Source organism: Pan troglodytes, chromosome 3 (assembly GCF_028858775.2).
Source record: "Pan troglodytes isolate AG18354 chromosome 3, NHGRI_mPanTro3-v2.0_pri, whole genome shotgun sequence".
NCBI classification, from domain to species: Eukaryota; Metazoa; Chordata; class Mammalia; order Primates; family Hominidae; genus Pan; species Pan troglodytes.
The window spans coordinates 2,143,570-2,407,084 of record NC_072401.2 but is presented as its reverse complement, the minus strand read 5'-3'; the positions used below and the strand labels follow the sequence as shown (position 1 = coordinate 2,407,084).

At 51.9% G+C, this 263,515-nt stretch overlaps 4 protein-coding genes, 1 long non-coding RNA gene and 2 other non-coding genes across 32 annotated transcripts; 3 read left to right on the top strand and 4 right to left on the bottom strand.

Annotated features, from left to right (window-relative positions):
• The first annotated feature begins 20,083 nt into the window (after positions 1–20,083).
• NELFA (negative elongation factor complex member A) lies at positions 20,084–46,834 on the top strand. Its single transcript, NM_001244648.2, has 11 exons — positions 20,084–20,550; positions 37,605–37,776; positions 39,428–39,589; positions 41,290–41,379; positions 43,151–43,281; positions 43,369–43,438; positions 43,686–43,774; positions 44,631–44,742; positions 45,437–45,702; positions 45,855–45,954; positions 46,047–46,834. Exons 1-11 carry the CDS (start codon positions 20,308–20,310, stop codon positions 46,229–46,231), a joined length of 1,620 nt encoding a protein of 539 aa, NP_001231577.1. The 5' UTR covers positions 20,084–20,307; the 3' UTR covers positions 46,232–46,834.
• LOC134809779 (uncharacterized) lies at positions 40,580–47,117 on the bottom strand. The gene is made up of 2 exons (XR_010156273.1): positions 47,002–47,117; positions 40,580–43,059 (listed from the first exon to the last, which is right to left on the bottom strand). It is a non-coding gene; the product is annotated as an uncharacterized LOC134809779 (long non-coding RNA).
• Positions 43,072–43,168, top strand: MIR943 (microRNA mir-943). The gene has a single exon (NR_036018.1). It is a non-coding gene; the product is annotated as a microRNA mir-943 (primary transcript).
• A 225-nt stretch (positions 47,118–47,342) lies between the features above and the next one.
• NSD2 (nuclear receptor binding SET domain protein 2) lies at positions 47,343–157,380 on the bottom strand. Of its 13 annotated transcripts, XM_054683709.2 has the most exons (24): positions 157,219–157,374; positions 136,533–136,630; positions 134,892–135,071; positions 127,463–128,088; positions 124,336–124,498; positions 111,699–111,865; positions 110,106–110,588; positions 98,086–98,230; positions 94,028–94,146; positions 90,780–90,861; positions 89,521–89,645; positions 78,069–78,200; positions 77,090–77,213; positions 75,797–75,997; positions 73,979–74,158; positions 73,470–73,626; positions 73,131–73,336; positions 71,286–71,389; positions 69,567–69,836; positions 68,176–68,292; positions 54,542–54,683; positions 54,146–54,252; positions 52,873–53,077; positions 47,343–50,911 (listed from the first exon to the last, which is right to left on the bottom strand). In XM_054683709.2, exons 4-24 carry the CDS (start codon positions 128,057–128,059, stop codon positions 50,640–50,642), a joined length of 4,098 nt encoding a protein of 1,365 aa, XP_054539684.1. In that variant the 5' UTR covers positions 128,060–128,088; positions 134,892–135,071; positions 136,533–136,630; positions 157,219–157,374; the 3' UTR covers positions 47,343–50,639. The 13 variants fall into 13 exon arrangements, 12 of the variants coding, with proteins under 12 accessions (XP_054539684.1, XP_054539685.1, XP_063664649.1 ...); XM_054683710.2 differs by lacking the exon at positions 134,892–135,071 and having other exon boundaries at positions 157,219–157,380; XM_063808579.1 differs by lacking the exons at positions 134,892–135,071; positions 136,533–136,630 and adding an exon at positions 129,316–129,490 and having other exon boundaries at positions 157,219–157,368.
• Positions 54,786–54,910, bottom strand: LOC112209107 (small Cajal body-specific RNA 23). Its single transcript, XR_002943776.1, has one exon. It is a non-coding gene; the product is annotated as a small Cajal body-specific RNA 23 (non-coding RNA).
• A 14,249-nt stretch (positions 157,381–171,629) lies between the features above and the next one.
• On the top strand, positions 171,630–215,190 carry LETM1 (leucine zipper and EF-hand containing transmembrane protein 1). Of its 4 annotated transcripts, none has more exons than XM_054683708.2 (14): positions 171,630–171,741; positions 179,525–179,585; positions 186,924–187,374; positions 192,168–192,311; positions 193,748–193,885; positions 195,782–195,985; positions 200,902–201,021; positions 202,811–202,942; positions 203,449–203,592; positions 204,268–204,399; positions 207,120–207,254; positions 209,671–209,858; positions 210,783–210,921; positions 212,014–215,190. In XM_054683708.2, exons 3-14 carry the CDS (start codon positions 187,321–187,323, stop codon positions 212,161–212,163), a joined length of 1,680 nt encoding a protein of 559 aa, XP_054539683.1. In that variant the 5' UTR covers positions 171,630–171,741; positions 179,525–179,585; positions 186,924–187,320; the 3' UTR covers positions 212,164–215,190. The 4 variants fall into 4 exon arrangements, with proteins under 4 accessions (XP_054539683.1, XP_016806629.1, XP_016806627.1 ...); XM_016951140.3 differs by having other exon boundaries at positions 171,654–171,752; XM_016951138.3 differs by lacking the exon at positions 171,630–171,741 and adding an exon at positions 172,509–172,910.
• Positions 215,191–217,932: 2,742 nt separating this feature from the next.
• On the bottom strand, positions 217,933–233,510 carry FGFR3 (fibroblast growth factor receptor 3). Of its 11 annotated transcripts, none has more exons than XM_016951130.3 (18): positions 233,338–233,510; positions 232,766–232,970; positions 227,265–227,534; positions 226,976–227,041; positions 225,276–225,445; positions 225,069–225,192; positions 224,787–224,977; positions 223,749–223,899; positions 222,293–222,483; positions 221,843–221,988; positions 221,336–221,457; positions 221,143–221,253; positions 220,872–221,062; positions 220,635–220,757; positions 220,481–220,551; positions 220,125–220,262; positions 219,874–219,979; positions 217,933–219,692 (listed from the first exon to the last, which is right to left on the bottom strand). In XM_016951130.3, exons 2-18 carry the CDS (start codon positions 232,866–232,868, stop codon positions 219,546–219,548), a joined length of 2,421 nt encoding a protein of 806 aa, XP_016806619.2. In that variant the 5' UTR covers positions 232,869–232,970; positions 233,338–233,510; the 3' UTR covers positions 217,933–219,545. The 11 variants fall into 11 exon arrangements, with proteins under 11 accessions (XP_016806619.2, XP_016806620.2, XP_016806623.2 ...); XM_016951131.3 differs by lacking the exon at positions 223,749–223,899 and adding an exon at positions 222,976–223,120 and having other exon boundaries at positions 221,843–221,991; XM_016951134.3 differs by lacking the exon at positions 223,749–223,899 and adding an exon at positions 222,976–223,120.
• Between the last annotated feature and the right edge of the window lie 30,005 nt (positions 233,511–263,515).

Sequence of the window (263,515 nt, the reverse complement as noted above, 5' to 3'; positions counted from 1 at the left end):
TTCTATCACTCTGGCCAACTGCCTCCCACTGGGAAATACCTCTTTTGTCCTTGTTGGGTGTAGAGGCCACTCTAAGGCCTAACTGGACACCATGCTGCCACTGTTTACCCTGCTTGCCCTCCCAATCACCCTGATCCAGTGTGGGTGGTAACAGAATGCTATAGTAAATATTTCAAAAATTACAGCATCAGGGAACCATCTTCTTGGTTGCTGGGTTTGTCATCAACATCCCCAGGACAGAGAGTTCCATCTTCTGGCCTATCTGGAAAATCTCACAGCCATCTCCCCAGACTTCCTAACCAACCACAGTGACCCCAAAGTACCCAGACCCCTATTTGTTAGGTGGAACTCTCCTCCACTTAATGGATTTCACCTGAACCTCCATCTCCCTACCCCTGTACCGCACTCCCCACCACTGTCACTTGGACCCAGAAAGCTGGCTATCTATATCTCCGGTGTGCTAACAATTCTCTTTTGCATTCACTGTTGTGTTGTTAACGACACAAAAGCAGAAGCTTCCCTGTAATGTTCTGACACAACTTGTTGCCAAATTCTCAAGGCTGCAGTGAAGTAAATCGGATCCCACTTGTGAGTGAGGAAATTATATATGGTGCCTTCTCCCAGATCAGAGCATATAGGGGAGAAAACAACTGTCTAATCTGGGAAGGTGGGAGTACCACCCTGTCCTGGAAAACAAAGGTTGTTCAACCACCCCCATTGGAGCAGGGAAGGAATATCTCTATAGACCCAACTTGGCAGCAAAGGATACACATCATGCCCCATAGGGCCTCTATTTGTGTCCCAACTGGGTTCGTTTTTGTTTGTGGCCACAAGTGGGAAGAATCCCACCCCGTAACCACTCCCAGCACCCAGCTCTCAGCTCCCCAGGGAGCCCACCTGTTCTTTTAGAAGTAGCTTTCCCTTACATATCAAAATCTTGGAACAGGAGTGAATGTATGTTGACCACCCTTGCCCCTCCAGGGGCCACGTCTATAACCCCATAAGACCTAAGAACATCAGAAGATAATGAGCAATAGGATTAATTCTGGGAGGAATCAGGGTAGTAATAGGACAATCTTAGTCCCCGATGTGACTTTGCCTACCACGAGTCAACCCTGAAGAATTTGACTCAAACCCTAGAATCATTAGCCACCAGCACAGGTCAGGCATTAAAAGGGAATACAAGAATCCCTAGACTGTATGGCAAATATAATCCTTGATAACAGACTAGTGTTGGATTATTTAACGAGCTGAACAAGGTGGAGTCTGTACGGTTATTAACAAAACCTGCTGCACCTATATTAACAACTCTGGACATAATAATGTTAACATTCAAAAGATTTATGAGCAAGCTCCCTGGTTACATAGACATAACCAGAGCACAGACCCAGCTAATCTGGTCAACTGTCAGAAATGCCCTCCCAAGTCTCACCTGGTTTTTACCCCACCTGGGACCTTTGGTAGGTATATCGTTACTACTAATTTGTGGCCCTTGCTTGTTTAACCACTTAGTAAAGTTTGTGTCTTCCAGATTGCAACACTTCTACATCAAGAAAATGTGGCAATAAGGCTGCCAAACCCTCCTGTCTTCTGAACCGAATCCTTGTAGATTCTGGATATCGCACCTTCATAGGAATATTCTGAGAATATTTTCTCCTGTTCGGTAAGCTGTCTGTTTACTCTGTGATAGTTTCTTTTGCTGTGCGTACACTCTTCAGTGTCACTAGGTCCCACTTGTCAATGTGTTGTTGTTGTTGTTGCAATTGCTTTTGAGGACTTAAGTAATAAATTCTTTCCCAAGGCTGATGTCCAGAATGGTGTTTCCTAGGTTTTCTTCTAGGATTCTTATAGTTTGTGGTCTTTCATTTAAATCTTTAATCCATCTTTAGTTTTTGTATAAGGTGAAAGGTAGGGGTTCAGTTTTATTCTGCATATAGTTAGCCAGTTATCCCAGTACCATTTATTGAATAGGGAGTCCTTACCCCATTGCTTATTTTTGTTAACTTTGTCAAAGATCAGGCCTTCCTTGGCTCCCAAAGCGCTGGGACTACAGGTGTGAGCCACTGTGCCCAGCCCAGTATGGCCATTGTAACAATATTGATTCTTCCAATCCATGAACATAGGATATTTTTTCCATTTGTTTGTGTCATCTATGACTTCTTTCAGCAGTGTTTTGTAACTTTCCTTATCAATATCTTTCACCTCCCTGGTTAGACGTATTCCTAGGTATTTTATTTTTGTGTGTGGCTATTGTAAACGGGATAGCATTCTTGATTTGGCTCTCCGTTTGGATGCTATTGGTTTACCCAAATGGCGCTGACTGGCCGGGCGTGGTGGCTCACACCTGTAATCCCAGCACTTTGGGAGGCTGAGGCAGGCAGATCACGAGGTCAAGAGATTGAGACCATCCTGGCCAACATGGTGAAACCATGTCTCTACTAAAAAACGAAAATTAGCTGGGCGTGGTGGCGCGCACCTCTAGTCCCAGCTACTTGGGAGGCTGGGGCAGGAGAATCATTTGAACCCAGGAGGTGGAGGTTGCAGTGAGCCCAGATTGTGCCACTGCACTCCAGCCTGGTGACAGAGCAAGACTCTGTCTCAAAAAAGAAAAGAAAAGAAAAGAAATACTGCTGACTTTTGAATGTTGATTTTGTATCTTGAAACTTTACTGCAGTCATTACAGTTCAGGAGACTTTTGGTGGAGTTTTAGGGTTTTCTAGGTATAGAATCATAGCATCAGCGAAGAGAGATTGAAGGGGGCCAGCCCCTTCACACCTGTGGGTATTTCTTGTCAGGTGGGACGAGGGACTGAGAAAAGAAATAAGACACAGAGACAAACTACAGAGAAAGAACAGTGAGCTAAGGGGACCGGCGCTCAGCATACAGAGGACCCACAAGGCACCAGCCTCTGAGTTCCCTCAGTATTTATTGATCATTATTTTTACTATTTTAGTGAAGGGAGTGTAGCAGGGCAACAGGTGGGGAGATGGTCAGCAGGGAAACGTAAGCAAAGGAATCTGTATCACGAATAAGTTCAAGGAAAGGTACTGTGCCCGGATGTGCACGCAGGCTGGATTTATGTTTCTCTTCACCCAAACATCTCAGTGTAGCAAAGAGTAACACAGCGGTATTGCTGCCAGCATATCTCGCCTCCAGCCACAGGGCGGTTTTCTCCTATCTCAGAACAGAACGAATGGGAATGGTCAGCTTTACACCGAGACATTCCATTCCCAGGGACGAGCAGGAGGCAGAAGCCTTCCTCTTATCTCAACTGCAAAGAGGCCTCCCTCTTTCACTCCTCCTCCTCAGCAGAGACCCTTCGCGGGTGTCGGGCTGGGGGATGGTAAGGTCTTTCCCACAAGGCCATATCTCAGGCTGTCTCGGGGGGGGGGGGGGGTGGGGGGGAAACCTTGGACAATTCCCAGGCTTTCTTGGGCAGAGGTCCCTGCGGCTTTCCGCAGTGCATTGTGTCCCTGGTTAATCGAGAATGGAGGATGGCGATGACTTTTACCAACCATACGCCGTGCAAACATATTGTTAACAAGGCACAGCCCGCACAGCCCTAAATCCATTGAACTTTGATTCAATACAGCACATGTTTCTGTGAGCACAGGGTTGGGACTAAAGTTACAGGTTAACAGCATCTCAAAGCAGAAACAATTTTTCTTAGTACAGATCAAAATGGAGTTCCTTATATCTTCCTTTTCTACAAAGACACAGTAACAATCCAATCTCTCTTTCTTTACCCCACAGAGATAGTTTGACTTTTTTTCCTATATGCATGCTTTTTATTTCTTTCTCTTGCCTGATTGCTATGGCTTGGACTTCCAAAAGGGTAAATTTTTAATATATAAATTATTCTTCAATAAAGCTGTTATTTAAAAAATAAGCCAGGCCAGTCATGGTGGCTCAAGCCTGTAAACCCAGCACTTTGGGAGACCGAGGCAGGTGGATTACTCGAGCCCAGGAGTTCGAGACCAGCTTGTCCAACATGGTGAAACCCCGTCTCTACTAAAAATACAAAAATTAGCCAGGCATGGTCGCGCTCGCCTGTAATCCCAGCTACCAGGGAGGCTGAGACAGAGAATCGCTTGAACCTGGGAGGCAGAGGATGTAATGAGCTGAGATCATGCCACTGCACTCCAGCCTGGGTGACAGAGTGAGACTCCATCTCAAGAAAAATAAATAAAGGAAGGAAGGAAGGAGAAAGAGAAATTATGGAAAGAAAAAGAAAAAAGAAAGAAGAAAGAAGACAGAAAGAAAGAAAAAAAGGAAAGAAAGAAAAGAAAGAGGGAAAGAAAGAAAGAGGGAAAGAAAAGAAAGGGGGAAAGAAAGAAAGAAAAGAAAGAGGGAAAGAAAGAAAGAAAGAAAAGAAAGAGGGAAAGAAAGAAAGAAAAGAAAGGGAAAGAAAGAAAGAAAAGAAAGGGAAAGAAAGAAAGAAAGAAAAGAAAGAGGGAAAGAAAGAAAGAAAGAAAAGAAAGAGGGAAAGAAAGAAAAGAAAGAGGGAAAGAAAGAAAGAAAAGAAAGAGGGAAAGAAAGAAAGAAAAGAAAGAGGGAAAGAAAGAAAAGAAAGAGGGAAAGAAAGAAAGAAAAGAAAGAGGGAAAGAAAGAAAAGAAAGAGGGAAAGAAAGAAAGAAAGAAAAGAAAGAGGGAAAGAAAGAAAAGAAAGAGGGAAAGAAAGAAAAGAAAGAGGGAAAGAAAGAAAGAAAAGAAAGAGGGAAAGAAAGAAAGAAAGAAAAGAAAGAGGGAAAGAAAGAAAAGAAAGAGGGAAAGAAAGAAAGAAAAAGAGGGAAAGAAAGAAAGAAAGAAAAGAAAGAGGGAAAGAAAGAAAAGAAAGAGGGAAAGAAAGAAAGAAAAAGAGGGAAAGAAAGAAAGAAAGAAAAGAAAGAGGGAAAGAAAGAAAAGAAAGAGGGAAAGAAAGAAAGAAAGAAAAGAAAGAGGGAAAGAAAGAAAAGAAAGAGGGAAAGAAAGAAAGAAAAAGAGGGAAAGAAAGAAAGAAAGAAAAGAAAGAGGGAAAGAAAGAAAAGAAAGAGGGAAAGAAAGAAAGAAAAAGAGGGAAAGAAAGAAAGAAAGAGGGAAAGAAAGAAAGAAAGAAAAGAAAGAGGGAAAGAAAGAAAAGAAAGAGGGAAAGAAAGAAAGAAAGAAAAGAAAGAGGGAAAGAAAGAAAAGAAAGAGGGAAAGAAAGAAAGAAAGAAAAGAAAGAGGGAAAGAAAGAAAAGAAAGAGGGAAAGAAAGAAAAGAAAGAGGGAAAGAAAGAAAGAAAAGAAAGAGGGAAAGAAAGAAAAGAAAGAGGGAAAGAAAGAAAGAAAGAAAAGAAAGAGGGAAAGAAAGAAAAGAAAGAGGGAAAGAAAGAAAGAAAAAGAGGGAAAGAAAGAAAGAAAGAAAAGAAAGAGGGAAAGAAAGAAAAGAAAGAGGGAAAGAAAGAAAGAAAAAGAGGGAAAGAAAGAAAGAAAGAGGGAAAGAAAGAAAGAAAGAAAAGAAAGAGGGAAAGAAAGAAAAGAAAGAGGGAAAGAAAGAAAGAAAGAAAAGAAAGAGGGAAAGAAAGAAAAGAAAGAGGGAAAGAAAGAAAGAAAAGAAAGAGGGAAAGAAAGAAAAGAAAGAGGGAAAGAAAGAAAGAAAAGAAAGAGGGAAAGAAAGAAAAGAAAGAGGGAAAGAAAGAAAGAAAAAGAGGGAAAGAAAGAAAGAAAGAAAAGAAAGAGGGAAAGAAAGAAAAGAAAGAGGGAAAGAAAGAAAGAAAGAAAAGAAAGAGGGAAAGAAAGAAAAGAAAGAGGGAAAGAAAGAAAAGAAAGAGGGAAAGAAAGAAAGAAAAGAAAGAGGGAAAGAAAGAAAAGAAAGAGGGAAAGAAAGAAAGAAAAAGAGGGAAAGAAAGAAAGAAAGAAAAGAAAGAGGGAAAGAAAGAAAGAAAAGAAAGAGGGAAAGAAAGAAAGAAAGAAAAGAAAGAGGGAAAGAAAGAAAAGAAAGAGGGAAAGAAAGAAAGAAAAAGAGGGAAAGAAAGAAAGAAAGAAAAGAAAGAGGGAAAGAAAGAAAAGAAAGAGGGAAAGAAAGAAAGAAAAAGAGGGAAAGAAAGAAAGAAAGAAAAGAAAGAGGGAAAGAAAGAAAAGAAAGAGGGAAAGAAAGAAAGAAAGAAAAGAAAGAGGGAAAGAAAGAAAAGAAAGAGGGAAAGAAAGAAAGAAAGAAAAGAAAGAGGGAAAGAAAGAAAAGAAAGAGGGAAAGAAAGAAAGAAAAAGAGGGAAAGAAAGAAAGAAAGAAAAGAAAGAGGGAAAGAAAGAAAAGAAAGAGGGAAAGAAAGAAAGAAAAAGAGGGAAAGAAAGAAAGAAAGAGGGAAAGAAAGAAAGAAAGAAAAGAAAGAGGGAAAGAAAGAAAAGAAAGAGGGAAAGAAAGAAAGAAAGAAAAGAAAGAGGGAAAGAAAGAAAAGAAAGAGGGAAAGAAAGAAAGAAAGAAAAGAAAGAGGGAAAGAAAGAAAAGAAAGAGGGAAAGAAAGAAAAGAAAGAGGGAAAGAAAGAAAAGAAAGAGGGAAAGAAAGAAAGAAAAGAAAGAGGGAAAGAAAGAAAAGAAAGAGGGAAAGAAAGAAAGAAAGAAAAGAAAGAGGGAAAGAAAGAAAAGAAAGAGGGAAAGAAAGAAAGAAAAGAAAGAGGGAAAGAAAGAAAGAAAGAAAAGAAAGAGGGAAAGAAAGAAAAGAAAGAGGGAAAGAAAGAAAGAAAAGAAAGAGGGAAAGAAAGAAAGAAAAGAAAGAGGGAAAGAAAGAAAAGAAAGAGGGAAAGAAAGAAAGAAAAAGAGGGAAAGAAAGAAAGAAAGAAAAGAAAGAGGGAAAGAAAGAAAAGAAAGAGGGAAAGAAAGAAAGAAAAGAAAGAGGGAAAGAAAGAAAAGAAAGAGGGAAAGAAAGAGGGAAAGAAAGAAAGAAAGAAAAGAAAGAGGGAAAGAAAGAAAGAAAGAAAAGAAAGAGGGAAAGAAAGAAAAGAAAGAGGGAAAGAAAGAAAGAAAAGAAAGAGGGAAAGAAAGAAAAGAAAGAGGGAAAGAAAGAAAGAAAAGAAAGAGGGAAAGAAAGAAAGAGGGAAAGAAAGAAAGAAAGAAAAGAAAGAGGGAAAGAAAGAAAAGAAAGAGGGAAAGAAAGAAAGAAAAAGAGGGAAAGAAAGAAAGAAAGAAAAGAAAGAGGGAAAGAAAGAAAGAAAAGAAAGAGGGAAAGAAAGAAAGAAAGAAAAGAAAGAGGGAAAGAAAGAAAAGAAAGAGGGAAAGAAAGAAAGAAAGAAAAGAGGGAAAGAAAGAAAGAAAGAAAAGAAAGAGGGAAAGAAAGAAAGAAAGAAAAGAAAGAGGGAAAGAAAGAAAAGAAAGAGGGAAAGAAAGAAAGAAAGAAAAGAAAGAGGGAAAGAAAGAAAAGAAAGAGGGAAAGAAAGAAAGAAAAAGAGGGAAAGAAAGAAAGAAAGAAAAGAAAGAGGGAAAGAAAGAAAAGAAAGAGGGAAAGAAAGAAAGAAAGAAAAGAAAGAGGGAAAGAAAGAAAAGAAAGAGGGAAAGAAAGAAAGAAAGAAAAGAAAGAGGGAAAGAAAGAAAGAAAGAAAGAGGGAAAGAAAGAAAGAAAGAAAAGAAAGAGGGAAAGAAAGAAAAGAAAGAGGGAAAGAAAGAAAGAAAGAAAAGAAAGAAAGAGGAAAGAAAGAAAAGAAAGAGGGAAAGAAAGAAAAGAAAGAGGGAAAGAAAGAAAGAAAAAGAGGGAAAGAAAGAAAGAAAGAAAAGAAAGAGGGAAAGAAAGAAAAGAAAGAGGGAAAGAAAGAAAGAAAGAAAAGAAAGAGGGAAAGAAAGAAAAGAAAGAGGGAAAGAAAGAGGGAAAGAAAGAAAGAAAGAAAAGAAAGAGGGAAAGAAAGAAAGAAAGAAAAGAAAGAGGAAAGAAAGAAAGAAAAGAAAGAGGGAAAGAAAGAAAGAAAAGAAAGAGGGAAAGAAAAAGAAAGAAAGAAAAGAAAGAGGGAAAGAAAGAAAGAAAGAAAGAAAGAAAGAAAAGAAAGAAAAGAAAGAAAGAAAAGAAAGAAGGAAAGAAAGAAAGAAAAGAAAGAGGGAAAGAAAGAAAGAAAGAAAAGAAAGAGGGAAAGAAAGAAAGAAAAGAAAGAGGGAAAGAAAGAAAGAAAAGAAAGAGGGAAAGAAAGAAAGAAAGAAAAGAAAGAGGGAAAGAAAGAAAGAAAAGAAAGAGGGAAAGAAAGAAAGAGAAAGAGGAAAGAAAGAAAGAGGAAAGAAAGAAAGAAAGAAAGAAAGAAAGAAAGAGGGAGAAAGAGAAAGAAAGAAAGAAAAGAAAGAGAAGAAAGAAAGAAAGAAAAGAAAGAGGGAAAGAAAGAAAGAAAGAAAAGAAAGAGGGAAAGAAAGAAAGAAAGAGGGAAAGAAAGAAAGAAAGAAAGAAAGAAAGAAAAGAAAGAGGGAAAGAAAGAAAGAAAGAAAAGAAAGAGGGAAAGAAAGAAAGAGGGAAAGAAAAGAAAGGGGGAAAGAAAGAAAGAAAGAAAGAAAAGAAAGAAAGAGAGACCGGGCGCGGTGGCTCACGCCTGTAATCCCAGCACTTTAGGAGGCCAAGGTGGGCGGATCACGACGTCAGGAGATCGAGACCATCCTGGCTAACACGGTGAAACCCCGTCTCTACTAAAAATACAAAAAATTAGCCGGGCGCGGTGGCGGGCGCCTGTAGTCCCAGCTACTCAGGAGGCTGAGGCAGGAGAATGGCGTGAATCCGGGAGGCGGAGCTTGCAGTGAGCCGAGATGGCGCCACCGCACTCCAGCCTGGGCAACAGAGCAAGACTCTAAAAACAAAACAAAAGAAGTAGAGAGAGAGAAAGGAAGGAAGGAGAAAGAAAGATATAAAGAGAAAGAGGGAAGAAAGGAAGAAAGAGAGAGGGAGGGAGGAAGGAAGGAAAGAAGAAAGAAAAAGAAAGAAAAAGAAGAAAGGAAGGAGAAAGAAAAAGAAAAAGAAAGAAGAGGGTAGGAAGGGAGGGAGGGAGGGAGAGGGAAGGAGGGTAGGAAGGAAGGAAGGAAGGGAGGGAGGGAGGGAGGGAAGGAAGGGAGGGAGGGAGGGAGGAGAGAGGAGAGAGAGAAGGGGCTTGCCTGTTTCTGAGATGATTTACCTTTAAGAGGCAGTCGAGCCTTAGGGGTTTCTGGCCAAACAGAAGAGAAAGGACATGAATTCAAACAATGGGCATCCCAGCCTGAGCAACACAAAAAGACCCCATCTCTACAAAAATTAAAATGAAAATTAATTTTTGAAAGATAGCCAGGAATGCTGGTGTGGGCCTGGGCTCCAGCTACTGGAAAGGCTGAGCGGGGAAGACCACCTGAGCTCAGGAGTTCAAGAACAGCCTGGGCAACATAAGAAGACCCTGCCTCTAAAAAAATAAATAAAAGAGGGGTGGGGCAGTGGAGGAGCTTGCAGCAAGAGTGAAATAAAGGTCATAAAGTCCACATTGCAATTGGAGGGATCTGAAAGAGTTTTACGTTTTCCCATTTTTATTTGATAAAGGAATCCTTTAGGAATTAATTTTTCTTTTTTTTTTTTTTTTTGAGATGGCGTCTCACTCTGTCACCCAGCTATACATTGTATTTTAATAAAGCTTTTTTTTTTTTTTGGAGACAGAGTCTTGCTGTCGCCCAGGCTGGAGTGCGGTGGCGCCATCTCGGCTCACTGCAAGCTCCGCCTCCCAGGTTCAGGCCATTCTCCTGCCTCAGCCTCCTGAGTAGCTGGGACTACAGGCGCCCGCCACCATGCCCGGCTAATTTTTTGTATTTTTAGTAGAGACGGGGTTTCACCGTGTTAGCCAGGATGATCTCAATCTCCTGGCCTCATGACCCGCCTGCCTCGACCTCCCAAAGTGCTGGGATTACAGGCGTGAGCCACCGCGCCTGGCCCCGAAGTGGTCTTTGAGGGAAAGGCACCATTCAGGAAGGGGAGCACTGAGGTCACAGCGGGAGCACGCCCACCCAGGAGCAGAAACCCCTCCTGAAGGCAGGACCCCAGCCACCACACACCCTGGCAAGAGCTCGCAACCTGGGCTTGCGAACCCTCCACTGAAGGCAGTGCTGACCTGAGGGTCTCCCCAGGAAGACAGGCGTGAGCAGAGAATCTGTCTGAAAACAAGGCAAAACTGAAGGTGCAGATGAGGATTTAGTTTGTTACATAAGAACAGTGGATTCACAAGATCTGAACTCACTGGCCCTTGGTGCCCTTGAGACAGGGACATTCAGACCTGTGTTAGTTCATCCTCTTCCCAAGGAGCTCTTCACAACAGAAGGTGACAAGGACAGACGGACAAACAGAATTGTTGTTAGGAGCCAAGTAGTTTCCACAAGGATCAAAATCTTCATCTCATCAGTTAATCAAAGCACACCTAAGAAGGCTTTCTCAATCCTGGAACACAAGGAGCTTTCACAAAAGAAAACCAGAGGGTCACGGGGAGAGTGCTGGTTCCAGTCGCAGGTCTCAGGCCATCCTGGGGAGGCCGTCTCAGCTGAATCCCATGGGAACATTTAGGACCATTCACTGCCAACAACTCAACAGTGACTCCCAGAAAACTTGTTTATTTTTAGAGACAGGGTCTTGCTCTGTTGCCCGGGCTAGATTGCAGTGGTGCAACCACAGCTCACTGCAGCCTCAACCTCCTGGGCTCAAGCAATCCTCCCCCATCAACCTCCCAAGTAGCTGGGACTACAGGTGTGCTCCACCACACCCGGCTAATTTTTCAGTGTTTTGTAGAGACAGAGTCTTGCTGTGTTGCCAAGGCTGGTCTCTAACTCCTGGGCTCACGCAATCCTCCCACCTCAGCCTCCCAAAGTGCCCCTGGCCTCATAGGATTTTAGAATCTGGGCTCAGATGGTTGATGGTCTGTCTTTCAATGCAAGGACTCATTGGGATAGGACAAAGCTTATGGCCCAACAGTGCAGGACAGAGAAACACAGCCAGATGAAGGTTCTGATGAGTGAGCTGGTTCCCAGATTGGTAAACTATGTGCCAGGATACATTGTTCTGCAAGATTTTCCTGAAGCAAACAGTGATTGACTGATTTAGTTTTATCTTCCTGGAAAGAATTTTCTGGAAATAATCATTAAATCAGGTTGACACAGGTGATCTCAGTTCTAGATTCCCAAGAGTTAAGTGGACACAGGTGGTCTCAATTCTCATCCCGTCCTCAATATTCTGCCAAGGCCCCTCTGTCTTTTCCATCTCTTTTTTTTTTTTTTTTTTTCATTTTCTTTCTTTTCTTTTTTTTTTTTTTTTTTTTTTTGAGATGGAGTCTCACGCTTGGTGCCCAGGCTGGAGTGCAATGGCACGATCTCAGCTCACGGCAACCTCCACCTCCCAGGTTCAAGCGATTCTCCTGCCTCAGCCTCCTGTGTAGCTGGGATTACAGGCATGAGCCACCACGCCTAGTTAATTTTTGTATTTTTAGTAGAGACAGGGTTTCACCATGTTGGCCAGGATGGTCTTGATCTCTTGACCTCGTGATCCACCTGCCTCGGCCTCCCAAAGTGCTGGGATTACAGGCGTGAGCCACTGTGCCCGGCCTTCCACCTCATTTTCTCTCTCATCATTTTTTTCTCCAGCTTCCAGGAGCCGTCGTAGCAGCCGATTAGGACTGGCTGCTGGTGTGGTGATGACCTAGAGGGCTTCTCCCAGGTAAGGTGAGAAGAGGGATCCACTCACTGCAAGAGGCTGCATAAACTTAACCCAACACTGTAAAGGCTCTCCTCACTCATGAACAAAGCATTAGTAGTCTAGATAAAATACTAACAAGCGAAATCTAGCAACATGTAAAAAAGAATAACATAGTCCAAGTTGGGCTTCTTCTAGGAAAGTAAGGTTTATGTAATTTGAAAGGCAATCAATGTAATTCATCACATTTACAAAATAAAGGTGAAAAAAATCATACAATCATCTCAGTGTATGCACAACAAAACATTTTATAAGAACATTTGATAAAATTAAATGTTTGGTCATGATTTTTAAAAACCTGTAGCAAATTAGGAATAGAAGGGAACTTCTTTAATTTGATCTAGGGCACCTTAAAAAATAAGCAAACATAGCCGGGCGCGGTGGCTCACACCTGCAATCCCAGCACTTTGGGAGGCCGAGGCGGGCGGATCACGAGGTGAGGAGATTGAGACCATGCTGGCTAACACGGTGAAACCCCATCTCTAATAAAAATACAAAAAATTAGCCGGGCGTGGTGGCGGGTGACTTGTAGTCCCAGATACTCAGGAGGCTGAGGCAGGAGAACGGCCAGAACCCGGGAGGCGGAGCTTGCAGTGAGCCAAGATCACACTACTGCACTCCAGCCTGGGCGACAGAGTGAGAATCCGTCTCAAAAAAATAAGAATAAAAATAAGCAAACATATCACTTAATGGACTCATGTAACAGTGAAAAGTATGGCGGGATAGCTAACAGGCCAACCCTCCCACTGATTAAAGGCTTTGGAGCATAAACCAAAGCAAGTGGATTTTGGAGGGAAGTAAAAACTTGGAGGAAAGGACCAGCCTGGTGAATTTGTTTGTTTGTTTGAGACAAAGTCTTCCTCTGTTGCCCAGGCTGGAGTGCAATGGTGTGATCTCAGCTCACTGCGACCTCTGCCTCCCGGATTCAAGCAATGCTCCTGCCTCAGCCTCCTGAGTAGCTGGGATTACAGGTGCCCACCACTGTGCCCGGCTAATTTTTGTATTTTTAGTAGAGATGGGGTTTTGCCATGTTGGCCAGGCTGGTTTTGAACTCCTGACCTCAGGTGATCCACCTGCCTCGGCCTTCCAAAGTGCTGGGATCACAGGCATGAGCCACCACACCTGACTGATCCTGGTGAGTTTTAAGGCCATTTTCAAAGCTTAAGCCTGAGGACAGCTAGGGAGTCCCGGCATGGTGCAAGCAGATAACCCTAACAGAAAACTGACTGTCTTTCTGGATTTACAAACCAGAAAACAGAGCCTGGACCCACACAATTTGCAGGAAGTCAGGAGGGAGTCCTAAAACGGAGAGAGCCAGAGAAGTCTCTGATAGATCACGCAGGTGAAGGTAGCCTCTAGCAGCTTGCAGGCAGGGCTGCACTGAGATTTGAAAGGCCACTAAACCTACTCTACAGAAAGCCCAGAGGCAGACACAAAGTCAACAGGGGAGAGGTCACTCCTGCCTTTACACAGCTGCTGAGAATAGATGAAAAGTCTTGCCAACTTATTTAAAAGGCTAGGCTGGGCACGGTGGCTCACACCTGTAATCCCAGCACTTTGGGAAGCCGAGGCAGGCGGATCACAAGGTCAGGAGATCAAGACCATCCTGGCTAACACGGTGAAATCCCATCTCTACTTAAAAAAAAAAAAAAAAAAATTAGCCGGGCGTCGTGGCGGGTTCCTGTAGTCCCGGCTACTCAGGACACTGAGGCAGGAGAATGGCGTGAACCCAGGAGGCGGAGCTTGCAGTGAGCGGAGATCGTGCCACTGCAATCCAGCCTGGGGAACAGAGCAAGACTCCGTCTCAAATAAATAAATAAAAGGCTAGAAAGCCGTAATTCCCAATCTAGATAAAAAAGAATATATACAAATAAAATTATAGGACAATTCACTCATAATCAGAGGTGCAAATTTTAAAGAAATTCACAGCGAATTAAGAGAAACAGGGTTGTGATTAGGGTGACGTATGTGAAGCACTTGCTTTGGGCAAAATATTCAGGAGGTTCCAAAATAGTTATTAAGATAAATATTTTTCATTTAGTAGCTCCTATAAAAGGAAAATAATTTAAAAGAAAAAATATTTTAAAAGGTAAATATTTTAATACACTACCTTAAAGAGTCAAAACTCATGCAAAAAAACTATGGTGAACAAAATGTAAAATTTTAAATTAAGACAGCATCAGTATCACTGATTGGTTTTCTTGCCTCAGCTCCAATATGGCTTGACATGGCACTGTTACTATCTGTCTTTGTTTAAAATTTCAGTATGTTGTTTATCATTGATTTTTTCTGGCATTGATTTTGAGTTTTTAAAATATTGCATTCAAATACCATTTGTTGTGATGGCTGAGTGTTCTGACCCCTGTTAAGCCTCCCTCAGCTCTCTCCCCTTGCCCGGGCCCTGGCCCTGGCTCTGGCCCTGAAAGATAATTCATCTTGACAAGTATGGCTCCTCTGAGGAGCACAGGGACGGTTGAACATCAGAGATCCTATCACGACCTTGGGCACCACATTCATAGCCTAAAGGAAGGGCAGCGTGAGATTTTCTCAACAGATGCGGAAAAGCTCATTTTTCTTAAAGAGAAACACTGTTAGGATGAAAACTCTGGAACACAAAGGAAACAAGAAAACTTCCTTAAGTGGACAAAGGTGACCCACTAATAACTTAGATTATTTCATGGATAAAATTTAGACATGGGCCAGGTGTGGAGGCTCAGCACTTTGGGAGGCAGAGGCAGGAGGATCCCTTGAGCCCAAGAGTTTGAGACTAGCCTGGGCAATAGAGCAAGACCCTGCCTTGTGAAAAAAAAATTGGACATATACCTTTACGACTGAAAGCAAGACAACAGGATTCTTACTGCCCTGCTAATGTTCAACAGGACTGGAATCTTTGGCCAATACCAAAAAAATAATAAAGGGAAAGTATAAATATACATGGAAGACACAGAACTGTCATTGTCTGTAAATGAAATATTCAGAATAACCAACTAAATCAACCCACTATTAGAATAAATATAGGAGTCCATAAAGGTTGTTGGATGTATGTCCAACTTAAAAAATAGTATTTCTCGTATTCATAATAACCAACTGGAAAATATAATAGAATACAGGATATCATTCATAAGAGCATGAAATACACTAAGGCATCTGAGTTAAGCTAATGAAAATGATTAGGAACTGTATGAGGCCTGGCGTGGTGGTGCACACCTGTTATCCCAGCTCTTTGGCAGGCCAAGGTGGGAGGATTGCTTGAGGCCAAGAGTTCGAGACGTCATCTCTACATAGTGAGACTTCATCTCTACAAAAATTTCAAAAGCTAGCCTGGGCATGGTGGCACGTGCTTGTAGTCTCAGCTATGAGGCTGCAGTGAGCCAAGACTGTACGGCTGCACTCCAGCCTAGGCAAGACTGAGACCCTATCTCTAAAAAAAATAAATAAGAAAGAACTGGCCAGGCATGGTGGCTCATTCCTATAATCTCAGCACTTTGGGAGGCCAAGGCAGGGAGATCACTCAAGGCCAGGAGTTGGAGACCAGCCTGGCCAACATGGCAAAACCCCATCTCTACTAAACAAACAAACAAACAAACCACAAAAATAGGCTGGGTGTGGTGGCTCACACCTGGATCCCAACAGTTTGGGAGGCCGAGGTGGGCGGATCTGAGATCAGGAGTTCGAGACCAGCCTGGCCAACATGGTGAAATCCCGTCTCTACCGAAAATACAAAAATTAGCCGGGCTTGGTGTTGCATGCCTGTAATCCCAGCTACTCAGGAGGCTGAGCCATGAGAATCACTTGAACCCGGGAGGCAGAGGCTACTAGGGAAGGTGAGAGGCAGGAGAATTGCTTGACCCTGGGAGGCGGAGGTTGCAGTGAGCCGAGATCACGCCACTGCACCCCAGCCTCACCAACAGAGCGAGACTCTATATCAAAAAAGAGAAAAACACAAAAATTAGCTGGGCATGGTAGCATATGCCTGTAGTCCCAGCTACTTGAAAGGCTGAGGCATGAGAATCGCTTGAGCTTGGGAGGCGGAGGCTGCAGTGAGCTGAGATCGCACCACTGCATTCCAGCCTGGGCAACAGGGTGAGACCCTCTCTTAAAAAAAAAAAAAACTGTATGGAGAAAAATAGTAATGTCTACTGAAGATCATAAAGAAAAATGAAAGCTTGTCTGTGTATCATATACTATATAAAGATGTCAGTTCTCTCTAAATTAATCTACAAACCCAATGGAAAGCCAATCAAAATACCACTAGGGTTTTTTTTTAGAAATTCAGTAAAGTTGTAAAATTTATTGCTTTAAAGTAAAAATAAGGACTTTTTTTTTCCTTTGGTCGCCCAGGCTGGAGTGCAACGGCACGATCTCAACTCACTGCAACCTTTGCCTCCCGGGTTCAAGCGATTCCCCTGCCTCAGCCTCCCAAGTAGCTGGGATTACAGGCGCCCGCCACCACGTCCAGCTAATTTTTGTATTTTTAGTAGAGATGGGGTTTTACCATGTTGGCCAGGCTGGTCTCGATTTTGAGACGGAGTTTCCCTCTTGTTGCCCAGGCTGGAGTGCAATGGCACGATCTCCGCTAACTGCAACCTCCGCCTCCTGGTTTCAAGCGATTCTCCTGCCTCAGCCTCCTGGGTAGCTGGAATTACAAGCGCCCGCCACCATGCCCAGCTAATTTTTTGTATTTTTAGTAGAGATGGGGTTTCACCATGTTGGCCAGGCTGGTCTCGAACTCCTGACCTCAGGTGACCCGCCTGCCTCAGCCTCTCAAAGTGCTGGGATTATAGATGTGAGCCACCATGCCCGGCCAAAATAAGGACTCTTTATGTTGCAGAGACAGGCAAATAAATTAGAAAAAAAGATAAAACTGCCTTCACAAATGGCATGATTGTCTTTGCAGAAAACTAATACAATGTATGAAAAAACTACTGGAACAAATAAATGCGTTTAGCAAGGCTGCAGGATACAAAATCAATACACAAAAATCTGTTGTATTTCTATATACTGGCGACAAACACTGATAAATTAAAAATTTTAAACAACACCCTTTACAACCACATCAAGGTTATGCAATACTTGGAGGCAATTCTGAAAAGATGTGCAAGACCCTTACATTGAAAACTACAAAATGGGGCTGAGAAAATTTCTTTTTTAATTTATTTTTAATTTTTTAGAGACAGAGTCCCACCATGTGGCTCAGGCTGGTCTTGAACTCCTGAGCTCAAGTGATCCTCCCACCTCAACCTCCTAAGTCGCTGGGACTACAGGCGCACCACCAGCCCAGCTTTTTATATTTTTTGTAGAGATGGGGTTTCGCCACGTTACTCAGGCTGGTTTCCAACTCCTGGGCTCAAGCAATCCGCCCTCCTTGGCCTCCCAAAGTGCTGGGATTACATAGCCATGAGCCTAGCTGAGAGAATTTAAAGACCCAAATAAACAGAGAGAAATACTATGTTCACTAGACAGAAGTTACCAGTTCTCCCTCAACTGACCTACAGATTCAACACAATTCCAATCAAAATGCCAGAAGCCTTTTTTTTTTTTTTTTGTAGAAACTGACAAACGATTCTAAAATTTATATGGAAATGCAGGCTGGGCACCGTGGCTCACCTGTAATCCCAGCACTTTGGAAGGCTGAGGTGGGTGGATCACTTGCGGTCAGGAGTTCTAGACCAGCCCGGCCAACAGGGTGAAACCCAGTCTCTACTGAAAATACAAAAATTAGCCAGGTTTGGTGGTGCATGCCTGTATCCCCAGCTACTTGCAAGGCTGAGCCATGAGAATTGAACGCAGGAGGCAGAGGCTGCAGCAAGCTGAGATTGCATCACTGCACTCCAGCTTGGGCAACAGAGCCAGACCTTGCCTCAAAAAAAAAAAAAAAAAAAGGAAATACAGAGGACCTAAAATAACCCAAATAACTTAAAAAAAAAATCAAAGTCAGAGAATTAACACTACCTGATTTCAAGACTTATTTTAGAAAGCTATAGTAACCAAGACAGTCTGGTATTGGCATAAAGATAGATGAGTAAGTCAGGATAGAAAAGTCCAGGAAGGATCGTCATTTCGACAAATAATGTGGGAACAACTGGATACCATATTTTAAAATGAAAAAAACTTTGGCTTTCTAATTTTGCAATCTGATAGGTGTAATGAGGCATCTTGTTAATTTGGATTTGTCAGGTTGCTGATGAATTTAAGCATCTCTCCATGTGCTTCTCTGGTATTTGGGTTTCTCCTACGAATTGCCTTTTTTTTTTTTTTTTTTTTTTTTGAGACAGAGTCTCGCTCTGTGGCCCACGCCTGAGTGCAGTGGTGTGATTTCCGCTCCCTCCAACCTCCGCCTCCTGGGTTCAAGCGATTCTCCTGCCTCAGCCTCCTGAGTAGCTGGGATGACAGGTATGCACCACCACGCCCCACTGTTTTTGTATTTTTAGTAGAGACGGGGTTTCACTATGATGGCCAGGCTGTGAATTGCCTATTCTTATCTTCTGCACATTTGTCTATTGTCGGTCTTTTTCTCGTCGATTTACAAGCATTCCTTTTTTCATTCTGAATATTAATCCATTGCTTTCTGATGCTGTAACTAAGTCCTCCTAGTGGTTTGTCTTCTTGGTTAAGCCAGATGTTAACTTGGATTTTTCCTGCATAAAACTGAAGACTCAAGATGTATCAAGCACTGTATACAGAAAAGTGCTGCGTATCCTACAGAAAGCTACAGACAGTTGGGGGTCAGAATCATTCGGATTGTTTCAAGTTTGGGGCTATTATAAATAAAGCTGCTATAAACGTTTGCACACAGGTTTCTGTGAACAAAAATTTTCATTTCAACCAACTAATGTTTACGGTTCAATCATGATTTCACAACTTGAAGTACCTTTCACTCTTCTCATACTAAATTTGATATGTCGTCCACTGTTAAACTATTTCTTACCCTCAGATTAGAATTATTAAACTTTTTTTTTTTTTTTTTTTTTTTTTTTTTTGAGAGGGAGTTTTGCTCTTGTGGCCCAGGCTGGAGTGCAATGGCAAAATCTCAGCTCACCGCAGACTCCGCCTCCCGGGTTCAAGCCATTCTCCTGCCTCAGCCTCCCGAGTAGCTGGGCTTACAGGCAAGCCATGCGCCACCAAGCCCGGCTAACTTTGTATTTTTAGTAGAGACGAGGTTTCTCCATGCTGGCCAGGCTGGTCTCGAACTCCCGACCTCAGGTGATCCACCCGCCTCGGCCTCCCAAAGCGCTGGGATTACAGGCGTGAGCCACCGTGCCCGGCCTAATCATTAAACTTCTTTCAGCACTAGCCCCACTGATGTCACAACTTCACCCATTAGTCAATAACTTGTCTTTGCTGAATTCGACACTTTTGAATCATTTAAAAAATATTCTCTTAAATTTTATGTGCTATTTGCAATGTAACGGTTGTCGACATGACACAGTTTTAAGTTTAACCTTTATCATCAACATTTTCTCTATCACTTTCTTCAGTTTAAGCAATCAACAAAACCACCGCTCCAGCCCTGATCTGTAGCATTTGCGGGTTTCCCCCGCGTGACTTCCGCAGGACTGCCAAGTTCAAGCTGCCAGGGCCAGGGCACTGCTAGCAGCTGGGCTGAGCCCTGTTCTCCCGGCGTTCCCACCGCCCAGTGGCAATAGCTGTGAACGGCGGCAGGAGCATGGCAGTGGAACAATAAGGAAAAGATCTTTTAAAAAAAGATATAATACAGAAGCCAGGCAAGGCGGCCCCGACCTGTAACCCCAGCACTCTGGGAGGCAGAGGCGGGCGGGCGGATCGCTTGAGCCCAGGAGTTTGAGACCAGCCTGGCCAACATAGGAAGGCCTCGTCAAAAAGACAAAAGGGTAAAACAAATTTAATAAAATGAAGTTTAACTTTTACTCATGTTTGTACCCAATGACAAGCTTTTAAAACTGAAAAGTTCACTACTGGCTCCTACCCGGCGGCTCCAGCCCGACTGGGGGCCGGGGCCTCCCTGCACTGCGGGGTCACGGGTGCCCCTGGACAGCTCCCGAGCGCCCTCCGACCCGCATGCTCAGCGCAGCCCCGTCGGCGGCGCGCCACGGGCAGAGCGGGCTCAGCGGGGGACGGAAGCTCAGCGCTGCGACCGGGATCCCGCAGGCTCGCTCCGCAGGGCTGCGGCTCCTCTCCGTGCAGGTGCTGGGCCCGCGGGGGCGCGGCGTCCACACGGTCCGCGCCGAGACCCAAGCGGGGAAAAAGCGAAGAGCGGACGGCGGGGCAGGCGCCACAGGGAGCCTCCGTCCCACCGCGCGAGCAGCAAGTCTGCGGCGCTTGACACCTGCACTGCGAATGCCAGGCCGCAGCCCGGGCTCCCAAGACGCGAATACGCGCGCCTGATCGTGACGTCATCTTTTGCGGTCTTCCCGAGAGCCGGCAGCGGGCGCCGCCATGATGTTTTACGGAAGCCGATAGTCCTTGCTCAGCGGCACCCCGTCCTTCCGGCTCTCGGCTTTGCCACAAAGCTTCCCGGAGACGCGGCCGCCACCCAGAAGCGCTCTCCGGGGAAGCCCCGCTCGTGGGACCGCGCCGCCTGCGCCGCCTCTGCGGCCCGCAGCCCGACGGGCGCCGCCATGTTGGGGTCCTAGCCAGGGACGCGTAGGTGTCTTCATAAGATGCCGGGGCAGCGGCGCGCGCTTTCCCCCAAGATGGCGTCCATGCGGGAGAGCGACACGGGCCTGTGGCTGCACAACAAGCTGGGGGCCACGGACGAGCTGTGGGCGCCGCCCAGCATCGCGTCCCTGCTCACGGCCGCGGTCATCGACAACATCCGTCTCTGCTTCCATGGCCTCTCGTCGGCAGTGAAGCTCAAGTTGCTACTCGGGACGCTGCACCTCCCGCGCCGCACGGTGGACGAGGTAAGGCAGGCGGGGCGCCCCGCGGCCCCCAGATTCCCAACCTTCCCACTTCTGACCCGCACACCCAACTCCGGACCCTCCTCGCTCCCTCCCCCAACCTTCCCATCCCCCTTCAGACTGTTAACCCCCCCGCCCCGCCCTCACGCCCCCTCCTCGCTCCTCCGAATCCCTCCCTCCAGTCCTCACCTCCCCCTGAGTCCTCATCCCCCGCCTCGATCCTCATCTCCCACCTCGGTTCTCATCCCCACCGTGGGTCTTCAGGACCCCCCGCCCCTCCTCGCCCCCTGGGAATCCCCCCCTAGGGTCCTCACCTCCCTACCTTTCGTCCTCACCCCTACCCAAGTTTTCACCTCCCTTGGGATCCTCAACCTCCTCCCCGCCGGGCCCTGGGTTCTCGCTACGACCCCCAGGTTCTCACTCCCCTCCCTGGGCCCCCGGGTACTCATCCCCACCCGCCCCCGCCTCCCCCGCCTTCGGTCCTCACCACCCTAATCCCCCACCGTGCCGAAGCGACCGACTCTTGGAGCGGGGGTGCGCCGGCCCCAGCGGGGTCTCCCATCGGGGTTTCCCGTCGGGGACGCAGCCCTGGTGACCTGGGCGAGGGCGGGGATCCCGAGAGAAACCCCCGCGTGAGGAAGGGGCGGCCTGGGCTCGGTAGCTCCAGTGTCCGCTGACTGGATTTTCTTGTTCTCACCTCGCAAAGACCCCGGCCGTCCGGAGCGCTCTGTGTCCGTTTTACTCTTTTCTACACGCCGTTTTGCGTCATTCCAATAAGTGGGTGTGTGAGGTTTGTTTTCTTTTTTCCTAAACTTTATATTGTATCGCTTTCCGTGCGAAATAAACCGAGTAGTTTTGCAGACTATTGAAGCCCCATGGTTGTTTAAACGTTCTTGGCTACTGATGTATTATTAGCTATTACAGGTTGTAATTGTTTTTGATTGAGATATGATATGTGTGGAAAAGTGCATTTTTGTTCAGTTTAACGAATAATAATAGCATCGCGAGCCACTCCTGTGATCCTTACACAGTTGGAGAAGTAGAACCATGCCTGTTCTTTGGAAGCCTCCCACTGGTAATCACGGCCTTCTTCCTTTCCCCTTCCTCATTTTGGAAAGGTAATCATTTCTGTGCCATCTCCCCGGTGTTAGCAATTATTTATGCACCCCTAAATGGCACAGCTTGGTTGCCGGATTTGGACTTAGTGTGATGGTATCATAGTGTATTTTGTGTGTGGCGTGCATGTGTCTTTTTGGTCGACGCCGTGACAGTTTCATCCACGTTGCAGCTGACTGCAGTTTAATTTTCACTGCTGCGTGGTATTCCTGTCTGTGAGCACGAGGCACTTTATCCATTCTGCCACAGTGACACGCTTAGCTTTTGTGCTCTTGTAAATCATCCCGTTACTACATTACGGTCATATGTTCAGGTGTTTGGAATCTTGGATTTCTCTAGGGTATAACATCTACGAGTGGAATTGTGAGGATCATAGGATCATGCCAAGTTATTTTTCAGAGTGTTTTGTTTTTGTGTTTGTGTTTTGTTTGAGACAGGGTCTGGCGCTGTCACCCAGGCTGGAGTGCAGTGGCACCATCGTGACTCACTGCAGCCTTGACCTCCTCACCTCAGATCTTCCCATCTCAGCCTCTTGAGTAGCTGGGACTACAGGGTTTCACCATGCTGCCCAGGCTGGTCTTGAACTCCTGACCTCAAGCAATCTGCTTGCCTCAGCCTCCTGAAGAGCTGGGATTACAGGTGTGAGCCATGGCACTCGGCCTGCTGTTTGGTTTTCTGCTTTGAGAATTGTATATTCAAATCTGCTTTTAAATTCTCTTTTTTCCCATTGTTTTGTAAGAGTGTCTTTTTTATTATTTATTATAAATGCTAGATATCAGTCCTTTTTCAGTTACAAATATCTCCCAGTTGTCCTTTGACTTTGACTTAGCTTCCTGGAATCCTTTTTTTTTTTTTTTTTTTTTTTTTTGAGACAGCGTCTCACTCTGTCACCCAGGCTGGAGTCTAGTGGTATAATCATAGCTCACTTTAACCTTGAACTCCTGGGCTTAAGCAGTCCTCCCTCCTAAACCTCTGTAGTAGCTGGGACTGATGCGCTGCCACCACGCCTGGCTAATTTTTGTGCATGTGTATGGAGATGGGGGTCTTACTGTATTGCCCAGGCTGGTCTTGAACTCCTAGCCTCAAGTGATCCTCCTGCCTTGGCCTCCCATAGTGTTGGGATTACAGGTGTGATCTGTGCGCCCAGCCCTTTTCCTGGAATCATGGATGAATAGAAGCTCCTAGTTTTAACATAGATGGTGTATTCATCCGCCCACTATCATTGGTGCCTATTGTGTCTCCCCGAGGGACATGCCCGGAACACTCCCTGGGTTATCTTGGCGTAGCTGTACAGTTTTACCTTTCGCACTTGAATCTTCAGTCTGCGTGGAATTGATGATTGTGTGAAGCAGGGAGTCTGATTTTCCACATGGATGTGCAATTAGTCCAGCACCCAACGTTGATTGAAATGACTGTCCTTTTCCATTGATCTGCACTGCAACTTCTGCTGTGGATGTGTTTCTGGGCTGTGCTCTGTTCTTTTGGTCATTTACATATTGATGTGCTAATAACCCACTAAGTCGGTTCTTGTCACTTTATTTATAAGCCTTGTTAGCGGACGGAGCAAACCCTCCCACTGTATCTTTCTCCGGGATCATCTATGGCTATTCTTGTCCCTTCACACTTCCACATGTATCTTCTATACTTACTTCTTAAACATGTAGAGCCTGCCTGCTGGGATTTTAAGGCTGAGCTGAACTTGCAGTTCATTCTGGGGTGCTGTCCTCTTTATATTGCGTCCTATAATTTGTGGGTGTGGGCATATCTATTTAGATGTTCTTTGTGATCTCTGTAGGGGTCTTCCATCTCATATATTACCACCTATTTCATATTTTTCCATGCCGTTGTAAATGGTATCTGTTAAAGTCTTAGTTTTTACTTGTTGCTGGTATATAGAAATGCGTTGATTTTTGTTTTTGTTTGTTTGTTTGTTTTTTAGACGGAGATCTCACTCTCTCACCCAGGCTGGAGAGCAGTGGCGCGATCTCAGCTCACTGCAACCTCCGCCTCCTGAGCTCAGGTGATTCTCCTACCTTAGCTTCCCGAGTAACTGGGATTACAGGCATGCACCACCACCCCTGGCTAATTTTTGTATTTTTAGTAGAGATGGGGTTTCACCATGTTGGCCAGGCTGCTCTTGAACTCCTGACCTCAGGTGAGCCACTATGCCCAGCCAGATTTTTGGATAATGAATTTGTGACTAGCATCTGTGCTAAAGTTTTGCTAGTTGCAAAAATTTTTTTTTTCTATAGAATCTCCTTGATTTTTCTGTGCACTTCATATTATTTTTCTTTCTCCAATTACCTTTTGTTTTTTTTTCTCGTCTCACTGGACTGGCTAGGACCCTCCAGCTCATTGTCTTACCTCCGATCACACAGGGAGAACTCGGAATGTTTTGCCAGTGAGCATTATGTTCCCTGTTGTCTTTAATAAATACCCTTTATCTAGTTAAGGAAATTCTCTTCTTAGAAGACTTGTAAAAAAAAATTTTAATCATGAATTTTTTAAAAATAGCTTTATTGGCTGGGTGCAGTAGCTCACACCTGTAATCCCAGCACTTTGGGAGGCCGAGGCGGGCGGATCACGAGGCCAGGAGATGGAGACCATCCTGGCTAACATGGTGAAACCCCGTCTCTAAAGAAAAAATACAAAAAAATTAGCCGGGCATGGTGGTGGGCGCCTGTAGTCCCAGCTACTAGGGAGGCTGAAGCAGAAGAATGCCGTGAACCCAGGAGGCAGAGCTTGCAGTGAGCCGAGATCGCGCCACTGCACTCCAGCCTGGGCGACAGCAAGACTCTGTCTCCAAAAAAAAAAAAGCTTTATTAAAATATAATGTATAGCTGGGTGGATTAGCTCATGCCTGTAATCTCAGCACTTTGGGAGGCCAAGATGGGCGGATTGCTTGAACCCAGGCATTTGAGATCAGCCTGAGCAATATGGTGAAACCCTGTCTCTATAAAAAATACAAAAATTAGCCAGGGGTGGCGGCACATGGCTGTGGTCCCAGCTACTTGGGAGGCTGTGGCGAGAGGATCACTTGAGCCTGGGAGGTTGAGGATGCGGCGAGCCATGATTGTATCACTGCACTCTAGCCTGGCCGACAGAATGAGACCCTGTCTCAAAAGAAAAAAGATATTATTTATGTACCATATAATTATGCCAGATAGATCACCATTTAAAATGTACAGTTCAGTAGTTTTTAGTATATTTACAGGTTTGATGATCATTCTAGTCAATTTTCAAACATTTTCATCATCCCCCAAATAAATCCTATACTCACTAGCATTTCCCCAGTCCTCTTCCTCCCCACTCCTAGGTGACTAGTAATCTACTTTTTGCTTCTATAGATTTGTCTATTCAGGATATTTTATATAAATAGAATCATACATCTGGTCTTTTGTGCCTGACTTCTTTCACTTAATGTAATGTTTTCTTTTTTCTTCTTCTTCTTTTTTTTTTTCTTTTTTTTGAAACAGAGTCTTGCCCTGTCGCCAGGCTGGAGTGCAGTGGCGCAATCTCGGCTCACCACAACCTGCGCCTCCCAGGTTCAAGGGATTCTCCTGCCTCAGCCTCCCCAGTAGCTGGGACTAGAGACACGCGCCACCATGCCCAGCTAATTAGCTAATTTTTGTATTTTTAGTGGAGACGGGGTTTCACCATGTTGGCCAGGATGGTCTCCATCTCTTGACCTTGTGATCCACCTGCCTTGGCCTCCCAAAGTGCTGGGATTACAGGCATGAGCCACTGCTCCCGGCCTTTATTTCTTCTTTAAAAAAAAAAAAGGATGCATATGCAGAACATGCAGATTTGTTACATAGGTATACGTGTGCCATGGTTTGCTGCACCTATTGACCCGTCCTTTAAGTTCCCTCCCGTCACTGCTACCCCTAATAGGCCCTGGTGTGTGTTGTTCCCCTCTCTGTGTCCATGTGTTCTCAGTGTTCAACTACCTGCCACTTATGAGTGAGAACATGCAATGTTTGGTTTTCTGTTCCTTTGTTAGTTTGCTGAGGATGATGGCTTCCAGCTTCATCCATGTCCCTGCAAAGGACAGGATCTCATTCCTTTTTATGGCTGCATAGTATTCCATGGTGTATATGTATCACATTTTCTTTATCCAGTCCATCATTGATGGGCATTTGGGTTGGTTCCATGTCCTTGCTATTGTAAGCAGTGCTGCAGTAAACATACATGTACATGTGTCTTTATAGCAGAATGATTTATATTCCTTTGGGTATATATCCAGTAACAGGATTGCTGGGTCAAATGGTATTTCTGGTGTTAGATCCTTGAGGAATCGCCATGCTGTCTTCCACAATGGTTGAACTAATTTACACTCCCAGCAACAGTGTAAAAGCCTTCCTATTTCTCCACAGCCTCGCCAGCATCTATTGTTTCCTGACTTTTTAGTAATCGCCCTTCTGACTGGCATGAGATGGTATCTCATTGTGGTTTTGATTTGCATTTCTCTGATGATCAGTGACGTAGAGCTTTTTTTCATGTTTATTGGCCTCATAAATGTCTTCTTTTGAGAGGTATCTGTTCACCTCCTTTGCCCACTTTTTGATGGGGTTGTTTTTCTCTTATAAATATGTTTAAGTTCCTTGTAAATTCTGGATATTAGCCCTTTGTCAGATGAGTAGATTGCAAAAATTTTCTCCCATTCTGTAGGTTGCCTGTTCACTCTGATGGTGGTTTCTTTTGCTGAGCAGAAGCTCTTTAGTTTAATTAGATCCCATTTGTCAATTTTGGCTTTTGTTGCCATTGCTTTTGGCATTTTTGTCATGAAGTCGTTGGCCGTGACTGTGTCCTGAATGGTATTGCCTAGGTTTTCTTCTAGGATTTTTATGGTTTTGGGTTTTACATTTAAGTTTTTAATGCATCTTGAATTAATTTTTTGTATGAGGTGTAAGGAAGAGGTCCAGTTTCAGTTTTCTGCATATGGCTAGCCAGTTTTCCCAGCACCATTTACTGAATAGAAGATCCTTTCCCCATTGCTTGTTTTTGTCAGATTTGTCAAAGATCAGATGCTGGTAGATGTGTGGTGTTATTTCTGAGGTCCCTGTTCTTCTCCATTGGTCTATAGGTCTGTTGTGGTACCAGTACCATACTGTTTTGGTTACTGTAGCCTTGTAAGTGTAGTTTGAAGTCAGGTAGCGTGATGCCTCCAGCTTTGTTCTTTTTGCTTAGGATTGTCTTGGCTATATGGGATCTTCTTTGATTCCATATGAAATTTAAAATAGTTTTTTCTAATTCTGTGAAGAATGTCAATGGTAGTTTGTTAGGAATAGCATTGAATCTGTAAGTTACTTTGAGCAGTATGGCCATTTTCATGATACTGATTCTTCCTATCCATGAGGATGGAATGCTTTTCCATTTGTTTGTGTACTCTCTTATTTTCTGTTTTTTCTTTTTTTTTCTGAGATGGAGTCTCGCTCTGTCACCCAGGCTGGAGTACAGTGGTGCGATCTCGGCTCACTGCAAGCTCCGCCTCCCGGGTTCACGCCATTCTCCTGCGTCAGCCTCCCTAGTAGCTGGAACTACAGGCACCCGCCACCACGCCTGGCTAATTTTTTGTATTTTTAGTAGAGACAGGGTTTCACCGTGTTAGCCAGGATGGTCTCGATCTCCTGACTTCATGATCCGCCCGCCTCGGCCTCCCAAAGTGCTAGGATTACAGGCATGAGCCACCGTGCCTGGCCTTTTTTTTTTTTTTCTTTTGAGACAGAGTCTCGCTCTGTCGGCCAGGCTGGAGTGCAGTGGCACGATCTCGGCTCACTGCAACCTCCGCCTCCCTTGCTCAAGCAGTTCTCCTGCCTCAGCCTCCCGAGTAGCTGGGATTACAGGCTTGTGCCACCACGCCCGGCTAATTTGTGTATTTTTAGTAGAGACGGGGTTTAACCATGTTGGCCAGGCTGGTCTCAAACTCCTGACCTCAGGTAATCTGCCTGTCTCGGCCTCCCAAAGTGCTGGGATTGCAGGCATGAGCCACTGCACCTGGCCCCTCTCTTATTTTCTTCAGCAGTGGTTTGTAGTTCTCTTTGAAGAGGTCCTTCACATCCCTTGTTAGCTGTATTCCTAGGTATTTTATTCTCTAGTGATTTTGAATGGGAGTTCATTCATGATTTGGCTCTCTGCTCGCCTATTAAAATCACATTGATTTTGTATCCTCGGACTTTGCTGAAGTTGCTTATCAGTTCAACAAGTTTTTGGGCTGAGTTGATGGGGTTTTCTAAATATAAAATCATGTCATCTGCAAACAGAGACAACTTGACTTCCTCTCTTCCTATTTGAATACTCTTTATTTCTTTCTCTTGCCTAATTGCCCTGGCCAGAAATTCCAGTACTATGTTGAATAGGAGTGGTGAGAGAGGACATCCTTGTCTTGTACCAGTTTTCAAAGAGAATGCTTCCAGCTTTTGCCCATTCAATATGGTATTCGCTGTGGGTTTGTCTTAAATAACTCTTAATATTTTGAGATATGTTCCATTAATACCTAGCTTATTGAGAGTTTTTAACATGCAGGGATGTTGAATTTTATCAAAGGCCTTTTCTGCATCTGTTGAGATGATCATGTGGTTTTTGTCTTTGGTTCTGTTTATGTGATAGATTATGGTTGTTGATTTGCATATGTTGAACCAGCCTTGCATCCCAGGGATGAAGCCACTTGATCGTGGTGGATAAGCTTTTTGATGTGCTGCTGGATTCGGTTTGCCAGTATTTTATTGAGGATTTTCACATTGATGTTCATCAGGGATGTTGGCCTGAAGTTTTCTTTTTTGTTGTCTCTTCCCAGTTTTGGTATCAGGATGATGTTGGCCTCATAAAATGAGTTAGGGAGGAGTCCCTCCTTTTCAATTGTTTGGAATACTTTCAGAGGGAATGGTGCCAGCTCCTCTTTGTATTTCTGGTGGAATTCAGCTATGAGTCCGTCTGGTCCTGGGCTTCTTTTGGTTGGTAGGTTGTTACTGCCTCAATTTCAGAGCTTGTTATTGGTCTAGTCAGGGATTCGACTTCTTCCTGGTTTAGTCTTGGGAGGGTGTATGCACCCAGGAATTTATCCATTTCTTCTAGATTTTCTAGTTTATTTGTGTAGAGGTGTTTATAGTATTCTCTGATGGTAGTTTGTATTTCTGTGGGGTCAGTTGTGATAGCACCTTTATTATTATTATTTTTTTTTTTGGTGTCTATTTGATTCTTCTCTCTCTTCTTTATTAGTCTAGCTAGCATTCTGTCTATTTTGTTAATTTTTTCAAAAAACCAGCTCCTGGATTTGTTGATATTTTTTGGGGGGGAGGGTTTTTCGTGTCTCTATGTCCTTTAATTCTTCTCTGATCTTAGTTATTTCTTGTTTTCTGTTAGCTTTGGGGTTAGTTTGCTCTCTTGCCTCTCTGGGTCTTTTAATTGTGATGTTAGGGTGTTGATTTGAGATCTTTCTAGCTTTCTGATATGGGCATTTAATGCTATAAATTTCCCTCTTAACACTGCTTTAGCTGTGTCCCAGAGATTCTGCTACATTGTCTCTTTGTTCTCATTGGTTTCAAAGAAATTCTTGATTTCTGCCTTAATTTCATTATTTATCCAGGAGTCATTCAGGAGCAGGTTGTTCAATTTCCATGAAATTGTGTGGTTTTCAGTGAGTTTCTTAATCTTGAGTTCTAATTTGCACTGTGGTCTGAGAGACTGTTATGATTTCAGTTCTTTTGCATTTGCTTACTTCCAGTTAATTACGTGGTCGATTTTAGAGTAAGTGCCACGTAGCACTGAGAAGAATGTATATTCTGTTGATTTGAGGTAGAGAGTTCTGTAGATGTCTACTAGGTCCACTTGATGCAGAGCTGAGTTCAAGTCCTGAATATCCTTGTTAGTTTTCTGTCTCGTTGATCTAATACTGACAGTGGGGTGTTAAAGTCTCCCCCTATTATTGTGTGGGAGTCTAAGTCTCTTTGTAGGTCTGTAAGAACTTGTTTTATGAATCTGGGTGCTCCTGTATTGGGTGCATATATATTTAGGATAGTTAGCTCTTCTTGTCGAATTGTTCCCTTTACCATTGTGTAATACCCTTCTTGTCTTCTTTGATTTTTGTTGGTTTAAAGTCTGTTTTGTCAGAGACTAGGATTGCAACCCCTGTCTTTTTGTTTGTTGCTTTCCATTTGCTTGAAGTTTCCTCCAGCCCGTTATTCTGAGCCTGTGTGTGTCTTTGCATGTAAGATGAGTCTTCTGCATACAGCACACCAATGGGTCTTGACTCCTTATCCAATTTGCCAGTCTGTGTCTTTTAATTGGGGCATTTAGCCCATTTACATTGAAGGTTAATATTGTTATGTGTGAATTCGGTCCTGTAATCATGATGCTATCTGGTTATTTTGCACACTAGATGCAGTTTCTTTGTAATCTCATTGGTCTCTATATTTTGGTGTGTTTTTTCAGTGACTCGTACTGGTTTTTCTTTCCATATTTAGTGCTGCTTTCAAGAGCTCTTCCGGGGTGGGGCTGGTGGTAACAAAATCCCTCAGCATTTGCTTGTCTGGAAAAGATTTTATTTCTCCTTCACTTATGAAGCTTAGTTTGGCTGGATATTAAATTCTGGGTTGAAAATTCTTTTCTTTAAGAATGTTGAATATTGGCCCCCAAACTCTTCTGGCTTATAGAGTTTCTGCAGAGGTCTGCCATTAGTTAGTCTGATGGGCTTCCCTTTGTAGGTGACCTGGCCTTTCTCTCTGGCTGCTCTGAACAGTTTTTCCTTCATTTCGACCTTGGAGAATTTGATGATTATGTGTCTTGGGGTTGATCTTCTCATGGAGTGTCTTAGTGGGGTTCTCTGTATTTCCCGAATTTGCATGTTGGCCTGTCTTTCTAGGTTGAGGAAGTTCTCCTGGATAGTATCCTTAAGTGTGTTTTCCAGCTTGTTTCCGTTCTCCCCGTCTCCTTCTGGTACTCCAGTCAGTAGTAGGTTTGGTCTTTTTATGAAATCCCGTGTTTTTTGGAGGCTTTGTTTGTTCCTTTTCATTCTTTTCTCTCTATTGTTGTCTGCATGTCTTATTTCAGTAAGGTGGTCTTCAAACTCTGATATCCTTTGTTCCGCTTGGTGGATTCGGCTGTTAATACTTGCGGATGACTCATGAGGTTCTCGTGCTGTGTTTTTCAGCTTCATCAGGTCATTTATGTTCCTCTCTAAACCGGTTATTCTAGTTAGCAATTCCTCTGACCTTTTATCAAGGTTCTTAGCTTCTTTGCATTGGGATAGAACATGCTCCTTTAGTTCAACGTTGTTTTTTTTTTATTACCCATCTTCTGAAGCCTACTTCTGTCAGCTCGTCCATCCGATCCTCCGTCTAGTTCTGCGCCCTTGATGGAGAGACATTGTGATCGTTTGGAGGAGAAGAGGCACTCTGGCCTTTGGGGTTTTCAGCATTTTTTTGTTGATTCTTTCTCATCTTCGTGAGTTTGTCTAGTTTCAGTCTTTGAGGCTGCTGACCCTTGGATGGGGCCTTTTGTTGTGGTTGTTATTGTTGTTGTTGATGCTGTTGTCATTTTCTGCTCGTTTTGTTTTCCTTGCCGTAGTCATGTCCCTCTTCTGCAGGGCTGCTGCAGTTTGCTGGGGGTTCACTTCAGGCCATATTCCTCTGATTCACTCCCATGCCTGGAGGTGTCACTAAAGGAGGCTGGAGAACAGCAAAGATGGGTGCCTGCTCCTTCTTCTGGGACCTCTGATCTCGAGGGGCACCAACCTGATGCCAGTAGGATCACTCCTGCATAGGGTGTCTGACAACCCCTGTTGGAGGGTCTCACCTAGTTGGGTGACATAGGGAGCAGGACCCGTTTAACGAAGCACTTTGTCCCATGATGGAGGGAGTGTGCTTCAGTGGGGGGAACCACTTGTCTGGGCTGCCCAGGTTATTCTATATTTAACATTTTGAGAAATTGCCAAACTATTTTCCATAGTGGCTACACCATCTTACTTTCTCCATAGTGATTTTTGAGTGTTCAGTCTCTCACATCCTTGCCAACATTTGTTATCTTTTTGATATAGCCATCCTAGTGGGTGTGAGCACAAAGGAACTTTAAATTTTATCAAATGCTTAAATATCTATTGACATGTAATTCACCACATTAACAAAATAGCTTTAATTATAAACCAACCTTGCATTCCTGCGGTAAACCTAAATTGGTCATTTTATGTTGTTAGATTATATCATCCTGATGTTTTGTATAGGAATTTTGTATTATATCTTTGTTCTTGGGTGAGATTGACCTGTAGTTTTACTTACTCAGACTGTCTTTGTTGGATTTTGGTATTGGGGTTATGCTACCCTTAAAAAAGGATTTGTAACGTATCTGGTCTTTTCTTTTTCTTTGGAAAGTTTGTTTACTAATGGAGTGATTTCTTCCTAAATATTTGGTAGAACTTGGTAATGAAGTCTTCTGGACCTGAAATTTACTTTGTGGGAGGATTTTTCAGTATTGATTTTTGTTTTTATGGGTTTTGTTTTTGTTTGTTTGTTTGTTTTAATGCATAGTGTCACTGTCACCCAGGCTGGAGTGGCAGTGATGTGATCATAACTCACTGTAACCTTAAACTCCTAAGCTCAAGTGATCTCCTGCCTCACCTTCCTGAGCAGCTAAGACTGCAGGCATGCACCACCATACCTGCCTACTTTTCTTTTTTTAAAAATTTTTTGTAGAGAGAGTGTCTCAAATACCCTTCTGTCATCGAGGCTGGAGTGCAATGGTGCAATCTTGGCTCACTGCAACCTCCACCTTCCAGACTCAAGTGATTATCGTGCCTCAGCCTTCTGAGTAGCTGGGATCACAGGCGTGTGCCACCATTCCCGGCTAATTTTTGTATTTTTAGTAGAGACAGGCTTTTGCCACGTTGGCCAGTCTGGTCTCAAGCTCCTGACCTCAAGTGATCCACATGCCTTGGTTGCCCAAATTGCTGGGATTACAGGCAGGAGCCAATATGACCAGCTCAAACATCTTTTTAAATGTCAGAAGCATGTATAGTGATTATTTCTTATTTTTTCCCCCTTGATCCATCTCACCAGATGTTTGTTGATTTTATAAGAATTTTCAAACTACCAGCTTCTGGCTTTGTTGAACTTGGATTTCTGTTTCACTAATTTTTGCACTAATTTTCTTCTTTCTCCTGTCTTTGTACTTACTTTGTTGCTCTTTTTCTAAGTTTTAAAGATGGATGCCAATCTCAGGCTTCTTTTCGTGTGTGTATGTGTGTGTGTCCATAAATTCTCTTCTAATTACAGTGTAAGCCGCATCCCACAAGTTTTGATAGTCACAGAACTGTATCGTCACACTTTTTTAATTTAAGTAAGTTCTTCACTGATCCCTGTGTAATTTAGAAATGTTTCTTAATTTCCCTGCATTGGAGGGGAAGATAGTTTTGTTTTTATTATTAATTTCTAGCTGTATTGAGCTCTTGTGAGAAAATATGGTTTATTTTAGTTGTTTGAAATTTAAGATCTGCTTAATGGCAAAATGTATGGTCAGTTTTTGTAAATGTTGCAAGTAAGCTTGCGAATCATATGTACTCTCTAGTTTTGAGATCCATTGCTCAGTGGATGTTCATTAGGCCAATTTGTATAATCATGTTGTACAAATCTATTCTATTCTTAACTGTTTTTTGTTTTAAAGGTGTGGGGTCTTACTATGTTGCTCAGGCTGGACTCAAACTCCTCAGCCTCCCAAGTATCTAGAACTACAGGCACGTGCAGCTTGGTTTAAAAAAAAAAAATCAGTGAGAAGAGGATTTGTTGATCTCCTCGTTAGGATTATGGGTTTGTCTGTTCCTCCTTCTCAGCTTATGCTCTATATATTTTGGGGCTGTGTTATTATGTGCATCCAAGTGTATAGTTGTTATAGTTACCATGTGAGCTCAACCTTGGATCTTTACCTAGAGATTCTCTGTATTTAGTAATGTTTTGTTCTTAAAATCTGCTTCCATCTAACATTAATATAAATATACCAGCTTTATTTTATATGTATTTTTCTTGGACTTCGTCCTTATGTATTACAAGAAATTGTGATAAAGACCTCATTTAACTGGATTGTGAAAGGACTAGGCCATTCTGGGTCATTTACTTTTCTGAAAAATATTTTTATTTATTTTCTTGGTATTTAAAAAAAGGTTTATAAGACATTCTAATTTATGTTAGTTTTCTTCCTTCATTTGTTTAGGGGTCTGGTACCTTAGGGATGTCATTCTGAAAATTAAACTTTTCTACATAGGACCATAGATACATGGTGACTAGATGACTGGGCTGGATGTGTTCCACAGTGTATCAGTCAGGGTCTCCAGAGAAACAGAACCAAGAGGGTATACAGACACATACATGCACACACACCAGGAGAGCCAGTGATGTAAGCCCTGAGACTCAAGACCCAGGAAGAGCTGATGTTTCAGCCTGAGTCTGAAGGCTGGAAAAGACCAGTCTTCCAGCTCAAACAGGCAGGAGTTCCCCTTACTCAGCATTTTTGTTCTGCTTTGGTTTTCAGTTGATTGGATGAGACCCACTCAGCAGTAGGGAGGGCCCTCTGCCTCACTCAGTACAATTCAGATGTTAGTCTTATGTAGAAACATCCTCACAGACACACCTGGAATCATGAGGGACTAACTGTCCAGGTGCCCCATGGCCCAGTCAAGTTGACACATAAGGTTAACCTTATACATGGCATCTGCTACAACTTGTGTTTCTGAATGAAATTCTACAACCAGTTCACTGGTTTTGTAATGTGTCTTTTTATTTTTAATTTTTTTTTTTTTTTGAGACGGAGTCTCACTCTGTTGCCCAGGCTGGGGCATGCAATCTCGGCTCACTGCGAGCTCTGCCTCCTGGGTTCATGCCATTCTTCTGCCTCAGCCTCCCAAGTAGCTGGGACTACAGGTGCCAACCACCACGCCCGCCTAATTTTTTGTATTTTTAGTAGAGGCAGGGTTTCACTGTGTTAGCCAGGATGGTCTCAATCTCCTGACCTTGTGATCCGCCCACCTCAGCCTCCCAAAGTGCTAGGATTACAGGTGTGAGCCACCATGCCTGGCTTTTTTTTTTTTTTTTTTGACAGAGTCTTGCTCTGTTGCCCAGGCTGGAGTACAGTGGCGCCATCTTGGCTCACCAGAATCTCTGCCTCCCAAGTTCAAGCAATTCTCCTGCCTCACCTTCCCCAGTAGCTGGGATTACAGGAGTGCACCACCATGCCTGGCTAATTTTTGTATTTTCAGTAGAGATGGGGTTTCGCCATGTTGGACAGGCTGATCTCGAACTCCTGACCTCAAGTGATCCACCCACCCTAGCCTCCCAGAGTGCTGGGATTACAGACGTGAGCCACCGTGCCCAGCCAATTTTTAATTTTTTTAAGAAATGAAATCTTGCTCTGTTGCTCAGGCTGGAGTGGAGTAGTGCCATCTTTGTTCACTGCAGCCTTGAACCCCTGGGCTCAAGTGATCCTCCTGCCTCAGCCTCCCGAGTAGCTGGAACCACAGGCGTGAGCCACTATACCCGGCCCTATTCCTCTGAAAATCTTAGTAAACAGCAGTTCTTTATACCAGGGAAGAGGAAGAGACATTTTAATGATGTGATAGTTTATTCAGTAAAGAGTACAGAAGTGAGTTAGGGCCCCTGCTCTCTAAGAATTACAGACCTTACAAGATAGGCCTGGGCCGGGCGTGGTGGTGGCGCCTGGATTCCCAGCACTGTGGGAGCATGAGGCAGGAGAATCGCTGGACCTGGGAAGGCAGAGGTTGCAGTGAGCCGAGATCCCGCCATTGCACTCCAGCCCGGGCGACAACAACAGCGAGACTCTGTCTCAAAAAAAAAAAAAAAAAAAAGGAACGCCCAGGGGAGCTCGTTCCCACCTCCACCAGCAAAAGGCACCTTCCATGAAGCTGGAAGGGGCCCCCACCAGGCGGGGAATCCACCAGCGCCTTAATTGATCTTGGATTCCCACCTCCAGAACCGTGAGAAGTAAATTTCTGTTGTGTGTAAGCCAAGCATTTTCTTTTTTCTTTCTTTCTTTTTCTTTCTTTCTTTCTTTTTTTTTTTTTTTTTTTTTTTTTTTTTTTTTTGAGATGGAGTTTCGCTCTTGTTGCCCAGGTTGGAGTGCAATGGTGCGATCTCAGCTCACTGCAACCTCTGCCTCCTGGGTTCAAGCGATTCCCCTGCCTCAGCCTCCCAAGTAGCTGGGATTACAGGAATGCGCTACCACGCCCGGCTAATTTTGTATTTTTAGTAGAGACAGGGTTTCCCCATGTGGGTCAGTCTGGTCCCCAACTCCTGACCTCGTGAGCCGCCCGCCTCTGCGGGCCGAAGTGCGGGGTCTACAGGCGTGAGCTACCGCGCCCGGGAAAGCCAAGCGTTTTCCTACAGAAGCCCCAGTAGAGCGAGCCAGGCTTCAACATGCGCGTTCTGGAGAGAAAACATTTACTCCACAACAGTGGTCCTTTTTGTTTTAAATTAACATCCCCGACTTTTTTTATCCTTACCATTTTTATAAAATGCCGCGCGCTTGCCTCTTGGCAGGCGTAGGGTTTCCCTGGGGCTGCCGTGAAGAGGCAGCACTGGCTGGAAACAGCCGGGCTGCGCGGCTGCCAGAGGCAGCGTGTGCGCAGCGCTTCCTGCAGCCACGTAGCATCTTCTGCCGCATCGCGCACTCAGCTCGGGCGGGCGTCGGGAGTGAGGGCACGGGGCACAGGGTCAGCGGCCGGGGCGACACCCTCCCTGGTTGCCCAAGGAACAGAAGGGGCTGGGCCACGCGGGGGGTTCTTGACTCCTGAGGGCAGCTGGGTGTCCTGCAGGGCAGATGCAGAGGGGCTTGGCAGCAGGCAGGCTCCCCTGGCACGACCTCTGATCTCTGCCCTTCGAGCCAACTTCCCTCAGGGCAGGAAGCCCATGAGGACAGCGAGGGAAGCGCTGGAAGGTCCTCCCACTCAGAGGCCACCAGGAGGCGGCGCTCGCGGGGACGTGATGGCCGCAGCCCTCGTAGGACAGGTCTCTGGCGCCTGACGCAGGGAGTGGGTGTCAGGAAGGTCTTGGGCTGGGGTTTCGGCCCCGGCGTCTGGACAGGGCAGGGCGCTGTTGTTCACCCCCAGCGCCAGCCAGCCCAGCTGTCTCACACTGTGAGCAGCCCAGTGGGCGCATGGCAGAGGCACAGGCACGCCATGCCCTGGCTGTCTGCGTTTCCTCGTGGGAGGGGGTTTATGTGGCCGAAGCAGGCCCTGGTGTGGATGGATCTGGCCTCCCAGGTGTTGAGGGAGCGCGGGGTGCGCCTGCTTCCTCCACCCACCTCGCCCATGGCCTCCCCAAGGCCCTGGCCTCACTCCAGATCCCGGGGCCACCTCCAGGCTCCACGAGCGCCAACTCCCAGCGCCGTCCAGACCCAGAGGCAGCCGTCCCTGCCTAGATGGTGACTAGGCACCAGCTCAGCTGTCACGGGTGCTGCCCCAGGTCCCAGGCCCCACCCCCTGCTGCCCAGGCACACACCCCCTGCGGCAGGTGACTCCACCCCTGCGTTCTGCTGTGCCGGGCACCTGCCTGCTCTACGCCCCTCATCCCCAGGATTTCCCACCCGCAGGCTTTCTGCGGGGGCAGTGGTGGCCCCGGCTTCTCACCCTTCAGGTTTTCTTGCATCTGCGCACCGGTGGAAGAGAGTAGGCCCAGTGGACTGGGTGCTGCTGGGAGGTGGGAGGCTGCTGGGAGGGCACCGGATGCCGGGGCCTTGCAACCTGGCAGAGGCTGTGCTGCTCAGGGAAGCAAGGTGGCCCTGGGGTGAGGCGGGGGGCTCAGAGGAAGGGGAGCCCTCAGGAGGAAGTGTTGGGGGCAACTGCCAGAGAGCCCGGCCACTGCCCAGTGCCCATCCGGAAGCTCAGCAGGGAGTGGGCTTGGAAGTGGGCAGGGGCATGTTGGCGCCGGCAGCATCCTCTCTTGCAGATGAAGGGCGCCCTGATGGAGATCATCCAGCTCGCCAGCCTCGACTCGGACCCCTGGGTGCTCATGGTCGCTGACATCTTGAAGTCCTTTCCGGACACAGGCTCGCTTAACCTGGAGCTGGAGGAGCAGAATCCCAACGTTCAGGATATTTTGGGAGAACTTAGAGAAAAGGGTATGTTGTGCTGCTTTAATTCATGTTGGGTGGAGGGAAATGGATCTTTCTTGAAAAATTTTTTTCTGAAATGAATTTGATTTTTAGACCATTACGTTTTTCCGTGTGTCCTGGTCCCTAGAATATTAACTGTATATGCACCATCCTCCCCCGTAAGCTGCTGCCTGGCTTTTGCCATCTTTGAAAACAAACTCCAAACAGCCCACAGGCCCCATCCTCACTGCTGCGGTGTCCGTGGGAGGCTGTGTCACGCCACTCGCCGTCTCTCTCTGGTCAGCTCCGTGAGGGCAGGGGCTCTGCCCATTCAGGTGGTATCTGTAGATCCTAGGTTCTAGGGCCCAGAGCATTCCCTGGCCCAGAGTACATGCTCAGAAATGCATGTTGAAAATATCAACGATTCAGTTGTTTAAATGTGAACTGAAAGTCACTTAGAAAATATTCACAAGGCTGGGCTCCGTGGCTCACTCCTGTAACCCCAGCACTTTGGGAGGCTGAGGTGGCCAGATTGCTTGAGCCCAGGAGTTCGAGACCAGCCTGGGAAACATAGCAAGAACCCATTTCTACAAAAAATAAAAATTAGGTGGGCGTGATGGCACGTGCCTGTCCTCCCAGGTACTTGGGAGGCTGAGGCAGGAGGATCACTTGAGCCTGGGAGGCCAAGGCTGCAGTGAGCCATGATGGCGCCACTGCACTCCAGCCTGGGCGACAGAAACAACTATTTGTAGATGGATTTGAAGAACATGTCTTGATGGGATGCTTGATGCTTGTGCTTTTCTGAGTTTCTCTCCTGCTTTGGACAATTGGAACTGGCTCCTCAGAGCCCAAACGTTGTGCCCCAGCTCCTTCAAGGGCAGCACCCAGAGAGACAGGGTTGTGGGATGGAGACATCGAGGCTGCACACTCCTGCAGGGGCCCTGCTGGCCACCCCCCTGCAGGTGGCACCTCTCCCCACCTGTGAGGTCACACACACCACACAGATGCCTCTGGAGCAGTGGTCTGGACAGGTCCACCCCACCCCACCCGTTCGTGTCTCAGGAGTGTCCCACGGGCAGGAAGGCTGAGGCCGGTGAACTCTCATGTGCCTGCCTGTGCTTTTTCTCCAGGTGGGGCACGTAGCCAGTTCAGGTGGGAGGTCGCCTGTCCCTCGTGGGGCAGTTCCTGGGCTCTGAACCGTGGGTGAGCACACAGGCTGAGGAAATGGATGTGGGCAGTTTGGATGAGGGCCGGGGTTCCAGGAGAGACCACCAGCCTGGCTACCCTCGGGGACGGGAAGAGAGAAGCCACAGATCGGGGGTCCTTCTTACGTGGGGGTGGGATCTGTTAACATTTCATGTTCTACAAGTGTCTGGAGCCCTCCAGGAATCACTGTATCTATGTCCGCCTGTGGTTCTCGGTGTCCGCGGTGCCAGAGGTTTCCAGTTTGCAGCCCTCTCAAGGCACGCCCGCCTCTCAGGCATTCCTGTTCTGCAAATGCTCCTGGGTGTTCTGCTGGAGCCGTGGGGAGTCAGTCTCGAGGACCTCAGGGGACAGCCGAAGCTCCCATGACCTAACCCTAACTGAGGAGGGTGTGGGGCTGGGCAGCCGCCAGCTCCTCTCAGCCGGGAGGTCTGCGGCCTGGGCGCCCCTAACTTCATGTGGTTCTTACCGGCAGTGGGTGAGTGTGAAGCGTCTGCCATGCTGCCACTGGAGTGCCAGTACTTGAACAAAAACGCCCTGACGACCCTCGCGGGACCCCTCACTCCCCCGGTGAAGCATTTTCAGTTAAAGCGGAAACCCAAGAGCGCCACGCTGCGGGCGGAGCTGCTGCAGAAGTGTGAGTGGCCGCGGCCGCCATCGGGCATTGTCTTTGTAGTTTCCAGTCATAGGTTTCTTAGGTTCTAAGGTACCAAGACTGCCCCTTCAAGGTGGCGTTCTGGGCCAGGCATGGTGGCTCACACCTGTTGGTAGGCTGGGGCAGGTGGGTCGTTTGAGCCCAGGAGTTTGAGACCAGCCAAGAAACCCCATCTCTACCAAAAGTACCAAAAAATTAGCCGGGCATGGTGGTGCGTGCCTGTGCTCCCAGCTACTCGGAAGGCTGAGGTAGGAGGATCACCTGAGCCCACGAGGTTGAGGCTGCAGTGAGCTGTGATCACACCACTACACTCCAGCCTGGGAGAGAGTGAGACCCTGTCTCAAGAAAAAGAAGATAAAGTTCTGCATAAAGTTTTTTGTTAGAAGTTTATCACTATATTAAACTTTATGTTCTGAAAACATGCTTTAAAAACTTCAGAATTTAGGCTGGGCATGGTGGCTCACACCTGTAAACCCAGCACTTTGGGAGGCTGAGGCCAGCAGATCACCTGAGGTCAGGAGATCGAGACCAGCCTGGCCCACATGGTGAAACCCCGTCTCTACTAAAAATACAAAAATTAGCTGGCTGTGGTGGTGCATGCCTGTAATCCCAGTTGCTTGGGAGGCTGAGGCAAGAGAATCACTTGAACCTGGGAGGCGGAGGTTGCAGTGAGCCAAGATTGCACCACTGCACTCCAGCCTGAGCAACAAGAGCGAAACAACATCTCAAAAAAAAAAAAAAAACACCCACCAACTTCAGAATTTTAGGTGAAGGCGTCTCTAATCTCTGTGACCAAATGAACTCTGTGCCAGCTGAGTCACGCTGTTGGGCACGGTGGGTGCCGGGGTGAATGGCTGGAGGGGCACTGTCCTTACTCTCACGTTGCTGCCTTCTTGAGTGGCCGGTGATCTCAATTTCACTTGAAAGATATTTAATCATTTCAGTTAACGTTTTCCCAAAGCACGACAAAGATTTCAATAACATCGTTTTATTTTGAATGGTTATGGAATTAATATTTATAATGTACATCAATACCCCGTTTCCAGAGAATCCAAATAAAAGGCTGGCAGCAGCTGCGCATGGATCTTGGCTGGAACGGGCAGCAGCCAGGGCACAGCGCTGTCCGGGAGGCTCCGTGCAGCCCCGGGCCCACTGGGTAGCCCAGGAAGGACTCTGCTGGCCCCTTGGGCCCCACCCCCTTTGGAGGCCAGCAGCGGCCACAGGGTCTGCTTTGGGCACTCGGTGTCCCCTGACCCTTCAGCCACACTGAACCAAGTCAGGAATATCTCTTCGTTTGTTTCTTCCTCATATTTTTGTATCTAGACCGTGCCTGCTGACCCTCAGCGAGGACGGCGCTACCACTGGGCCAGGGGGAGGCCCGGGTCGATGGAGAGGGCTCATGAGGTCCTCAGCTCCTCCTCGGCTGCTTCCCCCTGCCATGGGGTTCTGGGAGGTGCAGCCACAGCCACCCAGCTCCCGAAACTTGCTCACCTGAGTGAGTTTCTGACTCGTTGTAAAGTGCGAGCTGGTGTCAGGCCCGGCTCGGAACAGCGGCTCATTTAGAGAGAATGCAGCGTTTACGGCTCGGGCCGTCGGATGAATCCACTTGACAGAGATGCTTTTACAAGGGCCAAGGGCTCTCGCTCTGAGGATCCCTGACACATGTGACCTCTTCCTTCCAGCCACGGAGACCGCCCAGCAGTTGAAGCGGAGCGCCGGGGTGCCCTTCCACGCCAAGGGCCGGGGGCTGCTGCGGAAGATGGACACCACCAGTAAGGCCCCCACCCTGGTGCCGTGAGCCTTGCTTTTGGGGCAGAGCTAAGGGCTTGACCTGGAGACCCGCTCCCTGTTGGGGAGGTGGTGCCTGTGAATGGTCTTCAGGCAGCAGTGTTGGGAGCCCGTGGGAAAGCGAAGGCACTGGGGCAATTTCACCGGCTTCTCCCCTTGGGAGCTCCCTGGGAGGATGTGGGGGCACGGAGACAGGAGGGCCGGGATCTGAGGACAGCGCTGGGCACGGAGACAGGAAGGCCGGGATCTGAGGACAGCGCTGGGCACGGAGACAGGAAGGCCGGGATCTGAGGACAGCGCTGGGCACGGAGACAGGAGGGCCGGGATCTGAGGACAGCGCTGGGCACGGAGACAGGAGGGCCGGGATCTGAGGACAGCGCTGGGCACAGAGACAGGAAGGCCGGGATCTGAGGACAGCGCTGGGCACGGAGACAGGAAGGTCGGGATCTGAGGACAGCGCTGGGCACGGAGACAGGAAGGCCAGGATCTGAGGACAGTGCTGGGCACGGAGACAGGAAGGCCGGGATCTGAGGACAGTGCTGGCCCCTGCTCCTCTGCTGTTGGCACCGGTGGCTCTCGGCCTTCCCAGCTCGGGCTTTCGGCCCCAAGTGCTGCTCTTGGGTTCCGAGTGTCCCTGGGCAGCTCCACGGGGAGGACGTGACCGTGCTCAGCTGCCCGTGGGGCTGTGCCCCCTGCACCCCTCCATCTGCCCTTCCTGATTTGTGCTCTCAGGGCTGGGCGTGAGCTTAAGCAGGATGCACCCTGATCACAGGAAGATGGCGTGCCCCTGGGAACCGTGGCAGGGCATACTCACCCCAGAGGGTGCTGGATAGTGACCTGGGGGCCAGAGGGCAGGACGGGTGTCGTCCTGTGCTGAGACAGCTGGGTAAACTTGCAGATGGGTGGGGCTGAAAGGGCAGCCTTACAGGCGCTCTCCATGCAGCTCCCAGACCAGCCTGGCTTAGTTTATTTGGGCTCCCATAATCCCACAGTGTTCACACGGGACCTAGTAGAAGGCATCTTGGGTCTGCTGACTATTGTCCCTGTGTGGGGGGGCCGTCCCCGGGTCATGTTCCTGCCCACCGCAGCTGAGGTTCCACCTTGCTCTCCTCTACCCCGCCTGGAGCAGACCCTTGTCTTTCCACCCCCACCAGGCATCCCAGGGCCAGGGCTGCACCTGCTGGCCCAGGGAGGGTGGGCCAGCCGTTGAGCAGTGTGTCCAGCCTGGCCCAGTGTGCTGATGGCACCATCCCCCGGGCGTCCTCTGTCCGGGCCTGGCACCATGAGAGCCACGCACGCCTTGGAGGGTGCGTGTGGGCGCTGGTGGGTAACAGCGTAGGTAGGCCTCAGGAGTGTCCTCGGGGGACAGGGGGAGAAGGCTTGGGAGGGCGGCCCTCAAGCCCAGGCGCCTGGCTTCATGCCCCTGGCTTCACGCCCCTGCCTGTGGAGGCACAGGAAGGAGGCAGAGCTCAGCCCCCGCCACACTGGTGAGAGACTCCACCTGGTGAGATCCTGTGGCCGGGCTGGGGTGCCGCTGTCTTTGGTGTCTTGGCAAAGTGTGAGGTCGTGGCTCCAGGCGTTCCCCTGCTCCCTGAGGTCCGGGATCCTGGGGGTCCTGCCCGCTGCCTGCCAGGGGTTTGGCCCTTCCCCACTGCGGCGCTAGCCTAGAAGAGGGTGGGACGTTCTGGGCTCAGAGGGGGTGGGGGACGTTTGCCGGTCACTGCTGCTGGCGCCCTGACTGTTGCCGTCCTCCAGCCCCACTCAAAGGCATCCCGAAGCAGGCGCCCTTCAGAAGCCCCACGGCGCCCAGCGTCTTCAGCCCCACGGGGAACCGGACCCCCATCCCGCCTTCCAGGACGCTGCTGCGGAAGGAACGAGGTGTGAAGGTAGGCCCGTCCCCCAGCTTCGTGGCGCCCCTAGGCCCGTTGCGCCCTGGTGCCGTCACTGAGGCAGGGCTGTGCTTGTCTTGGCAGCTGCTGGACATCTCTGAGCTGGATATGGTTGGCGCTGGCCGAGAGGCGAAGAGGAGAAGGAAGACTCTCGGTGGGGGTTGGGGCCTGCGTGTAGGCGGCATTGGGGGTCCCTGCGGGCCCTACCCAGTTGGGGTGGGTTGTGTCCACGCTCGGGCAGGGCTGTGCCCCCGTGAGGCTCCTCTCCGCGGGTGGGTGCCTGCTTTTCTCCTCGCTCCTTGGTGGCCTCTCCTGGGAAGCTGTTTGCTTCCCTGCCGCTGCCCTGAGCTGAGACTGCAGACGCGCCCGGGCACTGGCGAGGACGCCTGTTTTGTCCACAGATGCGGAGGTGGTGGAGAAGCCGGCCAAGGAGGAAACAGTGGTGGAGAACGCCACCCCGGACTACGCAGCCGGCCTGGTGTCCACTCAGGTAGGGCTCGGGGCTGCGCCCCATGTCCGGCACCACTGCGGGTGCCCCTTTTGTTCCGATTGTGGCCACTAGTGTGCTCTGTCGGAGAATATATATAGGTATGTACATATGTGTGCCGTCTGTATTTATGTATATATACGTATATGTACATGAGAGGCAGTGTGGGCCGTGCCCTGACATGGGCATCTGACTCAGGCTCGGAGCGGGAACCTGCCCCACGCTTGCTGGAGGGGCTGCCAGGGGAGTCCTCCTCACCCCTGTGCCTCAGTGTCCCTTGTCAGGCAGGGCTGGTGGGACCTGCCTTGCACGTGGCCGTGAATGGGTGCAGGACAGGCCTGTGGGGGTGCTGGGTGGTCAGAGGCCTCAGTGTCCCGGAGACCAGGCCCTGCCTGCGGGTGGGAGGCAGCCACGGGGCGCGGCAGGTGCACAGAGGCTGCAGTGGGTCGTCTGAGGCCAGGGCCTGGAGGAGGCCACACTGCGGGGTCACTTCGGGATAATAAGCTCCTTTCTTCCCGCCGCTGCGTGTTCTGGGTTTCTTAACGTGAGCATCTTCCTTTATATCAATGCTTCGTGGTAAGAAAAAGCATCGCTCTTTCTGTGCTCAAGATGGGCGGTTTGGGCTCCTCAACCCCTCCCCTCTCCTACACAGGAGCGGCTCAGTCCCCAACTCTGCTGGGGCGCCAGGGGCCAGGGGTCCCGTTGTCTAGCCCAGGGAGCTCGGGAGAGTGGCCCCCGCCTTCCTGCTCTAGCTCGGGGGGCCACAGCCTGTGGCAGTGGAGCTCCGGGTCGGGCCATGTGTTAGCACATGCCGGAAGTATGGCCTCTTCTGGAAGGAACCTTAAACTCTGTGTTCCAGAAACTTGGGTCCCTGAACAATGAGCCTGCGCTGCCCTCCACGAGCTACCTTCCCTCCACGCCCAGCGTGGTTCCTGCCTCCTCCTACATCCCCAGCTCCGAGACGCCCCCAGGTGAGTCTGCTGGCCCCAGCCTGGAACCAGCCAAGCTGCCTGCCAGGACATGGCCTTGCCCACGGGCGCTGCCAGGGCTGCGGTTCTCGCTCCTGCATCTCTGTTGTCCCCCTTCTGCCTCAGCCAGAATCTGCTGGGGGCAGATGCCCCGCTGGTCAGCTTGAGCTCCAAGACATAAACCAGCTGCTTTGCCCCACCCTGCCCGTCCTGGGCACAGACAGGCAGCCGCCCCAGGGGACACGGCAGGAAGGGGATTGGGTTCGAAAGGGTCTTCTGCCAGGTGACCCAGCTCTTGTTGCTGGGTAGGCGGGAGGGGAGCTGAGAGCCATCCCCTCCCAGACGGAGGGCACTGCCAGGCTCACAGCACCTCAGGCCAGGTCCTGGGCCCAAGGGGCTTGAGGATACAGCCTTCCTGTCTTCCCACCAGTGCCTACGGTATGGGGACCCGCTGCAGGCCAGCAGCTGGCCAGAGTCCAGACATCTTATCTGCGAGTCTGGGAAGGCCTGAGACCACTGGCCTTGTTCCTCTGGCTGGGGCTCCTGGGGCCTGTGCCTTGGCTGGGGGCCACAGGGAGTTCTTGTCAGAGGGTAGCAGGACAGAGAAGGGGAGCTGAGCCTGTCACCTCCAGGAGCACTAGGGTTTGGGAACAGGGTGGGGGTCCAGCCCCCTCACCAGGCCCCGGTCTACTTGCAGCCCCATCTTCCCGGGAAGCCAGCCGCCCACCAGAGGAGCCCAGCGCCCCGAGCCCCACGTTGCCAGCGCAGTTCAAGCAGCGGGCGCCCATGTACAACAGCGGCCTGAGCCCTGCCACACCCACGCCTGCGGCGCCCACCTCGCCTCTGACACCCACCACACCTCCGGCTGTCGCCCCTACCACTCAGACACCCCCGGTTGCCATGGTGGCCCCGCAGACCCAGGCCCCTGCTCAGCAGCAGCCTAAGAAGAACCTGTCCCTCACGGTAGGTGTACCCTGGCAGGGCCCACAGGCCACCAGGTAGGTGGTACGGCCCTGGCCACCTCCCCTAGCGTGGGGGTGCCACAGTGCCTGCAGGGGGATGCAGGAGGTGGTCCTGGCGGGGCCCTAGCACCCACACCCCTCTCCCCGCTGTAGAGAGAGCAGATGTTCGCTGCCCAGGAGATGTTCAAGACGGCCAACAAAGTCACGCGGCCCGAGAAGGCCCTCATCCTGGGCTTCATGGCCGGCTCCCGAGGTATGTTCATAAGGCAGGGCCTGGGGGTGCACCGGGCCGGGTTGGGGGCGGGTGCCCCCAGACACCCACCCAGCAGCTCCTGCTCTCTGCAGAGAACCCGTGCCAGGAGCAGGGGGACGTGATCCAGATCAAGCTGAGCGAGCACACGGAGGACCTGCCCAAGGCGGATGGCCAGGGTAGCACAACCATGCTGGTGGACACGGTGTTTGAGATGAACTATGCCACGGGCCAGTGGACGCGCTTCAAGAAGTACAAGCCCATGACCAATGTGTCCTAGGGCCACCTGCCTCACAGCTGGCCGTCCCTTGGGGGGGGGTCCACGGGACGGTGGCTTTGCCGGCTTAAAGTAACCGGATGGCGGACACCTGGCCCCCGAGGTCCCCCAGCCGCCGCCCTGCTGCTGACCCAGCCTGTTTTAAGTTCTGGATGCATTTCTCTGGGGTGTTTGGGGCTTATTTTTAAAATTTTAATATGGGTTCTTTTTTGTGTGATTTAAGACACTTTTTGGACTCAACGTTACATTTTTGAATGTAGTAAGTTAACCAAAAAAGTTACAACTTCCTAATTTTAGTGACAGCTCTGCCTGTTAGACTCTTACTTTTTAAAATCTTTTCTATTTTCCCTCGCTGGGGCAGTGCCCTCCTACCCCCAGGGTTGAGGGGACCAAGGTGGCACAGTGGTACTGGGGGTGCGGCAGGGACACCCGACCACACCAGAGCGTGGGAGACGGTGGGCCTTGTCCCCTGCCTGTGCCTGCCTGGGAGTTTTGTATTCATCTTTTGTATAGTTGTGGACATTTAAGACAGTCTTTGGGTACCTATTTTCATTGTAAAACTATCTGAACCATTAAAGTCGAGCTTTTCTAAAGAAAGCCACCATAGCTGTGTTTGGGGCCAGCTTGTCCTCCCTGCTCCAGGGACCCAGTCCCTCCCTAGGCGGCCTTCAGGACGGGGTGGGCCAGGGCTGGGGGCTTCCTAGGACACCTTGGCTCACAGGGTGGGGGAACAGGTAGGATCAGCCCTCGGGGTACTCCCTTGACTTACTTACTTGGCTGTGGGCCTGGGGACCACCCGGCTCAGCCGACTGCAGGGCTGGGGGACAGCAGTGGTTCCTTCTCTCTAGACCATTTCACCCTTAATGGGAATTTGGGAAGCAAATTATTTCTGAAAGAAGAAGAAAGCATTTTTCCAAAGTCAGTCAGTTATGCCTGCTATTTCCAGTATTTGTTATACCTCCCAAGGTGGCACTGCCTCTCCCCAGCGGGTCAGGTCAAAGACAAAATGACACAGTCAGGACAGGGAGCCCCACCCATCGGAGGCATCAGTGCCACACCTGATGCTTTGCAATTCAAAGTAACTGGAAAAAAAATCAAACAATCCCATATAAAATAAGTTAAGAAAAAAGCCTTTAAAATGTTTTTAATACAAAAATACTCATACACAATTTTCCAAACACAGCTTTCCATTTTAAATGCTATTTTCCCCCAACTGGCAAGTCTCAACTCTCTATTTCAGTATATCCCTCCCCCCCAAAAGTGAATTTCAAGTTTTTAAGTCTAACTATCAAACCTGGTGACAGCACCCAGTATTCCTAAAAGGAATCTGACCTTACATTGTATGAAGTTTAGACACCAATAGGCACATTTAAGTTTGTATTTAATTTCTGACGGGGCATTTCACACCTCAACAGGGTATGGTGAGGCTGTGACACCCCGTGGACACAGCATTTTACTCTACTGACTAACAAACAGTCATCAACTATACTCATAGGATCAAGATATTTGGCGACTGACAGTCATTTGCATTAACTTGAATTATAAAACAGGTTTAATTCTGGAAAATAAGGTAGTTCTGGAAGATGGGCACTGCACACGCCGGGGTTTAGATGTCAAGACAGACAGACAAACACTGCGAAGGGGACCCAGACAGCCACGGACAGGTGTCGCCGGAAGAAAGGCCGGCCTGAGGACGGACAGCTGGGTTCTCACTTCAGGTGCCTGAAGAGTTTCCCCCACAGGTGACCACATTTTAAGCTGCCCATTCGGACACATCCCCCTGTGGGCGCACACGGGTGGGTATGGGTTTAGGTGCAGATGCTGGTTTCGGATGCCAAGGAATCCTGAGGGATTGGGGCGGTTTTTGTGTTTTGCTACACATTAATGACGAAGGATTGAAGCTGATGTTCAGGAAGTCACCACGCCCTCAGAACAAAGCTGGGCAGGGCTGAGAGCCAACCACACCCAGGGTCACAGCTGGGGGCCTGGTCAGCCCCAGTGGCGAGAAACCCTGCAAGCTCAGGGCCGCTACCCCAAAGCCTGGCTCCACCGAGTTATCAACGGGTATTGTAGAGACATTCAAAGTTAGTGTTACTTGCTCATTAGTTTAACAGTTTTTGGAAAGGGGAAGGAAACATATTTAAAATGCTTGCGTTATTTCCTTCAGAAAAATCATAAAATTTGGAAGTATTATCAAAGCGATTAAAAATCACAAGATTTCACTACTGTCCAACACAAAAATAAGTTAATATCTGCTCCCCAAAGTGCACTGCAAAGCTGATTCTGCTGTTTTGACGTAAGCATTGTTAGTCCCTTACCTGCCGGAAGGGATCTTTTGGGCAAGTGACAGCGGGGCCCTGGGGCCTTCGACTCTAAGGTGTGTGTGGGGACACTGCCCGGCCTGTCCCTAGAACAACCTTCCAAGTTAGGGCATCATAAGGAGCATAAATCTATGAGCCGATCCAGTATTTTCTTAGGACAATTTGGGAGAAGTTAGAGTCTGAACTGGAAAGCACTCCCACCCTGTCCTAACCGGCAAGTGCACCTCAGAGGCCACGGCCGCGCGAGCAAGTCAGTGGCTACACAGCTCGTTTCCCCTGGGTCCTCTGTGTAGTTAACTTTGCTGGGGACCCTGATGGGAGAAGGGACAGCCACCAGCCAGTGAAACTTCCAGTCAGTGCTCAGGGAGGCGTGGGACCCTGCAGGGCCACACACCCCTGAACCCCACGCTTACAGGTCACAAAACCACGGAGTAGCCACTCTCAGGTCCAAAGACACTGCAGTTTTTACCAAGGCATAAAAGATGCCACAGAAAATTTAACAGGAGCCTCAGCAGCAGTTTTCAAGGGGAGTTCTGTAAACTTCTCTGCAAGATGGATGTGTCCCCCTTAGGTTATTTTAAGAAAAGGCCATAAAAAAGCACCTGCTGCTGAATGTTCTCTCACTCCCTCCCAGACAAGCAGCCCCTCAGGACACGTGGGCAAAGGCACACATGGTGCCCCCTTCTCAGGGTGCTCCAGACTTCCCAGGGTCAAGGATCCCTCAAAAAAAGAACCAAGTCTTAAAACATATGTAGTACTCAGATAGGTCGCACTCTGTAGAACTGGACCTTTTAAAAACTAAAGTGAAATCTCACAGGAGAGTGGGTGTCATACCTGGCCTAGACCAGTGCCCATAACACACGTACGAGGCACGCACACCTGCCAGGCAGGCCTCCACCCCCAGGACCACACCTCTCAGTAGGTGCCCTGGCAGAGGGCACATGTGATCAGCAGAGTCTGCATCTTCCATCACCAGACCCATAGAGTGCTGAGATGGAAGCCACTCTGGGTGGCAGGAGGGCTAGACTCCGTCTCTCTTTAGACCCACGTGCTGGGGTCCCCGGGGCCTGCAGCGCCCTACGGGGCTCCCTAAGTTGTCACTTCCTGTGCTCTAAGCAGACTGCGGTCTCACGCCCTGCAAAGTCACTCCTTTCGCCACGGAGCTCAGGGCCGCATCAGTAAACACACACTTCAGTCGGTGGTGATTTGTGAAATAGGTTTAGCAAAAATATATTGAGAATAAAAATCAGAAACTGGTAAAGAAAAGCCAAATGAAAAAAATATACAAAGTTCTCCCCCAAATGTTGATAAGAACCTAGCGAGTTCAGAAGATAGGCCCAGGTGAGAAGTAGGCCCAACCCGGCCAGGCCTCGAAAGTGCTCCGCGTAAACTACACGTTGAAAGTGGACGTGTTATTGGCATTTCATTCAAATCCATGAGGAGAAAAAAACTACGGGAGGAAATCTTACAACACCATTGCTGCCACCACCTGCAGGGCCAGCTTCTCACTAGGATGGAAAAGAAGCATTTCTGAGGAACAATTCACATTAGTACAAAAAAAGATAATAGCCATTTCCAAAGAGCAGAGTAATGATCACAATGGCAGTTTCGAGGAATCCAGGGTCAGTCCTCACACGGGCCTCACCCAGCCTCTCCTGAGTGGCGACGGCGCTGAGAGCCAGAAAGGGGGCAACGCGAAGCCGAGTTTCTAGCGACCCTTGGGAAAAGCCTACGCTACACATTTCAGAGGAGATTAAAACATTCCATATGCCAATTAACTTTAACCTAAAAAAATAGAGTGGGAGGGAACCTTGACATTCGGAGAAATTCAAGTGTGGCGGTAACGCTGAGGAGTGAGGCTGTTTGTCCAGGAACGCTGAGCTGGGCTCAGACGGTCATCAGTGCAGACGCAGCGGATGCTGCTGAGGATGGCTCAGTGGTGGGGAGGCGCTCCCTCCCGAGGAGGCCTGTACGTCTGTGTCCTGGCGGCTCGAGCTGGGTCCTCTGGGCCAGTTCATGCTCGCCCTCTCCCGCAGGCAGGGCCGGCCGCCCTGCTCCGCCCCTGGATCCGGCCAAGCTGCCGCCTGGCGCTATTTGCCCTCTGTGACTCTCCGCCAGCCCCTCCGCCGCCGCCTCTTCCCCTTCGGCTTCCCTGGCTCTGGGGGGGGCTTCTCAGTCTTGGTGCTTCTGACCGATGCCGCCCCTAAGTCATGCTCACAGCAGTAGGACCGCCCGTCCGGGGTGCAGCTGAAGGCTGTCCCGTCCTGGTGCTCCTTACAGAACGAATTGGGGCAGAGGTGGCAAAATGAAGTCGAAGGTTTGCCACACACGTCACAATGATGCCAAGGACATTCCCACTTCCCTGCAACAGAACACAAGATGTGAGCACACAGAAGTGATGGAATCACTTCAACATTATCGTGGTTGAAGACGACTTACAACTATCAGGTCAAATGAACACAAAATAGTGCTGGCTCCAGCGAACAGGACGGGCAGACAAACTGTCTACCACAGCCCGGGCAGGCTCCCTGGCAGGGCCTGTTGACTCCACAGTACCTGCCAGGCCCCTAAGGACCACCTGTTAGCGTCTCTTTATGTTTCAGCAACTGAGAGGAGCTGTGCCGGGTGCAGGAGTGTCCCCCAGCCCGGCGTGGACGGGCAGGGGCTGCTGTGCTGATTTCCATGTGACCTGCCCTCTCCCAAGGGACTGATTTTCAACTTGGGTATTCATCTTTCTGGCATGACTCTGTAAAAGCTCTGTCAGGTTAGGGACCACCCTCTCGCACCCATGGCCAGCACTTTTCTCTATCGTGTGTCATCTTTACCATACAAAAATGTTTTTACACAAATATCTGAATTCTTTTTTTTTGAGATGGAGTCTAGCTCTGTCGCCCAGGCTGGAGAGCAGTGGCGCAATCTTGGCTCACTGCAGCCTCCGTCTCTTGGGTTCAAGTGATTCTGCTGCCTCACCCTTCCGAGTAGCCAGGATTACAGGCGCCTGCCACCACGACCAGCTAATTTTTCTATGTTTAGTAGAGATGAGGTTTCACCATGTTGGCCAGGCTGCTCTCGAATTCCTGACCTCAAGTGATCCATCCACCTTGGCCTCTCAGAAGTGCTGGGATTAGAGGCATGAGCCACCGTGCCTGGCCTGGATTTTCTTTTTATAGTTTTGTTTTCGTTTGTTTCGTGTTTTTTTTTTTTTTTGGGTGGAGTCTTGCTCTGTCGCCCAGGCTGGAGTGCAATGAATGGCACTATCTCAGCTTTCTGCAATCTTGGCTCACTGCAACCTCCGCCTCCCGGGTTCAAGCATTTCTCCTGCCTCAGCCTCCCGAATAGCTGGGATTACAGGTGCATGCCACCATACCAGTCTAATTTTTGTATTTTTAGTAGAGACAGGGTTTCACCATGTTGGTCAGACTGGTCTCGAACTCCTGACCTCAGGTGATCTGCTCACCTTGGCCTCCCAAAGTACTGGGATTACAGGCATGAGCCCCCGCACCTGGCCTCTTTTTGGTTTCTTGTTTTGGGTAAGGGCCTTTTAATTTTTCTTCTGTGATTCCACACAGTCGAGAGCCCCATGGCGACACACTGCAAGATTGTAACGGAGGTGGCTGCACCCTTAGGTGTGAGCCATGATGTCTGCGCAGCACCAGAGTCATCTCACGACCCATTTCTCAAGACTGTCTCATCACCAAGTGGAACAAGATGCTACTGTTTTCCCACTGGCGCCTGTCATCTCTGAAATGCGGGTGCTGGAAGGTGGAGCCCACTCTACTTTCCCTCAAACGGAGCCAGAGCTGCAGCTCCTTCGTCAACCGGCGGAGCCTCCTGGTGCACAGCACCATCTCTGGGGACAGCCTGCCCTGCACATCCAGGACAGGGGCTCTGGGCCCCTCCATTCCCACTGTAGTGCAGTCAGGCCAGGCCCCTCTGGGCTGCCAGGGAGACGCTGCTGTAGAGGCCTTTCTCCTAGGAGGGGCTTTAGTTCCCAGCGTCGCCTCCTTCCTGGCCGCCCCGCCCCCACAGCATGGATGAGGGCCCCAATTCTGCAGCTGGGCCTTGGGCTGCCTGAATCCCTCCTGGAGGTTCCAGGGGCTACCCCGTCACCACGTATCTTCTCTGCTCGATGCAGAGATCTAGAATGTGCAGCTGGTGGAACAAAGAAAGGCTCTGCCACCCTGGATCAGGGCCTTCGCTGCATGAGCGCCTGGTGCGCCTGCACCCAGATGAGGCCCGGTCAGCAGGAAGAGCGGCAGCAGCCGCCATCAGGAGCCTGCCACACAGACACAGCCGCAAGCCACCGCGAGGCTGCACACCCACCGAAGGGCCGCTTGCCAAGGCCCAGGCAGGACAGGTGGTAGGCCTTGGTGCAGAACTTGCGGTCACACAGCACCAGCTGCCCGCCATCACCGCAGCGGAAGCACTCGTCCTCTGACTGCCTCTTCCCTTCCCCTTTTGCTCTGCGCCGCCTCATTTTCTTCTTGGTCTTTTTGCCCTTTTCCTCTGATGAAAGGGTCGTCGAGGTCTAGAGTCAAGAATTAAGCACAGATCACCGGAAAGAATTACACAGGCTGAAGCAAATAGGGCAGAAGAGCGAGCTACGATCCAGGAACTTCAGAGATGTCTGCAGGTGCCCAACACTAAGAGGAGAGGAGTGTCCTCCTCGTGCTCCCCAGACATCCTTAGACTCACTCGACTCAGCGTGAAAAAGCTGAACAAAGACTACGACTAGAGTGAGCTTTGTCGGAAGCCTGCAATGACGCATCTCAGCAGCATCTCAGCCGACACACAGCTCCGGGATCTGCTGATGGGACCCACTGGCAAAGGAGGCCACCACAGGCAGAACAGCTCCCGCCCGCCACCCAGGGTCTCCTCATTAGGAAATTCCACAGGAACGTGGGCACAGGTGGGCGGCAGTGACCTGAGGGCAGTGACCATCCTCAGCAACACGGCTGAGGACAGACACCGGCTCAGGGCCGAGCTGGTGCCACCGCCAGGCTTTCAGGCCCAGGTTCTACACAGCACAGGGAAGGGGTGCAAGAGTGCCCCCCCAAATCTGTCCTTCCTGGAACCTTGGAAGGTGACTGTATTTGGAAATAGGGTCATTGTCAACGAGATCTGTTAAGATGGGGTCACACGGTAGCAGGGCAGGCCCTAAGTCAACAGGACCAGTGCTCTTATAAGAAGGGCAAGTCAACAGTCATGTTCGCAGGGAGAATGGCTGGGCGGTGCTGCTACAAGCCAAGGAGCAGCAAGGACTGTGGCCACCACCAGGAACAGGAGACAGGCCTGGGAAAGAGTCTCCCAAGGAACCTTCAGAGGGCGCACGGCCCTGCCCACACCCAGAACTGCGAAACCACGCGTCTGTGGGGCATTGTTCTGGCAGCCCCAGGAAACACGTTCAGTGAGGAACTCTTAACCACTGGCCTTTGTTGAGAGCCGTCCTCCCCAGCCCACAGCAGGGAACTTGCTCCCACCTGTCCCAGCAACAAGCCAGCCTGGAGGAAGCCGCTGTTCACGGGGGGGCACATGTCTCCAGAAGTGCAAAATGCCAACACAGAGCCTGGGGGGAAGGAGGGCGCCACAGCCTTACCTTTGGTCTATCCCCAAGGAATCCACTGCAATTGGAGGCTCCACACCGGCAGACCGTTTTTTCATTGCCCAGACAATCGAGGTTGTAGTTAAAAGTCAGCTCCGTCCCTGGGAGAAGAGGAGACAGACACCAAATTGGAAACACCTGCCTTTCTCTTCAAAAGCTAAGGGGCGTGTATTAGGTCAACAAAAATACTCTTATTATTTTTGTATCTGTACTGGCTTGATCCATGGCCTTTCAATTTTGCTTGGTAAAAGAGATATTCAAACCAAAAGAGACTCCACATCAGCACCCACCTCCCCCAGAGCCTTTCCAGTCCAGCCCCACGCAGCTCTCAGCAATGGCCACTCTGCCCCCATAGCCAGGAGCCCCATGCAGGGTCCCCAGAGCTTGTACCTGCAGGAATGTCACAGACGGCAAACAGGCCCACACGAGTGTCCCCATTCACTGTCCACTTGAGGGTCTCACAGTTGGGCTGGCAGCTGTGATTCATAAATCGAGAGTAGTTTCCTTTGGGGCCAGCGTCTATTATACGGTCCTGTAAGGTCAAGTGATATATGAGGTCAAGTGTTAGCAATCGCATGTTACTTTTAAAGGGAATTTTCACCATCATAAAGCACACTGAACAAGTTGTGTTCCTTGTTGTACTGAAAACCGTGGTGTCCTGTGTCCACTGAGACAGGACACCCCCAAACCAGTCCTGTTTCTCTTGCTCACAGAGGACAGGTCAGGACCACGTGGAGAGGACCGAGCCTTAGTGAGCGCCGGGGAGGACAGGACAGGGAGCTGGAGCTCCCAGCATCCTCCATGATGGCAAACAAGGGAGCTAAGGTCAGCAGCAACAGCCTAGCCAAGTGGCACTCAAGGACAAGAACAAGACTCACCCTGGCTGGGTGCAGTGGCTCACGCCTGTAATCCCAGCACTTTGGGAGGCTGAAGCAGGCAGATCACCTGAGGTCAGGAATTTGAGACCAGACTAGCCAACATGGTGAACCCCCATCTCTACTAAAAATACAAAAAAAATTAGCTGGGCGTGGTGGTGGGTGCCTGTAATCTCAGCTACTAGGGAGGCTGAGGCAGGAGAATCACTTGAACCCGGGAGGCGGAGGTTACAGAGAGTGGAGATCGCGCCACTGCACTCCAGCCTGGGCAAAAGCAAAACTCCGTCTCAAAAAAAAAAAAAAGACTCACCCAACCGAAAAACCAGCAAAGGATGCAAAGAAACAATTCCCAAAGAGCAAATCCAGGCAGAGATGGAGAAATGCAGATCAGAGTGACAGTGAGCTCTGACTTTGCACCCATGGCGCTGATGTGACGTTGGTTGAGATGAGGGGGTGGCTGCAGGGCTGGCAGGAAGGCTTTTGAGACAGCAACCTGATAAGGGCCATGGGAATCACAAATGCAAGCACAATGTGGCCTAGAACTGACCCACTGAAATCCACGTGCCTGGAGGCCAAAGGCAGGAACTGGAGACAACATCTCCACCCAGCAGCAGGGAACGGACGGCCCCGGCCTCCACCTGAGGAGCCGCCAGATCCACCGCACAACTGCGTGGGGAAAAATCAAAAGGCCACATAAAGCGTAACAGTCACGTGTTCAAACAAAACCACGTGTGTGAACAGGGATAAACACTGGGATAAACATGGTCCCAGGAAGCAGCAGGCTTCGGAGTCACTATTCACATGCCGCCTCTGACACAACTGCCCATGCACCCAGCCCTGGTGCAATCTCCCAGGGTGCCCCTGTCTGGGACCGCTGGCCCCCTGCCCTTTCTACATACCCACACAGGCCACCCTTTAAAACCAGAAATGGTACCAGAATGTGGTTCTCTGCAAGATGCTTTTCACAATAATAAAATGCACTAATCAACCCAGAGTGCCACTCTTCAACACAGAAGTGGGGGTGCTTATCCGCCCTCTGCAGATGCTTTGTCATGACGCGCTGAGCCGCGGTGCTGATGTGCACGTTGGCATGCACACCACTTCTGCAGGGCACTGGGGACGAGGACAGCACGGGGCATGCACATGGGACATGCCACCAATGCCAACAGGACAACCCAGCCTCTGACGCCTGGCAGCACCGTGTCTAAACTACATTCCTACCATTACCAGCGGGGCCCGGTGCCACTTCCTTCTTATCGGGCCAGTTTTCATCTGTGGGTTGCCCGCCATGTCTTGACCCTGTTTTATCTTAACTGACTTACAGAGGTTCCCTAGATATTCCAAACATCAGACCCCTTTATAACAATATGTCGGCCGGGCGCGGTGGCTCACACCTATAATCCCAGTACTTTGGGAGGCCAAGGATCACTTGAGGTCAGGAGTTCGAAACCAGCCTGGCCAACATGGTGAAACTGTCTCTACTAAAAATACAAAAAATTAGCCAGGTGTGGTGGTGGGCACCGGTAATCCCAGTTACTCGGGAGGCTGAGGCAGGAGAATGGCTTGAACCTGTGAGGCAGAGGCTGCAGTGAGCTGAGACTGTGCCACTGAACTCCAGCCTAGGCGACAGAGTGAGACTCCGTCTCCAAAAAGAAAAAAAAATGTGTCAAAAACTTTCCCATAGCTTCCCAGCTCCCACTAGAATCTTCCGTGCACAATGTCTTTTCTCACAAAGCTGCCTCCGCCTTATGCAACTATTTTACCCTTTTGCTTCATGCGTTTTCGGTTTGCTGAGTAGTTGCATGCAGCTTTTCCCACCAGATTATAAAATGCATCTCCCCCCCTCCTAGCTGTTCAATCCATCTGGAATTGGCCTTCATAAGTGGTGTGAGGGGAGGCATCAGTGCGTGGTACGTGGGCTGCCCGGCCCTGGCTTTGGCCCCACTCCCCCTGGCCATCCGCCTGGGTTTGGGCCCCGCTGGAGTCACAGGAATGCCATGGGGAACACTGTCACCCCCAGGACACGCCCACCCTTCCCACAGTAAGGCTTCAAGATAAAGCACTGGCTAGACCTGCAGATCTTTCCTTCTACATGGACTTTGAAATTGCCTGTCCAGGTATATTTAAACGTTTTTGCTATTTTTATCGCACCTACAACGAGCTTGCACTGGGGAAGATTTCCACCCTCACAGCCTCTCCTTTCCCAGCTGGGACATAGCCTGTACCGCCACTCATCCACATCATCTCTCGTGTCCGTCAGTGACACTGCCAAACTTTCCACAGAAGCCTGCTCCATTCAATACACGCATCAATGCTCTTTGTGGCTCTGCATACATGAGGAGGGCAGGGGAAAACCTATGGACCTGGCCTCTCTCTGTTGTCACTGCAGTTCACATAAGGCCATCACCAAACACAGCCGTCTCATTCTCCGAGAGACACTGTTTGCCTCTTGCTGCTCTGCTGTTTCTGCCCTGCCTGCATCACCCAGCACCCGCAGCCTTGGGGGTACAGGAGCGGCGGGAGCGTCCTGCCTTATTTCTGAACCGGCCACAAGTGTCTGGCTCACTGAGCATCAGCTGGCAGCCGCTGATGTCTTTTAGCAAGCTAAGCATAGTTGTAGTCCTGGTTTCTTGGGAAGTTTTCATCAGGAATAGGTTTGAATTTTCTCAAATGATTTTCTGGTGTTCATGAAAATGACTCTGGATTTGTTTTCCTCCTTTACCTGATAGGGTTGTTAAGCCCTCCTTGCAGTCCTGGGGTAAACCCCACTCAGTCACGAGGAACTGCTCTCCATGCTTTTCAGGTGCACCCCACCGGCTGGCACACACCCTCACAGGTCCCAGGCCCCCTTCTCCCATGTTCACATACAGGTCCACGCCCTGGCTTGGACCTCACGCCTCAGTACATGTGCCTCTGAAAAGTACACGGCACTATTGTGGGCTTGTAAGAAGAGATTTATTTATTTCTATTGTTTCTGTTTTCTAAGTCTCTGCTTGGTCTCTAAACACTTCCTCCAGTGTATTCTGTCCTTCTTTTCGACAGTGCTTGAATTCATGCTCATCATCTGTCCAGGATCTCTGCCTTCAACTAAGAGGTGAACTCACCGTCAGCTGTATTCATTGGCCTTTCTCCTGGATCCCATAGGCCAGTGGGAAGGCCCTAAATTTAGGGTGCATCTCATCCCCAGTGGTGGCTCTGGTGTCAAAAAAGCCTTCTTCTGTGTCACTGAAAGTGGTAGGGCCTGAATTCTGCCTTGTCTGAGAACAACTCCTTTCTTCGACTTCACCTTGGCATACCTTTGGCCACAATTTTTTTTTAATTGAGACAGGGTCTCCCTATGTTGCCCAGGCTGGTCTCGAACTCCAGAGCTCAAGCAATCCACCCGCCTCAGCCTCCCAAAGTGCTGGGATTACTGGCATGAGCCACTGCACCCGGCCTGCCCACAATTTTATTTTTAACCTTCCAGAATCTCTTTGTTCCTTGCATGCTGCAGAGAATTCGGTTTTATGATCCAATCCAGAAGTCCTTTAAAAAGTAAGCGAGCCCATTTTCCTCTTTCCAGACATGCTGGCCACAGTCAGAACACATTCATGTCTTGCTTGTTTCTATGGGCTTTCAGCCTTTCACTGTGAGGCAGAGGAGCTGCTTGATTTCCTGCTGTTGGGGACTCCGTCCTGTCCTGTTGGCGGCCCTTTATGTGACCCGTCAGCCTGCATGCCCACATGTAATGTCCCGGACATTACATGTCCCTGCTTGTGCACACCGAAATCAGCCTGGACCCCCTCCCTCAACCGCCCCTAGAGCCCAGCTCTCATCAGCAGCATTATCTTCACGCTCTCCTTTGCTCCTGAACACACCTCAGCTTCTGCTCCCACCTGACTCAGCGGCTCTGGCTCGCCGGTGTTGGGGATGAACTTACCCTCCTTTCTCCCTGCCCCTCCCACTGCCCCTTCTGGTGGGGGCAACATTCTGAGTACGCATCACTCCTTCTGGCACGCTCACCCCCAGCAGCTGCCACTGTCCAACTTGTTGCTGGAGCTTCACCTGATTCTGCTGGAGGCCTGGAGCTCATCTCTTAGCAGCTGACTCAGGAAGATGTGTTCCTTTAATTCTCTATGCTCCAACCTGCGTCTCTGTAGCTGTTACACCCAGAGAGCCACATGCCTGGATAGACACCCCTGGCTCGTTCTGTGGAGCCCACCCTGTCCCGAGCACTGGGTCCTGCTGTGAACAGCCTCCACTTGGCCCTATTTCTCCCCTTAGAAGCAATTTCGGCTTTTTGTTTTGTTTTTTTGCCTGGCTATCTACAAGATTCTTGCTTGCGTCCAGTAGTCCTACTTATGACGTCGCCCAATCTGACTCAGCCCCGCTGAACCATCCTCTGGCCTGCTTGAATGCACAGTGCCTCTCCTCAGCAGCCCCTGCTCAAGGCGTCACTCGCATCCTTCTCTTTCTTTCCTACCTTCCTTCTCTCTTTCCCAGGTTCTTTCAGCTGCACTCTGCTCACTCCCCACATCCACCCTCGTGCCGTTCTTGTGGTTCCTACTCTCTAGTGTGTTCCTTGAGGTTTAGGCTTTGCTTAGAAAATAATTTTCTTTTCCTTGTTTCACTCCTGAGTTCTACAAGTTCCCAATCTAGCTCTCCTTTCTGCCTGGCTATCTCTGAATCCTCATATGCAAAAAATCTGTGAATATTAGAGTATAACTTTTATCTACTTTGTGATAAAAATTTTTCTAAGTGGCTTTTCTCCATCTGTAAGGAAGTTCTGCTGTTTTGGGTCAGGATTTTGTTTTTGTTTGTTTTAGAGACAGAATCTGTTGCCCAGGCTGGAGCACAATTGTACAGGACCTTGGCTTACTGCAGCCTCGGCCTCCTGGGCTCAAGCAATACTCCCACCTCAGCCTCCTGAGCAGCTGGGACAACAGGCACATGCCACTGTGCCCAGCTATTTTTTTTTTTTTTTTTTAGTAGAGACAAGGTCTTGCTGTGTTGCCCAGGCTGGTCTCAAACTCCAGGCTGGGCTCAAGCGGTTCTCCTGCCTCGGCCTCCCAAAGTGCTGGGATTATAGGCACACACCATTGCACCTGGCTGGGGTTTTCTTACATAACCTTTTCATCGTTTTCTGAAGAAGTCGGATTTCTTGGAGCGGGTACTGGCTGGGTCCCAGGTTTGTCTCACTGCTGTCGGCTTGATGGAGGTCTCCTCACCACAGAACCCAAGTCTCTGTGGGCCCTCAGAGCCTCAGGTCCCTTTCTCTCTGCCTTCCAGCATGTTGCCTTCCTTTTGGAAGGTGATCCTTTCAAAGATGTGTCATCTCTTCTTCCCAGAAGCTCCCCATGCCTTCTTTTCCCACTGCTCCCTTTCAACTCTCAGCGCCGCTGGGGGCAGGCCCCAGGTGCTGGCTCTGCCTGCCAGGCCGCACTCCCGCGTCTCTGCACTCCGTGTCCGGGTGACACTGCAGGTCTCCAGTACTTTCCTCTGCCTGTTGGACTTTCGGTGGATGGGTCTGTTTGTCCCACAGTTTCAGTGAAGATGTACTTTGTGTACATTTTTTGTTCTGGAAGTGAGCAGCTGCCATCTGCTACCAGAATCCTATGTATAGATTTGTTTGGCTGTGAATCACATTCTCTTAGTTTTTTCTTTGAACACTACCTTTAGGATCTTTCCAACTGTCGGACGTGCATCTAATCTAGTTCTTCCTCTCCATGCTGTCTCCTGTGTCTCCTCCACCCCAATAACTACAAACATTAAGGCCTGTGGGAGCCTTTCCTTGTTGTTACTATGTACTGACCCTAATGTGAATCTTAGTCTTAACTTATACATTTAAACCACTTACATATATTGTGATTATTGACATTTTGATTTTTTTAAATCTGTGCTTTCTATTTACTATTATTTCTCCTTCCCCCATCTTCCTCCCGCAGGTTCTACTAAATTGACTTTTCTTCATTCTCCTTCTTACCCTTGAATGGTGTGGAAGTTACACCTTCCACTTCTACTCATTTAGCAGTTTCCCATGTAGACGTCACATGTATACTTTAACAAAGTCTAAGGTTAACAAATCTCTTCCCTCCACCCTCACAGAACAAGCAGCTCACCCTGGCGTCACCACGCTCCCGGTGCTCCCTGTGACCATTAGTGTTCAATGCCTCCTCCTTTTCATCTTCCTTCCTGCCTCGCAGTCATCATCATCATAATTTGACACAACCTGACTTATTTAAGACATATCCACATACCCACAAACTTGTCTGTTCACTGTTACTTCTTGGATCTCACATTTAACTTCTGACATTCAATGTTCTTCTTCCTAAAATATCTCATTATTTCATTCAGCTAAATTATACTGATGGTCAGCTCTCTCCATCTTTGAAGTCACAGATAAGCAGAGCACTAGAATGCAAGGTCTAGGGTTATTTTCCCTGGTGTGTAATTCTTTTAATATGCTGCCAATTTGGTTTGCAAGTACAGATGCTCCACTTGAACCTGGCCCAATTTCTCTCCCAGATAGTATCAAAGAACTGAAATTTCCCAGATCACCCATCTTGACAATAAGACACCAGACTGACCACCTGCTGCCTGTTGACCAACTCCCTTTCCTTATCCCTCCCTAATTCCTGTTTTCCCACACATGGTTACAATGAGATGCCACACCCCTCATCCAACCACCTGCAGCCTGTTGACCAACTCCTGTATAACCACTTGAGTTGGCTGGGAAGATGGATTTGAGGCTGGTCTCGTCTGATGTCACCCACATGAAAGCCCTTCTTCTCTGGCAACACTGACTGTGTCAGAGATGGGCTTTCCCTGCAGCGAGAAAGCAGACCTAGGCTGAAACCTCAGTGTCTGGCAACACTCTTACAATGGGGCTATGTCCCAATAAACCCACTGTTAAGTTGGAAATATCTTTTTTTTTTTGAGACAAAGTCTCGCTTTGTTGCCTGGGCTGGAGTGCAACAGCATGATCTCGGCTCACTGCAACCTCTGCCTCCCAGGTTCAAGTGATTCTCCTGCCTCAGCCTACTGAGTAGCTGGGATTATGGGTGCCCGCCACCACGCCCAGCTAATTTTTGTATTTTTAGTAGAGACAGGGTTTCACCACATTGGCCAGGCTGGTCTCGAACTCCTGACCTTGTGATCTGCTGGCCTCGGCCTCCCAAAGTGCTGGGATTACAGGCGTGAGCCACCGTGCCCGGCCTCTCAGGAGATTTTTAATTACTGAGTCAATCTCTCTACTAGTTATAAGTCTATTCAGATTTTCCATTTTTTTCATGATTTAGTCTTGGTAGTTTGTGTTTCTAGGAATTTGTCTATTTCATCTCAGTTATCCAATTTACTGGAGTACAGTTGTTCACAGTACTGTCTTATAATCCTTTTTTATTTCTGTAGAAGCAGTAATAATGTCTTCACACAACCAGTTCTGATTTTAGTTATGTGAGTCTTTTCTCTTTTTTTCCTAGTCCATCTAGTTAAAGGTTTGTCAATTTTATTGATCTTTTTAAAGAACCAACTTTTGGTTTCATTGATTTTCTCCAGTTTTCCAATTCTCTATATAATGTTATAACTTGATTATATTAAGTTTAACTTCAATAACATAAAAACCCTGCCCCTTTACAGCTGTCCCCATCCTTTTCAGTCGCTCATATCACAAAATCACATCTTTATGTATTGAGTGCCCTAAAACACAAGCTAGTAATTCATGAGTAAAACTAGTAATACATGAGTAGCTTAAATTATATAGAAAACAAAATGTTAGAATTTACAAACTAAATTACAATACCAGCTTTTAAACTAGTAATTGTTTTTTAAATGTATGTCTCTCTCTCTTTTTTTTTTTTTTTTTTTTGAGACAGAGTCTTGCTCTGTCGCCCAGGCTGGAGTGCACTGGCACGATCTTGGCTCACTGCAAGTTCCGCCTCCTGGGTTCACGCCATTCTCCTGCCTCAGCCTCCCGAGTAGCTGGGATTACAGGCGCCTGCCACCACGCCCGGCTGATTTTTTTGTATTTTTAGTAGAGTTGGGGTTTCACCGTGTTAACCAGGATGATATCGATCTCCTGACCTCATGATCCACCCATCTCAGCCTCCCAAAGCGCTGGGATTACAGGCGTGAGCCATCACGCCCAGCCCAGCAGGTCTAGTGCTAACAAACTTCTTCAGCTTTTGTTTGTCTGGGAATGTCTTAATTTCACCCTTATCTTTGAAAGACAGTTTTACTGCATACAAGTCTTGGTTAACATTTTTTTTCTTCTTCTTTTAGCACTTTGAATACATTGGCCCACTGCCTGTAGGCCTTCAAAATTCCTGATGAGATTGCTGATAATCTCATTGAGAATCCCTTGTGATATGATTTAGCTTTGTGTCCCCACCCAAATCGCATCTTGAATTGTAATCCTCAGGTGTTAAGGGAGGAACCTGGTGGGAAGTGACTGGATTATGGGAGGGTTTCCTCCATGCCATCTCATGACAGTGAGTGAGTTCTCTCAAGATCTGATGGTTTTATAAATGGTAGTTTTTCCTGGGCTCTCACACACTTCTCTCTCCTGCCATGTGCAAAGGTACCCTTCACCTTTACCGTGATGGTAAGTTTCTTGAGGCCTCCCCTGTTATGTGGAACTGTGAGTCATCAATTAAACCTCTTTCCTTTATAAATTACCCAGTCTTGGGTAGTATCTCTAGAGCAGTGTAAAAATAGACTAATACACCTTGCATGTAATGAGTAGCTTTCCTCTTGCTGTTTTCAAGATTCTTTTTCTGGTTTTCGAAAGTTTGATCATCTGGAGTTTATTGAGCTTCTTTAGATGTTTATATTTGTCTGTTTCATCAAACCTGGGAATTTTTCAGCCATTATTTTTTCAAAGTTGTCTCTGCTTCTTCCTCTCTTCACCATCTGGGACTCCCACAATAGATATATTGGTCTGCTTGGTGGTAGCCCACATGCCCCTTACGCTCCGTTCACTTTTCTTCAATCTTCTTTTCTGTTTCTCAGGCTCAACAATTCCTTTTTTTGTTTGTTTCTCTTTATAGGTTTTCTATCTCTTCATTGATACTGCCATTTTGTTCATACATGATTTTCTTGACTTTCTGCAGGTTTTCCTTTAGTTTTCTCAGCATCTTTAAGGCAGATGTTTTAGAGTCTCTGTCTAGTAGATCTGTCATCTGGCCTTTCTTTCAGGGATAGTTTCTGCTGATTTTGTTTTCCCTTTAAATGGCCATATTTTCCTGTCTCTGTAGGCTTTTTTTTTTTTTTTTTTTGCTGAACACTGGACATGTTAAGTCTAATAATGTGGTAACTCTAGAAATTAGATTCTTCCTCCCCTTGCCCTAGGTTTGCTGTTTTTGTTATTTTTATTTATTGTTCTTGTTTTGATTGTTGCAGGCTGTTTCTGTGCAGAGGATCAACCCAAGATGGAAATTTAAGGTCTTTCCACATCTTTTTTGAGCTGTACCTTTCCCTGAGCATGCACAGTCACTTTCTAATTTTCTAAATTTTCTTATTTTCCCCATAGTTGTTTTTGAATTTCCTAGTCTTTTAATGTCTGGCTCCCAAAAGGGGAAAAAGAGAAAAATGAAAGAGGGGGGCAATTGGTGCTGGCCCTTTAAATACTCGAAGATACTTCAGCTGGAGGGGGAGGGGCTTGTAACGACTGAGGGAGGTGTGATAACAACAGCAGCCCACCTCTTTGTCTGCACCTCTGTGATCAGAAGCAGCAATCAGGGATCCTGAGCACAGATACCCACTATTTGGAGAAAAGGATCCTTCTTGCTCACCCTGAACCCCTCAAGCTGTGTGCAAGGTGCTCCAAGAACACGTGCATGGCTGTCTGTGGGGCATGGGTAGCCGCTGCTGTGCCAAGAGCTGAAACCAAAATTAACCCCAATTTGCCATCCAAGCCTCCCCTGGAAGTTGCAAGCCTTCAGTAGCTTCCGGAGTTCCAAAATGGTTACATCAGACAGGTCCTTCTGGTGCAACTGTGGTCTAGGTGGGGACACAGCTTCCTGCTCTGCCATTATCCCAGGATCCTCTCAATGACTCTATTTTAACCTCCGCTGTTGTTTGTTCGTATTTGTCTGATTTACCCTCCATATCTCATTCTTTTCTTGTGGCGTCTAAAGCTCTATTCATGGCTTTAACCGTTTCTAATACACTTAGTTCACATTCTCCTTTAAATGTAGTCTTGTTACCTCAGGTTCTCACTAAAAGCAAAGCCTTCCATTAGAAAGGTCTGCTCACGAGGGTCACCTTCTATTGCGCTTTGTAAACGTTTAAGTAGGGCTCCTTTTCAAATTTTTGTTTTGTTTAGAGACCGGGTTCCCATTCTGTCCCCCAGGCTGGAGTATAGTGACATGATCATAGTTCACAGCAGTCTTAAACTCCTGGGCTCAAGCAGTCCTCCTGCCTCAGCCTCCTGAGTAGCTGGAATCACAGGCGCGGCTAATTTTTTTTCTTTTTTGTAGAGATGAGGGTCTGTGTTACCCAGGCTGGTCTCAAACTCCTGGCTTCAAGTGACCCTCCCAACTCGGCCTTCCAAAGTGCTGGGATTACAGGCGTGGGCCACTGTGCCCAGCTTGTTTTTTGTTTTCATAGGAAATATATGAGGTATGAATTGCTTAAATGTCTCTCATGTGTCACAGGCTTTATCTTTGCCTCAATCAGGTACCTCAGGTGGATTACCATGTCAGGAACCAACTTGTGGATTAAATGCTCAACCTGGCATTTCTTTTTTACTAATCAAAAGCAAACTGCAGTATCCACTTGGAATTTCTTACAGCACATAAGTAGTTTACATTTAGACTCCAAAACATAAGGCACAGGCCTAGGGCTTCGATGTCTAACAAATAACCTCCCTGCCCTCCTCCCCAGATACAACAGAGAAGCATATTTGCTGCCTCTTGGGGCAAGTTTATTAGTCCCTTCCCTAGGGCTAAAACCCTCCCAGGGGTCTACACAGGGTACTCAACTCCAGTTGGCCACCAAGCCTTTGAGCAAGACTTATCACTGGTCCCCACATGAGGGTTAAAACACAAGCTCCTGCCTGCTCTACACGCCATGGTCCTAGAGGCGCTGTGTACAAACCCACTCTTGCCCTTATGGACCTGCTTCCCATCTTGCCTTTTTGCTCCAGCACTGCAAAGCTTTCCTATTTACTTAGCAAGCTCAGACCCCTTATCTGTCATCCTGTGTGGGTGTTGCTGAAGAGTCACTGGGGCTTGTTCTTTCTCTCTAGTTGTTTATTCTTGATTTTCTGTTCATTTTGCACTTCAGAATCCCTGTTCCAATGTCATAGGGTATGCCAGAGCCCACCTCCTAGAGAAGACCTGTGTTGACAGGGCCCTGAGAGGAATGTGCTGCTAGCTTATCCCCTGGGTGGTGCGCCCTGACAGAGCATGTGGGAGGAAGCGCTACCCACTTCTCTAGCTCTAGGGCTATTTCAAGACAATTCTTTTATTTAAAAAAATTTCATCAGCCAGGTGTGGTGGCATGTTCCTGTAGTCCCAGATACTCAGGAGGCTAAGGTGAGAGGATTGCTTAGGCCCGGGAGATCGAGGCTGCAGTGAACTATGACTGTGCTACTGCACTCCAGCCTGGGTGATAGAGACCCTGTCTCAAAAAAGAAAAACAATAACAAAACCTAGGAGTAAAAAAATTTCAAACCTAAGAAAAAAATGGAAGAATACTGTAACGAAGATCAGTATACCCTTCACTCATTCAGTATTAACGTTTTACCACATTTGCTTTTTCTATTTATGGATATATGTATACACACACAAATTTTTTCCCGATCCTTTGAAAGTAAGTTACGAATATCTGACATCTGACCCTAAACACATCACAAGTCATTCTCTTGCGCAGCCACAACACTTTCCATACCTATGAAATTTAGCATGAAGAACAGCCTCCTGTCCAAATTAAAATTTTTCCCACTGCCCCCAAAAGCATACTTTATAGCTCCTCATCCCAGATTCAGGCTCTGATCAAGAAGCACACACCTCCTCTGGGTACTTCTTTAGTCTCTTTTAACCCAGGATTCTTTTGTCCTTCATGACACTGACTTCCTTGAAAGGTGTAAGCCCCATGACCTGTGATTGACACAGAGCCCAGTGCTCCCCCAGAGCAGGCTCCACTGGCCACCGCTGCCCCACTACTGCAGGGGTAGGGGATATGGCTTCCCCAGGGACCACCTGACAAGGTTCCTGGAACCATTCTTATTTCCATAGCAGCCCTTTCTCTCTAGGTCTCATCACATCTGTCTTCCATGAATTGTTCAACATTTTTTATCTGTGATCATTTTCTATCTGGTTTTCAAGCACTACTATTAATCTACTCTTTTAAAAATAGCCAGACTTTCCTGCTAGATGACGAGCTTAAGGGCAACAAAAGGCAGAAACATGTATTCTATCTCCCTTCCTTTCAAAGACCACTCAGGCACTAAGGAGGCCACACTTCCCCAGCTGAAGTCATCCAGAAGCCAAAAGCCTGCCGTGTGAGGGAAGGGATGACATGCACCCCCACGGGGCTGTGGCCATTGAAGGAGCCGCCCTGGAAGGGCCCGGCAACACCTGTCAGGGTTGGGCATCAGGCCCAGAGCTGAGCACTCCAGATGCACTGTCTTTTATCCATGCCCACTTTTACACAAATCTTCCTATCCTCCTTTTCCTGAGAACATTGATCCCTCTAGCACCTAGGTTCCAAAATGCTTAGAGATATGGGTTGCATACAAGCAACAACCAACCAAAAACGATTCTGCTACACAACAGAGAAGATGCTGAGACCTTACCCAAAGAGCACTGAAAATTAAAAAATAAAATACAATCACTTTTTAAAAACAAAAGAAGATGCTGAGACTTCCTCATCTGTGTCCTCTCTACTTCCCTGCCCTGTACTAAGGCTGCTGGGAACGCTCTGCATGCACACCTGGACAAGCAGAGCCTCAGGGTGCCTGGGTGCTGAGAGGTGGTTAGCTCTAGCCCTCTGGCGCAGCTGAAAGACACACTGCACCTCAGAAGAAAATGTGCAGATGTTTGAAAATAAGCAGCTAAGGAGACAAATGCTGGCGCTGCCACAGGGCAAAGTCCAGTTCTACAGGTAACCATCAGGGCTCCAGGTCCAGCACACTGCAGCAGCTCACAGTGGAGTAACCTTCCGCATTACCTTGTCTATAGTGAGCATGTAGAAGTGGGTGATGTCGTTCTCGTGTGCGTGCTTGATTCTCGCCATGCACTCCTCCTCGTCGATCAGCTCCCCAACGTACTCGTTAACAAATTCTCCCTGGAAATCACAAGCATGTGGCCATGACAAAAAGTGTGCTGACCAATCCTCAGTGTCGGGGCTCAAGACTCCCCATCATGATCACTTAGAACGGGCACCACACACATCAGCATACCTCCGTGGAGGGCGTGTACAAAGTCTCCATAAATTAAATTCAAAGGATCTCAGACCTATCTGTATGTAAAGGTTGCCAATGAAAAATGTATTAAGTATTCACGAAGTGGCAACATGCCAACCCTTGCTTCCTACACGACCTTGTCTCAGGAGCGCTGTCTGATAACCAAGCTTCTACATAACCCACTTTACACGGTGATCCCCACAACAGAGAAAATGGCTACAAAGTATCTGACAGGATATAAAGCAAGAGTCTGGGTGAATCAGCAGTCAGGCAGGCGAGGAACAAGGGTGCTGGGGAGGTGTTTCTAAGCAACCTTTTGTGCTGTTGCTGGAACTGGCACCAGGCTTATGAACTCTCTGTGCTGGGTCAGCCCTGGTATGGACCTGGGTCATGCCAAAATACATCAGGGTCAGCAGTTCTACATGTCTCTCAGTCCCTGGATGTCCTTGAGACACAGTCTGGGAGCAGAGGCAGGAGGTCGACCGTCCTGGTGTCTACCAACGACTTGGTCCTAGACTGTGCCAGGACCACCCCTCACAAGAGCAATCTCCTTACGCCTGCTGGTGAGTGCTCCCAAGCACCTGGCTGCTAGCCCAGAGGAAAGTGGGTCACTTCACAGAGCTTCCATTTCATAAAAATAAGGCATGCTTTAAGGGAATGTGTGAGTTATAGCAGATACCTTTCATGTAACGTTTTAAAATATTCAATTGTAATAATTCAATTCAAAAAAATATTTCAGGTCAGGCACAGAGGCTCTTGCCTAAAATCCCAGTGCTTTGGGAGGCCTAGGCAGGAGGATGGTTTGGGGCCAGGAGTTCGAAATGAGCCTGGGCAACACAGCAAGACCCCATCTCCAAAAAAAATAAAATTATTAGGGCATGGTCAAACACGCCTGTAGTCCCATCTGCTTGAGAAGCTGAGGTGGGAGGATGGCTTGAGCCCAGGATTCTGAGGCTGCAGTGAACTACAGTCATGCCACTGCCCTCCAGCCTAGATGATAGAGTGAGACCCTGTCTCAAAACAAAAACAAAAAAAACATTTTTTTCCAAAAAATACCATTCTCACATGACTACAAAACCACCACAAGCAAACCTAGGCCTAATTACCCAGTGAACCGTAATTTCTCAAAAGCAGGGGAGGGGATAACGACACATACCTTTCTGATGTCCCTCTTGGCGACCAGGCCCCACCCTTTGCCATCTGTCTTGATGATCTTGGTCTCTGGGTACTGGCGCTTGGTGAAGCACTGGTTCTGGCAGAACTCGCCCGCGGGACACACCTGCGGGTGGCACTCAAACATCAGCATCCTGTTCAGACACTCCGAATCAAAGCCACAAGGATTCTCATCTGTGGGCTTGCAGTTGCACTTAGGGATTTCTGAAATATCCGCTGTGTAGATCTGGACTTTCCCGTAAGGCTTATTCACCTGCAGGGAAGGAGTAAGCTGTCTTGGTCCACCCATGAGAGCCTTCCGAATACCCTGGCACACCCACCACTGCCTCTCCTTACCCAGCCTCCAGGTGGCCTTTTAGAAAGCTTCAGAGTCCCGGCTAGGACACACTCCTCAGAACAGCCCTCCCCAGATCCCAGAGGAGCTCTCCTCTGCCTTCTTAGCACAAGAGGCAGGCAGGGCAACACGACGCCCTCTCACATGATTTTATCTTAGTGTCTGTGCACCTCGTTGATGAACAAGAGCTGACACGTATCCAGCCAGGCCATTGTAAGATGAAGAGAGAAAACGCGTGTTGACTGCTTAGTACACTGCAGGGTGTCCAGCAAACGCTGGTAAGAGCTCTTCCGAGCAGCTTCCCGACCCATCTCTCTGACTCTTCCTTTACCAAGCACCAGCAGCAAGCCACATGGGAGTCCACCCCAGGAGGAGCAGTGCTGGGCAGGAGGGCATAGCCTCTGCTCTCATGACCTTGTGGTTTACTATTAGTGAAAGACAAGCAACCAAATAACAAAGCAGTAGAGACAGCTGAAAATCAGCTGGGGTAGAAATGCATAATCTTAGGGAAGAGGTGGCGAAAGACCCTCTTTTCACTGCTGTGGTATGACAAACTGTACACTTTGGAGAACAATCTGGGAATATTCCCCAAGAATCTAAACATTTCATGCTCTCTGACCCTGTGATTCTGTTTCTGGGAATCCATCCCAAAGAAAATATTATATAAAGATGAATACAGAGCACTTTCTTTACATACAAAGATATTGACTGCAGCCCACATTTTACAAGCAAAGGCAGAGCACCTGACCTCCGGCACACACTTATCACAAACACTCCTCAGGAACGGCCACGAGGCTCCTGGGGATGGGGCCCAAGCCGCACCAGCTCTGAGCGCACGCGGCCCTGAGGGGCCTGGAGCCCTGCCCTGGCTGCACTTCCTCCTGCTCTCCTGCTGGGGCTCTCGAGCTCACTGGAATAAACACAGAACTGGCAAGCCCCCCCACCGCCCCCCGCCCCCCCCACCCCGCCACCTTGCTCTCTGAGGTACAGGATCTACGTGTTTGGGGCTCAGTCACTGAGCCCTGGCCGTATGTGACTGACTCCCAGCACTTGGCGACAGCCTGGTGCAGGTGGGAGGCTCATCCCTCAGCTCCTCCTGCTCCAAGCAGCCCGGTCAGGACGGTCACCCCAACCCTTCTCTAAGCTACCAAGCCAAGCCTCACGCTCCCAGGCGGATCCAAGAACCCCCATGCAGATCCCCCCATGCCATTTGCTCATGGTCTCTTGTGTGGCCATCCATGCCAGGCACCACAGATCCTGGCTGGTGACAGTCCTCTCCCCAGCCATAGCCTGGGTGTGCCTGAGAACCTCTCACGGCCCTCGGGGAAGACTCCCTCCACACGCGTGCACGCAGCTCCCACACGCCACCTTGATGTGCTTGTATGGTGGGGGCTTGCGCTCGCTCTCCTGTGTTTCTCGGGCTTCCCTCTGAAGCTTAATTTCACGAAAACGAGCTTCAGCTTCTTGCAGTGCTAAAAAGTCAATGAAATAGGAGTAAAGATTTTAGTAAATAAAGGTAACTACCTTTCAAGCTCCATATTTTTATAGTTCACCCTAAACTTTCAATGTTAAGTATAGTTTCTGGTTCCCATAAAACTAGAGTCTATGAACAACTGTCAGTGGGCAGGTATTTTTAAACGCGGCCAAGTGTGTGAGGCAGAGGAGTGCTCAGAGAACAGCCATCACCTCTCTACAAGACAGGCCCAGGGCAGAGTTCTGTCGGGAGCTCCCTGTCCTCCACTATGGCCTAAGGACAAAGCACCAGGGTCAAAGCCTGGGACTTGCTGTTCTCAGACAGAAAATAAAAATGCACCTGAGGCCGGGTGCAGTGGCTCACGCCTGTAATCGAAGCACTTTGGGAGGCCGAGGCAGGCGGATCACCTGAGGTCAGGAGTTCAAGACCAGCCTGGCCAACATGCTGAAACCCCATTCTCTACCAAAAAAAAAAAAAAAAAAAAAAAATTAGCCAGGCATGATGGCAGGTGCCTATGGTCCCAGCTACTTGGGAGACTGAGGCAGGAGAATTGCTTGAACCCAGGAGGTGGAGGTTGCAGTGAGCCGAGATCACACCATTGCACTCCAGCCTGGGCAACAGAGCAAGACTCAGTCTCAAAAAAAAAAAAAAAAACATGCAGCTGAGCTCCTCTCGAAACAAAAGGGGTTCTGAGAGATGAACCATAGGCTCAAGCAAGAACCGAGGAAACACAAACCCCTACAATCCGTCCCAAGAAGGAGGCCAGCCCCATGTCAACACTAGACGTGTCCTGTGGTCTGCCCTGTTTTTGCAGCCGCAAGTCAGCCACAAAGGTTTCTGGCTCTACAGGACACCTGCATCCACAGTTAGGAGACTTCACCGACAGTCGCACCAAACACATAAGTCCACCTCTCAATTTCGTCTCGCCCTCTTAATAATTTTTTAAAATCTTTCAATGCCTACCCATTCTTTATGAGATCTCTGAGTGCCCACCATGCACTCCTACCACTCAGTGCAGCCTGCAAAGCTTCTGGCAGCATGGAGCTAACCAAGTTTTAAATACGCGGGTCCCCGCCTGCAGTCACACAGGAGCCAGCGCTGACCCGGCTGCAACACAGCGTGTGCTTCTCCCTGAACGAGCCACATGCACACACCTCGGGTTTTCTCTACTGGCCTCATTCTCTCTTGACCGATCATAAATACCAGTTCCTCCAGTTCCTCCAGTGAAGGGTCACATCCCCATCCTGCCTCCCTCAAACGTGGGTCATCAGCCAGCCATACCACATCGTTGCTCCTGCCTCCCACCCCAGCTGGGGAATCAGAGGCCAAGCACCTTGTCTGCTTGACCACCCGATTCCTCAGGCACTGAAAGGTAAGGCGAGCCCCCAAGAGCCTGCTGCACGAGGTCGAGACAACAGGACCCTTCCTTCAGATCTGCATTTTACATAAAGGCAAGCCATGGAACATTTCTGTAAATTAGTACTAAAAATAATTTCTGAATAATAGGTTTACAGAATTTTAATGAAATTAATCACAAACCAATGTTACAAAAGTTATCAGTGTATCTTATTCTATGCTCAACAAATAAACCAGACTGCAAACATTTTCCTAATTTAAAAATACAGATTGAATGCTTAGTCCAGTATTTTCTATAAAGATCGAATTTTAAAAAATAGAAATTAGGGGTAAGAAAATGCACGAGAGTGCTGTCTCACTCTCTTATCTGAAAATCTCCGTACCGTTTTTGAAGACTCTTCCGATTCCTCTGACCCCCTGGTAGCGGCTGCCCCGGTCCCCCTCCATGTACGGGAACACTCGCGCCTGATGCGTCCAGTAATAATCTTTAGACCCAAAGAAAAACACAGGGAATTCTCCAATCTCGTGCTTCATTTTCTGAATATTTGGGGGAACATTTTTGGGATGGCAAACTTCTGCCGGCCACCATCTATTATAAATATTAAAAACAGGATTCACAGACTCCTCAGAGACAGCGATAATAATTTCAATACTTTAAGTACTGTAAAGCGAACACATGTGAACAGAAAAGACATAAAAGCATACGATTCTATGTCTCACACCTGTAGTTCCCAAGTTTCACCCAAATGATATCCTGGAAGTGCAGCTTCTTCCCAGCCCTGCAGTCATTGCAGAACCAGCTGCCGTCAGGCATCTCGATGTTCAGGCAGTCAGGGTGGAAGGCCGCTGGGCAGGACTCACAGCACAGAAGGCTCCCCCCTGCAAGAGGAGGGCGAGGCGGCCAGGCTTAGCCTGTCTGCTATGGCTCAGCCCAGATTCAGTGCTTCACAGTCTACACTTATTACAGCCTTAACTTATAAACATCAGTTTTAAAACAGCGATCTGTACGTTAGCACGAGAGCAAATGTCATTTTCACCACAAATAATTTCCTGTATGTTTGCGAAATGATTACAATTAATTTAGAGCTACTGTGATATACTATGAACGTGAAGACGCACAGAACACTGTCAACATCAATGAACACAGCGCAGACAAGGAATGAGCCTGCCTTGATATGTGGCTCCCGGGAGTGTGAGAGGCGTGTGCCGCAGACACCCCCAGGCCCCTCACCTTTGGAGCACACGAAGCACCAGCTCACGTTGACGTGGGCATGGTGTCGCTTCCCCTTCCGAGCAGTGAAGTGGGCAGTGCAGATGATGCTGTTGGAGGCGATCACTGAGCATCCTGCTGCCAGACAAGCATCCCCGCTGTGATAGGCAACGGGGCAGCGGACACACCGCATCATTTTACCTGAAGGCAAAGAAACACACCCTAAGGACCCCAGACATTGACTCCAGTCATAGTGAAAAGAGCAACTAATAATTACTCAGCCTCCATGAATTTGAAAAGTTAATGCTAAAATGAAATGGAGGTATTTGATTTAAAAAAAGCTTTCAGAGCAAAGGTGCTTCAAAACCATGTTTGAGAGAATGGTCATACATCTAAAATGCCGCGTTTCTCAGCCTGGGCACTGCAGGCACCTGGGGCACGTGGGCAGCCGTCCTGGGCATTGTGCAGTGTTGAGCAGCATCCCTGGCCTCTACTCACTAGATGCCAGGAGCACATCCCCAAAATATCCCCAGACATTGCCAAATGTCCCCTGGAGGACAAAATTGCCCGATAAAGAACCACTGGTGTCAAGAAGTACAGACAACCTGCCACCCTCATCCCACACACCTAACATTAGAAAATCCAAATGTAATTTGATTTAAAGATGTTTTCTTACATATAATGGGCCATTAAAACCAGAGCAAACAGGCTGGGTGTAGTGGCTCATGCCTGTAATCCCAACACTTTGGGAGGCTCAGGTGGGAGGATTCTTTGAACCCAAGAGTTGAAGACCAGCTTGGGCAACACAACAGTGAGACCTCGTCTCTACAAAAAAATAAACAAAATTAGCCAGGCGTCGTGGTCACAGCTACTTGAGAGGCTTAGGTGGGAGGATCACCTGAGCCTGGGAGGTCAAGGCTACAGTGAGCCATGATCACACCGCTGCATTCCAGCTTGAGCAACGGAAGGAGACCCTGTCTCAAAAAAAAGAAGAGGTCAGAGCAGTGGCCTAATAGTTCAAGACCAGCCTGGGCAACATGGTGAAACCTCATCTCTACAAAAAAATACAAAAATTGGCAAGGCGTGGTGGCTCATGCCTGTAATCCCAGCACTTTGGGAGGCTGAGGCGGGTGGATCACCTGAGGTCAGGAGTTCAAGACCAGCCTGACCAACATGATGAAACCCCGTCTCTACTAAAAATACAAAAATTAGGTAGGTATGGTGGCGCGTGCCTGTAATCCCAGCTACTGAAGGGATGAGGCAGGAGGATCGCTTGAACCTGGGAGGCAGAGGTTGCAGTGAGCTGAGATCGTGCCACTGCACTCCAGCCTGGGCAACAGAGGGAGATTTTTTTTCTCCAAAAAAAAAAAAAAAGAAAATTACAAAAATCAGCCAGGTGTGGTGGCATGTGCCTGCAGTTCCAGCTACTCAGGAGGCTGAGGCAGGAGGACAGCTTGAGCCCGGGAGGACAGCTTGAGCCCAGGAGGTCAAGGATGCAGTGAGCTGTGACTGCACTGCACTCCAGCCTGGGTAACAGAGCAAGACTCTATCTCTATAAAGAAAAAAAAAAGCCAGGGTAAACAAAATCTATCAAATGGTCCAAAGGTTGCCCCTCTCCTATAGTTAAGCATCTTTAGAGTGATATTTAGGATGGAAAGAAGGAAAAGGGAGACAGGTCCTTTGTCAAAGAAAACCCAACCCAGCCGATGTCCAGTTAGTCACTCAAGATAATTAATGCTCTTTGGTGACAATCCCAACAGCCCACCTTCCCAAGCGCCCATGGGCCTGCGTCTGGCCTGCATCTGAACCCACAGCAAGGCTGCGCAGGTGCACCTGTACCTTTCGACGGCCTTGGGTTTGAAGGGTTGGAAGCATGGCAGCTCACACAGCTGTGGAGGGGGCAGCGGAAACCTCGGCTCTCAAATACAGTCAGAGGGTATTTTTTCACACAAGCCTCATGGTAAAATTTTCCACACTGAGTTACCACACAGCGCTTAACATCTGTCTTGCTCTCTTTACACACGAAACATGAGTGAATCCCTAACAAAAAGTTAAAGAAGGGGTGGAGAGAGAGGTGCAAAGAACAAGAATTAAATTGCAGTTCTGAGCCACTAAAATCAAGCAACTCCTCTTCAGAGGCAGCCACGCTGCTAAAGCACCTGGCCCTGTTTCCAACCTTGCTCACTAGTCCAAGCATTCTCCAGCAAAAAGATCCAGCCATCAAGGATTACCTTGCTGCGATCTGAGCTCCAGCTTCACCTGAAATACAGGAGAATCTTACTAGGCAGCCTGGCTGGGGAGGCCCAGTCTAACTGGCAAGAAGCTTGAAAGAAGGGGCTCCTGTGAAAAGAGGCCTTTCCTCCTTGAGAGCAGCTGGCCAGTGGGGGAGCAGTCACTTATCATTCTGGGCAGGCAGACAGACACTCCCATAAGTGAGGTGCTGCTGTGGGGCTGCCATGGCCTGGGAGACTCTCCAGCTGTCTTCCTGACCCAGGAAGTGTTCTGACGTGAGATAGGAGACTCCTTGGGCCCGGTGAGTAGGCAGGAAGGGCCACGGCTGTGCAGGTGTCCTCTCATCATCCTCACAGACCCCAGACTGTGCCGGGCGACACCTGATGCAGTAACATGGAGGCAGAACAACAGCACTGACAACCCAGGACAAGCCTGGAGCTGTTCTTTCTGTTGAAACTGAGGCTCAAGGTGATACTGTGTCTTCATAAAGAACTCCATGTTCCTATGGACTTCAGTGTTCGGTGCCCAACCAGGTTACCTGTACCCTTAATGCTGCACTGTCTGAGCGGCAGTGCCCTGTGGTGGCCGCCTCACACATAGCACAGGCTCAGGCCAGCTCACGGGATGAAAAGCCCATGACCTATCATCCCGCCACCCTGCCCGCCACCTGATGGAAAGGTACCAAGGGGGCACATACGACTGAAATCAGAGCAAACCCTGCAGCTACTGAGAGGTGGGTACGCCTGCCAGCTGTGGGCTACAAGCTCCAGAGAGGGCCAGGCGGTGGGGGTGGGGAGGGGGTTTGTCCTCTGCAGGCAGCTCAGGGCAGGACTTGGTGCAGGGGGTTGCAGGAGCAGGTGGCCGGCCAGGCTGCAGAGCTGCCCGCCCATGGGAACTTGCCTGAGGCACACTCGCTGCAGGTGAACCTCCCTTCTGGCCTCCGGGAAAGCCCAAGGCAGGCGAGGTGGAAAGCTCCGCAGCAGGGTCCTTCACAGAGCAGGAGGCTGCCCGGCTTCTCACACAGCTGCGGGGGCAGAGCAGGCGGGTAAGCAGCGCCCGGCAGTCCCTTCTGCACCTCTTACCACAAGGGAAGCCGTCTGCTTCTGTCTCCAGTGGCAGAAAATCCCATTTTGCTACTCAAGGATATATAACATGCATGGGCAAACATCTGGCCCAAACAGAACGTACAAATACAGTATCAGATTAAAACCAGATGACTGTTACAGAAAGAGGCCAATCCTCAGCAATGGCAAAGGAAGTAACAGGATCACAACCCTGAAGGATACATCCAAGATATTTCAAATCAGATTTGAAAATCAACAGAAATCAATGGCACCCTAATCCAGATGGCAGGTGCCACGCTGACTGCAGGCAGTATTCACACTTCCCATGCATCGACTGCCTGGCATGGAAGCTCACATGCCATCTCCAGCTGACAGATGGGGCGGGACTGAAGCACAGAGTGTAGGTGGCCTGGCTGGGGTCCTGTGGGCACACACAGGTCTAGTGATGGCCCCCTCAGCCCACAGCCTGGCCTGTCCAGTGTGCATGTCATCAGTGAAGCTAAAACAGGCCTAGCACCTCACCTTTTCCAACAGGAACTTTGTGTGTGTGTGTGTGTGTGTGTGTGTGTGTGTGTATTACATGATGTGTATACAAATCTCATCCTACATGTGAATTATGGATGTTAATGGAGACAACTCAATCCCAAGATTCCACTGAGAGTCAGTCTGACCCCTTCAAAACAGAGATGAGTGAGTGACGGTGAGATTGGGGAAGGGGTCTGGTGGGAAGAGAAAAGACACTACAAATTCGCTCTGCGTACTGGGGCCCCAGTCAGACACCAGCACGGACACAGCGGATGCTGCCTTCTCCTCACCTGGCACACATACTCCTTTTTGGCAGTCACTCCTCGCTCAGACTTTTTGGATGAGACAGACACTTCAGTTTGTGTTTCGTCCGCACTTTCGTATGGGGACTCCGAGGGCTCGTCTCCCGGGCTGTCCGAGACCTAGAGATGAAGGAGGCGGATGACAGTTCACTAGTCGCAGAACACAGCGGGTGGCCATGCCCTGCAGGCAGGCTCGTCCCGCCCCACCACCCACCAGTCTTTCTCAGCACTGGTCCTGTACCGCCAGTGATTTCACAGTGGAACCATCATCAACTGGTTTTTGTGATAATATAACCCGTCAATTAGGCTATGTAGAAAATTCAAAAACGGACTTTATTCTACCTAGTATTTAGCATATATATGCATATAAGAGGCATATTCCTTAAAATGAAGGAAGTGTTATGAACATCCAATTTGCTCTACGAGGTGAACTAAGACAGGCTTTTTGGAACAAGAATCTTGGCCCTTCTTACCTAGTCTGTTCAGGTTCTACTACTCTAAGGTGGGAGAAACATGCTAACACCAAACGAATGTGTAAAGGAACCACGGATGAAGTAAGTGTCAGCCTCATCAGGTGACCGTGCTGTCCAGCTGCCGCCGGGGTGGAGACCACGCGTCCTTTCAGAAGTATGTGCCTACGCGGGGGTGCAGAGTCAGGAGAGTCTTCCAGACTCACACCACAGGCTGACCGTTCGGTTTCTCTTCTTCCTCCCATTGCCTATTTGTCCTGATATTTCACAGTTCACTTGTTCTCCCCACCAGAGAAGTGAGGTGGGCAAAGGCAAGGTAAAATCTACCTACTTGATTCACATCTGAGTCTAGGTAAAAGGCCTGGGATAAAGGCATGGAATCCCTGAGCGAGTGGAATGGCTCGCAGGTTGTATCTCTTCTGCCTCTCTCTCCCCTTCATTTAATAGAAATCACTGAAGACCAGGCTGAATACAGCCTCACCCTCACGTACACAGCATTTCACCCTCACCTGACAAGCAACATCAACAAATATTTAAATGAATAAAATAGAGAATCTTCTTGTCTGTCAAATCAAGTGTTTAAAAAATTTGGTTTTTATTTGATGTTAGGTAAATAAGTGTTGAACACTGAATTTTGGAGATGAAACAGAGCAAAAGCATAAACTACATTTCCTGTACACCTCAATCATCACAAAAACAAGTAATTATGTTATCGGCTTGCTGTTTGCCAATGAACACAAAGTCAGAAATTGGAATTGGGCCATATTAAAAAATAAAAGCCAACCCCACCAGGGACTCTTGACCAATCCTGTGACCTTATCAGTGAGCTTTTCCACATTTAGCTGACATTGCAGGGAGCGGTGGAAGAAAAACAAATTAAAAACTAACACAGAAGTGTTTGCTGACTTCAGAGTAGTGTTAGAGTGGGCTTTTTTTTTTTTTTTCCTCGAGACAGAGTCTTGCTCTGTCGCCCAGGCTGGAGTGCAGTGGTACAATCTCAGCTCACTGCAAACTCCGCCTCCTGGGTTCAAGTCATTCTCCTGCCTCAGCCTCCTGAGTAGCTGGGTATTACAGGCACCTGCCAACAAGTCTGGCTAATTTTTTTGTATTTTTAGTAGAGATGGGGTTTCACCATGTTGGCCAGGCTGGTCTTGAACTCCTGACCTCGTGATCCACCCGCCTTGGCCTCCCAAAGTGCTGGGATTACAAGCATGAGCCACCGCACCCAGCCAGAGTGGGCTTTTTCCAAGGGCTTCCGTCGGCTCTGACTGGTGACTGTGGGTGGTGACAGATGTGAGCCACTCTTCTCTTCTCACTAGATACATCTCCTGACAGCACAAAGTCTAACGAAAACGCAGCCTCTTAATCTTGGTTTCCTCACCTTTTCCAGGAAGATGGACTAGCGTCATGAACACTAATCAGAGCAGTGCACATTTTAAGGCTCTGTCACTGTGAGGCTGCCAGGAGGGCCCTGCAGGAGCCATAGCGCACATCCTGCTCTTTAACACCCACAAAGGGCCACTTGACGTGCTCTGAGTTCAAACCTCAAATTTAACAAGCCCATCAGATATGGACTCAGCAGTGGAGACCTGAGCACTTCTGAGATGAGACTGGAGGGGGAGCCAGGGGAGCACAGGGCATGGGGAAGCAGTGGCCACACTGTCTGGGGCCCCACTCAGAGAGTCACCCACACAGTCGCCCAAGCTGACCCATCTGATGGGGGAACCAAGGCCCAGAGAAAGGGGCCTTCTGCATGGCTCAGGGGAGAGAGCCCCAGCGCTATCCACCAACCCATGCTCTTCCCTTAACGTGGTGGAACAAACTTAAAAAGCTTTAAAAATGAGAAAAAAAAATGCATGGAGAGAAAGACAGAAAACACAAAGCAGTCCTGGGTCAGAGGAAGGAACAGCACCTTTTATTTCAGATTTACAGAAAAAGTTAGCACGTTTCCACTTGGAGAGATTTCCTACATTAACAAAGTCTGTTTTGAGGAAATAAACACTGAATACATATTTTGAATGGAAATATATAAATGTTAACGACACACATGAGGCTCATTTCCTGATCAGGGTCTGGGACCCACATACAGAATATAGACCTTACAATAGTACAGTCCATGACACAGATTGCAGAGATTCCGACTTTTTCCCACCACACCCCCTCCCAGCCACCGGACAGACAACTAGCCACAGTCGGGGAGGATCCAACGCTCTCGGCTCAGCAACCACCCGCAAGGAGAGCAAAGTACGAGGGCGTCCCACAGCAAGCCTTACTCCAGCCGCAGGCTCCACCTCCACGCACCAGGTGACGTGACTCACTCGGAGAAGCCATTTGTGGAGGTGGCACATTCACCTGTACGGTCCCAACATAGTCCCAAATCTCAGTCTACAACATCTACGATCTATTCCATATCCAACGGGATGCATTTGGAAAGGAAAAGTGCAGGGACTGAGCGGACACAGACTCTGTCAAGAACTTTCCCGTTGCTTCCCGCGTCCACCACAGCCATGCTGCGGCACTGAGCTCCGAGCAGCTTAGCTCCTGACTTTTCAAAGTTTTCTTCAGTCTGAAAATACTTTCTCCACTCTCTACTCAGAATAAGATAGTACCAAGTTGCCTATTTGCCTTAGAAATACATTCCTTCAGGGCGGGGAATGCAGTCTCCTTGATCTATTACAGGGACTTTTCAAGATGATATTACCAAACATAACGGAACCTAGTGAACACATTCCAGCCAACTGCTAAAAGCACGTGGCCCTTCAGGGTGACCTGTATGAACCGCAGTCAGATGCCACCTTCTGTGACTGCAAAGCGCTCCCCTACTCTTCAGAGTGGCGTCATACACATTGAGTTTTTAATTTTTTGACAAAACAAATCCCTTCACAACTTGAATACGACATCGTTTTTGAAATACAATTACAGACCTTGAACAATAAATATTTCTATAAACTGACATAATTTTCATGTTGAAGTGATGGTTTTGTAAAGAAGGAAGCTGATGGCGAGAAGTACCTCCACAGTGTTTGCGTTTACAAATGACAACAGCCCTGTGCTCAGCAGATTAAATGAGTGTGAAATCAAGACTAATTTCAAACAGGTCTTCCAAGTTAACAGCACAGTAAAATGTTAAAGTGGAATTAAAATAAGTCACTCATCATCTAAAATACTATAGTTCATAACAATTTTTATTAAAGTGACCCTTCTAGGTTACACAAACTAGAAACTTCCTGGCTATCCCTAAATTCTAGGGTGAGGGCTGGGGGTGAGTCTCTGAGAACAGAGGAAGTCTCCACTCACAGAGCACCACTGCACACCACAGTCGTCTTCTAACCTGCACAGGCTTTTGTGTAGCCGTAGCCACATAGCCCCAAGCAGGTGGCAGCAAGGACCAAGTGTCACCTGTGGCCAGAGTGAGGCCAGGTGGCTGCTGCTCCCAATTCAAGGCCTGCCCTTGTCAAAGGTAAAATGAATCTAAAATATCCTATCAACCCAACTTTGTCCCACTGAGTCCTGAGCAGCGGCCATCCCACAGGGAGTGTGCTGGGGAGGAGCCTGGTCTGGCCGACTGCAGACAGCAGGCTGTGCACTGTCTGCGAAGGACTTGAGGACAATGACAAAACTGCCCACAATACACCTGCTTCCACTGGCACAGTGCTGAGCAAACCCCCATCAGCCGGACCAGGACCCCCACCCCTACCTCAGTCATTTCTTGAAAATACTATATGCCTGGATGGTCAGCATGCTTCAAAATATTACCCGAGAGTTATATGCAAAAAGGCCAACAACTACAGGTAGGCTAGAAAAAAACATAAATGTGGACCTAACACGTAACCAAGGAGTTCAAAGGTATCCAACCAAAAAGATGAGGCCTGTCGGGCTGTTGGAGAGACACCCTGCTGTAAGAATGTCCCAAAGGAAGCATGCTCCTTGCTCATCCAGTATAGGAATCAATATACTGGATGAGCAATCCATCTATACAATCAATTATAGATGAATATAATACAAATAATTTTCTACCTGCTAATTACAGTCAATTTGACATCACTGCCAGGTAAATTAGTGGTAATTTCTAACATTCTACATAAAACAATAAAAATGGTACCCAAAGGGATCAAAACCAATTTCGTTGACAAAAAGTCCTAAAATATGAATCAGAATATTTCTTTTAAAATAAGCAAGACCCGCCAGGTGCAGTGGCTTACGCCTGTAATCCCAGCATTTTGGGAGGGTGAGGCGGGTGGATCACGAGGTCAGGAGTTCAAGACCAGCCTGGCCAATATGGCGAAACCCTGTCTCTACTAAAAATACAAAAAAAAAAAAAAATAGCCAGGTGTGGTGGCAGCCGCTTGTAGTCCCAGCTACTCGGGAGGCTGAGGCAGAAGAATTGCTGGAACCAAGGAGGCGGAGGTTGCAGTGAGCCGAGATTGTGCCACTTACTGCACTCCAGCCTGGCCAACAGGGTGAGACTCTGTCTCTAAATAAATAAATAAATAAATAATAAATAAATGCAAGACCCCCCAAATTTTAGAAGTTAAGAAGCCAATAACAGCTTTGTGACTATTTTAAGAAACCTTTTCTAATGATAGTTACCTCAGTTTCTCTGGCAAAAGACTATAATTTAGCTTTATCATCTCAAAGATAAACCGCACACCTCAGCAATTACTCTATTTATAGATTTTTTTTAAAACTAAGGTGATGAATCTATTGATTTTAAAAGCATAAAATGTTACATTTTCACACTAAGGTAAAAGGGCTCTCACCTGGTCTGTATACAAAAGTCTACCTGGCCAGAGGAAGCTTTGAAATTAATTAAAAATTTAAAAGGGCTAGATGTTAGAGAAGTGTGTTGTAAGTCAAATGAAAAAGAAATGAAGCAAGCTTGCCAAAGTCATAACGACCTTATTTTTCATCTACCGCTATCAGACAGGAGCCTCTCCAGCGAGGGGAATCCGTGGCTTTACAGCCCTCCATGCACGTCTCAGGCCCAGACGCAGTGACTGATGTCAGCCATCAGAGGAGCCTCTGCTGCCAAGGCAACCCTTTCAACTCAACTGGATCAAATGAGCCAAGGACTTTTCCCTCATTTGGAAATGTTTATACTGGCTTCCATGCCGGGACACAGAGGAGGACAGAAGCCCAGCTCGCAGCCCTGCCATCACAGGTGCCACCCACTCACATCAGGCTTCTGGCAAGAGCCTTCTCAGGAGCACTTTCTTATCATCTTAATTTTATATACATCCACAGGCCCTTTTTTTGGTTTTGGAACTAGATGCTAATTTATAATCTTAGTTTTCTTTTTTAAACTTCTCTGTGACAGACCCAGCACTTGTTCTGGCAGCCTCACACACACCTCTGGACACACACCATGGGCAAGCAAGGCCAGGGCCCGGGCAGCACAGGAGCAGCAAGCTTGCTCCTGACAGCATGGCTCTCACACAGCATCCTCCCTCCTTTCCTGTGGTGTGCTCAGCTCTTAACGTCTCCAGCTACATGAGACTCTCCAAATGCCCATCTCCTCACCCCACCCCATCTTGTTCCCCAGTCCCTGAGCACCCCATTTTAAATCTACCTAGGCTTCTGTGTGAAGTACTTAAACAAAAACCACAAAATCAGATCTCCCTAGAGCTGTGGGGACCTCTCGGAGATCCTCTAAGCACCACTCCACCCACTCAAGAAGCAGCAGTGGGACAGAGGAGCCCCGGACTCCTGTCCGAGGACTCTGCACATCACACACAGTCACCCTCTGCCTTTCACGACATGAAAGGTTGTGTCATGAAACCTCGCTTAAGTTTCCTATTGGTTTTAAGAAACATTCTCTTAAAAACACTGGAGCTGTTTCTAGTTGGGAGATACAGGTATAAGAGATAAAATATATACTCAAGACAGCACTGAGATGTAACTACACCTGGAGTCAGTATGCTGAAAAAAGACTTTAATTTTTGCATGAACACTGAGGAAAGGCCCAAAGATCCATCTAGAGCAGGTGGGGCAATTTTAGAAGCAGATATATAAAGGCTTGATGGCCCAATGGCTCTCAGATCAGTCTTAGAAAAACATTCAGGACCTCTATTGCCAATACGTGCACTACCTGAAGATGCCACCCTATTACAATGGAGTACTTACGTTTTTAGAACAGCTACAATCTAAGCTTTTATATATTCTGACAAGTTTTCACCTCTTGTGAATGCCTCAAGTTTTACACTGGAGAGCCACCTCCCCTCTCCAGGCACAGACATAGTGTGTGGAAGATGGTCTGAAGTGAGTCAAATGGGACTAAAATGGTTCCATGTATGACAAACAAAATTCACCTCAACAACCGGCAATTCAAATGTCTTAAGGCTAGAATGTATCACCATTATTTTGAGGTTCTTATGAAATGAAGGAATTCCACGTTAAATTAGCAGCATAATGAATTTCTGTACTCTTGGCAAGCCAATGGTCCTCCCTAAGTTCTTTCAAACAAGAGCCGTTTCCACCCACCTCCTTCAGGAAACCAGGAGATGGTCCTCTCGGAAAACTCCGCTCCTCTAGGATGAGCCCACTCCTGGCATCTGAAGTGGGACAATGCTGCCACACATGGGACTGTCCCTCTCACTGCAGAGTGCCGAGTTCACTTGCCCCTGCCCACCTTCCCAATGTCCCCAGGGAACGATGTCACCCCACCCCCCGCTGAGAAACACTATCATTCCCGTCCACGTTCCCCCATGTGCCCCTGGGTATTCAGCTGATGCCAATGTCATGCTGCTCTTTGGACACCATTTGGTCATTTGCAGGGTTTCGCTTTCTCCATAATATAGAGGGAGCACCTATGCGCTGGCTGACTTCTAATGCATCTATCAGTTATGGGCTAGCTGGCTGGCCACCCTTGCAAAATTCATCATGCTGTAATTTCAAATGAAATCCCTTCATTTTCACCAAAAGCCTTTCAAGGTAGAGTCTTTACTTTGGGTGACTGCTTATTGAACCAGAGCCATTTTTATACCATCTTTTTTTCCCCATCTTTAAATTTCGTGGGGTTTTGAGAATTTTAATTTTACTCTTGAGCTTTTTCATGTCCTTTGGAGTAACACAGCTTAGATTGCTCCTAGACCATCTTTGGGGCTATGTATCCTGCAACATTTGAGCAGAGCCAACAGAGCAACCCAACCAGCCCTCAGCCATACAGTCCAGCACCCTAAAGCGCCACACACACAAATCCAGTGTTCTGCCACTTCTAGGTTTATTTCATCCTCGCATGCATAATGCAGTCAAGAGGACCACTTTTCATGCCAAAGCAAAATTTATACTTTTGGATAAAAATAGAATGATGGCAATTTTATCATTTTTATTATTATAACCATTATTACTGTCACAACAGGAAACCACAGAGTCCTGGCCAGGCACCCTAAGCATCTTACATGCGTTACATTACTTAATGGTTTACAACAAAATATTAGTCAGAAACGTTCATTAAAGATAAAACACAGCCAAAGAATCTGCCGGGAATTAACTGTGGGCTACTCGCATGGTACTGTGAATAGCACACCTTCTGCTTTTATGAGCTGAAGGGCAAGTAAGCCTTTTCCTTACCATGCAAAAATGCGGACACCTGGGGCAGGACACCAGGCTGCTCCCCGACATTAAGACAATGAAACATGAGGGCTGATGCTCTATAGAAGCAACTGATGCAGAGGTTGGTGTACATAACCTGATTACAGTATCCCCTTGGTCCGGGGCCTTGGATCAAAAGGGTTAAATGGTTCACAATAATACTGTAAATGGTATTTTTTTCTAAAAATTTACTGTATCTAGTGTCATAATAAAACTGTTTAGTAAAAAAGGATAGAATCAAAACTCTTCCTGCCTCTTATGTTGGAAATTAGTGTAGTATCTACAATACTGAATATATCTCACTGGCAATGAGAACAGCTGATGAGGACTCCTCCTAACGTGTGCTGTTAGTTTGTTTTTGAGGGTAGCGACGCTGATATTTTCCACAAAAATCCAGTAAGTTACAAACTAGAGGAGAAGCAACTCTAACAGGGCCACCCCTTCCGTGCAAAGCCCTGCTGCAGCTCTGGACAGCCCCCAACTAAAGGGTCTGCCTTTCAACTTGAAATCTACATTGACCACTGGAATATGAACGTGTTTCTATTATGAGATGAATGTGATTGATTAAATGGCCTTGATTAGTTATCTTACCTTGGTCTTAAAATTTGTTATCTGTTTTCTTCATTGTATGTGTTTATTAATACCAGTAAAAACAGATTATCACACATCTTCCATAAAATGATTGTGATAGAAATGTCACTGAGTGTGTACGATGATACGCCACCTGCAGCAGCATCCTGGAATATTACATCATTCTAAGTGCAGTACAGAGCAGCTGGGTTCAAATCCAACTTGACTGGTGTGGGCTCCCACAAAAGCTGTTACCAGTGAAGGCGAAAAAAATAAGAATTTGCTCTACTAAAGGAATAAAAAATGAAGTTACAAAACACTTAAATCACATTAATTCCTTCACAGGCCTTTGTCATGCAAGTGTGTAATTTTAATTTATTCTCTTCCTCGGGGTGATGTAAGTACCATGTAATAATTATTCCAATAAAAATTTTTATTTATCACATATACCTTTTTCAAGAAGAATTTAAACTACAACATGACCTAAAGTGTTCTGAAATACCAACCCTATGAAAGTACCTTATTTCAAACAAATGTGATGAAAGGGAGGAAATACAAACATGCAAAGGGGGTGTGACCCAATGGGTGTGTGTCAGTGTGGACCTCAAACAGCAATTCTCATGGTCACCTAACTCATATCAGAATCGGGCCCAGCAGTCAACAGGCTGTTTTTTATAACACTACACTTTGCCTCATATGCTAACAGGCATTCAGCATTGGAAACATCACAAACATTTACTGTAGTTCAGTCGCGTTAATACATAATAGACAAGTTTATTTGTTCACCTAAAGTAGTTTTAACAGCATAATTCTATAAAAATGAACACTAATGGAAGATTTACCTAAGCCATACAAAAGTAGTTTAATGGAAAAGACCCAGTAATTTAAATGTTTTCATATAAGGAACATGATGCACACTATGGGATCTATGCATCACCTTCAAAATGTAGGAAGGTGTATTAATTTCACATATTTAATGTATTATATAAATGTATTTAACAACCTATCAAATTCTGACATTCTGAAGAATTAAAATTTAAGTCTAATGATGATAAAATGCTTCATCTATGTCTTCTCAAGGTCAGAACAACTGCCTAGGCCAGGGAGACTGAGCTCCCCTGACTCATGGGCAGGCCTCGACCCCTGCTACACTGGCCTCATGCATTACTCTAAATCAAAGCCTTCGATATACATGACTTAGGATCAGGAATAACAGACAAGATTTCAGCAGGCTCCATGTTCTCTCTACTGTACCTGACAACAGTATAAGCAACAACTCAAGTGAATAACCGGACCAAAATTATGATAACAGAAAAACTCATTAAAAGCTCTTTAAAGCAAAAATCTCAACTTAAGTGAAAAATGTTTAATATTCTTCTTTGGAACTGTAAATGACCTTTCATTTAATTTTCTAAGATTTTAACCTGAACTTGGACAAGAAAGAAAGGAAAAAGGAAAAATAATTTGTATAAACTCTGCCTTTTCATATTTCAGTAAGCTCCTAGATGTTTCCGTAAATAATTCTTACTGCCTTTTCTCCAGTGTGTCCAAACGTCACAAAATGCTTAATTATCTACACGCATCAAACTGTAAACCAGCCCCAGTCCCACCATCCGTGAACAGGTCTCGACCACCACTGAGTTGGTTTGAGTCCCTGCAGAAAATCCCACTCGGAGGAGTGGTCGCTAAGGACTCAGAGTGGCAAGCCGCAGAGCTCTATCAGCCCTGCACAGGTTGCCGAGGTCCCTGACCTTCCTGCACTGGAAGGCCTACCCTCCTCTCATGAGTGGAAACAACGGAGGCACACCCCATCCTTCCTGGGGACCATGGCAGAGACCTGGCCAGAAGTGCCGCCTTCTGACTCAGCAAGAGTAAGGGGCCTGTCCAGCCCTTGCCTCACTACCCTGTTCCAAAAGGGCCCCCAGTTATCATCTCCTCATAAACATGACAAAAACAGGACCCATGTCTACAATGAGAAAAACAGCATCACGGAGAACCAAATAACAAGAAATTAAAACTCCAAAGCTCTATGAAGGTAATCCCTAAAAATCAGGAAACCAAAACTACCTCCGAACAAAAAAGTGTCACACCTACATTCTGTGGCTATTTGTTGTTTTTGGCAACGGCAAAAAATTTAGGTTTGATAATAAAGTCTAAGTGTCATGTTACAATGATGGCAGGCAGCAGCCCCAAATGGCTTTATTTTGCTATCATGTACTCTGCAAGTCCAGAACACAGGAGTCATATTACAATGGTAGTTCTGACTCACCTCAACACTCAAGTAACTAAAAATGTGCCAGAATTTAAAGGACCAAAGCCATGAAATGCATGAGAACAAAGAAATCTTTGGCTTCCTCCATGAGCCTAGGTCTGGAAGCAACAGGAATCAGGTGTGGTGTGTGAGTCGCCTTCCACCCCACCCAGTATATGTCAGCTCAACTGACACTGTGCCCTTTCAGAACCAACGCAGACTTACTTCCATGTGAACTCTTACAGTGTGAGGGCTACACAGAACACAACATTCTTCAGACAGATTTTAAGAACTATGAAACTGCATCAAGACTGAAGTATATCTGTACATGTACACAGACACTGTGTGCGTGTGTATAAAAAGTGCTCAAATAAACTAACATAGTGCACTGTTTGTCCATTTCATGAATCTGAGTTAGCCAAGAGGCCCTAAAGCATCTGCACTGGCAGTGAGCACCAATGCTGTGCTTATGAAGTCTGAGCATTACTCACACTGCAGCGTGGGCAGCTAAATGGCCTTCATACCAATGCCATGGTTATCGTTATTATTATTATTTTACCTCATTCTCAGTTAAGGATGCAGAAGGAGATGAACTTTTGCTAAACCCAAGAGCTGAAGATGCTGCCGTGGAAGCCCGATTTCGCTTCTTCAGTGGTTTGCATGCATCAGACAGATTTTTCGTTGCTGTAAAATAATTTTGGTTTGTAAAGTTTCAAATCATAAACCCTTGATCTTTTTACTGCTTAAAAATTACCCCTCAAATAAGTGAAGTTCTAAAGATGAATCTTCTGAATTCCTTTGTCCTTCTGGCTTAACTTTCTATCATAGAAAAATCTGAACATAAACAAAAGCAGACAAACTGTACAATGAACCCCATGTCCTCGCTACTTGGCCCCCAAAAACATCAACCTGGGGCCAGCGTGGCTCTATCCATACCTGGTTCCACGTCCCCCTGCCAGATTATTCTGAAGCAAATCCCAGACAGATCATTTCATCCATAAAAAGTTTAGCACAAATCTCTAAACATAAAGTCTTACATATAACCACAATGCTACTCCCACACTTAAAAGTAACAATGCTCTTATATCATCAGCTAGCGTTCAAATGTCCAATTGCTCATGTCTTTTTTTTTTTTTTTAAAGTCTGTTTAACTGATTTTTAAAAGCCAGTCAAGCACCTCATGCAAAACAAGAAAAACAGAGCCATTGCCAATCTCCCCTCACTCTCCTCCCCAGGGTTTTGTTTTCCTTTTAATTAAGAGTTGGAGAAGGTATGACTTCTTCAATAAGGGATCAAACAGGTATTTCAAAAAGATAACTAAAAGGTAAAAGGAAGTGTAATTTCCCCTCTTATTTTTTTGACAATTATTTTTCATAAACGTTTTAAGCTAGTTTCTTTAGCATGTGAAATATAAATAACGAGCCCTTACTGTTAGCTTACGTGCAGAGGGGCAGGGTACTGAAGGATGACAGAATTTACAGTAGCAACTGGCACCATCAAGTAAGAAACCTGAAAACTTCTGGTTGAAATCACTTTTCTAGTAAAATTTTAAATTTCAAATAATAGAGCCGAGTAAAAAGTAACTTCAATAAAGTTTAGCCAAACCCTTCAAAATAACACACACATGAAAATAGTTTAGTTTTCAACCACAGGAGAACCTCCTTTCCTTCTTTTTCACTCCTAGCTTAATTGCGGATTCCTCCCCTGCCCTGTTCCCTTTCACCAGCCCCAGCCTTCCCCTTTCACACTCTCAGCCCACCCACCCAGCCCAGCCTGGGCACCCAGAAGCCAAGAAGGAAAGGGCGCTGACCACATTACCTGCCTGGCTCTTGAGCGAGGAGGCTGCCTCCATGGCCTTGTAAGAGCTTGTTCTGGCCGTTTTGTCAGTGATTGTGTCTCTCTATTATTTAAAAAAAAGAAAAAAAGAAAAAAAAAAAAGAAAAAAAAAGAAAAAGAACAACAAAAGGAAAAGAAAGGAAAAAAAATCTCCTCATGTGAATGAACACAGGTTGCTGAAAAGTTTCGTGGCAGAAACTTCTTCCTTTGGAAATGTGTTCCACACATAAGTCATCCATGGTTGCCCAATCTCAGACTTTTTTCACAATCTGGACTGATTCTTTCTTCGCACCTCCCGCTCTCGCATCTGTCAGGAGGGCGAGGTGGGTGGGGCCACGCCAAGACCTGCTGCAGTCATGTGGTTAAGACACCTGATACAAGTCGTATTGAACATGCACCTAGACTCTCCACTGAACCCAAAGCAGAGGATGAACATGAGAAAAATGGATCCTTCCATTCAAGAGGTGCCCAATCAAGTTAGACTCAGCCCTGCTAAGTCAGGACCAACATTACTAGTATCACTATACTGAGGATTTCCAATTTTTAGACAAACACCAGATACACCTAATGAACAAAGACCATCAGTAAAACATGTCACAACTGAGAAAAGCAAGAAATGGGAGAAGGGATCATGAAGCTTTTATCAAGGGCTGAGATTCTGAAAGGTGTGGCTGAAAACTGTCCTGTCCCCATAGCACTAGAGCAGCGCTGCCCAGGGAATGACTTGCCACTCCTGCACTCATACTCCATCTCACCCACCTGCCTGGAACCAGAGCCAGTGAGACAGGATGCGGTGAAATGGAATCCAGAGGATCATGGACAAGGCGACAGGAGAATGCACTTGGGACAGTGCCTAGCATGTCAGAAGTGCTCAGCGCACATTGGGTGTCATATGTGGTTTGGCTCAGGTTTATAAAACCCAAATCTGAAGAGACACCATTACTTTTTATCATGTGCTATCTCCTGAGATAGGAGCTAATAAAACATTACTAGCCACTTAATGTGAATTTTGGTATTCTGAGTGTCCAGGGTCATGTATTTTTTAGGTATACGATTTACACAAATATTTCAAAGCAACCAGTTTCAGTATGATTGCCAGCAAAGAGCTACTTTAATAGAAGGTAACCTGGCCAGCCGCAGTGGCTCACACCTGTAATCCCAGCACTTTGGGAGGTGGAGGTGGGCAGATCACTTGAGGTCAGGAGTTTGAGACCAGCCTGGCCAACATGGTGAAACCCCATCTCTACTAAAAATACAAAAAAATTAGCTGGACATGATGGCACGCACCTGTAATCCCAGCTACTCGGGAGGCTGAGGCAGGAGAATCACTTGAATCGAGGAGGCGGAGGTTGCAGTGAGTGAAGATTGCACCACTGCACTCCAGCCTGGGTGACGAAGTGAGACTCCCTCTCAAAAAAAAAAAAAAAAAAAAAAAAAAAATTAGGTGACCAGAGCAAATGTTAAGTGCAGGCTTCCTGGTAACTACAAACCTTAGTGACTACAGGTGAATCTGACCTAGCTTACTGCTGAACACTTGATCACTCAACAACCTCACCTGATGGCAGGTGCCCCAGAAGAATGTTCTGTGGGCCAGAAAAATGGCGCAGGGCCTGCCTGCTCCTCTCAACTACAAATACAAGTTTAAAGAAATAAGATAAATGATATGGTGTCCACATATTTACACCTTAGCAATATGTGAGATGTATTTTCCATTCTTTGAAATAAAAAGAGCATTTTAACTCAGATCAGTGAAAAACAGGATGAAGCTTTACTCAAAATCACAAATATACAACTACTCTGTCAGAACTATTTTTTTTTTTTTTTTGAGATGGAGTCTCCTTCTGTCACCCAGGCTGGAGTGCAGTGGAGCAATCTCAGCTCACTGCAACCTCCGCCTCCCAGGTTCAAGTGATTCTCCTGCCTCTTCCCGAGTAGCTGAGATTACAGGCATGCACCACCACACCCGACTAATTTTTGTATTATTAGTAGAGATGGGGTTTCACCATGTTGGCCAGACTGGTCTTGATCTCCTGACCTCAGGTGATCCACCTGCCTCAGCCTCCCAAAGTGCTGGGATTACAGGTGTGAGCTACCGCACCTGGCCAGAACTATTATCGAATAAAATAGAAATTCAAACAAAGTACGAAGTCTAATTAAAGTCTCAGTTCATGAAAAAGTTAACTGGACATCTGAGACAGTTGAAATGAATGGCACCACTTCATACACTAGGAAAAGGGCTCACGTCTTCTACATGCATGGGCACCATACGCTAGACAGAATAACCCAGTGTTTTCTTGGTTGGTTTCACTCCCCTGCAGGTACCAGGCAAACTCTGTCCCTGGACACATGCTGGCAGTAAGCGAGGAGCACAAGGACCTGGGGCTGGCTTTGTATCTATGCTGCACTTTTCCTGCACAGCCTGTTTAGTATTCCCATTCAGTAAACAATAACATGAATTACTAATAAACTAAATAAAATCTAGGTTCATTGCCTTTAATGAACTGTTGACTTTTTATTGACATGTAGCACATATCTCTAATGGACTTTGATGCCAGTTCATTACTTACATCCTGAATAATAAGCCCTATAGAGAGGTTATGGTGTTTGGGGGTTTTTTTGTTTGTTTTTTTTTGAGACAGAATCTTTCTGTGTCACCCAGGCTGGAGTGCAGTGGCATGATCTCAGCTCACAGCAACCTCTGCCTGTCAGGTTCAAGCAATTCTCCTGCCTCAGCCTCTTGAGTAGCTGGGATTACAGGCGCACGCCACCATGCCCAGCTAATTTTTTGTATTTTTAGTAGAGATGGGGTATCGTCATGTTGGCCAGGCTGGTCTCAAACTCCTGACCTCAAGCAATCCACCTGCCTTGGCCTCCCAAAGTGCTGGGATTAGAGACGTAAGCCACCACACCCCGCCAAAGAGGTCATTTTTAGTGACAATTTTGTCCAATCTAAAAAACAAGTATTACTCAAAGCATTTGGATGTCTGTTTTCTTGCAGAGCAACACACCATCGGTTTCTGTGATAACACCCCTGGAGGGTAAGAACCTGCAAGCAGCCTTTCTCAATGGGGTTCTGTAAGAAATGCAAGCCTTCTGCTGAATACCAGCCTGGGAGGAGCTGGGTGCACTGCCACCTGCATCTCATGTGTGCTCCCATGCAGGGAAACAGTGGCACCAAGAGTCACAGAGCATACACTCTGACAGGTCAAGCAAACCTGGAACACAATTACCTTCCGAAGACTGTGCTTGTCCGTCCTGAGTCTTTTCCTGGGTGTGTCCTCAGCTTCAGCATCTTCTGTAGGGTCCTGTATCCTCTTTGTGTGGTTTCTTTTTTTCCCATTTACGTTACCTTGGAATGGGGAAAATGTACATGAAAACCACTCCAAAAGCTGCATTTGAAGCACTGTGAGAACCTACCCAGGGCATTCAACATACAGATCCAGCCCATGATGGGTTTCCTGTAACCCTGCTGATTTCCAGGGCTTATGTCTTACAGATCAAATCTCTTTACAACAAAAAAACTGGTGACTATATCTAACCTTAGGGATATTAGCAACTGTTATATCTGTTTTATTTATATATATATATATTTTTTTTTTTTTTTTTTTGAGATGGAGTCTCGCTCTGTCACCCAGGCTGGAGGGCAGTGGCACAATCTCAGCTCACTGCAACCTCCGCCTCGTGGGTTCAAGCCAACCTCCTGCCTCAGCCTCCTGAGTAGCTGGGATTACAGGCACGTGCCACCACGCCCAGCTAATTTTTATATTTTTAGTAAAGATGGGTTTTCACCATGTTGGTCAGGCTGGTCTCGAACTCCTGACCTCATGATCCGCCTGCCTCGGCCTCCCAAAGTGCTGGGATTACAGGCGTGAGCCACCGCGCCTGGCCTTATAATTATAATTTCATGTATTAAAGCATTAAATTTAAATATAACCCAGTATTTTATCTATTTATTTATTTTTGAGATGGAGTTTCGCTCTTGTAGCCCAGGCTGGAGTGTAATGGCACAATCTCAGCTCACTGCAACCTCTGCCTCCTGATAGCCCAGTATTTAAAAAAAAATCTTTTCCTAGGCCAGGCATGGTGGCTCACGCCTGTAATCCCAATACTTTGGGAGGCTGAGGTGGGCAGATCACCTGAGGTCGGGAGTTTGAGACCAGCCTGACCAACATGGAGAAACCCCATCTCTACTAAAAATACAAAATTAGCCAGGCATGGTGGCACATGTCTGCAATCTCAGCTACACAGGAGGCTGAGGCAGAAGAATCGCTTGAACCCAGGAGGTGGAGGTTGCAGTGAGCCGAGATCGTGCCATTGCACTCCAGCCTGGGCAACAAGAATGAAACTCTGTCTAAAAAAAAAACAAAAAACAAAAAAAAAATATTTTCCTTACTAACATTCAAAGACTTGTGGAATTTAAGTTGAACTTAAAAAAAAAACAAGTTGCTACTTTTTAAACATTTCCTTAAACATGTTAAGTAGTAACACTACATTTATATATGCAAATTAAGGGCTTCCTCCATGTTTGCTCAGCTGTGCCATGTGTTAGGTGTTCCCAGGAATAGCAGCTAATCCAAGACCTAAGGCATCCAAACAATATCAACCTAAGACGGTAAGGTGTAAGAGTGCAAATTCTACAGAGATGATTAATTTCAACATGCCAATGTTTATGTTAAATATAAATCCAATATTATCATTTGCATGACTGCTTTACAGAGGGGTTCAGGGTTTTTATTAATGGACTCTTCATAAAACATCTTGCAGGGCCGGGCACGGTGGCTCACACCTGTAATCCCAGCACTCTGGGAGGCCGAGGTGGGTGGATCACGAGGTCAGGAGATCGAGACCATCCTGGCTAACAGGGTGAAACCCCGTCTCTACTAAAAATACAAAAAAAAAATTAGCCGGGCATGGTGGCGGGCGCCTGCAGTCCCAGCTACGCGGGAGGCTGAGGTAGGAGAATGGCGTGAACCCACCAGGCAGAGCTTGCAGTGAGCCGAGATCGCGCCACTGCACTCCAGCCGCCTGGGCGACAGAGCAAGACTCCAACTCAAAAAAAAAAAAAAAAAAAAAAACATCTTGCAGAAGGACACTGTTGCCCTGAAGGACGCTGTCACCCTCAAGCCTCACTACTGTTGGGACAGGAGACACCAGCAAAAGAGTGCTCAGCTCCACAGGGTCCAGCAAGGCCTCAGGCAGAGGTACAAGTAAGTGTCCGTGCCCTGGTGCCAGTGCGTTCACAGAGCCTCACCTCAGGTCTAGGCCTGAGCCCAATGCGCAAGAAGAGTCAGCAGCCAAAGCGTGGGGGCCCTCACCAGCTGCAGTTCCAGCCTGGTGTGATGGGAGCCAGGCAAGCAGCCCTCGTGAAGCCCACTCCTGGCCACACCACTGCAGGCTGGTGCAAAGGCAGTCTGGGGAAGAAGCCTGTGGAATGCTCGGCAGCAGGACCTGCTCAGGCACTGCCAAGCATAGGCACCACATGGCACAGCCAGCCAAACTCTCGAGGCCCCCCCCTCAGGCAGGTCTGCCTTCAGAACACCCGTTCGTGAGCACAACGCCAGCCCTGCGCCTCGCAGCTGTGAGCCACTGCGCCGGGCTGGAATTTTTTTTTTTTTTTTTGGAGTTTGACTCTTGCTCTGTCGCCAAGGCTGGAGTGCAGTGGCGTGATCTTGCCTCACTGCAACCTCTGCCTCCCGGGTTCAAGAGATTCTCGTGCCTCAGCCTCCCGAGTAGCTGGGATTACAGGCATGCGCCACCAGGCCTGGCTAATTTTTTTGTATTTTTAATAGAGATGGGGTTTCACCATGTTGGCCAGGCTGGTCTTGAATTCCTGGCCTCAAGTGATCCACCCACCTTGGCCTCCCAAAGTGCTGGGATTACAGGTGTGAGCCACTGTGCCCAGACATCTGTGTAGATTTCTAACACTGAGGTCATGGGCGCGTGACAAAGATGTGGTGCGCCATCCTAGTTGTTAGCACCAGGGTCACCTGAAAGTCAGGATTAAAGGACACCCAAGAACCTGCATACACCTGACACACACTGTGGGCAGAAACTCAACTGTCACTTCTATCCACTAAGCACTCAGCAAAATATAACACAATCAAATTTATGCTTACACTTCGAGGGTAAGCTGAATCTGGCTTCTGGAAGAGCTGGCTCATCTTTAAATAAGCCAGTCATTTAAAAGGAACACGTCTCTAAATTTGGTGTACTGATAGAGTGAGGTATATTTTCTTTTAAAGAAAATATACAAGTCCTAAATATCCTTGCTATTCTAAATTATAGTATTTGCAATGAACACTGAGGAAGTTGAACAAATTCAAGATTAATGAGATAGTTGATGAAGAGATCTAGAAACACCTAAATCAAGATGAAAACATCTGAGAAAGAGAAAGGTGACAGCAGGCACATGTGGCCAGACCCTCTCGCTTCTGGGCCCCGACTTCCTTTTAGGTGAGTCTTGAAACACTTTATGTTTGGACTCTCCAAAGCTCCTCAATGATGACTCTTCAGATATACAGTACTTTTTTTTTTAATTTTAAATTGATACCCTAATATGTCAGTTATTTTTACATTCAAATCTCAGTTTTCCACAATTTACATCCAAGCACATATTTATCACAAATCTAACCACTGTTACACATCTTCAAATCTTACAGTGTCAGCTCTCCCTCCTCTTGCCACTGCCCAAAGCAAACTAGCACTTTTGGTTTTTTTAAGCCAAAGGCCTAGGAAGGACCAAAGGATACCTGAATTCAAGGTCAGTCCAGTCACCCTTCTTGCCCTATGAGCTCTCAGGCAAACAGGCCAGGAGCTGCCCACACTCCGGGCCCCTGTAAGGTGCAGACTACAGCCGAAACCAGGAGGATTGCTCTCAGAAGCAAGAAAAGTGCTGCCTCCTCAGAAGTCACAGGCCTGAAGGCTGACCCTACCACATCATGTAAGCCTGGAATCCAAGAGACGACCTTCCCTCCCCTTCCTTCTTCTATCCTCTCTTCACACAGCCCCATCAGCAGCAGTGACCACAGTGGCTGCTCAATTTGGGTAGGAGAGCAAGGGAGCCACAGGCCAGAAGGCACCACACTGAATAGCTCTCATAAGCCAGTAAACGCAGATGGCAGAAGCTGTTTTTACTGTGACCACACGCACTTGGACTGCTGGCCCAAACCCCACGGGTCAGAAACAGGGAGAGTGGACACACTTCCCTATAGTTCCAAGATCAGAGCTCAGCTTGCTACACTACACACATCAACCCAAGCGGAGGACATCAGCATAATACTATGTTTACCAGAGTCTTCTTCAGCCTGGACAGGGGCCACCAGGGCAAACTTGGTGTTGTAGCGTGCTCTCTGCTTCTCACTCAGCAGACTCCACTGTGACCTGAGCAGCTCTTCAATCTCCTCACCTGAAGCATCTGGGTGCTCAGCTACCACCTGTGGGAACGGGAGAAGGTGCAATGAGAAGTTAAATCCGTAAAACTCATTGGGTTTTGTTTTGCATGAAATCAAATGCACGGCCCTTTAGAACTTAGTGTGTCGCATTTTTATTCCCACATCATGGAACTATGTCCATAAAAGCTTCAAAGAAAAGTAGTGCTTAACTGATGCTGTGACTCACTGAAAACTCATAAATTAGAATAGTGCCAGTGAAAACAATTCAACTCTACTTCTGTAAATGTTGGAAATGATAAATGATAAAAATATATATATACTTTTCCAAAACCACTAACTCACTTAAGACCCAGCCTCTAGGCACCCCTGAAAAATTCGCTGTAGAGCCAGTGCCACAGGAATGCTGCCCCTGAACATGGAGGTGGGCTCAGCTCAGTGTCCTCACTGGGCAGCACCGACCCTCGTCTTTCAGGTACAGGCCCTGGGCAGGGGTGAAGGCACACGCCAAGGAGTGCGAGCTGGCTTCTGTCACAGCCCAGGCCAGCACACGGAGACAACCTTGCACAGCCAAAAGACGAGTCTTCCCTACCCTCCAGCCACACCAGGGCTGCCAGCATCAGCACCCGGAGCATGCTAGAAATGCAGACTCCCGGGCCCCACCCCAACCTGCCTACCAGGAATCTGCACTTTCACAAGGTCTCTAGGATGATCCGCAAACACACTGAAGTCTGATCCTGGGGACTTGGCTGCACCTGGTAATAACCTGGGGGTTTGAAATCCTATGGTGCTTAGGTCCCACCCAAGATCAACCCAACCCGCCGGGTCTGGCCTCAGTGATTTAAAGGTTTCCCAGGGGTTGCTAATGTGTCCCCAAGTCCGAGAGCCACGGATCTCGAGAGCAGGGCACAGGGCTGACACACTAATGCCAGCCAGCCAGGTGTAACCCACCACCTGTTTCTGTTCAATGTCTGAAAAACATCATCATATTTCATGACACAAAAATTACAGGAAATTCAAACAACGGTGTCCACAAAGTTTTACTGGATGTCAGCCCCATACATTTGTTCCCATGCTGCCCATGGCTGTCTTCCTGCCACAACAGCAGAGCTGAGCAGTCAGAACAGAGCCCTCACTGCTCACCAGCCCTTTGGAAAGTCTGCTGACTGGCTCGGCACCAACCAGCTCTGATGCTGGCTCCTCTACTGGGTAGTTCTGTGGACTTCGGCAAGTGAAGGCACTGTCTCTGCCTCCACTCTGTGAAACGGGGGCAGTAACACTCCACCTGGCAGTGGTAAGGAACCATCAGGTTAATGTTGGCTGATTACCATTACCACCTGGACCTACCACCTGCCCAGCCAATACAGGTAACCTTTGCCCCCAAACCCAAACCCCTCCTCCCAAGACAGTCACCACAGACGGCTTCTTATAGCCTCCCATGGCCCCACCATCTGCCCTCTTGTTGCCTGGATGAGTCATGTGCTCCACTCCCTCTTGTCCTCACCCTGGCCTGGACACCAACACCCACCAATGCCCACCCACCACCTCTCTAGACAACCTGCAGACACCCCCAGCCTAACTACCTGGGACCTCCCACCTCGAGGACACCTTCTGCAGTTCTGGGTCTGGCTCTGACCCCCAGCACTCCACCAGTGTTCCCTGTGGGGTCCCTGTCCCCAGCCCTGCGTATGCCTACTCCTGCCACACCCCTCCCAACCCAGCAGGCCCTACCCTGATTGCTGCCATGACTCACTCCATGAGCCCACTCACTCCCAACTCTTCAAGCTCCAAGGGCCTCAGCTCTTCAACCAGTGGAAGTTTCTGCACAGGGCTTCGGATCCACAACACATCTGCCTCTCACCTCCTCAAACACAGCACATTCCTTCACGGGCCTGCTGCCCTCCCACCCACCTCTGCCCCTGGCACCCCATCACCCACCATGACTCCAGAGCCCCCAGTTAGGATGAATGCTAACAGTGTCCTTCACTGCTTCGTCAAAGCAGAGTCACAAGCGCCCTGCAGCCACCTCGCCTCACAAGACAGCCACCACAGACGGCTTCTGCGGGGAAGCCAGGAAAGTGTCATCATCATCTTAGGTTAACAGAGCAATGACTCCTCATTAAAGTCTCTGAGCTTCACAGTGAAACTGTATGGTATGATGGTTACGAGTTCTAAAAACACAAAAGCGCATGCTCACACACACAATTAGGGTCAGGTCCCAATTCTCCTACTTCCTGACTGCATCATCTCACTGAAACCTGACAACTTTTAAGCTCAGGTTAGCCAGCTATAAAGCAGAGATAATTTATATTTACCTTATAAGGTGATTCTGAGGAGTACTAGATATACTTTTGTACAATAACATACTGGCAAGGCATCTGACATGTGATAAGCACTCAATAGTGGCCACTTCTTTATTCTTAACATATCAAAAACAAGCTGGACACATGGCTCATGCCTATAATCCCAACATTTTCGGAGGCCTAAGTGGGAAGATCACTTGAGGCCAGGAGTTTGAGACCAGCCTAGGCAACAGAGAAAGATTGTGTTTAAAAGAAAAAAAGAAATTATTTTTAAATTAGTTGGGTATGGTGGCAAGTGCCTGTAGTCACAGCTACTCGGGAAGTGGAGGTGGAAGCATCACTGCAGCCTTGGAGTTCAGGGCTGCAGTGACCTATGATTGCACCCCTGCATTCCAGCCCGGGAAACAGTAAGATTCTGTCTCAAAAATAAATAAAAATTTAAAACATATCAAAAAAACATGGAAAACCAAATTTCCACAATCCCACAGCTGACTAAAACATTACCAACATAATTGGAGACTCTACAAATTAGAGTCTTCAGATTACATTCCCCTCCTTCATCCTGCCTGCTCCCTACACGGCCTTTTTTTTTTTTTTTTTTTCTGAGATAAGAGTCGCATTGCGGCCCAGGCTGGAGTGCAGTGACGTGATCTCAGCTCACTGCAACCTCTGCCTCCTGGGTTCAAGCGATTCTCCCACCTTAGCCTCCTGAGTAGCTGGGATTATAGGCATGCACCACCACACCTGGCTACTTTTTGTATTTTTAGTAGAGATGGGGGTTTCACCATGTGGGCCAGGCTGGTCTCGAACTCCTGACCTCAAGTGATCTGCCCGCCATGGCCTCCCAAAGTGCTGGGATTACAGGCATGAGGCACTGCACTGTGCTCCCCCCAACATCTTTTTAGAGTTTTCTTTTGCTTTCAGGATTCAGTGAAGAATGTTTAGGTATCCACCCTCCAAGACGACCCCCCACCCCTCTGTGAGCCCTGCCTCCTAGAGCTCAAGCCCCCACTACTGCTTACGGCGTAGTCAATAACATAGTGCAGAAATGGTTGCATAGGACTCCAAGTGTAGGGCATAAAAGATATCCACCTTGCTCTTTCTTGGATCACTTACTCTGGAGAAAGCCAGCCCCCATCATGTTGTGAGCACACACCAGCAGCCCTGTGGAGAGGGCCACATGGTGAAGGACCGAGGCCTCCTGCCAGCAGCATGAGTGAGAGAAGGTACCCTGGAAGCAGATCCTCCAGCATCAGTCAAGCCTTAGGATGATGTAGCCCCAGGTAACATCTTAAATGCAACTTCAAGAGACCCTAAGGCAGAACCACTAAGCTAAGCGGTTGCCAAATTCCTGGCCCACAGAAACTGTGAGACAGTAAATGCATGTTGTTGTTTTAAGCCACTAAGTTTTGAGGTAACATGTTATGCAACAATAGATAACTAATACCAAGGCATGTAAAAAGAACTGACATAAAGCACTGGTTCCAATCTAATGGATGTGTAAAAATTAGGATCAGGAAAGGTAGAAAAGGCTTTAAAAATTAAAAACTCAGGCTGGTGCAATGGTTCACACCTATAATCCCAGCACTTAGGGAGGCCGAGGTGGGCAGATCACCTGAGGTCAGGTGTTTGAGACCAGCCTAGCCAATATGGTGAAACCCCGTCTCTACTAAAAATACAACAATTAGCTGGGTGTGGTGGCGTGCACCAGTAGTCCCAGCTACTAGGAAGGCTGAGGGGGGAGGATCGCTTGAACCCGGAAGGCGGAGGTTGCAGTGGGCTGTGATTGTGCCACTGCAATCCAGCCTGGGCAACAGAGTGAGACCCTGTCTCAAAAAAAAAAAAAAAAAAAAAAAAACAAATTAAAAATTCAAGCCAAACCAGGCACGGTGGCTCACACCTGTAATCACAGCACTTTGGGAGGCTGAGGCAGGGAGATCACGAGGTCAGGAGTTTGAGACCAGCCTGGCCAACATGGTGAAACCCTGGCCCTACTAAAAATACAAAAATTAGCTGGGCATGGTGGTGGGCACCTGTAATCCCAGCTACTCGGGAGGCTGAGTCAGGAGAATCATTTGAACCTGGGAGACGGAGGTTGCAGTGAGCCGAGATCATGCCTCTGCACTCCAGCCTGGCAACAGTGCGAGACTACGTCTTTAAAAAAAAAAAAAAAAAAAAATTCAGGCCCAAAAAGCCTGCTAGTGAAAATGCTGCTCATACTGGAGCCGGCCAGGTGCACTGGCTCATGTCTGTAATCCCAGCACTGTGGGAGGCTGAGGTAGGAGGATCACTTAAGGCCAGGAGTTTGAGTCCAGATTGGGCAACATAGCAAGACCTCATCCCTATAAAAAATAGAAAAATTAGCCAGGCGTGGTGGCACATGGCTGTAGTCCCAGCTACTAGGGAGGCTGAGGTGGGAGAATCACTTGAGCCTAGGGAGGTCAAGGCTGTGGCAAGCCATGATTGCACCACTGCACTCCAGCCTGGGCGACAGAGTAAGACCCTGTCTCAAAAACAAAAACAAAAAATATAGAAGTACATTTCTTCACTAGTAGGGAGAAAGCAAGCTAGAAAGTGACCTCTAGGCTGGGTGCAGTGGCTCAGGCCTGTAATCCCAGGACTTTGGGAGGCCAAGGCGGGTGGATCACCTGAGGTCACGAGTTCAAGACCAGCCTGTCCAACATAATGAAACCCCATCTCTACTACAAATACAAAAATTAGCCGGACGTGGTGGCATGTGCCTGTGGTCTCAGCAACTCGGGAGGCTGAGGCAGGAGAATCGCTTGAACCCGGGGGGAGGAGGTTGCAGTGGGCCGAGGTGGCGCCTTCGCACTCCAGCCTGGGTGACAAAGCAAAACTACATCTCAAAAAAAAAAAAAAAAAAAAGAAAGAAAGAAAAAGAAAATGACCTCTAAAGAGTCAGCAAGTAGCAACAAAAAGTCCTGAAGTCAGCCTTCCATCTAGGGACCCTAGAAAAGGAAAGTACAGAAAGCAGCAAGGAAGTTCCACCTGACTCTATCCCTCAAGGGTTGGCCATTGGTTAACTGACAACCCAACAAAAACCATCCTTGTGTGCACCAGCACTCCCGAAAAATAAAAAACAATGTAGAAAGACCTAGGTTACAGATGGAAGCAGGGAGGAGCTTCCTCAAGTTTAGAATTGCTTATTACAGAACAGTTAAAGAGCATCCTAATAGTCATTGCTTTTCCGATAACAGAAAATTCTTCAAAACCACCCAGCCAGAGTCCAGTGGAGGGAAGGGAGGCCCCATGGGCCTTACATCAGGAACCAGGGGTGGGCAGGGCAGAGTGTTGGACATTAACACAGAGCTCAATTTTTTGTAGTTTTTGCTTTGACAGGGTCTCGCTCTGTCATCCAAACTGGAGTGCAGTGGCGCAATGATGGCTCACTGCAGCCTCGACCTTCCAGGCTCAAGTGGTCCTCCTGCCTCAGCTTCCTGAGTAACTGAGACTACAGGTGTGCACCATCATGCCCCGTTAATTTTCTTGTTTTGTTTTGTTTTGTTTTTTTTGTAGAGATGGGAGTCTCACTGTGTTGCCCAGGCTGTTCTCAAACTACCAACCTCAAGCATCCTACCCTCCTCGGCCTCCCAAGGTGCTGGGATTACAGGTGTGAGCCACTGCACTCTGCCCAGAACTCAGTTTTAACTGTATACCTTCAGTTTGGTTTTATATTACTTTTAGTATAGTGCCAATCCAGACTTTCATTTTTAGCACACTTCTTAGCACTAGAAGGACCATCTGAGATCAGTTTGGGTCCCAAAAAGCCAATAGGGTGGTCTTTGGACAGTGGCTTCAATTCTCAGGTACCCACTTTTTTCACAATTCCAAACTAGTGAACAGGTTGTAGAGACACAGCCGAGCAACATGCCAGAGTGGCTGACGGGGTGGTTCCCACCCGACACCGCCTTACCCTGCTTCCAGGGCCCAAGAGCATACAGCACCTCACCAACCCTGTGCAGGCCTAGCTGTCAAACACTGGAGTGTCCATTCAGAGCTTGCCACTGCACCCTCCCCCAACATGCCTGAAACGGTGGCTGTCCACACATTGCTGAGTACTTTATACCATTTTATTTTTATTTTTGGTAGAGATAAGATCTTGCTGTGTTGCCCAGGCTGGTCTCAAACTCCTGGCTTCAAGTGATCCTCCCACCTTGCGCCTGGCCTGCTTTGTATCATTTTATATCCAACAATGACCACGGCTACTCCACCAGGTGTTAATGGCTCCTCCCTGGATGGACCTCTTGGCTCCTGGAGAGAGGCACATACCTTCACAGCTGCCCACTTACACTTTTTAGATAGACGCAGAGAAAGGGATAAGTTAAACTCAGTTGTGGGTATGTGGCCCTTTTCAAACTACACAAGTGATAGAATCTGCATACCCTTCAGCAATTTGTTTCTTCTTTGACATCCAATGAGTTCACTTTAATTGATGTGTAGTTACACTGTAGGAACATACCATAGTCTGTCACTGGGTAGCTTTTTGGTTTTGGACACTGTGGTCTCTCTCTGCGTGCAAGGGCAAAATTACTCTAGGGTAAATATCTAGGAGTAAAACTGTAAGAGAAAAAAAAGCACATCTTCAATTTCACTAGATCTTGCCAAATTTCTCTCAAAACAGGTGTAATAAATGACGTTTCACCAGCATTGTATGAGGAGTCCCACTGTTGCTCATCTTCTCAATCCCTGGCTGTTCTGAGTTTGATGTCTGCTCACCTGATGACTGTGAAGGACCATCCCACCAGGATCGTAATATACAGCTTCCTGGGCATGGCCGCAGTTGAGCAGCATCTCTTCATGCACTTACTGGCTCTCCAAGAAACTTGCCCTTCTCCTTCAGAATTGTTTCGGCTCTTTACAGAATTTGTCCTTTCACTGTGTCGATGGTGTCCTTGACACATAAGAATTTTTTTTTTTTTTTTTTTTGAGCCAGGGTCTCTGTCACCCAGGCTGAAGTGGTGCAGTGGCTCAAGCAATCCTCCCGCTTCAGCCTCCCAAAGTACTGGGATTACAGGTGTGAGTCACCATGCCTGGCCTAGATTTTCATTTTAACATACATAGTTTTATAGCCTTTATAGCCTGTTATTAGTTTGGCTTATTTAAGAAATCCTTCCCTCTCCCATGGTGACAAAGCTCCTCTCCCATGCTGGCCAAGTTCATAAATCACAGTGGTCCCAGCACCATGTCCAGTGCAGACCTCCCATGCAACTGGCCTGCAGCCCTTTCCCATCCATGTCCACATGCTCGAGAGCCTGTTCTGGGCCCCGTCTTGGGCCATATCACTGCCCTGCATGAATACTGCTATTTTATTTTTTATGAGACAGAATCTTGTTCTGTCACCCAGGCTGGAGTACAATGGCACAATCCCAGCTCACTGCAACCTCCGCCTATCAGGTTCAAGCAATTCTCCCACCTCAGCCTCCCGAGTAGCTGGGATTACAGGCGCCTGCCACCATGCCCGACTAATTTCTATATTTTTAGTAGAGATAAGGTTTCATCATGTTGGCCAGGCTAGTCTGGAGCTCCTGACCTCCGGTGATCCGCCTGCCTCGACCTCCCAAAGTGCTGGGATTACAGGCGTAAGCCACCACACCTGGCCAAATACTGCTATTTTAAATAAGATAACTTCCTATCTGGTAGAGCAAGTCCTCAGGCCAAGCCTCTCTTCAAATGTGGCCACAGCAGCATCCACTTACAAAGGGCAAATAAATTCCTATTGGAAGTTTTATTAGAATTATACTGAATTTATAGATTATTAAAGGAAGAATTGACAACTTCAGAAGCTTGAATCTTCCTATATATAAATACATCTTTATTGGGGTCTGCTAAAATATCAGTTATTTTTCTCTAAAGTTACATGCATATTTCGTAATATTGATTCCGCAGTACCTGACATTTTGGTTTCTATTATCAATGGTATCTTTTTTAACATTACATTTCCTCTCTGATGCTGCACTTGTATGTTAATTTTATATCCACCAATTTTGGTGAACTCTATTAATTCTAAAAGATTTTCTGTACATTCTCTTGAGTTTTCTACATAGACTTCTACAAACAATGACAGCTTTATTTATTCCTTTATAATACTGGCTAGTATTTTCTTGGAGACGAAGACTCCTTCTATTGTCTAGGCTGCAGTGCAGTAGTGTGATCTCAGCTCACAGCAACCTCTGCCTCCAGGTTCCAGCAATTCTCTTGCCTCGGCCTCCTGAGTAGCTGGGATTACAGGCGCGCATCACCACGCCTGGCTAATTTTTTCATTTCTAGTAGAGATGGGGTTTCACCATGTTGGCCAGGCTGGTCTCGAACTCCTGACCTCAAGTAATCCACCCACCTCAGCCTCCAAAGTGTTGGGATTACAGGCGTGAGCCACCGCGCCCGGCCTAATATTGGCTACTATTTTCCGTACAACGTTTATTAAATGGCGAAAAATGGTTTCCTGTCTCATTCTTTTTTTTTTTTGAGACAGAGTCTTGCTGTGTTGCCCAGGCTGGAGTGCATTGGCGTGATTTTGGCTCGCTGCAACCTCCGTCTCCCAGGTTCAACCGATTCTCCTTTCTCAACCTCTCAAGTAGCTGGGATTACAGGTGCTCGCCACCACAGCTGGTAAAATTTTGTATTTTTAGTAGAGATGGGGTTTCACCACGTTGGCCATGCTGGTCTCAAACTCCCAACCTTCATTGATCCACCTGTCTCAGCCTCCCAAAATGCTAGGATTACAGATATGAGCCATTGTGCCTGGCCCTCGTTCATGATTTTAAAGAGAATGCTTTTTTTTTTAAATTTGAGACGGAGTCTCGCTCTGTCGCCAGGCTGGAGTGCAGTGGCACGATCTTGGCTCACTGCAACCTCCACCTCCTGGGTTCAAGCAATTCTCCTGCCTCAGCCTCCCAAATAGCTGGAAGTACAGGCGCACGCCACCATGCCCAGCTTATTTTTTATAATTTTGGTAGGGACGGGGTTTCACCATGTTGGCCAGGCTGGTCTTGAATTCCTGACCTCAAGTGATCTACCCGCCTCAGCCTCCCAAAGTGCTGGGATTACAGGTGTGAGCCACCATGCCTGGCCTAAGGAGAATGCTTCTAAAGTTTCATCAGTAATATCCTTGATGAAAGCTTCTGATACATATCCTTAAACAGATTTAGGAAGTTCCCTTTTATTCCTGGTTTACTAACCTTTTATCAATAAGCAATAATTTTTTTGTTTAAGACAGGGTCTCACTCTGTGGCCCAGACTAGAGTGCAATGGCATGATCATGGTTCACCACAGCCTTAAACTTCTGGACTCGAGCAATCCTCTTGCCTCAACCTCCTGAGTAGTTGAGACTACAGGCACATGCCATCACATCTGGCTAATTAAAAAAAAATTTTTTTTTTTAGAGACAGGGTTTCATGTTGCCCAGGCTGGTCTCAAACTCATGGGCTCAAGCAATCCTCCTGCCTCACCCTCCCAAAGTGCTGGGATGACAGGTGTGAGCTGCCACACTTGGCCTTTCTTTTCTTTTTATGAGACAGAGTCTCACTCTGTCACCTAAGCTGGAAAGCTGTGGCACAATCACAGCTCGCTGCAACCTCAAAACTCCTGGGCTCAAGCAATCCTCCCACCTCAACCTCCCAAGGAGAAAATGCAATGAACTTATACACGTACCAAATATCACATATACCCCATAAATACAGGGTGTTTACTTAATTTTAAAAAGCAATGAATTTTATCAAATGCTTTTTCTCCCTCTATGGAGATGAGCATTACACAGTAAGTCACAATAATAGCTTTCTAACATCAAACCACCCTTGCATTCCTGAGAAAAGCCCTACGGATTACCCAGGCTGGAGTGCAGCGGCATGATTTCAGCTCACTGTGGCCTCCCGGTTCAAGTGATTCTCCTGCCTCAGCCTCCTGAGTAGCTGGGATTACAAGCGCACACCACCATGCCCAGCTAATTCTTGTATTTTTAGTAGAGACAAGGTTTCACCATGTAGGCCAGACTAGCCTCAAACTCCTAACCTCAGGTGATCTGCCCACCTTAGCCTCCCAATGTGCTGAGATTACAGGCAGGAGCCACCACGCCCAGCCATGGGTTACTCTTGAAGGCATCACTCAAATGCCTTTCTCTGGCAGAATTTCCAGATCCCATACAGGGACAAAAAAATCACGTCCAGTAGATTTATTAGAATACCCACAGTCATCCATTTATGCATCTGTGCCTGAACTACTCATGGCTCCTTATTGTGCCACGCTGCCTGCCACAAAATACATGCTGGTTAAAGATTCATGGAAAATTTTTTGAAGACAGACTTTTTTTCCTTTTTTTTGAGACGGCGTCTCATTCTGTTGCCAGGCTGGAGTGCAGTGGTGCAATCTTGGCTCACTGCAACCTCCAACTCCCTGGTTCAAGCAATTTTCCTGCCTCAGCCTCCTGAGAAGCTGGGATTACAAGCACGCGTCACCATGCCCAGCTAATTTTTTTTTTTGTATTTTTAGTAGAGACGGGGTTTCACCATGTTGGCCAGGATGGTCTCAAATTCCTGACCTCGTGATCCACCCGCCTCAGCTTCCCAAAGTGTTGGGATTACAGGTGTGAGCCACTGTGCCTGGCCAACACTATTGTTTTTGATACCTTTAATCACCACATAGATTTAGACTACTGAATGGAAAATTCCTATGGAAGTAAAATTAAAATGAACACTTAAAAAAAGCCTTTTAAGCATGAGAATATGATCCACTCCAAGTAACATAACCAAAAGTGGGAAGTGGGGAACCCAACTCCATCAGTTCTTTACAGCCTTTATTATGTACTAACAGACTGTGCATTTTATGCAAACAATTAAGAAAATTATATAAATGTCTTAATCACATTGCTACCCTTTTAAATGTCAGGGAAATAAATCAACACCCTCAGTGCCAGTGGACACAATGAGCTTTATAGATGAGCATATCCTGCACTGGAAGCTTCAGAACAGACTGCTGGAGAAAATGCTAACCTGGAGTCACGCATTAAGGACATGGCCACACGCTTCAAGCAAAGCGCAGCCTGTTGAGACTCACTTCCCTCTGTGCTAGTTTTTTTTTTTTTTTGAGACACAGTCTCGCTCTGCTGTCACCCAGGCTACGGTGCAGTGATGCCATCACGACTCACTACAAACCCCACCTTCAGGACTCAAGGGATCCTCCTGTCTCAGTCTCCCAAGCAGCTGGGACTACAGGCATGTGCCACCACACCCGGCTAATTTTTGTAGAGATGGGGTTTCACCATGTTGCCCAGGCTGGTCTCAAACTCCTGAGCTGAAGCAATCCTCCCACCTTGGCCTCCCAAAGTACTGAAATTACAGGCATGAGCCACTGTGCCTGGCCTGTTCTCGGTATCTTCTTATCCACATTAGGAAGGATATTTTAAGAACCCAGAGTGCAAGTCGAGTATCTTTTCCCTCAAGGGTCAGAATGGCTGTTCCCTAATAATACTTATTTATTAGATCTAAAATCTATGCAAGGCTCATGTTAGAGTCGCCTGATAATGCTGAGAAACAGATGATTCTGCACTGAAGGGATGTTCCTCAAATTCTGAAACTTGCTAGCATGAAACACAACTTAGTACTGACCTCATCCCTGTGTTTTTGACAGAAGACCAAAAACTGGGATGCTGCATCTCCCTTCCTGCTTCGTGGCATGGAGACTGTGGTCTTCTTCCTCCCAGGAGGAGACCCTACTCCTCTTCTGGGGTCAGCCTCTGCCGTCTTTTGAGGAGTACTCTTCCCTATGTCGGGGTGACTCTCCAGGGTCTCTGCAGAGCTACACAGTTTGGCCCTCCGCCTTCTCTTCATGGGAATGCACTCTTCTCTCACAGACTTGGGGTTTTCAGCAGCTTCTTCACCGACTCCTGAGGATTCTGCCATTTCTCCCAAAGACTCTGCAGCAATGCCAGCCTCCTTGGCTACTTGAGGGTTGAGATGAAGCTGGTCCCCCACATAGAGAAAGGTGAACTTGGCTTTCCGCTCCTCCACTGACATGCTTGCAGCTTCTTCTGCTTGAACAATGCCCATTTCCCACTGGGCCCTCAATTTCCCTGAAATTGGTTTCAATAGCTGGGAAAAAAAAAAGAGACACTGTAAGTTTCACTACACAAACATAAAAGTTAACTACTTTTCCTAGGCACATGATTCATGCCTATGATTCCAGCACTTACGGATGTCAAGGCAGATGGATCACTTGAGGCCAGGAGTTTAAGACCAGCCTGGTCAACATGGCAAAACCCCATCTCTACTAAAATACAAAAGATAAGCCAGGCATGGTAGTGCATGCCTGTGGTCCCAGCCACTAGGGAGGCTGAGACACGAGAATCACTTGAACTGGGAGGCAGCGGATGCAGTAACCCGAGACCACGCCACTGCACTCTAGCCTGGGGTGACAGAGCAAGACTCTGTCTCAAAAAAAAAAAAAAAAAAAAAAAGAATACTTTTACATTTTCACATAATTTTAGAAATAAAAAACTTGGCCAGCGTGGTGGTTCCCACCTGTAATCCCAGCACCTGTGGAGGCCGAGGCAGACACATCACCTGAGGTCAGGAGTCCAAGACCAGTCTGGCCAACCTGGTGAAACCCTGTCTCCACTAAAAATACAAAAATTAGCCAGGCGTAGTGGCAGGCACCTGTAATTCCAGCTACTTGGGAGGCTGAGGCAGGAGAATCGCTTGAACCCGCGGGGGCAGAGGATGCAATGAGCCAAGATCATGCCATTACACTCCAGCCTGGGCGACAAGAGTGAAACTCCAACTCAAAAAAATTTTTTAAAATAATAGAAATAAAAACTTATAAAAACCAATTTTAGAATTCAGCCCAACATAATACCTTTATTGTTTCTTTAAACCAGAAATCAATTCCTATCACATTACATTAATCCCTCTGTGTGTGTGTGTGTGTATAAACACATATATATGTACATATATGTGTATATATAAATTCTAAAACAAGTTATCTCTGAGAGTCATCAAATGAGCAAAAAAAAATCAGTTGTGTCTCTAAAAGAACTTTATCATATTGTAACATGGCATCCTTGGGCAAAAGTCAACAATGAAAGAGATTGTTAAGCCATTACAATATTTCGAGCAAGTATAAGTTCAAAACAAAAATAAGTTAACTTAAAGAATAAAAATTAAATTTCTGGTCTAAAAGTAGACTGAAGGGTCATCTATCACCTTAATTTTCTCAGCTTTCGTGGGTGCCTGCTTGGCACTTTCCTGGCATAATTTTTCAAACTGTCCTTCTCCTTCAAAAGCTACGAGGCTCTTCTCAAATATCCAAGCTCTTTCTGGGGCGTCACCAAAGAACTGTACGTGATACTGGCGTGCACTCTTTTTCTGACCTAGTTTTTAAAATAAAATGTTAGAGAATGAAAGTTAGAATCTGGGATGAAACTAGTCAAATCTACTGCTATTTTGCAGTTGTTTTTCTTGGTGTTGTCTGAGCCTGTTAACCTCAAAACAAATTCTATACTTCTTATCCCTTACATGCCACATGCCAAAGAGGGAAACTAATTAACTTACAAGAGACTCAGATAAGGTTCAAAATTGAATGGGAAAGAAAGCCAACCAGGCCAGGCGCAGTCCCTCACGCCTGTAATCCCACCACTTTGGGAGGCCGAGGCAGGGAGATTGAGCTCAGGATTTCGAGACCAGCCTGGGCAACATGGCAAAAGCCCATCTCTACGAAAAATGCAAAAATTAGCCCGGTGTGGTGGTGTGCACCTGTAGTCCCAGCTACTCCGGAGGCTGAGGTGAGAGGATGGCGTGAGCCTGGGAGGCACATGTTGCAGTGAGCCAAGATCATACCACTGCTCTCCAGCCTGGGTGACAGAGCTAGACCCTGTCTCAAAAACAAAAAAAACAAAGAAAAAAAAAAGAAAAAGAAAAAAGCTAGCTAGCTGACTAAATGCACTCCTTTATTCCCTCTTAAAAAGATACCAAATAAGACAAGAGGACATCTGCAAGAAAGGAGTGAGAGAGGCAGTGAAGGAGGCAGTATACGGGCATCACACAACCTGGGTTCAAATCTCAGCCCTGCTACCTACCAGCTAGCTACCCCCCTATCTCACAGTGCTAGGGTGACAGGAGCATCAGTGGCCTCAGAGAGCAGCTCAGACCACAGAGTAACCCCACAGATGCCCACTAGTCTTACTCTTAGCTGAGAGGAAGAAGCCACGTCCCACAGTGCAGCCAGGGGGATGAGGAAAGAAAGAGACGGGCCCAAAATCCAAGAGAGGAGGTACCAGATTCCACTGAAGTCAAATGAGAAGGTGAATACAGGTAAGCAGGTTAAAAGGTCAGATCTCTGTGCCAGGTGAGAGGAGGGAGGGGGATCTCCCTGGCACAGGGTGGGGGCAGTTACCACTCCCTGTCCCCTCATGCAGAACACTGGCCCAGATGAATCAAAGGATATTTCCTGAAGACCTGAAGTGCTCCAGAGGAAAAACCTCTCCAGTGAGTCTTCTGTAGATTCCCCCAATTAAGTGGCCAATGGCCAATCAGACCCTCTAATGCAAAGGAGGGTGGATAACCAAGCCTCCCCATCCATGGTTGCAGGCAGCTCTAAGTGTCGTGCTCTTAAACACGAGCCCAGCACCAAGGAAGCCCTGGACCCAGGGAAGCATCCAGTATGAATGAATCCAAAACACACAGAAATGAATGGCTCTCTGCAGGGCCACAGACATAAGGCAAGAGAAGAGAAGATACCCAACAGAGAAACCCCGTGTGCTATGAAAAGAGAACACAGAAAAACAAAGAGATATTTGAAATTCTAAAATACAACTATGAAAATAAAATTCAGGCCGGGCGCGGTGGCTCAAGCCTGTAATCCCAGCACTTTGGGAGGCTGAGGCAGGCGGACCACGAGGTCAGGAAATCGAGACCATCCTGGCTAACACAGTGAAATCCCATTTCTACTAAAAATACAAAAATTAGCCAGGCATGGTGGTGGGCGCCTGTAGTCTCAGCTACCCAGGAGGCTGAGGCAGGAGAATGGTGTGAACCCAGGAGGCGGAGCTTGCAGTGAGCCGAGACTGCGCCACTGCACTCCAGCCTGGGCGACAGAGCCAGACTCCGTCTCAAAAAAAAAAAAAGAAAAAAAGAAAAAATTCAACAAGAAAGCTTGAAAGATAAGAAATCTCCCAGAAAGAAGAAAAAAATTAAGATGAAAAATACCTATTTCCATAGCAACCTGTAAGATCAATCTAGGAGGTTTGATACCCAAATAATAGGCTTTCTGGAGAAACAGAGAAGCTCCAAGAATAAACCCAAAATCAAGTCTCCAACTAAAACAGTCCTAAGTGTCCCACTGCAACATCCACAGCAGGGCACACCCTGCTGAAATTCAAGCTGCTGGGGGTTGGGTGAAAGGCCAGCCTCCAAGTTAATGGAACAAGAAATTGAATAGCAAGGTATGTGAAGAATAGCAAATTATGGGAAGAATGGCCAAAAACTCTGGATGCTAGAAGGAAATGGAGTAATACCTTCAAAATTCCTAGGGGAATTCTTCTCAACATAAAATTCTATACCCAGTCAAACCATCAATCAAGTGTGAAGATAGAAAAGTAGCATACTCTGGGCCAGGCACAGTGGCTCATGCCAGTAATCCCAGCACTTCGGGAGGCCAAGGTGGGCAGATCACCTCAGATCAAGAGTTCGAGACCAGCCTGGCCAACATGGTGAAACCCTGTCTCTACTAAAACACAAAAAATTAGCCAGGCATGGTGGCGTGTGCCCGTAGTCCCAGCTACTCAGGAGGCTGAGGCGGGAGAATCACTTGAACCCAGGAGGTGGAGACTGCAATAAGCCAAGATCATGCCACCGCACTCCAGCCTGGCAACAGAGCAAGGCTCCATCTCAAAAAAAAAGTAGCATACTCTGGGCTGGGTGCAGTGGCTCACACATGTAATCTCAGCACTTTAGGAGGCCAAGGCGGGTAGAATACTTGAGGTCAGAAGTTCGAGACCAGCCTGGCCGACATAGCAAAATCCCATCTCTACTAAAAATACAAAAATGAGCTGGGCAGGGTGGCACACACCTGTAGTCCCAGCTACTCGGGAGGCTGAGGCATGAGAATCACTTGAACCCAAGTGGCAGAGGTTGCAGCAAGCTGAGATGCCGCCACTGAACTCTAGCCTGGGCGACAAAGCAAGACTCCATCTCACAAAAACAAAAGTAGCATACTCTGAACTGCAAGGACTCAAATTTACTTCCCATACAAACTGTCTTAAGATACCAAAAATAGCCTCCAGGAAAAAAGAAAACTTAACCAAGAAAGAACACAGCATAGAACTGTAGGGATCAGCCCCACAGGGCCTGTGGGATTTTCTCCTCGTGTGCGGAGACGAGAGATCATAGAAATAAAGACACAAGACAAAGAGACTGAAGAAAAGACAGCTGGGCACAGGGGACCACTACCACCAAGATGCGGAGACTGGCAGTGGCCCTGAATGTCTGGCTGCGCTGTTATTTATTGTATACAAGGCAAGGGGGCAGGGTAAGGAGTGTGAGTCATCTCCAATGATAGGTAAGGTCAAGCGAGTCATGTGTCCACCAGACAGGGGGCCCTTCCCTGTTTGGTAGCCGAGGCAGAGAGAGAGAGGGGACAGCTTACATTATTTCTTCTATGCATTTCTCAGAGAGATCAAAGACTTTCATATTCTCACCAATTCTGCTACTGCTATCTAGAAGGCGGAGCCAGGTGTACAGGGCGGAACATGAAAGTGGACCAGGAGCGTGACCACTGAAGCACAGCATCACAGGGAGACGGTTAGGCCTCTGGATGGCTGCAGGTGGGCTTGACTGATGTCAGGCCTTCCACAAGAGGTGGTGGAGCAGAGTCTTCTCTAACTCCCCCACGAAAAGGGAGACTCCCTTTCCTGGTTTGCAAAGTAACAGGTGCCTTCCCAGGCACTGGCGCTACCGCTAGACCAAGGTCGGCTAAGTAACAGGTGCCTTCCCAGGCACTGGCGTTACCACTAGTCCAAGGAGCCCTCTAGTGGCCCTGTCTGGGCGTGACAGAGGGCTCACACTCATCTTCTGGTCACTTCTCACCGTGTCCCTTCAGCTCCTATCTCTGTATGACCTGGTTTTTCCTAGGTTATAATTGTAGAACAGAGATTGTTATAATATTGGAATAAAGAGTAATGCTACAAACTAATGATTAATAATATTCATATATAATCATGTCTATATTCTATGTCTAATATAACTATTCTTATTTTAAGTATTTTCTTTATTATACTGGAACAGCCTGTGCCTTCAGTCTCTTGCCTTGGCACCTGGGTGGCTTGCTGCCCGCATAGAACTACAGAAAACAATGTAAATAACTAGGGAAAGCAGCTTAAAGAAAAGTCTAAGCTTACTGCAGTGCAAAAGGTTAAGAATGCTAGCAAACCAGATTCAAGCAGGAAAAAGGAAGATTCTAGGAGAGAGCTCCAAGGGAAGAAAAGATGAGAGAAAAGAACTTTTTTACAAAGAAAGAAAATCTAAGTAGTAAGGAAGGAGGGTTAAAAGATGAGTTCCAAGAAGCAGAAAGGGAAGATGGGACTCAAACCCAGGTTTTCATTTTTTTTTTAAGGAGAAAAAATAACTATATAAATATATAAATAGGAGAAACTAACTTCATAATAAGGATGAGTTTTAAGGATGAGGAGATGAATACTTGAAAAAAATTAAGGCTGTATGGACAACATAGTGTATGATTTCAAAAGAAAGGCAGTAATTAATTCCAAGGGAAACAAAAGGTTTTACAAGAAAATGCAATTACAGAACATAACTTGGTTCTTCACTGAATGATATTTACATAGTCAAAATTATGTAAACACTTATTTTTCATTTATTACAAATAGTGACTTAATTATATGGGGAGAATGGGGGGGGGGAAGAAATAGAAAATGGCTGAAGAGTTCAATCATTTTCCATGATAGAAAGTTAACAGAAAATGTCTACATGAGAAATCAAAGTATTAGAAGTAGAAGAAAATGTTGAAAGAGATAAAAATAATTACCTCTGGGGAGGAGAGAGGAAGGCAGGGGATGATTTTTCACTATTAATCTTTCAGTACAATTTGACTTGTTTTTAAGTGTTCAAACTTCTTTGATTTGAAAATACCTAAGATTCAAGGATATGTCAAGGGATTTGTGACTTCTTCCATTACTTTAAAACTTTGTAAGAACTTTTCTTAGTAATGAAAATGAATACAGGTATGTTATAGCATTTTTATAATAAAGAAAACCTGTAACAGCACACATAATATAAAATTAAACCATGTTTATAAATAATGACACAGATAAATGCTCCTTACATGTCAGGTGGGAAAAAAAGCAGAAGAGATTATTGTAATCTGATCCCAAGTTTGTAAAATAAATGAGTGTAACATTCTGAAGTTCTTTCCCATCTAGAAACTGGATAACATAACCGAATTTTCTACTATTTTTATGGGTTTCCTTAATCCATAGGAACTATCCTTTGGTCCAAGTTGAGAGGTGAATATCTCACTGTTTTTATTTTACCAATAATTAACCAGTTGTCCCAGTACTATGTTATTAGTAATCCTCCCTTCCTATGCAATTTCTTTCTTTCTTTTTTTTTTTTTTTTTTTTTTTTTTTTTGAGATGGAGTCTCGCTCTGTCGCCCAGGCTGGAGTGCAGTAGTGCGATCTCGGGTCACTGCAACCTCTGCCTCCTGGGCTCAAGCAATTCTCATGCCTCAGCCTTCCCAGGAGCTGGGATTACAGGCACCTGGGACCACACCCAGCTAATTTTTGTACTGTTAGCAGAAACAGGGTTTCATCATGTTGGCCAGGCTGGTCTCGAACTCCTGACCTCAAGTCATCCACCTGCCTTGGCCTCCCAAAGTGCTGGGATTATAGGCATGAGCCACTGCACCTGGCCCTCTTCCTATGCAATTTCTGATGTTCATTAATCACCATCTGTATAAAAATGCAAGTCACTGACCTCCCCACCTACATCCCCTTCGAAGAGAACCTGGCTTCTACTAACAGTCCTGGTACCTAATTTTGTACTGTGTTCCTTTTTTCCCCATCACAGCCCATTAGACTACAGGTAGTTTGTGACTCTCTGGGCTCAACTAAGCCAGAGTTTCTCTCTAGATTTTGTGGAGCCTGTTAAGTTCCATGCATGCAAAATGAACCCCACCAAGAGACAAGGCTGCCTCAGAGATAAAGCTCCAGGGAGGGAAGAGAAGCCATAAAGATGCAGACAAGGCCAGGTGTCTGTGGAAGCCAAGAATGGAGCACAGGAGCAAAGTCACAACAACATGAGACCACAGAGCTCCCTGGGAAACAAAGGACAAGCATGACCATGCCTGAGTTTCCCAGTTCAGTCTCTGGAGGGCACCAGAGCCCCAAAATAGGTAAAGCAGAAACTGCCAGAACTACAAGTAGAAAAACAGCACATCCACGATCCCATGGGAGATTTTAACACATCTCTCAGCAAGTAATAGAACAAGCAAGAAACAAATCAGTAGGAAGATAATACCATCAAACAGCACAAGACATGAGAAAGCCAGATTACCTGCAATATTTTTAGAAAATGCCAGAAGCATTTTTTTTCCTATATAAAGCAAGGAGGGTTAATTCCTAACATTCCCTTCCATAACACAGAAAAGGTGACAACAAAAATCTCCACAACAGAAAATTACTTGATTCCAGACCACAGTTACCTAAAGAGACCAGTGAGTGTAATATCTAAAACATATAGTTATCTTCTGTTTCCAACTTAAAAGGTTGAGCCTTGACCAGCCTGGCCAATATGGTGAAACCCCATCTCTAGCAAAAATACAAAATTAGCCAGGTGTGGTGACACATGCCTGTAGTGCCAGCTACTCGGGAGGCTGCGGCAGGAGAATCACTTGAACCTGGGAGACAGAGGTTGCAGTGAGCCGAGATTGTGACACTGCACTCCAGCCTGGGTGACAGAGAAAGACTCTGTCTCGGAAAAAAAAAAGGTTGAGCCTAAAAGCTGCTAGTCCACCTAGGTGCCCTGGTAGATACTAGCTAACACAGGTTCTGCTGCTGTAAATTACAACAATGCTATTAAGACTTTCATTAACTTAAGATTTCCAAAAGAATCTAGATTGAGCTGTAGCTTATGAGTTATGTTCACTTTTGCATGTATATTATACCTCAGTTTTCAAAATTTAAGTATATTACTAAGATACACGGATTCAAACTGGTCCATAAATTCCAAGCATGATAAATAATTTTTTTTTTTTAAACGGGGGCCGGGCGCGGTGACTCACGCCTGTAATCACAGCACTTTGGGAGGCCGAGTCGGGTGGATCACAAGGTCAGGAGGTTGAGACCAGCCTGGCCAACATGGTGAAACCCCAGCTCTACTAAAAATGCAAAAATTAGCTGGGCATAGTGGTGTGCACCTGTAATCCCAGCTACTCGGGAGGCTGAGACAGGAGAATCGCTTGAACCTGGGAAATGGAGGTTGCAGTGAGCCGAGATCATACCACTGTACTCCAGCCTGGACGAGTGAGCAAGACTCCATCTCCAGGAAAAGAAAAAAAAAAAAAAGGATAGGAATAGAGGGTAGAAAAATATAAAAGTACTGGCTTCACAGGACCCATGCTCAGCCCACTCCACGGCAGGAGCTATCTCTTCTTCACATCCCTGTCCTTCCAAAACAACGACACTCACCACTCACTGTCTCATTCTCATCATGGGGTGCTGCAGGCCAAGTGTTGGAGAATCAAAAACGGACCCAAGAGCTCCACTTGGAGCAAGGGCTCAGCACTGCTTGGAGACCTACTGCACAGAGTTTCCCTTGCAAACTCTGTCTCCCAGAGCAATGAACACAACCAGCGACCAGACCTGGGCTCCTACATACTATTCTGTACTTAAAGAACCTAGGCCTTCTCTGAGAAATGGCTGATGCTAGGGTTGGGGGGCGGGTGGGAAAAACAGTACAAGATGAGCCTGGAACATCTTGTTGTACCAGAACGTAAAGAGGTGCTCAAGGGCTGACGGGGACATGTCAAAGGCATACAACTTAAAGGAACTTAATAGAACTCCCACTGGTCAAATTTGGGACAATGTGAGGATTTAAGAAAATAAGGACTAAAATACATAACTCTTTTTTTTTTTTTAGGGAGGAGCTCATTTTCATAGAAAAATGACAACTAAAATGTAGAAAGTGCAATAATAGCCAGTTACCATTTAACAAGTCCGTGATGAATCATCAAGGACTGCTAAAGCCGTGGCTGCTGGGGACAGGTATGGTGGCTCACACTTGTAATCCCAACAATTTGGGAGGCCAAGGCAGGAGGAAGATCACCTGAGCCCAGGAGTTTGAGCCTGGAGTGAGCTATGATTGTGCCACTGTACTCTAGCCTGGACAGAGCAACAGAGCCAAGACCCTATCTCAAAACAACAACAACAAAAGCTACACTGTTGGGACAGTCTACAAGCACAGCCCACAGGTCCCTCATTAGTGACAATGGGGACCTGTGCCTTTCCACAGAGAGCTCTGGTGGTCATCGCCTACCAGGGGTGGGTCAGCTGACACATAAGCTCCTCCTGATGTGGTCTGACTAGCACTCTGTCCTTCCCTCACTTCTCTTTGTTCTGCTCACTTCCTTTGACCCCTTTTCTTTTAAGATTATCTGAATCTCCTTTCAGTTGGAGGGTTATCTACCCAGGCTTGACTCCTTCTGAACTGCTTTTCAAATGTACAGTATCTTTTATACTCTAATGCCTTCACACACACAAAAAAGTATATTATCAGTCTTCTGAAGTAGGTTTGCTTGTGCCTCCTACTCTACATCCCACAATAATTCCTAGAGAAGCTGACTGCTGAGGTGAGGCAGGCCACTGCCCAGCCTATGCTGGTGCAGGACACTCCCTTCTTCTGCACACAGATCTTTAGTAAAGGGCCAAAGCTACCTTTCAAGGTTCCAACTGTGAGATCCAACCTGGCCTTTCTGACCTAGGTCTGATCATGAGAAAGCTAAAGCAGTCATGAGGAATTGGGGATTGGGAGTGCTGTTCTAGACTAGCAGAAGCTAAAGAGGCACAACCACCAGATGCCGAGTATGCATCTCAACCCCGAAGTACAGAAAAAGACAGGTAGGGGCCTGCTGGGGACACGCCCTACACCTGCTCTTAGCACAGCAACAGACCTTGTTACTGATGTGATGTTTCCCGAAATGCGGCTGGTGCTGAGTCAATAAGGAAACTGTCCTTGTTCTGACGTGTTTGGGGGTAACAGTGCCACGAAAGCTACCAGCCATCATGCAACAAAAGAGATGGAGGCTAGGCACAGTGACTCATGCCTGTACTCCCACTGGGAGGCCAAGGTGGGTGGATCACAAGGTCAAGAGATCAAGATTATCCTGGCCAACATGGTGAAACCCCATTTGTACTAAAAATACAAAAATTAGCTGGGTGTGGTGGTGTGCACCTGTAGTCCCACCTACTCGGGAGACTGAGGCAGGAGAATTGCTTGAACCCGGGAGGCAGAGGTTGCCAAAATCGTGCCACTGCACTCCAGCCTGGCAACAGAGTGAGACTGTGTCTCAAAAAAAAAAAAAAAGAAAGAAAAAAAAAAAAAGAGATTCAACAGGTAGAACAAGATGTTTCAAGGTGGAGAATCTAGATGAGGGGATAGGTGTCTGCTGTGCTGTTTGACTTGAAAGTTTTTAAAATAGATTAAAAAAATAGATCAAATATTTCACACATACACAAAAAAGCTAGAATCCAAGTATACCCATTTGGCATTATGTTTTGAAAACTGAGGGAATTACCTGAGGACATGAAAAAACTTAAAAACAGATACAAAAGTATTAAAATTAACCAAACACTAGGTGGCTGCAGGGTTAATAACTGGTCAAACATGAAGGTTTTCAGGAAGCAGCTATAGAAGAAACCAGGGGAATGGGGGTTGAAACAATAAAAACTCAGGTTTTAAAAGTAAAAGTGAAGATAATGACAACTGCTAATACAAGCATCCGGTGGTCACTGCATTAAGACCTTTCCGTGAAGGTGATGGTATCATCTTCCTCATTTTCATACACAGGGAAACTGAAGCTTAGCGAGATTAAGATCATTATCAAGATCAGCCAGCTAACTAGACCCTGGCAGGCTGATTCCTGAGTCCCAGCCTCAACCACAGAGAGTAACATAACGGTGCCATAAGCACAAGAGTGAAAGCACTTAGCCACAGTGCAAGGTCCAGGAGTCAAGCAAAGAAAGAGAGATGAGGCCAGGCACGGTGGCTCACGCCTGTAATCCCAGCACTTTGGGAGGCCGAGGTGGGCAGATCACTTGAGGTCAGGGGTTTGAGACCAGCTTGGCCAATATGGTGAAACCCCATCTCTACTAAAAATACAAAAATTAGCCAGGCATAGTGGCACACACCTATAATCCCAGCTACTCAGGAGGCTGAGACACAAGAATTCCTTGAACCCAGGAAGCAGAGGTTGCAGTGAGCTGAGATCGCGCCAGTGCACTCTAGCCTGCGAGACAGAATGAAACTGTGTCTCAAAAAAAAAAAAAAAAAAAAAAGAGAGAAAGATAAGTAAAAATGGCAGCATATCTGAATGTCAGAGAAGCTGTTGCAGACTACATGAATTACTTAACTCCAAGGCAGGGAAAAGATGCAATGATATTTAAGTTGGGCTGCGGCACTGTGGCTCATTTCTGTAATCCCAGCACTTTGGGAGGCCGAGGCAAGCGGATCACTGGAGCCCAGGAGTTTGAGACCAACTGGGCAACATGGTGAAACCTCATCTGTACAAAAAAAACACAAAAATTAGCCAGGTGTGGTGGCACGCACCTGTAGTCCCAGCTACTCAGGAGGCTGAGATGGAAGGATCACCTGAGCCCAGAAGGTAGAGGTTGCAGTGAGCTAAGACTGCGCCACTGCACTCCAGTCTGGGTGATGGAGCGAGACTCCATCCCCAAAAAAAGAAATTAAAAGTAATAAGCCCTAATAGGAAGAACAAGGAGACTTTCAAAAGACTACTTCGGTTTCATAGGCATGAGAGGCTAAAAGCTAAACATGCCATCATATAAATAAGTAAATATCCCCAGACACTAAAAAGGAAATCAGTAAGAGCTGCTTGTGTGCCACACAAACAAATGACATGGGAGTCACAGGGTTTGCTGTGTGGAGACTATGCCTGGTTTTAGAAAGCAGAGAAAGAATTAGCAACCCCTCACACACACCCATGTGTGCCTGCACCCGGGCTGCAGAGGCTTGAAGGTTCATTCTCAGACACAGGGGAGACAGCTTCTGTCTCAACCAGCATTTATTTTTTCATACACTGACCGAGTCTAGAGGCCCTGGGGTACACCCTGGGGTTCCCGCAACCCCTTGGAAAGGAATCCCCGAATTCTGGCAAGCCAAGAATGCCAAAGGTCCTCCATGGAGACAGAGCTGAAGCCAGACCATAGGCTCTTCTGCCACAACTCCTGCAGAGCACACATGGCACAGGACAGGAGGCCAGGGCAGGACTCAGGCAAGGGCACCCAGGACTCGGCAGAGTCCTCTTCGTCCTCAGCCTGCCCCTCTAACATCTACATCTGCCAGGGAGGCACCTCTGTACCCCACTCCTAGCAGCCACCTGCTCCCACAGCCAGCTGACAAGCCTGTTTTGGCCATGCAGGTGGCAGTACAAAGACATAAGCTCATAGCAAGGGCAGCAACGCTGCCCCCACAGGAGCTCAGGCCTCCAGCCAGAGACCAGAAGGGGACATGTACGCAAGGACCACCAAGGGGCCATAAGAGGCTGACTGGTCAGCAATATTGGACTGGAGCATTGGCCTAGTCTGGCCTGACTCTAGACGCCACACTTCCAGAGGGTGCACAGATAAGATCACAGGGTGACACTAACTTGCTCAGTTCTAAGTCCGCACTCGCCACATCGCAACTTGCTCAAACTAAATTCCAACTTCACTTTAGAAGAACTTTCAGAAAAACCTCAAACCACATTATCTTTTACTATTCTTCTAAAAACACATTTATGGGTTGACCAACTATTATTTGCTCTGTAACAGGGACATATAACATTCTTTTTTTTTTTTTTTGTGAGACAGAGTTTTGCTGTTGTTGCCCAGACTAGAGTGCAATGGCGCGATCTCGGCTCACTGCAACCTCCACCTCCCGGGTTCTAGCGATTCTCCTGCCTCAGCCTCCTGAGTAGCTGGGATTACAGGCGTGCACCACCACGTCCGGCTAATTTTGTATTTTTAGTAGAGACGCGATTTGACCATGTTGGTCAGGCTAGTCTCGAACTCCTGACCTCAAGTGATCCATCCACCTCGGCCTCCCAAAGTGTTGGGATTACAGGCGTGAGCCACCATGCCCGGCCGTACATTCTTAATATGTTACATCAGCTGCTCCATGTAAAAATCAATTTATCTACCCAAGCTTCGTAAGACAAAGATGATCACTTCCAGTGTTTTCCATCTTCCCAGAGGCCTAATAAAATTCACTTGGACATTTTTACAACTTAAACTTAGCATAAAACACTCTTGCTGCAAATCATCCTGAAACAAGCAATCACTGTAACTAAATAATAAACTATCATAAAAACAGAAGTTATACAAGGCAAAGGTCATGTGTCCCTTAACACTAATTCAATCAGATGAAGTACATATTTGAGTTGAATATAAAAAGAAATGGCAACACATCACACTTGAATCAATCACTAACTTTAGGTAAAGCTGCAAAAATGAACCATAGCAGGGCTATTTAGAAAGAGTAAGAAAGAAGCCTGGAGATGAGAAAGATTAAGTGCAGAAGAGAAAGTTGGAAAAACAACCCAAAGAACACAATACCTTTAAGTTTGGTATAGCTGTGAAGGAGTGGATCTGCAGAAACCATGCAAGGCCACCAAGGGTAACCCGACACTTTGGACCACACCAAATCACCAACGTTGTATTTCAACAGGTGGTCTTTGTCTCTTCCAGTGTTTGGACAAGACTCTTTCTTAGCTGGAATCTGAAAATGAACAACAGAAGACAAACACTAACACATCCAATCACTACCTGTGTATCCAGAAGACCAAGGATTCACCAGGCTACAATGTCCAAATACACACAGATCCCCAAAAATGGAGTGTGCTCCCTTGCTGTGTTTTAGATGATAGCCTCAACATCGTTTCATCAAAATTTTGTCTCTCAGGCCAGGTGCGGTGGCTCACGCCTGTAGTCCCAGCACTTTGGGAGGCCAACGTGGGCGGATCACGAGTTCAGGAGATCGAGACCATCCTGGCTAACACAGTGAAACCCTGTCTCTACTAAAAATACAAAAAATTAGCCGGGCGTGGTGGCGGGCGCCTGTAATCCCAGCTACTCGGGAAGCTGAGGCAGGAGAATGGCGTGAACCCGGGAGGTGGAGCTTGCAGTGAGCCAAGATCACGCCACTGCACTCCAGCCTGGGCGACAGGGCGAGACTCCATCTCAAAAAAAAAAAAAAAAAAATTTCTCTCTCACTCTCAGCTAAAGGATCAGGACAGTGCATAGCACACAGCAGGTGTTCAACATTTTGAAGATCTCTATATAAATCTATTTCCTTGGCCTAGTATTAATAGACGGTCTTTAATGGTACTTTATTCAACTGGTCGAAAAGGAATTCTCACAGAATTCCAAATCCATACTGACTTCTGCCCCTCCAGTCATGTCTGACGATCAGTTCTCAGCAGCCCATGTGTCACCAACATGAACCATCCCAGTGTGGTGAGGGCAAGGGCACCAGGAGGACTAGGAGCAAGTCTCGGCTCCATCACATGTAATTTGAGTCCTTGGGGCTCTCTGAGCCTCAATTTCTCCATCTCTAGAACATAATGGGTAGGTTAAGGCTGAACATTCCACCAAAGAAAAACTCCTCCCCACAAGCCACTCACAGTTCTGCTCTCCAGTGGAAATAAGCACAGCCAGCATGGCCCCAACCCTCCAAGGGTGAATCTCTAGCCTTGCTCAAGAGCACTATACACATGAGTAGATTGTTCCACTGCCTCAGGCCTCAGTTTTCTCACCTGTAAGCTGAAGATGCCGGCCCAAAACCTTGCCATAAGCATGCTGGTGAAGCCTGGCATGAGCTGCCACATGACACATTTTCATGTTTTTTTGATCCTCCCATCTCAGCCTCCCTAGTAGCTGGGACCACAGGCAGTGCCACCACGCCCAGCTAATTTTATTTTTTATAGAGACCGGGTCTCGCTATGTTGCCCAGGCTAGTCTTGAACTCCTGGGCTCAAGCAATCCTCCTGCCTCAGCCTCCCAAAGTGCTAGGATTACAGATGTGAGCCACCACATCAGGCCTGACATACTTTCAGAACAGCTACCAGATTACTGCACAGCAACCCAGGTTTACATTTATTGACCCCACTCTCCAGAGGAAGAGTCAAAATTCAGGTTGAGTTACTCAAGTTTTAACAAAACCAAGGGACATAGCTAGGAATAAAAGCCAGATTTTTTTGTTTGGTTTGTTTTTCAGTTGGAGGAGAAAGAAAAAGCCAGCTCTGATGCAGGAACATCGTTTGAGGTCAGGAGTTCGAGAACAGCCTGTGCAACATACCAAGACCCTGTCTCAAAACAAAACAGCTAGGACTCTGACAACTTGCACAGGCCTCTTCCCAAGCAAAAGCATGAGGTTCAATACTGCCGTGGGCACTTCAAAAAATCTTTGTAGGCTGGGCACGGTAGCTCATACCTGTAACTCGAGCACTTCAGGAGGCAGAGGTGGGAGGATCGTTTGAGCCCAGGGGTTTGAGACCAGCCTGGGCAACACAGCAAGACCCTGTCCTACAAAAAATAAAAAATTAACTGGGCATATAGTGGTGCACACCTGCGGTCCAACTACTCAGGAGGCTGAGGTAGGAGGATCACCTAAGCCTGGGACGTCAAGGCTGTTGTGAGCCATGATCACACCACTGCCCTCTAGCCTGGACAACAGAGACCATCTCAAAATAAATAAATAAACAAACAAAATTTAAAAACTTCACCACTGCAATTACATGAGCGAGAACTAAACAGCTCCTGAGTAATCAAAAAATGTTTTTTTAACCCTCAAAGCTCTTCATTATTTTAACAATTTCAAGGAGCTGCAACTAAAAAGCAACACCCTATAGACCACCAGATGAACAGAGACTGCTGCCCCATCAAGAGTTCCTTCCTTCTGCCAAAGCCATGGCCCCTTGGTTGTTTCATATGGCTTATACTCATCCGAGTGTCAGGGCCATCCCGAGCGCCACGTGAAGGCGTGGAGACACCAACCACCAGGCAGAATGGAGCAGCGCCACCACACGTTTCCATCGCAAGTTAGGATAAGGAAACACTCATTTGCTTGTGTTCAATGTGCTGGGCTCTGCACTGGGAACCAAGAACAGGAGGCAAAAGACACATCCCTAGGCCTCAGGGAGGCAGGCCATCTGCTGGACCACCTGGCTGAGGAGACAGTAAGTGGACACTGGACCACAGGGTAAGGACAGCGGGAGCACCTCTGCACAGCTCTGCTTCCCACTCATCAGATGGTGCAGACTTAAGAAGTCACACTCTAGAGCTCAGCCTGTCTCCACTGACCACATCAGGCTAAAGAACACCTTGGAGATGAGATCCATGAAAAGAGTGTAGCCTGACGTTGTCAAGCAAGGGCTCTGAAACTGGCAGAACCACGTTAAGAAACAAGCTTTGCCTCTTTTTAGCCATTTGAATCTTGAACACTTAGCTCACCTCTCTAGACCTCTCAACTGGCTCAGCAGCCAGCTGAGAACTGAGGAGGCAGTGCCAGGGCATCCTGGAGCCCACCCTCCAACCCACAGCCAGGGCTCAGGCAAGTGGCTGGAAGTACCAGGCCTGTCCTCACCTTCTCCGCCCACCCCAGTACTCGTGCAGGTGCCCTCATAGGGTGGCCATGCTCACTGCTCAAGGTCACATGACCCCTTACACAACGTCTCCTAAATACCTTTTTATCTGAAGGACTTGAGATCTTAGACACAAGAGCTGCTTCGACAAGGCCCTGCTCCAGCAAGGAGTCATATTTTATGCTCCTCTTCCTGTTCCTTCTCGCCTTGTTTTCTGGTTTTTGTCCATTTTCTTCTGACTGAGACACATCAGCAGCACTGTCACCACAAATGGAAGATTCAAAAAGAGGCTTCCCATTCATGTATGTTTTGGTGATTTTCAGCTTAATTTCTGGAGAGCCATTTTTGATAGGGGTAGTGTTAGGGGGTGTCCCAATCCCTTTCATTTCCTGGGACTCAAAACGCAGTTTGGCATCGTGTGCGCCGGGTTCTCCATTAAACACCCGGGAAGTAAGATCTTTCAGCTTGTCGGCTGGAATAAAGGGCAGGGCGTCGTGGCCGTTAAACTTCTGCATGACCCCCTCCTGCAGGCTACTGGAGAGCTGGGCTTTGCTGAGGAACACAGAACACTCGCGGTTCACCTCGCAGCTCGGAGTCTTCCCGTTGGCACTGCCAAGGATTTCTGGTGCCTGCTTCATCTTTATGCACTTTACAACACTCTGAACAGAAAGGGGACTCTGCTTGATGCTAAATTCCATCCAGCCCAGATGCTTCCGTTCTTAGAACACTATGGTATTAAAAAAAGAAAAAAGAAAGAAAAAGCAATTACATTTAAAACCTAGGATAGGTATGCCAGGACCTCTACAGCTTTGTGGGGTCTGATTTTCTTTGTAAGCAATTTATGATGTTTTTATAATAATTCAGGTCACAGAAGGGAGTTTTAGTATCACAAAAATTACACGGAATCACAAAATGATAAAGCTGAAAGAACAAGGAATCATTTTTTAAAGGAAGAACACGAAAGTCAGTCAAGACAGCACACTCCAGTCATACCACTAATAATCTACAGTGTGGCCATGGACACATAACTTAACTTGCCAATCATCCCTGAAACACAGATTTCCACCTGTCCACCAACATATACTTAAAAGAGCTAATGTGTGTGAGGCAGCTGGCATAATGCCAGGCCTATGCAAAAGGACAACAGGGAATAGCATAAAAGCAAAATCAACACTAACAGGAAAAGAGCTCATCCCAATCCCTCCTGTTACAGCTGAGGTATCAGGCAGAGGCTCAGAATGTGCCCAAGATGACCTGGTCAGCAAAGTTTAAAACCAGATATTCCAACTCCAAGCACAGGATTAGCTCCAGGTTGATGAAAATAAGAAGCAAAAAGCCAAGAGTCTCCAAGGGTGAAGGCAATCCCAGTCAGGTCTGGCTATTCTCAACCCAGTATTCTTATCTCAGTCCACTAATCCCCTCCGTGTTCAGGCCTAAATTAAACAAGAAAGAACACAGCAGTAAGGTCACATTTTTTAGCTACTACCTGAAGATTAACTACTTGAGAACAACACTGCTGAGCCACAACACAGGTTACTTTGCCAGTGCACCACACTGGCCAGTGAGGCCCACGTGCAGAAGGGGCAGTTTAGGAAGGTAACTCGCTGCAGCATGCTGGTGTGGGGTCTTCCCTGCAAAGCTACAGTCCCTAATCTGAGACATTTAGTGAAGGGGCCAGAGCCCCAAAACACAGCTAGGAATAAAACAGGTAGGCACCCGCCCCAGCTGGGAAGGCATCTCTCAGGAGTACACCATCACAAGCTCCAACAACAGCCCTCTGAGAAGCCAGAAATCAACAGCATCAGACACTGGGGAAAATCTGAGTACAGTAAGGACCAGAGATGCCCGTGGACTAGAACAGCGGTTCTCAAATGGGGAGGATTTTGTTCCCCAGGGACACTTAACCTCATCTGGAAGCATTTTTTATTACCACCACTAGGGGGCAGCCCCTGACCTCTGATGGGTTGCGGTCATGGATGCTGCTGCATCTCCTGCAACGCACAGGATGCCCGCGCAACAGGGCTATGCGGCCCGAGATGTCCACAGTACTGAGGTGGAGGACACCTGACGTGCAGCAATAGGGGGCTGCTGGTGTCTGCAACCCGCAGTCTCCACAGAAAAGCAGACAGCTGAGGAAGGAGACAGGAAAAAAAGAGCAAATGTAAAACCTTGAAAAAATGTTGAAGTCCCAGTTCAGCTTCATGTGCTCTGGACAACTCTTTAACACCAAAACACATACAAATGTGTTCTGTCTGACCCGCACAATTTCTTAAAAAGGTAGATCAAAGTCAGTTCCTCTTCCAGCTCATATCATACCAACTGTCCCAAGGTAAAAACTATAACACTGGACAAAACATAAAAAAACCACCTCCTGAAGGAACTGAGAGCAAGCAAAAGCACAGAGAAAATGGATGGAACCAACTGTTGAAAGAAAGGGAACAGCACTGGGTGAACTCCATTTTGAAATGTGTGACTGAGGAGAGTTTGAAGCAACTGTAACAACTATAAAATGAGGGGGGAAATCTCAAGGAGAGAGTCTCAGAGGGGAGTCCCAAATTCTGCCTATAAACTCTGCCCAAATTCCAGGCTGATTCCAAGCAGCCTAGCTTATGAAATAACTGAAAAGAGATTCCAGCTGCTGGACAAAAAAAAAAAGTGTGTTTTTTGTTTTTTTGTTTTTAGACGGAGTCTCGCTCTGTCACCCAGGTTGGACTGCAGTGGCGCGATCTCAGCTCACTGCAACCTCCACCTCCCGGGTTCAATTCTCCTGCCTCACCCTCCTGAGTAGCTGGGACTACAGGCGCCCACCACCACGCCCGGCTAATTTTTTGTATTTTTAGTAGAGACAGGTTTTCACCGTGTTACCCAGGATGGTCTCGATCTCCTGACTTCGTGATCCGCCCGCCTTGGCCTCCCAAAGTGCTGGGATTACAGGCGTGAGCCACCGCACCTGGCCACAAAACCATTTTTAAGGGGAATGTGGTCAGGCTTTGGGAGGCCGAGGCAGGAGGATCACTCAAGTCCAGGAATTCAAGAGCAGCTTGGGCAAGACAGTGAGAGCCCATCTCAACAAAAAATACAAAAATTAGCCAGTCATGGTGATGTGCACCTGTAGTCCCTGCTACTCAGGAGGCTGAGGCAGGAGGATTGCTTGAGTCCAAGAGGTCAAGGCTGCAGTGAGCTATGATTGCACTACTGCGCTCCAACCTGGATTACAGAGCAAGACTGTAAAAAGAAGGGGGAAAAAAAGGAAGCAGAGCCTCACAGATCTGTGGAACAATATTAAAGGGTCTGGAGTTCTACCCAGAAGGAGGAGGGAAAAAAAAAAGGCAAAAATATTTGGAGAAAACAATGGTCCTCCAAAACTTCCCCAATTTAATAAGACACAAATGTACAGATTCAAGAAGTTCAGCAGCTGGGTGAGGTGGCTCATGCCTGTAATCCCAGCACTTTAGGAGGCTGAGTCAGGTGGATCACTTGTGGTCAGGAGTTCGAGACCAGCCTGGCCAACATGGTGAAACCACAACTCTACTAAAAATACAAAAATTAGCCAGGCTTGGTGGCACACACCTGTAATCCCAGCTACTTGGGAGGCTGAGGCAGGAGAATCGCTTGAACCCAGGAGGTGGAGGCTGCAATAAGCAAAGACCACGCCACTGCACTCCAGCCTGAGTGAGACTCTGTCTCAAAAATAAATCAATAAAAATAAAAATAAAATTTTTTGTAGAGACAGGATCTTGTCTTGTTGACCAGGCTAGTCTCTAAGTCCTGGCTTCAAGGAATCCTTCCCAAAGTGCTGGCATTACAAACAGGAGCCCCTGTACCCTGCCAAACAATTTTTTTTTTTCCCTTGAGACAGGGTCTCACTACCACCGAAGCTGGAGTGCAGGGCAATGGCACAATTTCAGCTCACTGCAACCTCTATCCTTCAGGGCTCAAGCAATCCTCCCATCTCAGCCTCCCAAGTAGCTGGGACTACAGGTACACCCCACCATGCTCAGCTAACTTTTTAATCCTTTTTTTGTAGAGATGGATCTCACTATATTGTCCAGGCTGATCTCAAACTCCTGGGCTCAAGGGATTTTCCCATCTCAACATCCCAAAGTACTGGGATTACAGGCATGAGCCACTGCACCCAGCCCAAACCACTTTCCTTTTTTTTTTTTTTTTCTCCTTTGAGACAGAGTCTCACTCTGTCACCCAGGCTGGAGTGCAGTGGTATGATCGTGGCTCACTGCAACCTCTGCCTCCCAGGCTCAAGTGATCTTCCTGCCTCAGCCTCCTGAGCAGCTGTGAGGACTACAAGGCACTTGCCACCATGCCCAGCTAATTTTTGTGTTTTTGTACAAAGTCTCACCATGTTGCCGAGGCTGGTCTCCAACTCCTGGGCTCAAGCAATCCACCCGCCTTGGCCTTTCAAAGTGCTGGGATTACAGATGTGAGCCACCATACCTGGGTTTAACTATCTTTCTTATGTTGGGGAAGGCAAGGAGAAAGAGAAGAGAAGAGAAGGAAGAGAAAGAAAGAAAGAAAGAAAGAAAGAAAGAAAGAAAGAGAGAGAGAGAGAGAGAGAGAGAGAGAGAGAGAGAGAGAGAGAGAGAGGGAGGGAGGGAGGGAGGGAGATAAAGAGAGAGAGAGAAAGAAAGAAAAGAAAAAAGAGAAAAGAAAAGAAAGAAGGAAAGAAAGAAAGAGAAAGAGAGAAGGGAAGGAAGGAAAGGAAGGAAGGAGAGGAATGGAAGAGTTCGGGAAGGAAGAGAGGAAGGAAGGGAGGGAGGGAGGGAGGCCGGGCACAGTGGTTCACTACTTGTAATCCTAGCACTTTGGGAGGCCAAGGAGGGAGGATTGCTTGAACCCAGCAGTTTGAGACGAGCCTGGGCAGCATAGTGAGACCCTGTCTCTACAAAAAATAAAATTAGCCAGGCACACTGGCGCACATCTACAGTCCCAGCTACCCAGGAGGCTGAGGTGTGAGGATGGCTTGGGCTCAGGAGGTTGACACTGCAGTGAGCTGTGACCACACTATTGCACGCCAGACTCAGCAAGACCTTGTCTAGCTACACTGCCTAATGCAAAGCAATAGAGAGAATCTCCAGGTCTAGAAATGAAAAGGGAACAGCAGTCTGGAGCCTCATAGGGTGCAGGCTGCCCATGGCAGGACCCCAGGGTTTAGGAGCTGGGGCTTGGCAGCCGGAATACAGAAGGGAGTTGCAGGACAGGGGCTTGGGCCTGACTGGGCTTCCTGCACAGAGCCCGAAGGAGAGGAGTCATGGCAAGCAGCTGGCTACCGTGATTAGGAGCACCAAGTGTGGAGCTGCTGTCTGGACTAGAATCCCAGCTCTGCCACTTACTACACGGTGGGACCCCGGCCAAGAGCCTCTACCACTCATCCTCACTCCATGTCCTGAGGACAGAGGACCCACCTTGCAGGTACTTTCAAACAGTAAGGAGGAAAAGAAGCCACCACCAGGGAGAGGACTTCCCCATCACCAGGTGAGTGTCTGTGGTCACAGTGCTGTCATCATCACCTGAGCCCCTCTACCAGCCAGCCCAGGGCTGGGCCCTCAGCAAACACGCACCAGAGGCCACTGGGGTGACAGAGCCACCCTTGAGAAATGTGAACCCCAAGCCTCCGCCTAAGAAGGCTAAATCCGGAGACCAAAAAATGTCAAAACAGGTCTAAAATGAGTGACACTGGTAGGGCCTGCAGGGAAACCTGAGAACTGCTCATGGGGAGCCCCCCTCTCCCCGGGAGAGCCACTGAGAGATGCCCCTGAGGTAAACACAGCCTCCCACCAGCAGTGAGAGATCCTCCAGGAGCCAGGCATGGGACAGTATGGAAGGTCTTCTACAGAAGAACAGGAAATTACTGTTTTCATGATTTGCAGACTTGGAAAAAAAAGGTATTGGTAAAGAAATTAAAAACTCAGTTGAGTTGAATATAGCAGACCAGGCACAGCTAAAAATATAATAGATTAGAAGATAAATCTGAGCGAATCAGCACGGAAAAGGGCTGATAAAGAGATGAAAACCATGTAAGATACATTAAGACATAACATTCATGAATGTTTCATTCTTTCAAATATAAAGTGCCTACTACGAGCAAGACACTGATTTTAGGTGTTGGGATTATAACATTGAACAAAACAGGGTGAAAAACACTCTGTCTACCCAAAAGAATTAAAAGCAGGAACCAGAAGATATTTGTACAACCATGTTCACAGGAGCACTGTTACAGTAGCCAAAAGGTAGATGTAACCCATCAACAGATGAATAGATAACCAAAATGTAGACTATCTGCACAGTGGAGTAGTATTCAGCTTTAAAAGGAAGGAAATGCTGAGATCTGCTACAATATGGACGAATCTTGAAGAAACTATGCTAAGTGAAATAAGGCAGACACAAAAAAGACAAATACTGTAAAATTCCACGTACATGAGGTCCCCAGAATAGAATTCATAGAGACAGGAAGTAGAATGGTGAGTGCCAGAAGCTGGGGGAAGAAAAAGGAGGATAGGGAATTATGGGACAGAGTTTCAGTTTGAGAAGATGAAAAAGTTCTGGAGACAGTGTCATGGTTGTATAACAATGTGAACGCACTTAAGACCATAGAACTAAATGCTTTAAAATAGTTAAAATGGTAAATTTTATGTTACGTATACCCCCAAAAATCCTCTACCTTCAAGGAGCTTACATTCCAATGCAGTTCTAGTTGGAGAGGCTTGGGAGGATGAGGGAAAGACAACTTTTTCTTTTCATTTTTTTTTTATTGAGACAGGGTCTTCCTCTGTTGCCCAGGCTAAAGTGCAATGGTGCCATCACAGCTCACTCCATCCTAGAACTCCTGGGCCCAAGCAATCCTCCCACCTCAGCCTCCCAAGTAGCTGGGAATACAGGCATGCACCACCACACTGGCTAATTTTTGTATTTGTTGTAGAGATGGGGTTTCACCACATTGCCCAGGCTGGTCTCAAACTCCTGGACTCCCAAAGTGGTAGGATTACAGGTTGAGCCACCTCAGCCAGCCAACAAATTTCAAAGAGATGAAACATTTTCCAGAGATGAAAGGAAAATTAGATATTCTGAATAAAAGAGCACCCTATGTTCTGAGTAAAATAAATGAAAACAAATCATCTAGATACATTGTATTGAAATGACAGAACATGAAGGACAAACAGAAAATTTTCACCAGGCGTGGTGGCTCACACCTGTAATCCCACCACTTTGGGAGGCTGAAGTGGGAAGATCACTTGAGGTCAGGAGTCTGAGACCAGCCTGGCCAACATAGTAAGACACCATCTCTACAAAAAATTTTAAATTTAGCCAGGTACAGTGGCGCACACCTACAGTCCTAGAAACTAGTCCTAGAAGCTAATCCTAGCTTCTTCAGAGGCTGAGGGAGGAGGATCACTTAAGCCTAAGAATTCGAGGCTACAGCAACCTATAAGCATGCCGCTGTACTGCAGCCTGGGCTACAGAGCAAGACTGTCTGTCAATCAATCAAGCAAGCATTAAGGGAAAATAAATGCCCACCTCGTGCCACCACAAGTGTCCAGAATTTTATGCCCAGGTAAATTATCATTCAAACATGAGGCAAGGGCCGGGTGCAGTGGCTCACACCTGCAATTCCAACACTTTGGGAGGACGAGGCAGGTAGATCGCTTGAGCTCAGAAGTTCGAGACCAGCCTGGGCAACATGGCGAAATCCTGTCTCTGCAAAAAAATACAAAAATTAGCTGGGTGCATACCCATAATCCCAGCTACTTGGGAGGCTGTGGCAGGAGGATCGGTTGAACCTGGGCAGCAGAGATTGCAGAGAGCCAAGAAAGCACCACTGCACTCCAGCCTGGGGGACAGAGCAAGACCTTGACTCAAAACAAAACAAAACAAAACAAAACAAAACAAAAAGAGGCAAAATACATCTTGCAATATGCAAAGACTGAGAGTTTATTTATTTATTTTTTTTTTATTGAAACGGAGTCTCTGTCGCCCAGGCTGGAACTGTGCCAGTGGCATAATCTCAGCTCACCACAGCCTCTGCCGCTGGGTTCAAGTGATTCTCCTGCCTTAGCCTCCCGAGTAGCTGAGACTATAGGCATGCACCACCATGCCTGGCTCATTTTTTTGTATTTTTAGTAGAGACGGGGTTTCACTATGTTGGCCAGGCTGGTCTCGAACTCCTGACCTCAGGTGATCTACCCGTCTCGGACTCCCAAAGTGCTGGGATTGGAGGCATTTAAGCCACCGAGCCTGGCCTGAAAGTTTAATATGCATATCTCTTTCACAAAAGAAAGGTGTAAAATCACAAGGACAAAGAACGGAAGGGATTAGAGTTAGAGATGTCAAACCTGGGGATGCGGACTTAGAGGAATCAGACTGGTACTGGAGAAGTGCTGTTGTAGGAAGAAGACTAATAACCTTAGAATTCCTCGTTTATAAATATTTTTCTTCTTAAAATTACAAATGCAACATGACCATTATAAAAAGGATGAAAATAAGCACTCAGGTGAAAAATAAAAATACAGAGGTTATAACAAAAATTACCAGTTAAGAGTTACCAGTGGTTCTAGGACAGGCACGGTGGCTCATGCCTGTAATCCCAGCACTTTGGGAGGCTGAGGCGAGCGGATCACAAGGTCAGGAGTTTGAGACCACTCTGGCCAACATGGTGAAACCCGTCCCTACTAAAGATACAAAAAATTAGCCGGGCGTGGTGGTGCACGCCTATAATCCCAGCTACTCAGGAGGCTGAGGCAGGACAATCGCTCGAACCCGAGAGACGGAGGTTACAGTGAGCCGAGATCAGGCCACTACACTCCAGCCTGGGCAACAGGGCAAGACTCCGTCTCAAAAAAAAAAAAAAAAGAGTTATCAGTGGTTTTCTAAGGGGGACAGGAACAGAGGTGGGAAGAGTTAAGCATCACATTGCTGTTTTTTAAAATAAGTGCTTAGGAATTATATAACTAATTATTCACATTTCATGGAATATATACAATATGACCTGACACATTAAGGGGCTAGGGAGGCTGAACAGCCCCTATAGGACCACATGGACCTTGGGAGGTCTCCAACATAAGGGGAGGGACTCCACTCTCAGAAGCAGGGGGAAGGCTATGGACAACAACAGTCACCATTCAGAACCCACTCACTCAGGCCGGGTGTGGGGGCTCACACCTGTAATCCCAGCACTTTGGGAGACCAAGGCAGGAGGATCGCTTGAGCCCAGGAGTTGGAGACCAGACTGGGCAACATGGTGATGGCGAGACCCATCTCTAAAATCAAAATAAAAATAAAGAAATAAAAATAAAGAATCACTGAGTCCCACCCAAGTTCTCCAGCACTTGGAAATAGAGCAACAAACAAAATGCCTTCCTTATTCTTGAGGTGCTAATATTCTAGAGGAGAGAGGCAGAAATTAGGAAGAGTAGATATGCTAGGAAAAGAGAAAGCATAGAGGGCAATGGGGAGGCAGGAAGACTATTCCTTCCTGGACTGGGGCTGGGTAAGCCCTAGTGTGCATTTCTGGTGAGGTTTTTTGTTTGTTTTTGTTTTTTTTTTTTTTTTTTTTGAGACGGAGTCTCCCTCTGTCGCCCAGGCTGGAGTGCAGTGGTGCGATCTCGGCTCACTGCAAGCTCCGCCTCCCGTGTTCACACCATTCTCCTGCCTCAGCCTGCCGAGTAGCTGGGACTACAGGTGCCCACCACCACGCCCGGCTAATTTTTATTTTTGTATTTTTGATAGAGATGGGGTTTCACCGTGTTAGCCAGGATGGTCTCGATCTCCTCACCTCGTGAACTGCCCACCTCAGCCTCCCAAAGTGCTAGGATTACAGGCATGAGCCACCGTGCCCGGTTCTCTGGGGAGCTTTAACACTTCAGACACAGTAGGCCTCACTGCTCCCACCTTGCCCACTGGCTTAGATGTCAGCTAAAGCCCACTCTGATAATTCCGTGAATCCAACTGAGCAGAAGGAGGTCTCAACCCTAGGACAGCAGTGAGATCTTCAGGACGTTCCCCAGAGCCAGGCCGTGAGACGGACCAAGCTCCAACCCATTCCTCCGGGGGCGGAAAAGACTGAAATGGAAAACCCAAGTTTGCAAATATGATTTACACATACCTAAAATACCCTCATTTTCTAATATATCACACTAGTCTGCCTGAAATATATTTCAGCCCTGCTATCACTCAATGATGGTAGAACCTCTGTTCTCATATAAAACAATTCCACGTAGGCGCGGCACAGTGGCTCACACCTGTAACCTCAGTACTATGGGAGGCCAAGGCAGAAGGATTGCTTGAGCCCAAGAACTCGACATCAGCCTGGACAACATGGCAAAATCCTGTCTCTACAAAACATACAAAACTTAGCTGGGCATGGTGGCATGTGCCTGTGGTCTTAGCTACGCGGGAAGCTGAGGTGGGAAGTCCACTTCACCCTGTGAGGCGGAGACTGCAGTGAGCCGAGATCGCGCCACTGCACTCCAGCCTGGGTGACAGAGTGAGACCTTGTCTCACAAAAGAAAAAAAAGGCCGGGCGTGGTGGCTTACCCCTGTAATCCCAGCACTTTGGGAGGCTGAGGCAGGTGATCACCTGAGGTCAGGAGTTCGAGACCAGCCTGGCCAACATGGTGAAACCCCCTCTCTACTAAAAATACAAAATTAGCCAAGCGTGGTGGTGGGCACCTGTAATCCTAGCTACTTGGGAGGCTGAGGTAGAACCACTGGAACCCAGGAGGCAGAGGTTGCAGTGAGCCGAGATCATGCCATTGTACTCCAGCCTGGGCAACGAAAGTGAAACTCCGTCTCAATAAAAAACCTTGTATAGGCCGGGTGCGGTGGCTCACGCCTGTAATCCCAGCACTTTGGGAGGCCGAGGTGGGCGGATCACGAGGTCAGGAGATCGAGACCATCCTGGCTAACACAGTGAAACCCTGTCTCTACTAAAAATACAAAAAACAATTAGCCGGGCATGGTGGCAGGCGCCTGTAGTCCCAGCTACTCGGGAGGCTGAGGCAGGAGAATGGCGTGAACCCGGGAGGCGGAGCTTGCAGTGAGCCGAGATCGCGCCACTGCACTCCAGCCTGGGCGACAGAGCGAGACGCCATCTCAAAAAAAAAACAAAAAACAAAACAAAACAAAAAAAACTTGTACAAGAATGTTCACAGCAGCATTATTCGTAATAGCAAAAAGCAACCCAACTGTCTATCAACTGATGAATGGTTGAACAAAATGATCTATCCATGCGATGGATATATAGCCACAAAAGGAAATGACATCCTGATTTATGCTACAACATAGACAAACATGATGCTAAGTGAAAGAAGCTGGATACAAAGGCCACATGCTGTATGATTCCATTTATGTAAAATGCCTAAAATAGGCAAATCCATAAAGACAGAAGTAGAATGGCTGCCAGGGGCTGGGAGAGGAGAGGATAGAAAGTGACTGCTTAACAGTGCAGAATTTTTTACTGAGCTGATGAAATGTTTAGGAATTAGGTAGCAGCGACTTTTGCACAACACTGAACATACCAAAAACACCACTGAATTGTACACTCTATAATGGTTTAAACAATAAATGTCATGTGAATTTTATCTCAATTAAAAAAAAAAAAAGGTCGGCTGGGCACAGTGGCTCACGCCTGTAATCCCAGCACTTTGGGAGGTCAAGGCAGGTGGATCACCTGAGGTCAGGAGTGGATCACCTGGGGACCAGCCTGACCAACATGATGAAACTCTCTCTACTAAAAATACAAAATTAGCCAGGCATGGTAGCACATGCCTGTAATCCCAGTTACTTGGGAGGCTGAGGAAGGAGAATCGCTTGAACTCAGGAGGCGGAGGTTACAGTAAGCCGAGATGGTGCCATTGCACTCCAGCCTGGGAAACAAGAGCAAAACTCCGACTCAAAAAAAAAAAAAAGTCAAATCTTGGCCGGGCGTGGTGCCTCACACCCATAATCCCAGCACTCTGGTTGGCCCAGGCAGGAGGATCGCTTGAGCCCAGGAGTTCAAGACCAGCTTGGGCAACATAGCAAGAACCCCAGCTCCACAAAAAGTAAAAAAGTTAGCTGAGTGTGGAAACGCATGCCTGTAGTCCCAGCTACTCAGGAAGCTGAAGTGGGAGGATCGCTTGAGCCCAAGAGGTAGAGGCTGTGAGCCATAATTACACCACTGCACTCCAGCCTGAGTGGCAGAAGAATACCCTGTCTCAAAAAATACTAATATACGACTGGGCGCAGTGGCTCACGCCTGTAATCCCAGCACTTTGGGAGGCCAAAGCGGGTGGATCACCTGAGGTCAGGAGTTCCAGACCAGCCTGGCCAAAATGGCGAAACCTCGTCTCTACTAAAAATACAAAAATTAGCCAGGCATGGTACCGGGTGCCTGTAATCCCAGCTATTCGGGAGGCTGAGGCAGAAGAATCACTTGAACCCGGGAGGTGGAGGTTGAGGTGAGCCGAGATCATGCCACTGCACTCCACCCTGGCCAACAGAGTGAGACTGTCTCAAAAAAAAAAAAATACTAATACACATGGGAAGCTCAAAAATAATAAAGCAGCCAGGCATGGTGGCTCACGCCTGTAATCCCAGTACTTTGGGAGGCCGAGGCCGGTGGATCACTTGAGGCCAGGAGTTTGAGACCAGCCTTGCCAACATGGTGAAACCCCATCTCTATTAAAAATACAAAAACTAGCCAGGCGCAGTGGGTTCACGCCTGTAATCCCAGCTACTCCGGAGGCTGAGGCAGGAAAATCGCTTGAACCCTGGAGGTGGAGGCCGCAGTGAGCCGAGATTGCCACTGCACTCCAGCCTGGGTGACAGAGTGAGACTCAGTCTCAAAAAAAATAAAAACAATTTAAAAATTAAAAAATAATGCCTTCAAAATTCTGAGGAAAAAATCATTACCAACCTAAATGATATATACCCAATCAAGCTATCAGCTGAGGATATGCACAGATGATTCTCTGGCATATAAAGTCTTTTTTTTTTTTTTTTTTGAGGCAATCTCGCTCTGTCACCCAGGCTGGAGTGCAGTGGCCTGATCTCAGCTCACTGCAACCTCCGCCTCCCAGGTTCAGGCAATTCTCCCTGCTTCAGCCTCCTGAGTAGCTAAGATTACAGGTGCCCAACACCAGGCCTGGCTAATTTTTGTATTTTTAGTGGAGAATGGTTTCACCATGTTGGCCAGGCTGGTCTCGAACTCCTGACCTCAGGTGATCCACCCACCTCAGCCTCCCAAAGTGCTGGGATTACAGGCGTGAGCCACCGCACCCAGCCGTATAGTCTTAATAAACATTGCCTCACACATATTTTAAGATAACTATCAGACCACGTATCACCAAACATGAAGGTAAACTAAGGAAGACATGAGATCCAAAAAACAGATGGTCCATCCCAGAAGATGATGTGAACAGCTGTGCAGCAGAATAGGGAGGAGTCCAATCTGGAGCAGGAAGACAGCTCTGGGAGAAAGGTCATCACAGAAGAAAAAAAAAAGAAAAAAAGGAACTGACAGATCTAGTGTAACTGACCATCCCAAAGGCTTTTTATACAGTTCATTTTAAAAACTTTAGGCTGAATTAGTAACAGATACATGGAAAATAAAGCCAACAGAAAAACTTACCACCAGGAAAACAAAGTCATACAAGTAAATATTATCCATCACAGTGTATGATTTAGCTGAACAATGTAACAATTTATATTCATTTAAACCAAACCTTGCTATAAAAGTGTGGTAGATTAAAAACAGCCAACAAAAATTAACCAGGTGTAGTGGCTCACGCTCACACCTGTAATCCCAGCACTTTGGTAGCCTGAAGAGGACTGCTTGAGGCCAGGAGTTGGAGGCTACAGTGAGCTATGATCGTGCCACTGTACTCTCGCCTGCGCAAGGGAGCAAGACCTCACCAATAAAATATAAATAAAGATGGTCAATAATTCTTTGTCACTCTACCAAGAGATGAAGGTCTGTTTCCCCACTCCCTTGAGTCTAGCCTGGCCCTGTAGCTGTTTTTACCAACAAAACATGGCAAAAGTTTTTTGCTATAACTGAGCAAGGGAGATTTAAAAAAAAGAACATGTCAAAAGTGATGACAGTTCTCACTACAGCCTTTAAAACGACTGGCAGATCTCACTTCCTCCCTCATGGAACCAGCCACCACGCTGCAAGGAAGCCCAAGCAGCCTCATAGGATAGACCACACTGGGAAGAATGAAGCCCATGGCCAAAAGTCCCTACTGAACTCTCACAGTTGACAGCCAGTACCAACAAGCTGGCATCACATGGAGCAGGAGGAACAAGCTAACCCTGGCAAACCATGTCCCACTTACAAAACTGTAAACAAATACAGGTTGTTGTTTTTTCAACCACTAAGTTCTGGAATAGATCATCAAACCACCACAATATTGGGAATGTGGGGAAGAAGTAGGGAGGTAACATGGGAGGTAAGAGGGGGCGGGTAAGAAAGCTAAATCTTCATCACCTTCCACAGATAGAATTGAACATATATCAATCTGGAAGTTCTAAAATTAGCAAAACAAGCAAGTTACTTTTTTTTTTTTGAGATGGAGTCTCGCTCTGTCCCCAGGCTCAAGTGCAGTGGCGAGATCTCAGCTCACTGCAACCTCCATCTCCCCAGGTTCAAGCGAGTACCCTGCCTCAGCCTCCTGAGTAGCTGGGACTACAGGTGCACGCCACCACGCCTGGCTAATTTTTTGGGTGTGTGTATTTTAGTAGAGACGGGGTTCCACCATGTTGGCTAGGATGGTCTTGATCTCCTGACCTTGTGATCTGCCCGCCTCGGCCTCCCAAAGTGCTGGAATTACAGGCGTGAGTCACCGCGCCCGGCCGCAAGTTACTTTTTAAAGTACAGATAAATAGAAACAGCTGAAAGGCCAGGCACGGTGGCTCAAGCCTGTAATCCCAGAACTTTCAGAGGCCAAGATGAGTGAATCACTTGAGGCCAGGAGTTCAAGACCAGCCTGGCCAACATAGTGAAACCCTGTCTCTACTAAAAATACAAAAATTAGCTGGGCATAGTGGTGCACACCTGTAATACCAGCTACTCAGGAGACTGAGGCACGAGAATTGCCTGAGCCCAGGAGATGGAGGTTGCAGTGAACTGAGATCATACCACCACACTCCAGCCCTGGCCACACAGTGAGATCCTGTCTCAAAAAGAAAAAAAGGAAACAGCTGAAAGAGCAGAGGTTGCCTTGATGGAACTCTGAAGGGGAGTACAGCAGGGACTGTCACCTTTGATTACAAGACTCACAAAGCATACGTCTTCAATGGACGTGCTTTAGTTTCGTAAAGGAAAAGATAAGCAGAAAATATGCTTCAACATTTTGGTTGGTGAGAGCAGAGTTGTATGTATCCTTCCACTTTTCTATATTATACAAATTATTCATAAAATATATTTTCTGATTATAGAATTATTAAAAATACTTAAGCTAATTTTGCCATAATGATGTGTCAAATTGCACATCTCTGGAAATAAGATTTATATAAACTCTAGGCTGGAACTCACACAACTCAGTTTCTCTATATCGTTCCTGCGCCTGGAACTTGTCCTGAGGGAAGAGAGCAGTGAGGAACTACCTGTATCAGGGCAGCTCTGCAGAACCGGTGCAGAGATCTCTGGGTGGTAACAAAGAGGAGCAGTGCATGGGTACCATGAGAGGCAGTAACAGCTCCTGAGACAGGGGCACCCACCAAGAAGGCACAGCCATGAAGAGCAGCTAGGCTCAAGGACCCAGAGCATGCCTCCTCACTCCAGCATGATGTGTGGCCCCAAGCAGCCACTTGAGACTCCCCAGAGGCAGAAATGCAGAGCAAGGACAAGGTCCTATCAAAATACATGTCAACAGGGGCCACTGAGACAGACTTCCTTTACCTCAGAAGTTTTATCAACATATCAGAAGTTTTATCAACTTACAAGAAAGACCAGGGCCCCCTCTCGCAAAGAAAAGAGAAGGCAATGACCACAGTTCATTCTGTTGTTATTTTTTTCTGAATCAGTAGAGAGCCCTCAATAATGCTCCACTGATCCATAAGCAGGGGTCTGAGATAGGGCACTGGCAATGTCTTGTTTCTGCCCTTTACTGATTTAATCCACTAATTTGCTGAAATGCCTATAGCAGCTGTGAACATACTGGTATATAAAAAATAGACATGCATTCAGCCTAAAAAGGTAGATAGTGGACAAACAAGCAGCACTATTTGTTTCAAAGGAGTTACAGGCAGTTGAATTTTATTTATTTTATTTTGTTTTTTTTGAAACAGAGTTTTGCTCTTGTCACCTAGGCTGGAATACAATGGCATGATCTCGGCTCACTGCAACCTCCGCCTCCCGGGTTCAAGCGATTCTCCTGCCTCAGCCTCCTGAGTAGCTGAGATTACAGGTTGCCGCCACCACGCCTGCCTAATTTTTAGTATTTTTAGTAGAGACAGGGTTTCTCCATGTTGGTCAGGCTGGTCTCAAACTCCTGACCTCAGGTGATCCGCCTGCCTCGGCCTCCCAAAGTGCTGGGATTACTGGCGTGAGCCACCACGCCCAGCCCAGGCAGTTGAATTTTAAAGACACACTTGCAGATTTCAAAACTCAACTGAAAAGAACCCAATAAACTGTTAACACGATATATAATCCCAATTTGTCTTCTACAAATAGAGCATACAATTTGCAGATAAAGAACGAGGCTGGGCCCGGTAGCTCACGCCTATAATCCTAGCACTTTGGGAGGCCAAGGCAGGCAGATCGCGAGGTCAGGAGATCGAGACCATCCTGGCCAACACAGTGAAACCCCATCTCTACTAAAAATATAAAAATTAGCTAGGCGTGGTGGCACATGTCTGTAATCCCAGCTACTCGGGAGGCTGAGGCAGGAGAATCACTTGAACCAGGGAGCTGGAGGTTGCAGTGAGCCAAGACTGGGCCACTGCACTCCAGCCTGGGTGACAGGGCAAAACTCCGTCTCAAAAAAAAGAACAAAAGGGGCCTGCGGTGGCTCACACTTGTAATCTTAGTGCTTTGGGAGGCGAAGGTGGGCCAGATCACTTGAGCTCAGCAGTTCGAGACCAGCCTGGGCAACATGGCAAAATCCCATCTCTACAAGAAATACAAAAATTAGCCAGGCACAGTGGCATGCACCCATAGTCCCAGCTACTTGAGAGGCTGAGGTGGGAGGATGGCTTGAACCCAGGAGGCAGAGGTTGCAGTGAGCCAAGATCATGCCACTGCACTCCAGCCTGGGTGACAGAGCAAGACCCCATCTCCTCCCCGACAAAAAAAGGGAGAAAAATCTAATTTTTATATCTGCAACTTTCTCAGTAGTCTCATTTTGTAAGTTTTCATTGTGGGTAGTGCTGCTTCTGCTGAAATGTCATTTTTCTCTCCCACTTAAGGAAGAATAAGTTGTCTTAAGTTAAACAAGCTTCTCCATGCTCTTGTGACAGTTGCAGCCTCTATCCTAGGCTACTGTGTAGAAAACCATGAACAGAGAACAAGAGGCAGCAACGCAGCTCCTGCGTGCAGCTCCATGTGGGCCACACTCGCTCCTCATCGCCATCTAGGCAGCTCCTTCAGCTCACACATGCTGAGCACCCACACATGCTGCTCGCTCTGGGAATGCAGCCATGGACAAGACACAAGAGCCCTGCTTTCATGGGGCTTCCACTACAGCTGGGAGAGCAGATGGGGACAACAAACAAGGTGGGATCAAGAGAGCAGAGGAGGTACACTTTTTTTTTTTCGGAAACAAAGTCTTGCTCTGTTACCCAGGTTGGAGTGTAGTGGTATAATCTGGGCTCACTGCAACCTCCACCTTCTGGTTCAAGCGATTCTCGTGCCTCAGCCTCCTGAGTAGCTGGGGTTACAGGTGTGCGCCACCACGCCCAGCTATTTTTTGTATTTTTAGTAGAGACAGGGTTTCGCCATGTTGGCCAGGCTGGTCTTGAACTCCTGGCCTCAAGTGATCTGCTTGCCTCAGCCTCCCAAAGTGCTGGGATTACAGGCCTGAGCCACTGCACCCAGCCCTGCAGAGGGGGTACACTTTTAAATGGGGGGAGGGGTATCAAGGTGGGGTTCATTGAGAAACTGTTACTTGAGCTAAGGAAGTCCACAAATTTTTATTTCTTAATGGGCTTTCTCTTGTTTCTGAACCTGAAATGGAAGGTAATGTAAATGCATACAGAAAGAATGCTATCTGGACAGTAAACGGCACCTCTATCCATCTGGTTCTGTCAGACAAAAACTTAGGGCTATCACCGGCACCAGAACTTCCCCTCATCTCTCCTTATCCCAAACAACACAACTTATCAATTTTACTCCAGAGGCCTTCCTAGCTAGGCCTGTCCACTTTTCTCCACACCCACAATCCCAACAATGGCCAACCACCAAGCTCTTTCACCAAGACTGACACCAACAGCCTCCTGACTTATCAGTCAGGAAATTCAGACAGTAGCTCTCAACTCAAGGGCATCAGAATCACATGAAGGACACATTAGAACACAGATTGTTGGGCCCCACTCCAGAGTTTATGATGCAGTAGGTCTGAGACATGAAAATGTGCATTTCTAACTAGCATCCAGGCCACTGAAGCTGCCAGTCTGGGGACCAGACTTTGAGAACCACTGGAGACTAGGTTATGGTACAGTAACAAGCCCAAAACTGTTTGTTACTTGGCTCAACCCAGTTTTTTGTTGTTGTTGTTGTTGTTGTTGTTTTTGAGACAGAGGTCTTGCTCTGTCGCCCAAGCTGGAGTGCAGTGGCGTGATCTCAGCTCACTGCAAGCTCCACCTCCCGGGTTCACACCATTCTCCTGCCTCAGCCTCCCGAGTAGCTGGGACTACAGGCGCCCGCCACCACGCCCAGATAATTTTTGTGTGTTTTTAGTAGAGACGGGGTTTCACTGTGTTAGCCAGGATGGTCTCGATCTTCTGACCTCGTGTCTACCCGCCTCGGCCTCCCAAAGTGCTGGGATTACAGGCATGAGCCACTAAGCCCAGCCCAAAGTTTTCTTTCTTGCCCATAGTATATATCTGTTTGTTTCCACAGTCAGAAACAAGAGAAAGGTAACACGATAAAGCACGTGTCTCAGCGCTTCCACTCAGAAGTTACGTGTCACTTTCCAATGGCCAGAGCAAATCACAGGCCACACCACATTTCAAGGAGACAGGGCTGTCCAATCCAATCAGGGACCCAAAGCAGGGACAAAGGAAAGGTTTTCACCTGAACAGAGTGACCACAGATTGGGCTTCTGTACACACTCTTCCCGAACCTTTCCCAGCACCAACTCAATCTACAGAGCAATCTGAGGAAACCTCTTTCTAAAGCAAATAGATTCATGTCACACCATCACCCTTAAAACCTCACATTGCTCTTAACAGGACCTAAAAGAACTTGCCCGACACCCTCTGCTCCAGCCACACCAGCTTCTTCCTGCTCTATCACAGAAGCTCTGCACAGGCTCTTCCCTCCATCTGATATTCACCCCCACCCTCATGGAGCCAACACCCAATCCCCGTTCTGCTCTCTGCTCCCTGCTCTAGTGTCTATCCCATCAGGAAGTCTTTCCCAAAGCCTTGTCAGGTATAACCTCCCTACTAGATGCACCTAGATCTTTCCTTCATGACTTGCTTTGTGTGATGAGGAATTCTAAACACATATAAATGTGGAGAGAATAATTAGAACCAGGGCTCAGAGGGGTGGCTCACACTTGTAATCCCAGAACTTTGGGAGGTGCAGGCAGAAGGACTGTTTGAGTTGAGGAATTCAAGACCAGCCTGGGCAACATGGCAAAACCCTGTCTCTATTTAAAAACAAAAACAGGCCAGGCGCGGTGGCTCACGCCTGTAATCCCAGCATTTTGGGAGGCCGAGGCGGGTGGATCATGAGGTCAGGAGATCGAGACCATCCTGGCTAACACGGTGAAACCCCGTCTCTACTAAAAATACAAAAAAATCAACCGGGCGTGGCAGCGTGCGCCTGTAGTCCCAGCTGCTGGGGAGGCTGAGGCAGGAGAATGGCGTGAACCCAGGAGGCGGAGGTTGCAGTGAGCCGAGATCGCGCCACTGCACTCCAGCCTGTGTGATGGAAAGCAAGACTCCGTCTCAAAAAAAAACAAAAACAAAACACATAAAAAATTAGCCAGGTGTAGTGGCACACGCCTGTGTCCCAGCTACGCAGCAGGCTGAGGTGGGAGGACCACTTGAGTCCGGGAGGGACCCTATCTCAAAAAAAGTAAGAACCCATGTGCCCATACCACTCTCAACCTAGACCAGCCCTGAAGTCCTGATGTAACCACAAATAATCTACTCCCTCTCCCATAGGATCATGACACAAACCCTAGATGATGTACCATTTCATCAGTAAATGTCTGTATGCACCTCTAAAAGGGAGGAATTACTAAACATAACAAACCCACTATCACAGCTAAAAATAAAAATAATTCCTCAATAATATAATGTGTTCCAAATTCTGTCTCAAATATCATAAATGATATTCAGCTGTTTCTCTAACAAACTGATCTGACACAAACACAGATAAGTAAGCCCTACAATAAAAATTAGTCCATGTTCCTCCAGTCTCTTGTTATCAGTCCCCTTCATTTTTCCCTGTTGATGAGTATGGCTTACTGGTCTTATAGTTTCCCACATTTCTCAGTGTTGCCAATGGCAACTCTGTAGTATTTCTCTTGCCCCTGTATTTCCTGTAGATTGGTTGTTAAACATAGGAGCTTGACTGGACTCAGGTTTGATTTTTTTTTTTTTTTTTTTGGCAGGAGTATTTCACAGATTTTTCAAAGATATGACCTTTGCTCACTGTCCCTCCCCATTTCATCCCATTACAGGCCTATAAAACCCATGGGAACAAGGACATAGGTCTTGGCTCATCATTGGCACACAACTGATATTCAACGAATGAAGAAATATCAGGCAGAAGTACACTGCCACACTGACTGGCAGAAATATAATGGCTCAGTCTTCCATCCACATACAGACAGCTGTATGTTAAAGTTGTCCAAGAGGCAAAACAAGTAAGTTCCCAGGGTACAGAATCAGAGGTCAGGCCCTGCAGGAGTTCTAACTTCATCACATACAGCCTTGTGACTTTGGATCAGTTACTCGACATCTTTGGGATTCAATTTCCTGCTGTGAGGATTCAATGAGAAGAAGATGCTTTGCTGCTGAAAGATTTGTGTAGCAAGGCTCTACAAAGATTACACCAACTCCGAATTTTGGAGGGGAAAGAACACAGAAGCCTCCTATTTCTAACACATATTTTAACCAAAAATCTAGAAATTCACATTTTTATGAAATAAAAATCATTAGGAAAACAGAATAATACCCAAAAACTATCTCTACTTGTTAACTAAGTGCTTTCCACATTTAGGCACTGAAGACATATCAAAGGGCCCTCACCTTGAAAAATTCACAACCTGGAGAAGAGAATGGGGCAAGAGCCTGTGCAACATGCTGTCATAAGAGGGCCCAGTACTCACAAAGGCATGACAAACTTGGGAGAAAACACACACACACACACACACACACACACACACACACACACACACACACCAAGTGCCATGGGCCCAGGGTCTGCAACACCCGGTTCTGGTAGAAATAGGGAAAGGCTTCACAGAGATGAGACGTGAGCCATAAAACCACCACAGCAACACAAAATTAGGCAACTCAGGAAGAAGCAACAGCACATGCAAAGATCCATGGGACAGGGCACGGCTCATCACAAGAGCTACAGGCAGCATGATGAGATCTCACAGCAACCACAAAGGACTGGCCAGCAAAGACGCTAGAAAGACAGGCAGGATCACTGGCCAGAGTCACAGAGGAAAGAAAAAATACACATTTTTAAAAAAATGTGTTGTAGGCCAGGCGCGGTGGCTCAAGCCTGTAATCCCAGCACTTTGGGAGGCTGAGGCGGGCGGATCACAAGGTCAGGAGATCGAGACCATCCTGGCTAACACAGTGAAACCCTGTCTCTACTAAAAATACAAAAAAATTAGCTGGGCGTGGTGGCAGGCGCCTGTAGTCCCAGCTACTTGGGAGGCTCAGGCAGGACAATGGTGTGAACCCGGGAGGCGGAGCTTGCAGCGAGCTGAGATCACTCCACTGCACTCCAGCCTGGGTGACAGAGCGAGACTCCGTCTCAAAAAAATAAAATAATAAAAAAAAGTGTTGTATATATTTATATATATACACATAGATACATAAAGGAAAGACAGGCAGGAACCACATGCCATGCTCAAGATCTAGGGCTTTCTCTTCTAAGCAAACAGTGAAGCTCCAGAGACCCATTTTTAGGCAGGTAGGTGAGATCAGAGCTTCCTTCTGGAAGGAAATAAGGTAGGTCAGAAGCGAGGCCCACTTTCCCTTCCCCTGATTCACAGAGAGGTAACAGTGGTACCAGCAACTACCCAATCTTTCCATCTGTAAGGATTGGACCAAGGACCCTCTCCTGCACCACTCTCACGCTATGGCCCAGTCCCGGCAATGCTGCCTCTGCTCATTCTCTCCCACCTGTCCACACCTTCCCAGCCTCGCCTCCTGTGCATTGGTTAAGTCACAGTTCTCCAGCCCTGCTAATGGTGCATAAGGCTCTTCTGTGACCTCTGCCACCAGCCCATGGCCCTCCACCTTTCCAACTCCACATCAAGGCAAAATGCTCACACCACTCCCCTTCATTCACACCATTTCTGGGACATATTATGCCCCCTAAGGCATACGAAGTACTGAGGGCTGTGTATGTATTCAAATAGTCACTGAATGCCTGACAGTCACTCAGGTACCATTCCAGGTGCTGAGGACATGACAGCAAGCCAAGCGAAAGGAGAAAAGTCCCTGCCTTCACAGATGACCCAATGCAGCCAGGAATTCACATGGAATGTTGGAGGTATGTGCTATGGAGAAAATCTAAGGCAGATGGGGAGTGCCAGATAGCAACAGAATAATTTTAAAAAGTTTTTTTGGCCAGGCATGGTGGCTCACGCCTGTAATCCGAACACTTTGGGAGGCCAAGATAGGCAGATCACTTGAGGTCAGGAGTTTGAGACCGGCCTGGCCAACATGGCCTAGTCTATACTAAAAATACAAAATAAATATATATATATATATATATATATATATCAGCCGGGTATGGTGGCACACACCCGTAATCCCAGCTACTTGGGAGGCTGAGGCAGGAGAATCGCTTGAACCCAGGAAGCAGAGGTTGTGGTGAGCCTAGATTGTGCCACTGCACTCCAGCCTGGGTGACAGAGTTAGACTCCGTCTCAGAAGTGTGTGTGTATATATATAATACTTTTTTTAAGTTTTATTTTTCTTTTGGGACAGAGTCTTACTGTCACCCAGTCTGGAATGCAGTGGCATAATCGTGGTTCCCTGCAACCTCAAACTCCTGGGCTGGAGTGATCCTCTCGTCTTGGCTTCATAAAGCACCAGGATCACAGATAAACTGTAATAGTACCCGGTCACAACAGAGTACTTTAAATCAGTGGTCAGAGAAGGTGCCCCAGAGGGAGAAGCACAAAGACCTGAAGGAGGGTGAGGGGTAAGCCACACAGATACCTGGGGACAGCATTCCAGGTCAAAGAAAGAACAAGGGCACTAGTCGGAGGCAGCAGAGCTGCAGGGCTTCAGAGCAGGCAAGAGGCCCGTGTGGCTGGAACAGAATGAGAATGGGAGTGGGTGATGATGGAAAAGACAAGGGCGTCCCAAAACAGGCAGGAGTCAGGCACAGCATTCAGTGTGGGGCCCAAGCTGAGACCTGGCAGAAGGAAGGAAGAGGGAAAGCATGCCTATCCCCCACACACATGGGGTAAGGGGGCACATGGGCAGAAGAAAGGAACAAAAATTGACCACACAAAGGCCCAGAGGAAAAACATGGCAGAAAGAGATGAGCTGAGTAACTGAGATGAGGGCAAAACAAGTAGTGCAGTGAGAGTCAGAAAGCCAGTGAGAGACTCGTCTTGAACCCCAATGGGCAGTGAGAGTCACCCCCTGAAGACTGGGGACACATAGGACATCTGTATTTTAGAAAGACAAGGCAGTGTGTAGAGAACTACCTGAAGACAGTAAAACTGGAGTCGGAAAAATGCTTTCTGATCATTAGCCTCCATAATATAGCAGCAAAAAATATATGAAAACCATCAAAATGTAAGAACATTGCTAACATGCACAGATCCTCTAAAAGCATAACATTTTTTTTTTTTTTCCTTGAGACAGAGTCTCATCCTGTCGCACAGGCTGAAGTGCAGTAGCATGATCTCGGCTCATTTCAACCTCTGCCTCCCAGGCTCAGGCAAGTCTCCTGCCTCAGCCTCACGAGTAGCTGGGATTACAGGCACCCACCACCACACCCAGCTGATTTTTTGTATTTTTAGTAGAGACGGGGTTTCACCACATTTCCCAGGCTGGTCTCGAACTCCTGACCTCAGGTGATCTGCCTGCCTTGGCCTCCCAAAGCACTGGGATTACAGGCGTGAGCCACCGCACCAGCAAACGGCATAACAAATTTAATTCACATCATCAACTCTCTCAGTGCCAACTGAAGTCAACTTAAAAATTGAGGTTCCAATTCCTTCCAGAAAAAAAAAAGCATTTTTTCTACACACCCACTAGGGTAGTCTCACTATTGGGGTTTTGCGTTTAGGTTTGTTTTTTGAGAGAGGGTTGTGCTATCTCCCAGGCTGGAGTATGGTGGTATGATCACAGCTCACTGCAGCCTCAAAGTCCTGGACTCAGGTGACCTCCCACTTCAGCCTCCCAAGTATCTGGGACTATAGGCATACACCACCATGCCCAGCTAATTTTTAAAAATTTTTGTAGAGATGGGGCCTCCCTATGTTGCCCAAGCTGGTGTCAAACTCCTAGTCTCAAGCGATCCTCCCACCTCAGCCTCCCAAAGTGCTGCAATTACAGGTATGAGCCACTGTGCCTATCCACTACTGGAGTTTTTGAGCTGAGGCCATCACTCAGCTAACCAACACTGCAATTTCTATCCTTGTATATTTTGTTGAAACCACTAAGTATTAACAGAAAGTAAAATGCTTTGAAAACTCATCTGGGGCCAGGTGGTTTTAGGAAAGCAGATATTAAAACAAAACTAATTTGAAATCTGTCTTGATTTTTTTTTTTTTTGAGACAGGGGTCTTGCTCTGTCGCCCAGGGTGGAGTGCAGTGGCGCGATCTCAGCTCACTGCAAGCTCCGCCTCCCAGGTTCACGCCATTCTCCTGCCTCAGCCTCCCGAGTAGCTGGGACTACAGGCACTGCAACCATGCCCAGCTTATTTTTTATATTTTTAGTAGAGACAGGGTTTCACCATGTTAGCCAGGATGGTCTCAATCTCCTGACCTCGTGATCCACCCGCCTCGGCCTCCCAAAGTGCAGGGATTACAAGCTTGAGCCACCGCGCCCAGCCAAAATCTGTCTTGAATTTTTTTTTTTTTTTTTTTTTTTGAGATGGAGTCTCGCTGTCTCCCAGGCTGGAGTGCAGTGGCGCAATCTTGGCTCATTGCAAGCTCCGCCTCCTGGGTTAACGCCATTCTCCTGCCTCAGCCTCCCGAGTAGCTGGGACTACAGGCGTCCACCACCATGCCCAGCTAATTTTTTGTTGTTTTTTTTTTGTTTTTTAGTAGAAACGGGGTTTCATCATGTTAGCCAGGATGGTCTCGACCTCCTGACCTCGTGATCCAACCGCCTCGGCCTCCCAAAGTGCGGGGATTACAGGCGTGAGCCACTGCACCCGGCCAATCTGTCGTGATTTTTTAACTAGCAAACCAAATGTAATCAAATCAATCAATTCTCTAAAAAGCTATACTGCAGGCCAGGCACAAGGCCGAAGTGGGAGGATCACCTGAGCCCAGGAGTTCATGACCAGCCTGGGCAACATGGTGAAATCCTGTCTCTATAAAACACACAAAAATTAGCCAGGCATGGTGGCACATGCCTGTTGTCCCAGCTACTCAGGAGGCTGAGGTAGGAGGATCGATTGAGCCCAGGTGGTCAAGGCTGCAATGAGCCGTGATCATATGACTCCACTCTAACCTGGGTAACACAGCAAAACCCTGTCCCAAAAAAAAAAAAAAAAGTAAAAAGCTATACTGCAACTTGGCCGGGCACAGTGGTTCACACTTGTAATCCCAGCACTTTGGGAGGCCAAGGCAGGAGGATCACTTGAGGCCAGGAGTTACAGAGACCAGCCCAAACACTGCAAGACTGACTCCATAAAAAATTTTAAAATTAGCTAAGCATGGTGGCATCTGCCTGTAGTCCTAACTACTTAGGAGAATTAGCTGGGAGGAAAGCTTGAGCCCAGGAGTGCCAGGTTACAGTGAGCTATGATTGCACCACTGCACTCCACACCAGGTAACAGGTGAGACCCTATCTCAAAAGAAAAGAGCAATATTGCAACCAATAGACAAATATAAAATGCTAGAGTCCCTGGGTAACCAACATAAGTCTTTTTCTCCCCCAAAGTACTCGCTGTAAATAACCATTCATTAAAAAGGAATTAGCAAATCATACAGTTTATAAATACAAGCCTAATCCTCTAAAGCCCCCGTGTCATCTCTTCTTTCGTATTCTGTGTACTTTATATTTTTTTATCTTGACCAAGGATAGAGAAATTGATGAGGTAGATTTCTTGCTCCATCTTGGTGGTAGTACAGATCTGTTCTACTACTTGTTGGACTTATATACTTGCAATGTTTCAGAACGACCTTAGCCAAGCCATTTCCTTTCTAGACTCAGCTTCTTCTCCCAGATGCTCCATTACTTACAAAACAGAGAGGCAAACAGGCCAGATATCGGCATTAAAATGGGCTGTTTGTTTACCCTAAGCCATATACCCATTTATTCAGCACTTACTGAGTGTATGCCATGAGAATGCACCAGCAGAGGCAATGCTGCCCAAGGCAATGACAGAGTCCTACCTCTAAGAGTTAACCCAACAGGGGAGAAAGGTCACAAGTGGCCATTAAAAAGCCATGAATTATGCTCAAAGAGGAAGGACAGGTGGCAGGCAGTCCACACCCAAGAACAGCCCACACAAAGGCCTGGAGTCAGGACATGGTACCACGTATTTGGAGAACAAGGTCACACTTACTACAATCAAGCAAAACAAGAGACTGAGGCTCAGAAGACTAAAATGCTTATCCAAAGTTGTATGCATTCTATGGCCATGAGCAGCCCACCAAAAAACAAAACAAAAACAAAAACGAAAAGGCAAAACCAAACACGTAGATCAGAATATATGAGTAAAAAGCCTTATGGCTTCTGTTGCCACTGATTAATTATTTACTTAGAAAGGTTATTTGCCCACTTGCCCAGCTAAAAAGGACAGGGCAGAGCCAGGAAGGCTGAGTGTGCCTGTAGTAACCACTACTCAGGAGGCTGAGGCGGGAGAATCACTTGAGCCCAGGAGTTTGGGACTGAAGTGCACCATGATTGCTCTCCTCTGAAATAGCCACTGCACTCAAGCCTGGGCCACATAGAGAGACCCTGTCTCTAAAAATAAATAAATAGCACAGGACAAAATACATTTGGATTATGAACTTCAGCACCATCTTAGCACTTCTTTTAAGTTCTTGCTTGGTAAAGAGAATCCTGTAGCTTAGTAAGACTAATTCCAGCTAATTTTGCATGTTTTACACTGAATCTTCAAACAAAAAAAGTTCACATTCTGCCATGTGAATAAACTTTGTAAGATTTGATTACTTTTAGAAGGAGAAGATAATCTGAATAGGCAGAAGGCTGTACCCATGTAACCCCCACAGGATTAGGAGGAGTGGGTTGTCTTCTACCTATTCAGATTATCTTCCTGACTCATTCTAGGATTCTGATTAATGCTTCATTTGGGTCCCCACATTTCAGCAAGTACTGGTTTAAAAGCCCTGGGTAAGTTGATTGCATAAAAACAAACCAAGTCACACCTACAGCCTGTTGACCTTATAATTTTGTTGTGCATGTCTCCAAAAGTTATATTAGTTTATATGTTACATATGAATATATAAGATAAATTGTCCATCATTCTTTGAAATTCACAGTTAATTACCTCATACTCTTAAAATAAAATGTTTACTGTTAGAATCAGAGGCCAGACTCTGGTATTAATGCAGTCAGGAGAGGACAATTTTTGTACTGAGATCAGAGCTCTTCACAAAAGCTCACACAAACTCAAAATTGTGCAGTAAGTCCTCACTCTACCAACCATCAGCCCAAAACTGAAGGTTGCTGGGTTTGGGTGGCTGAGAAAATGGAAGGAAAGAAAAGGAAATGACTCAAAGTAATCGTGCTTAAAGCATGAGTCCTCTTCATCTCCATTTGGCAGTTTAGATTTGAACCACCATCAGTTGTGGGGAATGAGAGCACACATCAAGTACACAAGGAAAGGCTGTGCTCACAGAACTTGTTTGCTTTATGTTGTTGGCGTTCTGCTCTTTAAAATATTGTTGTTCTCATCACATTTACATATGTAACTAGGGCACTTAAAACATTTTGGGAAAATTAAAAAGTTTAAGTCCCAAGTTCATAAATGGGATGGCTCCTAAGTTATTTTCCACGTTGATATTTGAAATACACAAAATAGAGTGAATATAACCCACGCGTGATGCTGGCGTTTAACTCATTTAAAAATCAAGGCTTTAAAGTCTCTGAAGCAGGTGGGTAGCACTAAAGAGCTGCTCCTGAGCCAGGCCTGAACTTTATCCAATTAGTCTTGTCTTCACAGGGTCTGCTCTCTCTCGCGCTCGCTCGCGCTCTCTCTCTCTCTCTCACTCTCTCACTCACACACACACACACACACACACACACACACACACACACAAAATACACGTTATCTACCTAAAAACGATTAACGTCACCACATCAGTTTTGATACTATGTTTCCACTTGAATGTCAAAGCCCATCGTGGGCACAGAAAGATTCGTGCTGCAACGGGTCCTATACAATACCCTCATCCATTTTATTTCTACCGAAACTTAAGACCAGCATTTTTTAAACGCCGAGATTTTAAACCACGGTTCCTGTGAGTGGAGCAAAACCAGCCATTAAGTGGCTAGGTCCCATCTCATGCACTGAGGCTTCAAGGACTATCAATCTGCATCCTGGGGCGAGGGGAACATCCCAGGCGGAGGCCCGGACGCCGAGGGCGCGCAGCCCCCCAGCAGGGTACCCACACCCGGCTCACCCCCGCCTCCACCTGCCAAGGGCCGGACCGCGGCCCGGCTTCCCGGGGGAGCGTCCGCGCTGACCAACGCCCGGGCGCCGCGAGTGTCAACGCCAGACACCGCCTGCAAACAAAAAGCGACCCTCGGCCCGACCCCTGGCCCCGGCGCCGGCCCCGGGACCCCAACCTGCCCCTCCCACCGCGGCCGCCCCGGACCGGGGGCGCCGCACAAAGGCCGGCCCGACCCGCTCGGCGCCGCGGGAACAAAGGCGGCCGCCTCGGCCGGGCCGGGCACAGGTGCAGCCGCAGGGCCCGGCCGGGCCCAACATGGCCGCGCCCGCCCGCCCGGCCCCGTTAGCCGCCGCCGCCTGCAGGCCGCCGCCCCTCCCCTGCCCGGACGCGTCCCAGCCTCCGCGGTCCGCCCGGTCCTCCCGCCGGCCCTCAGGCCTCCGCGGTCCTCGCGGTCCCCACGACCCTCTCAGGCCGCCCGGCCTCCCGGTCCCCCAGCCCCTGAGCCAGCCCCTCAGGCCTCCTCAGTGCCCCCACTCCTCCCGGCGCTCCTGCCCCCTCAGGCCTCCGCGGTCCTCCCCGCCGCCCCTCAGGCCTCCCACAGCCCAGCCTCCCGGCCCCAGCCCCGGCGGTTGGCGGCCCGCGACTGTTGGGCGGGCGCCCCAGTGACCTGCGGTGCGTCGCATCCTCGGCGGGCGGCTCTCCGGAGCGGCAGGCTGGGAGGGGGCCGGGGCCGTGCGGCGGTAGGGCCCAGGCGGGGAGGGGGCGGCGGCGGCGGCGGGCGCAGCGCGGCCAGGCCGAGGCTCTCGCGCGCGGCGCCGACCCCGCCCCCGCGCCTCCCGCCCGCCGCCGCCGCCGCCGCAGCCGGGGCCGCCGCCGCCTCGCAGAAGCCGCGGGAAAAGTGCGCGCCGCTGATTGGCTGCCGCGCTCGCGGGGCCCGCGGACCGGGCTTTTCAAATCCGCGCCGGGGCCGCGCACGGGCGGGGCGGGCAGGCACGCGGCGGGTGGGGGCCGCGCGGGCGGGCGGGGCTGGCAGCGCCGGGAGGGCCGGGCCGCGGGCCCCGCGAGCCGCCTCAGAGTAGCGCCGGGCGCGCGCCCTGCTCCCGCTACTCGGCGGCGCGCACCCGGCCCAGACCCGGCGCCCGCGGGCGCCTCGCTCAGTGACGTCACGATCCGCGCCCAATCACCGTCCGGAGCCGGCGCCCCCGAGCCGTGGGCGCGCGGCCGCGGAGGCTGGCGTTGGGCGCGCGGCCCGCCCGCGCGGGTCCCCAAGCTCCTGTCCCGTGAGAGGGGCGCGGGGCCTGGGGCCCGCGGGAGGCTGCTAGCGGCGTCCGCCTCGCGGAGCGGCAGTGCGGGGACGGGTGGGGAAACCGCCGCAGAGGCCCCGCCGTGGCGGGCCCGGAGCCTCAGAACAGACGTGGCGGAGAGGGTCAGACGCCACGACGGGGCAGGGCAGAGCGTCGTGCTCTTCCCGCCTAACGGCCGCAGGGCGTGAACGAGTCCCCCGGGCGAGGGTCCGACCCGGAGCTGGGCGCGGCTGCGGGAGGACCGCTCGCGAGGGGAGGACGCCTGGTCCAGGGGCGCTGCCCCAGCGCCGCTGCGGTAGAGCCGGGCTTCAGGGGGTGGCGCGGGCGACTGCGTGCGGCACAGGGAGGAGGAGGAAGCGGCGCGGGCGAGCGGGGAAGTCGGACGCTGCAAAAAGTGGGCGGGCCGGGCGGTTGAAGCCGGTGTGATTTGCTGCCCACCGCCCATGGAAGTTCGGCTCCTGCCTCCAGGTGCTGCCGGAGCCGGCGGCCTTGGGTTTTCTGTCAGGCAGGTTCAGGGAGCCGGGGACACCTTCGGCCTTGAGCCTTAGTGTCTGCTCGAGCTTTACAGGCCCAGCTTGAGCCCTCGCTGAGAAGCGGGCCCAGGGGAGCCTGGCGAGAGTTTGGTCAAGGAGCGCTTTGTGAAAGTGCGCTACCCGGGCTATAGAACGACACCTCAGCCCAGGTCCTGCCTCCCCGGACCCCCCTCCAGCCACCAAGGAGTGGCCACAGTTCACCTCCTCTTTCTCTCCCGCGCCGCCTCCGCCGCTGTCCCTTCACAGGTGCTGGGCCCCTGTATGGCTTGAGTTGTGCCCCCCCCCAAAAAAACAAGTGTTGCTGCAAGACTTACTATAAGGCTACAGTAATTGAGACATTGTGGTACTGGTGGAAAAATACACAAATAGATCCATGAACAGAATAGAGAACCCGGATATAGACCCCATAATGGAGTCAACTGAACTTGACTCTAGGAAATGGGATGGAGAAAAGACAGTCTTTGCAACAAATGGTGCTGGAACAACTGGATGTCCACATGCAAAAAAAAAATCAGGCTAGACGCAGACTTTACACCCTTAACAAAAATTAATTCAAAATGGAGCCAAGGCCAGTGGCTCACACCTGTGAGAAGTGTGAGCCAGCACTGTGGGAGGCCAAAGTGGAAGGATTGCTTGAGCCCAGGAGTTGGAGACCAGACTGGGCAACATAGCAAGACCTCGTCTCTATCACCAAACAAATAAATTAATTTTTAAAATTACGGCCAGTGCCAGGCATGGTGGCTCACACCTTTAATACAAGCACTTTGGAAGGCCGAGACAGGTGGATCGCCTGAGGTCAGGAGTTCGAGACCAGCCTGGCCAACATGGTAAAACCCCGTCTCTACTAAAAAAAAAATACAAAAATTAGCCAGGCATAGTGACGGGCATCTGTAATCGCAACTATTCAGGAGGCTGAGGCAGGAGAATCACTTGAACCCGGGAAGTGGAGGTTGCAGTGAGCCGAGATCATGCCACTGCACTCTAGCCTGGGTGACAGAGCAAGACTGTCTCAAAAAATAAAAAATAACAAAAAGTGAATAAGCCAGGCACAGTGGCTCACACCTGTAGTTCTAGTTATTTGGAAATCCGAGGCAGGTGGATCATTTGAATCCAGGAGTTCTGGGCTATGCCATTCAGGTGTCTGCACTAAGTTTGCCATCAGTATGGTGACTTCCCAGGAGCTGGGAACCACCAGGTTGCCTGAGGAGGGGGGAGCCAGCCCAGGTCAGAAACAGAGCAGGTCAAAACTCCCATGCTGATCAGTAGTGGGACTGCACCTGTGAATAGCCACTGTGCTCCAGCCAGGACAACATAGCAAGACCTCGTCTTAAAAAGTGTACAGAAAGGCAGTGGCTCACACCTGTAATCCCAGCATTTTGGGAGGCCAAGGCAGGAGGATCCCTTAAGGCTAGGAGTTTGAAACCAGCCTGATCAACATTGAAATCCTGTCTCTACAAAAAAATAAAAAAACAGCTGGGCATGGTGGTGCATGCCTGTAGTCTCAGCTACTCAGGAGGCTGAGACAGAAAGATCTCCTGAGTGCAAAAGTTACATGGGGCTACAGCAAGCTGTGATTGCACCACTGCATTCCAATCTGGGCAACAGAATGTGACCCTGTCTATAGTAAAGTGGACAAAAGACCTCCACAGACACCTCCCCAAAGTAGATACCCAGATGGCAAGGATGCACGTGAAAAGAAGATCCTCATTATCAGGGCGTAATCTCAGCTACTCAGCAGGCTGAGGTGGGACGACTGCTTGAGCCCAGGAGTTTGAATACAGCAAGACCCCATCTCTCAAAATAAAAATAACAAGAGGTAGAGAGACCTGGGCTAGCAGTTAGTATGCTCAGCCCCCTTGTCATGGGACGCCTGGGAAGCTTCAGAGAGTCCACACCAGCAAGAAGGCTCTCATCAGACACACCCCTCGGACCTTGAACTTCCCAACCTCCATAACTGTAAGAAATAAATTCCGGCCAGGCACAGTGACTCACGCCTGTAATCCCAGCACTTTGGAAAGCTGAGATGGGGGATCCCTTGAGCTCAGGAGTTTGAGACCACCCTGGGCAACATGACAAAACTCCATCTCTGTAAAAAAAAAAAAAAAACACTACAAAATCAGCTGGGTGTGGTGGTACATGCCTGTAGTCCCAGCTATTCAGGAGGCTGGGTGGGAGGATCACTTGAGCTCGGGAGGTTGAGGCTGAGTGAGCCGTGACTGTGCCACTGCCACTGCACTCCAGCCTGGGCAACAGAGTGAGACCCTGTCTCAAAAATAAGTAAATAAATTCATTTTCTTTATGAATCACCCAGTTTCAGGTAGTCTGCTATAAGCAACAGAAAACTAACTAAGAAGCCAATCTGAAAGGGCTACAAACTTGTGTGATTCCAACTCCATGACATTCTGGAAAAGGCAAAACTATGGAGACAATAAAAAGATTAGCCAGGGGTTAGGGCAGGGAGGGATGAGTAGGTAGAGCACAGATGATATTTAGGACAGTGAAAATACTGTGTGTGACACTGTAGCAGTGGATACAAGAATGTGCAGCACCAAGAGTGAACCCAAAACCGGATTTTCAGTGATCATGACGTGACGATGTGGGTTCATTGATTACAAGAAATATACTACTCTAGTGGGGAATGCGGATGATGGGGGAGGCTGGGTGTGTGGGTGAGAAGGGGCTATATGGGACCTGGGTGCACTTTCTGCTCTATTTTGCTGTATACCTAAAACTGCTCTAAAAATTAAACTTTAGGCTGGGCGCAGTGGCTCACCCCTGTTAATCCCAGCACTTTGGGACCAAGGCGGGCGGATCACCTGAGGTCAGGAGTTCGAGACCAGCCTGGCCAACATGGTGAAACCCAGTCTCTACTAAAAATGCAAAAATTGGGCTAGGTGCAGTGGTGCGTGCTTGTAATCCCAGCTACTCTGGAGGCCGAGGCAGGAGAATTGCTTGAACCCAGGAGGTGGTGGTTGCAGTGAGCCGAGGTCATGCCACTGTACTCCAACTTGGGCAACAGAGCGAGACTCTGTCTGAAAAAATAAATATATAAAAATTAAACTTTATTAGTTAAGAAAAAAGATACATTGAAGTCTTAACTCCCAGTACCTCAGAATGTGGTCTCATTTGGGGATGAGGGTCTTTCCAGAAGTAATCAAGTTAAAATGTGGTGATTAGGGTGGGCCCTAATCCAATATGACTGTATCCTTATAAAAAGGGAAAATTTGGAGACAGATAGGCACACCAAGGAGAGGCCATGTGAAGAGGAAAGCAGAGGTCAGGGCAATGCTTCCGAATGCCAACGACTGCTGGTGAGAGGATGGGACCCATTCTCCCTGGCAACCTAAGAAGGAACCAACTTTGGAAATGCTTTGATCTCACGTATCTGGCCTCCCGAATGTTTAAGCTACCCAGTCTGTGGTATTTGCTACAGTAACCCGAGCAGACTGATACTGTCCCTAATAAGGCTTCTGGAGAAGCTGACCTATGGCAGCTGAAGGGGCTGGAGTAGAGTCGGGGACATGGGGGTGAGGGGTAGAGGTGGCAAGGACAGCAGGCTTGAACTCAGGCAGTGGAGACAGAGACATTTACGAAGACTCGGGGCTGGGACAGGTATGAGGGGCAGAGGGAGGTGAGCAGTGGCTTTTTTCCTTCCCAGGATCCTGGGTACTGTCCCCACAGCAGAGGCACAGCCTTTGGTGCTGGAGCTGTGGGAGCCAGGCAAGCCCCTCCACTCCTTGGAGGCTGTCTGTACAATGGGAAGCACGTGGCAGGAGCCAGCCTGGGAGCCTCGCACATGGCGCTCAGCCTGCGCTCATTTCTTTTCTGGTAGACTGGATTCCTGCCCAGGCCCCAACTCCAGGTGCTGCTGTGGGTATTAGAAGGGGCGCTGGGAGCTGAGATGTGAGCTCTCTGGACAAGGCTATGTACCCACAGCCCTGGTTCCTGGGACTCAGACACCTCAGGCTGCGGAACAAGACATCTGCTGGTGCGGCCTCCAGACTTTTGCAGCCAGGTCACCTGCAGAGAGAAACAGGCACCCAGCTGTGCCCTGCTGTTGAGACCAGGTGCCGTGACGCAAGGCTCCATGGCCCAGCCTACTCCTAAATCCTCCAGGTCTCTCCAGCCACTCAGGAGTGCTCAAGTCCAGTACTCCTCCCGGTCTAAAGGGATGAGGAAAAGGTCCCTAAGGCCAGGCAGGGTCCATTAACAGCAGGGTGAGAGGAGGGAGCCTGAGGTTTTAGGTCCAGGAAGAGCCTCAAGGGCAGGACAGAACAAAGCCTGCTGGAACAGACCCCTCGGTGATCAGCCACAGGCTACCTCTGCTTCCCACTAGAGAAGGGACTGGCCCGGAGTACACTGGGGCCCAAGGAAGCCCTCCCCAGGGTCCCTACTGGAAGGGATTATCAAATTATTTATTCCTCCTCCAAACCCTACGTGGTGAGGCCCTGCTGGGTCCTGCGCATAGTGTAGGCTTGGGCAGCGGCCAAGAGATGCCCCACAGCAGTCACTGCCAGAACTCACCTGAGGCCACCAGAAGCCCCTAGAAGGTGTCTTATTTGGGTAGTGGCCGAAACCCTCTGGCTGTGGGGAGGAGGACAGGTGCCTCTCCAGGCCCTGGATCCCTCTAGGGCACAGGCCTGGAAACGGCCTGCCTCCCCAACGCCATTTAAATCCCCGCAGGGTAAGAGGAATACCACCACATCTCATTTCATTCTACAGATTTGGAATTAGGGCTACTTTTCCCCAAAAATCTGCATTTTGAATAGTACCATCAACATGTAAATGTATTCAACACATGCAAGTGTGTGTTTGGATTTCCTGGAAGAAAGTTATCTGGGGCTGGCTGGTCTTTTCCTGCCCAGCGCAAGCCTCCCTGAGCCCAGACAAGCTCTCTCGGGTGGTCCTGAGCCCCTTGCAGTTGAGTCTGGCCAGCTCTGCACCCCAATCCCCCCCACACACACACCAGGGGCCTCTCCCCAAAGGCGATGTGTGTTGTTGCTCTCAAGAGCAAGAAGGGGCTGGGGTGGTGGCTCATGCCTGTAGTCCCAGCACTTTGGGAGGCTGAGGCGGGTGGATCACCTGAGGTCAGGAGTTTGAGACCAGCCTGGCCAATATAGTGAAACCCCATCTCTACTAAAAATACAAAAATTAGCTGGGTGTGGTGGCATATGCTTGTAGTCCCAGCTACTTGGGAGGCTGAGGCATGAGAATCGCTTAAACCTGGGAGGCAGAGGTACAGTGAGCTGAGACTGTGCCATTGCACTCCATCCTGGGCAACAAGAGTGAGAAACTCTGTCTCAAGAAAAAAAAAAAAAAAAAAAAAAAAAGAGCAAGAAGGAACAGGTCCGCACCAGACACCTCTGGTGGGTTCCTGCGGAAAGGAGGCCCTCGTCTGAGGTGCTTGCCATTTGCAGGTGTGTCGTCCGGGCTCATCTGAGAGGCTCCAGGGTGGGCTGTTGATGCTTCAGTCCCGCAGGATAATGCTTTGGGCACAGAGACTGCTGGGACGTTCTGACAGCCAGGGCTGCTTCCCCATCCCTGAAGGCTGAGAGAAGTCGTCCTTGGAGGGCAGGCCTCAGGCAGGTTGGTACGGGCCATCGGAGGGGGGCCTGGGTCCTGGGTGGGACCAGAGTGACCCTGAGCAGGTGGTCAGGGACAGTAGCAGCCAGGCAGAGGCTGGCTCTTTAATCTCTTTATGACTCTCCTCTTTTCTCTAACCAAAAGCTCTGTATCTGGCTGTCAGCCGTATAGTCACCGCCTACTCGGGGCCTACAGCCCTAGGAGGGAGAGTCCTCTCTCCCTTCCATGTGGCTCTTCATGGCTGCATGTCTGGTACCTCCTGGCCCTGACCTCCCTATAAAGGCTGCTGCCAAAGGAGCCCCTGAGCCCTGGCTTGGCCTCCCCAACCCCCACCAGGGCTGGGGTCCCCCAGGGGCCAGGCTCATTGCCGTTTCCATGGAGATGTGTGCACTCTGACCCCAGCCTTTCTCTGTCCCAGGCCAGATAAAGAGGGCTTCCAAGTGGAAACCAGCAGCCTCAAGCTGCCCCGCCTCCCAGGCCCCAGGTGGCTCCTGCCTCCAAGGAGGGGAGGGAAGGAGGCCCCATCCCCTCAACTCAGGGCCCAGCAGGTCCAGAGCTGAAGCAGAGCCACAGCTAGGGCCAGAAGGGCCTCCCCTGAGGCCCTCCCAACAACCCTTTCCCAGCCTAACCACTCTGGTCTCCGGGTTGGAACCTCACCTTTCCCAAGTTCTGGCTCTGTCCCAGCTCCCACTCAGCCCAAAGGCCACATTGGTTCCCTGGGATGGCCCATGGGAGTGACAGCTGCAGCCACTGGAAGCCCACGGGCAGCACTGCAAGGCGTCTTAGGGCCATGTGAGCAGAGCTTCCACTGAGTTGGGGTCCCCATCGGGTAGGGGTGATGGACATGGGGGCTGAAATCCAGCTGAGGAGCCCCACTTCCCTCCCTGTGTCCTGGCTGAGTCCCAGTGGTCACCTCCAAGAATAAACCACACATCAGGACCAGGCTTCAGTCGTGGGGGCAACTGGAAATCTATCTCCCCACAAAGATGCTTCCTGGAGAGGCCACCCAAGCAAGCAGAGCCCCAGGCCTCAGAGGTGACCCGCACTGGTGTCACCCCTTGGACAGTCAGACACCCACCTTTGGCAAGCACCAATCTGAACTTTACCCCTCTCGCTGTGCCAGCTCTCAGCTGAGGGACAACTTCTTCTAGAGCCCTCCTTCATCCCCCATAGCCCCATGAACACTACCTCTGGACTGGACTGGGGGGCTCCCAGGCCAGGTTCCCGCTCCTACCAGTTTCTTAGGACCACAAAACGCCAGAAAGTTACCCTCATCGTTCTGGAGCCTAGGAGCCTGAAAACAAGTTGCCAGCAGGGTGGGAGGTTTTGGGGAGGGTCCTCCCTGGTATCTCCTCAGCTTCCGGTGCTTGCCTCAGTCCTTTGGTGGCAACCTCTGATCCCTGGCTCCGTGGTCACGTGGCCTCTGCCTTGCACATCGCCTGAGTCTGTTTTCTCTTAGGAGGAGCACAGATCTATTGGAGTAGGGCCCTTCCTAATAACCTTATCTTACCTTGATTACATCGGCAAAGACTCTATTTCCAAGTGAGCTTGCACTTAGAGATACCAGGTTAGGGCCCGAAAATCTCTCTTTTGAGACAAGGTCTCAGCTCTGTCGCCCACGCTGGAGTGCAATGGCATGATCACAACTCACTGCAGCCTTGACCTCCGAGGCTCAAGCGATCCTCCCGCCTGTGCTTCCTGAGTACCTGGGACTACAGGCCCATAAGACCACGACCGATTTCGTTTTTTGTTTTTTTGGTTTTTTTTGGTGGGGGGGTCTAGCTATGTTGCCTAGACTGATCTCAAACTCCTAAGCTCTAGCAATCGTCCTGCCTCCACCTCCCAAAGCACTGGGATTACAACCATGAGCACCTGGCTCTACAACACCTCTCTAACTAGTTGCAGGACCTTAGCAACTACAGTTGGGACCTGGTGTCAGGTCAGAGCCAGCCCCAGGGCGTGGCGCTCACCTGCACGCCTTCTCCCTCTCCCCAGGATGGCAGGGCTGGGACTGGTGATAACCAGGCAAGCGCAGTGTCCAGGCAGGAGAAGAGGCCCGCGGGGTCCTTGACCGCCCTCAGGGCACCCACTCAGCCACGACCCCCCCACCCCCCACTCCCCAGTCCTGGCCTCGCTTCCGTGGAGGCCCTGGCTAGGCCCCGCCCCGTCCCAGGCCCCGGTTCCCGCGCACCCCGCGACCCCGCCCCAGCCGGGCTCTTCGGATTTTGCAGCGCGAGGTCCCACTGAGGGAAGACAGCGAGGCCTGGGTGCCGCGCCCCCCACTTCCTCCTGCCGCCCCCGCAGCCCCCGTTCTGCACAGGGACTTCCCCGGGGTCGGGACCACCCAGAGCAGGGCGCGCGGCCATTGCTGCCCACTCACTCTGGCTTTGGCTAAAGAAACATTGTTTCTTGCTAAAATAGCACTTCTTTTTTTAATTATGAAAATGGCAGGAAATTAAAACCCACAGCAGCAGAAGGAAGAAAATAAAAGTTCTTCCTAAACCCTGTGCCTGCAGCGACGTCTTTGGGGAGCGCGTTGGGCCGCTTCTTCCCTAGACTGGCGACCGTCTTTGGCAGCCTGAGTTAGGGACTGACCAGGGACAGCCAGAGTGCCACCCCAGCCAGTCTGGGACAGCCACGCAGGACAGAGGCTGCCTCCCCTTCTGCCAGCCAGCCAGATGTTTTACTGTTTTTTACTGCAATAATTTTAGATTTACTGAAAAGCTGCGAAGATCATAGGGAGTCCCCCAACCTGGTTTCCCCTAATGGTAACATCTTACATTTCCAGGGTAGCTTGGTGGAAACCAACACTGGTCCCTTACTATTAACTGATCACCAGGGTCAATTCAGAGTTCACCAGTTTCCCCACAAATGTAGAAGGATCTAAAAAGCAAATCTGGCTGGGCACAGTAGCTCCCGCCTGTAATCCCAGCACTCTGGGAGGCCCAGGCAGGTGGATGGCTTGAACCCGAGTTGGAGACCAACCTGGGCAACATAAGGAGACTTCATCTCTACAAAAATTTAAAAATTAGCCGAGCATGGTGGCGTATGCCTGTAGTCCTAGCTACTCCAGAGGCCGAGGCAGGAGGATTGCTTGAGCCTGGGAGTTCAAGGCGGCAGTGAGCTATGATCACGCCACTGCACTCCAGCCTGGGTGACAGAGACTCTGTCTCAAAAAATAAAAAATAAAAAGCAAATCTAGGTGCAGCAAACCACCGTGGCGCACGTTTACCTACGTAACAAACTTGCACGTTCTGCACATGCATCCTGGAACTTAAAGTACAATAAAATTAAAAAAGAAAAGAAAAGAAAAAAAAGAAAATCTATGTGCAGAAGGTGGAGCCCAGCCAGAGCACCAGTGTGCAGCACCCCACTGAACTGGGGGCAGTAGCACAGCTGGAATCTGTGGGGAAGGCCCTGGAGAGGAAAGGGTTTGCAGGGAAGCCTGAGATGTCCCACTGTCCTTGGCTGAGGAGTGGGCTGCACCTGCTCAGGATGAGGCCACCTGGACTTAACAGGAAGCAACTGCCATAGGAATTCTGGCCCAGCCTGCATGGAGAGACCTCATTCTAACCTCATCAATGTCCTTCATGAATGCTTTGGTACCTGGCTCCAAACCCCTCTCAGCCCACAGGCTTGGTATGCAGCTGAGACGCCAGGACCCATGCCCTGGGAACTGGGACTGTGTCCTAGAGCAAATTCTCTAGGCACATCCTGTCTTAGTTATCTATTGCTGCATAATGGACTACCCTCAGTTCTTCCCCATGTGGGTCTCTACAGGCTATCTGAGTGTCCTCATGACCTGGCAGCTGGCTGTTCCCAGAGTGGAAATCCAAAAGGGAGCAGGGAGCCTGTAATCCCAGCATTTTGGGAGGCCGAGGTAGGTGGATTGCTTGAGCCCAAGAGTTCAAGACCAGCCTGGACAATGTGGCGAGACCCCATCTCTACAAAAAAATACATAAATTAGCCAGGCATGGTGGCGTGTGCTTATAGTCCTAGGTACTCTAGAGGCTAAGGTGGGAGGATCCCTTGAGCCCGGGAGGTGGAGGCTGCAGTGAGCTATGATTTTGCACCACTGCACTTCAGCCTGGGCAACAGGGCGAGACCCTGTCTAAAAAAAAATATATATATATATATACACACACACACACATACACATATATATAGTGGGTTCCATTGATTCAAATAAAATTTTTTTTAAATTAAATAAAACAACAACAACAAATTTAGGTCAACCATGGTGGCTCTTGCCTATAATCCCAGCACTTTGGGAAGCTGAGGCAGGAGGCTCACTTGAGGCCAGGAATTCAAGAACACCCTGGGCAACATAGTGAGACCCTGTCTCTACAAAAAATTAAATAATTAGCCAGGCATGGTGGCACATGCTTGTGGTCCCAGCTACTCAAGGAGGCTGAGGCAGGAAGATCGCTTGAGCCCAGAGGTCAAGGCTGTAGTGAGCCGTGATCATACCACTGCACCCCAGACTGGGCAACAGAGTGAGGCCCTATTTCAATTAAAAAAAAAAAAATCCAAATGCATAGCCCTCCCATGTCCCAGCCCAAAGCCACCACTTTTTTTTTTTTTTTTTTTGAGACGGAGTCTAGGTATGTCTCAAAAAATGCAATGTAGTGTAGTGTACACTGGAGTGTAGTGGCGTGATCTCAGCTCACTGCAACCTCCATCTCCGGGGTTCAAGCGATTCTCCTGCCTCAGCCTCTCAAGCAGCTGGGATTACCGGCATATGCCACCATGCCCAGCTAATTTTTGTATTTTTAGTAGAGACGGGGTTTCACCATGTTGGCCGGGATGGTCTCGATCTCCTGACCTCGTGATCTGCCCACCTCAGCCTTCCAAAGTGCTGGGATTACAGGTTCGAGCCACTGTGCTTGGCCCAAAACCACCACTTTTATCTGCAGGTGGTTCCTCAGTGGGGTGAGAGGAGGCTGGAGGCTGGAGGCTGACCTCCACTTCTCCTGCTGCGTGTACCTGGCTAAAGCTTCTCCCAGCTGCAAGGTGACCTGGTATCCAAGGTTTTTCTCCTGGGCTGTCACCCTAGCCCCTGCCATCACCAGTAAGTGCAAGCACCCTGTGTGGAGCATCCCACTTTCGTTAGCTTACTTGTTCTGGTACCTGGCTCCAAACCCCTCTCAGCCCACAGGCCAGTGATCCTGCTATCTTCTGCTGTCTCCCGCTGCCCCCTCCTGTTCTTCCCTTTCTTTCTCCCCAGTTTCAATTCCTGGGACAAGCCTCATAGTCTCTTGCAAACATCCTTGTCTCTCTTCCTTCATCATACTTCCCAGCAAATCCCCAATCTGGGCAAATGCAACTCTGGCTGCTTTTCACCAGAGCATGGGTCAAGTGCAGCACACAACCCTTCTAAGTCTTCCTCTAGTTCGCTAACTGGTTCCCTAACCTCCCTAACTAGATCCCTAACCCCCCTCCCTAACTAGATCCCTAACCCCCCTCCCTAACTAGATCCCTAACTTCCTCCCTAACTAGATCCCTAGCCCCCCTTCCCTAACTAGATCCCTAAACCCCCCAACTAGGTCCCAACCCCAACTAGGTCCCTAAGCTGCCTGACTAGTCCCTAGCCCCCTCCCTAACTAGATCCCTAACTGCCCTCCCTAACTAGATCCCTAACCGCCCTCCCTAACGGGATCCCTAACCTCCCTAACTGGGGCCCGTGTGCTGCCTGGGCTTCCTGCCCTGTTTCTCTACTGTCACTTGTATACACACCAAGTGACTATGGAAGGTTATGTGTGATTTGTGAGGAACATAGGGAGAAGGAAAACGAAGTTTCCCCAACCAAAAAAAAAAAAAAGGAGAAGAGAAAAAGGCTAAAAACAGTGCTTGCTATTAAACCACTGCACCATGGTTCTGTGCCCTTGTTCTGCTGCATATGGAGATGTGGGACTGGACAGCCTCATTCCAGCCTTAAGGGTGCACAGTCAGCTGGCTGGATGCCAGATTTCTACTTATGTCTTTTGACCTATTTTTTTTTTTTTTTTTTTTTGCGACAGTCTCGCTCTGTCACCAGGCTGAAGTGCAGTGGCACAATCTTGGCTCACTGTAACCTCTGACTCCCTGGTTCAAGCAGTTCTCCTGCCTCAGCCTCCCGAGTAGCTGGGATTACAGGCATGCACCATAATGCCCAGCTAATTTTTGTATTTTTAGTAGACAGGGTTTCACCATGTTGGCCAGGCTGGTCTCGATCTCATGACCCCGTGATCAGCCCGCCTCGGCCTCCCAAAGTGCTGGGATTACAGGTGTGAGTCACTGCGCCTGATCACAGCTATTTTAATTGTTGAAAATTTATCTAAGATCCCACCCTGCCTGGGCTGCACGAGCATCGCAGACAGCACCTGCCTGTGTCAGTCCTGCTGTTGGCTCTCCGCTGCCAGGCTTTCTTTGTTCTGGTCCAGGGATGGTGGGTCATCCCAACTGCAGGCGAGGGTGTGTTCCACATTTCCTCACACCCAGCACTTTGGGCAGGGTGGAGACTGCGGGGAGGGCTTCCCTCCTCTTTCAGTGTCATTCAAATTCCTGTAAACAGGCACTAGCACAGATGGGGCAGTCACCACCTCCTGCCTGGCCTTGCCGGGACACCTGGGACCCCACAGCATTAACGGGAGGAGCACTGTTTCTTGCACCCTCCCCGGGGTCACCCTCCCTAGCCAGCATCGGGCAGGGTCATCTGGTGCTCAGAACCAATGTCCAGACCAGGACTAGGACATACAGTCCTACAGCTGGGCCATAAAAAGTCCTACAGCTGGGCCATAAAAAGTCCAGTTCTTTCTGACCCTGACCAACTGTCCACTCCAGCTCAGGTCCAACCCTGGGTGGGGAGGCAAGGACTATCCTTCTGTATCCCCCTCTTGCCTCTTGGGGGATGGGTGGAAAAGGGGCCCCTTCATGTCTGTTGGCAGCACAGGCGTAGGTTCAGGCCTAGTTGTGCTTAAACTCAGTCTGCATTTGATGTCTGCAGTGCCCACTGACCGGTGTGGACACAGGGACTTACAGACGGCTTCAAAGTGCCCTGCACTAAACAATGCCCCCTTCTCCCACTGAGATGGGGAATCCAAGCCCATCCAGGCCCAGTACCTGGCAGTTCCTGCTGGGGAAAACCACCCAGGCAAGCAGGCTACGTTTTCCTGATGGGTGAGGACCGACTGCATGGACAGCAGGGGCAGAGGGGACCCTGGGGAGGGAGCCTCCTAGGGAGATGTGCCATTCAACCAGCCTCTCAAGACTGGGGAGCTGGCTGGCATCAGGCGTTTCACACCCCATGCGCTCCAGGGAACAGAGATGCTGAGTGTGCACTACAAGACCCTCCCCAGGCGGTGCCCTGAGGTGCCGCGGAGAAGCAGAAGGAGGCAGGTTACATCCCTGAACAAGACAGAGGGCAGGGCAAGTGCTGTGCTGGGGATCTCCTAGCTGGAGATCTCCACCAGCTGGGCCCCCAGCGCCGCAGGTCCCCATATTTCTCCCTGCCTGCTTTCTCTGCCCCAACTCAGGGATCCTCATCTTAGGGAAGGAAGGGGAAGGTGGAGCTCAGAGGTCACGGTCTGCTAGGAGGCTGCACGGTCTCTCTCCCCTGGACTGCTCAGGGCTGGCTGTTAAACTGGGCTGGGGGAGGCTCCTGGGAGACGGCGCATGAGCGGTCCGCGAGCCCAGCCCAGCTGTGGCGGGAATTCTGGAGACTTCGAGCCAGGTCCTTGGCGTCCTGGGCTTCGGCTGTTCCTTCTTGGACTGGGAAGTGGAGCGGACAGGGTATGGCCCAGGTTAGGAAATCTGGCGCTCTTGCGGCGCGCGGGACCCCAGGGGCTGCTTAGGCCAGAGCGAAACGAGGGGTCCCCCCGCGCCAACGCAGGACCCATATCCACCCCTCCCGCTCAGACGGGAGGACGCGGTGTGCCGGGATGGGGGGCTGCTATGCTGGCTGCGCCGCCACCCGGCCTAGTGCCCTCGCCTCCAGGGGCCGGCATGGCCCTGTCCTTCGGGGCGGGACCCTGCGCTCCCGTCCCCCCAGTGGTGACGGGGACCCCCGACGCCGAGCGGCGCCGTATCTGGGGAGCGCCGCCCGGTACGCAGGGAAGAGGCACTCAGGGCTGCGCGCGCCAGAGTGCGGACCGCCGAGGGCAGAGCCACAGAGCAGGGGGGCCGGCGAGGGACCGCGGCCGAGGGCGTCGAGGGCGCCCCTCCATCCCCAGCGTCCCCTGACTTGCCCTTGGAGCCCCAAGCTCCCAGGAGCCGTTTTCTACTCGTGGGTGCAGGACTTAGTCCCAGAAAAGTTCCGGACACACGCGCTGCTGCCGCCGCCCGGAGACGAAAAGACAGTCCCCGCGCAAGCGCGGCCGACTCCCTCAGCTCCTGCGGCCGCCACGCTGGGAGCCCCGGCGTCCACGGTACGACGGGAACCAGGATGCAGCGAGCCCCAGGAGCCAGCCGCCCCGGTGCACGCCGGGACCGGTAGTCCGCGCCTCAGGGTACTCCGCCGCTCCGGTGCACGCCGGGATCGGTAGTCCGCACCCCAGCGTGCAGGCCGTCCCGGTGCACGCCGGAACCGGTAGTCCGCGGTGGCGCGGTCCGCCCCTCACCTGGCCAGCGGCGGGCGCTGAGGGGCCCAATGGGAGCCGCGGCCTGGCCGCCCCGCCCTGCGCCTCCGGACGTCTGTGTCGGGACAAGGCCGCCGCTGGTGCCGGGTCCTTGAGCAGAGCGCCTCCCGTCCGAGGCCAGCCGCCTCTGTCAGCCGTCCGCGCGGGCCGGGTCTGAAGCGCCGCCGGGACGGCGAAGAGCCGCGGCCGCCGCGGAGAAGGAGGCAGCGCAGGAGGCCGGAGCGGCCGCCGCGCCCGAGCACATGGCGTCCATCTTACTGAGGAGCTGCCGCGGCCGGGCGCCCGCCCGCCTCCCGCCGCCGCCTCGGTACACCGTCCCGCGGGGTAAGCGGCGGGCGCCCCAGGGCGGGGCCGGCTCCCGGCTGGTGGGTCGGGAGCGCGGACGACCCGCGGGTTCGGGCTGGTTGTCACGGCGATGCGGGGAGCCCGGTGGTCCCGGCCTCCGGAGCCCCTGCGGGACCGTGGGGCCCCGGGTCTCGTCGCGGGCTGGGCCGCCAGCGCCGGGCGGAGCCGCTGGGCCTCTGCCGCGTGTTGTGACCTTAGGCGGCCGGGTCCCCCGGGTCACTGCCTCAGAGACAGGCTTGGGAAAATCCTGAAGGGCTGGGCAGCCCTGGCGCGCCCTGCGCGAGTAAGCTTGGTGGAACGTGTCGTCCACGCACGAGGACGGCCGTGCCCTTTGGTCACGTTTGGGGTCCCGGAGACGAGACTGGGTGGGCAGGGCAGACACCGGCGAGCAGGACCTGCTGGGCTGCAGGAGCCTTCCTGGTCCGTCACTGATGAGGTGATGCCAGCACCTACAAACCCCTGTGGTGTGATTAGGCCGCGACCTGCACCCGGGGAACACGGGGACTCCGGAGCCGCTGAGGGTCCTCAGGGTGCGTGGCTTTAGCCCCCCTAGCCTCAGGTGCTGTCTGGAGTGAATGCTGTCCCAGGATGTGCCCACCTCCTCTCTCTCTCTAATTAACCAACTTATTTGAGTTTATGTCCTTATTTGTAAAATTGGAATAAACATAAAACTTGCTAAGAGGGACTCAAGTAAAATAATTAGTGCAGTGGTGCGATCATACTCCCTGCACCTCAAACTCCTGGGCTCAAGCTATCCTTCTGCCTCAGCCTCCCAAGTTGTTAGTTGTGCCACACAACACCCAGCTAATTTTTTTTTTTTTTTTTTTTGTAGTTTTTTTGTAGAGACAGGGTCTTGATATGTTGCCCAGCCTGGTCTTGAACTCCAAGGCTCAACTGATTCTCCTGCTTTGGCCTCCCAAAGTGCTGGGATTACAGGAGCCACCATGCCCAGGCACCCAGCTTCAATATTCTTGTCTCTGTTCCCCACCCCCAGAGAGACAGATTGAAGTTGCCCTGAATGTATTCTCCCAATTCTTGTATTTTTTTTTTTTTTTTTAAAGACAGAGTCTCAATCTGTTGCTCAGGCTAGAGTGCAGTGGTGTGATCTTGGCTCACTGCAACCTCCACCTCCTGGGTTCAAGTGATTCTCTTACCTCAGCCTGCCGAGTTGCTGGAATTATAGGCACCCGCCATCACGACTGGCTAATTTTTGTATTTTTAGTAGAGACTGTTTTCTCCGTCTTGGCCAGGCGGGTCTCGAACTCCTGACCTCAGGTGATCCACCCACCTCGGCCTCCCAAAGTGCTGGGATTACAGGCGTGAGCCACCGCGCCCGGCCCCCAATTCTTGTAATTTTTTTTTTTTGAAATGGAGTCTCGCTCTGTCATCCAGGCTGGAGTGCAGTGGCATGATCTTGGCTAACTGCAACCTCTGCCTTCCAGGTTCAAGCGATTCTCCTGCCTCAGCCTCCTGAGTAGCTGGGATTACAGGCGCACACCCTCATGCCTGGCTGATTTTTGTATTTTTAGTAGAGATGGGGTTTCCCCATGTTGGTCAGGCCGGTCTTGAACTCCTGACCTCGTGATCCACCCACCTCAGCCTCCCAAAGTGCTGGGATTACGGGCGTGAGCCACCTCGCCTGGCCAATTCTTGTAAGTTTTACAATAATGGCTGGTTAGCCACTGAAACTTTTGGAGTGGTGAGAGGATGTTGAGTGGTGGAACTGCACAGTCTGAAGGTGGAGCTCAGCATGTGGTCTTTCCAGTTGCTGTGTTAGATGTTAGAGCTCTCTCTGGACCTCTTGATGGTGATAAAAGTACTTTTAACACTTCGTGCTTACGTATCAGATTTTTGATAAATAATAATAATAATTAGCTTTTTATGTGCGATTCTGTCATTTCAGGAACACAAATGTCTTCTGTAGTTACTACTGTGCTTTGTGACAGGGACACTGGCAGGTCTGCTGTAGAAACAGTAGGGATTTCAGAGCCAGCGAGACCCAGGGCTGGACTGTGGAGGAGGTCCCTGAACTGATGAGTGATACACCGAGTGGAGTGCTGCAGGCCCCTGCTATTAACATCTTAGATGAGTAGGGTTCGTTGTCACAGTTAATGAACTGACCTTGATCTGTTACTGTTCACTAAAGTCCATAACATATTCAGATTTTCTTTACTCTCCCGTTCTTCATTCTGAGGTCCTTTTTCTGTCCCAGGACCCATCTGTACCACCCTTCTTGATTGCCTCTCAGGCTTTCCTTGTCTGCAGTGACCTTGACAGCTTTGAGGAGTACTGCCCAGGTGGAGTGTAGGGTGCTGCTCTACTGGTATTTCTTGATGTTTCCTCATGATTAAGCTGGGAAAGATGGTTTTTCAGGAGGAAGACCACAGAGGTGAAGCATCCTTATCACATCACGTCGAGGCTCCATGCTGTCCAAATGATTTGTCACTGTTGATGTTGACCTTGATTAGTAGGCTGAAGTGGTGTTTGTCAGGTTTTTCACTGCCCAGTTACTCTTCTCCCACCTCTCTATATTGTCCTTTTTGGGAGGAAGTCGCTTTATGAGCAGAAGCAGGGTGGACTCTAAGGGCTGTGTGGGAGAGGTGACCTCTGGCCTGAGCCGCCTGGGGACAACAGTGCCATTTGTTGAAACTGGGGAGGACTTGGGGAGGAGCAGAATGAGGAGGGGCGCTAGTTGAGAGTTCTTGGAGGTGTGGACTGTGCCGTGCCCATCAGACCTGTGGGGCGTGTGTATTCAAGTCAGGGAAGAGATTGCCTGGGGAGGAGGTGGAGGTCAGGTAGGGAGGATCTCCCAGGAGTGGCACGGGTGAAGCCAGGTGAAGAAAGGTTTGTTTGTTCTTTGACCTGATCCTGGCACCAGCACTGAGGGCTGAAAACCCTGGAAGTTTCCTGAATGATGGGAGTGTCTTTTTTCATTTGTTTGTATTTTGAGACAGGGTCTTGCTCTGTCACCCAGGCTGGAGTGCAGTAGCTTGATCATGGCTCACCGCAGCCTCTAAGCGATCCTCCTGCCAGCTGATGTTTTAAAATTTTTGTAGACAGGGTCTCTGTTGCCCAGGCTTAACTCCTGAGCTCAACAGCGATCCACCCTCCTTGGCCTCCCAAAGTGCTAGGATTACAGGCGTGCGTTTGGGAGTGTCTTCTGTTATTCGTTATCACTGCACCTGAGTTTATGCTGATGAGGTGACTCCAGGCAGGCCCTTAGATTGAGGTGCTGGCCATGCTGTGATTAGAGGGTGGGAACTTCCTGCCCCTTCCAGGGAGGGGAGAGGGTTTGGAGATTTAGTTCAGTCCCCATGGCCAGTGGGCCAATACTGTAATCAGTCATGAAGCCTTGATGGGAACTTCTGGATGAGGAGGCTGTTGAGGCTTCCCACTGGTGTCCACCTAGCTCCACAGGAAGAAGGATCCTGTGCTGGGGACCTCCCTGGCCTTGCTGTCTGGTTGTTCCTGGGTACCAGGTACCCTTTATAATAAACTGGGATAGTAAGTAGAGCCCATTGCTGACATCTGAGTCATTCTTGTGAATGATCAAAACCAAGGCGGTCATGGGAACCCTCAAATGTGTGGTCAGCTGAAGTTGGGTAAGCCTGGGCACATGGAGTGGGGGCAGTCTTGTGGGACTGAGCCCGTACCCTGTGAGGTCTGCACTAACTCTGGGTAGTGTCAGTATGGAATTAAATTGTTGGACTCCCAGTTGGAGAATTCGTTGGTGTTGGAAAAAAGAACAGAAGGGCTCCCAGCAGGGCCTGGCCACAGATGACACCTGTGCTCGTGAGGGACATGGAGCAATGATCCCCATCACCCCGAACGGCCTTGACTGGGGGTTCCTTGGAGAGCTGGGGACAGAAGCCGTCAGAACAGGTTTTGGGGAGAGCCTAGTAAGGGAGCCAGTGGGACAGGCAGTGTTAGAGAGAAGGTAGGGTCACTGGGGGACAGATCAGGGAACTCTGGGAGACCTGCCAGCCTGCCTGCTTGCCGGGCGGAGCCCTTGAGGCACAGGAGCTGGCCGGGGCAGGGGTGGAGGGGCTGAAGGTACCATGGTGTGGGGAGGATAGCGGAGAATGCGCTGGGCCCTCTTCATGTGGAGAAAGGTGGGGGCCAAAGCTAGTCTCAGCTGGAGTGAGAAGAGCCGTGGCATGCTCACGTGTGCTGTGCTTTGAATTTTAACTTAAAATGTAACTTGCTGTGTATGAGAACATAGCCAACATTTTCCCCTTAACCCAGCTCCCAGTTCACAGACCGGACTGTTACAAGCCCTAAATGTGGCACGTAGTAGGAATTTCCTTCCCCACAGAACCAGGAGAGTTGCCTCCTGTTAAATGAGGTGAAGTGACGTTTCGGTCCACTAGGAGCAGGGTCAGTGCCTGCCCTCCCCATCTTGTCCCTCCTCTCACGGTGGCTCTCGTTGCCGGCTGGAGTGAGCTCCCCCCATCTTAAAGCTGCACTTGCTGCTCCCTGGCTGTTGACTCATTGCAACCCCACTGCCTGGAGGTTCAAGGTCACTGGGCATCTCAGGGTGCTACCTGCTGTCTCCCGGCACCGCCTATCCTCTGCACAGCCTGGCCTGGCACCTCCGTGGGCTGGTGCCTCTGGCCCTGCTGCTCCTATTCCAGTCTTGTTCCCAGCATGAAGTTTGATCACAATGGGCTCTGAATGTCAGTAATATGAATGAACTCTGACTTTATGCTTATAGGAACTAGAGCAAGTTGGGGAAAGCATCAAAAACATGTTGAAATCCTAAAAATGTGCTGTACACTTATCACTGTTGTTTATACAAGAAATGGCTTACTCTTGGTGTTTTTGTGGTTCTTCTCTCTTTTTTTTTTTTTTTTTTTTTTGAGTGCAATGGCGCGATCTCAGCTCACTGCAACCTCTGCCTCGCGGGTTCAGGTGATTATCCTGCCTCAGCCTCCTGAGTAGCTGGGATTACAGGCACCTGCCATCATGTCCGGCTAATTTTTTTTTATTTTTGTGGAGATGGGGTTTCACCATGTGGGCCAGGCCGGTCTTGAACTCCTGACCTCAGGTGATCCACCCGCCTCAGCCTCCCAAAGTGCTGGGATTACAGGGGTGAGCCACCATGCCCGGCCTGTGGTTCTAGTAATTCTTTTTTTTTTTTTTTTTTTTTTTTTGAGACAGAGTCTTGCTCTGTCGCCCAGGCTGCAGTGCAGTGGTGCGATCTCAGCTCACTGCAAGCTCCGCCTCCCGGGTTCACGTCTGTGCTGGGATTACAGGCGTGAGCCACTGCGCCCAGTCCGGTTGTAGTAATTCTTACAGCTCTTGCCCCTTGGGATCATTGCTTGCTCTATAGGGCTGTCTGCATAGAGGTCATGTTTCCACTAGAGCCAGCTGAAGTGAGTGGGGATGGTGCCACCGGTAGGAGTGCTCCCTCCCTAGGGCTGGCCTGCTTGGCTTCCCTCTTGGGGTGTCTGGAGTCAGGATCTACTTGAGGCTTCCCATCTTTTTTTAGGACTACTTTCAGATACTGTTTTCATAACTGGGGCAGACCCTTCACTTAGCAGTGCTCTGAAACCTTCCAACACTCAGAACTGGCTTCCAGAAACTTACAGAGGTTTCTACAAAAGAGATCTGTATTCTTTCAGATTTTTTTTTTCTTTTTGAGACGGAGTTTCACTCTTGTTGCCCAGGCTGGAGTGCAATGGTGCGATCTCAGCTCACTGCAACCTTTGCCTCCCAGGTTCAAGCGATTCTCCTGACTCAGCCTCCCAAGTAGCTGGGATTACAAGCATGTGCCACCATACCCGGCTAATTTTGTATTTTTAGTAGGGACGAGGTTTCACCGCTGGTCAAGCTGGTCTTGAACTCCTGGCCTCAGGTGATCCACTCGCCTTTGCCTCCCAAAGTGCTGGGATTACAGGCGTGAGCCACGGCGCCCCGCCTTCTTTCAGACTTAAAAGAAGGTTTCAGGCTGGGCGTGGTGGCTCACGCCTGTAATCCCAACACTTTGGGAGACCAATGCAGGAGGGTCGCTTGAGGCCAAAAGTTGGAGACCAGCCTAGGCAACAAAACGAAACCCCGTCTTTACAAAAATTAGCCTGGCATGATGGTGCACACCTGTAGTCCCAGCTACTTGGGAGGCTGAGGCAAAAGGATCCCTTGAGCCCAGGAGTTCAAGGCTGCAGGGAGCCATGACTGTACCACTGCATTCCAGCCTGGGCAAAGTCAAATAAATCAAAATGAACAAAAGGCTGGGCACGGTGGCTCATGCCTGTAATCCCAGCACTTTGGGAGGCCAAGGCGGGCGGATCACCTGAGGTCAGCAGTTTGAGACCAGCCTGGCCAACATGGTGAATGAAACCCTGTCTCTACTAAAAAAAAAAAAAAAAAAAATAGCTGGGCATGGTGGTGGGCACCTGTAATTCCAGCTACTCAGGAGGCTGAGGCAGGAGAATCGATTAAACCCAGGAGGTGGAGGTTGCAGTGAACCGAGATCATGCCATTGCACTCTAGCCTGGGCGCAAGAGCGAAACTCCAAAAACCAACAACAAAAAAAGGTATCAGTATAAATCCCTGATTTACTACTCATTTATTTTCCCCTGTTCCTGTTACAGGTAGTCCAGGGGATCCTGCTCATCTCAGCTGTGCCAGCACCCTGGGGTTGAGGAACTGCCTGTGAGTAAATCAGTATCACTCTGCACCTGTCTGTTTGAAAACAGGGTTTGAAAATGGTGGAGAGTCACGAGTGACTCTTGATTTTTGAGGGAAACAGTGTATCCTACTTTCCTGTTCTTTGTTTCTTTTAAACCTTTATCTTTCCATTTTGAAAATGATTGTCACATGCCTCAGTGAATCTATAGGCAGTATAGAAACATTTCTAACCTCAGTGCCCAGTTGCACTTGGAGAGCTGGGGACAGAAGGCTTCCTGTCCCGTAACAGGAATTAAATGGAATTTAATTGTTGGACTCCCAGTTGGAGTGGGCACTGGCCACTGTGCCCTCAAAGTGCCCAGTGTCAGTATTTTGATGTACAGCAAGTCTCATTTAATGTCTGTAGGTTCTTGGAAACTGCAACTTTTTTTTTTTTTTTTTTTTTTTTGAGACAGAGCCTTGCTCTGTCACCCAGACTGGAGTGCAGTGGCACATGCTTGGCTCACTGCAACCTCCGCCTCCCAGGTTCAAGTAATTCTCCTGCTTCAACCTCCCGAGTAGCTGGGATTACAGGCATGCCTCACTGCACCTGGCTAATTTTTTTTTTTTTTTTTTTTTGAGACGGAGTCTCGCTCTGTCACCCAGGCTGGAGTGCAGTGGCGCAATATCAGCTCATTGCAAGATCCACCTCCTGGGTTCATGCCATCCTCCTGCCTCAGCCTCCCAAGTAGCTGGAACTACAGGCGCCCGCCACCATGCCCGGCTAATTTTTTGTATTTTTAGTAGAGATGGGGTTTCACCGTGTTAGCCAGGATGGTCTCAATCTCCTGACCTCGTGATCCGCCTGCCATGGCCTCCCAAAGTGCTGGGATTACAGGCATGAGCCACCGCGTCTGGCCGCACCTGGCTAATTTTTGTATTTTTATTAGAGACGGGGTTTCACCATGTTGGCCAGGCTGGTCTTGAACTCCTGACCTCCCGTGATCCGCCTGCCTTAGCCTCCCAAAGTGCTGGGATTATAGGTGTGAGCCACCATGCCTGGCAGAAACTGCAACTTTAAGGTCCACGAATAACGTTTTATTATAACTTTGGATGAGAAAAGAAATTGGTTTTCTTATGTCTTTTTGCTTAAGGTTGCATTTTCTTTTTTTTTTATTATTTTTATTTTTTTTGAGACAGTCTCGCGCTGTCGCCAAGCTGGAATGCAGTGGCGTGATCTCCGCCCACTGCAATCTCCACCTCCCGGGTTCAAGCAGTTATCTGCCTCAGCCTCCCGAGTAGCTGGGATTACAGGGACGCACACCACACCCAGCTAATTTTTTTTTTTTTTTTTTTTTTTGAGACCGAGTTTTGTTCTTGTCACCTAGGCTAGAGTGCAGTGGTGCGATCTTGGCTCACTGCAACCTCTGCCTCCCGGGTTCAAGCGATTCTCCTGCCTCAGCCTCCCTAGTAGCTGGGATTAGAGACGCCGCCACCACACCCAGCTAATTTTTGCATTTTTAGTACAAAAGTACAAAATTTTCACCACATTAGCCAGGCTCATCTCAAACTCCTGACCTCAGGTGATCCACCTACCTCGGCCTCCCAAAGTGCTGGGATTACAGGTGTGAGCCACCGCGCCTAGCTGCTCCCGTTATTTTCTTTAGTGAGTTCTCCAGCAGTTGTTCCTCCCTGGGGACCAGTTCCCCCAAACCTCGTCAGTCTGAACCTTCCTTCTAGATGAGCTGAACCATTTCACTTCTAAAACAGTCTTTTTGGGATTGTATCTGAAGTGTCATTAAACCAGTTGGGAAGGAATATTACTTTTTTTTTTTGAGACAGGATCTCATTCTGTTCATTGCCCAGGCTAGAGTGCAGTGGTGCAATCATGGCTCACTGCAGCTTTGATCTCCCAGGCTCAAGCCATTCTCCCACCTTAGCCTCCTGAGTAGCTGGGACTACAGGCATTACCAACATGCCTTGCTAAATTTTTTTCTTTTTGGTATTTTTTTGTAGAGACAGGTTCTCACTATGTTGTCCAGGCTGCTCTTGAACTCCTGGACTCAATCAGTCCTCCTGCCTTTGGCCTCCCAAAGTGCTGGGATTACAGGTGTGAGCCACTGCACCCGGCCTGTTTTCTTTGTATAGGCCACATGCATTGCATTTTAGATAATTCCCAGATGTTTATTATTTTCATTATTTCTTTTCATTATCTTTTCTAAGTGATCATTGCTGTCCCGTAAGTTGCTAAGTTGTACAATTTTCTTGTATCTGGCCCCTTTCCTGTTATTTGTTCAGCTCTTGTAGCAGCCCAGGTTTAGTTTATGGCTGTGATCTTAGTACATAGTAATCATCTGCCTCTTCTTTCCCAGGGCTTCTGCTTCTGAGGTGGTTTCATTTCTTAGCTCAGTAGCCAGATCTGTGTCAGAACAGCTGTAGTCAGTCATGCGGTATCACAATAGCAGAAAATACAGGATCTAGTGTTTGTGACATATGATGTTAGCTTTTGGGTTTAAGTAATCTTTGTTCTGTCTGTTACTCTTTTTATTAGGAATGGATGTTGAATTTGTCAAGCAACTTTTTAGCATTTAAATTTCATACTAAAACATAAATGCTGGCCGGGTACGGTGGCTCACACCTGTAATCCCAACACTTTTGGAGGCTGAGTCGGGCAGATCACGAGGTCAGGAGTTCAAGACCAGCCTAGCCAACATGGTGAAACCCCATCTCTAATAAAAATACAAAAATCAGCTGGGCATGGTGGTATGTTCTTGTAATCCCAGCTACTCAGGAGGCTGAGGCAGGAGAATTGCTTGAACCGGGACCCGGGAGGTGGCAGTTGCAGTGAGCCAAGATGGCGCCACTGTACTCCAGCCTGGGCTAACAACAAAACATAAAAGCTGTACTTTATTCACGTAACTTTTTTTAAAGTTACCAATTTTGAACATCTACTTAAAAATTTAAACAATGAGGACTGTACAGCTGTTTTGATGGACTTGTCTACTTATCAAGAATTATGGATGAGGCCGGGCACAGTGGCTCACGTCTCTAATCCCAGCACTTTGGGAAGTTGAGGTGGGCAGATCACTTGAGGCCAGAAGTTCAAGACCAGCCTGGCCAATATGGTGAAACCCCATCTCTACTAAAAATACAAAAATAACTGGGTGTGATGGTGCGCGCCTGTAGTCTCAGGTACTTGGGAGGCTGAGGCAGGAGAATCGCTTGAACCCAGGAGGTGGAGGTTGCAGTGAGCCAGGATCACACTGCTGCACTCCAGCCTGGGCAACTGAGGGAGAGTCTGTCTCAAAAAAAATAATAATATAATAATTATGGATGAGGCAAGGTGCAGCGGCTCATGCCTGTAATCTCATGCCTGTAATCCGAGGCGGGCAGATCACTTGAGGTTAGGAGTTCAAGACCAGCCTGGCCAACATGGCGAAACTTCATCTCTACTAAAAATACAAAAATTACCTGGGCGTGGTGGCACATGCCTATAATCCCAGCTACTTGGTGGCTGAGGCAGGAGAACTTCGTGAACCTGGAAGGTGGAGGTTGCAGTGAGCCCAGATTGTGCCACTGCACTCCAGCCTGGATGACAGAGCAAAACTGTGTCTCAAAAAAAAAAAAAAAGAAAAAAAAAAAGAAAAAAGAATTATGGATGGTGGTAATGTTTCAGCAGCCAAAAAATTTTACTTTTTATTTGGTCACACAATATAAACACCTTTGCATTTTTAGTACAAAAATACAAAGTTTTCACCACATTGGCCAGGCTCATCTCGAACTCCTGACCTCAGGTGATCCACCTACCTCGGCCTTCCAAAGTGCTGGGATTACAGGTGTGAGCCTTGTAGTCACCAGATAAGTAGCTATAAATGGTAACCATTTACATTAGTTTTTGTAAACAGTTATTTTACAGATGCAGGTAATCCTCAGATGAAATGGCCCAGATCTCTGAGGGTGAGTAGGTGGATCATTTTTTTGGGCGGGGTGCGGGAGACAGAGTCTCACTCCATCGCCCAGGCTGGGGTGTAGTGGCACAATCTCGGCTCACTGCAACCTCCGCCTCCCAAGTTCAAGCAATTCTCCTGCCTCAGCCTCCCGAGTAGCTGAGGTGATAGGCGTGTGCCACCATGCCCAGCTAATTTTTGTACTTTTAGTAAAGACGGGGTTTCACCATATTGGCCAGGCTGGTCTCAAACTCCTGACCTCATGATCTGCCCGCCTCGGCCTCCCAAAGTGCTAGGATTACAGGCGTGAGCCACTGTGCCTGGCCTTTTTTTTTTTTTTTTTTTTCTGTAGAGACAGGGTCTCACTATGTTGCCCAGGCTGGGTTCGAACTCCTGGACTTGAGCAGCGCTCCTGCCTTGGCCTCGTGCAGTGCTGGGATTACAGGTGTGAGCCATGGTGCCCAGCTGATAGAGCATTTTTTTTTTTAAGACAGTCTCACTCTGTCACCTAGGCTGGAGTGCAGTGGCACAATCTCGGCTCACTGTAGCCTCTGCCTCCCTGCAGCCTCCACCTCCCGGCTTCAAGCAGTTCTCACGCCTCAGCCCTCCAAGTAACTGAGATTACAGGTGTGTGCCACCACGCCCTGCTAATTTTTGTAGTTTTAGTAGAGACAGGGTTTCACTATGTTGGCCAGGCTGGTCTTGAACTCCGAGCCTCAAGTGATCCACCCACGTTGGCCTCCCAAAGCTCTGGGATTACAGATGTGAGCCACTGCGCCCTGCTGGAGTATTTTTGATCCAAGAGAACATCGTGGACATTATGTAGCAGCTTCCAGCCTTCTTTCTCATAGAAACAAAGGCAGAGAAGCAGCACCCAGACTTTGGGTAAGCAAACTGTAAGACAGCAGTTGTGAGACCCAGCAAACTTGAATCTCACTCAGTGGGGAAACCTCAGCTGATGTGAGGCTATTTTTATTTCTAAATCTGTACTTAGCGTGAATGCTGATGGGATTTGCCGGGGGATGTTACTGTGGTGAGGACCAGGCCCCTGCAGGTGTGCCCAACTCTGAATGGCTCCCTGCCTTCACTGAATCCACCGTGTGCTTCTCTGCCTGGTCTGTTTTTCCGAGTCTTCGTCTTTGCCTGTCAACACCCCGTGACTGCTGGCATCATGCCTTCTTGTGGAAGCCACCATCTTCCTTGCTAACTGAGGGTTGTGGAGTTGTGTAATTCAGCTTGATGCAGGGAGGAGGTGTATTCCCATGTGTGGGCACTGTCATCACCCACACAGGGAGGTGAGCCCACCTCACAGAAGGAACACAGCCTGGCCAGGGGGCAGTCTGAGCCTGCGTGGGCTCTGCTGCATTCTGTGTGGCTCGGCTCTCGGCACGCCTTGACTCAAGACTGCGTGGATTCAGGGGCCCCTTCCTGGCTCAGAGGTGACCCCAGAGCTGAGGAGAACCTAGAGACATGGTGGCTGGGGCTGGGCCAGCGCCTGGAGAGAGTCTGAAGCTGCCCTCACAGGGATTGGGGAGGTGACCGAGGTGGGGTGTCTGTCCCCCTTCCCACCCCTCCCAGGCCTCATTGGTGTCCACCAGGCACCTTCCGCGTGTCTTATTTCCCGTATTCTTGAGAACCTCTCCATGAGGTCAGTGTTGGGTTTGCATGTCTGTAATTGAGGGAAGATTTTGAGCCTGGGAGAGTTCTTGGGGGAGGTCCCCAGACCATTACTGGTGCAGAGTGGAGCCCCTGCTGCTCGGGCTTCTGATCCTGGTGTGTGCTCGCTCTAAGCTGCCCTGGGCTGACAGTGCCCTGCACCAGCCGCACTGCCCTCTCTGGGCTGCAAGCCGAGGATCCCCATCTGAGAAACAAGCAGCGGGTCCAGAGAGTTCCCCGCCTGGCTTCCAGCCCTGATTGGTGGCTTCGCCGAGGCTGCAAGGCGGTGGTAATCACGAGAGCCACGTCGTTGGTGGGTGTTCCCACGTTGCAGGTACCGTCCTGGTACTTAGTATCTGTTAACACACAAATTCACGAGGAATGCTCCCAAAGCACAGAGAGGTTAAATTACTCAGTCAAGTTCACGCAGCAGTAAGTAGTGGAGCTGGAATTTGAGCTCTAACAGTCTGCTCCGGAGCTCGGGCCTTGCTGCTGGCGTCAGGCCAGGCACAGAGAGCTGATGGAAGCAGGAGGAGCTGATGTGAAGTTATGCGACACACATGGCCTTTTAGGTGAGCTCGGGCCACCCGGGGGGATTTGTGTCCAATCAGCAGGGGAGTTTCTAGTGTGCCAGGCAAGACACGCAGGAGATCGTGAGGCTGAATGGGCCTCGCGCAGGTCAGCTGTTTGAATTTTGGACTGTAAATGGTGGTGTGGCACCACGCTGCGGTCAGATGATGGTCTCTGTGTTGCACACAAACCATAGGTTCTGGGCCAGGCACGGTCTATGCTGCAGAAGCTTAGGCTGCAGTGGCCTCCTCAAGGCCTTTCTGTGGGTGGATATGGCACAGGCGGCCACTGGGGCCGATGCAGCCTGGACCGAGATGGGTCTGGGTTAGTGCCAGCCTCCCACTGCTGCCTGTGAGGCCTCGAGCCTGCTCTCTGGCCCTCGCTGGCCTACATTCCAGTTGGGAGAAAGCAAATGTGGTGCACACAGTGTGCACCTGGTCTCTAAGACGGCCAGATATCAGCAGGGCACCCGCTAGGAGGCAGCACTGTGGATGAGAGGCGAGAGCGGTGGAGTGGTCAGGGAGGTCTGAGTGAAGCAAGGGCATGAGCTAGGGATGTCCAGGCGGGGGGGCAGGTGTGAGGCTCTGGGCTTGGAGCCTGCTGGTGCCGGACAGAGTGGGCAGGTGGGTAGAGGAGGAGGAGATGGGCCTTGGCCCTTATTCTTTGGATTTTGTTGTTTTGCTCTGGTGCCTGCGGGCAGCTAGTGTAGAGGTCTGAGGTCAGCGAGCACCCTTACTGATTTGCAGGACTTGTTCAAGAGCCACGGGTCTTTCCAGAAAGTCACTTGTTGGAGGAGAGGACCTCCAAAGTCAACAAAGTCTCTGCTCTGCACTCCATTCCCCCACGAAGTGCCAAAGCAATGCACCCTACCTCCCCAAGTCTCTGGGAGTGGGCCTGGGAGACCCACCCAGGGATCCAGCCTTTGCTGATTGTGTTTGTGTCTGACTTGCCTGCCTTTCTGTGGGGATCGCCCGCCCATGCTCCTGTCTGACGTGCTGTGGGGCTGAGGGGGCTGCACACTGTCCTGGCCTCCCTTCCGAAGGGCTCCCCAGCGGGCAGTGCAAAACATCAGGAAGTAGGTGGGATTGTGTGTGGTTGTGACATGGCATGGCACGGGGCATGTGGGTTTTGCTGCTGTTGGTGTTCGGTGCTGAGCTGTCAAAGGCTAGTGCTGGCTCTTACTACTGTTTTCCACTCTTCCCTTTTCAAGGAATGTTCCATTTGGCTGCTGCACTCCCATCCACCCTGTGTACCCATCCTCCAGAGGCGATCACCTCGGCTGTTGGACTCTGAGGCCCGAGTGCCTTCGCATAGTGTCGAGAGCACCATGGACCTCTACCTCTGTGGGTTTTGTGGCTGTGGGACCTCAGTGCCTTCCTGTGCGTGGCTGGCACTCTTCGCGCCCTGTCCGCGATGACTCGGTAGTAGAGAAGTCCCTCAAGTCCTTGAAGGACAAGAACAAGAAGCTGGAGGAAGGCGGCCCAGTGTACAGCCCCCCCGCAGAGGTGGTGGTGAAGAAGTCCCTGGGGCAGCGGGTGCTGGACGAGCTGAAGCACTACTACCATGGCTTCCGCCTGCTATGGATCGACACCAAGATCGCGGCACGCATGCTCTGGCGCATCCTCAACGGCCACAGCCTGACCCGCCGGGAGCGCAGGCAGGTAATGGGGACATGTCTAGTCCTTTCTTTTTTTTCTTGCTCTATCACCCAGGCTGGAGTGCAGTGGCGCAATTTCCTGGGCATGGGCGATCCTCCTGCCTCAGCCTCCCGAGTATCTGGGACCACAGGCATGTGCCACCACACCTGGCTAATTGTTTTTTATAGATCCAGGGTCCCACTTTGTTGCCCAGGCTGGTCTCAAGGTCCTGGGCTTAAATGATCCTCCCACCTCAGCCTCCTAAAGTGTTGGGATTACAGGTGTGAGGGCACGGCCCAAATTCTTTTCACTCTGTAGATTGCTTGAAAAATATTTTTAGTGCTTGCTTTCTGTTTGGTAGAGAATAAAAATCGGTAAAACCTATTGCCTAGGAAAAACTCAGTTTACCTGTGTATTTCCTCTACCCTCCACCACAACAGTCATCAACATAGAAGACCACGCAGCAGACACCAGCTGGGTGTCCTCTGATTCAGTTCTGATACTGTCTACCCAGAGATAACATCAGATCCCACAGGGTGAGGGCTCTGTCCCCAAGATGCCCCCTACCAGTCTCAAGTCCAGGCCTCTCGGAACTTCTGACAGACTGGCTTCAAGTTAGGTTCCCACCACCCCCCCTTTGTTTTTTTTTATTATTATTATTTTTATTTTTATTTATTTATTTATTTATTTTTTGAGACGGAGTCTCACTGTCGCCCAGGCTGGAGTGCAGTGGTGCGATCTCGGCTCACTGCAGGCTCCGCCCCCCGGGGTCCACACCATTCTCCTGCCTCAGCCTCCCGAGTAGCTGGCACTACAGGCACCCGCCACCACGCCCGGCTAATTTTTTGTATTTTTAGTAGAGACGGGGTTTCACCGTGTTAGCCAGGATGGTCTTGATCTCCTGACCTCATGATCTGCCCACCTCGGCCTCCCAAAGTGCTGGGATTACAGGCGTGAACCACCGCGCCCAACCTTATTTTTATTTTTTGAGGCAGAGTCTCACTCTGTCGCCCAGGCCTGAGTGCAGTGGCACAATCTCGGCTCACTGCAACCTCCGCCTCCTGGGTTCAAGTGATTCTCCTGCCTCAGCCACCTGAGTAGCTGGGACTACAGGCATATACCATCACACCTGGCTAATGTTTGTATTTTTAGTAGAGAGGGGTTTCACCTGTTGGCCAGGCTGCTCTCGAACTCCTGGCCTCAAGTGATCCACCTGCCTTGGCCTCGAAAAGTGCTGGGATTATAGGCGTGGGCCACTGTGCCTGGCCCCCTCTTTGTTTTTAAATTGTTTTGTTTTTGTGGGTACATAGTAGGTATACGTATTTATGGGCTACATGAGGTGTGACACCCACCCCCGCCCCTTTGGGTTTGATTAATTTGCTGGAGCGGCTCACAGAACTTAGAGAAACACTTAAATTTATCAGTTTACTATAAAGCATAGTGCAAAGGATGCAGGTGAAGAGACCGTAAGGCAAGGTATGTACGGGGAAGGGGCATGGATCTTCCATGCTTCCCAGGTTGCAACCCCCGGTGAACCTCTACCGTGTTCAGCTTTCTGGAAGCTCCTTGAACCCAGTCCTCTTGGGCATTCCTTCCCTCAGGGAATAGGACGGAACCCTCTTTAGGGAGGGTCTTAAAACCCATAGTCAGGAAGTTGGGAAGATTAGTGACCTGCCTTAGGGCAGGTGAAAGGAGCGTAGAGAGGTCAGAGGCCTGCCCCCAAGGCCTGACACACCTAACATTATCACAAGACTGTAACAAGGGCAGTAGAGCCAGGAACCGATACCTGTCATAACACCACACCTATGGAAAGGCGCACCTCACCACCGAATTGAATTGCAACACCGTCTGCTCCTGCTTCAACTCTTTCCCACCAGCAGTTTTCAGCACACACCTCCACCCACTCTCGATGCCTTCACCCTCTTGATGCCATGCCCTGGCTCTCCACTGCTGTTTCCTGGGGGGGGGTCTGCATCTGCACAGTTGCACCTCTGCTGCAGGTGCAGGCCCTTTCTGTCTTAATTGCTTCAAGGTCTGTCTGGAGGGGCTGCGCGCGTCCCTCTGGGTGAGTTGTTTTTATTTTTGGGATCCGTGCTTCTGACCCCAAGGTTCCACATCTGCCATCTGTGATAGAACCTGCTCGCTCACCAGTGCCCAGGCTCTTGGGGCTCCTGGTTTGTCCTCTGGTGCACCAGCTCCTGCTGTCCTTCACGGTTCTGAAAAGATTCTCCATTTTCTGTCTTTGTCTCGGGGCTGCAATCTAGATGTTTTCTTTCTATTTTATTCATTCTCTTTTCAGCTGAAGTAATCTTGTTTAATGCAGCCACCAAGGTTTTATTTTCAGTGCCTATGTTTTTAACTCTAGAAGCTCAATTAGTTTATTTTAAATTAATTTTTTAATTTAAAAGAGATGGAATCTCACTTCAGAGGGGTAAACCTTGTGTGATGTAGGTGGTGAGCTAGTTTCTTCAGCACAGATATTGTTTGCTTCTGTGAGAGCCATGGGACACCATGGGCCTCAGAGAGTGCAGCCCTATGTGGGAATCGAGTCCACTCTCTCCCAGGTGCAGCCTCATCTCCTGTCTGCTCCATCCTTTCCTCCCAAGAACACCTCATGGTTTCTAGCTCTTGGGGTTTATATTACGTTTTTGTGGCTCTACTGTTTATTTACTTATTTTTATTTTTGAGACAGGGTCTCGCTCCCCCACCCAGGCTGGAGTGCAGTTGCAACCTCATGGCTAACCAAAGCCTCAGCCCTCCCGGGCATAAGGGATCCTCCTACCTCAGCCTCCCATGTAGCTGGGACCACAGACGCACGCTGCCATGCCAGGCTAATTTTTAAATTTTTCGTAGAGACTGGGTCTCACTATATTGCCAAGGCTGGTCTCAAACTCCTGACCTCAAGCAGTCCTGCTGCCTCGGCCTCCCAAAGTGCTGGGAGGCCTCCCAAAGCCACTGCACCCGGCACCAGCCTTCCTTTTTAAAGATAATCCTGGCCGGGCGCAGTGGCTCACACCTGTAATCCCAGAACTTTGGGAGGCCGAGGCAGGCCGATCACGAGGTCAAGAGATGGAGACCATCCTGGCCAACACGGTGAAACCCTGTCTCTACTAAAAATACAAAAATTAGCCGGTCGTGGTGGCGGGCGCATGTAATCCCAACTACTCAGGAGGCTGAGGCAGGAGAATCACTTGAACTCAGGAGGCAGAGGTTGCAGTGAGCCGAGATCGCGCCCACTGCACTGTATCCTGGAGACAAAGTGAGACTCCATCTCAAAAAAATAAAAAGTAAAAAAAAAGATAATCCTGTGCACTGAAATGTGCTCTAAAAGGTTGGGATTTGTAGTTCTGCTTTTGTGTTTACAAACATTTAAGAAGTTATTTTCTTGGTTGGGTGTGGTGGCTCACGCCTGTAATCCAGCACTTTGGGAGGCCAGTGCTGCAGATCACCTGAGGTCAGGAGTTTGAGACCAGCCTGGCCAACATAGTGAAACCCTGTCTCTACCAAAAATATTTAAAAAAATTAGCTAGGCGTGGTGGCGCATGTCTGTAATCCCAGCTACTCTGGAGGCCGAGGCAGGAGAATCGCTTGAACCAGGGAGATGGAGATACAATGACCCAAGATCGGGCGATTGCACTCCAGCCTGGGTGACAGAGCTAGATGCCATCTCAAAAAAAAAAAAAAAAAAAAACTTGTAAATTTGGATTTTAGTGATGGTTTTGCAATGTATAAATTTACCAAAAATCATCAAATTTATTTAAAATAGTTGAATGTTATGGTATGTAAATTACACCTCAGTAGAACTGCTAAAAAAATTAATGAGGCATATCAAAAAATACATGTGCCAGCTTTAAGGATATGTCCTGCCCAAATATGGCACCGTTTGGGAATAAAGACAGCCATAAATTGTAAATCAGTCAAAAAAAACAGGAGTCCATGGGTCCAGTGCGATAAAAAACAGAAAAATGAATGTATAGGAAGGCAGGGTTCTCCCCTCCTGCAGATGACAAGATAGGAGAGTTAAGCAGCCCCTGTTTTGTGCCCATGAGAGTGGAGGCTGGCTCAATGAGCGCGGGGTCGGGAGAGAGGCTGATGAGGAGGAGGACATTGCTGCTCTCAGGGCGTCTCCCTGGGAACGCTCACTTGTTGCCAGTGGAAACGCAGGAAACGTAGGAACTACATGGAACACCTTGGCCAAGGGACCCCTGTGAGCAGCACCAAGGAGGGGCAGCATCACCCGCGCTGTTTTCCAGCAGTTGTTCAGGCTTCACAGGGATTTCTGATTATTTCAAATTGGATGTTTCTTTAATGGCATCAAGTACTAGTTTGTTTATGTCAATGAAATACTTGGGTTTTTTCCTAATGATTGCTTTGTAGTATAGTCTTAGGAAACACGAGAGAAGCCCTCCTTATAGAGCACCCTCCAAGAGAAGGTGTGGCTCAGCCTATCCTGGTGACTCTCCACCACGCTAGTAATGCCCAGTCCTCAGCCTGCAGCCCTCACTTGCTGGCCCCTGAGCCCAGAGTGCTGGCCGGTGTCCTTGGAGGACTCGATCGCTGGGAGCACCCAGTGGCCCTTGGTGTCAGCACCATACCCTGCTTTTCTGGAGGCTGCTGGTACCTGCTTTGGACCCTGAGAAAGAAGTGGGTTTTGGGAATGGTCTGCTAAGTGGTTCTGGAACTTAGAGTCCTCAGTGGGTCCTGTGAGTCGCTGCCTGAGGTTGTGCCTATAAACCATTATAGGAGAAATGCTCACACCCCTTGCCCCTGTTCCCACATGTGCTCTGCTCCCCTCTGATGGATTCCGCCCCTTCCAGTTTCTCCGGATCTGCGCTGACCTCTTCCGCCTGGTGCCGTTCCTTGTGTTCGTGGTGGTGCCGTTCATGGAGTTTCTGCTGCCTGTTGCTGTGAAGCTCTTCCCCAACATGTTGCCATCCACATTTGAGACTCAGTCACTCAAGGTAAGGGCAGCATCCCAACTGCTTGTTTTAGAATGAGTCTGACATTCATTGTGATAGCTTCCTTGTTTGTGACTTTTCAGGTGCTAGATATTTTTGAGACTTTATGTATCTTCATATTGTCCTTGTGCTGTGCAATAATTATTTAGTGGATGCTGGGTTTTGGATTTGTTTTTCTTTATTTCGTTATTTATTTATTTATTTTTGAACGAGGGTCTTGCTCTGTCACCCAGGCTGGAGTGCAGCAGTGCGATCTTGTCTCACTGCATACAACCTCTGCCTCCCGGGTTCAAGCGAATCTCCTGCCTCAGCCTCCCAAGTAGCTGGGATTATAGGCGTGTGTGCCACCATACACAGGTCTCGCCCTGTCACCCAGGCTGGAGTGCAGTGGTGCGATCACGGCTCACTGCAGCCTCAAGTTCCTGGACTTAAGTGATCCTCTTGTCTTAGCTCCCGAATAGCTGGGACTACAGGCTAAGCCACCACATCTGACTAATTTTTTTTTTTTTTTTTTTTTTTTTATAGACAAGATCTGCTATGTTGCCCAGGCTGGTCTCAAACTCCTGGGCTCAAGTAATCCTCTTGCCATGACCTCCCAAAGTGTTATTATGGGTGTGAGCCACTGCTTCCAGCTCAATGTATTTTAAAATACAGGTTTCTAGACCAGGAACACTCCCCTACCAGTGCTATAGGGGAGTCATGAGGTCCTTCTAGGGCAGGGTCAGCCAGCTGCAGCCCACAGGCCAGATCAGGACCCTGCCTGTTCTCAGTAGAGCCCTGTGGGGACCTGCGATGCCCAGTCATGTGTCTTGTCTGTGAGGCACCAGCAGAGTTAAGCATTTGTTTTAGACCACACAGCCATGAAGGCCAGGCGCTTTCCTGTCTAGCCCATTACGGAAAGTGTGCCAATCCTTGCTTTAGGGAATCACACGAGTTTGTTTGGTTTTGTTTGTTTGTTTGTTTTTGTTTTGTTTTGTTTTTGAGACAGAGTTTCGCTCTGTCACCCAGGCTGGAGAGTGCAGTGGTGCAATCTCAGCTCACTGTAGCCTCCACCTCCTGGGTTCAAGCGATTCTTGTGCCTCAGCCTCCCAAGTAGCTGGGATTACAGGTGTGCATGCCTGGCTAATTTTTGTGTTTTTAGTAGAGACAGGTTTTCACCGTGTTGGCCAGGCTGGTCTCAAACTCCTGACCTCAGGTGATCCACCCACCTTGGCCTCCCAAAGTGCTGGGATTACAGGCATGAGCCACTGTGCCCGGCCCACACGGGTACTTTTTAAAACCATGAAATAAAAGAGTTTGAGAATGTATTGCACTTAGATGAGAGTCAGTGTTTTATGAAATGTTTCTGGGAGTGGGGGTCGGGCACAGGCGTGAGATGTTTTCCTTGCCCGAACCACAGTCTGAGCAGTTGGAATGCAGTGCCCTCTCTGCCTTTGCAGGAGGAGAGGCTGAAGAAGGAGCTTCGGGTCAAGCTGGAGCTGGCCAAGTTCCTCCAGGACACCATCGAGGAGATGGCCTTGAAGAACAAGGCAGCCAAGGGCAGCGCCACCAAAGACTTCTCTGTGTTTTTCCAGAAGGTGCTGTGATACGTCTGAGTCCCTGTGACCTCACAAGGGAGCCTTCCCTGATTTTCTGTTTCCCTTTCGCTGTGCTCAGCAGAGTGGAGCTCCTCCAGGTGCTGGCTGGCGCTTGAAAGTTTACCCAGGAGGCTCAGTCGGGGGCCAGTGGAGTGTTAGGAGTCTGCCCTCACGAGCTCCCAGTGAGTTGAGCTGTGGTGGCTGCACCTCGTCAGCCTTCAGAATTATGGGCGTCTGTGTCTCATCACCCTGCAGCTGTCCAGGAGCAGTAGAATCTGACCCATGAGGAGCCTGAGACCCTGATGGTGTGAGGTGTGGGTGGCTTGGCCGGGCTCCTCTGCTGGGCATTGCCCTCTGGCTGGAGTCAGTCAAGAAGGTCCCAGGTCCCAGGGGCTGGTCAGAGGCCTGGACTGTGGGAGCAGTGGGGGCTGGAGAGGAGGAGCGGCCCTTGAGGTTTCCTGCGGGCATGTGGTGAGTGAGGTGAGGATGGGGAGAGGGCAGCTGCCACGGACGAGATCCCTGAGGACTAGATGGGGTTCACGAGGCCAGTGTTGTTGGCTTGAGGGACTTGTGCCACTTTGGAGTGAGAAGGATGTGTCTGAAGTGCAGGAAGAGCTTAAACCAGGGGCGAGAAACTCCAGCCATGCGTGTGCATTGTCTGTGGGGTTTGCCCGCTGCAGCACAGAGGCGAGTGGTTTCCATGGCTGCAAAGCCAGAAACACTTGCTGTCTGGCCCTTGACAGAAAAGACTGCCAGGCCGAGGCCTAACCACGGAGAAGCCTCTCGGGAGGAGGCGACACAGCCATGGGGCTGCTGAGCCCCCCAGGGAGTGGGTGGTGGTTCCAGCAAGATGTTTTAGGGGGAGCCATGCTTTGGGAGCCTCACCCAGGACGTTGTGCCTTGCAGAGCAGGAGGAGGGGCCCGTCCCAACCTTTCCTGGGCCGCCCAGCTGCCAAGAAGGATGTGCTTGCAGTCACCTGCATTGGGGTGTGCTGCATAGGGCGGCTTCAGGAGCACACCTGAAACAGTGTCTCAGAGCTGGCATCCTGCATGTTACAATTTGAGTTGGGCACCAAGTCAGGCTCGTCCTCCCTCATCTGTCACCTCTGCTAGGTACCCTCCTAGCCCAGCTCTTGGCAGAGACTGAGCTGGTGGCTTGTCCCTCAGGTGGTAGGAACTGCAGAGGATCGCCCAAAGGGCCCTGAGTGATCCGCGCTAAGGGACTCTAGCTCTCCCTAAAGAGCTAGATGGCCACCCCTCCCCCAAGGCTCAGGCAGTCATCCGTGGGAGATGCAGGTGCACACAGGTGCACCTCTTCCTGCCCCAGAGCAGCAGGGTCCCGGCCACTTCTGTGGCAGAGAGAGGATCACAGGACCTGCATGCAGCAGCCTGTGGGCCCGGGCGTCTCCCCCAGCAGACAGCAGCCTCAGCTTTGCTGGTTCAGGCAGGAGAGGTCCACAGGCCAGACGCCACCTTTCCCCAGGCTAGCCCAGCACCGGAGTCAGAAGTCAGTGGTTTGAGGCCAAGCTGGGCAGGTGACTTGAGGTCGTGTATTTGAGACCAGCCTGGCCAACATGGTGAAACCCCATCTCTACTAAAATACAAAAATTAGCTGGGTGTGGTGGCGCAGCCTGAAATCCCAGCAACTCGGGAGGCTAAGGCAGGAGAATCCCTTGAACCCAGGAGGTGGAGGTTGAAGTGAACCGAGATTACACCACTGCATTCCAGCCTGGGTGACAGAGCGAGACCCTGTCACAAACAAAAAAAAAAGAAGAAGAAGTCAGTGGTTTGAGTCCCTGAGGATGAGAGGCAGCACCCTTTGGGAATGTGGTTGGTCGTGGGAGGGAGCCGGGTGGGCGCGTGTCCCGGGGATGACCCTTGTGACCACTTCCGCAGATCCGGGAGACAGGGGAGAGGCCCAGCAATGAGGAAATCATGCGTTTTTCCAAATTATTTGAGGATGAGCTGACCCTGGACAACCTGACACGGCCGCAGCTGGTGGCCCTGTGCAAGCTGCTGGAGCTACAGTCCATCGGCACCAACAACTTCCTGCGCTTCCAGCTTACTATGCGGCTGCGCTCCATAAAGGCAGACGACAAGGTGAGCCTGGCCATACTCCGTGCCACAACTCTGGTGTTTTACCTTTTTTTTTCCTGATGATAAAAGCAGCATGTCCTCATTGTAGAAACTCTGGAAGATGCTGAACGATCGAAAATAAGCTCACTAGGAGTCTTGCCACTTGCAGATTGCAGATCCTTTGAAGATGGATGTCTTTTCTCTGGCACCTTCTCAGATGATCTCTCTGTTTGGATTTCGTCAGATTTATAATAACTTGCTTAGGTGTGTCTGTCTTTGTGTTCATCCTGCTTATTGATGACAGTGCCTCTCTGCCTCTCTCCTCACATCAGGGTCTTCATCGAGGGTCCATTTGCCCCTTTGCCCTGTCCTGTCCATCACACTTGCTTGCCTGTGTGCTTCACGCCCTTTTGTGCTTTCAGGGCGCTGCCCTCCTTCTAGGTCTGATTACTCCTTTTTTTTTTTTTGAGACGGTGTTTCGATCTTGTTGCCCAGGTTGGAGTGCAGTGGCGAGATCTCGACTCACTGCAACCTCCGCCTCCTGGGTTCAAGCGATTCTCCTGCCTCAGCCTCCAGAGTAGCTGGGATTACAGGCGCCCGCCACCATACCCGGCTATTTTTTGTATTTTTTAGTAGAGACAGGGCTTCACCACATTGGCCAGGCTGGCCTCGAACTCTGGACCTCAAGTGATCTGCCCACCTCGGCCTCCCAAAGTGCTGGGATTACAGGCATGAGCCACTGTGTCCGGCTGGTTACTCTTTTATTCATACTAGGAGCTCTTAAGATTTCAGTTCTCAGGTAAAACTGTTCATCTTGTCATCTGTCTTTTTGAATGCACTAACCCTAGTTCACATTGATTACTCTAATAACTGGGTGGTCCGTAGGCCTTTTTCTTTTGCTCTCCCTTCTGATTTTGTTTGTAGTGTTTAGTTTTTCCTGAATGCAGGCATTGTCTGTGGAAGACAAAGAGGTTCAGGGCAGTGTTGAACTCTTCCAGGAAGAGCCTGCCTGCATCTCTGGTGAGCAGGTTGAGGGCCAGTCATTTCCATGAATCAAGGCAAGGCCATGTGGGGAGCCTGTATCCCGCCCTTGCCGGGACACAACAGGCACCCCAGCCCTGGTGGTGATGGTGTCAGAGAAGGCTGAGGGGGCCAGCCCCTGTGGTGTCAGTGGAGACCAGGTGGGGGCTTGAGCTTTCCTCTCATCTGACAGTGTATCCGCCACACTCCCCCACCACTGGGGTGGCCTTGGGGGCCCAGCGGAGAGTTGGGACTTTGACCACTGCCCAGCAGGAACAAGGTCACGTCTACCATGGTGCCAGTGGGAGCCAGGTGGGAAACAGTACTGAGATGCTTCTGCCCTCCTGCTGGGGGAGACACCTGTGAGAGCCAGAACTCCCACCCACCCGTTCCCAGCGGTAGCAAGCAGCACCGCTGTCCCGCAGATGTCTGTGGAGGCTGGATGGGGAGCCTGCACTTCTTACGAGGCAGCGCTCCCACCACTTCTAAAATATGCCTGGGATTTCGCTTATGGATGTGAGTGAGTGACAACATGGAGAGGTCAATGCCATTGAGAGAAATGTGTTACCCACAGCTCCCCTGTCACTCAGCCCCACAAAACCTCCACACCCATGGGGAGCAGTAAGCTGGGGGGGACGATGCCTGCCTTCCTTGTCTGCAGTAGGTGGAGACATGTCTGACTGGGCAGGAAGGGAAACACAGACGTTAGGGTTTGCGGTTGGCCCATGAAAGCTGGACCATAGGGAAGTGGAAACAGCTTTGGCCTTGTTAGCTTGGTCCTGGGATTGGTAGATGCCAGATCATCAATTGCAAACTCTGTGCAAATTAGAATACCCACCGCCCATGCCACCATGCACCGGAGGAGGTCAGCTGCGACACACTGGAAGTCAGATCTAGAGTCAAGAAGCGGGAAGGTATCAGTGAATGAGAAAAAGCAACGCCTGGTACCAACCCTGAGATGACAGTTAGAGACCCTGCACCTGGGCCTCAAACAGCCACCAGCGCAGAGCTCCAAAAGCCACAACAGAGCAGAACATGTGAAAAACAGATCTGGGCAAAGAAAGAGAAGAAATATGTTATTAATAATAATAAAAGATATTGAGAGAAGATATTAAGGCCAGGCACAGTGGCTCACATCTATAATCCCAGCACTCTGGGAGGCCAAGGTGGGAGGACTGCTTGAGCCTGGTAGTTTGAGACCTTCCTGGGCAACATAGTGAGACCCCCCACCTCTACAAAAAAATTTAAAAATTAGCTGGGCTTGATAACTTGCACCTGTAGCTCCAGCTACTCAGGAGGCTGAGGCAGGAAGATTGCTCGAGCTTGGGAGATTGAGCTTGCAGTGAGTTGTGATTGTGTCACTGCACTCAGCCTGGGCAACAGAGGGAGACTCTGTCTCTCAAAAAAATTTGAAAAAGAAGAACCAAATGAAAAATTACAACTGAAAAATACAATATCTAAAGTCAAAACCTGGGTGGGCTCAACAGCAGAATGGATAAGGTAAAAGACAGAACCAGTAAACATTAAGATAAAATGATAGAAATTACCTGTTTGAACAACAGAGAGAAAATAGTAGAAAACATTGCACAGAGCCCCACAGCCTGTGCTGTAGCAAGTGTCGACCATCTGTGTCATCTGATGTTCCGGGGGAGAAAGGATAGAGCAGGGCTGAAAAAGTACCTCAAGAAATAATGGCTGGCTGAAAACTTCCCAGGCTCAGTTAAAGATGTAAATCTGCAAATTTCAGAAGCTGAGTGAACCCTGAGTAGGATAAATCCAAATAAATTCACAGCAAGTCACGTCAGAGTCAAACTAATGAACCCTGAAGACAAAGGGTTTTTAAGGCAGTGAGAGAAAGGCATCGTGTGTGTGTGTGTGTGTGTGTGTCGTTTCATTTATGAATGCCAGGTCTTTTTTTGGGTTTTGGGGGAGATGGTGTCTTGTTCTGTTGCCCAGGCTGGAGTGCAGTCCACTGGCACAATCTCAACTCACTGTAGCCTTGATCTCCTGGACCCAAGCCATCCTCCCACCTCAGCCCCCTGAATAGCTAGGACCACAGGCCTGTGCCACCACACCGGCTAGTTTTGTTTATTTTTCTTGTAGAGATGAGGTCTTACTATTATGCTGCCCAAGCTGGTCTGGAACTCCTGGGCTCAAGTGAGTCTCCCACCTTGGCCTCCCAAAATGTTGGGATTACAGGCGTGAGCCACTGTTCCTGGCCAAGAACGGCATCTTTACCATTAGGGGAAAATTTGAATGACAATGGATTTCTCATCAGGAACTGTGGAGACCAGAGGAAGTGGAGCATTATTTTTCAAGTGTTAAAAGAACTGTCAATCCAGGATCTATAACCAGCAAAAATATAGCAATGATGGGGAGCCAAGGCAGTATCAGAGGGAAGGAAGCTAAGACTGTGTCACCAGCAGACCTCCCCTAAAGGAAGGGCTGAGGGAAGCTCCTCGACCAGAAAGGAAACAGTAAGAGAAAGTACCTCGGCGCAGCAGGAAGAGTTCCCAGCAACCAGGGCGAGGGTCGGCATGGCGAGCTGCCGTCTCCCTGCGCCTTCTGCAGCGAGCGGGGCTGAGGGACGGGCTCCACGGTGTGGGTGGAGGCGACGATGCGAGTGGAGGCGACGGCTGAGACTCAGAACAGACGGAGGGGAAGCTTCAGCACTTGCCTTCGTGGGTGGAGCGCCGACTCCACTGCACTACAGTGAGCTGCGTCCGTGGATTGTGTATCGTGATCCCTAGAGCAACACTGAAAATGGTGCACAGAGACTCCAGACCACCAGAGCGAAATCAAACGGAGGCCAGCCAGCCCCCAGGAGGACAGGGAGAAGAAAGCAGACAGAAAGCATCCTCATTCCTGATCAACTGGCGGAGCCCAGCTTAGTGGGCGAAGGGTTCGGCTAAGGAGGGCACGCATGCTGCAGAATGCCGCATGGCAGTGAGAGGCCTAACCCGGCACACCCATAGCACCCCCAGTGGGTCCTCAGGGAACCCCAGAGGTGACTCCTGCATGATCCTGTTCAGAGAGCACTCCAGGTGACAGCAGCAGACATGGAGACAAGCGCGTCTGTGAACGGGCAGCACCGGGAGCTGGGGAAGGTGGCCTCTGTCTTGACTGCGTGGGTGGCATGTGCTAATTGCAGTGCTGCTGGTGAGACATTATGCTAGGGGAGGCATCTGATGCATGGGAGCTTTGTTACTTGTTAAAACTGGATGTGTGTCCACAATTACGTCAAGTTTGGTTTTAGAAGTGGAGGTGGTGGTACTGTGTACCCCACAGGGTGGTTGTGATGTGGAGTGAACTCTGAGATGGGGGGCCCTGCTGCAGAGTCCTGGCGTGGGAGCCCTGTTGCCGGCATCTGCCTAGCAGTAGCTGTCATTACTTCTCCGTGTCTCTCTTCACCTGTTGCTCCCTGTATGCCTTGGTGTCCTCTACCTCTGGGACTCCTGTTTGTTTTTCCAGTTGGTGTCACAGTGACCTTGGGCTGAGCAGAAGAGAGGGGTCCTTTGGGTATGAGGTCAAGCTGTGTCTTCAGAGCATCTGGTTCCCTCGCCTTCCGTCCCTCCTTCTTTTCCATCCTGGGCACACTTGGGCAGATGGGGGACTGGGGGATCAGGAGAAACAGCAGGTGGCAGGAGTGGCCAGGGTGGGGCTGGTTCTGCCATCAGGACAGAGGGTTGGAGGTGGACTTCTTTGTCTCGGGGTTGATCGTGGCCGTTCTGCACTTCCCAAGATCCTGACCCTCCGTCACAGGCTTCCAGTCACTTCTAACCTAGAACTGGGCTTTGGTGGCCGTGGTTTGATTCTTGCTTGGCAACATCTGTTAGCCACTTACTCTGGAGGGTGTTCACACAGACACTGTCACCCACCAGCAACTGTCCCAGATGATAATTCACTGCTTTGTTTTCTAGCTGATTGCTGAGGAAGGGGTGGACAGCCTGAATGTCAAGGAGCTGCAGGCAGCGTGTCGGGCACGAGGCATGCGGGCCCTGGGCGTCACGGAAGACCGCCTGAGGGGTCAGCTGAAGCAGGTGCGTGAATATTGGCCTTGTGCCAGGCCGGCACGGGCTCAAGGGAAGCATCAGCCTTGAAAGGTCACTCGGAGGCTCTTCCCAAACTCTGGACCGGCCTGGCGAGGCGACACTGTGACCTCTCTGGGGACGGCCAGGATATTTGGGCTGTTTCTCGCCCTTCTGCTCTGACCGCATTCACACCCCTGCATTCTCACCTTTCGTTGCCTTTTGAATATTGCTTTGATTTTTCTTGTTTGCTTTTAGTTGATTTTAAAGACCTTAATAACTTACTATTTTGGTTATCTGTAGTCAGATGAGGACTGGAGTTCACCTCTGAGATGTCGGACGTGTTCACATTTTGACTCTTTCTGAACTGGGGCCATGGAAGGTTTGGGTGGCATGGCACGGTCTGACTTTGGAGCCGCCCCTTCTCTTGGCCACGCCCTATGCTGGTGCCTGGTTCCCAATGCCATCAAATTGAGTGGCTTGTAGGTCGGAAAGTGACAGCCCCAGCCACTCACTCTTACATGGAAAGGTTAAGGGGTGCAGGGCTCCAGCCGGTTTCCTCCCGGTGCCCTGGCACTGGCATGCCCTTGTTGGCAGTCATCCTCCTCCCGGGTTTTTCACACAACCTGCAAGTGTAGATGAAGGTGTGTTTACACACTTCTCCTCTCGACACAGACAGTATTTATGGCATGATCCTGTGGCACCCCCTGCCTTCCACAGCCGCGTCTTCCATCGGATTCCCCAGCAGAGCCTTCTCTGTGTCTGGCATGGGTGCTGACCTCCCTAGCACTCTGCCCAGCCTTCTGGAGCTCCGTGGGGATATGGGCCACACACACAGGGGTGTCTGAGCAGGGGGGCAGGTGCTGTCCCTGCCCAGGCCCCTCGGCCCCCAGGGGAGTGTGGCGCATTGGGGGCCCGAGTGTCATGTGTTCACACTTTTCCTTCTCTACCCACCTCTCGGCGGTGCCTTTCTTCTCTTAGGGTTTGTTCTCATATTTTCTCTACCCACCTCTCCTCAGTGTTGCCTTTCTTCTCTTAGGGTTTGTTCTCATGTTTTGCCCTGTGTTCAGTTTGTCTCTAAACATTGTCACGGTCTTTCTTGCCCATTTGGAGATTGTCTTGGTGTTACTCGAGCAGCCAGCCCCGGAACCTGGCCTGTGCAGAGCCTGCAAGGGCCCGAGTGCTGACCGGCCTCAGTGACACTGCCTCTGTGGGCCCGTATATGTTGACCTGGGCTGGTCTTGTTTCTTTGTTTGAGACAGAGTCTTGCTGTGTCACACAGGCTGGAGTGCAGTGGCGCGATTTCGGCTTGAAACAACCTCCGCCTCCCTGGTTCAAGCAATTCTTGTGCCTCAGCCACCCAAGTAGCTGGGACTACAGGTGCACACCACTATGCCTGGCTAATTTTTGTATTTTTAGTAGAGATGGGATTCGCCATGTTGGCCAGGCTGGTCTCGAACTTCTGACCTCAGGTGATCCGCCCACCTCGGCCTCCCAAAGTGCTGGGATTACAGGCGTGAGCCACCGCGCCCGGCCCCTGGGGTGTTTTTAAGTGAAGAGTTGGTGCCCTGTTCTGAGGCCCTTGGGGTCCTCGCTGTGGGGGTTGCTGACCCCCAAGCCTCTCTGGTGTTTTGTTTACTAAGGCCGTCATCGGGTCACGCAGCACAGCAACAAACAGACCTTGTAGAACTTGAGACACCATCTTCTCTGAGAGCTATTCTGGTGATGAGATGGGCGGACCTGCTGTGGGGCCAGCAGGGTTGGGGGGCTGCCCATCTGCTGAACCTGGCCTTGGTTGCAGTGGCTGGACCTGCACCTGCATCAGGAGATCCCCACATCGCTGCTCATCCTGTCCCGGGCCATGTACCTCCCGGACACCCTCTCTCCAGCCGACCAGCTCAAGTCCACACTGCAGACCCTCCCAGAGATTGTGGTACGTGCTGTCGGAGACCCCTTTTACCTCATCTCTTCATAGGTGGCTCCGCTCTTCTGGGGTGGGGGGAGGTGTGCAAGCGCACTCATTCCTCAACCATGGGCGAGGAGCCTACCTCCCACCCCCTCGCTAGTGCCCCCACCCAGCCACCTGTCCCCTTCCTTCCATCCCTCCTCACCAGCCCCTTGCCTGCCATCCCCCGTGTGGCACAGTTGCCAGTGGTCCCGACCTGGCCACGTGTTGGCTGCTGTGGATCTGGGCCGCGGCCCTTGGAGCTGTGCCAGCAGCGCCTATGCTCCTTCCCACATGTCAGGAGTCATCGGGCGAGCGCAGAGGGCGGCCCAGGGGCCTCCCAGCAATTGCGGGCAGCACCTCGGCAGTGCCTTCTGTCCTGTGTGTGTGAAGCCCAGGTGGTGACAGGGGCAGGGGACACAGGACAGAGGTGAGGGGCAGCAGGGGCCTCTGGTGGCTTCTGGGCTCACCCACAGATGTACCCTCTTCTGAAGGCAAAGGAAGCGCAGGTGAAAGTGGCCGAGGTGGAGGGCGAGCAGGTGGACAACAAGGCCAAGCTGGAGGCCACGCTGCAGGAGGAGGCGGCCATCCAGCAGGAGCACCGTGAGAAGGAGCTGCAGAAGCGCTCGGAGGCGGCGGTAAGCGGTGGTCCTGCTCCGTGCCGCGTGGGGCTGTCCTGAGCCAGCCTCCCTAGAAACCCCCGCACGCCCACAGTCTTGGCCTCCCGCGTGCTTGCCCTGCAGCTCTGTCCTGCATGTTTATTTCCTCCTGGAGTGGTCAGGGAGGCAGGGTGCCCGGGTGTGAGGGCTGCAACTCTGACATGGGGACTCCCCGATGGCCACAGTGGTGCTCATGGGAGATATACCTTAGCCATCTCAGAGGGGCAAGCTTAGCATATGGCAGTGCCCACCCTCTCCTCAGGGACTTGCTGTGAGGGGCGCTGGCAGAGGAGCTTCAGGCTCCCCCAGCCTCTGGGCTCCTCTTCAACGTGGGCCCTGTGGTCCTCTTGGGTCACATGCATGGTGCCCACCCACAGGCTCAGCCTCCTGCTCTGCAAGTGACAGGGCAGCTTGGGGGAGTCTTGGGGAGACCAGAGATGGATAAGGTGCTCTAGCCTGTTCTGGAGAGGGCCCTAGGTGACCTGGCAGCTGCATGGAGCCTCCCTAGGGACCTTCTGTGGCAGGTGTGCTGCCCAATGTCACCTGCAGGCCTGCTCCCAGTGTGGCCTCTGCCATATGTTCTGAGCTTCGGGGAGCAAGAAGACTGCTTCTGTGTGATGGCGGGCGCTGGGCCGGTGTCGCCTTGCCTTTCAGAAGGATGTTGAGCCCGAACGTGTGGTAGCTGCTCCCCAAAGGCCGGGGACCGAGCCACAGCCAGAAATGCCTGACACAGTCCTGCAGTCAGAGACCTTGAAGGACACTGCCCCCGTGCTGGAGGGCTTGAAGGTAATGAGGCAGGTTCTGGGGCCCTGGAAGCTGAGGAGGGCATGGCCTGGCTTTGTGGACAGTTGTGGGGCAGGGATGGGGACAGGTTAGCTGGGGCATCTATAGCCCTCAGTGAGAGGAGATGGTGCAAGGGGTTGAGGATGGAGGCCACTGGGCTCCTAGGAGGCTTGGCGGTTAGGAAAAGAGTGAGTCCGGCCGGGCTCCGCACTGTGCCTGGATGCACAGCAGCTGACGCTGCCGTGAACTTAGCACCCTGGCCCACAGTGTGGCAGGTAGAGATGCCAGTCGGCAGGTTTCAGGGCCCTTTGCCAGCTTGCCCAGACAGTGAAGGGGTGTGGAAGCCAATGTGGCCCCTCAAGGTGGAGCCTCCTCCACAGGCCCAACCTACTGTCACCTCCTGTGGGGTGATCTGGGCTTGGGGCATCTTCAGACTCCCCATGCGAGCCTGTGAGGTGCAGCCTCCAGGCGCCTGTGCTGCCTACCTGGGGCGCCTCCTGGTACCTTCCATCTTGAACTCGCGGGCTGAAGTGCAGTGGCGCCATCTCGGCTCAGTGCAGTCTCAGCCTCCCAGGTTCAAGCAACTCTTCTGCCTCAGCCTCCCAATATCTGGGAGTACAGGCGTGCACCACCAGACCCAGCAAATTTTTGTATTTTTAGTAGAGAGAGGGTTTCACCATGTTAGCCAGGCTGGTCTCAAACCCCTGACCTCAAGTGATCTTCCCGCCTCAGCCTCCCAAAGTGCTAGGATTACAGGTGTGAGCCACCACGCCCAGCCATAAAAAAAAAATTTGGCCAGGCGCAGTGGCTCACGCCTGTAATCCCAGCATTTTGGGAGGCCAAGGTGGGCGGATCATGGGGTCAGGAGATCGAGACCATCCTGGCTAACATGGTGAAACCCCATTTCTACTAAAAATACAAAAAATTAGCCAGACATGGTGGCATGCACCTGTAGTCCCAGCTACTCAGGAGGCTGAAACAGGAGAATGGTGTGAACCTGGGAGGCGGAGCTTGCAGTGGGCGACAGAGTGAGACTCTGTCTCAAAAAAAAAAAAAAAAAAAAAAAATTTCACTTTTTAGCAAATCAAATAGAACTATTCTGTAAAAAGAATCATGATCACATGGGATTTGTCCAAAAAACGCAAATTGGCTTGAATTTTTTTTCTTTTGAGATGGGATCTCACTCTGTTGCCCAGTCTGCAGTGCAGACATGACCTTGGCTCACTGAAGACTTGACCTCCCAGGCTCAAGTGATTCTCCTGCCTCAGCCTCCCAAGTAGCTGGGATTATAGGTGCCCACCACCACACCCAGCTAATTGTTGTATTTTTAGTAGAGATGGGGTTTCACCATGTTGGCCAGGCTGGTCTCGAACTCCTGACCTCAAGTGATCCTCCCACCTCGACCTCCCAAAGTGCTGGGTTTACAGGCTTGAGCCACTGTGCCTGGCCAAAATTTTTAAAATGTAATTTCCATATTAACAGACTAAATTAGAAAAGCTGGGAATGTTTATCTCGGTAGCTGCAGAAAGAGCCTGTGGCAGAACCCAGTATCTGTTCCTGATATGCAGATGTCCTGCACATGCAGGCAGCTTTCTCAGCCCAATCAAAAGCATCTGCAGAAACACCTCCAGCTGCCGTCACCCTCAGTGGTGAGACGCTGATGAGGTTGTCTGTCCTCACTCTGAGCTCAGCATCAGCTTGGGGGTTTCAGTCAGGGCAGCTGAATACAGAAAACAAAACCATATAGATCAGAAAGGAAAAAGGAAAACTCTTTATTCACAAATGGTGTGAACAATCAATTGGGCTTCACTATGGTAATGAGTAGTCAGAGAAGGTTTGAACAGTATGGCACCCCCCAAAATGAACTACTTAGGGATAAATTTGGAAAAAGATATGCAAGTGCTGTCCACGGAGTACTGTAAAATGTTGCTGAGGGAAAGAAAAACCAAACAGAGAGGCTGGGCGCGGGGCACACACCTGTGATATCAGCACTGTGGGAAGCCGAGGTAGGAGGATCGTCTGAGTCCAGGAGTTTGAGACCAGCTTGGGCAACATAGTGAGACGCCGTCTTTACAAAAAATAAAAAGTTGGACAGATATGTCAGTGTGTGCCTGTAGTCCCAGCTCCTGGGGAGGCTGAGGCAGGAGATTGCTTGAGCTTGGGAGATCAAGCCTGCAGCAAGCCATGATTGCACCACTGCCCTCCAGCCTGGGCAACAGAGTGAGACCCTGTCTCAACAAACAAGACAAGAAACACACGACCACAGGGGCAAATCTCAAAATAAGTGAGTGAGAGAAGTCAGACAAAAAGAGTGCTTGCTGGATGATCCGTCTATCTAAGATGCTAGAAAGTGCACCCGAGTCTGCAGTGGCAGGAGGTAGACCTGAGGTTGCCTGGGGGTCGGTGGTGGGACCCAGTGGGGGCACAAAGATGCATTTGGAGGTGACTCTGACTGTAGTGAAGGTTTCACAGTACACGTGTCAATTCATAGATGACACGCTTTAAACAAATGGGGTTTGGCATATGAGGGCAGACAGTGACTGCGTGCAGCAGCCAGCGTAGCAGTGAACCTGAACCCCGCTGGTCTGTTGTTACCAATGACTGTCCAGTGAGACTCTTGCCCTGGGCTGCCCGTATAATATGAACAGAGCAGCTGGTCAGTTGGGAACAGGCCAGTTCTTTCCCTTGGCTCAGGCTTTGTTGTTTGCCCATTTTTATCCCAGGAGGAAGAGATCACGAAGGAGGAAATCGACATCCTCAGCGATGCCTGCTCTAAGCTGCAGGAGCAGAAGAAGTCACTCACCAAGGAGAAGGAGGAGCTGGAGCTGCTGAAGGAGGATGTGCAGGACTACAGCGAGGTGGGTGGGATTTGCTCCCTGGACTCTGAGACTGCAAGAAGAGTAAAGTCGCTGTGCTGGCCCCAAAAGTGTTACATAATACTTCCGTCAGATACTTGATAAGCTGGCCAAAGAGTATTTGGAGAGGACAGCACATTATAAATAAACCTTATTCAGTAACCTTTCCACAGCCATTCCGGCTGGACCAATCCTCTGTAATGTGGCTGTGTGCCGTTCTGGCCACAGATGTGTGTGCACCTTTTTTTTTTTTTTTTTGAAAGAAGGTCTTGCTCTGTTGCCCAGGCCAGAGTGCAGTGGCACAATTTCAGCTCATTGCAACCTCCACCTCCTGGGTTCAAGCAATTCTTGTGCCTCAGCCTCCCGAGTGGATGAGACTGTAAACATGTGCCACCATGCCCAGCTCAATTTTTTGTATTTTTAGTAGAGACGGGGTTTCACCATGTTGACCAGGCTCATCTCGAACTCCTGGCCCCAGGGGACCGACCTGCCTCGCCCTCTCAAAGTGCTGGGATTACAGGCGTGGCCACCGTGCCTGGCCACATCTTTTAGTTTCTAAACATGGGAAGGCGTCTCATGAAGAGTTTGGTCACTTGACGAGATCTTATTCATGATTACGTGAAAGTGGCTTTTTTCTTTTTCTTCCATGGTGGTTTGTTTCCCTTTTTTTGTAAATATTACTTCCTAATAACGATTTTTTTTTCTTTCTTTCTTTCTTTTTTTCTTTTTTTGAGACGAAGTCTAGCTCTGTCGCCCAGGCTGGAGTGCAGTGGCGTGATCTCGACTCACTGCAACTTCCGCCTCCTGGGTTCAAATGATTCTTCTGCCTCAGCCTCCTGAGTAGCTGGGACTACAGGCATGTGCCACCATGCCTGGCTAATTTTTTGTATTTTTAGTAGAGACAGGGTTTCACCATGTTGACCAGGCTGGTCTCGAACTCCTGACCTCATGATCCACCCGCCTCGGCCTCCCAAAGTGCTGGGATTACAAACATGAGCCACTGTGCCCGGCCCCTAATACGATTTTTTAAAAACTGTTTTCATAGCTCTGTTGGGAATGATAACTGATTTTTCAATTGGCAAAAATAATTGGCCATTTCTAGATTTATGACAGCCCTCATGCCATGTGGGTTCTCCACTGGATGTGAGGTGCTTATCACCAGCTCAGCCTGTTCCTTCCCTCCCCTCCCCTCGCCTTCCCCATTCTTCCTCATGGTGTTTACTCGTGGGAAAAAAACAACTTGGAATTTAAAAAGACACTTAAGGCTGGGCACTGGTGGCTCAGGCCTGTAATCCCAGCACTTTGGGAGGTCAAGGCAGGAGGATCACTTGAGCTCAGGAGTTTGAGACCGGCCTGGGCAACATGGTGAAACACCATTTCTGCAAAAAATACAAAAATTAGCCAGGCATGATGTTGTGTGCCTGCACTCCCAGCTACTCCAGAGACTGAGGCAGGAGGATTGCTTGGGAGTGGGAGGCTGGGAGTTGGAGGCTGCAGTGAGCTGAGATCATGCCACTTTACTCCAGTCTGGGTGACAGAGCAAGACCCTATCTCAAAAAACAAAGACACTTAATTTCCTTGATTAATTAGTTCACTTAATTTTTCTTTAACAAATGTGAAGGAAATTGAGATTCAGAGTAGATTCTATGTCTTTTGCTTGCAAGGCAGTGTACAAAAATAAGAAATTTGTATGATAGAAATACAATTTTATAACTCTCTGGTTTGAATTAATGGGTTTAATTACCTTTACAAGTTAATTTATTACCTTTTTTTGTTGTTGTTTGAGATAGGGTCTCGCTCTGTCACTCAGGCTGAAGTGCAGTGATGTGATCTTGGCTCACTGCAGCCTCCACCTCCTGGGCTCAAGCCATCCTCCTGTCTCAGACTCCTGGGTAGCTGGCACTACAGGTGTGCACCACCACGCCTGGCTAATTTTTTGTTTGAATCTTGGTAGAGATAAAGTCTTGCTATGTTGCCTGGTCTGGTTTCGAACTCCTGTCCTCAAGTGATCCTCCTGCCTTGGCCTCCCAAAGTTCTGGGATTACAGGCATGAGTCACTGTGCCCAACCAGATTCTTTTTTTTTTTTTTGAGACAGAGTCTCGCTCTGTTGCCCAGGCTGGAGTGCGTTGGCATGGTCTTGGCTCACTGCAGCCTCTGCCTCCTGGGTTCAAGCGATTCTCCTGCCTCAGCCTCCCAAGTAACTGGATTACAGGTGCCTGCCATCATGCCCAGCTAATTTTTGTATTTTTAGTAGAGGCGGGGTTTCACCACATTGGCCAGGCTGGTCTCGAACTCCTAACCTCAGGTGATCCGCCCGCCTTGGCCTTGCAAAGTACTGGGATTACAGGTGTGAGCCACTACACCTGACCCCCTTTTTCTTTTAAGACAAACTTTTTACAACCAAAATAATTTTATTAGGACTTGCAGGAGATCAAGAAGGAACTTTCAAAGACTGGTGAAGAAAAATACGTGGAAGAATCTAAAGCCAGCAAGAGATTGACAAAAAGGGTGCAGCAGATGATCGGGCAGATCGATGGCTTGATCTCGCAGCTGGAGATGGACCAGCAGGCTGGCAAGCTGGCCCCGGCCAACGGCATGCCCACGGGGTGAGTGGGGTGGTGGGCGCGGGAGAGGGATCGGAGACTCACATAGGGAGGCTGGTCCCTTTGCTGGATCCGAGCTGGGCCCTTCTGGCTCCAAAGGGCACATTGTAGCCTCTGCCTGGCTGCCTCTCCACCTTTGACCAGCAGTCCCAGCCAGGAACCCTCTGGCATGTCAGTCTCTGCCTCTCCGAGAGCAGTTCGTCCCTTCCTGGCCCCTCTTCCTCTTCCCACAGCCCCCTCTCCTCCCGCTCCAACCTCCGCCTCTCTTGGCTTCTGTTTTCTCTAATTACCAGGCTCTCTCTTGCCTCTCCCTCTTCCTGACCCCACCCACGCTCAGTAATGACACCAGCTCGGGCAGTCGGCCTTCTCTGTGCCCGACATGTCCCAGATTCCTGCGCAGCAGTGGCTGAGGGAGCTGCCGTTTTGTGAGTCCCTTCTGGGCGAATGAAACAGCTGTTGGGTGACCGCTGGTGCCCTGCAGGTTCCAAATCTCCACCCCCACACCCACAGTGTTGTAGGTGGGCTGCACGTGGCACCCTGCTCATGCTCTCGTCCCTGCTCTTGGAGGCCCTCATCTGCCCAGGGCACTACAGCCCCCATGATCGTGAACGTATTGCCAAGTGGCCACAGGCCTGAGGACAACAGCCCAGCAGCCATGGCCCCAGAGGGGCGGCCACTGAGGGGCAGACATGCCCGTGGAAACCCTGGACCTGGTGGTGTTTCTGTGTTTGTGTCCACGCTGGCCCTGGGAGCTCTTGGCAGTGTATGCAGGATGGGATCATGCCTTGGGGGTCCGTGCTGGAGGTTGCCTGGCTCACGCGGAGCCGCCTGTGTCAGTGCTGACCACTTGCAGCCACAGGTGTGGGCAGTGAGGCCCCGTGTAGCAGGACGCCTGCCCGTGGCTACATGCAGGCTGTGCTTCCACAGGGAGAACGTCATCAGTGTCGCTGAGCTCATCAACGCCATGAAGCAAGTCAAGCACATTCCCGAAAGCAAGCTCACCAGCCTGGCCGCAGCACTGGATGAAAACAAGGATGGCAAGGTCAACATCGACGACCTCGTCAAGGTGGGCCTCGCTGGGGACCACGCAGGCCATCCGCCACCTGGTCTGGAGTGGGGTGGGGCAGGGGGACTGTTCATTGCATGTCCGGCATCCTCCTGGGCAGCTACCCCCTCCTGTCAGGGGTTTGGGTCTGTCACTGCGACTGCTCCTTTAAGCCGCTGCTCTCATTTGAAACATCAGAAGTGAGAAATTATTGAAGTTACAACTCAAGTGTTGAGACAGAAAACGCACCTAGTGGCTACGCATGTCCCTGGACCCCGCCCCCAGCTGGTGGCACTGGGGAGCCGGTGGGGGGAGTGGCAAACACCTCTCAGGGGCCCCCGAGGCTGAGGGGCGACTGCACAGGGAGCCTGGGGGCACTTCACACCTGCCGGGGGCCCCCGAAGCTGAGAGGCAACTACACAGGGGAGCCGCGGGGCAGCTTGGGCACCGCCCCGAGGCTGAGAGGTGACTGCTGGGCTGAGCTCCCAAGTGCAGCCACTCAGGTTCCAGGGTAGCCCCGGAGACCCTGGCCCAGGATCCAGTCTCTGGAGGGAAGGCAGGGCTCTAGCCTGAGTGCGCACACCAATTTTCCCAATCACTGACATCTCTGAGGGGAAGCTGCCTCGTGGCTCCCGGTGCATGCATCAGGTTAGTGATTTTCCAGACGTCTAACAGAAGTGTTGGCTGGTTTCTTGCAGTTCAGTTTGGAAGCAGGGATCATGTATCTACTGCACAGCTGCCCTTCCCTTCCCTGCTAGTCTGGGTGGCAGAGTGGGGACAAGGTCCCTGCATGTCACCCCACTCTGCCCTGGGAAGCCATGGCCCAGGTTCCTGGCCAGAGCAGGAACTTGACCCTGGCAGCCCCATTGTGCTGTCTGCCACCTGTCAAGGCAGCCCCCTGGCTCCTTTGTCCTCCCACTCTGAGCCCCTTCCCCAGGGTCTGTGGCACCCCTTGGGGGAATTGGTGCTCTGAGGACCCTGGGGCCCGCAGGCAGTGATTGCGTGCATGCTGCTGCCACCCCAGCTGGGGCGGCTGACGGCGCTGGCCCCGCCTCCGCCTCACTGTGCTGTAGGGCGCAGCCACCTGAGCCTCTCCCTTTCCCACGTGTGTAGGTGATTGAGCTGGTGGACAAAGAAGATGTTCACATCTCCACCAGCCAGGTGGCTGAGATTGTAGCAACACTGGAAAAAGAGGAGAAGGTGGAGGAGAAGGAGAAGGCCAAAGAGAAGGCAGAGAAGGAGGTCGCAGAGGTGAAGAGCTAGAACCACTGGCCTGGGCACCTGTCCTCCTGCTGTGCCGCCACCCTGGCAAGGGCCGTGAGGGCGATTGCTTTGTGGTGATTCTCAGTGGCTCATCTAATATTTTGGCTGGAATAAGTCAGAGACTTCCATAATCAAGTAAATTTTAATTTTCATCATTCCACGGAGATTCAGTCTGTCTGGAATCCCGGAACCCCTCCACAGAATCGTGTCTGGATCCACACTGTGGTGTGGCTGCCACGGCCTCCTGGCTCCAGAGGCAGCTGGGCCGGGCCAAGGCAGGAAGGCGCCCCCATGTGTGTGGCCTCACGTCTCAGCATCTGACTGTGCTGCCCTGTCCCCAGGGAAGAGAATGAGGACCATGTGGACTCCGCCCACACAGAGCTGGCTGCTGTGCCCACCCTCGGGCGTCAGGAGACACAGCCTGGCCTCCTCAGGGCTGAAGATGCCTCCATTCGCCTGTGGACCTTGATTTCTAGATTTCAGTGTCAATAGACCTGTCTTCCTGCACACTTTCAGTTGGATGTGGGTCACTGTGGAGACAGAGGTGTCTGCCATCTCTGTGGCCTCTGGAGAGTGACGTCTCCCTGCTGGGAGTGCTGGTTCTCACGTGCGGTTTCCCTTGTGTATCGGAGCTCTTTCTCGGCTTTCTATTTCCCCCAGTTCTTTAAGCAGTCAATTGGCACAGAGTTTCCCACGCTGGTCTGCCTGCCCCAAGAGCCGCGCGACTCCGACGCAGCCCTGGCCATGGGGCTCCCTTGGGTGGTGCTTGGGCTGCGTGCCACGGGGGCTTCAGTGGATTCACTGTGTCAGGGATGAGCCTGGCTTGGGGGTTGGTGGGGCTCTGAAGCGCATTTGGGGTTCTTTGTAGCTTCTAATGTGAGGTTTGAGTCCAGTGCGCCCACAGCAGCACGCCCTTCTCACCCCTTGCAGTGTTGCAGGCTCAGGCCCCTGGGCTCCTTCAGCAAGCAGGCTAGTCAATGAGGCATGAGGATCCGGCACAGGGCATCCCCTGGGGCTTCAAGGGCAATACCCCCGTGCTTAGGGTTTGCCCTGTGCCCTCTGGGTGGGGTGGCCTCCCCGCACTCGGCACTCGGCAGCATGGCCAGGCTGGCCAGGGCGTGGGCAGGTGGTGTCCTGTGGCACCTCCACCCTCCTGCCCAGCCGGCTGTGTCACACTCATCTTTTTAAGGTCAGGTTGGTTCCTGGCAAAAATGTACCTCCAGGGGCCTCCAAGCATAGGATTTGGAAGACAGGAACGGCACAGGCGTCCAGGAAAGCAGCTGCACTCAGACAATGCCTTCTCCATTACTTGAAGCTTCGTTCTGTTCAGCCATTAAAGAAACTTGACAAAATAGGAACAGGAGATATTTCTCGATTGTAAACCTTTGTGCAGGGACAGTTGGCTTCCAGAGGCTTTCAGATTTCAGTTATTTGAGAAGTTTGTTTTAGATCCTTAACTAATATTTATGAATTCTCTCATCCTGTGTAAGTAGCCTGGTGTTCGTTTGTCCAAGTGTACTTACCCTTGAGAACAAGTCTTGCAGTTGCCAGGTGTGTGCAGACGCCTCTCCTGTGAGCCGCATCGCGGGCCCAGTCAGCTGCCCTGGCTCTCGTCCTCGTCCTCACTGCCTTGGCTGAGCACTGTTGACGTGAACAGCCACTGCAACAGGCAGCCCATCCCACTGTCCCCTCTGCCCTGGACTCCGCGTGGCCTCCGAAAGCCAGCTTGCCCTCCGGGTGCTGCAGGGGCTTGGCAGGTGGGGAAGGCTCTGGTGGGTGCCTTTGGTGGCTTCCGTGACATCAGCCGTGCTCTGATGCAGGCTTGCTCCCTCGTCATCCTCCCTCATCGTTCTGTGTGCATTTTTCTCTATGTCCTGACCTTTCTGCTTGCACCTAAAAGTGGTGTCTGGGTGCAAATGTAAGCAGTGGTGGATCCAGAAATATGAGCTTTGTGTAATAAGCTTCTTAAAACAGTCCTTTCTTCCACCTGCCCAGGGCCAGACCCTCGGTCTTGGCCTTTTTCAGGAGCTAGGATATCTGCGCCTGGTGAAAATGAAACGAATTCCTGATTTAGGAATTCAGTATTTCCTCCTCACTCCAGCTAAGCACTCACTTTTTTTTTTTTTTTTTTTTTTGATACAGAGTCTTGCTCTGTCACCCAGGCTGGAGTGCAGTGGTGCGATCTCGGCTCACTGCAAGCTCCACCTCCCGGGTTCAAGCGATTCTTCTGCCTCAGCCTCCTGAGTAATTGGGATTACAGGCATGCGCCACCATGCCCAGCTAATTTTTTTTTTTTTTTTTTTTTTGAGACAGAGTCTTGCTCTGTCACCCAGGCTGGAGTGCAATGGCGTGATCTCGGCTCACTGCCAGCTCCGCTTCCTGGGTTCACGCCATTCTCCTGCCTCAGCCTCCCGAGTAGCCGGGACTACAAGCACCCGCCACCACACCTGGCTAATTTTTTTTGTATTTTTATTAGAGACAGTGTTTTACCGTGTTAGCCAGGATGGTCTCGATCTCCTGACTTCGTGATCCGCTCACCTCGGCCTCCCAAAGTGCTGGGATTACGGGCAAGTTTTTATTAGAGATGGGGTTTCATCATGTTGGTCAGACTGGTCTTCAACTCCTGACCTCAGGTGATCCACCCGCCTCAGCCTCCCAAAATGCTGGGATTACAGGCATGAGCCACCGCGCCCGGCCTCAACTCTCAGTTCTAACGCAGGGATTCAGGAATTGGGCTTTCAGACTCCTTCTGCAGTGTCACAGTCCAGACTTTTTTAAAATGAAGGACACCCCGCAGTGGCTCGCAGTGGGTCCCAGGGCTAGCAGGAGCGTGCTGGGGAGCCGGCTCTGTCTTTGTTCGCAGTGGGTCCCGGTGCTGGCAGGAGTGTGCTGGCGAGCCGACTCTGTCTTTGTAAATCCTTCAGGGGTCCTAGGGCTGACTCCACCGGACAGCCCGTCCTGGGCCGTGTTAAGCACCTTTTGTAGAAATCGTATTTTTATTAAAACATCAAATCTGTGTTCCTGTAACAGTGCAGAGTAATAATATTTCTGAACCATTGGGCACACAGGAGCGAGTGGAAGCCGGCAGAGCCGTCCACGTGGCTGCAGGGGCTGGGCCTTGGGGCGCATGTGGCTGTGAGGCCAGTTCCAGAAGGAGCCTCACCATCCCTGGGGGTTTGAGTGCTGGGCCGCCCTCCATGGGTTCAGCCCTTGGCTTCACGCTTCCTGCTCTGCAGGATGGGCCTGCAGGGTCAGGAGACCCACGTCCCCAGGTCCTGTGACAGCGTGAGCTGCTCATGGAACAGTGTGGGACGTTCTCCAGGCCAGTGGCCCTGCCACCTGGTCATGCTCTCTCTGCTCTGGGGACCTCAGTGACTTCTTGGGAGTCCTGGGGTTAGGGGCTGGGACCCTCGCCGAGGTGTCACCCAGGAGGGCCAGCTCTTCTGAAAGACTCCTCAGGCCGCTGAGGGGAAAGAGCACCGAGTACTGCCCTAGGGAGTCCTGGATGAGGCAGGGCCTTCAGCCTGCAGTCCAGCCCACAGGCAGGGCCCAGACGCCCTGAGGGATGTGTGATGGCCTGGGGCCATGGAGGGCAGCCACCAGCCCTGACCTCTGGGTGCCTACCTGCCTCAGCGTGGCCTGGCTGCAGGAGTGCGTGGATGGTTCCAGCGCCAGGATAGCAGTGTGGTGTCTTGGCTCCCGACCCTTCTCAGTGGACAGAAGCTATCCCTTAGGTGCTCTGCCCACACTGGGACCAGGCCCTGTGGGCACCTCACGGGCTTCTCTGCGGCCCTGGCTGCTGGTTTGTTCACACTGAGGGTCCTCCCTCGGGGCCTCCCTTGACCCCTAGGCCCTAATTAATCAGAGGAAATGATGGACCCACAGCTGGGGTGGGAGGTGCTCACTCATGGGGACAGCAGCCCAAAGAGCTGTGAACAAACCAGGTGCCCTTGGTGACCCCAGGAGCCACCAGTTGTGTCCTGGAAGCTGGGCCTCCCATGAGACATGTCCCCCTCAGAAAGCCATCAGCAGACAGCAAGGGCGGGGACCCTGCCAGCCTAGAGCACACCCAACCACTAGAGGGCACCCTGATGGTGGAGGTTCAGTTGTGCTGACAGCTGGGGTCTCTCATGGGCTCACCTTATGGGACAGGGGCAGGCAGCCAGGGAGCCCCTGGTGGGGCAGCTTCAGGGACTGTGCCCTGCCATCTGGGGTCGCTAAGGAAGCACTCTGAGGAGGAGGGGGCTGGCCCACCAGCACCTTCATGGGCCACTGTTCTCCCGGTGGCCCAGCCCTTTGGTCCCCAGCACCCATTCAGGATCCCACTGTGCCCACCAGAGGTCCACCAGAGCCCTGATGGGAGAGGGGCCTTAGGTTGTAGCAGGGACACTGCCCAGCCAGCGCTAGGGGGCGCTCCCGGCCTGCGCTTCGAGCCCCATGCTCTGCCTGCCTTGGTGTGGATGCTGGAACTGCCTGCCTGTTGGCCTGGTCCCCCCACTGCCCTGCGGGCCTCAGCCTTCAGGCCCATGTGGGCCTCCCCATCCTGCCACTGTCACCAGGCGTCCCATGGCCAGGCCTGCCTCTGGGGCCCAGCATGGGGTTTCTGGGCAAGTAGGGGCATTAGGGATGCAGAGTCCCTTGTGAGGCCACTTCCACCAGGCCTGCGCCCACACGTACTTCCCTGAATGGGGTTGAGTTAAACCTTTGCCTGCCCAGGAAACGGGCCAGGAATGCCCCCTGACCTGAAAGGTGAGTTTGTAGCCAGAGTATTTTAGAAGCTAGAGTTCATGCAGCTCATGGTTGGGAAACCCTGCTCTTGAGCCAGCAGAGGGGAGGAGAGCAGAGGGAGGACGGCAGAGAGGACAGCAGAGGTGGGGAGAGCAGAGGGGATGGGGGGAGGAGAGCAGAGGGGATGGGGGGAGGAGAGCAGAGGGGATGGGGGGAGGAGAGCAGAGGGGATGGGGGGAGGAGAGCAGAGGGGATAGGGGGAGGAGAGCAGAGGGGATGGGGGGAGGAGAGCAGAGGGAGGATGACAGAGGTGGGGACAGCAGAGATGGGAAAAGCAGAGGGGAGGACAAGAGAGGGAGGATAGCAGAAGGGAGGACAGCAGAGGGTGGTGGGGAGTCAGGAGAGACAGCACGCCTCCTCCAGGAAGCCTTCCCAGACTTGCTCTCACCATGTTGTCCTCCCACCCTGCTAGCGCTATGAACTTGGGCAAGGGCCTGGTTCTATCTCTGGGTTCTCAGCACCCCCATCAGCACCTCATCTGCCCAAAGGTGCTTTATCACTGTAGGGGACCCTGATGGAGCCCAAGGCAGTGGGGGCACTGGTTGCCCAGCCTGGGAGGGCAGAGAGCTGATCTGGAGGAGAGTGACTGCCTGTGTAGCCCCCAGGACCCCATGAGGGCTTTGCTTACTTTTGGCTCCATAGAGGGAAGCCCAGAAAGCTCCCCAGCTGACTGGGAAGGCGGATGCCAGGAGTGGGGTGATGAGGGAAGGTCTGCCTCAGAGCTAGTGAGACAGGACCCTCCCCACCACCACCACCACCTCAGGAACCCACGAGCTGGGAGCAGCCAGGGCAGTGCACCCCCAGGCACCCTGCTCCCTTCCGCCAGGCCCCTCCCATAAACACTCCTTGCTCTTGGGGCTCCCAGCACACCAGTGACTTTCGGTGCTGCTGCCAGCATCCATCCCGCGCAACTGGGACCACCTGGCAAAGTGACCCCTCCCTCCCCTATCCCAGAGGAACTGGAGACAGAAAGCACAGGGCCAGGTTAGCAACCAGGTGTCTTTATTTTTCGGAAAGTTCGTCGCTGGGTTAACAAAATCGCACCTGCCGGTTTGGGTGACACCTCTGGCCACCATGCACTGGGCCCCAAGAAGAGACCACCCTGAGCCATGGCCCTGCAGGCAAGCAAGGGACAGCTGCCCAGACTCAGGGCCCAGTAACAGTACAGAACGAACCAACTGAATTCACGGCTTCCCTCCAAGCTTTGAAAGGTAGCAGACCAGGCTATAAAACTCTAGAAGCATTGCGTAAGAAGTGTTAAGTCTACAGCAAATACATCTTGTAAAAACTCAATAAATTATATATATAGATATATATAAACTTGTAACATCTAATAACATCGGAACCTGCACACAGGGCCGGCCCCTCCCTGGAAACCGTCTCCCTGCCTGGGACACACAGCAATTAGAAGAATTTGTATGAAAATACCAGCTTGCTTTGAAGTCCAAAAAATAAATCTCCTAAAGGAAAATCCTATAGAAATCTAATTCTCCTGAAAAAGGACAAAGGAAATAAAATATCTTCACTGGAATCACCTCCAACAACTATTAACAACCTTTTAGGCTTGGAGGGGATACTCCAGCTCCGGGGCAGGCTGGATGTACATTCTTGGCCGTCCCTCTATCGGCGGGATAAACCTTCTCGGTTGTCAATAAGTTAAAAATTAAAACCCTCCGCCATGTGGCTGGCTAAATGCTGGAAGTGTTGGGGTGTGGGAACAAGAGTGCCGGGGGCCCATAAATAGCTTTACAAATATACAGGTCCAGTTTTAAAACAAAACTGCGGTGCCAGAAAAGGCCCTGGTCCTCTGCTTGCATGGGTGAGACCCCCTGGGGCCTCCCGCCCCCGCCCCTGCCCTCCCAGGGCCATGCCTGCCTCCTGTGCCCCCAGGGTCGCAGGCCTCCGTTGTACCAGCCTTTTCCTCTTCCATATATTTTATATATATGTATGTATATATACCATATACACAGCATCTATTTATAGAAATGTACACTAGTTTCCGGAATAAACCTTTTGCATAAAAGGTAAAGGCTCCCATCTTCAGGTACCCGTAATTTCAGTCTCTGAGGGGCAGGGTGGGAACTGGGAAAGCCTGGAGGTGGGGAGGCGGTGCCACTAACACCCCAGGCACAAGGTGCTGGACATGTGGGGCTTCCCTGCAGGCTCAGCTTTGGGTGTGGGAGGGGCCGAGGCCCACCCTGTGATGTCCCGCGGTGCAAAGGCAGAGGCCTGAGCCATGTCGGGCCCAGCTCCCTGCCCCACGGGGGTCCCACCGGGTGGGCCCACTTACATTCTGCACTGGGTCCCCCCAGAACAAAGGCCCCTCAGTGCTGCAGCACTAGTCAGGAGACCGTTGCACAGCAGCGGGGACACCCAGGGTACCTCTGCACCTGGAGGCAAGATGCGCACGCACACAGGCACACGCGGATGTGCACACACGCACACACACACACACGCACACACACACACACAGACCAAAGCTCTGTGTAGCTGTCTCTCCACCTGCACTGAGTCTCATGCCGGGGAGTGGCTGTGCACCAGCAGCAGGGTGGGCTGCTAGGGACCCCCTCACATTGTTGGGGACCAGTGGCCCTTCACGTCCGCGAGCCCCCACTGCTGGGTGGGGCCGGGGGCAGCAGGTCGTGGGCAAACACGGAGTCGTCCCCTGAGGAGCTGGAGCTGGGGGTGTCCTGGCCACCCGGGGAGTACTGCTCGAAAGGCGCCGACAGGTCCAGGTACTCCTGCTGGCGGGAGGCGGGGTGAGCGCTGTGCCACCGAGCCCCTCTTCGCACAGCCACCTCTGTGCCCAGGCTGTGCCCCAGAAGGCCCGCCCCACACCTCAGCACTCTGGGGGGCAGGATGGCCGGGGACGGCGGGGGGAGGGGCATAGGCGGGTGGCACCAGGCCAGAGCCAGCACTCACGTCGGTGGACGTCACGGTAAGGACACGGTCCAGGTCCTCCACCAGCTGCTTGAAGGTGGGCCTCTGGGAGGGCGCGGCATGCCAGCACTCCCGCATGATCATGTACCTGCGGGCAGGGCGTTCAGGAGTGAGCCCCGCCGCTTCCCGCCTGATTCGGGAACAGCCTGAAGGGCTGCCAGTCCCTCCCCCGCCCAGCCCCGGAGGGACCCCCACCCCTGAGGACCCAGTGGAGGGCCAGGGATGCCGCTCACAGGTCGTGTGTGCAGTTGGCGGGCTTGTCCATGCGGTGGCCCTCCTTCAGCAGCTTGAAGAGCTCCTCCACAGGGATGCCGGGGTACGGGGAGCCCCCCAGCGTGAAGATCTCCCAGAGCAGGACCCCAAAGGACCAGCTGCAGGGGAAGGTGAGGTCAGGCTGTCCTGAGACTCCCAGGACAGACACCTGGGCAGGCACCAAGGGAATATGCCAGGGCTGCGCTGCTGTCCCCAGGGAGGGGTAGAAACCACACCCAAGAGCTCCAGGGCACAGGCCTGGGGGCTGCAGCTGGGGTCCTGGCTCTGCCCAGTTCCCGCCTCCACCCCTGAAGCCTGAGGTCTGGAGGACACGTACACGTCACTCTGGTGAGTGTAGACTCGGTCAAACAAGGCCTCAGGCGCCATCCACTTCACGGGCAGCCGGCCCTGGGAGGGTGTGGGAAGGCGGTGTTGGCGCCAGGCGTCCTCCTGGCATGACCCCCACCCCCTCACCCCAGGGCCGGGCTCACGTTGGTCGTCTTCTTGTAGTAGTCGAGGTTGTGCACGTCCCGGGCCAGCCCGAAGTCTGCGATCTTCATCACGTTGTCCTCGGTCACCAGCACATTGCGGGCAGCCAGGTCCCTGTGGATGCACTGGGGAAGGGGTGGGAGGCAGGGCTGAAGCCGTGGTCTCCACCTCTCCCCGCTGCTCCCGGCATCTCAGGGCAGGGCCCAGCCTATTCCACCCACACCTGCCGCCCTGCTCACCTTCTGGGAGGCCAAGTACTCCATGCCCCGGGCCACCTGGTAGGCACAGGACACCAGGTCCTTGAAGGTGAGCTGCTCCTCGGGCGGCTTGCAGGTGTCGAAGGAGTAGTCCAGGCCCGGGGGCCGCCGCGCCCGCAGGAACTCCCGCAGGTTACCCTTGGCCGCGTACTCCACCAGCACGTACAGGGGCCCTGGGGACACGGGCTCCTCAGAGGGGCTGCCAGGCCCAGGAGGGCCGCCCACCCGGCACCACCGCCGCTACCGCACCTACCGCCCTGCGTGCAGGCGCCCAGCAGGTTGATGATGTTTTTGTGTTTCCCGATCATCTTCATCATCTCCATCTCAGACACCAGGTCCGACAGGTCCTTGTCAGTGGCATCGTCTGTGCAAGGAGCGAGGGGCCTGTGTCAGGCGGCGGCGGCGCCCCCAGCCCTGCTCTGCACCCCTGGCCGCCCCCTCCTCACCTTTCAGCATCTTCACGGCTACGGTGACAGGCTTGGCGGCCCGGTCCTTGTCAATGCCGATGGCCTCCGCCATGACCACCTGGCCGAAGCAGCCCTCCCCAAGGGGCTTGCCCAGGGTCAGCCTGGCAGTGGAGGCAGAGGGGCCATGAGTGTGCAAACTCGCCCACTCTCAGCCCACCACGGTCCCCACCCCAGCCTGGCCCAGCCCTTGAGGCCCAGAGCCACCACCTCCAGGAAGCCCTCCATGCTCCCCCTACAGCCTGCTCATAAGGACGAAGAGTGTCACCCACAGCCTCCCGCCCTTGCTGCCCCTCCGGACAGGGCACCTTGAGAGGGGCAGTCCCTGCCATGCACCCGTCCCAGGAGCATCTCCACAGAACCCCAGCCACACCCAACATCTGCCACATCCCTGACGGCCCCTAAACCCAGCCAGGCCTCTGACTGGTGGCTGTTTCACCCCCACCACCAAGCCCCCTACAGCCAACGCTGGCCCTCAGCACCACTGACCGGGCCCGAGACAGCTCCCATTTGGGGTCGGCAGGCAGCTCGAGCTCGGAGACATTGGCCAGCGTGGGGCCCTCCCCTGAGGACAGCCTTGCGATGCGCACCAGTGGTGTGTTGGAGCTCATGGACGCGTTGGACTCCAGGGACACCTGCTTGGGTCAGCAGGGGCAGGTTGGCGCCGCGTGGGCGACGGGGCGTGGAGGTACAGCCGGGGGTCAGTGCTGGGCCAGAAGTGGGGGCGTTCTGATTTCCACCAGCATTGAATGAAGATTTTTAGAATGTTTCGTGCCCCAAAGTACCCTAGGCTCTACATGGTGAGCAGAGACGAGGAGAGGGGAGCCCGCCCGGCTGCAGAGAGGACTCACACAGCCCAGGACCAGCGTGGGCCGAGGAGGGGGCTCCAGGAGGCCTGGCGGGCAGGCAGCTTAGAACCTGGTATCTACTTTCTGTTACCTGTCGCTTGAGCGGGAAGCGGGAGATCTTGTGCACGGTGGGGGAGCCCAGGCCTTTCTTGGGGGGGCTGCGCAGGCGGCAGAGCGTCACAGCCGCCACCACCAGGATGAACAGGAAGAAGCCCACCCCGTAGCTGAGGATGCCTGCATACACACTGCCCGCCTCGTCAGCCTCCACCAGCTCCTCCTCGGCTGCAAAGACATGGGCGTTGAGGCCTGGCCTGGGCCCCCCCACACGGGGCTCCCATGGATGCCCATGGCCCAGAGCCACAGGCACCACTGGGAGCGGAAGGGGGCTCAGAACCTCAGCACCCGCCTTGTCTGGAGGGTCTCGCAGTCAGTAACGCCAGTGAGTCTAGAGGGCCAGACCCTGGAGAGGAGGAGCCTAGCAGAGCCAGCCAGTCCCACACCGCCACCAGGCGCCCGGGAGACACCAGAGCCACAGGAGGGGCCTTTGGGGACCCAGATGGGAAGTGGGCTCGAGGGGGCTGAGGGGGCCCCTCTGGGACCAGGACCGGGCCAGGCCAACTTTGTCCCCACACTGGGCACAGGGCCAGGAGTGAGGGCTCAAGGAGAGGGACGGCCATAAGTCACAGGATTCCCGTCCGTCCTGGCAGCTTTGGCGTGTCCCGAGCCAGCGTCCCCCAGACAGTGCGGAGCAGCAGCAGCAGCAGAAGCCGGTACCTGGCAGCACCACCAGCCACGCAGAGTGATGAGAAAACCCAATAGAATTGCCCGCCAGGCAGGTGTACTCCCCGGCGTCCTCAAAGGTGACGTTGTGCAAGGAGAGAACCTCTAGCTCCTTGTCGGTGGTGTTAGCGCCCGCCGTCTACAAAGAGAGAGCAGAGCGATAGGCGAGCGCCAGCACCGCCCTGCGGGCACCGCACAGAGTCCACACGGCAGGATCCAGCCGCTGCAAGGAAAACGCCGCCACCACCAACTCCTCAGCCACCGCCAACTTGGTCACCGCCACGCGGCCGAGGGCCCTCCGCCTGGTACACCGGTACTGAGCCCGAAGCCAGGCCCCTCCACCGGCGAGTCCTCTGTCCCAGGTGAGCGGCAGGCGGGCAGGCAGCATGCGGGTTAGCGCAGAGCCGGGCGGGTGCAGGTGGAGGATGGACACAGGGACACACAGGCTGCGGAAGCGAGCAGGCAGCGGGCGGGGGTGGAGAGAGGCGCAAAGGGGTGCTCACAGACGGCACGGAGCCGGCCCGGTGGGCACCGGGCACCTCCTGTGGGGGTCGCAGGCGTGCGGGAAGGGTCGGCGCAGGCCACAGGGCTCGAAGCGGGCGGTCACCGTGGAGGCTGGAGCTGCCAGCCTTGCCGAGGCGGCCCCGAGTGGAGCGCGAGCCAGGGGCGGGAGCGAGCAGGGCTGGGCGTGCGGGGCGTGCAAGGCGCGCGGCCAGGGCCTTGGAGCTGGAGCTCTTGTGCCGGCCGGCATGGGACAGAGTCGTTACCTGCTCGGGGCCCGTGAACGCTCAGCCAAAAGGCCTTCTCGGCCACGCCTATGAAATTGGTGGCTCGACAGAGGTACTCGCCCCCGTCCCGCTCCGACACATTGGCCAGGCGGAGGCGCACGTCCGCCTCCACACTCTCACTGATCCAGGACTGCGGGGACAAGAGACCCGGCTCAGGCACGCCCCTGAGGCAGCCCCGCCGGGCACGAGGCAGGATGTGGGAGACCCCCAAGGTACAGATCGAGGCTGGGCTGCGTCAGCCCCAAAGGCTGCCTGGAGGAGGCGTGGAGGCACTTCACGGTGGCTGTGGTTTCACAGGATGCACGTCTCTGCCTCCACCCCAACAACCCAGCCCAGACCCTCAGACAACCTCTGGTCACTGGCCTGCCCTCCCCCGGGCTCTTGCAGAACCTGTACCCTGGACAGGGCCCGAGGCGGCCTCTCTGGGCGGGGTCTGGACTCCACCCTCGCCCTGCGCCTGCTCCCCGCCCCCACGAGACCGTCTTCTCTCTGAACAGATGTTTCTCTTTGGGCTTTGAGTGTCGCAACCGTCCCAATTCAGTGGCCCCCACCCGGCAGCCATGGGAACAAAGCTAAGGGCTTCAGGAGGCGGGCAGACAGTGAGCTTGGGCCCCACTGCACACAGCTGACGAGAGCCAATCGGCCAGGTCACGGCTCAGCCACCGCCTCTGAGGCCCAGAGGGGGCCTGGAGGGCTTGGCCACACTGCCCTCCTGTCCTGGGGCACCACTGCTGCCCAAGCCACACCCACCCCCAAGAAGCCCGTGGGCAGCTCCATGTCAGGGACTTCAGTGGCTGAGGTTGGCCCTCTGCTGACACGGAAACGGGTCCCTACGCAGCTGCCTAGGCCCTGAGGTGTGGGGTGGCTGAGACTTGGCCCCACAAGCACCTCCACAGCTTCTGCCCCCGAAGCTCCAACCCCTAGACCCAAATCCTCACGCAACCCCCAGCCAAGGGGCACCCTTGGGGCCAGCCCAGGAGCCCCAGCGGCGGCACCCACGTGCACACGGTGGCCCACCTTGAGCACGGTAACGTAGGGTGTGCCGTCCGGGCCCACCTTGCTGCCGTTCACCTCCACGTGCTTGAGCCACTGGATGTGGGGCTGTGCGTCACTGTACACCTTGCAGTGGAACTCCACGTCGCTGCCCAGCACCGCCGTCTGGTTGGCCGGCAGCCCCGCCTGCAGGATGGGCCGGTGCGGGGAGCGCTCTGTGGGGGCAGATGACGCTCAGGGGCCACCCCCTCCCTCACCACCACCGCCACTGCCGCCCCCGCCCCCGCGCCGCCCCAGGGCCCTCACCCAGCACGTCCAGCGTGTACGTCTGCCGGATGCTGCCAAACTTGTTCTCCACGACGCAGGTGTAGTTGCCGCGGTCCGAGGGCACCACGCTTTCCATGACCAGGCTCCACTGCTGATGCCGCAGCTGCACCGGGACGCGGGCGGGCGAGTGAGCGGAGGCAGCGACCACCGCGCCTGCCAGGCCCAGAGCCACCCCGCCGCGCCCACCTTGATGCCTCCGATGCGGTGCTCGCCGCGGAACTCCCTGCCGTTCTTCAGCCAGGAGATGGAGGGAGTGGGGTTGCCGGCGGCTGGGCAGCGGAAGCGGACGGTGTTGGCGGCCGGCACGGCCAGCAGCTTCTTGTCCATCCGCTCGGGCCGTGTCCAGTAAGGGGCCCCTGCAGGCCGAGGTGCGTGTGAAGGCCATGACCCGAGTGGGAGCAGAGGCCCCTCTGAACAACCCCCTTCCCAGAGCTGCCCCTGCCCATCCCCACCCTCAGTTTCCTGTCCTGTGTAGGAAGAGGGCGGGATGAGGTTCCCAGGAGCCTCCACATCTTGTCCCCTCCCCGGGGCTTTCTCAGAGCTGGGCCGTGTGTCTCCTCCCCTCCCCTCCAGGGTGCTCTGCCGGGACCTGTGAAGTCACAGGGCACAGGGCATTGTCCAGGGGAGCCCACCTGCCCAGAGAGGCGTGCCAGGGCCAGGCCCACCAACGGGGAGACTGAAGACCCAGGGGGCAGGCCCATCTAGTGGACAAGCCAGGACCTGGGAGCAGTTTACCAGGAGAGGAGCCCAGTCGCCCGCAGAGCCAGGAGCCTTGGAGGCAGCTGGGCAGCATGGGCCCACGGGAATCAAGACCCTACACCACCCTCTGCAGAGCTCCAAGTCTGGCGGGCACCCAGAGACGGTGGCACCCTGGAGGCCCTGCCTCCTCCCATCTCGATGTCCAGGGCTCCCACCACCCCTCTCACAGCCCAACTGGTTTTTCTCCTTCCTCAGGGCTGGTGCTGCCTTCCTGCCGGGACTCCAGGCAAGGATGGGCTGGCATTCCCCAGGAGGGAAGCAGCCCTCCCCTCAGTGAGCTCACTGCCAGCCCCCTCCAGGCACACGCCCATCAGGGGCACTGAGGCCCAGCAAGCAGCAGTGTGGACACAGGCTGGAAAGAGGCACCCCACGGTGCTGAGCTCCCTCCAAGGCCTCCTGGAGACCCCCAGGGTGAGTTCCCCCAGCTGTTTCTCTCATGGACTCAGCCTCCCTTCCTCATCTGCTTACCCCACTGGCCCAGGGACCCAGCCCACACACCATCAGTCCGCAAGTCGTAACTGCCCCCCATGTCTGTGCCACGATGACCCTCACCTGCACGCACTCCCCTCAGAGCTCCCTCCAAAACCAGAAGCCCCACCTCCCCGCCCTACAACTTGGCAAAGTCCACCTGCCACCATTCCAGGCCGGGACGCCAGGCATCGTCCCCGACTGCTCTCTCACAGCCGCAGCCCACCCACCAGCCACCCTCCTGCCAGCCACCCTGCCCGGCGCCCTCACCCCGGGTCCATCCACCCCACGGCAGCCACCTGAGTGCCCTGCCCTGCTGTGCTCATGTCTGCGGGGTCCACCTCACCTATAGCCAACACCAGAGCCCCACAGGCCAGCCCTGGCCTCCTCCTGCTCCTGGAACCCCCAGGGCCCTGTGCCTCAGTCTCCCCATCAGCAACATGGTGTCCCCTTGCACCCCAGCCCTGCCACCAGGGTGGGGCATCTAGAGCCATGTCAGTGGCCCAGCCCCTCCTGCATCCTGAGGGGACCGGACCTTCGGGGTGACCCCAGGGAGGTTGTTCCGGGGCCTTAGTCCCTCAGCTGCCTGTGAAGGGCAGGGCTTGGCGGTGGCAGCGGGCCCCACCCTGGCTGGCCTGAACCCCGGACCCTGCTCCCACCTGTGTCCACACCTGTGTCCTCAGCCTCGTCCTCCCCGTCTTCGTCATCTCCCGAGGATGGAGCGTCTGCAAGGCAGAGATGGCCGCAACCAATGCCCAACCTGCCCCAGGAAGCCCCCAGGTGCCCCTCCCAGATGGGGCAGGGTCCCCCATTTGGGCAGCACTTCCTGGGGGTGCCCTCCTCTCCACCAATGACCAGAGAGACCCCCAGCCGCTCCTGACCCACGCAGGGACTCAGGGAGCTCGGCACTCGGCTCCTTTCTGTAGCTGGCGTGGCCCCAGAGCTCACCTGTCACCCGCACACTGAAGTGGCACAGTACGCGCTGCGTGAGCCGCTGCCGGCAGCTGTAGGCCCCGGAGTCCTCGTGGGAGGCATTCAGCACCTGCAGCCGCTGGGGGCCCACCAGGACACGCTCCGAGGGCACCAGCCCTGCGCCATCCTTGACCCAGACAGTGGGCCCCATGGGACCACCCCCGGGCGGGGGACAGCTCAGCTCCACAGCATCCCCGCTGCCGAAGACCAACTGCTCCTGCTGGCCGGGCTCTGGGCCCGGGACTTCTGTGAGGAAGATGGGCGACCATGAGGCAGGCACCCCCAAACCCGGCACCGTTTACAGACACAGCAGTGGAAGCCTCGGCGGCCCTGAGTGAGGAAGGCTCTGACCCAGATCCAGGGTCCCACCAGACCAGGGGCTGGAAACTGCGTCCCAAAAGGGCCAAAGGTCTCTATCTTCAGCTTTGCCAACCAGTCTGTCCCAAGGACTCCGGTCTGCCTCGGTGTGACAGCCGCCTTCCCCACACAACCTGCAGCCAACCCCACAGCGGTGGCCCCATGATGCTTCACTTATGGACACGGAGAATTCAAATCTCAAAGTGTCACAAAATGTGACTCCTCGTTCTTTTAATTTGTTCAATTGCTTGGAAACATAAAATCCATGCTTGTCTCACAGGCGGCACCACGACGGGCAGGTGCTGCGGGCAAAGGGGACAGGCTGCCCTTTGCTGGCCTCTGACTGAAATGGAGCTCAGAGGGGGTGCCAGGGTTGGCCAGCCAGCCCCCTCGTGGTGCAGATTCACCCCAGGAGGGGTCCGTCCTCAGTAGCCCCCGCACCCCATATGGGCCTGAAAAGCAGTTCAGACGGACAGCCAAGGAACAGAACAGGCGAGAAGGAAGGAGGTGCAGGGTCACGTGGCTGTGTGGACGGATCTGGGGGGCGATGCATGGGTTCACCGGGCAGAGCACAGGCCGGAGCAGCGCGAGCGGGCCGGGGCGGGGGTGGGGGCTCCTTGGGGTGGGCAAGGTTTTGTATCCTGCAGCTCCTGTGGAAGCTCCACACAGCAGTCATGACGGAAAACATACCGAGAAGAGCAAAGTACAAACACGGCGCTGGGTCCGGCCAAGTGGGTCTCACAGGCCGGGGAGTGGGGAGGCCCAGGCGGGCCCTCAAGGGGGCCGGGGGGTGGAGTCCTGCTGCCTGCAGGGGGACTGGGGCCCCCTCACAGAGGACGACCAGGCTGGGGGCAGGAAGCTGTGAGAGCCAGGGCAGGTCAGCAGCCCTGGCCCCTCCCTGGGGGCTGAGAAGCTGGGGTGGGGGCCCACCCACAGGGGCAGATGTGCAGGTGGCCCCTGGGTCCCTCCCCAGTAGCTGCCCAGCTCCCCAGAGCCACCAAAGCCTGTGACCCAAGGACACACCATGGGCAGGGCTGGGGGGACAATCGCCCCTAGGCCTCCCTGCCAGGGCCAGACAATGCATGCAGGCGGGCGTCCCGGGCTTGGGGCCGGGACGGGGGTGGGTGGTCCCCCAGGCAGCCTCCTTCTTCAGACCCAGCTGGGCGGGTTGCGCCATCACTTGTCATTCTGCAGACGCGTGGCCTAGATTCGGGGGCCCAGCTGCCCACTCTGGCCACACCAGTCCCTGGCTGCCTGGCCAGGCCCTCTTCTGCCCAACCCACCTGATCCAGCCGCACACGCCTAGTGCCCAGGGTGACCCTGCCAGCCAGAAGGGCCCACACTCATCCCCTGAAGCATCCGAAGGAGCCCTCGCCCCACAGGGACCCACAGCTCAAGGACTGCCCCTGTGGGGACCCCGCAGTCAGGGGGGCTCCTGGCCTGACCTCCAGCCCTCCGGTCCTGGCCAGTGTCTTGTGGGGACCACCCAGAGCTGGGAGCTGCTCGAGGCCCCCCAGAAGGCCGAGAACAGGCTGGTTATGGCAGCCTCAGCTGCAGGCCCTGGCCCAAGGGCAACAGCCGGTTGGTTCCGGTTTGGTCTGAGTGGCGACAACAGGTCAAGCGATCCACACAAGTATTTGCTTCAGCCTGGTCCAGCACGGGGGGACGGGGGACACAGCAGCCCCAGGCCAGCCACACCAGTGGCCATCTGCCCGTGTGTGGTGGGGAGGGTACAGCCCTGACTGCCCCCCCACTGCCTGCCTGCTAGGTGCCAGCAGGGGCTGGGTGACGAGCACCAGGTGAAGGACAGTGTGACACGGGGCATGAGTGGGCACTATAAGTTCAGGGTCTGACTCCCACTGGGAAGTCAGCAGTTGGGTGGAGCCCCCATACCCCACCCAGCTGCCAGGCATGGGGAGAGCTATAGCCCTCCAGCAGCCCTAGGAAGGGTTCTTTCTTTCTTGATCAACAAAAGGGAGGCCCCACTGACACCACACAGACACTGATGCCCAAACACGTTGGAGACAAAACTCCTGCTGTACCCAAGGCGGGGTAGGAGGCAACGCGTCCCACCTCCCACCATTCTATGGATCCCACAACACGTGCTCCCGCCAGCGCCCCAACCCCACACAGTGCCGATCTCAACTTGGGCTCCACATGCCAACGACAGCCCTGTGCTGTGTCCCAGAGGGGCTGTGCTGGACCTGGGGGGCGTTTCCTAGTCCCAGAGTCTCCACAACTCTGCCACTCACTGGTCCTGTACCTCAGTTTCCCCCACTGTGGCACAAAGTAAAAATCCCACCCCACAGGCCCAGGAGCTCAGGAAGGGCACCAGGCCCTGAAATGGCTGCAGGAGTGAGCGTAGGGGTGAGAGGCGCTCCCGGCCCTGCGTCTCTGGCCCCAAGACTGATGTCCATTAGGCCAGGGTGCTGGGGACGGCCAAACTCTGGCCTGGGGAACCTTTCTCCAGGCTCTGGGTCTCTGCAGTGGAGGCCCAGTGCATGTGAGGGAGCATGGGTGAGAGGATGGGGGAGCCTTGCTCCATCATAAGCCCCTCGGGTTGACCCCAGAGAACAAGGATCAAATCCAGACTCGCTTCCGGAGCTGGCTGCCCCAGGGGTTTATTTGGGTTTTGGGGTGAAATGAGGGCCTGGAGTCAGGAAACAACACATTCTGGTTTCGGATGCACATGAAGTTCTCTGCAGCTGTCTGGGGGTACAGGAGGTATTGCCAGGTAGGAGCTATAAAATAGCCTAAGAGGAGGGGGCCCCCAAAAGTCCAGCCTCCCTGTCTCCCCACCTGGAGTTTCACAATAAAGTCAGGAAAAAAGGGATCCGGAGGCTGGGCAGGCTAAAGAGGGCTTGCCAGGGTTATCTGGCCTAATCCTTCAAACAGCCTGCCATTATCGGTTCTCTTGGACAGGTAAGGAAACTGAGGTTCGAAGAGAGCACCCGAGCCTGAGCTGGCAGCCTGGAGGTCCAGGCCGACCCCTACCCCACCAAAGGTGGCTCCACTCCCGGCTCATTCACTCCCGAATCACTCAGGTGAGGGCTGCATGCCTCCCTAGATGAGGTGACTTTACACCCCCGTCCTCCAGGAGACCCCAAGCCCCTGGGCTCCCACTCAAGCTCAGCTGTAACAAGGGGTGCCGCAGCCCCAGATCTAGCCCCAAGTGAGACCTGAGGGCTGGGGAGCTGGGGGGTGGGTAACAAGGGGTTCCTAGGCTCACACAAGGACCTGGAGGCCAGGCTCAGCCCAGGTTAATGAACCACCCAGAGGCCCACGCGGCTCAAAGTCCAGCCCTGCAGAGGAGGAGTGGGGGAGGTTGCAGCCAGCACCTTCGGGAAAGGCCCTGCACCCCCAGACCCCTGCTGGGTGGGGTGGGACTGTGGGAGAGCCGACCTTGTCTACCTCCCTGCACCCTGGGGGGTCCCTCCAAGTCCCAACCAGGAATACGGCCCCTGGGGAGATGGGGGCTGTGCTGGCAGGGCCTAGGGTGGCCAGGGCAGTCCAGTGGCCAAAACCTTTCCCACCGCCCTTGACCCCTGCGAGCCAAGGCTCCATAATTTATGTTCCCGGGCAAGCGCCAGCCTAGACCTCAGTACATTTCACGAGATCTTTGTATTTTTACTGCCCGGCCCATCTTGTTAAGGAACCGGATTAAGTTTATTGACCGATCAACTCGCTACCTGTTTCACCAGCTCCACTGCGGGCGGGGGCGCCGCCCCGGGGGAGGGGTGGGCGGGGCGTTCCAGGAGCGACTTGGGGAGGCCCCGCGCGCCCGCAGGGGGTCTAGGAGAGGCTCCGCAGCCTGGCCGCCGCCCTTCCCCGGGGCTGGCTGACATTCCCGGGCCGTAGGGAGTAATATCTTTATCTGAATGAGAATGCAAAAGCCAAGCTCCCCCCGCGGCCGCCCCTCCGGCACCCCTGGAAGCGGGGCCGCCAGAGCAGGCGCTAAAAGCGCGCGCTGACCTCCCGACGGCCCCTGTCACGCCGCTGAATGACACGCACATTCAAGCGCCGGGCCACTTTCATTCATAAAAAAAATGACATTGTTCCGGGAGGCTGCAGCCGCCGACGGAGAAAGGGGCGCGGGGGCGCGGGCGGGGCGGCCGCCATCTGCCTCGGCCCTCCAGGCGCCCTCCCCGGCCCGCCGCGCCCGCAGTCGCTCACACCTCCCCGCGAGCCGCCGCGCCGCCATCAATGCGCGGTCTGTGGCCGCGTCGAGGTACAAAGAAGCGGCTGTTCGGGCCTGGGCCCGGGTGGGGCGCGAGCTCACCGGGCCAAGGCCTCCCTCCGCGCGGCCGCCGGGCTGGGCTGTGCGCGCCCCCCTCGCCCGTCCGGAGCCGGCAGCGGGGGTACGCGGCGGCGGCACCGGAGCTCTCGGCCCGGCCCACGAGGAACCGCGGCGCGTGTGCAGGTCCGGCCGGGCGCCCCTTCCCCTCCCCTCGCCCCATGGGACCTCCCTTCAGACCCTCGACGTCCCGCGGGACCTGGACCGCCAGCCCAGTCTAGGGCCCGCGACGCTGGGACACGCGCCCCTCGCTTGCCTGGAGCTCGGCGCGCACCCACGGGGAAGCGCCCTCGGCCCCCAGGCAGGGGCAGGGTCGGCAGCGGGGACGCTGGAGGCTGCTGCCTCTTCGGGCGGGCAGGGGCCGGGCTTCGCTGACGCGCACACCCACCCTTAGAAGTCCGGCCTCTCGCCTTGGCCGAAGCTGGCCACAAACTGGGGCCCGGGGGAGGGGGACGCCAACAATGGGAACTTTCCGTCTGCGCAGAACCCGAATAACAACAGCGGGAATCGTGGAAATGGGGCCCCCCGCGCCCTCCCGACAGGCCAGGGCTAGGGAGCCGCAGGGGATCGGGGCTGCGGACACCAACCCCCAGCCTGGCTCCCCGTGGTGGCCTCGCACTTGGAGGGTAGCTGCGGCTCCGGGCGCCCCACAAGTCGCCGCGCTAGCTCTGGCCGCGCTCTCCGGCAAGGAGGCAGCGGAATCCGGGCTCTAACCCCGGGGCGTCACTCACACCCGGCGGCCCCTCCGACCCGGGGCCGGTTCCCGTCCCCAACGCCTCTGCCCGCACGGGCCGCCCTCTCCCGTGCCTAGTGGGTCCCTTCTTACCTGCCGCTCGCCCCACGACGCGCTGCTCCGTCCCCAAGGACTCCGAGGAGGCGCCGGCTACGATGGCCACGCAGAGCGCGAGGGCGCAGGCAGGGGCGCCCATGGCGGGGGCGGGGGCCGCGGCGTCCTCAGGCAGCGCGCGCGGGCATGCTGCCCCCCACGGCCCGGCGCGGGCACCGGCGGGAGGAGGGCGCCGCTCGGGAGACTGCAGGAGGAGGAAGGCAGCTCGTTAGAGGGGCGGACAGGGACGAAAGCGGCGGTGGCCGGCTCCTGCGTCCCGACCCCTCCGACCCCCAGCCGCCCCGCCCGCCGCCGCCGCCGCCCAGGGCTCCCGGGCCGCCTGGCGCCGGCCGCCTCCTCCCCGCCGCGGTCCCTCCCTCCTCCCCCTTCCCTCCCTGGCTGCTGCAGAGCCCTCCCAGGGCGGCGGCGGCGGCAAACTTTCCGGAGCGGGAAGCCCGCGCCCCGGCCCGGCCCGCTGCAGGGACCTCTGTGGTTCCGCGACAGCCGCGCCCCGACCCCTCCGCGAGCACCGTTGGACCCCTCCGCGCGCCTGCCCGGCCCCAAGCACCGACCTGGCGAGCGCCGGAGCCCGGCTCGCTACGCGCGGCTCCCGCTCCGGCTCGCTGTCCGCGGGCCCAGCTCCCGCCCCGTCCCTCCGGCCGGCGGCCCGCCGGTGCGTCCGTGCGACCGGCAGAACAGGACCGCGCGGCGCCAGCTGCCCGCGACGCCGCCGCCACCGCGCACTGAGCCTGGGCAGCCCCGCGCGCCGCAGCCAGTGGGGGACGGTCCGCGCCCCGCCCCAGCCCCGCCCCGGCCCCGCCCCGCTCCCGCCCGGTCCCCGCCCGGCTCGCGGGGGCGCAGGGCACGCCCCCTCGGGGCGGAGCGGGGCATCCGAGGGGGCGTGGCCGGGCGGGGGCGCCCGGCGGTCTCGAGGGCGTGGGAGCCGGGGCAGGCGGGCTAGGCCCCCAATCGCACCGCGGGGCGGCCCAGGGCTCGGCGGGCACGGGGCGCACCGAGGGCGAGGGCAGGCCTGTGTTTGCATAGCGCGCAGCTCGGGTCCCCTGGGGCCGTGCTCAGGAGCTCAGAGGGGAGGTCTCGGCGGGGGTCGGGATGTCAGGAGGCTTCGCCGAGATGCCGCGGAGCTGAACCCTGTGGTGTGAGCGGCAATTCCTCAGGTGGAGGAGGGCAGGACGGCATTCCAGGCTGAGCCTCCCGTGTGCGCGGCAGGTCTGGGGCAGCCCGGCGCGGCCTGCGTACCTGACTGGCGAGGTGCAGAGGCTGCGTTGACTGACCTGGGGCCGCATGCAGCTAAGCCGCCTGAGAGCCCCGCCCCCCAAGGAGGACACAGGCCTGGGGCTGGCTGCCTGCCCGGCCTAGGATGAAGAGCAGGGGCTGGATACCCCTGGCTTGGGGAGCACAGCCCGGCCCTGAGGAAGGATGACAGAGAGCTGGTGGCAGAGCCTGAGCTGGCCCGAGGTTCTGGGCTCCACGGGTGGGCTCAGAGTCCAGCTGAAGAGGGTTGGGACTGGTAAGGTGGGTTCCCAGGAGGGGAAGGTGCTGCCCTGCGGGGGACGCTGGGGGTGCCTGGGTCCCCTCACCCCACATGACTGTTGGCTTCTGTGTCCACCCTCACAAGGAAAAGGCCATCTGCTCCCACCTTCAGGCAAAGCCCAAGGAGGTCCGGGGGCCATGGGAGCCAGTGAGCTGGCCGGGAGGGCCGGCCGGGTCGGCTGCCTGCCTGGCTTGTGGCTTCCAGGACTGGAGGTGCTCATCAGGAAAATGGGCGCTGAAAGCCCCTCAGTGACTGGCTGCCTGCTGACCCCACCCAGCCCATGCACAGCCCCACCATGAATCTCCCAGAGGCCAGGGTGTCCCTGGGCTGACCTCAGGGACTTGGAAGGGCCCTGCTCCCAGGAAGCCCTCATGCCCACCCCTCTGTGCCGACTCGGTGGCTCAGCACCTGTCCTTGGCCACCGTCATTTCCTGCTCTGGCCAAGCCCATGTCCCCAGACCGTCTTGGGGCCCAGGCTCACCAACCTCCAAGTGCACTGTCCAGCCCCCTCCAGTGCACAGCCCCAGGTCACTGCCAGCCAGGTCCCCTCCCAGGACACCGTTCCCCAAGGCACAGCAGCACATTGGCCCTGCTCTTTTTTTTTTTTTTTTTGAGAGGGAGTCTCGCTCTGTCACCCAGGTGGAGTGCAGTGGCACAGTCTCAGCTCAAGCAATCTCCGCCTCCCTGATTGAAGTGATTCTCCTGTCTCAGCCTCCCAAGTAGCTAGGATTACAGGTGTGCACCACCACACTTGGCTAATTTTTGTATTGTTAGTAGAGACGGGGCTTCACAATGTTGGCCAGGCTGGTCTTGAACTCCTGACCTCAACTGATCCACCTGCCTCAGCCTCCCAAAGTGCTGGGATTGCAGGTGTGAGCTTTCTTAACCAACTAAGTCATCAGGTTCTGAAAGCACCAGCATGCGTGTGGGTCCTGACCTGACCGTCTTGCCCCTTCCCCTGGGGGACTGGATGGGACTGTGGGAAGGAGCTCACGCGTGGACAGGTCTCCCTCAGGGAACAGCTGCTGAGTGGGGCCCCTCCTGTAGGCAGAAGGGCTCAGTGGAGCTGTAGGCTCCTTTCCCAGTACCTCCAAGAAGGACTGACTCCCTCTGCACCCACGGCCACGGGTCTCTGGGAGGGAAGCATCCGTGCATCTGTGAACACATAGCTTTCTGCTTTCTTCCTCACCAGGATCCTCTCCTTGGCAGAAATGCCCAGTAGGGGTCTGTTCCCCATGTGTCCCTTCCCCAGCCCCTCTCCCATTTGTCCTTGAAAGCCCAATCCTACAGACCCTATCTCTCAGGGTCCCTTGCTCTCCAGCTTCTGGGTGGGTTTGACCAGTGAGCAGAGCTGGCAGGAGGAGGGACTGGGGACCAGGCACTTTCACAACCCACTCCCTCCCTTTGTCCCCGCAGCCCTGGCCCAGGCCCACCACCTCTCCCTCCAGTAGCAGCCGGGGATTCCTTAGTTCAGTAGCATCTTGTATTTCTAGGTTGCCCTCACAAATTACTGCACACTAATTGACTTAAATTTACTTTCTCATAGTCTGGAAGAGCAGATGTCTGGAATCAAGGTGTAGGCAGGGCTGCACTGCCTCTGAAGGCTCCAGGGAAGATCTTTCCTGCCTTTTCCAGCTCCTGGGGCCTCCAAGTGTCCCAGGGCTCCAAGTCCCTTGGCTCGCAGCCTCATTGCTCCAGCCTCTGCTTCCCACTCTGCCATCTTCTCTTCCATCTCTTATAGGGACACTTGTCGTTGGATATAGGGCCCACTTGGATAATCCAAGAGGATCCCCCATCTCAAGATTCTCACCTTAATTACATTTGCAAAGATCCTTTTCCAAATACGGTCACGTTCACAGGCTGCAAGGGGTGAGGACATGACCATGTCTTTTGGGGGCCGCCGTTCTGCCCACTACGCACCGCGTGGCAGCTGCCTCCTCTGGCGCCCTCCACATTCTGAATGGCTTCTCCAGTGGCACTGTCTGGGAGCAGTTAGGTCAAAGGGCAGGAGCATTTCCGTGGTGCCGCTAATTTTGCCAAATTGGTTTCAAAAGGGTCCTAGTGCCGCCACGGCCACCAGCAAGGAGTTGCTGCCCACTCTGCCCCAGGACTGTCAGGGCCACGGGAGGTCTTGCCTGAAAGCTCGGTTTACTTATTGTCTGAATAATTGTATTGTTCAAATGGATCACTTCCAAGCCCACAGGTGCAGGTGGCATTCCCCCGACACTGAGGTGAGGCCAGGCTGGCTGCTTGACTCCTGAATTTCGGTGACTCTGCACATTAGCTGTCAGTAGCCACGATTTCATCACAGTGCCCTTGCTCAAGCGTTTCCACAGACCCTTTGCAATATTACCTGGCTTCATCCTCGTGGCACCTGATGAGGTAGGCCCTTCTGGGGCCTTTGGGGCAGGGAGGGCAGGCGAGGACTGGGGGAGCCTGTTGAGGGTCTGCATGTGCAGGAGGCTCCAAGCAGGTGCCGGCCGGACAGGAACTTCCCATCTGCTGGACTCCGGTTTACACCTCCCTACCCACTCCCCCTGCACCCCCACCCACCTCCTGAGGCCCACACCCAGGGGTCCCCCCTGAAGGTGAGTGCGGGAGGCAGGGGCCGAGACAAGCGGCGCGTGCGGCTGACGGCCCGGCCCAGCCCAGCCCTGGCGGTGACTCAGAGCTGGGCGGCCTGGCTTGCTGGGGCCTGTGTGGGTGAGTGGCAGAGGGTGCCTGGGAGGGAGGCCCATCCTGGGTGCAGGGCCTCCGCAGGTTGCCCGTGGCCCCGCTCACACCCGCCTCTCCTGTGCCTCCCTTACAGGTACTCGGAAAATGGCAGAGGCACCTTCGGCAGAGAGGACGTTCCCAGCACAGTCTCAGATCCACACCGCCTGTTCCCCACAGCACTCCGGGCAGGCAGCTGCCGCCTTTCCCGACAGGGAGGTGGGCAGGGAGGCCGAGGCTTGGAGACCTAGAACCCAGGGCAGGCGAGCTGCCAGAGAGAGCCTCCTGCCCAGCTCCCCTCTGGGATCAGAACCTGGCCTAGGGCTGGGGCTGCTGCGGGGAGCTTCCCTCGGCCCTGCCATGAGGCTGAGTGGAAGGACAGGGGACACGGAGGTCCGGAGTGGGTATCAAGTCCCTTATGCCCATGGGACCCCCTGGGAGCCATGCGATCTCCCCTCGGAGCTCCCCATCTCCTACCACCTTCCCCAGGAACCACTAGTGCCCTTCCACACTGGCAGGGCACAGGGTTGGGTGCCAGGGATCAGGGCAGGCCACCATGGGATGGAGGAAGAAGGGCCCCTGGGTAGCCCTGCTGAACTGGGCTGGGCTGTTAGTGGGGCTATAGCTATTATAGTTTATGGGTAGTTTCTGCCTTCTATTTTATTTTTGAGACAGGGTCTTACTATGCTGTCCAGGCTGGTCTTGAACTCCTGGGCTCAAACAATCTTCCCGTCTCAGCCTCCCAAATACAGGCATGTGCCACCATGCCTGACTTTGCCTTTTAAATTTATTCTCACAAAATTTGAAAAGTATTAAAATAAAAAAAGAAACCTTGATTTGCTCATTATAACAGAAATGAAATTTTAAAGAACGTGAAGAAGAAGAAAAAATATTCCAAAATCCCTAAGCCAACGCAGCTAGCAAGACCCTTAATTTTAGCTCTGAGCTTCCTGGCAGGCTGAGGAAAAAGGGTAACACCATGAGTCATGAGCTGCTGGGAGCCTGTCGTCTTGGATATGCCGGGACAGTCCCAGTTCAAACATTCTGGCCTTTTTGCCGTTTGGTTCACTCAGACCACTAGACCTCAAGTTCTGACTTTGGTTTGGAAAATGTGGCTGCTCCCAGATGAGCAAAGAAAGGAAACCAGAGCTGTCTGCAGACACAAGAGAGAGGTGTAGAGATGGGGGCGGGGGTGAACGTTCAGGCTCCCCCTGGGCTCCTGCCCCAGCCTGGGAGTGGGGGAGGCCCAGCTCCCTGCCTGGAGTCTGGCACAGGAGGGCGGCTCGAACCGTGCAGAAGCAGCAGGAGGTGGTGGTGGGGTCCCCCACAGGGGTGGGTGGGGCGGGCAGTGGAGGGCTGGCCAGGGAGGGGTTAAGGCTGGGCAGCTCCCAGGATGGCGGGGGCCAGGCCGGTAGCCGCTGAGCAGCTCAGAATCTATTTTCCTAAGCACTTGGCATTTGCCTGAAACCTCAAGTGTATTTTCCCTAAGTTTTATTTTTTCTTTGACCCCAAACTCTGGTAAATTTAAAGGAAATTTAATTATGGTGTTTTGGGTCCATTTACACTTAAACCCTCTCAGCATTTTTTCCAAGACCCTTTTGGAGTTCAGCACGCCTTGGGAGCCTTCTAAATGAGCGTTTTTATTATTATTATTTTTTGAAAAGGCTTCACTCCCCACTTCTGCCCCCCCAGCACCAGCCTTCCTGCCAAGAATAAACAAGCCCCGACTCCACAGGCTCCGGCTGAATTAGGAATCCAGGCCTCGGGGCCGCCGGTCCAACCCCACGTCACACCCTCCTCCCTCCGCGGCCTCCGCCCTCTTCAGGATGCCCCTTCCTCTCAGCCCTGCCCGCCACTCCGGGTGTCACCTGGCCAGCCTCGGCCAGAGCCCCTTCTCAGGGCCTCGCCTGGCCACCCTCTGCCTGCCTGTCCCCAAACCATGGACAACCTCAGTCGTGCTTCCGGCCAGGGCCCAAGAGTCCAGAGTGGCCAACTGGGCCCAGCAGGCAGCTGCCCACGAGAGGCTGGAGATCCCGTCCAGCCCAGCCGGGGTGTGGCGATGGCCCCACCCCCACAAATGGGTTGGCTTGGGGCAACCCCACACCCTGTGTGGCTGAGAACCTGTGGATGGCAAGGTGCGGAGTGCTGGTGGCTCCTGACAGAAACTTCATGCCAGCCACATCACCAACACCCACTTGACAGGTGGGGAAACTGAGGCACAGAGCCACAGGCAGCAGGAGGCGCTCAGTGGCCTGATCTGACAGCCCTGCCCCAGGGAGGTTTCAGCTGAGCTTGGGAAGGGTGGGGTGTTCGCCACAGTATTTAGGGAGACCCGAGAGTGGGCCAGAGCCCCCTGCCCCAGGCCAGGTGCCCAGCGGCATGAGGGAGGGCAGCCCTGCCCCACCCGGCCCCACCCCCAGCCACTGCAGGGCGCTGCGCCCGTAAGGCTGCATGGGGCTGACTAGAGGAGGCAGCTGTTTGGCTCTGACCCCCTGGGCGGCCTCCTCAGGAGCCCTGCCTCCAGGTGCAGCCTTCAGCCAGGCCCCCACCCGGCACGTTCAGCAGGGGCACAGGGCCCTGATGCTCAGCCCCAGAAGCCGGCAGATGATGGCGGAGGCTGCGGCCAGAGGCCCTTGGCCTGGGAGTGGGGTCGGGAGGCTCTGGGCTACAAGTGCAAAGCCTGATGTCTGAGGCGGGTCCTGGTGGGCCCGGAGGACCTCGCCCAGTTCCAAGGTCTTGGGTAAGAGGCACCTGCTGGGGGCCTCAGTCTCCCAAGCTATGAGGGACTCTATTCACGCCTGCTGAGAGGGCAGTGGGGAGAGCAGGGGCAACCTCCGCAAGTGCCCAGGAGGAGATGGCCCGGGCGCCAGGGCATGCCAGGGAAGGGGCGTGGCTCTGGGGACTCCAGCTCTGGGGGAATCTGGGAGAGAAGGCCCTGGCCAGGCCCTGATGATCGCAGACCTGGGCCACCCTCCCCAGCCCTCTCCAGCCCTCAGGAAGTGGGGCGTGGCTGGTCCCTGGAGACCTCCCCTAGCCCAGCTGTTGACCTGTCAGAAACAGAAGCCACCTCTTGCCAAGGTGAGGGCCTGGCTGGCGTCTTGGGCCCCTTGCTGCGGTGTGCGTGGGGCCTCGTCTGCCCGGATCCGGCAGGGCAGTCAGGGTGAGGGCCGAAACCAGTGCCCCTGCAAGAAGCCTGCTCTGGCCCCAGCCTCCCGGGGGTACGGAGCTTCTGCAGGTCCCCCAGCCCTTATGCTTCCTGCCACCTGCTCCCACAGAAGCCCTCCTGCCACTCCAGCTCAGCCGCAGGCACTGGGAAGGGGTGTCTGTTGAAGCTACAGGGTTGCCCCATTTTACAGTTGGGTGTCGTGAAGCACCTCACAAGAGGTATATTCTAACAGCCGTTGGCTGAGGGTCTGCTCAGGCACTGGGTAGAGCGTCCCCCAATGCTTCCGCTCAGCAGGGAGATGTGGGCCGTGGGTGCCTTAGGAGGCTGGCAGGGCTGGGATGTCAGCGCCATCGACACCTCATCCCTGTGCAGCTCCCAGCCACGCTTCCACCCTCCCTGACCACCTGTGGCCAGCCCCACGCTCTGGGCTCCTCCATCTATGGGCCTGCCTTTCCAGGGACCCAGTCCCAAGGCTGACTGGGGGCCTGATGGACAAGACGACCCTTTCTGCCCCAAGCTTGGGGCCACCTCTGCCTCCAGCTCTCGGAGGCCCCAGGGCTGGGCAGGACAGTGGAAGCAAGGTCTGCAGCCCCTAATAGAGACATCTTCGCCTCCTGAGGCCTCCCTTCCCCGCCACGCCTGCCTGCCTCCCCCGGCCCCAGTCTGCTGACAGCTTCATTGTCCACTGACCTGGGCAGGGGAGGGACTGAGGGCATGGGGGTGCTGACCGGCGCCAGGCAGAGGCAGGCGCCTGGGAGACGGTGCCCACGCAGTGTGCACCCAAGCCACACATAGCTGGTGCCCACGCCTATGCCACACCTGTGCCCACACCTGTGCCACACTATAGCTCTGGTCAGACAGGGCTGCCCAAAGGGCCTCAAACCTGCTGAGCCCCAGCTGGGGAGTGAGGGCCTCAGGGGCCTCCCAGGGGCACAGTGAAGGGGATGGGAACTGGGGGGCGGGGGAGGTGCCCCTTCCCAACCAAAGGGGACAGAGAGCTGGACACAGAGGTTGGGGCTGGGGAGGCTTTGATGGCAGGGTGAGGACCAGCAGGTCCTGGGGTGGGGGCACATGGAGTGCCCGCCAGGCCTGGGCTCAGACTGCACCCACCCAGCTTGCAGCTGAGCAAGGACCAGTCACTGTCAGGGCCGGGGTCCACCCAGGGCTGGAGGGGCCGGGCAGCGCACACTCAGGAGGGCGGGTTGGCCAGAGCCTTGGGTCCCAGGCCCGGGGTTATCTCAGGATGGGGGTCTGTGTTGCCTCAGTGCGGATCAAAGGGGCAGCTTATCAGGCCAGCCAGGCCAGGGCTGGCTTCCCACGGCCGCCCTTCCGCCCGCCCAGCTCCCCTCCCCGCTCCCAGCAGCCTTTGCTCCCTGCGCCTCCCTGCCCATGGGGACCTTCCACCCTCCCTTCTCTGGGATGCCTTCTGAGGCCTGCCCAGGCCCTGTGGCTCTGAGGCTTATCCCCAGATTCACCCCTCAAGGATCTGGTCTACTGCCAGGCCATGACTGACCCCCAGGAGTGGGCAAGGAATCAGCCTGCAGGTCTAGAGTGGAGGGCCACAGGGATCGCTCCCTGGATGACAGGTCCGTTCATCTGGAGGCAGAAGGCAGGGCAGGCAGAGCGCATTCAGGCAGCGGCAGCTGTGTGCCTAGGGACCACAGGCAGAAGGCAGGGGCGTGGCACTGGTTCTAGGGTGTGAAACCGCTGGGGCTGGGTGGCCACATCCCAGGGGGGCACCCACCCTCTCAGAGGACGTGCCCAGGGCACATGGAGCCATCCAGGTGCCCCTGTGGAGCTGCTTTGGGCCCAGGGGATTGGTGTTGCCAAAGAGAAGCTCTGGGAGCCCCTACACCAGTGCCGCCCGCCTGCCTGGGCATGGAAAACTGGGTCAGAGCAAGGCTGGGCAGGCTCCCTGTGCCAAGGCCGCCGCCTTGCTGTGCCCAGCCAAATGGGTGTCCACAGCCAGGGCAGGGGCTTCAGGTGGCAGCACAGCCTGGGGCCCGAACCCGTGCCTGTGTGCTCACATGGTCACGTGTGCATGTGCTCTCACGTGTGATTGTCCTAGGGACACAAGTAATGTCAGAGGCTTCAGCTGACAGCCTTGGCTCAGGCCCCACATGCCCCGACCTGGCTCCAGACAACCTGTTGCCAGTGTGGTGTCCAGGATAGCCGAGTTTCCAGGCTAGCCCACAAAAGCTGCGTGCCCCAAGTGTCCTGCCCAGCTCTGGCCAGCTCAGGAGAAGGCCCCTGCCTGTGATCCTTGTATCTCCGGGGCTCGGGGAGATAAGTGAGTCAGAAAACAGGTGAAGAAGCTCAGCTTCGGGAGGACAGCCCCTGCCCTGGGTGCACAGCAAATCAAGCATAGTCGCTTCCTGGCTGAGCACCTCAGGACTGCCCATCAAGCACCCTCCCTTGGGTCAAGCTCGTCCTGCCTCCCAAGCAACCCCCAGCTTGCTGCACCAGGACACACCCCCATCTTCCGCATGGCTGCCTCAGAGAAGCTGCCAGGGTTCCGCAAGAGCTGTGCCTTGGCCTTGAGGCTGGCCCGGCCGTGTGGGGCTCATTAGCCCTCGAGGCTCATCCTCTTGGCGGTGCAGGAACTGCAGGACACTGTCACGGGCACCTCAGGACTGAAGCCCTGGGCCCCATACCCCTGCCCAGCCTCTAACCTGGTTCCTGGAGGGCAGGGACTGAAGAGAGGGACAGGCTGCAGGTGACCCCCATCCTGGGTGCTAAGGGTGGAGGCCGAGCCGTCTGCCCACAGAACCCTGCTGCACCACTCTCTCCTGAGCATGGGGCACCTTCTTTCTCTCTTTGCCCTGGCTGCCAGGAAGCTCAGACCAAGCCAAGGGTCCAAGGGCAGGCACCTCCCTCCACAGAGTTTCTTCATTCCCCACTTCCTCCCTGGCCCCACAGAGGCCTGGGCTTGCCTGGGCTTCCAGCCCTGCCTTGGGGCAATCTGTGCACCTGCTGGGCAGGGTCGGTCCACCAGCTGCTGCTGGCTCTGCGGTCCTCCCGGATCCACCCCACTGAAGAGCAGGGGGATGGGCAAATCTCCAAAACCAGGGGATGGTGAGTCTCAAAGAGACCCCCATCCCACCCCCATCCCTGCCCCTGCCCACCCACCCCTTACTGCTGGAAGACCCTCAGCTCCCCCGAGACAAAATGATCCTGTGCCCAGACCTCCCCCTGCTGCAACGTTGACATTGTGACCCCACCACAGCATGGCAGGACCCCCAGAGCGGCCCCACACACCCTCTCCTAAGGATGCCCTGGACTCAAGTTGCACGGCTTGTGCATGCAGGCCCGTGAGGGGTGCAGACATGGCACTCCGCCCAGAGAGCTTATAGGACCCCACTGCTTGCTACTGTGGAGCTCACAGAACTGGTAGTGCCAGAAATTGGCTTGGGCAGGTGGAGACTCGACAGCCAGCCTGTTCCCCAGGGCCTCTCTGTTCAGGTTCTACCCAGACGCCCTGCACCGCCCCCCCCACCTGTCTCCATTGCTCTCAGACAAGGGGCTGGAGGCGCTGGACACCTGCCGGCACCATACACCCGGAAAGACCCAGCAGGTCCTCTGGCCCCCTTTCCTGCATCCCCCAGTGCTCTGCTCTGAATGTCGTGGGCTGCAGGCTCCATCCTGGGGCCCCGCTGTCATCACCCCGTCTGTCGTCAATGGCCAGGCCCCATCATAACCTGGCTCTGAATGCCATGACCAGCCCCCTCCCCGAGCCCCTCACCTCGGCCATCGCCCGCCTCCTGGCCATGCATCCCATCTCAAGGCCGGTCCCAGCCCGGAGGACCGGGCTCCCTGCATGGCCGTGGGCTCACCCATGCAGCCATCCATAGAGTGGGGGCAATAAAGCTGCGACCAGGCCTGCAAGGAGAGGCCTCAGTGTCTGGAGACTTCTGGAAGGCGCTGGGCCATTGCTTGGGCGTCGCCTCGGGCTGCCCCCAGACCCTGGAGCAGCTGCCCAGGCGGGCACACCTGTGGGGCTGCATGCTCAGGAGAGGCGGCAGGAAGCCCCCGGACCTGCTGTGTGGCTCACGGGCAGTAGAGGGCACCCAGGCTTGACCGGGGACTCTGTGAGAGACAGGACTCCAGTCGAACAGCAGACAGCTGGTTCCTGTGAACAGCATGGGCCCAGCTCAGGGCTGCCCCACCCCCAGTCCAGCCCGGGGCTGCAGGTCCGGGTGGTGGCTCTGCTGGGGCTAGGTCTGCACTGGGGTAGGGTGGCTGGGTCATGCTATCCAGGCCTCAGGGCTGGGAACAGAGAGACGTGTACCCTGCACAACTTCGGCACAGTGGAGCTTTATGCTTCCTGTTTTTTTTCTTTTTTTACTTTTTTCTCGAGACAGGGTCTGGCTGTGTCGCCCAGGCTGGAGTGCAGTGGCGCGATCTCGGCTCACTGCAGCCTCCGCCTCTGAGGCTCAAGCCATCCTTCCTCCTCAGCCTCCCAAGTAGCTGGAACTACAAGCGAGCACCACCACACCCAGCTAATTTTTTGTTTGTTTGTTTGTGTTTTTTTTTTTTTTTTTTTTTTTTTTTTTTTTTGAGACGGAGTCTCGCTCTGTCGCCCAGGCTGGAGTGCATCTCGGCTCACTGCCAGCTCCACCTCCTGGGTTCATGCCATTCTCCTGCCTCAGCCTCCCGAGTAGCTGGGACTACAGGCACCCACCACCAGGCCCGGCTAATTTTTTGTATTTTTAGTAGAGATGGGGTTTCACCGTGTTAGCCAGGATGGTCTCGATTTCCTGACCTTGTGATCCGCCCAGCTCAGCCTCCCAAAGTGCTGGGATTACAGGCGTGAGCCACTGCGCCCAGCCAATTTTTGTATTTTTTTTAGAGACGAGGTTTTGCTATGTTGCCTGGGCTGGCCTCGAACTCCTGAGCTCAAGCAGTCTGCCCATCTTGGCCTCCCAGAGTGCTGGGATTATAGGCATGAGCCACCATGCCCAGCTGGAGCTTTAAGCTTCTGAGAAGACACAGCTTTTATACATCAGATTTATTTATTGTAATTTTTTTTTTTAAGATGGAGTCTCTCACTGTTGCCCAGGATGGAATGCAGTGGCACGATCTCGGCTCACTGCAAGCTCTGCCTCCCAAGTTCACGCCATTCTCCTGCCTCAGCCTCCTGAGTAGCTACAGGCGCCCGCCACCATGCCCGGCTAATTTTTTGTATTTTTAGCAGAGATGGGGTTTCACCATGTTAGCCAGGATGGTCTTGATCTCTTGACCTCGTGATCCACCCTCCTCGGCCTCCCAAAGTGCTGGGGTTACAGGTGTGAGCCACCACCCCTGGCCCTATACATCAGATTTATTTAGGCCCAGAAAATAAAAACACTGCAGAACCTGGGGAGAGAGAATTACCGCCCTTGGGCCCTTGGCTTGGTCTGAGCTGCCCGGCAGGCAGGGCAAAGAGAGAAAGAAGGTGCCCCATGCTCAGCAGAGAGCAATGCAGCGGGATTCTGTGGGCTGACAGAGGGCTCGGCCCCCACCCTTGGCATCTGTGCCCATGTTCCCCCTCCCAGGGCTGAGACTCTGGCCCCCACCCTGCAGATGTGTCTTGGAGCAGTGGAGAGGGCAGAACCACGATGGGCTCATAACCGGCTCTGGGCTGGACACCACGCCTGCCAAGGGACCCCAGAGCTGAGAGACACTGAGCAGGGCCACTTGGGCCTGGAGGAGCTGGCACAGCCCAGGCCCCAGGGAATGAGGGGAGGCTGTGGTGGGTCCAGCCCTGCTCACGGCGCTGCTGGAGCTGTGTTTTTTTCAAAGCGCACTTGAGGTCCAGGCCCTGTCGCCCACACGGGACATCTGAGCACCCTCTCACAGCCTCACCATGACACCTGTTCCTTAGTCCCTTCTCCCAGACCGTCTAGGGCCCATGGAAACCTGGGTTGGCTCAGTCCCCTTCCTGCGCGGGACTCTTTTTTTTGAGAAGGAGTCTCACTCTGTTGACCAGGCTGGAGTACAGTGCTACAACCTTGGCTCACTGCAACCTCCACCTCCCAGGTTCAAGCAATTCTTCCACCTCAGCCTTCCACCTGCTCGGGACTCTTACAGCTCCTGGGCTTCTGGCCAGCTCAGCACAGCTAGGGCTTCCCAACAACCTCTCTGACCACCTCGCTCCCCAGACCTGCTGGTGCACACTTCCTTTCCGCATCCTCTCCCCACAGGCCTACCTCACCCCTCAGGGCTATTCAGCCCTCCCCATCTACTCTCAAATCCTACCCACCAGGTGTGGGCCTCCTGACCACAGGCAGAGCCTCCAGAAAGGCCTGGAGGCATCAGATGACCCCATGGGTTTGGGGAGGAGGCTGAAAGGTGGGCAGCCCCTCAGGGCACGTGAGCTCCCAGGGCAGGACCTGGGCCTGGACCAGAGCAGGACCGAGGCCAGCTGGGCCCCCGAGGGGCAGGCAGTTCCCAGAGGAACCTCCTGTAGCTGTCCTTGACCCTGGGGCCTGGCCATGGGCCCTGCCCCACCCCCAACCCAGCCGATGAGGTGTGGAGACTGAGGCCAGCAGAGGGCCCTGCTCCAGGCCTGTGTTTCCCGAACCGCAGGGCAGCGAGGGTCAGGCTTGGGGACCTCAGAGGCCTGTGCTGCAGGCCACCAGCCCTCACAGGACTCTTGTGAATCAGGCGTTGGCCCTTAGCTCTTCACTAATTCATTCAATCCCAGCCGCCCAGCGAGCACCTCCTGGGTGTCTAGGGCTGCTCCCAGCCCTGGAGGCTCATCTGGGCCATAGGCCATGGCCCTGCCCTCGAAGGCCACATGGTGGCCCAGGCTGGAGGTGGGGCCCTTGGGCACTTTGTGCAGGGAGGCTGGTGCGTCAGCCCTGCATGGGGCCCTGCCCCAGGGGTCTCCGAGCAGCGCTTGGGCCAGGTCCTGAGCATGAGGGTGGTCAGGCTGAGCCCAGGGGCTGATGCTGCCTGGAGCCCCGGCCCCCATTCCCTGGGAGCACTCGGAAGCCCAGGACCTGCCCCTCGGCCCATCGCTGGGCCTGTCTGGGGATCCTGCCACTCGCCAGGGGAGGTGGCAGGCCTGGCAGACCGCCCATTACAGCCATGGATGCCCCCTTCTCCCCACGCCAGGGAACCCTCCATCCAGGTGGTCAGGGGATGGGGGCAAGAGCTCCTTTCCCAGGCAGCGTGGAAGGAGATGTTCAGGTGGGCCCCTCAACACCTGTCCCCTGGGCATGGTGCCAGCCTCCCCCAGCTCCAAGCTCTCTCCCAAGTGAGGCCCCAGCAGCTGAGGCCTTTGTGCCTCCTGTCACCCGCCAGCCCAGGGACTGCCCCATCCCAGGCCAGGCTCCCTGGTCCTCCTGACACGCTCCTGCCCTGAGTGTGCCCAGACACAGTGCGAGGACTGAGCAAAGCATGCTGGGCTGGCCACGCTCGGGGCTGGCGGGACCCTGTCTGGGTGGGGGAAGGACACTGATGGGCCCTGGTTTGAGGCAGGCATCACAGAGCTGAGGAGAGAGGGAGACCCAGGCACGAGGTGGGATGCAGGCTCTGGGGCCTGGGCTGGCCTCTTGGCATGGGCCTCCGACCACGGGGCTCGAGCAGGGTCAGGGCAAGGGGCCACTGCCACGCCTCCTTCACCCTTGCTTCCAACAGGCTGGCTTGAGGTCACCATGCCCTGAAGTCCTGGGGGCCACGCTGCATGAAAACCTGGACCCCTCAAATACGGTAGGTGTCCCTGAGTGCCAGGCTCGAGACAGACGCTGGACAGAGCAGGGAAAAGGGTCCCTTCGTCTGGGGCTGGCAAGGGTGGGCGATGGCCAGGCAAGGCCTCTTGGGTGCCACAGAACAGGGCCGGGCCAGGGGAGGACCAAGCAGTGCAAGGGAGGTGGCGGGCAGCTGGCCCTGTGGCTGGAGAAGCATGGCCTCTGATGCCGGTGGACATTGGGAATCCCCAGGGGCTTCAGGCAGAAGAAAGGCGTGAGGCGGGAGGCCCCTTTGCTGCCAGGTGGCGAGGGCACGTGAGGTGGAGGCCAGCGGCCAGTCAGATGGACCCCAGGCCCACACTTGCTCAGGGCCCAGCCCAGGAGGGTATCAGCAGGGTCCCTGGAGCAGCTGACACCAGTAACGCTGGGGGGAGGGGCAGGGACAGAGGAGGGGTCCCGAGTGGGGGGCGCTGACGGCTCAATCCTGGCCGTCACTGCTCAATGGGCCCTTGTCCCAAGCCATTGAGCGCTGCATTCCCGGCCCCCTGGCGACGGCCCTGGCCACGGCCATCTCCGGGGAGGCAGGAATGTGGCGGGCGGGGCTCTGGCTGGGGGTGGGGGCTCCCGTTCTCACGCCCGCGGCCACTCTGGCCGACTCAATTGGAATTTAAATGCCGGCTATTGTTGTCCCCAGAATGGCCAGGAGTCAGTGCTGCCCTGGGGGCTTGGCCAGGCAGGACTGGAGTGGCCAATCCAGCAGCTGGCCAGCCCAGCTCCCATCAGGCCCAGCCACCTCTGCATTCCTTTTCCTTAGCCCCCTCTTCCAGGCAGTCCTCCTGGATCTGGCCAGCCCCCTTTTCGGGCTGCCAGCTCAGATTCTTTCTGGCCCTTTCTGCCCTGGGGGGAAGGATGATGGATAGCTCCTACATGGTCCCTGCCTGGGCTAGGACCTGCCTGGGGAGCCCCACCCATGGCCTGCTATCTCCCAGAAGAGCTGGGCCAGGCCCATCTGTGAAGAGCAGCCCTCACCCTCCCAAGGGCCCCACTCCAGCCATCAGGAGCCCAGGATGGGGGCTGGAGCAGAAGGAGCTCAGGGCGGCACTCAAGGTTTCTGGGTACCCCGACCCCCTTGGTGGAAGAGGCTGGGGTGGGATGCTGGGCCCACCCCTAAGGCATCCTCAGGCCCAGGCTGGGGGTAGCACAGAGCTCTCAGGGGGTCTGACCCAGGCAGGGCTGGGAGAAACCTCCTGGGGCACGTGTCCCCCTGAGCTCCAGCCTTGTGGAGTTGGAGGGTCCCAGGAAGAGAGGTGAAGCTCTAGCCTCCCACCCTGGAAGGCAGCTCATGGGGGTCCCCATTCCAGCTCACACACTGTGGAGCTCAGATGCACCAGGTGGGTTACTTCCCTGGACTAAGGGTGGTCCCTGGGTCTGAGTCCAAGCAGAAACCCTAGGAAGGGGCACGTGGGGATGTACCCAGCTTTTGAGGACACACAGGGACCTGCCACCATACCGTTGCCCAGTCCGGGCCTGGGGCCTCTGAGTCTGTCCTCCCACAGCGGCCAGGGTGTGTCACCGGGTACCTCAACTCCACAGAGAGCCTGCAGGAGCATGTAAAACCCCCAATTCCCATTCTTACACCCCAAACCCCACCAAACACAACTCCAGCCCCCTAGGTTGGGGCCCATTCCTTGGTGCCCTGGGCCATTTGCCCAGCTCAGGCACCCTCTGAGGGCCGGGCCACCTACAGGAGGTGCCAGCCGCCCCCCAGCCCATCCCATACCCCTTCCTCCGCCAGGACTTCATTCATTTATTTATTTGCTGAACCTCTGACATGTCTGAAAGGGGCCTTTGTCCGCGCAGACAATCAATAGCACAAATGGAAATGGATTCGTGTTTGGGGAGAGTCTGGTGTGTGTGTTTGTGGGATGGGGGGGCTGGGCCGGAGGCCCACGGAGCGGACCGCAGGCTCTGTCGCCCACCCGGCCCAGCAAGCTGTGTGCCCTCCAGGAGTGGCAGATGCCCGTGAGCAGACATGAGCCCAGCCCAGCCTGGACGAGCACTGTGGGTGAATAACGGATGCCATCCTAGCGCGGGCAGTGCTGTGCTCACGTGGCCAGCCAGGCCCAGGCCACCTGCACAGTGGCCAGTGAGGGTGGGGCTGAGAGACACCCAGTGAACGGGCTGTGGCCAGGTCCCTGCATCACCCGGGCCCAGGGTACAGCTTGCAAGAGCCCTGAGGCCAGGGTCGAGGTTGAGGACAGCAGGGCAGGCTCGCAGCCGAGTGGCCCCTGGGACAGGGGAGGAGGCCACTGTGAGCCGCCATTGAGACTTTTATTGGAGTGAAATGGGGGCTCAGGCGGCTGATGGAGGAGGCATGTGACCTACATAAGGTTTTCAAAAGATTGTTTGCTGGATGGGGGCTCTGATGCCGGGGGAGGTGGGTACGGGTCCCAGCAAGAGGAGACCACGTTGACCTGAGCAGGTGGTGGCTGGGAGGGTGGGAAGCATTAGAGCCCAGGTGTGGCTGGAAGGCCCAACCACATGGGTTTGCTGACTGATCCGCTGTTGGGGCGGAGGCACATTTATGAAAAGGGGAAGGACTCGGGTTGAGCCCTCCTGCCCCTCACTGCCATCCTCCCCATGCACACCACAGTCTGAACTCCCTCGAGGCAGAGAGCCCTGGCCTCTGCACTTGCACACTGACTCACGCAGAGCCTGGGGCTGCCTGGGCCTGATGGAGCTGGCAGGCAGGGACTGTCTTTTTCCTGGAGGACTTCCTGGTGGAGGCGTGCTGCAGTTGGAGGCCTGAAGCACAGCGGACAGCCCCAGGCGTGTGTGGTGAGTCCTGCTGCTAAGTCCTGGTCCCTTGGCCCAGTGGGGGTCGGGAAGGGGTGGGAGGTTTCTGCCTGCCCGGGGCAGCCAAGCAGCGCTGACCCAGCACTGTCCTCTGTGTCCCAGGCGCTGCTCCTGCCAGCCCCCGGCGCCTGCCCAGACAGACACGGTCCATTCATGGGCCGCGGAGACACAGCCGTGGGCATGTCAGTGGCCTGGCCCGCCCAGCTGGAGCATGGGGCCTGTGGCTGTTTTTCCAGTGTCCGCTCATCCACGGCCAATGGGCTTTGTGGGCTGGCTCAGGGCAGCCGGACTCCTGGCTGGTTCTCAGCTACTGTGACTGTGGTCTGTGAAGCAAGGGTGGCAGTGAGGGCAGGAAGCTTGGGGACACCATGGGAGGAGCAGGTTGAGGGTGAGGAGGGAGCCCCACTGTCCAGGATGTGAGGTGCAGGGTGCATGGGACCCCAGATCTGCAGGTGGGGCTGCCCCACAGGGAGTGCTGGCGGCTATGGGAATGGGCAGAGCTCAGAGGTCCCCTGGGTTATTTATTTATTTTAGAGATAGGGTCTTGGCTGGGCACGGAAGCTCATGCCTGTAATCCCAGTACTCTGGGAGGCTGAGGCAGGCGGATCACCTGAGGTCAGGAGTTCAAGACCACCCTGGCCACGGTGAAACCCTGTCTCTACTAAAAATACAAAAATTAGCCGGGCATGGTGGTGTGCACCTGTAATCCCAGCTACTCGGGAGGCTGAGGCAGGAGAATCAGTTGAACCTGGGAGGCAGAGGTTGCAGTGAGCCGAGATAGTGCCATTGCACTCCAGCCTGGGCAACAAGAGCAAAACTCCATCTCGAAAAAATAGATAGGGTCTTGCTATGTTGCCCAGGCTGGTCTTGAACTCCTGGCCTCAAGTGATCCTCCTGCCTCAGCCTTCCAAAGTCCTGGGATTGCAGGTGTGAGCCACCATGTCAGAGGCCCCCTCGGGCCGGCCTGCTGGTGCCCAGGAGCTCCTAATTAAGCCACAAAGGGCAGCTCCCTTTGGGGATATTGCACTTGGTCCTCAGCCTTTGTCTGGAGGTCTACCCCTCCAAGGACCTCAGGGAGCAACCTGCCAATGTGGGGTCTACTCATCCCATGCACCAGTGCTCCCTTGGACTGCAGTGGGAGGGGCATCCCTGTGCCTTGGGTGACCTACGTTGGGTCCCAGGCCATCCTATTCTGCCGTGAATACCACCCTCCAGGCCCCCACACTGGGCCACAGACCACCAAGGTCCCCCCTGCTCAGAAGTGGCCTGCCTTCACATAGCCTGACACCCCAGGGCCACAGCCTCTGCCCTGACCCTGTGGCCCACCCCGACAGCACTGGCAACCTCAGCCCCATCCTCTGACTTGGCCCAAGAGGCATCTTCCTAAAACCAAAGCTCTGTCCGTCTGATGCGCTCAGGCCAGTGTCTGTAGGCGGCCCAGGTAGGGTGGGGTTCTTGAGAATATCGGCCCACCCTGAGCCTCTTCTGGGCAGAATGAGAACCCCATCCTCTTTCTGGGGTCTGGGTTCCCTCACGGCTGTAAAGGGCCCATAGCGGCCAGTGGGGCTCACAGTTCGGACTCCTGGCCAAGAGGCTGCGCTGAGCCCAGGGATGAGTCTGGGAGATGTAGCCTGGCTGAGGCCGCTGTGGCCTTGTAGGTTGGACGTTCTTGCAGCTTCAGCTGCTTTGGTCAGGCCCCCGTGTGCACATGGCTGGGTAGGGAGGAAAGGGCAGGCAGATGGATAGCCTGGGGGCTTCGGGCAAATCCCCAAGGTCTGGAGTTGGACACGGGGCTGCAGAACAGCTCCAGCAGAGCCTCACACAACCGTGTCAAAAACCTCCGTCATGGGCACACCCAACACCCCCATCCTTCCCATGAGCCAGGACATGGCCCGGGGGGCCTCTCTCCGAGGGAGGTGTGCCACCATCAGGACGTGGGGTTCAGGAAGCAGCCCAGGCTGAATGGAGGAGAATGGAGGCAGGAAGGCCAGGAAGAAGTTGAAGCTGCCTTCCCAGCGACAGGTGAGGCTGGGGGCTCGGCTGAGCCGCACCAGAGGATCGCGCAGGGCCTGGGGGCTGTCCACCTAGGCATGGAGAACAGGCCCGGAGGAGAGGGCCACAAGCCCAGCAGTGAGTTCAGGAGCCCTAGAGCCCAGAGCCACCGTCCCAGGCCAGAGCCGAGCACCCGCTGGGATTTGTGCCTGCTGGAAGATGCCCTCCTCAGATCCCCTCACCCCTGTCCCAGGGCCTACCACCCCATCACCCACACTGAGCCATGAGGGGTCAGAACAGACGTGGGCTGTGGTCCGGCAGCTGCCCGCACCCCTATGCACAGAGCCACGGGGCAGAGGGGAGCCTCCATCTGGGCCAACAGGGCCCATCTCAGGCAATGAGAACAGGAGGGGAGGTGGGGCTGAGGCCTGGGGTTGAGAGCTTAAAAGGGCTTCCCAGAGCAGGCCACAGCTGAGTCGGGTCTCAGAGCAGAAGTGCATGGCCAGTGAGGGCAGCGGGGGTGGGAGGTGGGACCTGAGGACCCTGGGTGGAGGCCATGGAGGGCAGAGGCCAGCAGCCAATCAGAGCTGGCAGCTCACAGTCACCCCCTGGGGACGGTCTGGGTCCGCATGCCCAGAGGGAGGCCGGTGTGAGAACAGCCAGGTGAGCCAACCTGAACGTGCCTCCCTCCCGGCCCCCACCCTGACCCAGATCTCGCTGCCATCTGAGCAGGAAGGGAGCTGGGATCTGAGATTGGGCCTCCACAGACTCAGATGCTGCAGGGGTGGGCCCCACCCGGCAAATGGGAGACCAACACCAGAGAACCAGCTGCCCTGCTCGGCCCTGACCCAACCTCCAGAGCCCATCTCTCTCTGGAGGCGGCTCCGTTCCCACCATTCCGGCCCCTGCCCATATCTGGGGCAGATCAGCTGGGGAGGGACAGGGACAAGAGTCGTGCTAATCTCTGCGTCTCCTGGGACGGCCCTGCCAGGTTTGCAGCGGGTGGGGGGTGGTGAGCAGGGTAGGATTTCCAGTTGGCCCCATCCCAGGCGCCGACACCTGCTTCGGGCGCGACGAGTCCATTCTGCTCCTGTCAGAGATAACACCTCCAGCGCTCACCGGCTGTCCAGGGAACAAGGGCTGGCACTGGCTCGAGCCAGGCAGAGAGGTGGGCACGGTGGGCCAGGGCCCAGGGGAGGGCCAGTTGGAAGTGATAACCCCTCCTTCCTGCCTTCCATCAGGGGGCCCAGAGGGAGGGGCATGGGGTGGGAGTGGAGCAGGCTTGGGGGACCCAAGGGGTCCCTTCCTCTCCAGGACACAAGCCACCTTGGACACAACTGGCCCCTCCCTCATCCCCCAGTCAAACAAGGTGACCAGAGAGGACGTGGGGGAAGGAGGTGGAGGCCTGGGCCACCTCCCCAGATCCCCCAGCCCCTGCCTGACTCTTGGCCATCTGCCCAGCCCTGGGAAGAGAGGGCCACAAGCATCTTTTGGTGGTGCCATAAGTGCCCCCTGACAGTAGCCTGAGTTTCCCATGCTTTGAGATGGGGTGGTGGGGAGGGACTGACCTGTCCCTGGGTCCGCACCATCTCTGGGTCTTTGGACACAAGTGTGTGGGTAACCATGCTTCTGCATGGCATAGAGCTGGCTTTGGGTAAAGTCCCTATCCCTGTGGTCCAGTCTGAGAGGTGGCTGGTCACAGTCACCCCGACCCCCCGCCTCGGAGGCTTGGGTTCCCCCAATAAACTGGGCCGCCATCACACAGCCTGCAGGCTGCTTTGCACACTCTCGGCCTCCACCGCTGCCAGGCACCACAAACACCCACTGAGCCCAGACCCTCCCAGGGGCCAGACTCGGGGCCCCTCCCAGGGACCCCTCCCAGGGGCCAGACCGGGGGCCCCTCCCAGGGACCCCTCCCAGGGGCCAGACCGGGGGCCCCTCCCAGGGACCCCTCCCAGGGCTGGGGCCTATGTTTGCCCAGGGGCCATGTATTCATGGGTGTGCCCCACACCCGCAGGCATGTGCTCACGTGTGCCTGTGTGCCCGTGTGTCTGTGTGCACAGAGGGGCCGAGGCAGAGTCCCTGGTAGTGCCCTGCTGAGCAGGCCCCAGGTGCCCCTGCAAGCAGTCAGGTCGGAAAGGTGAGGGATCAGTACACAAGTTGCTGGCACCAGGAAGCCGAGGCCCGTGCTCCCAGCCCCTCCCCATGCCTGCCCCGAGCCCCCCGTAGACTGCCAGTGGCTCCTCTCTGGGCCTCTGTGGGCTGAGCTGGGGCCTCTGCCTGCCAAGGCCCCCGTTCACCCCCCTTCGGAGTCTGGGGCCCCGAGCTGCGGTGCAGAACTGGAGGGCGGGGGCGGGGCTGCGCCACAAGCCAGACCCGGAGGCCCCAGCAAAACCGCGAGGCCCAGCATCGGGCCGGCTGGGGTGTGGGGGAGGAGGGGTCCTGGCCCACACTTCCAGCCCCCGCAGGGTCCTCACACACCCAGCCTGGCCTCCAGACAGGCAACTGGACCCAGAGAGGGGTGGCCACTCCCAGGCTGCATACAGCATACCAGGCCAGGCGAGTAGAGGGGGTGCTCCCGGCAGTGACGCGCCACCCGAGACAGAGCACCCCTGCCCAGCCCACACCCGCTGTCCTCATGGCCTTCGGGCACGCAGTCTGGCCAGGGACCCTCCCGTTTCTCACCCTGGTGAGTCCTGTGTGCTGTGCCACCACCCCATTGACATAGGTCCTCCTATTGCCATAGCCCCCCATCGCCATGGCCAGGCCTCAAGCCTGAGCCCAGGACTTTGGTCAGGTCACAGCTCCAGAGTGACCTGAAGGCCCTGGGTGGGGAGAGGTTTGCAAACCCACAGAGCCCCCAGGGACCTCACAAGGTTGCCCCGTGCAGTGCAGTCTGAGGCCGGGCACCCCTGGTGGGCCTGAGACGTGCTTGGTCCTGCTCCCCTGCCTCCTCTGCTACCCACAGCTGCAGAGCCTGGAGCCCTGGGCCGTAGAGACCTCAGCCCTCACTTGCCCTTTGCCTCTCAGGTCCCAGGGTCAGGGTTGGGGTTAAGTTTCCTCCGAGTGAAAAGCCCAGGGGCCCCTCCTAGTGTCTGTGTCCCACAGGAGTCAAGCCTCAGGTGCATGCCAGAACATGCACCAGCATGGCCTTTGTCCCCAGGCCACCAATGCCCGCGACCACCAGCGTCTGGAGGAGAGGAAGCCCTCAGGGAGCTGAGACAGTGGGCAGACTCCACCCGACCCCGAGCCCGGTGCCCCCCACCTGGCTACACTGCCCTCTTGGAAGCCGTCTTCCCCCACCCCTGCCCAATGGGGGGCGTCCTGACTTCTGGGGGCGAGTCCTGCAGACCCCTGGTAGGGCTTTGCACTGTGCCAGCCTTTCTCCCATCAGGTGCTTCTCCTGGGGGGTGGGCACAGAGTGGGGGAGTCTTTGGGGTTTTTTCCCAGGAATGGTCCCAAGTCACCCTCTCAGAGCCAGCTCCACCCCCACCCGCTCTGCACCCCCGGCACAGAGCCCAGAGGCCTACAGAGCTCATTAGCACAGCAGCGGCCCCGCCGAGCTCGCTTTAATTGGGGCCGGCAGGACGTGAGAACCCGGGGACCCCGTGCCCGGGCCGCAGGGGGAGGGGACACCCGCCTGGGCTGCCCGCGGCGGCGGCCCGGATTAGCACGAGGCTCAATGGGCCCAGCGAGCGGTAATTAAAGCTGCCCGCCCGGGCTGCCGCGGGGCCCGGGGAGGCTCTGGCGCCCGCCCCGGTTCCACCCCAGAGCCCGCCCCGCCTGAACCTGCACAGTAGCGCCCCGCGCCCATGAGTGCTGGGAGGCCACATCCCCCTCCGCACCAGCCCTCCTCCTTCCTGCCAGGGTGACCAAGGTAGTCGTTGCACGCTGGTGCCTGCCTCGGTTTCCCCTTTAGAAAGCGGGGCGAACACAGCCCTGCCATGAAGTGTCTTGGGGTGGTGGGAAAGGGTTGTGGGTGGACCCTGGTCTATTAGTGGGTGCAGGGGTGTGGCCAGCCACTGCAGAACCCTACAGAACTCCTGCACGTTCACCTCTGCACTGGACTTCCTGGGAGCTGCCCAAAGGCCTGGCCAGGTACTAGAAACCAGGCCTGAGGGGTCCAGCCCAGACCCTGAGTGGGGCAGCCTCCTCAGGGAGGGCCTCTGGGAGGCCCAGCTGAGCCCTGCCTCGGGGGGCTGAAGGGCTGCAGGCCCCTGGGAACCGTGGTTCCTCCTTACTCCACCTGACTTCCCTGCTGTCCCAACCCTCACCTGGGACCTGGGCCTGGAGGTAGCTCAGGGATGAGACAAAGAGGCAGGCTGGCATGGGGCATGGCTTCCCCTTGGCCTGACACCCCTCCTGGGGCTGACTCCAGAAGAGCAGTCCCAACTGACCCAGAAGCTGCTGAAAGTTCTAGGGTTGAAGGTACAAGAGCAAAGGCAGAGAACTAGCCCTGCTGCCTGGTCTCAGTGGGAAGTGGAGGCCATGGGACCCCCATGGTGGAGCGGCCACCCCCTTGGCCAGTCGCCCCCACATCAACCCTGTCATTACTTGATCGGGTTTCCCGCTGCAAACCCCAGGCTCCTGTGGTTTCTTCAGAGTCACAGGATCCGGCCAGGCCTGTCCTTGTCCTGGCCAGGAGAGTGGAAGCCATGGGGGACTCGGAGGACTCTGCCTTTCCAGAGGCAAGGGGGTCAGAGCTGGCCCAAAACTCCTCCAACCAGCAAAGACGGGGCTCCTGAGCTCAGGGTCATCACCGTGGGGCCTAGGACAGAGGACTCTGGCAGGCAGGACCCACAGAGCCTCTGCCTTGGGCACTGATAGGCTCCAACGGGTGCCCCCTACAGCCAGGGCCGCCCCCTGAAGCCCCACAGGCCCCACACCTGCCTGAACTGGTCCTGAACTATCTGGGCACAGGGTGGGGGCATCAGGAGACACGGGGCTGTGGGCATGTGGGGGGCAGAGGGGGCCCGCCGATACAGCCCTCCGGGGACTCACTGCAGCCCACCCACACATGCGCTGGGGCAACAGCACATGTAGGTGCCCACCTGGTGCCCACCTGCCTAGCCCTGCTGGCCTGCTTGGCCCCACGCTCCTCCCAGAACGCAACCTGTGTGGGTGCCAGGCCTGTGGGTGGGGGGCAGGGGACTGTCAATGTTTTACCACCAAACTTCAGAGGCCAACGTGACTCTGGGTGGCAACAGGAATGGGGCCCCCAGCCGGCCCCCCACAGGCCTGCCTGGGTCAGGTTTGGCCACATTTTTTCTCTTGGGAGAGGGCTTGTTGCTTCCTCTGGTGAAGATGTTTACTCTCCTGAGGCCGGGGCGCCTGCTGGGGTGCCTGTGCCTGTGTGTGCCTGCGTGTGCATGTGTGCACGTGTCCCTGTGGCTGGGTTGCTGGAAGCGGGTCCTGGGCGGCAGCGAGGGTCGAGCTGCGCTTGGGGCCAGCATGAGCAGGAACAGACGGAGGATTAGAGAGGGGAGCCCGGCCCAGGCCATCCCCTGCGGACCGCAGGGCCAGCCACACGCGTGTGGTCCAGGCCAAGACCCCTGCCCTAGGCCCCTGCAGGGCTGGGCAGATGTGCAGAGCCCCTGGGCTCCTGGGCCAGCAATTACCCTAAATAGGTGGCCCTGGAGACGGCGGGGCCAGGTGAGAACGGGCGAGTACACCCTTGGTGTTGGGGCTGAGGTCAAGTTCCCCCTCCACACCTGCTGTGGGGTGACCTTGGGCTGCCTCACTGCACCTCATTTTCCCACCTGTAAAATGAGAGTAATAACAACACCTTTTTGTAATGTAATCTGGGTCAGGTGTCCCGGGATAGGGCCGGGCATTCAGACAGCGCTCCGCATATGTGAGAGGGCCGGAGCTCTGTCTGGGGACAGCGACATCTCATGAGCAGCCTCCCCTCTGGCCCCAGAGCCCAGAAACTACTTTGAGAGAAAAGGATGAGGCCAGGTGGGGGGTGGGAAAGGGGTGCTAACCTGCCTATGGAACCTTGGAGCCAGGGCTTCCAGGAGGACGGGAGGCGTGCAGGGACCCAGCGACCTAGGGCTGAGCTCAGGAAACTCCCGCAGGCTGCCGGGAGGAGGCGGTGCTGGGGTTGCGAAGAAGGGCTGGAAGCCGGGGCCTGGGGTGGGGGTGGAAGGCGGGGTGGGCTGGGGGGGCGGCGGCCGTGACCTAGCGGGGGCACCACCCCTCCCACCTGGAGAACACCCTTGGGTCTCTCCGAAGGGCACGAGGGTACGGGCCGCCCCAGCTCTGCACAAAGGGCAGCTCCGGGCCGCTGCTGGCGGAGCGGGGTCGAGAGCGGGGCGCGGGGCGGGGGGCTCCGGCCGGCGCGGGCGTGGCGGGCGGAAGGGGCTCCCCGGGCGCCGCTCAAAGGCCGCTAATGTTCGCTAATCCCGGCCTTTCAGGCGGCTGCGGCCCGAGCTGTTGGCCCAACAACAGGCGGCTGAAAGGGGAGCGCGGGGCGCTGGGGGCCGCTGCCCCCGCCGGCCCCGCCCCCGACCCGGCGGCCTCGCGCCCGGGACCCCAGCCCTTGGCGCCCGGAGGGTCCGCGCGCGCCTCCCGGTGGGGACACCGAGGCCGGGAGCGGCCGGGCGAGCGGGGCAGAGCGGAGGGGGGAAGGAGGGAGAGGGAGGGGGAGGAGGGGAGGGAGGGGGAGGAGGGGGAGGGAGGGAGAAGGGGAGACCCGCCCCCTCAGGCTGCGCCGTGGTTCCCAGGCCGGGAGGGGCGCGGGGGCCCCCTGGTCGCAGACGGGCCGGGCCCCTCTGGAGCGTGACCCCGGCTTTCAGCGCCGCCCCTGGCCCGGCCCCAGCGCCTCGTTAGGGATTTAATTAAGGAGCCGCCGGGGATTTGCATAATCTCCGAGCCGCGCGGGGAGCCCCGGAGGCGGGCGGGAGGAGGGGGCGGCGGGGCCGGGCGCGCCTCTGGGCTTGGGTCTCCCAGTCGGGGCCGCAGGGGCCGGAGCAGACGAGGGACCACCGCGGGCAGGAAGCACCCTTTGTGCCACCGCCGGCCCTGGAATTCCCCGTCGGAGCCGGAGGGTCCCCTCCACGGCCGACTGGCCTCGCGGACCCAGCTGGACGGGACAGGGCTCCCCGGGGGGCCGCGCTCACCCCACCCCCCTTCCCCCGGCAAACAGCAAAGGCAAACATTCCAGCCGCGCCCGCCGGAGCCAGGAGGGTGAGGGCAGGCGGCCGACCCCCGCCAGTGGCAGGACATCCCCCTACAGCCCTGGTCTGAAGAGGGCAGGGACCAGGCTCTGGCTGGAGCTTCTGTGCTGACCCCTGAGGCGGGGATGGCCGGAGACCCGTCCTCGGACCCTGGACTGGAGAGGAGGTGGGGGAGGGGCCTCGGGCGACCTGCTCAAGGGCCCTGTGGCTGTGGCTGAGCGCGGGTCACTAAGGCCCGAACTGGGTGGGTGAACCCTGCTTTCGCACCCGCCCACAGGGCCCCTGCCTCTAGAGGCAGTCCAGATGGAAGACAGGGTCCCAGGCCTAGAAGGGGGGGCACGTCCCTGCCCCTCCCCTCCCTCCTCGACTGGCACCTCAGAGCTGGGAAGTGCATGACAATGTGGCCTTGGGAGGGTTGCCGGGACTCAGCAGGAGGCGTTGCAGGCCTGGGCCATCCTCTGGGCCTCCGCCATGGCCCCAGCAGCCTCCTCACGCCTGGCACTCGCCTGCCCTGCGGGCATTCCCACAGCCTTCAAAGGGCATGTGGGCCCTGAGAGGGGCAGGGCCTTTCATCTCCTGGGTGGCAGGCCCAGAGCTGAGTGATTCCAGGGGTACTGGCCTCCCAGGCCCTGCCCCCTAATACCCTGGTGGGACCTGGCACCCCAGCCAGCCTGGGCTCTGCCCACCATGTCAGGGAGGGGCCCCAGGGCAGGGCAGGAGGTTGGGAAGGTGTGAGCCTGCACCTAGGCCCAAGGCCACCTACAAAGGCCTGAAATTACACCCTCCTCACGTCTGACCCCAGCCCCAGTCCCCACAGGGACCTTGCTGTCCTGGGTGGCCTCCTGTCCCCTGTGCCCACGGCAGCCAGGGGATCCCCCACATCCTGCCCCACCCCACACCTGCAGTGGCTCCTGTGACCTCCAGGTCAGAACCAAAGCTCCCTGGTGCCCACTAGGCTGCAGCACTAGTGCCCTGTGCTCCACGCCCTCCTCCCTCCTCCCTCCTCCCTTCTCCCCACTCTGTGCCTGCTCCGTTGCTGGAACGCAGGTGCCTTGCTCATCTTCACCCCTCTGAGCATCCCCCCAGGGTGCAGGTACGTTGCTGGAACGCAGGTGCCTTGCTCATCTTCACCCCTCTGAGCATCCCCCCAGGGTGCAGGTACGTTGCTGGAACGCAGGTGCCTTGCTCATCTTCACCCCTCTGAGCATCCCCCCAGGGTGCAGGTATGTTGCTGGAATGCAGGTGCCTTGCGCATCTTCACCCCTCTGAGCATCCCTCCAGGGCTCAGTCACGTGACACAACAGGGCGGAGGTGGAGCCCAGGGCTGTGGTGGTGCAGGGCTGGCTCCTCTAGGGAGGCCTGGACAGAGGGGGGTCCACACCCAGGCCCGCCATGGGCTTTGCCTGCAGAACGCCTGCACACTGCCATCTCCCAGGAGCAGAGGGCAGGGGACAAGCCTGAGCAGAGGGCAGGGGATGAGGCCAGCCTGAGTCAGGGGAGCTTCCTCTGCGTGGGTCTTCAGGGGTGAATAGGAGCTTGCTAGGATGGAGGAGGAGGTAGAAGCACCCAGCAGACCCCAGGGATGCAGGGGTGGCAGTGTGAAGTGGGCTGGGCAGGAGGCCAGGGCTTTGGGGTCTCTGGATTGACCCTGCAGCTTTTTGTGGCCCAGGGACCCTGGGGACAAGAAACTGTCCCCAAACATCGAGTTCCAGTCCCTGGCAGGCCCCTCCCTGCACCAGGCTTCAGTGCCACCCAACTCTTTGTGCCCCATGGAGACTCCACTCATCTGAGAGCCAGGGCTGGGGGACAGGAGTGTCCTAGCTGCAAGCTGCACTGGGGCCAGGGACAAGGTAGCCCCAGTGGGGAGAGGCAGGCAGAGGGGTCTCTGGAGAGAGGTGGGTTTCGGCGCCCAGAGACACACAATGTGAACCCAGCCCTGACCGCCCAGCCCCATTCTCAGCTTAGGGGTCTGGGCCCAAAGCCAGCCACACCTTCCAAGGAGAAGTCAGAAGATGCCCCCAGCCCCATAGCAGCCCCCCGCCACCTGCCTCAGTACCTGAGTCCCAGGCCATCATGTCCTGCTGGCCCCTGCTCTGGCGCCAGGCACCCATCTTGCCCGCACCCCTCGCAGGGCTGGAGGTGGGGGCTCAGGCCTGCCCCGAGGAGAGGAGGAGGGAGGGGAGGATGGACACCTTACGGGGCGGTACCAGCCTCAGGCCGCAGCCCCCACCATGGTCTGTGGTGCAGGGGAGGCTCTAAGGAGGCTGGGGGTTCAAGGGCAGAGGGCCGTGCTCAGGGAGGCCCTACAGGAACAGGAACAGAGGGTGGGGGGATCCCCTGTGGGGGCAAGATGTGGGTGGGAGCAGGCTCAGGAGGCCAGCCAGGCTCACACTCGGCCCCCAGGTCTCAATCACCTGCCCTTGGGGTCTGCAGGGCCCTATCGCCTATGGCCACGAGAGGGACAGACGCCAGCTGCCTGGTTTTCATTCAGTTTCACTTAAATTGTCTAAATATTGGCCGGGCGCGGTGGCTTACACCTATAATCCCAGCACTTTGGGAGGCTGAGGTGGGCGGATCACCTGAGGTCGGGAGTTCAAGACCAGCCTGACCTGTTAACATGGAGAAACGCTGTCTCTACTAAAAATACAAAATTAGCTGGGCATGGTGGCGCATGCCCATAATCCCAGCTACTTGGGAGGCTGAGGCAGGAGAATTACTTGAACCCAGGAGGCGGAGGTTGTGGTGAGCTGAGATTGTGCCATTGCACTCCAGCCTGGGCAACAAGAGCAAAACTCCATCTCAAAGAAAAAAAAAATTGTCTAAATATTGTCCTAGGCAGCTCCAGACCCACGCCCCTCCTTCCGACTCGCCGTTCTTCAGGGCTGCACCTGAGGGCTGGCCTGTGTTTGCAGCCCCCCAGAGCCAAATGCCTGCTCTGCTGAGCGGGGCCTGAGCCCAGCGGGGCAAGCCCTGGGCCTGGGTCTCTCTTCTTTCTCTTCCTCTGCCCCCAACCATCCTGGTACCCAGCCCAGCCCCTGAAGGGACGACTTGGCTCTTGACTGTGGAGGTGGATGGCCCGGACGCCCGCTCCAGGCCACGACCTCCTGGGTGAGCACAGGCCGGCTCGTACTGTGGGGTCTGGGGGCAAGGGCGAGGCTGCCCAGAGGGCTCTGGGGCCAGGGTCAGGGTGGGCCTGTGGGTCGGGAGTGCAGCACCGAGCCCCCGGCCCGGCCCCGCGGCCAGAGACAGCCATTCCTGAAGGGGCCTTTCTCCGAGCCGGGTGCGGCAGGAGCCCCCGCCTGCCCAGCCTCGCTGCCGGCGCCTCTCGGCCGGCGGCCACAGCCCTGATGTTGCTTTAATAAAACAAAGTTTTTCTTTCGTGCGCGGCCTCCAGTGGTGAAAGGGCCGATTTACAGAGCCAGAGCCCTCTCCCGGCGCCCCGCCCGCCCGCCCGCCCTGCGGTGGCGCTGGCCTGGCCGCGGGTAATTTATAGCCTCAACTTAGCACACTTGCCCGGGCCAGGGCGGCATGACTGGGGCCCTTTATCCCGGCCCCGGGGCCGGGGCGGCTCAAGGCTCCATTCACGGCCGCCGCAGGCTCCCGCCCGGCCACGTTCCTCAT

Bases quoted from the DNA above. Each gene is read 5' to 3' on its own strand.
- NSD2 (XM_054683710.2), bottom strand. From the start codon at position 128,059: ATGGAATTTAGCATCAAGCAGAGTCCCCTTTCTGTTCAGAGTGTTGTA. The intron at 75,998-77,089 runs GCAAGTTCCCAT...ACTTTTTGTTAG, and splicing joins CTGCAGCGAGTGTGCCTCAG to GGATTCACTCATGTTTCGTG. The intron at 50,912-52,872 runs GTGGGTGTGCAG...GTTCTGTTGCAG, and splicing joins CCTTGGCAAGCGGCCCTTCG to GGAAGTGGGAATGTCCTTGG.
- NELFA (NM_001244648.2), top strand. From the start codon at position 20,308: ATGCCGGGGCAGCGGCGCGCGCTTTCCCCCAAGATGGCGTCCATGCGG. The intron at 39,590-41,289 runs GTGAGTGGCCGC...TCTTCCTTCCAG, and splicing joins GGCGGAGCTGCTGCAGAAGT to CCACGGAGACCGCCCAGCAG. The intron at 45,703-45,854 runs GTAGGTGTACCC...TCCCCGCTGTAG, and splicing joins AGAAGAACCTGTCCCTCACG to AGAGAGCAGATGTTCGCTGC.
- FGFR3 (XM_016951127.3), bottom strand. From the start codon at position 232,868: ATGGGCGCCCCTGCCTGCGCCCTCGCGCTCTGCGTGGCCATCGTAGCC. The intron at 221,254-221,335 runs GTGAGGAGGGGG...CTCCTTGCACAG, and splicing joins AGCCGTGAAGATGCTGAAAG to ACGATGCCACTGACAAGGAC. The intron at 220,758-220,871 runs GTGAGCAGGGCG...CCCCTTCCCCAG, and splicing joins AGTACTTGGCCTCCCAGAAG to TGCATCCACAGGGACCTGGC.
- LETM1 (XM_016951138.3), top strand. From the start codon at position 172,829: ATGGCGTCCATCTTACTGAGGAGCTGCCGCGGCCGGGCGCCCGCCCGC. The intron at 195,986-200,901 runs GTGAGCCTGGCC...TTTGTTTTCTAG, and splicing joins CCATAAAGGCAGACGACAAG to CTGATTGCTGAGGAAGGGGT. The intron at 210,922-212,013 runs GTGGGCCTCGCT...CCACGTGTGTAG, and splicing joins ACATCGACGACCTCGTCAAG to GTGATTGAGCTGGTGGACAA.